The 225,995-nt window shown below is 45.2% G+C and overlaps 9 protein-coding genes and 2 long non-coding RNA genes across 39 annotated transcripts; 5 read left to right on the plus strand and 6 right to left on the minus strand.

Annotated features, from left to right (window-relative positions):
- Positions 1–8,885: 8,885 nt before the first annotated feature.
- Positions 8,886–46,637, minus strand: LOC133489943 (cGMP-dependent protein kinase 1-like). Of its 15 annotated transcripts, none has more exons than XM_061799282.1 (26): positions 43,091–46,637; positions 42,452–42,694; positions 39,986–40,127; positions 37,216–37,282; positions 37,046–37,145; positions 31,747–31,860; positions 31,359–31,464; positions 30,354–30,417; positions 30,181–30,258; positions 29,383–29,468; positions 29,238–29,303; positions 23,830–23,904; positions 23,665–23,761; positions 23,452–23,591; positions 22,436–22,525; positions 20,211–20,352; positions 19,975–20,138; positions 19,778–19,900; positions 14,905–14,967; positions 14,773–14,839; positions 14,333–14,498; positions 12,618–12,895; positions 12,262–12,351; positions 12,070–12,183; positions 11,892–11,997; positions 8,886–10,813 (listed from the first exon to the last, which is right to left on the minus strand). In XM_061799282.1, exons 1-21 carry the CDS (start codon positions 43,290–43,292, stop codon positions 14,400–14,402), a joined length of 2,328 nt encoding a protein of 775 aa, XP_061655266.1. In that variant the 5' UTR covers positions 43,293–46,637; the 3' UTR covers positions 8,886–10,813; positions 11,892–11,997; positions 12,070–12,183; positions 12,262–12,351; positions 12,618–12,895; positions 14,333–14,399. The 15 variants fall into 15 exon arrangements, with proteins under 15 accessions (XP_061655266.1, XP_061655263.1, XP_061655268.1 ...); XM_061799279.1 differs by having other exon boundaries at positions 13,484–14,498; XM_061799284.1 differs by having other exon boundaries at positions 12,618–14,498; positions 39,986–40,124.
- On the plus strand, positions 30,162–42,575 carry LOC133489946 (uncharacterized). Of its 3 annotated transcripts, XR_009792060.1 has the most exons (5): positions 30,162–30,252; positions 30,363–30,467; positions 37,823–37,942; positions 38,030–38,113; positions 40,001–42,106. It is a non-coding gene; the product is annotated as an uncharacterized LOC133489946 (long non-coding RNA). The 3 variants fall into 3 exon arrangements; XR_009792058.1 differs by lacking the exons at positions 37,823–37,942; positions 38,030–38,113; positions 40,001–42,106 and adding an exon at positions 42,442–42,575; XR_009792059.1 differs by lacking the exons at positions 37,823–37,942; positions 38,030–38,113.
- A 145-nt stretch (positions 46,638–46,782) lies between the features above and the next one.
- wdr45 (WD repeat domain 45) lies at positions 46,783–53,844 on the minus strand. The gene is made up of 10 exons (XM_061799294.1): positions 53,569–53,844; positions 52,892–52,966; positions 52,713–52,817; positions 52,525–52,630; positions 51,139–51,233; positions 50,984–51,063; positions 48,047–48,255; positions 47,865–47,966; positions 47,650–47,795; positions 46,783–47,572 (listed from the first exon to the last, which is right to left on the minus strand). Exons 1-10 carry the CDS (start codon positions 53,615–53,617, stop codon positions 47,463–47,465), a joined length of 1,077 nt encoding a protein of 358 aa, XP_061655278.1. The 5' UTR covers positions 53,618–53,844; the 3' UTR covers positions 46,783–47,462.
- Positions 48,185–48,655, plus strand: LOC133489945 (uncharacterized). The gene is made up of 2 exons (XR_009792057.1): positions 48,185–48,326; positions 48,370–48,655. It is a non-coding gene; the product is annotated as an uncharacterized LOC133489945 (long non-coding RNA).
- Positions 53,845–56,893: 3,049 nt separating the features above from the next.
- LOC133465231 (zinc metalloproteinase nas-4) lies at positions 56,894–60,661 on the minus strand. The gene is made up of 10 exons (XM_061747786.1): positions 60,512–60,661; positions 60,417–60,449; positions 60,299–60,352; positions 59,093–59,136; positions 58,919–58,988; positions 58,737–58,851; positions 58,003–58,175; positions 57,379–57,460; positions 57,183–57,304; positions 56,894–57,092 (listed from the first exon to the last, which is right to left on the minus strand). Exons 1-10 carry the CDS (start codon positions 60,558–60,560, stop codon positions 56,947–56,949), a joined length of 888 nt encoding a protein of 295 aa, XP_061603770.1. The 5' UTR covers positions 60,561–60,661; the 3' UTR covers positions 56,894–56,946.
- Positions 60,662–67,993: 7,332 nt separating this feature from the next.
- Positions 67,994–98,531, plus strand: scarb1 (scavenger receptor class B, member 1). Of its 2 annotated transcripts, none has more exons than XM_061800361.1 (13): positions 67,994–68,302; positions 72,467–72,627; positions 74,025–74,166; positions 76,240–76,443; positions 76,519–76,614; positions 78,855–78,970; positions 79,220–79,386; positions 81,201–81,319; positions 85,620–85,693; positions 85,811–85,862; positions 88,699–88,848; positions 93,399–93,462; positions 98,072–98,531. In XM_061800361.1, the coding sequence occupies exons 1-13, from the start codon at positions 68,183–68,185 to the stop codon at positions 98,077–98,079; spliced, it is 1,473 nt and encodes a 490-aa protein (XP_061656345.1). In that variant the 5' UTR covers positions 67,994–68,182; the 3' UTR covers positions 98,080–98,531. The 2 variants fall into 2 exon arrangements, with proteins under 2 accessions (XP_061656345.1, XP_061656344.1); XM_061800360.1 differs by lacking the exon at positions 67,994–68,302 and adding an exon at positions 69,986–70,366.
- A 3,897-nt stretch (positions 98,532–102,428) lies between these two features.
- On the plus strand, positions 102,429–164,154 carry slc4a5b (solute carrier family 4 member 5b). Of its 8 annotated transcripts, none has more exons than XM_061799870.1 (27): positions 102,429–102,540; positions 103,515–103,582; positions 105,775–105,996; positions 120,202–120,331; positions 120,407–120,567; positions 121,898–122,062; positions 122,215–122,322; positions 123,008–123,063; positions 132,509–132,666; positions 134,453–134,540; positions 134,611–134,765; positions 134,844–134,969; positions 135,720–135,894; positions 135,972–136,105; positions 136,623–136,803; positions 138,280–138,370; positions 141,284–141,336; positions 141,431–141,622; positions 142,597–142,710; positions 142,897–143,010; positions 145,475–145,636; positions 149,361–149,539; positions 149,636–149,708; positions 150,264–150,332; positions 150,407–150,580; positions 155,338–155,505; positions 163,435–164,154. In XM_061799870.1, the coding sequence occupies exons 2-27, from the start codon at positions 103,516–103,518 to the stop codon at positions 163,558–163,560; spliced, it is 3,441 nt and encodes a 1,146-aa protein (XP_061655854.1). In that variant the 5' UTR covers positions 102,429–102,540; position 103,515; the 3' UTR covers positions 163,561–164,154. The 8 variants fall into 8 exon arrangements, with proteins under 8 accessions (XP_061655854.1, XP_061655855.1, XP_061655856.1 ...); XM_061799871.1 differs by having other exon boundaries at positions 141,305–141,336; XM_061799872.1 differs by lacking the exon at positions 142,897–143,010.
- A 4,841-nt stretch (positions 164,155–168,995) lies between these two features.
- LOC133465006 (seizure 6-like protein) lies at positions 168,996–195,949 on the minus strand. Of its 5 annotated transcripts, none has more exons than XM_061747298.1 (17): positions 195,718–195,949; positions 188,383–188,628; positions 187,541–187,671; positions 181,268–181,466; positions 179,597–179,782; positions 179,292–179,463; positions 179,063–179,244; positions 175,043–175,237; positions 174,476–174,614; positions 174,070–174,266; positions 173,321–173,515; positions 172,471–172,662; positions 171,966–172,160; positions 170,446–170,481; positions 170,256–170,376; positions 170,069–170,177; positions 168,996–170,011 (listed from the first exon to the last, which is right to left on the minus strand). In XM_061747298.1, the coding sequence occupies exons 1-17, from the start codon at positions 195,776–195,778 to the stop codon at positions 169,910–169,912; spliced, it is 2,658 nt and encodes an 885-aa protein (XP_061603282.1). In that variant the 5' UTR covers positions 195,779–195,949; the 3' UTR covers positions 168,996–169,909. The 5 variants fall into 5 exon arrangements, with proteins under 5 accessions (XP_061603282.1, XP_061603283.1, XP_061603281.1 ...); XM_061747299.1 differs by having other exon boundaries at positions 179,063–179,229; positions 187,541–187,674; positions 195,718–195,948; XM_061747297.1 differs by having other exon boundaries at positions 187,541–187,674; positions 195,718–195,948.
- A 4,350-nt stretch (positions 195,950–200,299) lies between these two features.
- Positions 200,300–202,888, minus strand: prpf38a (pre-mRNA processing factor 38A). The gene is made up of 2 exons (XM_061800338.1): positions 202,143–202,888; positions 200,300–200,964 (listed from the first exon to the last, which is right to left on the minus strand). Exons 1-2 carry the CDS (start codon positions 202,523–202,525, stop codon positions 200,421–200,423), a joined length of 927 nt encoding a protein of 308 aa, XP_061656322.1. The 5' UTR covers positions 202,526–202,888; the 3' UTR covers positions 200,300–200,420.
- Positions 202,889–203,409: 521 nt separating this feature from the next.
- On the plus strand, positions 203,410–209,000 carry LOC133490362 (cytochrome c oxidase subunit 5B, mitochondrial). The gene is made up of 5 exons (XM_061800340.1): positions 203,410–203,448; positions 203,690–203,834; positions 204,323–204,393; positions 207,166–207,265; positions 208,660–209,000. Exons 1-5 carry the CDS (start codon positions 203,425–203,427, stop codon positions 208,770–208,772), a joined length of 453 nt encoding a protein of 150 aa, XP_061656324.1. The 5' UTR covers positions 203,410–203,424; the 3' UTR covers positions 208,773–209,000.
- A 4,122-nt stretch (positions 209,001–213,122) lies between these two features.
- On the minus strand, positions 213,123–219,985 carry crybb1 (crystallin, beta B1). Its single transcript, XM_061800254.1, has 6 exons — positions 219,828–219,985; positions 218,231–218,369; positions 217,978–218,096; positions 217,715–217,847; positions 216,158–216,300; positions 213,123–213,447 (listed from the first exon to the last, which is right to left on the minus strand). The coding sequence occupies exons 2-6, from the start codon at positions 218,354–218,356 to the stop codon at positions 213,279–213,281; spliced, it is 690 nt and encodes a 229-aa protein (XP_061656238.1). The 5' UTR covers positions 218,357–218,369; positions 219,828–219,985; the 3' UTR covers positions 213,123–213,278.
- Positions 219,986–225,995: the final 6,010 nt, after the last annotated feature.

A 225,995-nucleotide genomic window follows, 5' to 3' on the forward strand; every position in this document is an offset into this window, starting at 1 on the left:
AAAGTTCTGCCAAAATCACATAGGTCGTCATGTTACAATTAAGTCAATAAACGCCTACTACTGGAGCGAAACAGAATGCTTCGACGCTCGTGGTTCGGCCGCACGACCTCCGAAAGGCTTGGAAGAGACCTCATCTGAAAGGTGGATTCACAACGATCGAGTGTGTCGAATGTCAGCGTACTAGCTCAAACTTAAGGGTTCAAAAGTTCTGCCGAAATCACATAGGTCGTCATGTTACAATTTAGTCAATAAAGGCCTACTACTGGAGCGAAACTGAATGCTTTGACGGTCGCCGCTCGGCCCCACAACCGGCCAAAGACTTGTGGGAGACCTCCCCTGAAAGGTGGATTCACAACGATCGAGTGTGTCAAACGTCAGCCCACTAGCTAAAACTTAAGAGTTCTAAAGTTCTACCGAAATCTCATAGGTCGTCATGTTACAATTTAGTCAATAAAGGCCTACTACTGGAGCGAAACGGAATGCTTTGACGCTCGCCTTTCGGCCGCACGACCTCCGAAAGGCTTGGAAGAGACCTCATCTGAAAGATGGATTCACAACGATCGAGTGTGTCGAACGTCAGCCCACTAGCTCAAACTTAAGGGTTCAAAGGTTCTGCCGAAATCACATAGATCGTCATGTTACAATTAAGTCAATAAACGCCTTCTACTGGGGCGAAACAGAATGCTTCGACGCTCGTGGTTCGCCCGCACGACCTCCGAGAAGCTTGGAAGAGACGTAATCTGAAAGGTGGATTCACAACGATCGAGTGTGTCGAACGTCAGCCCAGTAGGTCAAACTTAAGGGTTCAAAAGTTCTGCCGAAATCACATAGGTCGACATGTTACAATTTAGTCAATAAAAGCCTACTACTGGAGTGAAACGGAATGCTTCGACGCTCGCCTTTCGGCCGCACGACCTCCGAGAGGCTTTGAAGAGAACTCCCCTGAAAGGTGGATTCACAACGATCAAGTGTGTCGAACGTCAGCCCACGAGCTCAAACTTAAGGGTTCCAAAGTTCTGCCGAAATCACATAGGTCGTCATGTTAACATTTAGTCAATAAACGCCTACGACTGGAGCAAAACGGAATGCTTAGACGCTTGTGGTTCGGCCGCACGACCTCCGAGAAGCTTGGAAGAGACCTCATCTGAAAGGTGGATTCACAAAGATCGAGAGTGTCGAATGTCAGCCTACTAGCTCAAACTTAAGGGTTAAAATGTTCTGCCGAAATCACATAGGTCGTCATGTTACAATTTAGTCAATAAAGGCCTACTACTGGAGTGAAACGGAATGCTTCGACGCTCGTGTTTCGGCCGCACGACCTCCGAGAGGCTTGGAAGAGACCTCATCTGAAAGGTGGATTCACAACGATCGAGTGTGTCGAACGTCAGCCCACTAGCTCAAACGTAAGGGTTCAAAAGTTCTGCCGAAATCACATAGGTTGTCATGTTACAATTTATTCAATAAAGGCCTACTACTGGAATGAAACTGAATGCTTTGACGCTCGCCTTTTGACCGCACGACCTCCGAGAGGCTTGGAAGAGATCTCATCTGAAAGGTGGATTCACAACTATCGAGTGTGTCGAACGTCAGCCCACTAGCTCAAACTGAAGGGTTCAAAAGTTCTGCCGAAATCACATAGTTCGTCATGTTACAATTTATTCAATAAAGGCCTACTACTGGAGTGAAACTGAATGCTTTGACGCTCGCCTTTTGACCTCATCTGAAAGGTGGATTCACAACGATCGAGTGTGTCGAACGTCAGCCCACTAGCTCAAACTTAAGGGTTCAAAAGTTCTGCCGAAATCACATAGTTCGTCATGTTACAATTTATTCAATAAAGGCCTACTACTGGAGTGAAACTGAATGCTTTGACGCTCGCCTTTTGACCTCATCTGAAAGGTGGATTCACAACGATCGAGTGTGTCGAACGTCAGCCCACTAGCTCAAACTTAAGGGTTCAAAAGTTCTGCCAAAATCACATAGGTCGTCATGTTACAATTAAGTCAATAAACGCCTACTACTGGAGCGAAACAGAATGCTTCGACGCTCGTGGTTCGGCCGCACGACCTCCGAAAGGCTTGGAAGAGACCTCATCTGAAAGGTCGATTCACAACGATCGAGTGTGTCGAATGTCAGCGTACTAGCTCAAACTTAAGGGTTCAAAAGTTCTGCCGAAATCACATAGGTCGTCATGTTACAATTTAGTCAATAAAGGCCTACTACTGGAGTGAAACGGAATGCTTCGAGGCTCGTGTTTCGGCCGCACGACCTCCGAGAGGCTTGGAAGAGAGCTCATCTGAAAGGTGGATTCACAACGATCGAGTGTGTCGAACATCAGGCCACTAACTCAAACTTAAGGGTTAAAAGGTTCTGCCGAAATCACATAGGTCGTCATGTTACAATTTAGTCAATAAAGGCCTACTACTGGAGCGAAACTGAATGCTTTGAAGGTCACGGCTCGGACGCACGAAGTCAGAGAGGCTTGGAAGAGACCTCATCTGAAAGATGGATTCACAACGATCGAGTGTCTCGAACGTCAGCCCACTAGCTCAAACTTAAGAGTTCAAAAGTTCTGCCAAAATCACATAGGTCGTCATGTTACAATTAAGTCAATAAACGCCTACTACTGGAGCGAAACAGAATGCTTCGACGCTCGTGGTTCGGCCGCACGACCTCCGAAAGGCTTGGAAGAGACCTCATCTGAAAGGTCGATTCACAACGATCGAGTGTGTCGAATGTCAGCGTACTAGCTCAAACTTAAGGGTTCAAAAGTTCTGCCGAAATCACATAGGTCGTCATGTTACAATTTAGTCAATAAAGGCCTACTACTGGAGTGAAACGGAATGCTTCGAGGCTCGTGTTTCGGCCGCACGACCTCCGAGAGGCTTGGAAGAGAGCTCATCTGAAAGGTGGATTCACAACGATCGAGTGTGTCGAACGTCAGCCCACTAGCTCAAACTTAAGGGTTAAAAGGTTCTGCCGAAATCACATAGGTCGTCATGTTACAATTTAGTCAATAAAGGCCTACTACTGGAGCGAAACTGAATGCTTTGAAGGTCACGGCTCGGACGCACGAAGTCAGAGAGGCTTGGAAGAGACCTCATCTGAAAGGTGGACTCACAACGATCGAGTGTCTCGAACGTCAGCCCACTAGCTCAAACTTAAGGGTTCAAAAGTTCTGCCGAAATCACATTGGTCGTCATGTTACAATTTAGTCAATAAAGGCCTACTACTGGAGCGAAACGGAATGCTTTGACGCTCGCCTTTCGACCGCACGACCTCCGAGAGGCTTGGAAGAGACCTCATCTGAAAGATGGATTCACAACGATCGAGTGTCCCGAACGTCAGCCCACTAGCTCAAACTTAAGGGTTCAAAAGTTCTGCCAAAATCACATAGGTCGTCATGTTACAATTAAGTCAATAAACGCCTACTACTGGAGCGAAACAGAATGCTTCGACGCTCGTGATTCGGCCGCACGACCTCCGAAAGGCTTGGAAGAGACCTCATCTGAAAGGTGGATTCACAACGATCGAGTGTGTCGAATGTCAGCGTACTAGCTCAAACTTAAGGGTTCAAAAGTTCTGCCGAAATCACATAGGTCGTCATGTTACAATTTATTCAATAAAGGCCTACTACTGGAGTGAAACTGAATGCTTTGACGCTCGCCTTTCGGCCGCACGACCTCCGAGAGGCTTGGAAGAGACCTCATCTGAAAGGTGATTCACAACGATCGAGTGTGTCGAACGTCAGCCCACTAACTCAAACTTATGGGTTAAAAAGTTCTGCCGAAATCACATAGGTCGTCATGTTACAATTTAGTCAATAAAGGCCTACGACTGGAGCAAAACTGAATGCTTTGACGGTCGCCGCTCGGCCCCACAACCGGCCAGAGACTTGGGGGAGACCTCCTCTGAAAGGTGGATTCACAACGATCGAGTGTTTCGAACGTCAGCCCACTAGCTAAAACTTAAGAGTTCTAAAGTTCTGCCGAAATCTCATAGGTCGTCATGTTACAATTTAGTCAATAAAGGCCTACTACTGGAGCGAAACGGAATGCTTTGACGCTCGCCTTTCGGCCACATGACCTCCGATAGGCTTGGAAGAGACCTCATCTGAAATATGTATTCACAACGATCGAGTGTGTCGAACGCCAGCCCACTAGCTCAAACTTAAGGGTTCAAACGTTCTGCCGAAATCACATAGGTCGTCATGTTACAATTAAGTCAATAAACGCCTACTACTGGAGCGAAACAGAATGCTTCGACGCTCGTGGTTCGCCCGCACGACCTCCGAGAAGCTTGGAAGAGACCTAATCTGAAAGGTGGATTCACAACGATCGAGTGTGTCGAACGTCAGCCCACTAGCTCAAACTTAAGGGTTCAAAAGTTCTGCCGAAATCACATAGGTTGTCATGTTACAATTTATTCAATAAAGGCCTACTACTGGAGTGAAACTGAATGCTTTGACGCTCGCCTTTAGACCGCACGACCTCCGAGAGGCTTGGAAGAGACCTCATCTGAAAGGTGGATTCACAACGATTGAGTGTGTCGAACGTCAGCCCACGAGCTCAAACTTAAGGGTTCAAAAGTTCTGCCGAAATCACATAGTTCGTCATGTTAAAATTTAGTCAATAAACGCCTACGACTGGAGGGAAACGGAATGCTTCGACGCTTGTGGTTCGGCCGCACGACCTACGAGAAGCTTGGAAGAGACCTCATCTGAAAGGTGGATTCACAACGATCGAGTGTGTCGAATGTCAGCCTACTAGCTCAAACTTAAGGGTTAAAATGTTCTGCCGAAATCACATAGGTCGTCATGTTACAATTTAGTCAATAAAGGCCTACTACTGGAGTGAAACGGAATGCTTCGACGCTCGTGTTTCGGCCGCACGACCTCCGAGAGGCTTGGAAGAGACCTCATCTGAAAGGTGGATTCACAACGATCGAGTGTGTCGAACGTCAGCCCACTAGCTCAAACTTATGGGTTAAAAAGTTCTGCCGAAATCACATAGGTCGTCATGTTACAATTTAGTCAATAAAGGCCTACGACTGGAGCGAAACTGAATGCTTTGACGGTCGCCGCTCGGCCCCACAACCGGCCAGAGACTTGGGGGAGACCTCCTCTGAAAGGTGGATTCACAACGATCGAGTGTTTCGAACGTCAGCCCACTAGCTAAAACTTAAGAGTTCTAAAGTTCTGCCGAAATCTCATAGGTCGTCATGTTACAATTTAGTCAATAAAGGCCTACTACTGGAGCGAAACGGAATGCTTTGACGCTCGCCTTTCGGCCGCATGACTTCCGATAGGCTTGGAAGAGACCTCATCTGAAATATGTATTCACAACGATCGAGTGTGTCGAACGCCAGCCCACTAGCTCAAACTTAAGGGTTCAAAAGTTCTGCCGAAATCACATAGGTCGTCATGTTACAATTTAGTCAATAAATGCCAACGACTGGAGCGAAACTGAATGCTTTGACGGTCGCCGCTCGTCCCCACAACTGTCCAGAGACTTGGGGGAGACCTCCCCTGAAAGGTGGATTCACAACGATCGAGTGTGTCGAACGTGAGCCCCCTGGCTCAAACTTTAGGGTTCAAACGTTCTGCCGAAATAACATAGGTCGTCATGTTACAATTTAGTCAATATACGCCTACTACTGGAGTGAAACGGAATGCTTCAACGCTCGTGGTTCGGCCACACGACCTCCGAGAGGCTTGGAAGAGACCTCATCTTAAAGGTGGATTCACAACGATCGAGTGTGTCTAACGTCACCCCACTAGTTTAAACTTAAGGGTTCAAAAGTTCTGCCGAAATCACATAGGTCGTCATGTTACAATTTAGTCAATAAAGGCCTACTACTGGAGCGAAACGGAATGCTTTGACGCTCGCTTTTCGGCCGCACGACCTCCGAGAGGCTTGGAAGAGACCTCATCTTAAAGGTGGATACACAACGATCGAGTGTGTCTAACGTCAGCCCACTAGTTCAAACTTAAGAGTTCAAAAGTTCTGCCGAAATCACATAGGTCGTCATGTTACAATTTAGTCAATAAAGGCCTACTATTGGAGCGAAACGGAATGCTTTGACGCTCGCTTTTCGGCCGCACGACCTCCGAGAGGCTTGGAAGAGACCTCATCTGAAAGGTGGATTCACAACGATCGAGTGTGTCTAACGTCAGCCCACTAGTTCAAACTTAAGGGTTCAAAAGTTCTGCCGAAATCACATAGGTCGTCATGTTACAATTTCGTCAATAAAGGCCTACTACTGGAGCGAAACTGAATGCTTTCACGGTCGCCGCTCGGCCGCACGAAGTCCGAGAGGCTTGGAAGAGACCCCATCTGAAAGGTGGATTCACAACGATCGAGTGTGTCTAACTTGAGCCCACTAGCTCAAACTTAAGGGTTCAAAAGTTCTGCCGAAATCACATAGGTCGTTATGTTACAATTTAGTCAATAAAGGCCTACTACTGGAGCGAAACTGAATGCTTTCACGGTCGCCGCTTGGCCCCAAGAATACCTAGAGGCTTGGAAGAGACCTCATCTGAAAGATGGATTCACAACGATCGAGTGTCTCGAACGTCAGCCCACTAGCTCTAACTTAAGGGTTCAAAAGTTCTGGCAAAATCACATAGGTCGTCATGTTACAATTAAGTCAATAAACGCCTACTACTGGAGCGAAACAGAATGCTTCGACGCTCGTGGTTCGGCCGCACGACCTCCGAGAGGCTTGGAAGAGACCTCATCTGAATTGCGTTCTGTCCACGCAATTCAGAAAGTGTTGTGTAGCTATAAAATGTTTCCACCTACTAATCGATGATTTAAAGGGGGACAGTTTAAGGGTTTATGCCAATTGGCCAACCTCACCAACATCACACAGTGTCACTACAATATGTACAATATTTTCTACATATTTTGTTTGCAAATTTCTGAATTTACTTGAATATTTTTACAGTGTGTTTAAAAAGTGTTTTTAATAAGTTTGTGTTTAAAACATGATGGAGGAGGGCTAATACTTTTTTTATTATTATTAATTACGTGGTCTTTTGCAAATTTTTACCTATTGCAGGTGGGTCTTGAATGTCCATCCATCCATTTTCTGAGCCACTTCTCCTCACTTGGGTCGCGGGCGTGCTGGAGCCTATCCCAGCTGTCATCGGGCAGGAGGCGGGGTACACCCTGAACTGGTTGCCAGCCAATCGCAGGGCACATAGGAACAAACAACCATTCGCTCTCACAGTCATGCCTACGGTCAATTTAGAGTCTCCAATTAATGCATGTTTTTGGGATGTGGGAGGAACCCGGAGTGCCCGGAGAAAACCCACGCAGGCACGGGGAGAACATGCAAACTCCACACAGGTGGGTCCGGGGATTGAACCCGGGTCCTCAGAACTGTGAGGCTGACGCTCTAACCAGTCGGCCACCGTGCCGCCGGGTCTTGAATGTATTCCCGCAATAAATGGGGATTCACAGTACAAGTGAAACCCCATTTACCATTTTTTCAATTTTTCTGTCAAAATACACGAAGAATTACAGCGCAGTTAATATCCACTTGTCACAAGCTGGTCCAAATCATCACGCAAATACAGAGTACTGCATTTGTTACCATGATGACTGGGGCGGAGCTAGTGCATGGAACTAAGAAAATTGTAAACAGCGTTTCCAACTTTGGCTTTCCCACCTCTAGCGACATTTTTTCAATAAATTCACACTTGAAGGCTGAGCAGGCACCCCAGAGACCCAACTATTTGTATCCAAACAATAAAAAGTAAATTTTCCATAGTTTTTCCGCTTTACTAAAATTGATCAAACCTTAAAACTGTTTTTATCAAGTGTCTATCAGTTTTGAATAGTCGGAAGCTGTAATGCAACAGAAATCTAAATGTATGTTCCATAGAACACCCTATTTACTTAGCATCTTCAGAAACCTCTATTTAGTATATCCCTGGCCAATCTGATCATGTTACAATTTCTTGAGATAACAGAGTATTCGGATCTCCTTATGTCCTTGTCTGTTTTGACAGTGTTGACAAATTAGATTTTCCCTCTTCCCTCATTCAAAGAATGAGGACCTGTATGTCTTTCAACTCCAGAAAATGAAGAAACCAAATCAGGTCAACGGCCGCTAACAAGTTCCAGCGAAGGTACTATTTACACCCTAGTAATTCCTTGTCAGTCAATTTTAAGAAGCAGGTTAATGAATACTTTTTTAAATATCCCTCTCAGAGCTTCTCGCCCATACCAGCAGTCAAACGAACGACGGGAAAATTTGAAATCCCAGGTAGGTTTCATTTACAAGGTTCCCATGGAGGTGGATTGCTTCCAATCCAATTCAACTTTATTAACAAAGCAAACAATAGAATGAAAACAAATATTTCAAAATGAAAAAATTTTTTTTAATACTGTGCGTGTGTGGGTGCGCACATAGAAGTGAATCAACTGTAAGTAAAGTGACCAGCAGAGAGACCTGTTTGGACGTACTAATAAGATATTCTGGTGTGCCGACCTTGGTCACCGGGAGGTAGTACTGTACAGTATAATATAGTCATGTGGACAAACGAAGAAGAATAGACTTCTTCTGCTGTAATACTAACTCAATAAGTCGCTATAATACTCGTTGTTTTTTGAAGGGGTTGAAGAATATATGCCTTGTGATTATTGTTATTTTATCTGCATGTGTTTAAATATCCGTTGCTTAAAGGGTTATAAAATTGTGACTGTTGGTGCTAACGTTAGCATGTCAATGGTGTTTTTCTTTTATTTGTAGTTTTTTCTTTACATCAAGCTAGCAGACTTTGAGGTATGTGCTGAAGGAACCTGTGTTTAAAATCTCCTATTACTCTCGTGGTTCCCAGCGTGCTCGTTTTCGTGAAAGAACTACGTTCATAACAATGTATTAAAAACCAACCAATTTATTCCTGACAGAGGAGTCTATACATTTTGCAGAGCTCTGGGTTCGTTACTATCCCTATCTTATCCTTAGCAGATAGAGTAGTGGAACAAAACTATCTGATTCTACCCCAGACTTATACAATGTTTCAAACGGGCCAGTATGGAATCGCTGTCATCTGATTGGTCCGTGGTCTAATCTGACGTCATCGTTGTTCTGCAGAATGATGACCATTTGAGCTGGCTCCAGGTGTCGCCTCCAGACGGCGTCCCACATTCCTGAATTCAATGCCTATAGTGGCTCCCCGCAGTCCTCTTCTTCCTTGACATCTGTTCTTTATTGTCTCCAGATACACCCTGATGGGGGGGGGGGGCTTTCCTGCAATAAACTCCTACCCACTTATCTGATTATACTGCAATACACATCCTTGCTTACCTTCCAAACTAGTTACACCATGAAACTCTATATTATATTATATTACATATAGAATTACATTTCCTTCAATGAGCTTTCTTTTTAAAACCAATATACACGTTGCAATCACATGTTCAGAACAAGTTGATGATACAATTTCAAAAAGTTACACATTGTACACAAACATTTTATCTTCATCAATAAGTGATTCATGAGTCTACTTAAGCTTTGGCTTTAAGCTCCAAATGGATAACGTGGTTACCATGGTAACACGTTGGCCAAGCGCATCAGTGGACACAGGAGCAGGGACGCCACAGCCATGGATCACATCGATGGGCGTGCATTTTTACATTACATATTTAATAGTTCACAAATAAAAATTCATATTCTTCACCTAATTTGACGTAAACGCGTATACACGCACATTTCCCCCATCAAGGAGTCTGTAAAGTGTGAGCCCAGACACAGTAAACTTGAAATGAACGCCACATTGCACACACCACTGGAGTGTGTCGCTCTACTTGGCACAACACCACAAAAGCCTTGAAGGCAAAAAGGCAGAAGCGCACACTGGATGCAGAAACAGCACCCGGCTACAGTGGAGCTTGGCAATGCTCGACCGTGAGCGGAAACAAGCATGTTTCTGCACGCGCTATCATTTTGTATGCCCCTCACAGCAAGCATCAGCTTAGACTAAACATGCTTATGCAAACGACGAATTTGCCCATTTGGCCAACTTGATTTCTTGATTGATCCTATTGTGTTTATGAACGCACGGGGGGGGATGGTTGGGGGGACCTGGGGGGTGTTGGGGGATTGGACAGCAAACCCACGAGAGCAAGACGATAAGAACAATTGGGAACTACTGGCAAAGCAAACATTCACATTGGTGCATTACATCTAGAGTCAGCTGATCATGAACCACCCCCATGACCTCTTTAGTTGAGGTCACGACAAGCCAAACAAACTCAAAACCACTTGAGCACCTTGCATGTGCACATCATTATCAGTATTATTATCAATAGTATTATTAACAGCTCAACACACAAATACATTCAATGTTTTTCTTTTCTGTTCAACGTCCAAGATTTCTGCACATCGGCTTCTGGTGTCATTGAAGGTTGCATGGCGTAGAAACAAGGTGTCCCCGAAAAGTCTCATTTCAGTCTGAAGGCGGTTTCCATCGTGTTGTTTCTAAAAGATGGCTGTGCTCTGCTGCATACAAGCAACGTGTAGACACTGTTTATGACAAAGTGACATAATTATAGGCTTTTTCATTTGCACAGCAGGCCAGTGGAGGAGCAATGCAAGTGACACCGCTTCGAAAAATAAATGTACAGTAAGGAAACCCAAAACAGCTAATCCTTGCCGCCTACGCCACAGTCAGGACAGCGGGTGCCGGCAGATAAGAGGACGGCATCTCCTCACTCGCGGCGGTCAAGCTTAGGGGCCGGAAAAGATCATCAGTTGCCTGGCGATTCTGCTTCAGGAGTCGTACACTTGACATCCCATGTTCCTAAAGCGGCACGACCACAAGCGATTACAAACTCCAAATGCGCGCTCACACAAAAACCACGCTGTATCCTATAGGTTGGATATCATTGGCGTTGGGTGGAATACTTGCATGTCCAAAACCATTACTTTTCAGGAAAACAAAATAACTACGTCTTTATTAACACTGCATCATCAAAGAGCAAGCAATTTACAACGCTCAGTCATTTGGAAGAATAACAGTCCCATGTGGACTGAACAACAGTATCAATTGGTGAAAAAATATTTATTGAACAGATTTAGGTAAGTCACGGATGGTGTAGTGGTGCACTCGCCTGACTTTGGTGCGGGCAGCGTGGGTTCAGTTCCCACTCAGTGACGCTGTGAATGTGAGTGCGAATGGTTGTCCCTGTCTATATGTGCCCTGCGACTGACTGGCGACCAGTTCAGGGTGTAGTCCACCTTTTGCCCAAAGTCAGCTGGGATAGGCTCCGGCGCAGCGTCACGGGACCTTTACCGGAATAAGCGGTGTTGAAAATGGATGGATAGACGGACCAAATTTGGACATGGAAGGATTTTGGCCCGATGCCCGCAATATGTACTCTATATACACGTGCGCACAAAAATGATTTACAAAAGTTCGTCTACAAACAGTACATCTTTGACAACTGGCCACAACTTTAGGACCAATTATCATTTATAAAATATATTTTGGATTGAAAATGTCAGAGAGGTATTCATTTATTAAAAAATCACTACGCATGCTACTTTGTGTTGAAAACAATCGGAGCTGGCACGCTGACATCGAATTGTGTTAATGTTGCAACCTACATCGGCAGTGTGCAAGCACACATGTTCTCAGGACAAAGGCTATTTCGGTGGGTGAGGCTCTCAAAAAGGAAAGGAGAATAAATTTGTGGACAATATGGAAAGGGGGGAAAAGGAATGCTGTGTGAAAGCAGCTTCAAGTAGCTGGCCATGCAGCTGCAAATTTTACCTCACCAGGCCACTAGAGGGAAGCAAAGTAACCTGCTCAAAACAACAGTCCACATTCCGATTTGTCTGCTAGATGACTTTGGGTGTGTTTTATCGGCTGTTCCAACCTGAGAGCGAGCTGTTTGACTTCTGCTTGGGGAGCTTTTCTTTCTCCCTCTTCACCTTGGGCATCTTAAGCTTTATGCTGCTTTTACTACTGGGACGCACCAACCCCTGGATGCACACACAATCACACGTGGCACAACGCACACAAGCACGCACGCCAGAGTGTTTCGCAATCCTTACCTTCTCAGCACAGTGCATTAGTGGACAGATCCAGTGGATGTCATCCAGCTTGTAGAGCTCAGCACTCAGGCTGTTCAGGGTTAAGCGGAGCCCCTCTTCCTCAGGGAACTCGGACTGAGGAGGATAAGAAGAAGGGTGCGTGAGAGATCAGATGGCCAAAAAGTGGCAGCAGCTAGTGGCGAGAGAGGTTACCAGATGTTTTCCATCCAGAAGCATGGTTGTCTCCGCCTGGAGAACTTTGCTGCTGTTGACAATTTCCACGGCTGTGCTGCGACTCAAAAACTGAAAATCAACAACACTGGTTTGAGTGATTTATCCAAAACCTACAAAACATGTATTTTTGGGAAAAAAAGTCAAACATTTGGGGTTAGTGCTACATCAATAGCAGAGTTGTGGCGCACTTTTCTTTTTCAATCCATGACATGTCAGGCCACATGTTCTCTGGACTACAGTAAAGTAGTCCTGTAACATTAGTCGAGCCCTGCACTCACTTTATCCGCGTACATCAGAATATGGTACAAAAATGGTATGAAATTCACACAACACACCGCGCTGTAAAAGCTGTATCACGGGTACTTCGCATTGATGCACTCTGGGATGGTTTGGGGTTGACACGTAACAGCGTCCCCGCACATCTCATGTACAAATGTGCACTGAGTGGGTCCAACTGGCCGTCTGTAGTCCCGTCTGGACCCATCTGCCTACACTTGGTGTCCCTAACTCAGGGCTGGACAGCTTGGCCTCGGTCAGCACCATGGCGCTGGCGTTAACAGCGTGTGCCAGCTCCTGCTCCACCAGCTTGTGGGTCTTGGCGGCCTCGCGGATCCTGGGGATGAGTGAAAACAAGAAGGGATGATATATCAAGTGTTATAATAAAAACAATGGTATGTCAAGTTCGGACATCATTCTGTTGGATATACATTGATTTATATGGACATTACAAATCATTTGGCCATTATGGGGTTAATTTCTACAATGAAACACTAAATGTTAGTGGTGTAAAAAGAAAAGTAAATACAATGACAGCAGAGGTTATATAAGGATGTGCACTCATTTTGGCTCAGTTCGAGTTGGTTCACTGGAGTGCGAACATCGCGAACCTGCTGTGCTGTGACTGTGTGCCATTGGACCTGAGGAAGGCTCAAGGAGCCCAAACGTTGTCTGGGCACACAGAATTGGACCGGAAGTCACAGCCTATTTCAGATTTGGCCATTTTTTTGTTTTTTGGGGGGTTTTGTAAAAAATATGTTTTTGGTTTTTTTGCAATTATATAAAAATACATGATCAATACAGATCTAACCTAATAAATAGCACAATTGAAAACGACCATTATTATTTATATAGCAAAGGCGAAGCCACCACAATAAATAAATAAATAAATACATATTACTGGATAAAAGATAAATATACACACAAATTAAAAACACAAAAATGTGGAATGGACAGTGGACCCAAGTCCACTATGGACGATGACGCCAACAGGCGCGTCACCAGGAACGGGAACGGGAGGACGGAGGGGAGCGTTGGGGGAAGGACCGTGCACCCCCCTCCCGATCCTGGAAGGGGGATTACGTCCCTGTGTCCGGGAGAGGGAGGGCTCGGTTCCCCTCACCAAACCTAACCCAGACACTGCAACACAAAGAAAAACAATTGGAAACACAGGGCCATGACAGTGTTTATTATTTTTGAGTATAGCTAAAACGACATTCTTACTTCATACCTACTCTAATGAATAGTACAATTAAAAAATAATTATTATTTATATATCAAAGGCGACTCCATTATAATAAATAAATAAATAAACAACCTAAAAAACACTAATATGTGTAAGGGAGTGTGGACCCTAGTCTGCTATGGACGACAATGCCGGCTGGTGCGTCACAGAGAGAGAGAAAACAGAGACGGTGGGGAGCATTAGAGAAAGGACCGTGCACCTCTCTCCCGATCCTGGAAGGGGGAGTACATCCCCGACTCCTGGAGACAGAGGGCTTGGTTTCCCTCACCTAAGCCTAACCGAGTATCAAAGTATCTGTATTCTATTACAATACCAGACTTATATGACATCATCATGTGACATAATATGAACTCACTTACACATGGAAAAACACAACAATCACAATACTTTCCCCACATTAATTGATAGCCCCCTTAAAAGAAAAGCAGAAACAGAGCTGGAACCATTTCTGTTTGTGAAGATTATAAACAAGAAATGGCTGTAAGACATCAAAGCAAATGAGGAAATGTGTATTTCCTGTGCACACACTCTGACTTGATTGGCCCCCAAAGTCAAAAGTGTTTCACTTCCTGTTGGCATGGCAGCAGAATCCCAGTCAGAACTCCTGGTCCCAGCCCGACTCCTCATCTGGGGGCGGCTCCTCTGCGTCTACAGGGAAGTCGTCAAAGTTGCTGTTGTCCAGCGGGCCATCCACCTGATGGCAAAAGCACACGGCACTGATGACGGCCTGAAAACCAACACAGGAGGCACTGATGGCAGAATTATTTCAACATGTCTTTGATGGTGTGGTTAATTCAATACTGCTTACAAGTGTGCAATCAAAACACTAGCAAAACCCATTGTAGCTGGCAATAAAATGTGCGAATTCAATACACCTCTGATGGCAGCATGAAACCAACATGACACAAATGTGCCTTTGACAGCTGAGTTCAACAGCCTTTGATGACGCACGCGTTGCCACCACTCACCCTCGGCGTGAATGGAGAATCCATGGTTCCCTGGCGGAGGCCATCCCAGTTGAAGCCCTCAAACCACCTGATTGGAGGAGGACATATTGCCACGATGACAAAGACGACCAAGATGCGTGTCATGTGTCTCACTTGTGCTTCTGGATGTCCTTCACACCGTTCTTCTGGTTCCCAAGACGCTCCGAGGGGTTGTCCCTGACACACACAAACTCATCCATTCATTATTAAGTATTGCCACTGCAGCAGACATTTTTAAGATTTCAGTTGTAAAGTATTCTGTTTATCTTCCAAAATGTAACAGATGCTATCTCATTCCTTACAATTTATTGTGCGACTCATGAAGACCAGGGATCAGCGACCCTAACTAAACAGAGACAGGGACAGAGTGGCAGAGTAGACACACACATACACACAAGGCGAGATGCGAGGAGATGGCAGTTGCGTGTCTTTGACACATTAACTGTTCAATTTGACAATAACGAGGTTATCAATCGACTATGGCTTGCCTCCATGTCATTGTGTAAGCAAACAATACTGTATGTTGTCCTTTTACTTTTACAGAATGATATGGTGGTGAGGCTGCTCATCAGCAAGCATTAGCACACATAGATAGCACTCGTTCATTTCCTATATTTCAGAATAGACTTGCCTATTTAGCAGGTGACCTTCCTTACCAGTCTTATATTTAGCCATACATTGCCACATGGTTTTAGCACCGCTGCTGCTTTGCTACATGAACCCAATCTGTTGATTTTAGCAAGAGTTATGTGTCAAAACCACGTGAGTGGCAATCAGTCATCCTCAAGCAACAACCGTCATTGCCCAGCGGCCAAGTCGATGAATTGATTTGTCGACTAATTGGTTCAACCCCTACTGCTTCTGTGTTGCGTCATCACCTTATTGTGTGTGGGGCATGCAGTCGACTGTCACGATGAATTAAAAAGGGCTGCTTCGTTTAACAATATCAAATATATATTTGTAGAAAATGGCCAATCGCAATATTTAGTAACTGATTTTGGCTCCTGAACCTCAGCGTACAACGTCAGTACATTAAGGCAGGAAGACATCACCTTAATTTTGACACACGATTATAAGATGCCATCTGTGAGGTCGTGAGTAATGGTACTTTTTAACATCATTCGTGTAGCAGATAGCAAACGCTTTATCCATCGTTTACGTTTACAAACGCAATTGTGAGATTTTGAGAATTGTTTGTCTTGATTTGACTCCCAGCAGCATGAAATGTGATTTGAATCATAAGCAGTTGAGTTGAGTATAAACATTCCATGTGTTTGACCTGTGAGTAAAGAGAGTACCAAGTTGAGGTTATTTTATATTAATATATGATTTTAAACCCATTTTATCAAATTTGTAGACAACATTCAAGCTGACGGGTGTGGTCTTCTCCGCCCCTCTTCGACACGCCCCTGGGGTACTTAACCCTGGCACTCGTGTGTTTTGCTCGCGTGTTTTTTCTCTCCTCTCGTTTTGCTGGGAGCCCGCCAGCCAGGCTGGCCATGGGACTACCCCTCACCCTTTTGCCCTTTCTTTATTCGGGCACACGGCACACGGCTCAGTAACCGCGAAAGCCGGGATAAAACAGACTTGGCTTCCTGAGCCACTTCCAGAGAGAAAACTACCACCCACCAGCTTGAGCCTCCGGTCGTGAGTATACACAGCAACCTTTCCAGACGACAATATTAGTGCCTAATAATTTCGGGGAAATTACTAGCCTCAGACAAAGTCTCAACTTTGTCCTCTCTTTTTCTCTCCCGTCCGCACCGGATGCAGTAAACACTCACGTTTCCAACTTTACTCAAACACACGATGTTCTATTCCCCTTTTTGTATGCAGTTTCTCCTTCTTTTCACCATTATTAGTGTTATTTTTTTCTTTAGTTCGACCCGCTGGAATGGTGGGCGACTGGTTAGCACATTAACTTATTTATTATTTATTGATTAACTATATCACTTATTAAGCGCCACGGTGACCGACTGGTTAGAGCGTCTGCCTCACAGTTCTGGGGACCGGGGTTGCTTGTTTCTATGTGCCCTGCGATTGGCTGGCGACCAGTTCAGGGTGTACACCGCCTACTGTCCGAAGATAGCTTGGATAGGCTCCAGCAGCCCACGACCCTAGTGAGGATAAGCGGTAAAGAAAATGGATGGATAGTTAGACCCTTTTTGTGTGTTTCCCTCTAGATCCCTTGTAGATGTCATTAAATATACTATAAAATTACATTCTTGGTTGTATTTTGTGTGTGTTCTGAGTTTAAGTAAACCTCTATCATCTAGAACGCAAAATTTCATAAAGTGTAACAACCTTCAGATTACGGGACGGATAAAAAGGTTTCTCGTAATTTTTCCTAAATTTTATACCGATACAAAGGGACGTGGTGCCCTTTTCGAGACATATTAGTTTGATTTGAACAATTAAACTTAAAATGACGGTAAACCGGAAGTAACGCGTCGCTTATTCTTTTCTCGTAAATTAATTACATTTTTATTTGACCCATATACGCTACAGTGTCACACATCAGCATTTGTGACACATAATTTGAGTGACAGAAATTTAAATTTTATTATACTATTGTTGGAACAAGGCGGCACGGTGGACGACTGGTTAGAGCGTCAGCCTCACAGTTCTGAGGACCCGGGTACAATCCCCGGCCCCGCCTGTGTGGAGTTTGCATGTTCTCCCTGTGCCTGTGTGGGTTTTCTCCGGGCACTCCGGTTTCCTCCCACATCCCAAAAACATGCATTAATTGAAGACTCTAAATTGCCCGTAGGTGTGACTGTGCGTGCGAATGGTTGTTTGTTTGTATGTGCCCTGCGATTGGCTGGCAACCAGTTCAGGGTGTACCCCGCCTCCTGCCCGATGACAGCTGGGATAGGCTCCAGCACGCCCGCGACCCTACTGAGGAGAAGCGGCTCAGAAAATGGATGGATGGATGGATGTAGGAATAACATAATCTTTCAATTTAGAATTAGATCCCCAAAATAAAAAAAGCCACAGCAGAGGGACAGAAGAGCCACATGTGGCTCTGAAGGCACAGGTTGCTGACCCTTGGTGTAGACCTACTCACCATGACATCACATTTACTTCCAGCTGCAGGAAGATGTCCCCCCCCCCCCATGACACCACGAGTGAATAAAAGCTCCCATGTCTTTTGATCAAAGCAGAGGCATTGAAAAAAAAAAACGGGCTTCACTTAAATTATGATTTTGGCCTTCTCTACCACTGAGCTTTGGATGTGCAAATTGTTCACTGTACCCGAGCGTCATGTCACTTTTTCTGTTGTAATTTCACACACTTTTGCAACCTATTGTTCCATGTCTCATGCTCCAGGTATCATCACCAACTGTACTCATTTCCTATGGATCTGGAGTTTCCCTTGCTGATTTGTTTGTTTGTTTGATTTCTCACTCTCACTCTCCTCTTCTGCTTTCTAACCCAACCAGTCAATGCAGACGGCCACCCCACACTGAGTCTTGGGTTTGCTTGAGGTTTCTTCCCAAGAGGGATTTTTCCCTTGCCTCTGTCGCCACTTGCTCATGTGGGGTTCAGTTGGTGTTTTAATGAGTGCGGAGATGTGGTCTTAGACCTGCTTCATGTCCAAACTGCCCTGAGACATCTACTGTTCTGATTTGGTGCTATATGGATAAAGTTGAATTGATTTGAAGTGTCAGTGGAAAAGAATATATTACAGTATGTGAGGTAAACTGCTTGGAAGGGAAATGGAACACTTAGTTAGACAGTTGGCTACTGTCTTGTGAAATTACCTTTGTGTTGCTCGCCTTAATGGCACAGACATGCTCTTTTGAAGCTGAAATGGATAGCGCGCTGTAAAGCTGACGTTAGCTAAGCATCTAGCCATAATGTTTTGGGCAGCTGTGGCCCTATGGTTAAGGTCATCGCCTTCCACCACGGGGGACCCAGATTCAAGACCCCGACCATCCACTAACATCCCCCGGACCCACAGCTGTGGTGTCCTTGAGCAAGACACTGATACCCCGAACTACTCCCTGGGCGCTTCAACTGCCCCCTGCTCCAGTGTGTTCCACTAACAAGTGTGTCTGTTCACTGTGATGAGTAAAATGCAGAGAACAAATTTCCTGTGCATGCATGCATGTTCATGACAATAAAGCTGATTCTTCTTCTCTTCAAAATGACTCCATGACTACCCAGGCAAACATTTTCCACATGCTTGGGAGAAAATGACTCCCACAAACCTAATGATGGAGGTTTGGTATGATATACAGTATTTTAAAAACGTGCTTACCAAGAACGTGAGGATGAACATGATAACTGAGTGCTCAATGAATATAGCAAGATCCATTTGTAAAACTGCAAACGGTACAGCCACAGAATTTCACTTAAAACTTGGCACTGAGGAAAGTCCCTTACCCAAAGTGCTAACTTTTGTAATGTGTACCTGTCATAATAATGGTGTTTTCCAGATAAAAGGCAAGTCCAATCTGAGATACTATAGAAATATTTCACTGCATGGTGTACCCTTGCTTACGGCAGAGTTCCACGGCAGAAACGTAACTCAAATTTGTACACAAGACACAACATGCTGTTCCCGGTCGCTATTCCATTTGTATGTAAAATACTTGTTTAATATAAAAGAAACCAGTGAAACATGGTAAGTATGCTGTTTGCAGCAAGACCATATATTCTTGGGCCACTGCACAAACGACTTCATTACATGCCATTTGTAACCTCCACACATTGTAAGTCGGTAATGTCATAGACCAAGGGACCCCCTGTCATTTTTTACAGCCGGTCCACAACCCACTTCTGGGTCTATAGAAACATCTTCCAACTGTGGAATGTTTCTATTGCCTCTACTGCACCCTTTGTACTTTTTCATGCCCATATTTATTTTATGCTGTTAGCGTTTGAAAATGGCTGTGCAGCTCTCTGTTCCCTTGATTAGCCCGCAGGGAGAAATACTGTGAAATTTTCAGATTCTCAATCTGACTCTTTGCTGGGCCACAACCTGCAGAGTCTCTTGATGAGGTTGGCGGCACTCTTGGTGATCTTTTTGGGAAACTCCACCATGTCGATGCCCCTAAGGATGATGTTGTACGTCTTCATTGGGTCCGAGCCAGAAAACGGCGGACTGCGGGACCAGGAAGTGAATGATGTGTTGATACTAAAATGCTCACACGCCAGCGGCCGTGTTGTCATGCAAACCTTCCGCTGAGAAGCTCAAAGACCAGAATCCCCAGGGACCAGCAGTCAGCCGAGCTGTCGTGACCTTTGTTGAGGATGATCTCCGGGGCCACATACTCGGGAGTCCCGCAGAAGGTCCAGGTCTTCTTCCCCAGGCCCACTTTCTTAGCAAAGCCAAAGTCCACCTAACAGCCAACATTGTGTCACTTCTTGTCACCGTCACCCCACCTTCTATGACAAAAGTCTTGGAGACTCACCAGCTTGGCGTAGCCTCTGTGGTCCAGGATGATGTTCTCCGGCTTGAGGTCTCGGTAGATGATCCCTTTGCAGTGGAGTTCTGCCAGAGCTTCAATGACGCACGCCGTGTAGAACCTCGTTGTCCCGTCGTCAAACGAGCCCCTGGCAGAATACGGAACTGACAAGATGGTCTCTCAAAGCAAAGCAAAGCAAATTTATCAATAGAGTGCATTTCATACACAAGATAACCCAATGTTTTAAAAGATCAAAAGCATTTAAAAATAAATAACACAATAACCCAGATTAAAAACATTTCAAACGAAGAGAAGACTAAAAATACAATAACATCACCGTGCAGTGCAAGGAAGATCATTTCAACAGGAAAATGCTGTAAAGAGCATGAGAAATATAAGAACTTTTAGCCTGGACTTAAAAACATTCACACTTGGGGCTGACGTCACATCTGTTGGCAACTTGTTCCATTTGTGTACACCATAGTAGCTAAATGCTGCTGCTTCACCATGTTTGCTATGGACTCTGTGCTCCCCTATTTGACCTGAGTCTGTAGATCTCAGAGCCCTACTAGGTTTATATTCCATTAACATTTCATTCATGTATTCGGGACCTAAACCATTAAGTGATTCATAGACCAGTAGCAGAACTTTAAAATCTATTCTAAAGTTGACTGGGAGCCAGTTTAGAGACTTGACAATTGCAGTAAGATGTTCGGCCCTCTTTGTTCTGGTCACAATCCAAGCTGTAGCATTCTGAATGAGCTGCAGCTGTTTAATGCTCTTTTTGGAGAGTCCAGTCAGAAGACGGTTTCAGTTGTCAAGTCTACTTGAGATAAAAGCATGGATGAGCTTCTCCTGGACTGCTTGGCACATGCAAGCCTTCACTCCGGATATGTTCTTCAGCTGCTAGAAGGCTGATTTAGTCATTCATTTTATATGACTATTGAAAGTCAGGTCGGAATCTATCAGTACACCAAGGTTTCATGCTTGGGCTTTTTTTTTTTTTTTTTTTTTAAAGAATGACACCAGGTCTTTTCTTTACTGTCAAAAACAATTATCTCAGTTCTGTTGTGGTTTAATTGAAGAAAGCTTTGGCTCATCCAGCAATTTGATGTTTTAGACAGTGACACAACAACTCAATTTAACTCAACCGATCCAATAACCCCCTCTGCCCTCGTGATCAGCATTCCTGCCTCGCCCCAGCAACCCATCCGATTGCTGCTCGCCCTGTGACGCTCCCGAACTGTGTACACGTAATCTCACTTGGTATATTAAACAAAACATCCACTCTAACCATACGTCTCCTGTTCGCTTTTGGGTCCACATCTGCAGCAAAAAAGACACACACTAACCTAATTAACACTGACATTATAACAATCTTGTGTCTTGTAAAACTAGGAATAATTAGGAGTGCTCTGATCAGTGTTTTATGCTGCTGATTCTGGCATTGATAATCCATGAGTGAGAGCTGCCAATCACTGCCAATACTGAACATATAGATTAGCTGTACATTTCTTGATTTATTTATGGTGAGTGTTAACGCCTATATGATCTGACAAGTTTGTCTGGGTTTGATTCGCAGCTCTTGCACGCCTGCTCAGTATGAAGGGGGAGGAGGTGCTACAATAGGATTTGCTGATTATGGAGGGGATATTATTTTGATTGATGGGGAAATCATGATTAATAAACACAATTATTCATTTGTGTCAAAACTTTGTATTTATTCAATTACCAAAACTACTATAAATATAACTTGAAATAAAAAACAGAAAAAAAATTAATAAGTAAAATAATATATTAAAATAATAATTTTTAAAAAACAACAATAAATACATTTGTGGCTAAAACATGCTAACGCTTTTACCCAAGAATGCATTGTCTATTATATTCGTCTGGAAAATACTCTCATTAGTCTGGCATTCTGGCATTTAGCAAATAGAAATAATTTTGGTAATACTAATTGACCTACAACAGGAAACATTTAGTCTGCGCCTTGGCCTCTTAGGGGCCGTGTGGTGCGATGCATACATGGAGCAACTAATTGACTGTAAACTTAAAAAAAGAGTAGAAGAATGTTGTAAGAATGTGATATAAGGATAACTTATTTTTTACAGATTAGAAAGAATAAATGCCTGTGAATTTTGTAATATTACCGTCTGCATCTGTTCCTGCGGCGTTTGTGTGCGAATATTCATTATTTGAAGGTAAATCTGTCACGTGGTTACTCTCACCTGTCTCGTAGGAGCGTCCACAGCTCGCCGCCAAGACAAACCTCCAACAGCATGTACAAATACTTTGCGTCACGGAAGGTCCGATACAACCTGCAGCAAGTGAGTGGGAGAGTCACACCCACATTAACTGTCATTCAAAATCAGTGGCGGGAAGCAACCAAGTACAAAGATTGTGTTCCTGTGCTCAAGTCAATTTTTCATATAAGTGTAATTTACTATTTAATGGCTTTTTACTCTCGTGTAAACGTGTATCTGTACTTTGTAGTCCTTTACTTTGTCACAATATGCTAGTTGCTTTATTCAACCTCCGCAGATAAAAAAGATGTCAACAGAGAGGAAAAGTCAACCGTAATCGAACTACAACATAAGGTGGGGAAAAACAATATTGTAGAACGTAAACAAGGAATCATTAACAATGTTGACGCAACATAGTTGGAGAAGAACGATATTCCCCATCCAAGAGAACTGTGAGGCAGATGTGCTAACCAGTCGTCCACCGTACCACCCCTAGTGATTCAGTACACTCAAAAGAATTTCCGTGCCCATCACTACGAGCAGATATGTTGCGCCGATGTTTCTCAAATGTTTCCGAAGGGAGTGGAGGCATGAGTGTTGTACAATGGCAATGTCCTCAATAAAAAGATGTCTTGCTGTCTGGTAAACCCCCTTATACATAATACGACATCGGGTAGGATGTTTGCCTTTATTTCTGACCGGATCCTGGTTCGTCAGTCTGCTGTGTTGTTGATTGACTGTATTCCGTTTCACATCACAATTCACGGAGTCATGACTGAGAAAAGTGGGCTTTCCCCACACACGTGAATATTCTTTTGAGGGGCGGGGGTTAAGGCTTTTAATGATCTTAGTCCATCTCATTTATAAGATATGCATTTAACTTAGGAGGCATGCAAAACTGTCTTCAGACCTTTTCAGGTCTTTTATCAGTTCCTAAAGTGAGAATAGAAACTTGTGGTGAGGCCTCCTAACCATATTAAGCTCTACACTTATGAAACAACCTGATGATGAAGCGGCTGTGGACATCCATCATGATGCGACGTTCCGACAGGATGTGTTCCTGCTGTCTGGTGTCAACGATGTGGGACTTCTTCAACACTTTGAGGGCGAACGAGCGCCCGGCGTCGCTCTTCAGCTGAACCTTAACGCATCATCACCCCATATCACAACATATCATAGCACGTCACCACGCCTCAAAGAGCACAGGCGCCCACCAGCTCAACGCGGCTGAAGCCGCCCACTCCCAGGGTGCAGACCACATTGAAGTCGTCAAGCATCACGCTGGAGAAAAAGTCGGCCTCCGCCAGACGCCTGTGCGCATGCGTTAGCTCGCTGTTAGCTCAACATACCAGCGCTGGTTAGCGACATCCGGCACTCACTTGGCTTTGACTTCATCGTCATCGCTCTGCTTGTTGTTGGCTTCCTCCAGGCCGCCAATAAGCTGCTTGAAGGACCTGCGGAACATAGTGGTGTGAAACTGACATGAAATCCACACGCAGCTAATGACGGCCCGAAACAAAGACCCTTTTGACTCGCCTTGGATGGAGGTAATAATTCAACACACCTTTAGCACAGGCCTATGCTTAAGATGGCGCCTACCAGTGTGGTCGCCTCGGTAACGCGCTCTCTAGTATTGTCTTTGTTTTTGTGTTTTTCGTCCGTCTTTGGAGACCTTACACGACTCACTTACACAAGGGGAGACCTGCTAACCATCAAGGAGTCTACTCCAGACTTTCTGTCACCAACTTTCGAATATCCGCTCAGTTTTTTCCCAGAGTTACTCACCGGAGCGGCGTCCGCGGTTTTCGGCGCATGGAGACGGAAGCGGCGCCACAGAGGGAAGCGAGCCGGCATTCAGGTGAAACTCCGCAAGAGAGGACACAGATTGGCGTTCCCGTCGATCCACCTCGCGAACGTACGCTCCCTACCCAACAAAATGGACGAGCTTCATCTTCTGTTAAAGACAAGTAAAGACTTCGGACGTTCCGCGGCCATGTGCTTCACGGAGACCTGGCTCTGCGACGCTGTACCTGATGCCGGCATTATGCTTCCCGGTTTCCACATCCATCGAGCGGACCGCGACATGGAATCATCGGGGAAAACAAAGGGCGGCGGGATATGCCTCTATATCAACGAAAAATGGTGTACGGACGTCACGGTGATCAGCACACACTGCAGCCCGCATTTGGAGTCGCTATTCGTAAATTGTAAACCATTCTACTCGCCACGTGAGTTCGCATCATTCATTCTCGCTGCCGTCTATATTCCGCCTCAAGCTAACACGAACGCCGCATTGCTAACGCTCGCCGATCAAGTCAACGAAATTGAAAAAAAACACCCCGACTCACCCCTCATTATTCTCGGGGACTTTAACAAAGCTAAACTCAACCACGAACTCCCTAAATACAAGCAGCACATCGACTGTCCTACCAGGGAAAATAATACTTTAGACCACTGCTACACCACGGTAAAAAACGCATACCGTGCTATACCTCGTGCAGCCTTGGGCTCGTCTGATCACTGCTTAATTCACTTAATACCGACGTACAGGCAAGAACTTAAATGTGCGAAGCCTACAGTGAAAACAGTCAAAAAGTGGACAAATGAAGCCAAGATGGAACTTCAAAGCTGCTTAGACTGCACAGACTGGAGTGTCTTTGAAAATTCAGCTGGCAGCCTGGATGAATATACGGACACTGTCACATCCTATATCAGTTTCTGTGAAGAGGTCTGTGTTCCAACAAAATCATTTCGCACATTCAACAACAATAAGCCGTGGTTCACTGCTAAACTTAAGCAGCTTCGCCAAGCTAAGGAGGACGCATATCAGAGCGGGGACAGGGCCCTGTATAATCGAGCTAGAAACCAGCTGACCAAAGAAATTAACATTGCAAAGAGGATCTATACAGCAAAGTTGGAAAAACAGTTTAGCGCAAACGACTCTAAATCAGTCTGGCATGCATTCCAGTCGCTGACTAATTACAAGCGACGATCCCCCCAAGCTGAGAACAATAGCACACTAGCCAACGACTTGAATACCTTCTACTGCAGATTTGAAAAGGACAGTTTCACACCACACACCAACCCGGCCCCACCCGCGACCACAATCACACCTCTGACCTCTGCGTTAACCATCCATGAACAGGATGTGAGACGCATCTTCAAACAACAAAAGATTAACAAAGCGGCAGGCCCGGACCACGTGTCTCCATCCTGCCTCAAAGTCTGCGCGGACCAGCTCGCGCCAGTCTTCACTCAGATCTTCAACAGATCACTGGAAATGTGCGAAGTTCCATCCTGCTTCAAACGCTCCACCATCATCCCAGTCCCCAAGAAACCTGCAATCTCGGGTCTGAATGACTACAGGCCTGTCGCTTTGACATCTGTGGTCATGAAGTCCTTTGAACGTCTTGTGCTGGACCACCTCAAGAGTGTCACAGGTCCCCTGCTGGACCCCCTGCAGTTTGCCTACCAAGCGAACAGATCTGCGGATGATGCAGTCAACATGGGACTGCACTTCATCCTAGAACACCTCGACAGTGCAGGGACCTACGCGAGGATCCTGTTCGTGGACTTCAGCTCAGCGTTCAACACCATCATCCCTGAACTCCTTTCATCCAAGCTTCTCCAGCTCAGCGTCTCACCTGCCATCTGCCAGTGGATCTACAGCTTTCTGACGGGCAGGACACAGCAGGTCAGGCTGGGGGAGGCCACCTCATCCACACGCAGCATCAGCACTGGGGCGCCCCAAGGTTGTGTCCTCTCTCCGCTGCTCTTCTCTCTCTACACGAACGACTGCACCTCAGCGAACCCGACTGTCAAACTCCTGAAGTTTGCAGATGACACCACTGTCATCGGCCTCATCAAGGACGGTGACGAGTCTGCATATCGACAGGAAGCGGAGCGGCTGGAGCTGTGGTGCGGCCGACACAACCTGGAGCTGAACACGCTCAAGACTGTAGAGATGATCGTGGACTTCAGGAGGCATCCTTCGCCACAGCTGCCCCTCACGCTGTCCAGCTGCCTTGTGTCAACCGTCGAGACCTTCAAGTTCCTGGGAATTACAATCTCCCAGGACCTGAAGTGGGCGACTAACATCAACTCCGTCCTCAAAAAGGCCCAGCAGAGGATGTACTTCCTGCGGCTTCTGAGAAAGCATGGCCTGCCACCGGAGCTGCTGAGACAGTTCTACACAGCGGTCATCGAATCAGTCCTGTGTTCTTCCATCACAGTCTGGTTTGGTGCTGCTACAAAAAAGGACAAACTCCGACTGCAACGGACAATCAAAACTGCTGAAAGGATTGTCGGTACCCCCCCTACCCACCCTTGAGGACTTGCACGCTGCCAGAACTAAGACAAGGGCGTGCAAAATCCTCTCGGACCCTCCCCACCCCGGTCACCAGCTCTTCCAGCTCCTTCCCTCAGGTAGGCGCTACCGATCAATGCAAACTAGAACTAGTAGACATTCCAACAGCTTCTTCCCTCTTGCAATCAACTTCTTGAACAGCTAACTTACAATTCCATTACAACAAGCTGGCAATTTTTTGACTTGAGTTCGTTGTCACATTTCTGTATTCTGTATTATGTATTACTCGTGCACTCACTGTAGTTGTCTCGCCGTGCTGCACTATTTGCATATAGTGGCCACTCATGCCAGAGTAGTATCTGCTTCATTTGCACACTGATTGAGGAGTATCTGTAACATTTGCACAACCATTGTCCCAGATTATCGCAGTACTCGTCACTTTAAACCGCATACACTCCTTGAAGTCTCAGTGCCCTTTGCACAATGGTCATTGCACCGGACTATTGCGTCATTAGCCATTCGAACTGAGGACTCTGCATCTTTTTGCACAATTGTTGTTTTTTGTCAATGTCTTTATGTCTCCAAAGTGTTCTGTAAATTGACTGTCTGTTGTACTAGAGCGGCTCCAACTACCGGAGACAAATTCCTTGTGTGTTTTGGACATACTTGGCAAATAAAGATGATTCTGATTCTGATTCTTTAATGGTGCGAGGTGTGTTTATTACGTGTTTTTTTACGTATTATGTAGACGCATAAACAGTCAGCTTTAGGCTGCGATTATCTTTGTGAGCTCCAAAGAACCACAAACAACTACTGGTACGTGATTGACAGCTGAAGGGGAGCACTCAGCGGACACAACCGCACAGTCCTGCAGCAGGAGGGCATGCTCTATTTTTGGGAGCCTTATTTTATATACCTGCGGAATTTTTATTGATTTAAATTCAGCGGACTTGTTAACAACACTCTTCTCTGCGGTGTGTTACATTTACAAGACATTTATTGGCCGCTTTATTGGGCTTCTAAGGGCCTATCTCACTGGACTGGAGACGAGGTGGCAGATTTTCAGAGATCAAAGGTCTCGGAGTCATCTCGGAGATGTCATGGAGGCCAATTGTGACTGTGACTGAGACAGCGCTGGCCAGGTGTAATCATCAAGACACCTTCACTCAGTTTACTCCTGTGTGCCTAGGCATATGTAAAGCCTGTTGTCCATATGCACGAGGAGAAGTCGTGGGATGTCGTCACAGAGACATCTCTGCGACGTCGCCCTAGTAAGCGCAAGCATTATTTTGGTCTTGTGAGTCTCTGCGATCGATAGGTTGTTGCGGCGACCTCTCTGCCAGTGAGCAGAGGTGGGTAGTAATGCGCTACACTTACTCCGGTACATTTACTCAAGTAATATTTTTGATAAATTGTACTTGTCAGAGTAGTCTGAATGCACCGTACATTTGACTTTTACTTGTGTATTTATTTGAAGAAGAATCGATACTTTTACTCCGTTACAATGATCGACATGCCACTCGCTACTTTTATATATCCATTATTTCGCGCGCCATCTGTTTTTAGACTTTATCTTCGACTTCTGCATAGGGCGCCGTTGTGGCAATCTAACTTTTTTAGGAGTGTAATTTGACTCCAATTCACCAATCAGACAGCACATGACTCCAATTCACATGACCGCACAAAAACCCTTCGTGGGCCAATCAAAGTTACTCATTATGAGGAAAAAAAACAGCCGCGCCAGTGTTTACTTTACAGACCCCGAAAAACAACAGCTTTGTCATGCAGCGTAGTCTTAAATTGTGACCACCAAAATGTGGATATTTCATCCCACTTCTAACTTGAGAAAAAACCTGGTGGTAAGTTGCAGATGTTTTGCCCATTGTTTTGGCTGGACATCTGGCAACATTAGCCCTGTTTTAGCGCTGTAAGTCACTGTAAAACATGCTTCGTTGGGGATACGTGTCATGCTGTAGTCTCTGTCTCTCTTGCACACACGTACACACACACACACACACATACATACAAATATCAATAAATCTGGTCAGCAAACAGCTTCTTCATTCAGTCATTGAAGTGAATAAATATAATAATGTTTTCTGTAAGGACCTATGCATGTGTTGTTAGTTTGGGACACTTCAAAACTGAAATGGTGGCAGGTGTGTGTGGACTCCCATATATTATTATATTTTTTTTTTATTTGACATTCATGCTCTGATTTTACTGATTTTACTCACAAGTTGCTCATTGCTGGAAATGTTTTTCCCTGAGTACTTTCTTACTCTTACTCGAGTAAATATTTAGAGGACTACTTTTTACTTTTACTCTAAAGTTATAGTATACTTGAATATACTTGAATACAATATTTGGCTACTCTACCCACCTCTGCCAGTGAGATGGGCCCTTTACACGCCGTGTGCAACCATCACACCTTTGATGGGAGCGTGAACATGACAAAGAAAAGAAGGCGATGTCACTCACTCTCTGTCCACCACCAGACAGGTGACGGCGCCGACTGCTGTCACGCTGGCCGTGCGCACGTCCTCCCTAAAAACGGTAGCCGGCAGGAAGTTGGAAAGGGTGACGATGCGGATGGTAACGCGGCGCCACATTCGTGTGCGTTCACCCTTTCAGCGCTTGCTCGCCAAACCAGTCGCCTTTGGACAGCATCACCTTCTCACCACTGGAGGTGCTCTGCTGCGACACGGTCACCTGCGCACCAGGTCAGAAGAGTTTGGGATTTTTAGTAGTAGTAGTTTTTTTTTTCCATTTTGCCTTTTTTTTCAAATTGAATTTTAATTAGATTTTACAGCATTTGACTTCATTTAAACTGTTTTCATTTATTGTGAAGGCTTTGTTTTAGTTTAGTTTTTAGTTTTATAATTGTTTGTTCTACTTTTTTTTTGTATGTATGGATTACTTGGGTTGTTCCCAACATCTGGTACAATTTTCATGTCAATAGCACCTTGGGAAATATATTTAATGTGAAAAATGGTGAGGTGTTAAATACTTATTTCAGCCGCTGTATATTAAATAAATTTGCAGACAAATTCATAGAGTGGGCTAAACCAAGTTTTGCGTGGGCTTGAGCTACCCAAAATAGGACTGGACTCGCCACTGCTCCCAACATTAGCCGTCGCCATTGTTCTTGCCGTTTTTTTGTTTACCCATCAGGACAGATCAACGCGTTACGTCACGCTCACAATAGTGATTAGTTGAATTATGTTTTTATTTGGTTTCCAAGACAATCACGGTTCAGTCAGCATTTTCTAAACTCTTGTTTTTATTTTAATTTCATTAATGAGAATGTATTTTCAATTTTTATTTCCATTATTGAGTTGGTTTCCGTTAAATATAACAACCGTAGTGTGGCCCACATGGACATGCCCCCTTCACATGTGGACAGGAAGTAGACAGTGCTCACCTGACCCTCACTGATGATGAAGAAGGTGTCCCCTGTGGCACCCTCCCGGATGATATAATCACCATCGCTGTAGTGAGTCTGACACACACACAAACGCACGCACAGACGCAAGGGTCACATGACCAGACACGGCGTCCCTTTGATTAACACGTGTCCGGCGGGTCTGGACTCGCCTCCTCCAGAACGTCCGCCAGCTTGCTGAGAATGTCCTCAGGAAGGGCCTGGAAGGACGGAACGCTAGAGGCGGGACGACATGGCGTCAATATGACATCATCATCTGACAGTGGGTACGTTCGAAAATTGAATCTGACGCTGTCACTGCGCTCTGAGAGTGCAGTGTTTAAAGAGGCAGAGCGCACTCCATTTTCTATGAATTTACAAACAAGCGTGTTGGCACTTGGCAGGGATATGTCAGTGCATCCGCCATACTGAATGCGTCAGTTCTGCCTGTGAGCATCTCAGTCTGCCTGACGCTCCGGCTGCTCTGAGTGTGGCGCTCTGAATAACTGAGAAAAAAAAAAATGTACCGGCATTACCTGATAACTAGCAACCCTTTATTGCTCAGTGACTGTTTTTCTCAATGTCTTTATGTCTCAAAAGTGTTCTCTGTCAATTGTCTTCTGTCGTACTAGAGCGGCTCCAATTACCGGAAACAAATTCCTTGTTGGCGGCACGGTGATCGACTGGTTAGAGCGTCTGCCTCACAGTTCCGAGGACCGGGGTTCAATCCCCGGCCCCGCCTGTGTGGAGTTTGCATGTTCTCCCCGTGCCTACGTGGGTTTTCTCCGGGCACTCCGGTTTCCTCCTACATCCCAAAAACATGCATGCAGGCTAATTGAAGACTCTACATTGCCCGTAAGTGCGTATGTGAGTGCGGATGGTTGTTTGTTTGTATGTGCCCTGCGATTGGCTGGCGACCAGTTCGGGGTGTACCCCGCCTCCTGCCCGATGATAGCTGGGATAGGCTCCGGCACGCCCGCGACCCTAGTGAGGAGAAGCGGCTCAGAAAATGGATGGATGGATGAAATTCCTTGCGTGTTTTTTGGACATACTTGGCAAATAAAGATGATTCTGATTCTGAACGGCACACTCCAACAATGTTCTGAGTTTCTGAACGTTCCGGAGTGCAGAGAGCGCGCTCGGAGTGAATTTCCGAACGTACCCATCATGAACGTTACCTCCGCAGGAAGTCGGTGTATTGGGAATGTTTGATGAGGCCGGTCCTCATCATGATGGTTTGAAACCCCTGACGGTCGATGGCCCACAATTTGATGTCGGTCAGCGCTGCGTGCAGACACGCGCACGCACGCGCACATACACACACACGCATGCGCGCACACGCACACACACGCATGCGCGCACACGCACACAAACACGCACCCACACGCAGAACCCCAATTACACACGACGGTTCTGGAGGATGATGTCTCGGTTGGACCGAGGTGATGTGGACGTATTTTATGCTAGTTTTTGGGATGCTGCTGTGTGTGTGCGTGTGTGTGTGTTTGTGTGTGCGCATGTGTATTTTGTTTGTGTGTGCGCATGCAGGTGAGTGTGTGTGTGTACCTGTCACCGTGGCCGTGCGAGTGCAGTTGTACAAGATGGCGAGCTCTCCAAAGACTTTTCCAGGTCCGATGGTGCACAACTTTTTTCCTTCTTTGGTTACCTCCACCATACCCTCTGATGGCATAAATTTACTGCATTTAATTGATGAATATTCTATTATATCATAGTCCACGTCCACTGTCAGAGGTGGGTAGTAACGCGCTACATTTACTCCGTTACATTTACTCAAGTAACATGTTGGATAAATTGTACTTGTGAGAGTAGTTTGAAGGAACCATACTTTTTATTTTTACTTTCGTATTTATGTCAAGAATAATCGATACTTTGACTCCATTACAATGATCGACATGCGCACTATGGGGGGCACAAGCCAGTGCAAACTGTAGGCCGGTCCCAAGCCCGGATAAATGCAGAGGGTTGCGTCAGGAAGGGCATCTGGCTTAAAACAAATATGAGCGTTCATCCAAAGAATTCCATACTGGATCAGTCGTGGCCCGGGTTAACAATGTCCGCCACCGGTGCCGTCAACCTGCAGGGCGCCGTTGGAAATTCAGCTACTGTGGGTCGAAGTCGAAGAAGAAGAAGAGGTGGAAAGTGGGTTCTTTGGCAGAAAGAGAAGAGGAAAGCACAGAGCAAATCTCAGCAGTTGGTTAACATGGTGATTAGGAGAAAGGTTGCTATATGGTTGATATATTCTGTGTCCAGGAGACCAGGTGGAAAGGCAGTAAGGCTAGAAGTTTAGAGGCAGGGTTTAAATTATTTTACCATGGTGTAGCTGGGAAGAGAAATGGAGTCGGGGTTATTTTAAAGAGTTGGCTAAGAATGTCTTGGAGGTGAAAAGAGTATCAGATCGAGTGATGAGGCTGAAACTTGAACTTGAGGGTGTTATGTGTAATGTGATTAGTGGCTATGCCCCACAGGTAGGATGTGACCTAGAGGGGAGAGAGAAATTCTGGAAGGAGCTAGACGAAGTAGTTCTGAGCATCCCAGACACAGAGAGAGAATCGTGATTGGTGCAGATTGTAATGGACATGTTGGTGAAGCAAATAGGGGTGATGAAGAAGTGATGGGTAAGTACGGCATCCAGGAAAGGAACTTGGAGGGACAGATGGTGGAAGACTTTGCAAAAAGGATGCAAATGGCTGTAGTGAACACTTTTTTCCAGAAGAGGCAGGAACATAGGGTGACCTACAAGAGCGGAGGTAGAAGCACGCAGGTGGATTACATCTTGTGCAGACGATGTAATTTGAAGGAGGTTAGTGACTGTAAGGTTATGGTAGGGGAGAGTGTGGCTAGACAGCATAGGATGGTGGTGTGTAAGATGACTCTGGTGGTGGGGAGGAAGATTAGGAAGACAAAGGCATAGCACAGAACCATGTGGTGGAAGCTGAGACAGGACGAGTGTTGTTCAGCTTTTCGGGAAGAGGTGAGACAGGCTCTCGGTGGACAGGAGGAGCAACCAGAAGCCTGGGCCGCTGCAGCCAAGGTGATCAGAGAGGCAGGCAGGAGAGTACTTGATATATCTTCTGGCAGGAAAGGAGAGAAGGAGACTTGGTGGTGGAACCTCACAGTACAGGAAATCATACAAGGAAAAAGATTAGCTAAGAAGAAGTGGGACACTGAGAGGACCGAGGAGAGGCGAAAGGAATACATTGAGATGCGACACAGGGCAAAGGTAGAGGTGGCAAAGGCCAAACAAGAGGCATATGATGACATGTATGACAGGTTGGACACTAAAGAAGGAGAAAAGGATCTATACAGGCTGGCCGGACAGAGGGATAGAGATGGGAATATGTTGACTCGTGCCAGCAGTGTGCTAGCTAGATGAAAAGAATACTTTGAGGAGTTGATGAATGAGGAAAATGAGAGAGAAGGGAGAGTAGAAGAGGCAAGTGTGATGGACCAGGAAGTGGCAATGATTAGTAAGGGGGAAGTTAGAAAGTCATTAAAGAGGATGAAGAATGGAAAGGCAGTTGGTCCTGATGACATTCCTGTGGAGGTATGGAAGCATCTAGGAGCATCTAGGAGTTTTTGACCAGCTTGTTCAATAGAATTCTAGCACGTGAGAAGATGCCTGAGGAATGGAGGAAAAGTGTGCTGGTGCCCATTTTTAAGAACAAGGGTAATGTGCAGTGCTGTGGGAACTATAGAGGAATAAAGTTGATGAGCCAAACAATGAAGTTATGGGAAAGAGTAGTGGAGGCTAGACTCAGGACAGAAGTGAATATTTGCGAGCAACAGTATGGTTTCATGCCTAGAAAGAGTTCCACAGATGCATTATTTGCCTTGAGGATGTTGATGGAAAAGTATCGAGAAGGTCAGAAGGAGCTACATTGTGTCTTTGTAGATCTAGAGAAAGCCTATGACAGAGTACCCAGAGAGGAACTGTGGTACTGCATGCGCAAGTCTGGAGTGGCAGAGAAGTATGTTAGAATAATACAGGACATGTACGAGGGCAGCAGAACAGAGGTGAGGTGTGCTGTAGGTGTGACGGACAAATTTAAGGTGGAGGTGGGACTGCATCAGGGATCAGCCCTGAGCCCCTTCCTGTTTGCAGTGGTGATGGATAGGCTGACAGATGAGGTTAGACTGGAAGCCCCGTGGACCGTGATGTTTGCAGATGACATTGTGATCTGCAGTGAAAGCAGAGAGCAGGTGGAGGAACAGTTAGAAAGATGGAGGCATGCACTGGAAAGGAGAGGAATGAAGATTAGCCGAAGTAAAACAGAATATATGTGCATGAATGAGAGGGGTGGTGGGGGAAGAGTGAGGCTACAGGGAGAAGAAATAGCAAGCGTGGAGGACTTTAAATACTTGGGGTCAACCGTCCAGAACAATGGTGAGTGTGGTCAGGAAGTGAAGAAACGGGTCCAAGCAGGTTGGAACGGGTGGAGGAAGGTGTCAGGTGTGTTATGTGACAGAAGAGTCTCTGCTCGGATGAAGGGCAAAGTGTATAAAACAGTGGTGAGGCCAGCCATGATGTACGGATTAGAGACAGTGGCACTGAAGAGACAACAGGAAGCAGAGCTGGAGATGAAGATGTTGAGGTTCGCTCTCGGAGTGACCAGGTTGGATAAAATTAGAAATGAGCTCATCAGAGGGACAGCCAAGGTTCGATGTTTTGGAGACAAAGTTAGAGAGGGCAGACTTCGATGGTTTGGACACGTCCAGAGGAGAAATAGTGAGTATATTGGTAGAAGGGTGATGAGGATGGAGCTGCCAGGCAAGAGAGCTAGAGGAAGACCAAAGAGAAGGTTGATGGATGTCGTGAGGGAAGACATGAGGGCAGTTGGTGTTGGAGAGGAGGATGCAGGTGATAGGCTGACATGGAAAAGGATGACGCGCTGTGGCGACCCCTAAAGGGACAAGCCCAAAGGAAAAGAAGAAGAACAACAAGATCAACATTCCGCTCGCTACTTTTAGTTATCCATTAGTGTATCCGCAATCTATTTTTAGACTTCATCATCGACTTCTGCATAGGGCTCCATTGCGGCCAATCCAATGTGATCACTATGGTCATTTGACTCCAATTCACCAATCAGACGGCACAAGGCAGTCACATGACCGCAGACATACCCTTCGTGGGCCAATCAAAGTGATTCATTTTCGGGGAAAAAAAACAGCCATACGAGTGTTTACTTTACAGACCCTGAAAAACAACAGCTTTGCCATGCAGCTCTTAAATTGTGACTGCCCAAACTTGGATATTTCAGTCCACTTCTAACTTGAGAAAACGCTAAGTTGCAGATGTGTGTCTCTCTCTCTCTCTCTGTCTCTCTCTCTCTCTCTCTCTCTCTCTCTCACACACACACACAGAGACACGCATGAGGTCGCACGCACATACACACACATGCACTCGCACACACACACACTCAAGTCTGGTCAGCAAACAGCTTCTTCAATCAGTCATTTCAATGAATAAAGCAAATCATGTTTCTGTAGGCCCCAGTACAGGTGTTCTTGGTTTTTGGGCATTTTAAAATTGAAATAGTGACCAGTGTGTGTGGATTTCCATATATATATATATTTTTTTTTTAAATCTGCGATTGGCTGGCGATCATTTCAGGGTGTACCCCGCCTCTCGCCCAGAGTCATCTGGGATAGCCTCCAGCACGCCTGCGACCCTAGTGAGGGTAAGCAATGTGGAAAATGAATGAATGAATGAATTATTTTTTTAATTTTATTTGATGTTGATGCCCTGATTTTTTATTTTTATCAGAAGTTACTCATTAGTTACTCCTTACTTGAGTAGGTTTTTGTCTGAGTACTTTCTTACTCAAGTAAATATTTGGAGGAATACTTTTTACTTTGACTTGATTCATATTATTATAAAGTACCGGTACTCTTACTTGAGTACAATATTTGGCTACTCTACCCACCTCTGTCCACTGTTTTCATGAAGTGACAAGTTGCTAAAATGCTCGCATCAAATGAATAGGAAGTACACTTGAATTAGATTAGACCTACAATATAATTTTCCAGCTTTATTGTGAAGGCCACAATGCTTTGAGTCACACCAATATAATATTACAGGTATATCTCATGCCTGTATGCAAAGGATAACCCTAAACTCCATCAGGACCCTGGAGTAGGAGGAAAGGGCTGTGAAAATGTGATCAGAAGCCAGTACCTCCTTTCTCCAAGCAAGCTTTGAGGGTACAGATTGGCCCTGTTTCGATGATGTCTGTGATGATATTAATGAACGTGGGGACATTGTATCATCATACATTTCATTCTGTGTGAACTTCTTAATCCCAACTAAAAAAGTGCTCACTTACCCCAAAAATAAACCCTGGGTTACGGAAATTTGCTATCAATAAAAAGAAAAGGAGACACCCAGGAGAAATAAATAGTCTCCAAAGAGGTTATGGATGTAGTAAAGAAGGCCAAAATTAAGTATAACAATAAAAGTGAAAGTCAGTCTTGAAGTCGTGACCCCCGTGCTATCTGGAGCAATATACAATCCATGGAAATTAATCAGTCTACTACTGTGACGAAGTAGGATGTTCAGGTAAATGGCGTGGATAATGTGGACTTGGCAAATGGTGTCACTGCATTTTTCTCTTGTTTTTAAAGATTTGATTTCATGAGTAATCTCTTTGAGTTGAGTTAATCTCGCACACCACAGAATGATCTGACAATATCTTAGAAAGAAAACATGCGCAAAGCTGCTGGCCCTGACTCAATCTGTGGATGCACACTGTGCTGCTGGCCGAGGTCCTCCATGTTGGACTTGAGCTGTCCACGTGCAGTGGACCAGAAGAAGAAAGAAGAAGTGGAAGCAAAAGCTGTCACTAACCCTCAAGAACGTAGACGCTGGATCCGTCGTCGCCCTCCTGGATGACGCAGCATCCTCTGTCCAGGCTGGTGGGCCGCATGCAGTCCAGGATGGTGAGGATCTGGACAAACAGAACCGTGACAACATGGCTGTCAAAGTCGGGACAAAATAGACGGCGGAGTGGTTCTCACCTGTCCATGTTCCAGGTGCTTCATGAAGTCATTGTCCATCAGCGCCCTCTGGATCAGCTCACTGGACCTGCACACAAACATGCAAACATTATTTTGTTCTGATGGGGCCTGGACAGATTCTCCGGGGCTGTGTTGGGAAAACAAGGACGGAATAGTTTGACTGCGATTGCTCAATCAGCCACCGTAGGCCCAAATAATGTGTGGTAATCCTATTATAATAGCGGCATGTTTTTATGAAGGCGTATTGTTACGCTAAAGTTGCCCCAACTTGGCCGAGTGTTGCCGAGCAGACTGGGAGGCATGTTATTGCTGCGAGTTGTAAATAAAAGCTTGCATTGTTGAAGGAGCCTTGCATCAGTTGATGTCTTTTGACACAACTTAGGACAGAAAGTTCTGAGTGGCAGACATTTGATTTAGAAGGCGAGAAGCATGATAAAATTCAAGAAAGCCCGTAGCAAAGTACAAAAATGGCTCCATCTCTCCCTCCTCACCGTCTACCAAACACCATCAAGAGTCCTTGTCAGGGCTGCAATTTCAGCACCCTGAGTCCAGCCCTTGAGTGTGTGTGTGTGTGTGGGTGTGTGTGTGTGTCATGAGTGATTTGCAGGATTGACGTGTTGGAGTCTAGCAGCTGCATCTCATCATCCTAATTACGCCTGACTACTCTTAAGACACTGGACACTGTGCGACTCCCACTCGTTGCCAGACTATCACCGCTCTACGTCGAGTTCGTAGCCTAGCCACCTTGTCCATCTTTTGCTTCCCGAAGACCTCATAATTTTATCTCTAACCTATTCTTGCTCTTTTTCCCCAGTCTGCCATCTGCCCTTGCTCCCTGCAAACCAGCACTCACCTCCTGCTGCCCACCGACAATCCTGACTCCTACCCAGCCAGACAGGTCCTCCTTGAAACCCTGTCTATCCCAGATCTAGTTCTCGGAACCCCTTTCTGTTTGCTTCCAATCTCCAATGAACAATCATTCACAAACTGCCCTCCCTCTCCTCTCTGCATCTGGGTATAACTCGCAACCCTAATGCTGACGGTCATCAATAAAGGCAAAAGTGATTTTAAATGTTCATCTGTCCACTTCCATCCATCCATCGATCCATTTTCTTCCACTTATCTGAGGTCGGGTCACGGGGGCATTAGCTTTAGCAGGGAACCCCAGACTTCCCTCTCCACAGCCACTTCCTCCAGCTCTCCCGAGGGGATCCTGAGGGGTTCCCAGGCAAGCAGAGAGAGGTCCAGCGTCCCCGTGGTCTCCTCCCGGTGGGACGTGCCTGGAACACCTCACCAGGAAGGCGTCCTGGAGGCATCCTAAACAGATGCCCGAGCCACCTCATCTGGCTCCTCTCAATGCGGAAGAGCAGCGGCTCTACTCTGAGCCCCTCCCGGATGACCGAGCTTCTCACCCTATCTCTAAGGGAGAGCACGGACACCCTGAGGAGGAAACTCATTTCGGCCGCTTGGATCCGGCATCTTGTTCTTTTGGTCACGACCCACAGCTCGTGACCATAGGTGAGGGTAGGAATGTAGATTGATTGGTAAATAGAGAGCTCCTTCTTCACCACAATGGATCAATACAAAGTCCGCATCACTGCAGATGCTGCACCGATCCGCCTGTTGATCTCCAGTTCCATTCTTCCCTCACTCGTAAATAAGACCCCAAGATATTTGAACTCCTCCACTTGGAGAAGGATCCCTCACTGGAAACGAGTCCAACTTACTGCCGTAAATGTGGACCAAACTCTGAAACCGGTCGTACAGGGACCGAACAGCCTGTATCAGGGGGTTCGGTCCCCCATACTCCCGAAGCACTACTCCACAGGACTCCACGAGGAACACGGTCGAACGCCTTCTCCAAGTCCACAAAACACATGTAGACTGGTTGGACAAACTCCCATGCACCCTCGGGGACCCTGCCACTGTTCCACGGCCAGGACAAAAACCACACTGCTCCTCCTGAATCTGAGATTCGACTTCCTGACGGACCCTCCTCTCCAGCACCCCTGAATAGACCTTACCAGGGAGGCTGAGGAGTGTGATCCCCCTGTAGTTGAAACACACCCTCCGGTCCTTTTTAAAAAGGGGGAGCACCACCTCAGTCTGCCAATCCAGAGGCACAGTCCCCGATGTCCACGCGTTGTTGCAGAGGCATGTCAACAATTGCGCCCAGAACTGTTTCAAGCCTCCATTGTGGTGGTAATGACATTTCTCTAGGGTATCTGACAAAAAGACCAAATAAAAAAAAAAATCTTAAATCAATATCTATGGACATGAACAGATTCTGACTCACAGAAAGGTGACAATTAAGGTAAGGTAGGTATATATAGTTTTTGTGACATTTTATTTTTGAGAAAAACGAAAATCCGAAGTGCCCGAAACCAAATAAACACCCATATATTCTTTTCAGTTTTCTGTTTAATAAAAACAAAACAAAAAAAACCCCAGTATTTTTTGTTAATCGTTTTGGGTGTCTGGGGCAGATTAATTTGAGTTAGATGATTTCCGATGGGAAACATAACTTTAGTGTTCATACAATTCAGTTTTAGTCAGACTTTCTGGAATAGATTAATCAGGAAAACCAAGGTTCCACTGTAAAGGAATTAGGGTGGAAGAAATTATTCAGAATCATTCATGCACTCCCTTCTCCCTAGCCACTATATAGGGATTTATAGGGAACTATCTCAATCCACTGTACAAACGTCTTTACATAGTGATTAGAGAGTTAGGCAATGGTTCCCAACACAGCCTGGATCGGGCGTCTCACTCTTTGGTCTTGCAGTAGCTGGTGAGCGTGACATCAGTGAGCTGGGCCGGGTCTAAAGCGGTGGGTTCTGCAGAGATTGCCTGTCTCTTGATACGCTGAGGCTCGTCCAATGACACTGGCGTCATCGGTGGAGCATCACCTGCTGGACATAAAGAACCACAACCTCAAGCTAAGTGGACCGCTGCAGCTCAACACCTAACCAGAACATTTTATACCCGACTAACACATTGGTGGAAATCTACAGCCTGACTACTAATAAAGTCGTATGTTAGTTCGTTGGCTCATTTGGTGGTCCATTCAACCTTTTGTTTTTTTGGTTGGTTGGTTAGTTCCTTGGTTTGTTGGTTTATTAATTGGCTCGTTGGTTGGTTGGCTCGTTGGTTGGTTGGTTAGCTCTACAATTCATCTATTGTTTGAGTCAGTGGTTCTTTCTTTGGCTTGTTCGTTGATTCATTTGTTGGTTGGGTTCCCACAGTTACATTGTAAAAGTAACTTACTTTACTGATTACTTGAGCTTAAAAGAAACTTAGTTACTTTTCTGATTACTTGATTTCAAAAGTAACTAAGTTAGAAAAAAGTTACTTAGTTACTTTCAGCAGCTGCCAAGTGGCAGGAATATCACTTATCCACAGTACAAAAAAAAGCATTATCTTAACTGTACCCATCCATCCATTCATCCATTTTCTTCCGCTTATCCGAGGTCGGGTTGCGGGGGCAGTAGCTTTAGCAGGGACGCCCAGACTTCCCTCTCCCCAGCCACTTCATCCAGCTCTTCCGGGGGGATCCCGAGGCGTTCACAGACCAGCCGAAGGATGTAGTCTCTCCAGCGTGTCCTGGGTCGTCCCCGTGGTCTCCTCCCGGTGGGACGTGCCCGGAACACCTCACCAGGGAGGCATCCGAATCAGATGCCCCAGCCACCTCATCTGGCTCCTCTCGATGTGAAGGAGCAGCAGCTCTACTCTGAGATCCTCCCGGATGACCGAGCTTCTCACCCTATCTCTAAGGGAGAGCCCGGACACCCTGCGTAGGAAACTCATTTCGGCCGCTTGTATCCTGGATCTTGTTCTTTCGGTCACGACCCACAGCTCGTGACCATAGGTGAGGGTAGGAATGTAGATCGACCGGTAAATCGAGAGCTCCTTCTTCACCACAATGGACCAATACAAAGTTTGCATCACTGCAGATGCTCCACCGATCTGCCTGTCGATCTCCCGTTCCATTCTTCCCTCACTCTTGAACAAGACCCCAAGATACTTGTACTCCTCCACTTGGGGCAGGATCTCATCCCCGACCTGGAGAGGGCACGCCACCCTTTTCTGACAGAGGACCACGGTCTCAGATTTGGAGGTGCTGATTCTCATCCCAGCCGCTTCACACTCGGCTGCGAACCGCTCCAGTGAGAGTTGGAGGTCACGGCTTGATGAAGCCAACAGAACCACATCATCTGCAAAAAGCAGAGATGCAATACTGAGGCCACCAAACCGGACCCCCTCTATGCCTCGGCTGCGCCTAGAAATTCTGTCCATAAAAATTATGAACAGAATCGGTGACAAAGGGCAGCCTTGGCGGAGTCCAACTCTCACCGGAAACGAGTCCGACTTACTGCCGGATATGCGGACCAAACTCTGACTCCGATCGCACAGGGACCGAACAGCCCGTATCAGGGGGTTCGGTACCCCATACTCCCGAAGCACCCCCCACAGGACCCCCGAGGGACACGGTCGAACGCCTTCTCCAAGTCCACAAAACACATGTAGACTGGTTGGGCGAACTCCCATGCACCCTCGAGGATCCTGCCAAGGGTGTAGAGCTGGTCCACTGTTCCACGGCCAGGACGAAAACCACACTGCTCCTCCTGAATCTGAGATTCGACTTCCCGACGGTAGACCTTACCGGGGAGGCTGAGGAGTGTGATCACCCTGTAGTTGGAACACACCCTCCGGTCCCCTCTCTTTAAAAGGGACTCTCTTAACTGTACCCATTACTTGGTAATGTATGCCACACAAGTTACAGAAAGATGTCATCAACATGAACCAATAACTTAATGAGTGTCGTTGAAGCCACATTGAAGCAACTTAGTGCAGACTTGACATGCCAACACAGTACAGTAAGTACCTAAATGTTACTGGCATCACAGTTCGTTGGTTGGATCATTCGTTGGTTCGTTCATTGTTTTTTTTGTTCATTGGTTGGTTAGTTAGTTATTCAGTTATTTAGTCTTACTTCACTTTGGGCTGTTTGGAATCATGGATGCTATGAATCTTACTATAAACGATCCACCCTCCAGAAACACAATGGTACACCATGGAAAATGTGATCCTCAAAATTGCCTTTTCCAATAATGACTTTCTTGAGGCCTCCGATTGTCTGACACGCTCTTATACTCATTTCTTTTGACATACACGTGAGCATGTTTTCATGTCGACCTTTCTGTGGTTTGGTATGTTTTTTTTAAGTGATTCACACCTGCGTTTGGCACCTCGGCGGCAGTGTTGTCAGCACCAGGCGCAGAACTGCGCTGACCATCCAGCTCAGCCTGCAGATGTCTAATCAGGAGCTCTTTGGTGTCCAGCTCCAACTCCAACTCGTCAATCAATGCGTCTCGCTCTATCAGCTCCTTGATCTTCAGCTGCAGCGCCACTTGCAGGTCACGCAGCATGCCGCCACCGTCGCCCCTCTTTGGCACCGCCATCAGCGCGTGGATGTGCACTGCACACACACACACATGCACACGCTCACACGCATACGCAGCCACATATGCGCACACACATGTAGTTGAATCCACTCACTGCAGCATCCAAGCTGACTTTTGGGACACACGAGTGGTGAGAAGTAACAGCGAAATGTAAATACTTTATTGCTGTACTCAAATAGAGTTTTAAAGTGTCTGTAATTGACTACATATGCTCCCACACATAGTTGTGATTTGCAAATTAATCTATTATTATTATTATTATGTTTTACCCTATCCTACGGTAAGTTTTATCTTAACTATCTCTACTTCTACGGAAGTACAAAGTGTGAGTACTGTAGCCTCCTCCGGGACATCCTTTGATGTTTTAGTTGTATTGTGTTTTCTTTTGAAAGAGTAATAAACACACTTGCCTTGTGAGGTCGCAATGTTATTAAATGAAGCCTCTAAAGGAAGTTCTGTTGCGTCCTGATTCTTCCTCAGATGATGAGCCTTCAAACGTTGACAAAGACCAACAAAATCAAGCACCGGACGGCCACACTGCACCCACACAGCTGATTTTGACAGCACCTCTTCACAATAAAAGTCACGAGTTCCCAAGCGACAAATGTTCATATTGATAAACAGGAAGAGCAACGATTTAAACTATGAATTCATACACGTCCCAAAATATGTGACTCTTGAAAACGTGTACAGAGAAATCCCTGCAAATAACTTGCGCAAAATTTTAATTTGCAATTCCCTTCCAAATGTTCAAATACTATTACTTTGTACACAAATAACTTAAAACTAACAAAAGTATTTATACACTGCAATACATTGGTGACTTATCAGTCATGAATTAAAAGGAGTTTACTGTCTTATAACCTTTGGACTTTTTTCCCCTTGTTTGTTAGATTTGTTTTTGTTCTTTACTAACAAAATGTCAAATTTATGTTTATATACCAATTTTCTGCATAAATATATATTTCCATCCATTTTCTTTTACCGCTTATCCTCACTCGGGTCGCGGGCTGCTGTAGCTTATCCCAGATATCTTCGGGCGGGAGGCTTGAGGCACCCTGAACCAGTCACCAGCTAATCACAGGGCACATAGTAACAAACAACCATTCACACTCACATTCACACCTACGGGCAATTTAGAGTCTTCAATTAATGCATGTTTTTGGGATGTGAGAGGAAACCTGAGAAAACCCACCCAGGCAAGGGGAGACCATGCAAACTCCACACAGGCGGGGCCAGGATTTCAACCCCGGTCCCCAGAACTGTGAGGTAGATGTGCTAACCAGTCGGCCACCGTGCCGGCTAAATATATATTTATATATCAAAATTTAAATACAAATTTTGGGGAAAAAATCCTGCAAACTCCTTTATCGATATTACTAATTTTATAAGTTCGCCTTCTTTTTTTCTCTGCTGCTTGGAGGCAGCAGCACACAATGACGGTGCTCAAATTCTCCAGACGAAGAAGACCCGCAAAGCAAACAACAGGGCTGCGCCCGAACGGGACAAGCAGGCGAGCCAATTCGAGTTGTATTCTTTTCATTTGATCAGAGGTGGGTAGTACGCTCTACATTTACTCCGTTACATTTATTCAAGTAACATTTTCCATAAACTTAAAATGCACTATACCTTTTACTTGAGTATTTATGTGAAGAAGGATCGACACTTTTACTCGTTACAATGATCGACATCCCGCTCGCTACTTTTATTTATGCATTCCTGCGTGTGCGTATCTATTTTTAGACTCCATCTTCTACTTCCGCATAGGGTGCCCATTGCGCCAATCAGACGACACAAGGCAGTCACAGGACTTCTCACGTAGCCTTCGCGAGCCAATCAATATGACTCAGGAAAAGAAAAACAGCCGCACAAGTGTGTTTACTTTCCAGACTGTGAAAAACAACGGCTTTGTCATGCAGCGCTTAAATTGTGACTGCTCAAATTATTTCAGGCCACTTCTAACTTGAGAACACACCTTGCAGTAAGTTGCAGATGTTTCTATTGTTGTTTTGGCAGTGATATGGCAAAATTAGCTCTATCATATGGTGCCGCGCGCACACACACACACACACACGCAGTCTGGTCAGCAAAAAGCTTCTTCATGAAGTCATTTCAGTGAATAAAGCAAATAATGTTTCTGTAGGGCCCAATGCACGTGTTGGTTTTTGGGCAGTTTAAAATTGAAATGGTGGCAGATGTGTGCCGACTGCCATGTTATTTTTTTATTTTATTTGATGCTCATGCTCGGATTTAAAAATAAATAATCAGAAGTTACTCCCAAGTTACTCTTTACTTGAGTAGTTTTTTCATTGAGTACTTTCCTACTCTTACTTAAGTAAATTTTTGGATGACTACTTTTTACTTTTACTTGAGTCATATTATTCTAAAGTAACAGTACTCCTACTTCAGTACAATATTTGGCTACTCTACCCACTTCTGGTCTTAATGCCCAGCGCTAGTCTCCTCACATTCGACCTCGTCGTCTTGATCATAGTCCACCTTCAAACTTGCTTTTGTTGAAAATTTGACCAAATGCTTTGTTTGAAGTAAACAATGCCGACACCCCAAAAATTTGTTCACTATTAATATACAGAGGTACCGTCCGTGACTTGCAAGTTTTTCCAGTTACGAACTATCACTGGTTTTGTTGTTGTTCGGCCACAATGTACTTAGATGCCCTGGCGTGTGGGCATGGAGAGCCACAGGAGCAGTTTCTTCAACGGTGTAAGCAGTTAAATACAAAATTAGAACACGCAAGGAGCTGCTGTAGGCCACAACTCGACGAACCGGCCAACCAGATTCCGGCTTCTGACTGAACTCGCTGGGCCACGACCGTGAAAGGCACACATCCAGCACTAGGACACTGCAGTACTTATAGGTTATTACTTTTCCATGATGTTTTTATAAGTTACATTTGTCTTTATTAAAATGTCACAAAAATATCTCGAAACCAGTTAAGTCTGATGAATGTCGTTTCTGTTTTTCAGTCAAAGTCTTTGACAAACTTTTTTTTCTGATTTTACCGATTGTTGTCCCTCAAGGAAAAAGTAACCTCCCACTCCGATGTAAACTTTGTGTTGCACCACACACATTTGCAGGCATGTAAGAAGAGCTAAAGTGTGCTGCAACTGCATCTCTTGAGCTGAGCTCAAGGGCCCACACACTAGAAGTCTCTCCAACAACAAGTTTCCCTTTTTTTACATTTTTGTCCACAGTTGGACTCAAACCTGTGTGCTCCGGGTCTTTTAGAGAGGTTGAGGAAATGCTGAAGGAAAACGATTGATGTTAGAAATTCGAAATGGGGAGTATAAACTGCAGCAGAGCTGTAAATTTAATTCTATTGTTAGCAAAAAATAAATAAAAAATGTTCAAGCTTCAAATAGATTTTCACTTGAACTTTCAAACTTGTACGAGGCAATACAGGACATTAGAGGGGGTTAAAAATTATAAAAGATGTGAAGTTCTCAATGTTTCGGTTCAGACAGAGAAATTTGAACATTGTGTTTTCGATTAAGATATTTTGCATACATCCATCCATCCCTCTTCTGAGCCGCTTCTCCTCACGCGGGTCGCGGGCGTGCTGGAGCCTATCCCAGCTATCATCGGGCAGGAGGCGGGGTACACCCTGAACTGGTTTCCAGCCAATCGCAGGGCACATACAAACAAGCAACCATTCGCACTCACAGCCACACCTACGGGCAATTTAGTCTTCAATTAACCTAGCATGCATGTTTTTGGGATGTGGGAGGAAACCGGAGTGCCCGGAGAAAACCCACGCAGGCACGGGGAGACCATGCAAACTCCACGCGGGCGGGGCCTGTCCTAAGAACTGTGAGGCTCGCTAGGCTACAATTCGTTTTGTTGACTGCTTGTGAGCCGTATCGTATTAAAAGTATGTGAACGGACCTCAAGCAAGCCTTGAATTAAAGTCCTCTCCCGAGCACCGGTGACCACCAGCACACGTTTTCCCCCCATGTTGTTCTTATAATACACACAACGCGATCGATTGTTGTTGTCGTCCTGGCCGTGGTAACGAGTGTATGCGGTCTCATTTGAGTTGAGAAGACAAAGCCCAATGATCGTAAAAGACGGGATGCGGTGGTATCGGAATACAAGATTTTATTGCAGTAGTCTGACATAGTCCAATCGTGAAAGAGCAAATTTGTCGTCGTCCGACATTACGCGTTGTCTGTCCCACACTGCCGACATGTTTTTTTTTTTTAATAACTATTGGCTGTCAGATATTTACAATACTAAGTCAAAAGATGCGCAACAAGCCTAAAAATAAACCAGCTTTTGGATTTAAATATACTGTACACGATGGCGACGCAGAGTAAATTTCTCTTGCGGAGCCGATCAATGACATCATTGTTCGGATCTGCAAATTATGACATTAAAGCCGATCAGCATATAATGCTAATTATCGTACGATACCGATCAGGCTGATGAGATCGGTGTAAATTGTAGTTACAATGTGTGTAATAACTTTATTTAAAAGGTACATTTTGGGTGTTGGACTTTTCTTTCGATTAAATAAAACAAATCTTTATTTTGTCACATAACTATGTTCATCTTTTTTTGTCAACAACAACCCCAATCAACAGGGGGCGCTGTGACAAAAATGTCAAATAGTTGACATGCCCACATGACAAGCTATGCTATGCTACTAGAAAAGGATGTCTTGTATGTATAACTCTCAGTCTGCTTGTGACCATGACCACCACCGACTCCTCCCTTGTCCGACACACCTCCTCCCGTCTTCGCTCGCCTTCCCGGCAGCCTTCAGAAGTCGTCATCGTCGCAAATGTCTAAGTAGACGTCAAAGGCTTCTCGGTTGCAGTTTCCCTCGGGCGTGAAGACGTACTTGTGGAAGGTTCCGTCCACGCAGATGGCTGCGGGTGACACGACAAAAAACATCAACGACGTTTACGCGTTTCCAGAAGACGGCGAGGAGCAAGTGGCGGCTGACCGATGACGGAGTTGACGTTCTTGGATGTGTTCTTCCCGAAGGCGCAGATGCACGCGCACTCGGCCGGCACGGTGAAGCTGGCCAGCGACCACTGACTGTCCACGTACTGACCGATCACAGGGCCCACCTTGCCAACGCGCGCCAACCTGACACACACACGCGCATACACGGTCAAGGCGGCACGGGGTTGAGGGCGCGGGCCGGTGCGGTCTTACGCGGAGCGGCGGTTGAGTTTGGTGTCTTTCAGCGCAAAGATGTGGACTGTCCCTTTGTCGCTGGATGCGCACAAGAACGACGAATCGTGACTGAAGTTGATGCTGCATACAGGAAGGAAGTGGACACGGTCGGCAGCAAGTTAGAAGCGGTCAATGGGAGCGGGCGGGTGTGCGGCACTTACCAGTAGAGCGTGGCGGGGTCTGTGCCTCGCCGCAGCTCCACCAGTTTGTCGCGGCTGCTGGTGTCGAAGAGCCGGATGAGCGTCCCCTTGCGAGATGCGGAGGCGGCCACACTGCCCGGCTGGTTGAGCGCCACGCAGGCGATCTCGCTCTGGTGAGCGTTGATGGTGAACGGAGCCGCTGACGTTCCAGGTTTGGTGTTGGACAGATCCTGGAGGAGGGGAGGGGACGGGTGGGACATCGTTCCCGACAGGAAGTGCGGCTCAGCCAGCCGCACTTCCTGTCGGGAACGACAGGAAGTGCGGCTGGCTGATATGGACTTCAGTGACATCAGTCAAGCCAAGTTTGAATAATTTCTGCTGATATCAAACAAGCTTTTTCCAAGGCATTAACATGCATCGATTTACACAGAAATAATGGGAATGATTACAGTGCTGTGAAAAACTATTGGTCCGTTCTCAAATTCTTATATTTTTGCATAGATTCCCCACTTTAATGTTTAAGCTCATCAAGCAAATGTAAATATCAGACAAATATAACCAAAGTGAACTTAAAATGCTGTTTTTAAGTGGTGATTTCATTCATTAAGGAAAAAAACTTCGAATTATTGGCCCTGTGTGGAAAAAGGAATGGCCCCCTAAACCTAAGAACTGGCTGGGCCATCGTCAGCAGCAACAACTGAAATCAAGCGTTTTCTGGAACTGGCAATGAGTCTTCGCATCTCTGGATATATTTTGGCCCACTCTTCCTTGCAGAATTGTTTGAATTCAGACAAAATGAAGGGTTTTGGAGCATGAACGGCCTTTTGAAGGTCATGCCACTGCATTTCAATCGGATTCAAGTCTGGACTTTGATTAGGCCGTTCCAAAACCTTCATTTAGTTTGTTTTTTTTAAGCCATTCAGACGTTGACTTGCTGGTGTATTTTGGATCATTATCCTGCTGCAGAACCAAAGTGCGCTTTAGCTTGAGGTCACGAACATTTCCTTCAGGATTTTCTGTTAAAGAGCAGAATTAATGGTTCCATCAATCAAAGCAAGTTTTCCAGGTCCTGAAGGAAAAAGCAGCCCAAGACCATCTCACTACCACCAGTTGACTGTTGGTGTAATTATCTTTATTTTTGGAATGCTGTGCTACATTTACGCCAGATGTAACGAGACGCACTTTCCAAAAAGCTCAACTTTCATCTCGTTTGTCCATATAATGTTCTCCCAAAAGCTCTGAGGAATCATTCAGATTTTTTTTTTCTTTTTGCAAAAGTAAAACAAGCCTTTGTTCCTTTTGCTTAGCAGTGATTTTGGCCTTGGAAATCTGTCATGGATGCCATTTTTGCCCAATCTCTCCCTTATTGTTCTGTCATGAGTAGCATTACCTCCAGTTGCACACTGACTGTGGAGTATCTGCAACATTTGCACAATCAACATTGTCCCAGATTATCGCGCTACTCGTCACTTTAAACCGAATCCACTCCTTGAAGTCTCAGCGCCCTTTGCACAATGCTCATTGCACCGGACTACTGCAATATTAGTCATTCGAACTGCTCTAAGTGCTAGAGGACTCTACATCTTTTGCACAATTGTCAAAAAAAATGTATTACCAGATAACTATAAACCCTTTATTGCTCAGTGACTGTTTTTGTCAATGTCTTTATGTCTCCAAAGTGTTCTCTGTCAGTTGATTGTCTGTTGTCGTACTAGAGCGGCTCCAACTCCGGAGACAAATTCCTTGTGTGTTTTTTTGGACATACTTGGCAAATAAAGATGATTCTGACGAACTCTGACCTTAACTGAGGCAACGGAGGCCTGCAGTTCGTTACCAGTTGTCCTGAGTTCCATTGTGGCCTCCTGGATGAATCATTCCTGGTCTCTTGGGGTAATCTTTGTAGGCTGGCCACTCCTGGGAAGGTTCACCAGTGTTCCATGTTTTCTCCATGTGAGGATAATGGCTCTCTCTATGGTTCACTGGAATCCTAAAGCTTTCGAAGTGGCTTTTATAACTCTTTCCAGACTGATCAATGTCAATTACTTCATTTCTTGACTGATCGTTTCATTTTGTTGCAACTTTATTACGTCTTTTGTCTGACTTGATTTCGTCGGGACAGTATGTGTTTAAGTGATTTCTTGATTGAACAGGTCCGGATGTAATCAGGCTTGGTTGTGATCATTGAAAATTCATAAAATATTGTGATTAGCCACAATTAATTAATGATTTAAAAAGGGGGGTGATTTATTTTTCACACAGGGCCACGTAAACGTTGAGTAGGTTTTTCCCCTTAATAAATAAAATCATTTAAAAACAGCATTTGAAGTTCACTTGGGTTATATTTGTTTAGTTAGTTACATTTGTCTGATAATCTTAAAGTGGGGAAACTGCAAAAATATAATTTGAGAAGGGGGCCAATACTTTTTCACTGTATTTTGTCTCTACAGATGATTTATTAGTTTTTCCTCTTGGAAATGGTCAGTGCAATGGAAATGTCCATCCATCCATTTTCTGAGCCGCTTCTCCTCACTAGGGTCGCGGGCGTGCTGGAGCCTATCCCAGCTGTCATCGGGCAGGAGGCGGGGTACACCCTGAACTGGTTGCCAGCCAATCGCAGGGCACATACAAACAAACAACCATTCGCGCTCACAGTCATGCCTACGGGCAATTTAGAGTCTCCAATTCATGCATGTTTCTGGGATGTGGGAGGAAACCGGAGTGCCCGGAGAAAACCCACGCAGGCACGGGCAGAACATGCAAACTCCACACAGGCGGGGCCGGGGATTGAACCCAGGTCCTCAGAACTGTGAGGCTGACACTCTAACCAGTCGGCCACCGTGCCGCCTGCAATGGAAATGTATTTATTGAAATTTTTATGAAATTATTATTGTCCGAGCTGAGTGGAATGATGTTGGCGACAAGAAGTAGAAAGATGAAAGTCAAGTGTGTGGACGTTACAACCAACTGCAGACTTCCACATTTGTGTCCCGGGAAGACGAGCAGCTGCTTCTCCAGACTGGTACACAAGTCACACAGACCTGCTGGGAACAGCGGCGGTTGTTACAAAATGGCCGACGGGGGGAATATGGTGTCAAGGACTGAGTGGGCGAGACCTTTGGGGTTGTCGCGCGTGTCAAACTCAAACAGCTTGACCGGCTTGTCGGGAAAGCTGTACACGTAGATCCGGTTCTTCAACACCATGACGATCCTGGAGAGACAAACTCCAATTAAGGGGGCCAAAAACACCAGTAATTGACACCCCCACCCTGACCCTGAAGTTTAGAAATGAAGAGTTCCAACACAAAAGCCGCCAAGCGCTATTATTTTATTGTTGGATACGGCCTTTCCTAACCCGCAAAACCAAACAGGTACTACATAAAACTGGTCGGGACAAAAAAGGTTGATTGCAGAACCCACCAAGTGCCAGAAACATTTTACTGCGTCATCCCCACTGAAGCCAATCACGAACCTGCATGTATTATCGCCATGACCATTTCTTCACTCGTCAAACATGTTTGAGGCAGTTATTTCTCGCTAACTCGCTGCTTCGATTGTGCTTGAAAGTGTGCAATGTCAGTACTGTTGACCTGACACTTCAGTTGGGTGAGAAAAAACAAGGAGAAGCTACTCTTCAACGTGCGAGTGAGCAAATTTGTCTTCTGCAACTCTTGAATACACAAAAACACAACTTTTTTGATGCTCCTTTGTATTTTTGACATTTTATTCTTTGTAGCACTGTAGAGTATGTGAATTACTAAAACTATATAAATAATGTATATTCAATTAAGTGGAACAGTGGACGACTGGTTAGAGCGTCAGCCTCACAGTTCTGAGGACTCGGGTTCAAATCCAAACTCGCCTGTGTGGAGTTTGCATGTTCTTCCCGTGCCTGTGTGGCTTTTCTCAGAGTACTCCGCTTTCCTCCGACATCCCCCAAAAAAATCCATGCTAGGTTCATTGAAGACTCTAAAGTACCCGTACGTGGAAATGTGATTGCAAACGGTTGTTTGTTTATGTGCCCTGCGATTGGCTGGCGACAAGTTCAGGGTGTACGCCCCCTCTCGCCCAGAGTCAGTAGGGATAGGCACCGGCACGCCCGCAACCCTCGTGAAGATGAGCGGTACGGAAGATGAATATTCAATAAAGTATATTTGAAATGAGTAATTCATTTTACATACAATCTGGTCAAAAACTATTTGAATCGACAAAAACAACTGAGGGGCCACAGGGGAGCTGAGACCCGGCCGACTTCTTGGGACCAGAGTCTAAAGAAACTGCCCTAAAAAAAGAGACGAAAGTCCCATTTTTATTTAATTTCCAAAATTAAAAATTGGTTTTAATGAGCACGTCCGCAGATTCCACGAGGAAGTCTTGGCTGATGTTGGTCACAATCAAGAGCGTCAACACGATCTTCAGGAAGAACAGAACGGACTGTTTGCAAGCAATGTGACTTTTCGTTCCGTTTGAATGGTTAGCAATAAGGGTTATTTGTGGCTTACTTGTCGTGTCGCATGCGGACGCCCAGCACCGGTTTGGTGAACGTGAACTCCAACACCAGTTTATCTTTGGCGTCCCGACACTCCCGCGCATCGTCCCAGATCAACACTGAAACCAAATACACCCGGCCACAAGTGCAGGCTCGTGGTCGTCATCGTCATCATTATCAACAAGGGTTCAAGTCACCCACCTGATATGTCAGAGAATTTGGGATTGACTCCACCCCCGACCACGGCCAGTAGGTTGGAGCGATGCAGCATGGAGCACGACGCCACGCTGCCCACCTGCTCGTGATCTGGAAAGGAGGAAATGACGTGCCCACGTCAGGGAGCGCAGGTTAAGAGGGTGGCAAGACGGCGACATGCTCACCCAGGTGGCCTTTCTCCATCAGAGGCTCGACGTTGTAGATCCTCACACCAGACTCCATGGAGCAACAGAAGCAACCTGGGGGGGGGAAAAAGCACTTTTTAACACTACAGCAGCATGAGGCAAATGTTTGTGCTCAAGGGCCACGTTTGACTTTTGAAAACAGACAGACAGGTCACCTGATTTGGAGATTAGCGTTAGGGACCATCTCTTGTATTATTCTGTATAATTAATGGACCTTCTATTCCATCAAATGTAAATAATGAATTTATGTAACTTATCACTATACTCATTGTTTGAAAATAGTTATTTACATTCAATAAATTTAGATAAATGACTGAAAATCAATACATTTTTATTAACACATTTTCGGAACGGCTAAATAAACGACCAAATCTCTTTGTCATGTAAATTACGATTAAAAGGATGGACCGAGTTGTGTGTTGGCCATTCAACTTCATCAGGTCTGAATGTTTTTATTCTTAAAACGAGCTCAATCTCATTTCTTTAATGTGAATAAGCACACTGTAGTTAAATTAAACCTTACATTTTTAGGTTCAGGATTACACGTTGAAGTATGGACGTGCATTATCGGCCAGAATGAGTAGGAAGGTGGAAGTTACTGTGGTGCTGAAAGTGAAATGTGAAGGGGCAATTTAAAAATGTAAAATGAATCTTACTGTGGTCCTGGTTAAACTGCAGACTGTTGACTCCTCTCTGTTGGGCCATGCTTGGACGTATAAACTCTCGACCTTCTCCGGACCAAAAAACAAACGAAACTACACTAAACTACGTTAAGATAACCTAGACTAAGCTGCTGTTAGCTGCCTAACTTTGTCCACCGTGCCAATAGAAAGCAGCAAAAGACTCCAAAGACGTCGCAACCCGACTTTTTGTTTGTGTGTGCTTGTGGTAAACTGTCCACACGACGTTTGGTTTGTTTACGGCGGGTGACGTCACTGTGCCGACGTCCGGTTCGCAGGCACTTCCGGTTCTTTTTTTACGAAACTTTTCCCCAACCAAAAAAAAACATTTATAGATGAATAAATATACGCCACGCATGCAGTAAACGTTTCTTAAAAATTACATTTACTTTTTAACCGGACGACGTGGAATTCCAATCCCGTGGTCTGTTCATCATGCGCACACGCAGGCAGGCCGCGCGGCGGCGCGCTTTCATCAAGTACCGTGTTGGGTCAAAGCGTCGCGGTAATATTCCGAGTAAATGTGATGGGTATTACCGTACATCCGTGTACTTTGTACCACCAAATGAGCACACTTACAAACTTCAAGACAAGATAAAAAAAATAAAAAATAAAAAGTATAGTGGTACCTTGAATTAAGAGTTGAATTCCTCGTGACTATGCTCGTAACTCTTTCTACACTTGGCTCCTTTTTATTGCTATTTTATTTATTAATAAAATTTCGTTTAATCTCTAAATGTTAAATTGTCTTATGTTGGAGTTGTATGTGCAGCACTTTGTTGCAGCTGCGGTTGTTCTTAAAGTGATATTTAAATAAAATGTCCTTGTTTATAAATTATAAATAAAATCGACTTACGATGGATTTATAATTTATAAATTTACTTGATTTATAGGTAAAATTGACGAGATGAGGCGGCACGGTGGACGACCGGTTAGAGCGTCAGCCTTACAGTTCTGAGGACCCGGGTTCAATCCCCAGCCCCGGCTGTGTGGAGTTTGCATGTTCTCCCCGTGCCTGCGTGGGTTTCCTCCCACATCCCAAAAACACGCATGGTAGGTTAATTGAAGACTTTGAATTGCCCGTAGGTGTGACTGTGAGCGCGAATGGTTGTTTGTTTGTAAGTGCCCTGCGATAGGCTGGCAACCAGTTCAGGGTGTACCCCGCCTCCTGCCCCATGATAGCTGGGATAGGCTCTAGCACGCCCGCGACCCGCGTGAGAAGCGGCTCAGAAAATTCATTCCCATTCAAAATGAAAATTCAGCTCATTCAATTCACCTTGGGGTTGATTTTCAACATTTAAAAAATTCCTTATTTCTCACCAAAATTTTCTACCTTTTTGACCCACAAAACTCCTGTACTAGGACATATTCAACATTATTCCCTCCAACATTTCTCATCTTATTCAAAGCTTTCAACTACAAAACCTTTTCGACAGTCCAAATATTCCATCACACCAAGAATTAAACTATTTCCACCGGATTTTTCTACCTTTTGACCCACAAATTTCCCATATTAGTCTACATTATACCCTCCTGCTTCAACATTTCTCAACTGATTCAAACTGTTTCAACTTCGTGTTCAGCTCATTCAAGCCATCCTGTGAGCTATTCCAAATTGCTAAAAATTCCCTAGATTTTCAAAATTAAAGCCTGAAACTCAAAATGTTTACAAATATACCTACAATTTCCTTATTTCTCAACCGATTCGAACATTTCAACTTAGTGTTCAGCTCATTCAAGCCATCCTGTGAACCGGCGAGGTGGCCAGAGTTGGAAGAGCAACTCGAGCAATGGATGAATGATCAAAGAACAGCCGGGAGAAGCGTCTCTACAGTCACCGTTCGACTGAGGGCAATAACGCTTGCAGAAGAAATGAAAATCGAACATTTTCAAGGAGGTCAGTCTTGGTGCTTTTGTTTTATGAAGCGTCGCCATCTATCCATCTGGGCAAGGACTACCGTGGCGGAGCAACTTCCGGCGGATTACAAGGAAAAGCTGGCCATCTTCCGCTCCTTCTGCAGTAAAACGACAAACGCATCCAGCCCGACCACGTCACCAACACGGACGACGTGCCGCTCACTTTCGACATCCCGGTGAACCGCACTGTAGAGAAGGGGACCACCACGGTAGCGATACGCACAACGGGGCACGAGAAGTCGGCTTTTACTGTTGTGCTTGGTTGCCATGGTAATGGACAGAAACTGCCACCAATGGTAATTTTTAAGAGGAAGACTCTGCCTAATGAAAAGTTTCCAGCCGAAGTCATCGTTAAGGCCAATCAAAAGGGCTGGCTGGACGAGGAGAAAATAAGAGTGGCTGAGTGAGGGGTACGTAAAGAGACCAGATGGGTTTTTTCCACGTCACTGTCCCTGTTGATCTGTGACTCCATGTGCACCCATCTCACAGCCGCTGTGAAAAACCAAGTGCAACTAAGACTGGGAGGTACCGCTGGGCGAGTTACACCACCATATGTGAATGCTTGGGCTAAGGTATCTGCTTTGACTGTTCGAGCTTTTGCGAAACCCAGCATAATTTCGGATTATAAAATTGCAGTCTAGTTTAGAAATTACTTGAATTTATAAAATTCACTGTATTGTATCAAATCAATTTATCCTATTAAATGCCCCCCCCATTTGTCACTCTAAGAAAAATAGCACCACATTGTATATACACAAAATGTAAAGATATTTAGTTGTATAAAGTGAAAGTACTGTATGCATTTGTGTTGGTGAGCTTGGCATGGTGAGCTGGATTCTTAGTTTGCACGTGAGCATCTGGAAACGAGTTGCAGCCTACAGCAGCAGCTTGCAAGTGTTTTCATTTTGTATTTGTCCCAATCAGTAAACTGCTGAAAGTACATGGGCCACTGTGGCGCTAAGGCATTTGACCATAATTGGCATGCCCAAACCCGGAAAACAGGTTAGCTGACTTCCTGTGTATGCTACTCTAACAAGGACGACTACAGTTTGAAGCCAAACTTGCCATTTTTTTTATTGCTGTGTCTTCACACAAATGTACGTCATTTATGCAAATATTGTAAACACAAAGCCTCAACATCAAATTTTGTTAAAAACAAAAAACAAAGACATTGAAGTTTCTTTGTCATGATCCCCTTCGCCATTCACCCCAATCGGATGGAATTATTTAGACCGGTTTTGACAGATTAAGATCGCTCCTTTAACGCGAACCCTCCATCCCACCCGGTAGGTAATTTATCTGAAACTCGCTCATTACTCAAAATTTGGCTCAGAAATAAATAAAAAAAAAATCAGGTGGGGAAAAAACCCAGATCAAGGTACCATTGTAGTGATGCCACAAAAAGGTGACCGATTTTATTTCAATACTGTCATCTGTTCAGCTGGTGTTTCTGGCGCCCTCCAGCAGGGACCGGGTGGTATTGCGGGGGAGGGCGATGGCATCTTCCAGCTGCGCAATAAAGGGTGGCGCAGATTTGTCTGCAGGTTCCAACCACTTGGGTGCCACCACTCTGCCCATTTGGTCTGGTAAAGATGGAAGACTAGTCAAGCGCACGTTTGTGGGTAGAATCTGAGTGTTAGCAATGTTAGCGGCTAACTCAAAAAAGAACATACCACATTTGTAGAGCAGACGAACTCTTCGGACGTCTGTGTGAGTCATGCCGACGCGCTGACCCATGTTACTGGCCTCCACTTTGGGCACGATGGTGGGCTTCCCATTTGCCGAGAAGAAAGTCCTGCGACCGCCGCCGACACACAATCAGCCAAACCGCCACCGTGATAACTTTAGCTTGCGTGGTGCGTGCGATACCTGCCGTAGTGCATGATGGAGGTCAGGTCGTACGCGAGCTGGAACGTTTCCCCAATTTGCTTCCGGAAGTTTTTATGATGCCCTTGAAAACAAAGCAGAGGCTGTGCTGGGAAGCACTCCCTATAAATTACATTGTGCTTTCACGAGTATCGGCTAGCCCATATATCGAGGGCTCTAAATGCATCCCAAAATGCATTGACAAAAGCAGTCTGCATTTGAATCATTCCCTTATTCCTGACTCCCTAATCACTATAGAGGGATTTTTATTATTACGTGGACTCGTGGATAGTTTGTTAAAAGTCCACTCAAAATCCCTCTTTAGTGATTAAGCAATGACTGATCAGAATCATTCCCTACTCCACAATCACAAAAGGAATTTTAAATGCTGGACTATATCGTGGACCTAGATAGGGCTTTTTCGGGAACCATCTTGTGATTCTGGAGTAGGGAAGGAGTGAATATTCAGAACACTCAGAATCATAGGGTCCTTCCCTACAGTGATGTTTTTAGTGGAACTATATAGTCCACTAAAAGTCCTAGATGCTGATTAGGAAATGATTGTCAACACAGCCAGAAAGTTACAACTGTCGACTGAGTGAGACGTTGGCGAGAAACTTTCCCGACCTTGCATGATGTTACCGGACACAATGCTGATGTATTTCCCGCGGTCCATCCTTGTGTGCTCGTGGTAGAATCCCAGCGCATGGAGGACCTCGTGGACGATGTTGCCGAACCTGCAGTTGCTGCCCATGTGCACATCCTGCTTGCCGCCTATGAAGCCCACGTAGGACGCACACCTGCGTCATCACATGGAACGACTCCAAATAAACCACAGGTGTCAAAACCAAGGTCCACGGGCCAGATGTTGGCCATGAAAGCTTGCATCAAAGTTTCCCTTGACTTCGGTTCAAAATGAGCTATAAAATGATTAGTCATTCACTATATGGTTTCACAAAACCCACCATAAGTGAAGAGTTCATTGAAAAGGGCTACATATGAAAATCCAAAATGTTGATTTGCCAGAGTCCCATTCATTCCAACAGGCTACCTTCCCTAGCATTAGCTGAAGATAGTAGACGAATGTCATCAGGTCAGTCACTGCCACTTCCTCTCAAAGAAGTAGTAAAAGACAATAGCCAGGTGAGATCCTCTGAATAAATAAAAACCACAGAAGTCTCAGACCAATTAACATTTTCCCAATGTGGGTCACCGGATTTGGATGAAGTATTGGCGTAGGTTCTATGGACATTCGCCCATACCTACTCCACACCTCCCTCACATCGGTCTGGGTTTGCAACTGCGACCTGCCCCAAATAGTATAGCAGCTCACATGTATAAAATAGAGAAACTTTTCTTACCCAAAGCCGTCTTTGAAGAAGAGGTAGTCCACCTCGGTGGTACGCTTGTGGAAGGACAAGCAGGTGTGGGAATAGATCATGTTCAGCGCCATCTCAATGTCATTGGTGCGGAAGCCTTTCGCACAGAAGGGTTTCGCATTTAGCTCACCGTTAAACATTTGCGCACACACGCGATCTCTCACCCAAATTGGAATCAATCTTGTACGGGATCTTTGTGGAAGGCCACAGTCTGTCCACTGCGTTACGGTTACTCTGCACGGGAAAAAACGAGATCTTATTTCACCTCCTAAACAAATGGCATCCACACATCAGTGCATAAGCATCAGAAATCACTTCTATGAGACGCAAAGACTCACTTGCAGAAGCATGTCACCCTCCGCCACTGCATCATCCATCAAGCCTGTCGACACAGCACAACAAACAGCATTTTTTCATCGCGGCACACCCTCGAAATGAAACCATCCCAAAATTCTAACAGTATGCACAGGCTGCGCATATTGATAAAAAGCATCACCTCTCTGCCCATCGGTGTTTTTCAACCGTTGCGCCGAAGTACATTAGAAAATCCAGAGCACACCAAATACGTCTGAAATAATGCTCATCTCAATTTACTCCCAAATGTACTTCACCAGTGTGAAATGTAGGCCACAAAGCTGTTGTATGAATGGCCAACAGGTGGATCCAATGGCTCATTGTGCCTTCTGCCATCTAGTGGTCACGCATTCAATTGTTCTGCTTCTCGCTATGTCACTGGCATGGATGAAGCTAGATCACCTGATGATTCATCTATGGAAAAAGATTTACACTTCACAAACCTAATGCCAAAATGTCTTTACCGTTAGGTGTCCGAGCTGAAGTTTCATGATTTGCAACGTTTTCTGAAGATGCTAATGACATTTTTGGATACATCGGATTTCTCTCCTATTGCTTAATTTGCCTTTTCCATGGAAACTAACAAATTAATCTTGGTGTCGAAAGAAGGCCTCTCTTTTCCTTCTTTTTGAGATGTCACTCAAGCTGTCTTGACCGTTAATGGCATTGGAGAGATTCTCATGTTGCAATAAACCAGAGGGATCTGTGCACTGAAGTGCCAGTATGAGACTGCTATTTTGCATTCACACAATAGCAGAAAGCAAAATGCTGTTATTTCTGAGATATGAATGTATGAATTTGTGAAAGTGTGGGAATTGCTGCATGTCTTTCCCATTATTGGGATTGTATAAAGACATGCACGTGAGGAGTTTCAAGTCTATTTAGTATCATTTAAGCACTTTGAACTACAGAGTTTGAAGGGCATTTCCATCAAATTTCATGTTGCCAATTGAAACTAGCGTCAAGAGGAATTTGTTGAAACTTTCCAGGGGTTGCTACGGAGCTTTAAGGGACTGTGGTTGCAACCTTTAAAAAAGGATACCTAGACTTGCAAAAACCAATGAGTTTGTGCATGTTGATCCCCAAAAAGGCTACATAGTCATCAACAGAATTACAAAAAAGAAAGGGCCTACCAATAATCATCCTTGTCATCATTATTATTATTAGAAAAAGAAGAAGTGCGCACTGGCCTGCTAGCGTCTCCGGGTTGTTCTCGGTGTACTCGAGTGCTTTGATGAGGATGTCTGCATTGGATTGATGACAATTGATCGTGGATAATGCTGACGAAAAGTGACATGCTAACTCTACCTTTGTCTTTGGCTGGTGACGGAGCACAGCGGCCTGAAACAAAACACACATCAAAAGAAAACGCTCAAGAACAAGTTCATGTTGTGGATGTTTACCATGCTGACGGGTTGCACAGCAGAAAAGTGCAGCAAAGAGCAGCAACATGGTGGCACTGGCTCATTAGCGCTGAAGCACATCACCTGGGCGACATCTTCTTAAATAAGATCATTTGCTAATTAACTGGATTGGGAGCCTTCTGCCGCCCGATGACTGGAGGACTGCACTGCAATTGTCAATCGAAAAACACTGTTCACTCCGCCCTAATTATGCGATAGGGACTTTTATACAGTGGACCTAGATAGTTCTCTTAAAAATCCCTTTGTTGTGATTCAGGAAGGAATGAGTAAATGATCCAAAAGTCAGCGACTTGTGTTGGAAATCAGTGATCGTTTCCTACTTCCCTCATTTTAGTTTGCGTGTGTGTGTGTGTGTTTGAGTGACAGGAGGGGATGGATTTGATGGAAATCACTGAGTTGCATTTCACTGTATGAAAAGTGCTTTATAAATAACATTTTGCTTTGAATCACTGCGCAACCGTCCCTTGCCATATTGGAGTTCACATTTTGCATTCTCACCATATCACAGATTTTTCAATCGGAGATATCTAATTTTGTATCGCAGATTTGTGTCGTTGTGTCTACATTGTGTCTTTGTCGATCTAGAGAAAGCCTATGACAGAGTACCCACAGAGGAACTGTGGTACTGCATGCGCAAGTCTGGAGTGGCAGAGAAGTATGTTAGAATACAGCAGGACATGTACAAGGGCAGCAGAACAGTGGTGAGGTGTGACAGACAAATTTAAGGTGGAGGTGGGACTGCATCAGGGATCAGCCCTGAGCCCCTTCCTGTTTGCAGTGGTGATGGATAGGCTGACAGATGAGGTTAGACTGGAATCCCCGTGGACCATGATGTTTGCAGATGACATTGTGATCTGCAGTGAAAGCAGGGAGAAGGTGGAGGAACAGTAGAAAGATGGAGGCATGCACTGGAAAGCAGAGGAATGAAGATTAGCCGAAGTAAGACAGAATATACGTGCATGAATGAGAGGGGTGGTGGGGGAAGAGTGAGGCTACAGGGGGAAGAGATAGCAAGAGTGGAGGACTTGAAATACTTGGGGTCAACAGTCCAGAGCAATGGTGAGTGTGGTACGGAAGTGAAGAAACAAGTCCAAGCAGGTTAGAACGGGTGGAGGAAGGTGTCAGGTGTGTTATGTGACAGAAGAGTCTCTGCTCGGATGAAGGGCAAAGTTTATAAAACAGTGGTGAGGCCAGCCAGGATGTTCGGATGAGAGACAGTGGCACTGAAGAGACAACAGGAAGCAGAGCAAATGAAGATGTTGAGGTTCGCTCTCGGAGTGACCAGGTTGGATCAAATTAGAAATGAGCTCATCAGAGGGATGGCCAAGATTCGATGTTTTGGAGACAAAGTTAGAGAGAGCAGACTTGGATGGTTTGGACACGTCCAGAGGAGAAATAGTGAGTATATTGGTAGAAGGGTGATGAGGATGGAGCTGCCAGGCAAGAGAGCGAGAGGAAGACCAAAGAGAAGGTTGATGGATGTCGTGAGGGAAGACATGAGGGCAGTTGGTGTTGGAGAGGAGGATGCAGGAGATAGGCTGACATGGAAAAGGAGGACGCGCTGTGGCGATACCTGAAGGGACAAGCCCAAAGGAAAAGAAGATTACAATCCAAGTGACTCCCAGAGGAGTATAGGCCATCGAGGACTCTTCTTCATCCAGCACAGCCAGCTTTGGGTTATCCTCTCCGCTTCTCTCCAGTTGCTATCGCGTCTCTTCAGCTCTGCCTAGGCGTCCTGCCTTCTGCTGTTTTGGGGCCATACTCTCTTCCATTTTTCCTTCCGAGTGTGCAATGTGTCTGCTACCCAACTGCACATCTATGGTAAACATCATTAACTAACTTAATATAACGTAACACCACCAGTTAGAACAAATTGTAATCCGTCCACTGATGGTCAAGGGCAGACAGCTGCTGGTGCACTTTCAGTCGCTTAATTGAGAAAACGGTAAGAAATGAAAACACGTAACATCGCGTGTCGCTCACCAGGCCAGGCCCTGCCTTTCAAATCCACATGCACTCAAAGTCAGTGTACATTGTGAGGATGCCAACCCCAAGTGGACAAAAATAATGCCTGCAGCTCACATGCATATTTTGTATTGGTATTATGCGTAAAGGTTTAAAATATATACAAATAATAAAATGAATACATGGTCACCATCAATCGAGAAAAAACAAAGGACTACAGTATGGGGATTTAGAGTACCTTCTGTTTAGTACCACATTGTGCCACAACATGCAGCAATGAGCTCTACTGGAAGACATGCAGCAAGATTAAGAGAAGAGAAGCAGAGGCGGAGAAGGTCCCAAACTAAGCTCCAGTAATGTTCATTGTTCCCACGTTTGTTAGATGCAATGTTTGTATGTGTTGATTCTTTGTTTGTGATAATCTAGGACTTGTTTGAAGGTTATAATTAGACAGGGACCTGTTTCAAACGCTCCACCATCACTCCAGTCCCCAAGAAAGACACACTTAATGTTGAAGTAAAAAAGTAACAACAATCAAATACACTTTTTTACTCAGGAAAATAACAAAAATTGTGTGCCGACAGTGAAGCCGTGCATTTCTTTCCATTTACTGTGGATTGTTTGACAATGACCTCCCAGTCATTTTCCTCAATATGTTAGAAAGGGGGCGGCGCGGTGTCCGACTGGTTAGCACATCTGCCTCACAGTTCTGAGGACCCGGGTTTAAATCTATCAATCAAATACACTTTTTACTAAGGAAAATTTTAAAAAATAGCATGGCGACAGTCAAGCTGTGCGTTTCTTTGGACTTTTATATTTAGTGTGTAAGTTAATTGAAGACTTTAAATTGTCCGTAGTTGTGAATGGTTGAGTGTCAATGGTTGTTTGTTTATATGTATATATGGCAACCAATTCAGGGTGTACCCCGCCTCTTGCCCAAAGATAGCTGGGATAGGCTCCAGCTCGCCCACGACCCTATAAGTGGTATGGAAAATGAATAAATGTTAGAATTGGACCTATCTGCATAACTGGTAAAATGCTATTGGACAGCTGCGCTGATGCTTCGTCACGCAATCACCTATAAATGATCGCATGCTAAAATTGGTGACTCAATAGTAACTATGACCATAATTTCTCGTGTATAATGCGCATTCCCCCCCCCCCCCCCCAAAAAAAATTGTCAAAAGTCAATAGTGCGCATTATACATAGGTACAGGGGCAAACGGAAAAAAACTTTCACATTTTATAAATGTATGCAGCCATCTAGTGGTTATGAAAAAGCTGTACACTTTCATTCCAAAATGCCACCACCACCTAGTGGTTATAAAAAAGGTGAAGCCTACACTTTCATTCCAATATGATAGGGGTACGTATGACTGTATATATGTACAGTTGTGCTCATAAATTTACATAACCTGGCAGAATTTGTGAAATATTGTATTTTTGTTTTGAAATATGACTGATGACTGAACAGCAACCATCATTAATTTCTTTATGGTTATGTTTTGTTTAATGATAATGCTTTGCTGAAATGCTTGACCCTTTAATTTGAATCCCATTAAAATAAAATTGAATATGGCCCTCATGTTTTGTATAAAGAATTGTACCCATCTTAAAAATTCTGCCTGGGTAATCAAACATATGAGCACAACTGTGTGTTTTCTAATTTACTAAATAAAAGTAGGGCTGGGAATGTCAAAACAAGAGCCAAGTCAATAAAAAAGAATGAAAAAGAAAGTTTTACGTGTTCAAATAAAGTGCTTAACTTCATAATAATAATAAAATACAGATAATACTTCGTTTTGATCATAAGGGTAGAAGCAAAATCATGCATTGTAAAAATGCATTACACATAGGTAGAAGGGTTTTCCAGAATTTTGAGGTCAACTTTGGGGATGCGTATTATACATGGGTGCGCATTATACACGAGAAAATACAGTATTGGTTTGAAGAGGTAATTGTAATCTGATTACCCTCCTGGACGTGTTACATTGCTCGTTACTCAAAATGGCGGCCAATTTGGAGTTACGCGTTACCGGCATCACTGGTCGTGACATCATGTAGTTGGTGGACCAATCCCAGCTTCGCCTCGGTGTGTGTTGCTACATTGTGAGAGTGTCGTTTCTGCGCGACTCAGTGTAAGATACAGTATGTACATGTGTACATATAATGCCACTATATGTTTGTGAGAAGAACTAGGTGCGTATCTGTAATGGAACATGGCAAACAAAAACGCTTATGCAGTGTTGTGTAAATATGCAGCTAAGATGGAAGCCCTCAAAGGTGGTAAAAGTACTCATCAGTAGCTAGATAGATAGATAGATAGATAGATAGATAGATAGATAGATAGATAGATAGATAGATAGATAGATAGATAGATAGATAGATAGATAGATAGATAGATAGATAGATAGATAGACAGATAGATCGGTAGATGCCAAATTATTAATAATATGAAGAATATGAACCTAGTCTTTTGTTTTCGATTGAGAACTAAAGTGGATGTGTGGTGAGCAGAATGTTGCCAGCCGAGTGAGGGAAGGAAGGCGATAATACGCAAAATGTTGCCAGTTGTCTCGTGGGGAAGGTTCCTTTTTCTTTCTTTAGCAAGCGCCTCTATCAGCAGAGAGGAAGGAAGGAAGGAAGGAAGGAATGAAGGAAGGAAGACTGGGACTGGTTGGAGGCGGTCTTCCTTAATTCCTGCTGGCGACGTCAGATGAGCGACCACGGTGGTGAAAGTCATGTGCGCGGCGATGAAGAGAGGAGCTCTTCATCATCAAATGCGGCGCATCCATGGAGAAAGAGGCCTAGGTTAGGCGGCACTCGCACACACTCCAACCTTTTGTGCGTGTGCGTTGCCGGCAGGAAGCATGTGACCGCCGCCTTTATGTCGCACGCCATCTACGGCCAACGCAGTCTTCAAATTGGGTGTTTCTCGTCCCTTAAATGTCACTAAAGTCAGATGCAACATAAAACACAACCATTACAACCCGGGACTTTCAAATTGTAATCTCGCGATCACAGCGCGCATGACGTCAAGTTTTCAGATTTCAGTTTTTGTGAGTTGCACACAACCACACGGCATGGTTCAAATCTTCTCCCCATTTAGTCCAGTTACTGCGTTTCAGCATCTGCTCCCGCCCGTCTTCACATCTTCAACGGGATTCGCCGAATGGAAGTTGGCCGACTCCATGTCGAGATAAAGCTCCTCGCGGTGCATCATCAACAAGTAACAAGTCAAAAAGCGCAGATATTCTCCTCTAAAAAAAGAATAGAGGTGGGAAAGTACAAATAAAGGAGAAAGTTAACGGAGATGTTGTAAATGAACTGCCGATTCACAAGCACACACAACAACAACAAATGCCAATATTCTCTGCCCGAAAATGACACGGCTAAAATGCTGTAAATCGTGCAAAATGGCAAACGCAAAACATAAAAAGCGAGGAAAAAGGGCAAATAAAGTAGAACGTTCGCTGAATTTTTGTAACAGGCTGCCGACTCCCAGAAGTTTTGATGATGACGACGAAGAAGTTGCAAACCATCCCATACGCCATGTTGTCAATCGGGTTTTATGCGCTTCGACATCATTCACATTCATGCGTCATGTCGTCATATCATCACGGCACGTCGTCGTCGTCACACTATCGTCACATCTTGTCATTCCGTTGGACCGTTGCATCATCACACATCATGCCATCGTCGCTTACAGTAGTGCAGTTGTATTATTCATTCATATCATTGTTTTCCCATCATTGCGTCGTCTCGCTGTGATGTCATCGTATCACGTATCGTCACGTTATAGCTTTGTCTCATCATTCCGTCGTCACGCCATGCCAGCATATTATCGGATCGTGTCATGTTATTGTCAGATCTTGTTACGCCGTTAAATCATCGTGCCATCATGTTAGCGTGACATGTCACCAAATCCTCATGTTGCCATGTTAGGTCATTGCATACTGAAGTAACTTGACAAGTAAAGGTATAATCATGTTATCATATCATGCCATCCAATAATCATGTCACATTGCCACGGTCCCAAATGAGAACGTGTTGCATTCGTCATTTGTCATCTGACTTCAACGTGACTTCCTTAATTTAAAATCAGGCAAGTTGCACAAAATATCCAAAAAGTTAAGATGATCTCTTTTTTTGTGTGTGCCTGTGGGCAAATTTATGACCGCACCACATTTCACCACATCCTGCATGCACGCACGCACTCACACACACACGCCCACACGCACGCACGTACACACACACACACACACACAATGTACACTGTGTGCTTGTTGACAAAGTGTGTATTTTATTGTGAGTCAAGCGTAGTTGCTCTGTCTTCAATATGTCAGTAAGCAAATGTCGTTCCTGGAGCCTTTGTCACGAAGAAGACACAAAGTAGGATGCAGTCATACAGTCTCACAACAGATGATGCAAGAAAAAGCACAAATCAATTAAATCGAAATAAAAATGGAGTCTTACTGGAAGGTTTCAAATGCTTTTAAAGACATCTCTTAACTTCAAATGTTTGTGTAAAGATGCACGTCATGTTCATTATAATATGTACACCCCACAGTCGATAATATGACGACCTTTTGTACAATGTGCAACACAAAGGGCATAAAAAAAAAATATTTTGAGTTTTGATCGATTAAATATGTGGTGAGGCTTTATTTTCACCTTTATAAGGAGTCAAGTTGTTTTCCTGCTGCATGCCATTCATTATATTATTTGCAGAACAAATATGTTTGACGCAAATATGTTTTGCTTTAGTGACAGCTCAAATTATAAAACAACCAAAACAAGACAAGTAAAAATTTTTTTAAATCACTCCATCCACTGCATCTTTTCACACGTTCTACTTCCTACCGCCACACATACTCTGTTTCTAGCAGACATATACACACGCTGTAGGAGTGTGAGGTGCCTAAACTTGTCCGACTTCCAACGGGTTGCCATTTCCCTCTCTCATCATCAACACGGCAAGCCGAGATTCGGCGCCTAATCTTTATCTTCTACTCAAAGATTGTGCTGATCCCAAAACCAAAGCCATGCAACGCCACCATCTGCAGGGATCTGGTACTCATGGCGGCTGTTTACAAAACTGGACTTCGAGCTGGGCGAGAACGTCTTCCACGCCTACCCGTTGAAAAACGAACTTGACTAATAAATTACGCACACTAAATGTTTGGATTAAAAATGCCCACGGCAGTGAAGGACTTAAATCCCCAGTATGATGAACACATTTTTGTATTTGTTGCTTAAAGCAGAAAACAGTGTACATGTGTACACTTCATGTGTAAACAAAACCTCCATATTTAGAAGAGTCGCAGAAGCAGACACAAATGTACATGTGAAAAAAACTTTCAAATATATATATCTTTTTTTGAGGAGAGAATTTTCCTGTGAAGATTTGAGGTGGCCCCTCCTTGCAGGATGTCGGGGGCGAGGCCTGCTATCGTGGAGCCGCAGAGACATATAAAGTCAGAACCGAGACCACGACAGCCTCCATCCCTCCCTGTGCCACGGCCGCCACCTCCATCCTCTGATCACACCTCACAGGCAAAAGGAAAAAGAACTGCATCCATCCATCCGTCCGTCCGTCTGTCATCATCCATCCGTCTGTCCGTCATCCGTCCGTCTGTCCGTCATCACCCATCTGTCCGTCCATCTCCCTAGTTGCTATCCAGCATGGCGGTGGACAAGTCCAAAGTGGCTTTGGGCTTCATGATGGCTGGAGTTCTCATGGCTCTGTCAGGAGTCATCCTCATCTTTGTGGGCCGGGCCGTCATGAACGACCAGATTGTCAAGGTACGTGTGCCTGTGTGTGTGTGTGAGTGTGCGCCTGTATGCGTGTGTGTATGCGTGTTCGTATGTGTGTGTGTGTGTGTGTGAGGGAGAAAGAAAGAGAAGCACTTCAGATGATTGAAAGTGTAAAGTATGGGAGTGAATAATGCAAAACAAAGTTATCAGGCTTGTAACTCATTGATTGATTTCAAACTGCACTTAGCTTTTATTATTTTTTTTATTTTTATTGTTTTAGTGTAGTTGTTTTTTTAGAGTTAGGGGCTATGAACCATTATAATAAAATAGTATCATTGTTATTGTCAAAGTTATTGGTAAAAAAATTATTTGGTTAGTTATTACAAATCTAATTTGTTGATTGATTGAAAACTGTAATTAGCTATTCTTATTTTATTTAGTTGTGTTTTTGTATCATTTGTATAACAATAATAAAATATATTAAATGATGTTATTAAACACAATAGACTTTTACAATCACTCTTGTTTATTTGTTTTATAATTCACATAGCTTTTATTGTTTGTTTTGTGTTTTTATTATTTACGTTATACTTTGAATGCTAAAATTTTATTATTATTATTGTTAGAATACTAAATGGTATGACTAAAGGGACTGTAAAGAAGGATATTCACACCGTAGGGAAGTGTTGTTGAAAAGCCTGCCAAATTTGAATGTATAAAAAAAATTGCCAAGTATATAAAATGAGGCTCCAAAATAATGAACAATAGAGACCACCCGCCCTCCAACTGTAGGAATTTGTGGGCATGTCCGGTGAAACGAGCCCTGCTCGACCTCCACCTCTCAGTCAAATCTGTTTGTCCATACGGTATGCTCAAGGGTCTGTAGTGAGCTACAGGCTGAAAACGAGGTTCCGCTGTGTTTAATCAACAGTTCACTTTTCCTCGTTGGCTTGTTAGCTCGTGGGCTAGCGAACATAATAAAACGTTAACTTTCCCGTAAGTTTCTCTGCTGTGTGGACCCACACACAACAACACTTAGCGAGGGCTTTTTGACGACCTCGCCGAGGGTCTAGTGAGCTCGTTAAGTCGCTAGCTCATTAGCTCGCGGGCTAGCAAGCATAATAAATAGTTAACTTTTCCTTAAGTCTCCCTGTTGTGTAGATCTCCGCGCGGCACATGAGCGACACTGGAGTACTGGACGGACCCAATGCCGGTCTGTCGGTCCGCGAGCCCGCCAGCAGGGAGTGGAGCCATCCAAATTGCCATCGGCTCGCTCTGTGCGCCGTGTGAAGCATAACACTTCATGGTAGATGTATTTTGTGGGTTGTAGGGTTAGCTTGTTGGCTAACTGCACACTGTAGTGGTAGAAATGGGCCAATGTTTTTTTTTAGCTCACATTTGCGGCGAATAGCCACATGTAAAATGATGGCACACGTTGCTTATATTGAGGGTGGAAATTCTATACAACTAATAGTATTGTCAATGCTACTAATAAACACATTACTGTATTTGTATGCAATAGGTCATGAGTAAGTGCTCAAAATGTTGGTTTGGTGGGTAGACAAAAGTTTTGATGACTCAACATTCAAGATCAACACAAGTAAACATGAAAACCTTATGAACCTTGTCCACGCCAACTGACTCGTGTTTGCTTTTTGTTCAACGAGCGCAATGAACCGAACTCCAAGCACCCTAAAAACTAAAAGACGACGCGGACTACATTTCCCAAAATGCCACGCGAGAAGGAGGATGAGGAGGAGCAGGTTTGTCTATAAATTAGATGGTGAACGCACAGACGCCTCATACGTCTCCGTTGGAAAAGTGTCTTTTGCAATGTCTCAACAACGGCGGCGAGTCCCTCTCGGGACACTTTAAGGGACGCGGACGCGAGGAAGCCCTGCGGACGCGGAAGTGCATTCAGCTGGCCCGTGTGGCAGCCAGCAGCTAGCAGGTTAACAGTTAGCTCCCACCAAAACAACGACAAAAGTGTCGATGGGGGTGAATAAAAGAAAAGTGGTGGTAGGTTTCATGGTCATGGGGGTCCTAACGCTGGTGTTCGGGACCGTCGTGACCATCGTGGGTCCACTGATTATCGACGACCAGATCGTCAAGGTGAGTTCCGACGGACCTTGAACGCCGCACAGGTGTTCGAAGGCCAGCCGGCCGGCCGACGACACGTGAACGCACCAAATCAACCCACGAAACCATGACACGAAAACCAAATTCCAACACCAATCTCTCGTCTTTCACCACCTGATTACTTTATCATTCATTTGTACGTGTTTTTACATCATTTGTCATTGAATAAATCAGTAATTTGGGCGTGAACGTCATATTTTCAATAATTGTTTCTTGTGGGACATTAAAAACAACAAATGGAAATGGAACGACATTTATTTTCACTGATAAATGTAATCAAGTAATTTCTTTGCTGGTGATTATTGGACAACTGTCTTCTTCTTTTCCTTTCAGCTTGTCCCTTTCGGGATCGCCACAGCGCGTCATCCTTTTCCATGTCAGCCTATCTCCTGCATCCTCCTCTCCAACACCAACTGCCCTCATGTCTTCCCTAACGACATTCTTCAACCTTCTCTTTGGTCTTCCTCTAGCTCTCATGCCTCGCAGCTCCATCCTCATCATTCTTCTACCAATATACTCACTCTCTCTCTTCTGGACGTGTCCAAACCATCGAAGTCTGCTCTCTCTAACTTTTTCTCCAAAACATCAAACCTTGGCTGTCCCTCTTATGAGCTCCTTTATAATTTTCTCCAACCTGGTCACTCCGAGAGCGAACCTCAACATCTTCATTTGCTCTGCTTCCTGTTGTCTCTTCAGTGCCACTGTCTCTAATCCGTCCATCATGGCTGGCCTCACCACTGTCTTCTAAACTAGCAGAGACTCTTGTGTCACATAACACACCTGACACCTTCCTCCACCCGTTCCAAGCTCTTTGGACCTGTTTCTTCACTTCCGTACCACACTCACCATTGCTCTGGACTGTTGACCCCAAGTATTTCAAGTCCTCCACTCTTGCTATCTCTTCCCCCTGTAGCCTCACTCTTCCCCCACCACCCCTCTCATTCATGCACGTATATTCTGTTTTACTTCGGCTAATCTTCATTCCTCTGCTTTCCAGTGCATGACTCCATCTTTCTAACTGTTCCTCCACCTTCTCCCTGCTTTCACTGCAGATCACAATGTCATCTGCAAACATCACGATCTGCGGGGATTCCAGTCTAACCTCATCTGTCAGCCTATCCATCACCACTGCAAACAGGAAGGGGCTCAGGGCTGATCCCTGATGCAGTCCCACCTCCACCTTAAATTCATCTGTCACACCTACAGCACACCTCACCGCTGTTCTGCTGCCCTCATACATGTCTTGTATTATTCTAACATACTTCTCTGCCACTCCAGACTTGGGCATGCAGTACCACAGTTCCTCTGTGGGTACTCTGTCATAGGCTTTCTCTAGATCTACAAAGACACAATGTAGCACCTTCTGATCTTCTCTGTACTTTTCCATCAACATCCTCAAGGCAAATAATGCATCTGTGGTACTCTTTCTAGGCATGAAACCATACTGTTGCTCGCAAATACTCACTTCTGTCCTGAGTCTAGCTTCCACTACTCTTTCCCATAACTTCATTGTTTGGCTCATCAACTGTATTCCTCTATAGTTCCCACAGCTCTGCACGTCACCCTTGTTCTTAAAAATGGGCACCAGCACACTTTTCCTCCATCCCTCAGGCATTTTCTCACCCGCTGGAATTCTGTTGAATTGGACAACTGTAATTAGGCTTAATGAAATATGCATTGCCAATCATATTAATTTTTTTTCAAAATCAGTCAGTCATCATCAACCCCCCCCCCCCCCCCCAAAAAAAAAAACAAGCACATGCTACTTTATCCAATGTTAAATAAAACATCAACCAAAAAGTCATTGTGTATATACCAGTTTCTTACTCCATAGTATTTGTATTTTTAGACAGTCTGTGCTCTGTGTGCTGCTGTAACTTGAATTTGCCCTCTTGGATGAGTTGATCTCTATTTATTCACCACATATAAAAAACACATTTAGATTCGTTACTGTAGTTTGGGTGTGTCACTCCATTGCGAATGCGTGTGTACAAAATGTGCGTTTTCAGCATAAAATGTACTCTACACATGGAAACAAAATGGAACATGTAAACTATGTCGTTGGCCCCCCAGAACACAGTGATCGACCCCAAGAACGAGGTGTCGTACACCATGTGGAAGGACATCCCGGTGCCGTTCTACATGTCGGTCTACTTCTTCAACATCCTCAACCCAAAGGAGGTCCTGAACGGCGAGAAGCCAATGCTGGAGCAGCGAGGACCTTATGTGTACAGGTCAGAGTTCGGCGCTGCCGCAACGCTCACCTTTGAACTTTGCACACTTAAAGACATGGAGATAAATACAACTTTCTGGATGGAATTGAGTCCAGACACCTGCCGAGAAAACACTGAACAGGAATTATTGTCCAAATATTCCACTGCATATGCATTAAAACCCCAGTAAAAGCAATCAAATCTGAAAGTTCAACGTGACTCTTTATATTTCAAGTGACAGTACACAAGCTGGAGGCTTATTTTAGCAGGTCATTTACATATTGTGTCAAACAAATCTAACGTTACATGAGAGCGGTCGAAGATGCAATAAAGTCAAATGATACAATCAGTGCAGATTCATTTGCCGTACCTTGAATGAATTCATGAGAATTTGTTGTTCAAAATACATTTAAAGAACATCCATCCATCCATTCTCTGAAGCGCTGCTCCTCCTTGAGGGTCACTTTAGGGTATGCTGGCGCCGATTCCAGCTGACTTTGGGCGAGAGGCGGGGTACACCCTGAACTGGCTCCTGGCCAGTCCCAAAAGGTTAATACGTCCCAGGTTTTCCCACATATACATTTGTGGCGGGCCGCCACAAATAGAATTTGGCTTTTGCTGTGCTGAGATTGTGCCGCGATGTGTTCCTTTTGTGTGTGCTAATTATCCATACCACCGATTTTCTTTCTGATACGATACTGAAAATACAGTCCCTCCAATGACTGGAGTATCAATATTTACTTTTGAGAATCGATCTTCTGGTATCAGCGAGATCGACATTTCAGAGAGTATCGATCCTTCACCAGTGACGTTGCTCCAGCCGGCGTAAAGACGTCTCGCCACAGCACACTGTTTTTGTTTGTATTTGTGTGTATTTTCGAGTTTGCATGTTCTCCCTGTGCCTGTGTGGGTTTTCTCCGGGCACTTCGGTTTCCTCCCACATCCCAAAGACATGCGTGGTAGGTTGATTGAGGACTCTAAATTGCCCGTAGGTGTGAATGTGAGTGCGAATGGTTTGTTTGTTTATATGTGCCCTGCGATTGGCTAGCGACCAATTCAGGGTGTACCCCGCCTCTCGCCTGAAGATAGCTGGGATAGGCTGCAGCACGCCCCCGACCCACGTGAGGATAAGTGATACAGAAAATGGATGGATGGTATTTTCGCTTGGAAACGCCACTCCGTGTTGGGTGCTGCGAAAAGACGAGAAGTGAACAAAGCTGCAGCACCCAGCACGGCGAGTCCCCCCCTCCCCCGACCCTCCGCTCATGCGTGTAAACTAACTCTGTTGACTCATTTGTACACAATTATACAGTTTTAAAGTTCTGTAAAAAACCTTTGTGAAACAAATAAGGATATTCAGTATATGCGACTGTTAAGTCTCATGACTTGACCTTGACGTGTGGTGTGTGCGTGCACAGGAAGCAGTGTCAGAAGGACAACATCACGTTTCATCCCAACAACACGGTGACCTACCGAGAATACCGACGCTACTTCTTCGAGCCGAGCATGTCGGCCGGAAACGAGTCTGACGTGGTCACCATCCCCAACATGCTGGTACTGGTAAGATGGACTTTTTGACTACATCAGACTATAACTCTCTGCATTTGAAAACAATGTGTACTTATTACTCAAAATAGGCTCGTTACTTTTTTCAACCTCCGTGGATGACGACATGACATAAAAAAGACGGAACGAGAGAAGGAGGTGGTCAACCTTTTGACTGATGGGTGCTCTATATAAAAATCCCAACGTTGCTTTGTTCAGAATCATTCACTCATTCCTGACTCACGAATCACTACAAAGGGACCAATCTAGGTCCACTATTCAAAAATGCCGATGTACTGTAATGATTAGGCAGTGCTTAATTTTCCAGTGGTACTATGTAAAAAAAGTGCAAATACCTGGTTACTGTACTGAAGTAGATTTTTCAGGTCTCTGAACTACACGAAACTTTTTCAAACAACTTTTTACTGTCCAGAATCAGAATCAGCTTTATTGGCCAAGTATGTTACCAGACACACAAGGAATTTGTCTCCAGTAGTTGGAACCACGCTAGTATGACAACAAACAGCCAGTATGACAAAATATACATTTAGGACATAAAAACATGAGTGTGGAGAGTTATTGAACAATGAAAGTGTACCACTAGTCTGGTGATTAGGGTTGTGCATCGTTTGAATTTGAGCGATTCCGGTTCCTTATTTCGATTCCGGTTCCAAATGATTCTCCATTCTTTTAGGGGACTGGGTCAAAAACGTTTACATGGTGTAAATAAAGGGTGTCCAAATTATGAACATCCATTTTCTTAGCAGCCCGCAGCATAGACTAAAATGAACATTTGACTCGTGGTTCTTTATAACCAGTATCAATATCAAACCTATGAACGAAAAGGCGTGTGTGGAAATAACCCAATTGACTTAATATTCCTTAATTGTTTCAACAAAAAGTTAAATATAGCATTGTACAAATAGTTATTTGGGACTGTTTCATCACGTCAAATGGTTTAAATGTGCAAGTTTTAACTGGACTTCCTGTTTTAAGCTTGTATCCTTTTATTTTGGAGGGAACACACCGGAACTCACCATTTTGACACGAAAAGCAACTTCACACGGCACCAGTGATTTAAAATTTAATTTTTTTTCATTTATTTTTTATTTATTTTATTTTTTTAATGGATGGAACCACATGCTATAAAACGCTGATTCCTTTCCCGATTTTGACCGAGTAGACTCGCCTGGCCGTGAAAGGGCGCCTATCGCTCGGTAGGAACTGGAGAGCTTTTAAATAATTTTTTTTGTTTTGGTTTGTCAGAGAGACTTCTGCCTCGGACGCTGTGACCCCCAGATCTTTTCTTCAGGCTGAATCTGATAAAGATTTTTTAGTTAATGTGATACTTGACGTTCATGATCTGATTGCGACTAATAAATTCAGAAGTTAGTCACCAGTTCGTACTTGACTTAATGTTGGATTTATCTTACCCAACATTATAAAAAATAGACACAAAAGGAATGAAGACGCTGGTTTCTTTTTCTCATGAGGAGGGCGTATGGGAGATTGTTCAGATCACAGCCTCTCAACACGCTCTCAACAATCCCCCCCCTCGCTCCTGCTTTTATTTGAAATAGGAGGGATTTACAAATCATAATGTTCTAAGCAATAAGACACAACACAAAATATTTGATAATAAGAGGGTTTTTCCCAGACATAGTATTCTAAACAATAAGACACAACACAAAATATTGGACCAACACCTGTCACGTCCCCGACCACATCCGATCACGTCCTTGGTCCAGGCGCCCTTCCATCGGATGATGTTGAGTCATCTTTTCGAAGGCGAGACATCTAAAATCGTCCATAATACTAATGCAAGCTAAGCAAATAAATGATAACTTCTAGAATATATTTAACGCTTAATTTTCCACTGAATACTTAGTTTTACTCTTACTCAAGTCATTATTCAGAGGACTACTTTTTACTTTGAGTTGAGTCAGATTATTCTAAAGGAACAGTATTCTTCCTTGAGTATATTTTTGGGCTACTCTTGCCACCTCTGCTTGTACCGAATTACAGAGCGGGAGTACTTTTGCCACCTCAGTTGGGGCCCTTTTGATTGATTCATGTGGCGTCCCTCAGGGTGCAGCGGTGATGATGGAGAACCTCCCATTCGCAGTGCGGCTGATGATCAGCGCCACGTTCAAGGCGTTCAAGGAGGGGCCGTTCCTCACCAAGACAGTGGGCGAGCTCATGTGGGGCTACGAGAGCGGCCTGGTGGACTTCCTCAACAAGTACCTGCCCGGAATGCTGCCCTCCTCCGGGAAGTTCGGACTCTTCAGCGAGGTGAGCGTCTGCCCCCACACCAGCCCCCCTCACCCGGGGGCGAGTCAGCGTGGCTGACTCACTCTGGTTGTGCAGTTCAACAACTCTGACACGGGTCTGTTCACCATCTTCACGGGCCGGGATGACATCCGCAACGTGCACAAGGTCAACTCCTGGAACGGCCTCACCAAGGTACCCGAACGCTACATGCTAATGTTAGCTCGGCTGAGCTCTCTGTGACATATTTGCATGTAAGTGAAAAAAGACAAATTTAAAGTGTGAAAAAAAACTTGATTCTGAGTATTTGGACAATTTTAAGTCAAACAAGTTCTCAGTATGATTAATCGATTATCAAAATAGTTGTTGATTAATTTTGATGATGGATTGGCTGTCGATTAATCGACGAATTGTTGCACCTCTAGTCCAATTCCTGATACTAGTGATCCTTGCTGGCACTTAATCAGCTGGCGCGCGTGCTTACTGTGTCGCATGTTTTGCGTGAAGGTAGCATTCGTGTTCATGTTTTAAGCTGCTTGCTGATAAAACATTTGGGGTCGCTGCATGCAGAGATACAAAAATGAGATTAAATGCCTTCTTTTCTTGAGCACTTTATTTTTGGGTGTATTTAATGAAGGGGCATACATAGTTAAGAGCTTGTCTGTTTATTGGTTATCCTGCTTGCATTTTCCTTTGTTTATTTAACCTTGCCCACAGAGTGCCTGTGAGCAAAAAGTCGTTCGTAGAAGCCCCTCGTAAATACTAAACACTTGTGTGTTTATTCTTCTGCGCACACAATGAACCCATCAATGTTTGTTTCCTCTTCCTGCAAACGCACTGAGCAGCTGTGCATTGACGAGCAAACAATACAAGTGAAGAAGCCTAACAGAGCAGTTAGCATAAGCTGCCTGGAAAACGACATCGTGTTTTATTTATTTATTTAATTTGTCACATATATTTTATGTAACCGCGGCACGGTAGATGACTGGCGGACGACTGGCGTCTGCCTCACAGTTCTGAGGTTGCGGGTTCAATCCCCGGCCCCGCCTGTGTGGAGTTTGCATGTTCTCCCCGCGCCTGCGTGGGTTTTCTCCGGGCACTCCGGCTTCCTCCCACAAAACATGCATGCTAGGTTCATTGAAGACTCTGAATTGCCCATAGGTGTGAATGTGAGTGAGAATGGTTGTTTGTTTCTATGTGCCCAGCGAATGGCTGGCAACCAGTTCAGGTTGTACCCCGCCTCCTGCCCGATGATAGCTGGGATTAGGGTCCAGCACTCCCGCGTCCCTTGTGAGGATAAGTGGCTCAGAAAATGGATGGATGGATATTTTATGTGTGTATAACTTGCTTAGACCTGGTTCACACACAAGGATTTTTCATATCTTAAAAGATGATTTATCTGTGACCCACAAAGATAAAAAATAAGACATTTAGAGTTTCGGTCGTATTTTGTGTGGTGTGCGTCAATAATCTCGACAACACCCCCATCAAGATTCTCTTCTGCCGCAGAACTCGCAATCTCGCGAGATCACACGTGATCCCACAAAAAGGAAGACTGGCAGACACCTCTGGGTGTGCGGCTATCTTTGCCGAGTGATGCTGAAGGGAATGGAGGTGGAAGGGGTATAGATACATAAAAAAGGCTTGCTCTGGAAACTATTTTCGCCGTGTGGGGAAGCCACTTTTAGACAAAAATCACATCGGGGAGGACACGTTTGTTTAGATTTGCGAGACATCGGCTTTCCTCACACACACACAGACTTTTGGTTGTCAATATTGAATGCGTTCCATATATAAGATTGTCTGGCGTGTGACATTCTTAATCGGGAACGGGCAAAATTGGGACAAAAACAGCCCGATTGTCTTCAGTCGCGGGTGCGCTTTACTCAAACTGCCCAAGAAAAACTTGATAAATATGACAAATATACACGTCCCACCTATCTATTCATGCTAAGACGTGTTGGTTTGGTTGTAACAGGTTTTGCTCTGACCGACCAATCCGAGCAAGCAATTTCATTTTAAGTAAAAAAATCACTTGTACTGCAGGAGAACAAGATTTGAAAATTGGAGTGGTTTTGAAACGGTGTATTTTATAAAGCGCGGTAGACGTCGAAAGCGGCAACCGGCCCACGCCTTGCAGCAACACATGTAAACCGACAATTATATCTTTATCCTCTGCGAAAAACACTAATATTACTGCAGCTAATTGGGACAGTTGTGAAAACCTTCTTCGTGTGTCTTTCTGTATTGTCCTTCCCCCTGGTGGCCAAGGCACACTCAGCAGAATGAGCGCAATTTGTGTCTGGAACGGCTTCGTGGCGTCCCCTTTTTTTCCCTGGGGGGGTTCATGTTCAATGTCGTCCCTGGGTTTCACGTGATCACAAAGCGTCGTGACGTCGTCTCTTTGCAAACGGCATCATTTGTTTGTGTTTCAGTTGGACTACTGGCGGACGCCTCAGTGCAACATGATCAATGGCACGGCGGGCCAGATGTGGCCCCCCTTCCTGACCCCGCGCTCAACGCTGCCCTTCTACAGTCCCGACGCTTGCAGGTTCGTAAGCACACGCCGCCGCGCCCGACGCACCTCACCCTCTTCTTCGTCGTCTTCTTGTGCTTTTTCTTTGTCGTCTTTTCTTCTTCGTATTCTTCATTCGTCTTCTGCTTCATCTTGATTGTCTCCGTCTTCTTTGTCTGCTTCATTCGTCTTTTTCTATGTCATCTTCATTCTTTGCCTTCTTCTGTTTCTTCTCTTTCTCCTTCTTCGTCTCCTTCATTTTCTTCTTGGTTTTGTGGGCGGCAGGTCCATGGAGCTGGTGTACCAGCGCCCGGGCAGCATGAAGGGCATCCCCTTGTACCGCTACGTGGCACCCAAGACGCTGTTCGCCAACGGCAGCGACTACGCCCCCAACGAGGGATTCTGTCCGTGCCGCCAGTCCGGTCTGCTCAACGTCAGTAGCTGCCGTCAGAGTCAGTAACGGGCGCCGCACGCGTGGATTTGCTTTTTGTTTCTTTTGCCACATCCAAGATGCTAAGTGGAAAAAAATGGCACAGTTAAGGTAGCGAGAAGTGTTACGGGAATCAGGAATTACCATGTCCGCAATCATTCATCATTCCCGCCTCCCAAATCACTACAAAGGGATTTTTAGTGGAGGTTTTAGGGTGCGATCTCGGTCCAATCTTGTCACGTTGCTATTCTAATGCTCTCAAATGTGGGCAAGTGGAGCCACAGCTGCCGTTTATTGAACAGGACAAATAGTCAAACAGTCAAATACAAAGTGAGAACACTAAGAAAGAGCTGCGCTGCTGTAGGCCACAACTCACACCCAGATACTCACCCGCATACGAACCGGCCAAGCAGACTCTGGCTCTTGATGTCACTCTCTCGGCCACGCCCCTTATAGGCACGCACACGAATACTACAGTGCGTACAGTAAGGACACTTTCTAAAGCCAGTTTATTTGTTTGCATTCTCTGATATTTTACTGGGGTTTAAAGAGTAAAATTAAAAACTCATTAAAATTGTGTTTGTGGGGCTGGAATGACTGCGATTGGCTGGCAACCAGTTCAGGGTGTAGCCCGCCTCCTGCCCGATGATAGCCGGGATAGGCTCCGGCACTCCCGCGACCCACGTGAGGAGAAGCGGCTCAGAAAATGGATGGATGGATGGAAGGGGCTGGAATGAATTACCAGCATTTCAATTTGTTTTTTCCTTTTTTCCTTTCAATTTTTTTCATTTTTCATCAGCTTTTCATTTCATTTAAATGGGCAAACTTAATTTGACGTCCGAGTAAATTGAGTTACAAGCCTTGTCCCCCAATTAGTTAAACTCCTAATTTAATAAGCGATGATCAACTTGAGTTCCCTCTAAAATTGAACGAGACGAGTGGAATTTGTTTTGCATGTGACAAGGACGGCTCCCGTGGACAGTAATCACGCCGAACATCCCCGAAGACACGGCGGCCGTTTTTTAGCTGACGTAAAAACGCTGGTCATTGATGCACCCTAGGACAAGGTGGCCTCGTCTCAGTTCCACATAAGAAAAGGCTGTGCTCGAGCTGCATAACACGGACCAGGATGGTCTTGCCGTTTGGAATTGGTGATCATTTCAGATGCTCGTTTCTTAACGATTGCGTTTACATCACGACGATTAAAAATGATTAACAATCAATCTTTTGATAATCCATTCATCGTTTCGAGACCTTGTTTAATGTAAAATTGTCCAAATCCTCGGAATTTCAGCGTCTCAATAGTGAATATTCTCCGATTTCTGCCGTCCTCCATGTTTGCAGACTGATTATCTTTGTATTGAATCAAAATAAGAACTTTGCAAACAACTGCTTTTAATTTGGAAAACAACGATCAACATTTCTGCCCATTTTCTGACGGATTACGGCCCAAACAGGAACTGAATCGTCAATTTGGAATAGTGTCCTGTTTTTGAATAGAGGGGACAGAAATTCAAAACTCAATTAATTGAAAAAAATGGACAGATTAATCAATTATTAAAATATCTGAAATTGCAGTCTTACTTTGCTTAGCAAAGTACATGTTTTGACAAAAGAGATATTTTTCCAAGCGAAAACACTTGATTTCACATTATCTGTCAAGAAAAAAACGTTTATTTCTGAAGTGTGGAAGTTTGCTTAATTACAAGAGAAAAAGAAGCAGAAGAAAATTGATTGAAATCAGAAATGGTACTTTTGTACCATTAATGTTTTTGAAGGCTACATCTGTACGTAGAGTGCCCGCCGCCCTCTTGACGTTTTTTTCTTTTTCTTCAGATTCTCCCGTCTTCATTTCGCACCCTCACTTCTTCAACGCTGACCCCGTCCTGCTGGACTTTGTGCACGGACTCCATCCAAATGAGGACCAGCACGGACTCTTCATAGACATCCACCCTGTGAGCGCACACACACACACGTGCGTGCACACACACAGGGTGACAGTTGAATTTTGATAAGATTTTATAAGATAAAGCGTTTGTTTTATGGCACTGGGTGAAAATGTGTCAGGAGATAAATTGTCGATGTTGTGCGTCAACATGCAGACTTTGCGTTTTGTGTCAGGGTCACTTTTTTTTTTTTAAATCATCATTAGGTAAACAGACTGCTGGTCAAAGTTCATGTCAGGAATCAGGAATTGTTTCTTTTCCATGTAATGATGTACATAATAGGAATTTTTGAGACAATGTAAGGGTTGTGTAAGTACATGCGCATGTGTTTGGTTACATGAATATGGTGCATATGTTCCCCTGCCTGGGTCCCCCGCAGGATGGGCTCGCTGGCTTGGCCCCCGCACCCTGTGGGCGGAGTGGGCCGGGCCCACCCTTCCTCGATGTGCCGGCTCAGCGACTCCGTACTCCGGTTGACTAACTTATTAGTGAGTGAACACCATACCACGGTGTACGTGGTATGGTGTTCACTCACTAATAAGTTCCTTAGACACGCTGTAGGCTTGAATTGCTTGTGCTGGAACAACTAACAATAACACAGGTTGGATTAAGATATCAACTCACAGTTTCTTACAGGTGTTTAGACGCTATAAAAGCATCCCACCGCACCACTCGTCAGTAGCGCTGCCTTGCTCATTTCCCACATCCTGTCCCGTCCTCTCTCATCTTGTTCTCTTGGTTAGTTGTTGCACGTCCTCACCGGGTCCCCCCGTCCACAAATAAGAACACGATTTGACTGTTGCAACGTTACTTGTGCTCAAATATCTAGACCAGGGGTGCTCAATGCGTCGATCGCGATCGACCAGTCGACCGCAAAGGTAGTATTGGTAGATTGCGTGACATTAAAAGAAAAAAAGACATCAGCCTATCATCCATCCCGTCGCTTGATTGATATACAAATATAATGGATGACATCAGAATTTTTCTGACACTTGGGTCACGCACATGCGCAAACAATGGCGCAAAAAGGTAACTGCAGATGCGCAACCAACAGCACTTCAGTGCAAGTCATCGCAGTAAACTCAGGTCATGACAAAAAACTTTGTTAATTATGTTGTGTTGTGCAAGATTGGCTCTTGCGGTGATGCAAGTTACATCAACATACATTGGTGCTGAGCTGTGTCGGCGGCCCAGAATTTTAGCTCACTGGTAGCGCTCTCAAACCGGAGACACCCCCCAAAAAAAGGTAGATCGTGGGAGGTTGGCTTCATGAAAAGTACATCTTGGGGCAAAAAAGTTTGGGCACTACTGATCTAGACTGTCATAACTATTGTTCAGCAGTGGTTCGCACCCGTATTCCCCTTGTCCGTCCCTCTCTCAGTCCCCTAAAGCCTTTTTCTGTCCAGCTGTATTTTCGATAAACATCAGAATAATTAAAACATTCAAAAACAGGCAGAGGGAGTATTTCAAACTCGCCTGTTGCACAGCAAAACTGTTCCACCACAAAAGGCATACAGATCCACCATTCGGCATGTCCATGCAGCTGAACAGGACAGATTATTGGAAAAAAAAAAAAAAATATGGTGCAGACAAAACGGGACGGTGAAAACAACAACCAGTGAGCACCTTTCTACAGACACGTCAACTTCAACACAGTAAGCTGAGCTGCTGAGCTGCTGTCAGCATGTCACACTTTGTGGTGCCTTGTTGGAGACACACACACACACACAATGATTATTGACCTGTGTGTTGCAGATAACATAATTGGATAATAGGTTTACAGCCCCATTAAACCTTGACGACTTCAATGAAACGTTGATCATTAAAAGAAGTTATTTCCCTCATGATGATGATGAAGTGTCAGAACTATTCTATTGTTTTTAAGTCACATTTGAACATTTCTGAGAGACCTTGTAAAATGAATTCTGAGATTTGTTTTCAAATCCATTCTACTGGAAATGTGCAAGGACTGACAACTATGTTGTGCTGAATTGTGGAGATTTCGCATTGAACTGTTTTTGACCATTTGAGTTTTCCAGTTTTTCCTCTTAAGTGTGTGTGTGTGTGTGTGTGTGTGTGTGTGTGTGTGTGTGTGTGTGTGTGTGTGTGGGAGGGGGGTGACTTTGGTAAAACAGTGCCCAGTGCTGCACTTGGGATTCCAGGCATGAGTAGGCCTTCCCCCACTACGTAAAACCTGAGCAGCTCTGTTCGGATCAGTGGCTATCTGGCGCAATTGCTATACACTTAGCTTTTATTACGTGGCCCATTTCTACCAGTACAGCGTTAGCCAGCTAGGTATGTCTACACGCCGAAACTTCATCTTCCCTGATGCCCCAATTTACAGAACACCTCTGTGTCCACCGTGTCCAAGAGCGGGGAGGACGTATCAAATTTTCACCCGCTTCAAACCTGATTTCATATGCAGGGTTTACAACCGACCTGGCTTACAGACAATTCAATATTTTTTACCGGGAAAAGGGCTTCGGTTTACACACTATTTTCGGTTTACAAATGTCTTGGCCTGGCCGCGGAAGCCCCAGAACGTTGTGCGTTTTCTCGCGCTGCATAAACATCCTTGGCTCTGGGTATAATCACGATTACATTGATCCATATCGTAATCGCGATTATTAATCACGATTATTCCTCGTTAGGGAAAAATCTTTAAGAATAAATGATATATAATAACAACAAAATAAATGTATCCCAAAAAAATTCTACTTTACCAATTGAATAAATATTACAAAGTGCAATCATGAATTGCATGGAAGCAAATACAGTTCATGCATAAAAAGCAATAACATTAAAAGTTTTCATTTGAAAATCCCCCTCGTTAATATATTGAATTGTCAAGGATGATACGTCTCCGTTGTTCTTCTTGAGCATTGGTCAGTCGTGTATGGACTCAAACTGCAAAGAACTCGACAGTTGTGATTTCCCTCTCCGTTTACTTTTTTTATTGTGGTCAGGCTAACCGAAAAGTTGAAGTCAAGGCAGCTGCTGCAACGATTGTGAATAGTGTCTTACCGTGACACACTGCGAGAGAGCCAACTTCCAAATAATAGCTTCATATATTAATACATTGGACGTCATTGCCATTTTAGGCTTTTATTTGGAAGTTGGCACCGGAACGGCGTGCCGCTTGCCCCCTGGTGGCTGGCTGATTGGTTGCGAGCACTGCTGCAAATGAAGCACTTTTCATATGCAACAGTGCCCGCATTTGAAATGTCAAAAATTGCGGACGATCAGGCTCATTGAATCGTGCCTGCCAAAATCGCGATCATGTTTAAAAATTCAATTGATTGTGCAGCCCTAGCTCAGTGCTTCAGGTATCTTTGTTTTACACCGTTTTTATTTTTAACCACACACCGATCAAAATAAGGTTAATACTCTACAATGTTCTGCTGCTGGAATGGATTAATTGCTTTTTCATTCATTTCAAAGGGAAACATGACCTCAGTTTGCGAACGTTTCCGTTTGAGAACAAGGGCGCTACGGAACAAATTAAATTTGTAACCCAAATTTCAACTGAACTTGGACATGTTTTTTATTCATTCAAATAAGGTATATCTTATTAAAAAAAAAAAAAAGTATATCTGTATTGTCATTGTACAGGTACAAAGAAATTTTGACATAACAAGCCTGCAGATGCCTAAAAAAAGCACAAAATACACAATATGTAAGATATTAATTTGGTAGGTTTGTTAACAACACTCTTCAGCCTACCCGAAATATTTTAAGCACTAAAAACGGTGAACTTTGATTTTTAAACAAAACCTTTTCCCCATAGAGAGTAATGGATTATTCCAGTCCTGCTGTTTCTTATGGGGAACTAAAGTCACACGTCATGTTTTTCAAGATGGCCATTCGAGCGGTTGGCCTAGTTGCTAAAAATATGGCGGCTAAATTGTTGTCCAAACCACGTGTGCTTTTGTAAACAAGCGCCTCTCATTTTGCAGCTTTATTGTTAGCATCACCGGTGCGCATCAGCAAGGACGCACTTTGGACTGTATTTTGTTTGTTTGTTTGTTTAGTTTGGTTTCCTTTTTTAATCGTCCTGAGCGTTAAACTCTAGCGCGAATGCTATTGCCAGTGTTAGCCGACGTGTTTAGCAGCTCGCGCTGAATGTAATGGCGAGTGAAACGTGTGCGGTTGGCCGTCAAAACAGGAAATGGTAATCATGCGCCAGTCCCGGGCTTCCTGTCTCAAGATTGTGCGGGGACCGGTCGGCTGATGAAAGCCAGCTTTTGTGTACGTCTCATGTGCGTCATTAACCCTTCGCCTTGACGCTCATGTGCTTTTGTGTTTTCAGCAAACTGGCGTCCCGCTCAACGTGTCCATCCGCCTGCAGCTCAATCTCTACATCAAGCGAGTGTCAGGAATTACGTATGTGCGACCATTCCGCTGTTCCCTAAGCACTTCTGTCCGCCGCCGACTTCTAAGACTTCCTGTTTGCGACCTTAGCTCCTAATGCCCGCATTCTTCTTCTTCTACTTGTGGCAGCGAGACGGGAAAGATCCCCGAGACCATCATGCCCATGATCTGGTTTGAGGAGGTGAGTGGTCCACCACAGGAAGTACTTCCCGACTTCCTGTCACCACAGGAAGTGCTTCCTTACTTCGTGTCCGCACGTTTCATACAAGTCGGCTGTGTTGGGAATCGTTCACTTGTCGCCTGCTCCCTGATCGCCATACAGTCGACAGTCATTTATCGGGGATACATTCCAGACGGAAAATCCACAATATAGACAGAGTAGTTTTAGCTTTCCCCCTCCCCGTTTAAACACATTACAACTTCTTAAAAGACACTTTTTCAAGCATTCCTTAGTTGTCACTCCCGGGCTGGCACAGTTCTCCGAATAACAGGCAAATGGTGCTTGCTTCAAGGGTGCTTTGTAAGTTTACTGGAAAACTGACACAAAGCAAAATAGATTTGCATCATTTCGTCTAACCAAAATCCACTAGCTTGATGCTGACATATAGTGCAAAACTCTATAGATGGGCTGGCAGAAATGAACATAGATGTTCCAGTAATTCTAACCCTTTAAACAACTGCTACTTGAGCACACATGGAGCAGCAACACATACAAACAGCAACACATACAAACAGCAGACAAGATTTACAGGTAGGAACGCGGCGGCATCAGATTCAGACAGACTATGACAACCGTGAACAAAAATATTTAGTTTCACAGTATCACTCGGTGTTGAAATTACAGCTATAAAATGTATTCTTTTGAAATGTTTGGGTAAATGATAACCTTTTTCCATTGAATGCGCTCCATAGGTATGTTGGTAAAGGTAAAAAGAAAATAGTTTTTCAAAATAAAATAAAAATGTACTCCAACTGTTAGAAAATTAGTGGCTACCGTAATTTCTCATGTATAATGTGTACCCATGTATAATAAGCACCCCCAAAGTTGACCTCAAAATTCTGGAAAACCCATCTACCTAACCCTAACTATGTACAATGCATTTTTACATTGCGTGATTTTGCTTCCACCCATATGATCAAAATGAAGTATTATCTGTATTTTGTTAGTTTTTTTCAAATAATTATTCTGAAGTAAAGCACTTTATTGGAACATGTAATACTTTGTTTTTATTTACTTGCTCTTATTTTGAAATTCACAGCCCTACTTTTATTTAGAAAATGAGAAAACACACAGCTTTTGATCATATGTTTGATTACCCAGGCAGAATTTGCAAGATGGGTACAATTCTTTAAACTGTCGAGCATTTCAGAACAGCATATCATTAAACAAAACATAACCATAAATAAATTAATAATGGTTGTTGCTCAGTCATCAGTTGTATTATTATTATTATTATTATTATTATTATTTTTTTTTTTTAAATATAAAAAGTAATTCTGCCAGGGTATGTAAATTTATGAGCACAACTGTACATATAGGCAGTCATACGTACCCCTGTCATATTGGAATGAAAGTGTAGGCTACACCTTTTTTATAAACTCTAGGTGGCGGTGGCATATTGGAATGAAAGTGTACAGCTTTTTCATAACCTCTAGATCAGTGATTCCCAACCTTTATTGAGCCAAGGGACATATTTTACATTTGAAAAATCTCACGGCACACCAAACAAGAATGTCACAAAATTTGGATTCACAAGTCAATTATACACTTTCTGCCATCTAATAGAAGAGCATTTATTTGTTCTGTCTGTCTTTATATGCCGCTGGCATAGATAGATGAACAAAGATACATTATTTGTTGTCAATGAATAATATTTTGACCAATTAAGTGAAATTTGATAATTTCCCACGGCACACCAGAAGAGCTCTCACGGCACACTGGTTGGGAATCACTGCTCTAGATGGTGGCATACATCTATAAAATGTGAAAGTTTTTTTCCATTTTCCCCTATACCCATGTATATGCCCACTATTCATTTTTGACAATTTTTTTGGGGGAAAAAAATGTGCATTATACACGAGAAATTACGGTACTTTGTGACATAACATCAGTGCATAATCGAACGGATGTTAGCCAAGCTAGTTAGCTGGTTATGAGCCTTGGTAGCCAGTCTGTCGTACAGCATTTATCTATCCCAGCTTTGATGACTCAGAAAAACAAAAAAATCTCATACCGTTGGTGAGAAGTTTTAGCTGTTTTGAAACCATGACTTTTTAAAAGCACTGTACACCTTGAAAGTGGTAACAGGCCTAAGCCGACGCACAGACATGTACGGTGGTCTCTCGCTATTCAGAGGGGTTGAGGACTGGGCTCGACTGGAAATAGCAAAAATCCAGAAATAATTGACGCAGTCATTATCATTATTATCGTTATAACTGCCATGAAAACATGTTTTCCTTATGGAAAAAATAAATAACCTTCTGGTTAAAAAAAAGAACACAAATAAGCAGGGGATCGGAAAAAAAGTACTCTGACTAAGTGGGCGTTTCTGCGAATAACAGGTATGTTCTCAAATAAAATCTGCAAATAGGTGAATTCTGAACCACAAATATGTAAGTGTCCACTGTATAATGACTATTACTGTAGTTTACTTTATTTGGAGACCTAGGCCTCTTCTCTGCTGTCCAGTACAGCTCAGTGCTGCCTGGCAGGTGGTGGCATGAAGTGGTATTAAACTAAAAATGCGCAACTCTCTTTGGGACTGGCCCGTATACTGTAAAACTCCCCCAAAAACGATCACTTAAAAATCTGCAATATAGCGGGGGTTTACTGTATCGCTTTTCTAGTGACCATCCGTTGTTGACTATTTTTCAAGACATTCCAAAAGCAGTAGAAAATGGCCCCAACACTATATAGTGGATACGAGGGAAGGCTTCCCAACACAGCCCAAGCTGACTTGCATTTGAATGTTTTCGGTGGTGACCGAGAAGACATTTGCGTGACTTCCCGTACTCAGAGCGGCTACATCGACGGTCCCATCTTGCGCACGTTCTACACCAACCTGGTGGTCCTGCCCGGCGTCATGGAGGTCATGCAGTACGGGTTCATCGCGCTCGGAATCGTCACCATTGTCGTCGCCGCGCTTGTCAGGCGCAGACACAGAAAGGTAGCCGTCCGCACCTTGCGCTTGCCTCTGTGTGTGTGTATCAGTCAATGTCTGTGTTTGGGTACCACGCCACCCAAAAAAAGGCTACCAGCATCAACCGGTTGTCTTGGCCTATCTCACCAGCATCCTTAAAATGCTAACATTCGCTGTACAACGTCAACGACAGAATGACGTTCACGTTAGTGAAATAGTGTACACAGACTTCCTGGAACGCGAGCCTCGCTCAGTTGTAACGGGAGAGTTGTAGTTGTTCGCGGTGTGGCTAAGGCTACAGGCAAAGCTAAGCTAGCACTTTGATGTAGCTTGAGTGTTGTCGGAAAACCCACAGCTGGCGTATAAATCCATCAATCAATCAGCTGAGGTCATTGAAGGCAGAGCGACATCGGTGGCATGTCTTTTCGGACCACCAGCCGTTTGCCTCAGATCCGGAGTGTGTGTGTGTGTGTGTGTGTGTGTGTGTGTGTGTGCGTGCCTGTGCCAGTGTGTATTTGCAGAGCAGTGCTTTTAAGATGAGTGTGTAGTTTGTTTGAGAAGCTTCTCCCTCATCAGAATCCTCTTTATTTTGCCAAGTAGGTTAAAAACACACAAGGAATTTTTCTCCGGTAGTTGGAGCCGCTCGAGTACGACAAGAGACAGTCAATTGACAGAGAATGCTTTCGAGACATAAAGACATGGAGAAAAACAGTCACTGAGCAATAAAAGGTTGCTAGTAATCTGGTAATGCTGGTAGAATTGACAATTGTGCAAAAAGATGCAGAGTTCTCTATCAATGAGAGCAGTTTGAATGACTAATAGAGCAATAGTCCATTGTGCAAAGGGTGCCGAGACTGCGAGTTAATGGCAAGAGGGAAATCAACTCCTCATGATAATAGTAATCAATATAGTGAATTCACGTTTATCGTGTGGGAGGGGTACTTTTTTTTTTTAAAGATAGTTTGACCCTTTCCATATTTAAACTTATCAAAACACACATTTAAACTTATCAAAACACACATTCTCACTCTGGTTAGCACAGTTCTCCAAATAAGAGGTGACGTGTGCTAGCTTCAAGTAGTTGCCACTCCCAGTTGAAGTTTACTGGAAAATTGAACCATAAAACAAATGAGACTTCAACATTGTATATTTATACACCAGACTTTACACTGATTTTTATCAGCCTGATCGGTATTAGCCGATAATTAGCATTTTATGCTGATTGGCTTTAATGTCCTAATTCGCCGAGCTCCGCAAAAGACATTTACTCCGCGTTGCCATTGTGCTGAGTATATTTGAATCCAAAAACTAATTTATTTTTAGCCTTATCGCGTATCTTTTGACATAGTACTGTAAATATCTGGCGGCCAATAATGGTTTAAAAAAAAACCAAAACATTGGCGGTGTGGGACAGACAACACGTCTGAGACAGATAACACGTAATGCCCGGATCAGACTACAAGAAAAATTTGCTCTTTCACGATTGCACTTTGTCAGGCTACTGCAATAAAATCTTGTATTCCGATACCACCGTTTTTCCCGTTTTTTTACTATCATTGGGCTTTATCTTGTCAACTCAAATGCGACCGGATACACTCATTACCGTGACGACGACAACAAAAATGTTATGTAGCTAGCCAGCTAGCTCTAACGGTTGTACCTAAACATGCCGCCGTTCTGTCGAATCATGCTCTCAAGTTTCGGTGTGGGTGAAGTAATTTAATTACAGTAAGTTAGCATCCATTATTTCTGTCATGTTGTAATGTTGGTTTGAATCCACGATCTGACTCGAGCAGTGATTTCCAACCTTTATGGAGCCAAGGAACATATTTTACAATTGAAAAATCTCACGGCACACCAACAAACAAAAATGTCACAAAAAGTGGATACATTCATTAATGTATGTACTTCCTGCCATCAAATAGAAGACCATTCATTTGTTCTGTCTGTCACTATGCCTCACTGGTATGAATAGAGGAACAAAGATACATTAACAGATGAACAAAGCGGCAGGCCCAGACCATGTGTCCCCATCCTGCCTCAAAGTCTGCGCGGACCAGCTCGCTCCAGTCTTCACTCAGATCTTCAATAGATCTCTGGAACTGTGCAAAGTTCCATCCTGTTTCAAACGCTCCACCATCATTCCAGTCACCAAGAAACCTGCAATCTCGGGTCTAAATGACTATAGGCCTGTCGCTTTGACATCTGTGGTCATGAAGTCCTTTGAATGTCTCGTGCTGGACCACCTCAAGAGTGTCACAGGTCCCCTGCTGGACCCCCTGCAGTTTGCCTACCAAGCGAACAGGTCTGCGGATGATGCAGTCAACATGGGACTGCACTTCATCCTAGAACACCTCGACAGTGCAGGGACCTACGCAAGGATCCTGTTTGTGGACTTCAGCTCAGCGTTCAACACCATCATCCCTGAACTCCTTTCATCCAAGCTTCTCCAGCTCAGCATCTCACCTGCCATCTGCCAGTGGATTTACAGCTTCCTGACGGGCAGGACACAGCAGTTGAGGCTGGGGGTGGCCACCTCATCCACACGCAGCATCAGCACTGGGGCGCCCCAAGGTTGTGTCCTCTCTCCGCTGCTCTTCTCTCTCTACACGAACGACTGCACCTCAGCGCACCCGACTGTCAAACTCCGGAGGTTTGCAGATGACACCACTGTCATCGGCCTCATCAAGAACGGTGACGAGTCTGCATATCGACAGGAAGCGGAGCGGCTGGAGCTGTGGTGCGGCCGACACAACCTGGAGCTGAACACGCTCAAGACTGTAGAGATGATCGTGGACTTCAGGAGGCATCCTTCGCCACAGCTGCCCCTCACGTTGTCCAGCTGCCTTGTGTCAACCGTCGAGACCTTCAAGTTCCTGGGAATTACAGTCTCTCAGGACCTGAAGTGGGCGGCCAACATCAACTCCGTCCTCAAAAAGGCCCAGCAGAGGATTTACTTCCTACGGCTTCTGAGAAAGCACGGCCAGCCACCGGAGCTGCTGAGACAGTTCTACACAGCGGTCATCGAATCAGTCCTGTGTTCTTCCATCACAGTCTGGTTTGGTACTGCTACAAAAAAGGACAAACTCCGACTGCAACGGACAATCAAAACTACTGAAAGGATTGTCGGTACCCCCCTACCCACCCTTGAGGACTTGCACGCTGCCAGAACTAAGACAAGGGCGTGCAAAATCCTCTCGGACCCTCCGCACCCCGGTCACCGGCTCTTCCAGCTCCTTCCCTCAGGTAGGCGCTACCGATCAATGCAAACTAGAACTAGTAGACATTCCAACAGCTTCTTCCCTCTTGCGATCAACTTCTTAAACACCGAACCTACAATTCCATTACAACATGCTGGCAATGTTTTGACTTGAGTTCGTTGTCACATTTCTGTGGGGCCAATTATATATTACTCGTGCACTCACCGTAGTAGTCTCGTTACGCTGCACTATTTGCATATCTGTGGTTGCATATCCAATACTGGCCACTCATGCCAGAGTAGCATCTGCTCCATTTGCACACTGATTGAGGAGTATCTGCAACATTTGCACAATCGACATTGTCCCAGATTATCGCACTACTCGTCACTTTAAACCGCATACACTCCTTGAAGTCTCAGCGCCCTTTGCACAATGGTCATTGCACCGGACTATTGCAATATTAGTCATTCGAACTGCTCTAAGTGCTAGAGGACTCTGCATCTTTTTGCACAATTGTCAAAAAAATAAATAATTTACCGGCATTACCAGATAACTAGCAATCCTTTACTGCTCAGTGACTGTTTTTTTTGTGTCAATGTCTTTCTGTCTCCAAAGTGTTCTGTTGTCGTACTAGAGCGGCTCCAACTACCGGAGACAAATTCCTTGTGTGTTTTTGGACATACTTGGCAAATAAAGATGATTCTGACATTATTTATTGTAAATATAATTTTTTGAGCAATTAACTGCACAAGTATATACAGTAAATGAACAGGTTTAAATAGACACATTGCTCCATCTTGTGATCGGCTCGGTGATCGGTTATCCATCCATCCATCCATTTTCTGAGCCGCTTCTCCTCACGAGGGTCACGGGCGTGCTGGAGCCTATCCCAGCTGTCATCGGGCAGGAGGCGGGGTACACCCTGAACTGGTTGCCAGCCAATCGCAGGGCACAGAGAAACAAACAACCATTCGCACTCACAGTCATGCCTACGGGCAATTTAGAGTCTCCAATTAATGCATGTTTTTGGGATGTGGGAGGAAACCGGAGTGCCCGGAGAAAACCCACGCAGGCACGGGGAGAACATGCAAACTCCACACAGGCGGGGCCGGGGATTGAACCCGGGTCCTCAGAACTGTGAGGCTGACTCTCTAACCAGTCGTCCACCGTGCCGCGTGATCGGTTATCGTTTTTTTAAACTCGCTGATCGGTGATCGGCCCCAATAATCCTGATCGTGTAAAGCCTATTAAAAACCAAAATGGTCAACCAAACCGTATCATTTAATAATCAATTGAGTAACGAGTGTGCATGACGGCCTGCCGCACCTCCTGTTGTGATCTTTTCTTCATGTCTGAGAGGCTGTGCTCATCTTCTAGGTGTCCATTAATGAGCCCGCTCGTGGCCACGCCGCCCCGGAGAAATGCGTGCCGGCTAAAGCAGGTGGGTGCGCGCACACACACACGCACACGTATTAGAATGTTACACATTGGTGAGCGGTCAGGGACAGCAAGCAAGATATATTTACAACCTCAATTCAAATATTTGTTCCATGCCATTGTTTTTATTTATTCCCAATTGTGTGGATGTTAGATTTTCTGTCCAATCAGATTTCAGTTTGTGTGTGTTGCCAAGTCAACGTAACCTGCCCGTCGTGGCCTTCAAATCTGTTCTACTGGCCCACAGGCCATCTAGCAAATGAGCTTTGGACACTTTCGAGAACCAATCGCATTTCAAATTGGTGAACCAGCTAGCTGCAACGGCTGCAAAGTACACGGACCATTTGTTTTTCCTTCTTCCTTCTGATGTAGGAGAACAAAAAATGGGAAATGACCCAACAGTATATTAGGTTATTTTTTTGATGTATGTAAACAAAAAACTGGAAGCGAGTACTCTCCCATTTTTTTATCTCCATTGTCAAGTTGGCATAGCCGTCTAAAGAAATTTTTAGAATTCCCGGAGAACGGCGGCTTCGAAATAGATGCACAAGCTAATGATATCAACAGTGGGGAGCCATAGATATGAACACGAAATACGCCAGAGCCTGGCTAACCGACATGCCTACGTGGCGGCCGTGTTTGACATGTCGTCGTTCCAGGCTGCGACCAAATTGGTCGCGTACGTGACCTTTTTTTCCAGCTTGTGCGATTTAAAAACTTCATCTTGTTGCACTTGGCAAATGCATGTTTTAATGGCTGAAAGTCGCCTTGTTTTCCACTGCAATCTCCTCCACTTGCACGCTCCCTGAGAGAGCGAGAGAGCGAGAAAGATATGTTTCAATCGTTCTTATGAATTCCATTTGGATTAAAAGTGACTGCTGCAACATAATGAACTTCTTCTTCCGGAGAGGACACACGCTATTATCACAGCACCGTCGCGTACACGCGCACCACATATGAGCAGTGGCCACCACATACCTATCGTGTTGCTGGCCCGCTACTTATTCCTTTTAAATGACAAGTGTGAACCGTCAACTTAGAATTTGTAAGATGTGTACAATTCTTTAGTATGCTCTAATATCTTTATATCAGTGGCATTAAAAAAAACATCAACACTACTACCATTTATCGAAGTTTTGGGAAAATATATCTTTCTAAAAGATTTGCTATTGTGGCAGCCCTAAACACATAATATATTAAGGGGGTGCAACCGATTGCAAAAATCGATCGCGTCGCTCGCCCCCGAGTTACATCGACGAGCTTTAACGAGCCCGACTTGTTCACAATGAAGATTTTGTTTAGGAAACATCCAGAAACTTGAGCACTTTGCAAGCGATGATAAATCCAGAGAAGGCGAACAGACGTGTTTTCATCGGCGGGGACGAGCCGCTTCCTGTGTGCAAATGTGACGGAAATGAAGACAAAACAAGAGCAGATGTGCTCATGCGTAGCACGTCTGGAATTGTTCCCAGGAATGTTTTGCGAAATTCAACACCCGACGCCACGGACATTTGGTTGGCGTGTCCGTCGTGCCGAGACCCACAAAAAAAGTCTCAAGAAGCCATGCCTGAAAACACACAGGAAGTCGGCCATTTTGTTTTGAAGTGACCCTTTTTCCACATTTCCACGCATTCCATAAAGACGGACGAACTCCTACAGATTTGATCCAAATGCAAGCACGTATGCTGGACAGACGCCAATTACCGAGAATTTGAGTTTTGGTGTGGGCGACTCATGCTAGCAAATAAGCAATAAGCAATAAGTCAACGCTACAAGGTCAGTAGAAGACCAAATTTGGACTTAACAAATATGAAATGTGGTAGACATGACCGAAAAGACACGGAAGTATGCCATTGTGGTGGATAAAAAGACTTGTTCTGATATAGCTTACTTGAAACAAATGCTTGAAGACAGTTACTAAGCAGTTTATTATCGTTGCAAAGAGGTCGTACAGTTCCACATTTGGAAGGTATGCAAATGATCCGATCCATACACAAACTACGGACAGACACAATCAGGTGGTCAAAGAAAAATTAAAGTGGCCTCAGATTCCTCTGGTGGAAATGCACGGTCGGCTTCACACCTTCACCTTTCGCGATTGTTCTTGAACAGGCAGACTGCACTCACTGCATGTGTGTTCTCATTAAACCAACTGTTCCCATTCACTATTAAAGAATATGAATCATCTTTATTTGCCAAGTATGTCAAAAACACACAAGGGATTTGTCTCCGGTAGTTGGAGGCGCTCGAGTACGACAACAGACAGCCATTTGACAGAAAATACTTTTGAGACCTGAAAACATAAAAGCACAGCATGGAGAGTCACTGAGCAATGAGAGGTTACCGGTAATGTTGATACAATTTTTTTCCATTTTTTTTTTACTATTGTGCGAATTAGGCCGAGTCCTCTAGCAATTTAGAGCAGTTTGAAATGACTGCAGCGATAATCTGGTACAGTGACCATTGTGCAAATGGTGCAGAAACTTCAAGAAATTTAAGCGGTTTAAAGTGACTAGTAGTGCGCTAATCTGGAACAGTGTCAGTTGTGCAAATGGTGCAGATACTTAACAAGCACAAGAGAGGTCAACAACAGAAATGCAAATTCAGTGAGTGCACCAATAATGAATAATTGGCCCGACAGAGATGTGACAACAATCTCAAGACAAAATTGGGAGCATGTCACAATGGAATTGTTAGTTAACTGTTGAAGAAGTTAACAAGAGGAAAGGAGCTGTTGGAATGTCTGCTAGTCTGCTAGTTAGCTACAAAACACTAAAACCGGTTGTACAATACCATATAGAATTTTCAATTACTGTCGTCTCTCATCGTTCCAAAGCACCCCTGCAATAGACGAAATCGGTGAAGTATAGACCAAGTATTTATACATATTTCAAAGCTTCATACATACACTGTATTACCAACAATCAATATATGCATGTGAGTTACAGGTATTGTTTTTGTTCACTTGAAGTCGTCATCCTCACGTTCTACGCTATAGTTACTGTGACGTTCAATGTGTAGCTAACTCTCAAAGCCAGGCCTGGCCTGTTGAGTGATTTACGAATAAGAACGTATGGTTGGCTGGCTATTTTTTGGCTTTAGCGTTAGCCACTGTGTATGCAGAATGATGGCATCAGTTGAGGCCGTCAGGAAGAATAGAGGAAGTTTGCCGTATTTTTTATTTATTTTTTCCCAGTAAAGTGATTGAAAGAGCACCAGTGGCTGTTTCTATCCTCCCTCTAGCCCAACCACCTGTTATGGATTATAATTTGTTGTAACGAGCAGTGGTAGGCTACATTCAATTAGCTTTACTTTATCGTAGATTTGCAGTTGAATAACAAGCCACTTTGACTTTGCACTAGGCAGATTTCTCTTTCAATCTTTTTTTATGAAGTGTGAAATGATCCCAACTGTGGCCAATATCTGTCTCTGACAGACTTTTTCCTCCTGGCTTGCGCTTATTGCTTATTGCTGTGTGGAAAATAATATAGCATATAATCCGCGATATAAATAGAAAAAAACAATCTTGAATGCACTGAACCCGCAAAAAGTGAACCTCGATATACATAGCGAGCGATAACTATCCACCATTTTAGTGTGAGGCGGCCATTTCCAGAGATCCTTCTTCTGCTATCCACTTCGAAGGCTGCTCGAGGTTCAACTACGTGTCAGTTACACGTTAAGGCTTCTTTATACTCGCGCGGACAGCGACCGCGGTGACATCACTGCGGCTGTCCCACGCGTAGTTTGCCTTAATACTTGAGCGCAACCCACCCGCGCAGTTTTGAAAATGTGCTGCAGTTCACCTCCAAGTCGGGGGTGTCGCTCCGGCTGCTATTGGCTAGGACACCACAGAGTAGTTTCCTCTGCATGTTTTAGGCCATTTCCGCTAGCCGTTTTTCCTTTCCTATCAGTAACAAGGAACAAAGCGTGGAACAGTGTCTGCTCGAACAAATGGACCTAGATGACCAGAGGATACGTTTAGTTATGCTGCAAAATCGTTCGAGAAGGCGGTGGCGTAGATGGTATGTAGAACCAAGGGGCACGCTAAGTACATCATCACAGCATGTGACAAAAACAGACCAATCACGAGACACGATCTCTGCGACGTTCGACGCGCAGCAACAATTTTTGGCGTGTGCGCGTCACGCTACGCAGAGGGGCCGCACGGGCCAATTCGTCGGTCACGTGATGCAATGCGGGCGTTGTCGGCCGCACGACCGCGGGAGTATAAACAGGCCTTTCGTCATACTGCGCTGCAAATATACCATTATTTTCGGAATCGATTGAACAGACTTATTTTTCTGGTTGGGTCCGTAACATCCGTCAGAAAATCGGCAGAAATGTTGATTGCTTTTTAGTAAAAGCTGATGTTTTCAAATTTGATTTCGATGAAATAAAAAGATGATCCGTCTCCTTTCATGGAGGACAGCAGAAATTGGAGACTATTTACAGTTGACAGGCTGAAATCAGAGGATTTGGACCATTTTAAGTTCAACAATGTCTCTAAACGATTAATCACTTGTTGATTAATCAGTTAATTGTGGCTCCTCTGGTGCGGGCACGTGACCTTGTGAAAACCTCCTTATTGGCCGCTTTGTCATCTTTGACAGAAAAGTGAAGCTGACGGCGGCGGCTCTTCATCGGACCCTTTCACCTACGAAAGACAACCGCTACCACCAGCCCACACTCACTGACACACGCACATGCAATCCCGCCTCCCAGCATCCTGACGCCCGACCGTGCTTTGTCGCCGTAGAAACGTTCATGAAGCCGGCCGCCGACACCCCCCCCCCCGTATCACGATTGGGTGAGGGCGGAAGTTGAGACCGTCGTCGGCAAGGGGGCGGGGTCACGCCATTTACAGGAAATCTCCCGGACATGCTCGCATGTGAATTTGACTGTTGTTTCTTTTGTAAGAAATGTTCATGTGGATTACTTAGTTTGTGGACGAATCACAATAAACGTGTTGCCATCCCAACACCACGCCCGCGCTTGTGGGTGTGTGCGTGTGTGTGTGTGTTCATAGAATTCTGTTTCTGATGAAGATCAATAAACGTTAAATGTACAGAAGATGTTGGAGTTCGCCCTCGTTATCAACATTGACACACACACACAAACAAACACACAACTTGTAAATCAAAGTCTGTGTGTTATATCACAAGTAGCAAAATATTTTCCAGAATTTTTCAGTGTTTCATTCTTGTAAACTGAAGTAATGACGTCAGATGTGTTGTCATGTGACCACAGCAGTGCCCTCAAATTTACAAGGTACCGCTGTGGTTCATTCGGCATGATGAAGAAAACACTTTTATTAAAACAAAACGAAAAAATAATAATCAATCCAAGTATATGTGTTGTTTAAAGAAACATACAAATATGGATACAAGGATAATAATGTAACAATATAGTAATGTGAAAGTAAATAATGTATCTTGTTTTTTTAAAAAAAACTTCACCAGGATACTTGTTTTCAATGGGCTTTTATTTTTCAACCAGTAACATCGGTTCCGTGTGTTGCAATTTGACAGGGAGAGGTCATTGTAGTGAAACAAACGGCCTCTAGATGTCGCTAATGTCTCGACAATGGGAAATCGTAGGGACGACTAGGAATACAAAAACCAAAAAGTGCAAATGATTCATCGTTTAATTGATGTCTAAATGAATTTTATATCATGTTGTAGTCGTTTTTAGTACAGTTTGAATATACACATTTATTTTTAAATGTATTATCCTCGTACTCACTCAATGGAAAATGCTGTTATATATTTTGTCCTAATCCTTTCAGATTAGCTAATGAATGTAAAATGCATCATAATTCTCATTCAAGGGTTTTGTTTTCATTGCAATTATGCTTTGCGTCCGCGACATACAGAAGAATCCAAATGCAGTTTCTCAATTTGTATATACAGTGACGCACATTACACACAAGGTAAAGCAAAGCAAAGCAAATATATTTATATAATTTCATACACAAGGTAATTCAATGTGCCTTAAATGATGTCAAAGCATTTAAAAACAAAGAGGAAAAAAATTAAATAAAAATACAATTAAAACAGCCTACAGTGCAAGAAATATAATTTAAAAGTAGAAATGCTATAAAAAGCATGGGAAAGAAGAAGAGTTTTTAACCTGGTCTTAAAAATATGCACACCTGGGGCTGACGTCACTTCTGTTGGCAATTTATTTGTGTGCAGCATAATAGCTAAATGCTGCTTCACCGTGTTTGCTTTGGATTCTGTGCTCCACTATTTGACCTGAGTGTGTCAATCTCCGAGCCCGACTGGGCTTATATCCCATTAGCATTTCATTCATCTATTCAGAACCTAAACCGTTTTGTGATTTATAGACCAGTAGTAGAACTTTAAAATCTATTCTAAAGGTGACTGGAAGCCAGTGTAAAGACTTTAGAATTGAAGTAATATGCTCTGACCTCTTTGTTGTGGTCAGAACCCAAGCTGCAGCATTCTGAATGAGCTGCAGCTGTTTAATGCTCTTTTTAGGGAGTCCAGTCAGAAGACCATTACAATAGTCAAGTCTACTTGAGATAAAAGCATGGATGAGCTTTTCCTGGTCTGCTTGACACATGCAAGCCTTCACTCTGGATATGTTCTTGAGATGGTAGAAGGCAGTTTTAGGAATTGATTTCATAAGATTGTTGCAAGTCAGGTCGGAATCTATCAGAACACCAAGGTTTCGGACTTGGTCTTTGGTTTTTAAAGAGAGTGACTCCAGGTATTTACTCACAGCAATCCTCTTTTCTTTATTGCCAAAAACAATTATCTCAGTTTTGTTGTGGTTTCATTGAAGAAAATTTGGCTCATGCAGATATTTATCTGTTTAAGACAGTGACACAACACCTCAATTGAACTGTAGTCATCTGGAGACACTGCTAGATATAACTGTGTGTCATCTGCATAGCTATGATAGTCAAAATTAAAGTTCTGAATAATTTGACCCAAGGTTAGCATATACAGGCTGAACAGGAGGGGTCCAAGAACTGACCCTTGAGAGACTCCATAGGTTATTGCCATTCGATGAGATTGAACACTTCCAATGGTTACAAAATAACTCCTTTCCTCCAGGTAGGACCTGAACCATTTCAGGACTGTTCCATTTAGTCCTACCCACGTTTCCAACCTGTTCAGCAGTATATTATCATCTACTGTATCAAAAGCCGCACTGAGGTCCAACAACACCAGAATTATTCAACCTTATATCATTTAGCACTTTGATAAGAGCAGATTCTGTACTGTGATGAGTTCCGAACCCTGATTGAAATTTCTCAAAAAGTCCATTTAAGTTCAAGATATTACTGAGTTGATTAAAAATCACTTTGTCAACAATCTTGGCTATGAAAGGGACATTTGAGATGGGTCTATAGCTTGCTAACATGGAAGCGTCCAGCCTTCTATTTTTTTAGCTGAGGCTTAATGGCAGTTACGTTAAGAGCTTTAGGAAACTCGCCTGACTGAAGTGAGCAATTGATTATTTGCTGCAAATCATCTAGCACAGACTTCGCAATAGCTTTGAAAAAGTCAGATGGTATTGAGTCAATACCGCTCGTTTATGGTTTCTGCTGCTGAACTGTTATCTCTACAGTTTTCTGGTCAACTGTATCAAATTCTGACATGGTAATAGAGTTTTTCCTGGGTGGCTTCAGATGTAGTATCATTTTATCATTTTGCTGATTTGTGATAATATTTAACCTGATGGATTGTTTTTTTTCACTAAAATAACAAGCAAATTCATTGCATTTATCTGCTGTTAGGTAACTCAATGTGCTTTGCGTGATTAAAAGCGTTGAAAAACAAAGTACAGAAAAATAAAAGACTGCATAATAAAATTACAAAAAACGTACAGTGGAAAAAATATCATTTGAAAATTGAAAATGCTCTAAAATGCTCAATCATAAGCATGAGAAAAACCTTAACCCTTCTTAACCTGTACTTGAAAACATTGACACTTGGAGCTGACTTGACTTCTGTTGGCAACTTAATCCATTTGTGTCCAGCATAACAGATGTGTGCTGCATCACCATTTTTGCTTTGGACTCTGTGCTCCACTATTTGACCTGAGTCTGGAGATCTCCGAGGCCTACTGGCTTTATATGCCATTAGCATTTCTTTCGTGTAGCCAGGACCTAAACCATTTTGTGATTTATAGACCAGTAGCAAAATTTTAAAATCTATTCTAAAGCTGACTGGGAGCCAGTGTAGAGACTTTAGAATTTGGAATAATATGCTCAGATCTCTTTGTTCTGGTCAGAACCCGAGCTGCAGCGCACTGAATGAGCTGCAGCTGTTTAATGCTGTTTTGGGGGAGTCCAGTCGGAAGACCGTTACAATAGTCAAGTCTACTTGAGATAAAAGCAATGGACGAGCTTCTCCAGTTTTGCTTGGCACATTACATTTGATTACATTTTGATTAATTAATTTGAAATGAATACATTAAAAGGGACCCTTTAATAATTCCTCGGAATAAGGGGATTCAAACCATACTGTAGATACTTTTTAAAAATCTGATACAAACTAATAGATTGCACCACAAGGTGGTGCTTGGAGGTCATATTTGTTAAAAGAGGTCATGTTTGAGACTACGGCAGAATGGCACATGACCAGAGAGAGCCAATCACAAGCGTTGGCTTTGCAAGTAGGAAGTGATATGAAAACAAATCTGAGCTTTTGCGGCTATTTTGCGAATAAAACTGTGATCATGGAAATTTCCAAAAGCAACTCCTATCATGACACATTTTCTCCCAGTAATGTAATAGATTCCAATTACATACATTTTGTGATTAAATTGCATAATCTGGTTACATGTAATGAGTTACTTGCCAACAATGGATGTAATCGTGTTTGTCTTTGTGTTTGTTTCATTGGAAAATGGAAACATCAGCAAAATGGAAGGTGGACGTCGATGGATGCCCTGCAGTTACACACACACACACTCGCGCGCGCGTGTTGTTCAGGCAGTCTGTGTGAGCGCTCAGTTGTGGTTTGTTGTCGGGTGAGCACACTTCGTGAGTCTACTCCTCTTGATTTCTTTGACGTTGACGCATCTTTGTCTTTTTCTTCTTAAGGTGAGCATGAACAACTTTTCTATTTCATACCTAAAACTTGTACGTGGGTCATTTCGAGTCAACTGCTTTCCTTGCAAATATTTTAATGTGTGCGTGTGGCTCATCTCTCATTGCCGCGGTCGTCCAAGGAGCTGATGCGTTGCGTTGCCGTGGTTACTGTGACACCCGTCACATCCATGCAATGCAAACACCTTGCGTTCCTTCAATGCCTCACAAGTGCTTCTGACGCTCACCGTTTTTTTGTTTTGCGCTTCCCCTTCTGCTTCCGTGTGTGCGTGTGCGCGTGCGTTGCAGGCCGAAGAGCGTCGTCGCCCTCGGCGGAAGGTCGGCCGACAGCGAGCGAACATAAGTGAAGCCTGAAGTGATGGAAACGTGCGTGTGACCTTCACAGTCAGTGATCAGGCTTCCTGATCTGCTTAGCCAACCAAATGACATCTATTGATTAGCACCGCTCTCGCAGAAAGTCACGGCGGAAAGCGGGCGGGAGGCCGCATTGCGCTTTCCACCAATCGGCACGGCGACCGATGATGACAGTGACCAATCGTCACCTCACAAAGCTACTTTGGGACAAGATACTTCCTCCATGTTGCCTTATGCCCTATTTCTCCTATAATTCAAGGAAGACAATCCAAATGGTCTCTTCATTAGATTTTGTCTTCATAAACCTATCTACAATCAAGTGAGTCAAAATTCCTGGCCCACACTATAGTTGTTCGGGATTTAATACTGGCAAGCAACAAATGTTATGGTGCCCAAAACCTTTGCGCAGTGCACTACTGTCAAGTGTACACATACAGTCAAAAGTCCTGCTAATACAATAGAACAAAGTAAAAGAATGAAAAGGACAAAAGTGTACTCGAGTTGAATCGATCAAACGTGGGGGCAGGGCTTGGTGGGAGGGTTGCCATCAAGTTGTCCTGCGGCGACTCATCGACTCGTTGCGGCTACACGTGTCACGTGTCCATCTTCTTCAGGATGGATCCGTACGAGTGGCAGCACGCCAGGGACAGAGGTCACCACCGCTATGACAACGACGACGAGGGTGAGCGCGCACACACACACACAAAGGCTAATGGGTATACAGTAATTCATATGTTACATAAATCATGTTACATTTATCACATTGTGAATTGCTGTTTTCCATTATGTTACAGATATATTTTGCATGTTCCAAACATGACAAAGGGATGATACATGTTTTACATACAGTAGATATGTTACATAGTATGTTGCATAGATCTGAAGGGAGTCACAACAAGCATGTGTTACGCGTCTTACATATGGTAGGTTTGTTCCCTGCTTGATTATGTTACATGTGGAAGGAAAAAGTATGTGAGCCCTTTGGAATTTCTTCAATTTCTGCATGAATTGGTCATCAAATGTTTTCTGATCTTTATCTAAATCAGGAGAACAAACTGTCTGCTTAAACCAATAGATGTGTTATTCTCAATAAAGATATGAAAAGATACAATTGTTTGTCACGTAGCAGTTTAAGCAGACCCTGCTTGTTTATTCATGTGATTTAGATGAAGATCAGACTACAACCCCAATTCCAATGAATTTGGGACGTTGTGTTCAACAAATAAAAACGGAATACAATGATTTGAAAATCATTTTTAACCTATATTTAATTGAATACACTATAAAGACAAGATATTTAATGTTCAAACTGATAAACTTGATTGTTTTTAGTAAATAATCATTAAATTAGAATTTTATGGCTGCAACACGTTCCAAAAAAGACTGACAAAGTTGAGGAATGCTCATCAAACACCAGTTTGGAACATCCCACAGGTGAACAGGCTCATTGGGAACAAGTGGGTGCCATGATTGCTTCCCTGATTGCTCAGTCATTCACAAGCAAAGATGGGGCAAGGTTCACCTCTTTGTGAACAAGTGTGTGAGAAAATAGTCCAACAGTTTAAGGACAATGTTCCTCAACGTACAATTGCAAGGAATTTAGGGATTTCATTATCTACGGTCCATAAAAGGTTGAGAGAATCTGGAGAAATCACTGCATGTAAGCGGCAAGGCCGAAAACCAACATTGAATGCCCGTGACCTTCGATCCCTCAGGCGGCACTGCATCAAAAACCGAAATCAATGTGTAAAGGATATCACCACATGGGCTCAGGAACACTTCAGAAAACCAATGTCAGTAAATACAGTTTCCCGCTACATCCGGAAGTGCAACTTGAAACTCTACTATGCAAAGCAAAAGCCATTTATCAACAACACCCAGAAACGCCGCCGGCTTCTCTGGGTCCGAGCTCAAGATGGACTGATGCAAAGTCAAAAAGTGTTCTGTGGTCTGACGAGTCCACATTTCAAATTGTTTTTGAAAATTGTGGACGTTGTGTCCTCTGGGCCAAAGAGGAAAAGAACCATCCGGACTGTTATGGACGCAAAGTTCAAAAGCCAGCATCTGTGATGGTGTGATGGTGATGTGTTAGTGCCAATGGCATGGGTAACCATTAATGCTGAAAGGTACATACAGGTTTTGGAGAAACATATGCTGCCATCCAAGCAACGTCTTTTTCATGGACACCCCTGCTTATTTCAGCAAGACAATGCCAAACCACATTCTGCACGTGTTACAACAGCGTGGCTTCGTAGTAAAAAAGTGCGGGTACTAGACTGGCCTGACATTGAAAATGTGTGGCGCATTATGAAATGTAAAATACGATAACAGAGACCCCGGACTGTTGAACAGCTGAAACTGTACATCAAGCAAGAATGGGAAATAATTCCACCTACAAAGCTTCAACAATTAGTGTCTTCAGTTCCCAAACGTTTATTGAATGTTGTTAAAAGAAAAGGTGATGTAACACAGTGGTAAACATGAGCCTGTCCCAGCTTTTTTGGAACGTGTTGCAGCCGTAAAAAAGTTAATGATTATTTGCTAAAAACAATCAAGTTTATCAGTTTGAACATGAAATATCTTGTCTTTGTAGTGTATTCAATTAAATATAGGTCGAACATGATTTTCAAATCATTGTATTCTGTTTTTATTTAGGTTTAACACAACATCCCAACTTCATTGGAATTGGGGTGGCACATTTGATGAGCAATTTCTGCAGAAATTCCGAAGGGTTCACATGCTTTTTCCTCCCACTGTAAATGTGTATGTTGCATGTGTTACATCTGTATGTTTTATGTACAAACTTTGTATGTTGGTGATTGTGAAAAAGAGGGAAAACCCAGCGTCACTTCCTGTCGTGTGTGTCATGCGCAGACATAGAGGCGCTGTACATCGGCGTTCCGGCGTCTCACCGGCGGAAGGGACGGCGCCGCCGCTCGTCCAACCGCCAGAATGACGAGGCCGATCGCGCCGCTCGACACTCGCACTATGAGCATCACGCCTGCCAACACGCCCGCCGAGGATTCTACCAGGACAGCGACGAACGCGATGACGCAGACGACTGCGCTCGGATTCTTGACCGCATTGACTCCTCGGGTGAGCCGCCATCTTTGGCCTTTGTACTTCACGCGTATGAAGTTGGGTTAGATTTACCAAATACCATCGAGTAAATCGAATCCCCCACCTATTCGACAGTTTTTCTGTAGAGCTAAACTAAAACAAGTAGTGGACCCTGCATTTGGTACTGTAGTCTGTACTTTTGCCTATATGACAAGCCAACAGACACACGGCAAAGACTTTGTGTCCATCCATCCATTTTCTACCGCTTATCCGGGTCAGGTCGCAGGGGCAGTAGCTTTAGCAGGGACACCCACACTTCCCTCTCCCCAGCCACTTCATCCAGCTCTTCCGGGGGGATCCCGAGGCGTTCCCGGGCCAGCCGAAGGACGTAGTCTCTCCAGCGTCTCCTGGGTCGTCCCTTGGGTCTCCCGGTGGGACGTGCCCGGAACACCTCACCAGGGCGGCGTCCGGAAGGCATCTGAATCAGATCCCCCAGCCACCTCATCTGGCTCCTCTCGATGTGGAGGAGCAGCTGCTCTACTCTGAGATCCTCCCGGATGAGCGAGCTTCTCACCTTATCTCTAAGGGAGAGCCCAGACACCCTGCGAAGGAAACTCATTTCGGCCGCTTGTATCCGGGATCTTGTTCTTTCGGTCACGACCCACAGCTCGTGACCATAGGTGAGGGTAGGAACGTAGATCGACCGGTAAATTGAGAGCTTCGCTTTTCGCTCCTTCTTTACCACAACGGACCGATACAAAGTCCGCATCACTGCAGACGCTGCACCGATCTGCCTGTCGATCTCCCGTTCCATTCTTCCTTCACTCGTGAACAAGACCCCAAGATACTTGAACTCCTCCACTTGGGGCAGGATCTCATCTCCGACCCGGAGAGGGCATGCCACCCTTTTCCGAATGAGGACCATGGTTTCAGATTTTGGAGGTGCTGATTCTCATCCCAGCCGGAGGTCACGCCTTGATGAAGCCAACAGAACCACATCATCCGCAAAAAGCAGAGATGCAATACTGAGGCCACCAAACCGGACCCCCTCTATGCCCATCCTCTGGCTGGGCGTTTTTGATGACGGAGTTGATGTTGATCGCCCACTTCAGGTCCTGAGAGACTGTAATTCCCAGGAACTTGAAGGTCTCGAAGGTTGACACAAGGCAGCTGGACAGCGTGAGGCGCAGCTGTGGCGAAGGATGCCTCCTGAAGTCCATGATCATCTATACAGTCTTGAGCGTGTTCAACTCCAGCACCACAGCTCCAGCCGCTCCACTTCCTGCTGATATGCAGACTCGTCACCTTCTTTGATAAGGCCGATGACAGTGGTGTCATCTGCAAACTTCAGGAGTTTGACAGCCGGGTGCGTTGAGGTGCAGTCGTTCGTGTAGAGAGAGAAAAGCAGCACAGAGCGGACACAACTTTGGGGTGCCCCATTGCTGATTCTGCGTGTGGATGAGGTGGTTTTCCATAGCCTCACCTGCTGTATCCTGCCCGTCAGAAAATCTGACAGATTTTAAATCCACTGGCAGATGGCAGACGCTGAGTTGGAGAAGCTTGGAGGAAAGGCGTTCAGGGATGATGGTGTTGAACGCTGAGCTGAAGACCACGAACAGGATCCTCGCGTAGGTCCCCGTGCTGTCGAGGTGGTTAGGATTAGGGTTAGGGTCTATTGAAGATCTCAGAATCAGAATCATCTTTATTTGCCAAGTATGTCCAAAAAACAGACAAGGAATTTGTCTCCTGTACTTGGAGCCGCTCTAGTACGTCAACAGACAGTCAATTGACAGAGAACACTTTTGAGACATAAAGACATTGACAAAAAACAGTCACTGAGCAATAAAGGGTTTGTAGTTATCTGGTAATACATTTATTTTTTTTGACCATTGTGCAAAAGATGCAGAGTCCTCTAGCACTTAGAGCAGTTCGTATGACTAATATTGCAATAGTCCGGTGCAATGAGCTTTGTGCAAAGGGCGCCGAGACTTCAAGGATTGTATGCGGTTTAAAGTGACGAATAGTGCGATAATCTGGGACAATGTTGATTGTGCAAATGTTGCAGATACTCCTCAATCAGTGTGCAAATGGAGCAGATGCTACTCTGGCATGAGTGGCCAGTATATGCAAATAGTGCAGCATGGCGAGTGCACGAGTAATACATAATTGGCCCCACAGAAATGTGACAACGAACTCAAGTCAAAAAATTGCCACCGTGTTGTAATGGAATTGTAGGTTAGGTGTTTAAGAAGTTGATGGAGGGAAGAAACTGTTGGAATGTCTGCTAGTTCAAGTTTGCATTGATCTGTAGCGCCTACCTGAGCGAAGGAGCTGGAAGAGCTGGTGACCGGGATGTGGAGGGTCCGAGAGGATTTTGCACGCTCTTGTCTTAGTTCTGGCAGCGTGCAAGTCCTCAATGGTGGGTAGGGGGGTACCGACAATCCTTTCAGCAGTTTTGATTGTCCGTTGCAGTTGGAGTTTGTCCTTTTTTGTATCATCACCAAACCAGACTGTGATGGAAGAACACAGGACTGATTCGATGACCGCTGTGTAGAACTGTCTCAGCAGCTCCGGTGGCAGGCCGTGCTTTCTCAGAAGCTGCAGGAAGTACATCCTCTGCTGGGCCTTTTTGAGGACGGAGTTAATGTTGGTCGCCCACTTCAGGTCCTGAGAGACTGTAATTCCCAGGAACTTGAAGGTCTCGACGGTTGACACAAGGCAGCAGGACAACGTGAGCTGTGGCGAAGGATGTCTCCTGAAGTCTTAGTCTTGAGTGTGTTCAGCTCCAGGTTGTGTCGGCCGCACCACAGCTCCAGGCGCTCCACTTCCTGTCGATATGGAGACTCGTCACCGTCCTTGATGAGGCCGATGACAGTGGTGTCATCTGCAAACATGAGGAGCTTGACAGCCGGGTACGCTGAGGTGCAGTCGTTCGTGTAGAGAGAGAAGAGCAGCGGCGAGAGGACACAACCTTGGGGCGTCCCAGTGCTGATGCTGCGTGTGGATGAGGTGGTCTCTCCCAGCCTCACCTGCTGTATCCTGCCCGTCAGAAAATCTGACAGATTTTAAATCCACTGGCAGATGGCAGGCGAGAGGCTGAGTTGGAGAAGCTTGGATGAAAGGAGTTCACGGATGATGGTGTTGAACGCTGAGCTGAAGTCCACGAACAGGATCCTTGCGTAGGTCCCTGCACTGTCGAGGTGTTCTAGGATGAAGTGCAGTCCCATGTTGACTGCATCATCCGGAGACCTGTTCGCTCGGTAGGCAAACTGCAGGGGGTACAGCAGGGGACCTGTGACGCTCTTGAGGTGGTCCAGCATGAGACGTTCAAAGAACTTCATGACCACAGATGTCAAGGCGACAGGCCTGTAGTCATTTAGACCCGGGATTGCAGGTTTCTTGGGGACTGGAATGATGGTGGAGCGTTTGAAACAGGATGGTACTTTGCACAGTTCCAGAGATCTATTGAAGATCTGAGTGAAGACTGGAGCGAGCTGGTCCGCGCAGAGTTTGAGGCAGGATGGGGAAACATGGTCTGGGTCTGCCGCTTTGTTAATCTTTTGTTGTTTGAAGATGCGTCTCACATCCTGTTTGTGGATGGTAAATGCAGAAGTCAGAGGTGTGATTGTGGTCGGGGGTGCGGCCGGATGGGTGTGGGGTGTGAAACTGTCCTTTTCAAATCTGCAGTAGAAGGTATTCAAGTCGTTGGCTAGTGTGCTATTGTTCTCAGCTAGGGGTGATCGTCACTTGTAATTGGTCAGCGATTGTAATGCATGGCAGACTGATTTAGAGTCGTTGGCGTTAAACTGTTTTTCCAACTTTGCTGCATAGTTTCTCTTTGCAATGTTAATTTCTTTAGTCAGCTGGTTTCTTGCGCGATTATACAGGGCCCTGTCCCCGCTTTGATTTGCGTCCTCCTTAGCTTGGCAAAGTTGCTTAAGTTTGGCAGTGAACCATGGCTTGTTGTTATTGAATGTACGAAATGACTTTGTTGGTACACACACATCTTCACCGAAACTGATATAGGATGTGACAGTGTCCGTATATTCATCCAGGCTGCCAGCTGAATTTTCAAAGACACTCCAGTCTGTGCAGTCTAAACAGCTTTAAAGTTCCATCTTTGCTTCATTGGTCCACTTTTTCACTGTTTTCACTGTAGGCTTCGCGCATTTGAGTTTTTGTCTGTATGTTGGTGTTAAGTGAATTAAGCAGTGATCAGACGAGCCCATTGCTGCACAAGGTATGGCACGATATGTGTTGTTTAGCGTAGTATAGCCGTGGTCTAAAATTTAATTTTTCCTGATAGGACAGTCGATGTGCTGCTTGTATTTAGGGAGTTTGTGGTTGAGTTTAGCTTTGTTAGTCCCCGAGAATAATGAGGGGTGAGTCCGGGTGTTTTTTTTTTTTTCAATTTCGTTTACTTGTGCCGCGAGCATTAGCAGTGCAGCGTTCGTGTTAGCTTGAGGCGGAATGTAAACACCGGCAAGTATGAATGATGACAACTCACGAGGCAAGTAGAAAAACATTCAAAAACACCGACTCTAAATCCCGGCTGCTGTGTGTGTTGAGCTCCGTGACGTCCGTACAACATTTTCCGTTGATATAGAAGCATATCCCGCCGCCTTTTGTTTTCCCCGATGATTCAATGTCGCGGTCTGCCCGGTGAAAATGAAAGCCGGGAAGCATGACGCCACCATCGGGTTAAAGGAACCTGTGTTTTTAAAATCACCTATTAACTCTCAGGGTTCCAAGCGTGTTTGTTTTTGTGAAAGAACGTGTAACGTATAACGACGTCTTAAAAGCCAACCAATTTATTCCTGGCAGAGGAGTCTATACATACTTCAGAGCTCTGGGTAAGCAGTTACGCCTATATTAGCCTTAGCAGAGATGGTTTAGACAGAACAAAACTATCTGTTCCTAGGCCCAGACTTATACAATTTTTCAAAAAGAAAGTGTGTAGTTGTCTTCGTCTGGTTGGTCCAGGGTCCATTGACGTCATCATTGCTATGCAGAATGATGGCCGTTGCCGCTTCCTCCTTTGTTTGCAGCAACGCTTTGTAGCAACGGTTATTTCTGACAAATGTTTCCTGTGACCTCCACATGCACCCCACCGGGAACGTCCAAGCAGCACACCCCCACACTTCACTTTCACTCCATCCCCATTGCAATAAAACACCATTGTTCAAGCATAAACCAAGCCACTAGCGTAATTATATCATTTTTTAGCTATTTACAATTAAACGGCAAAACCATATCCCATTAGGGTACAGCCTCACAAAGCCAAGTCTCAGTATAGCACATGGCAGCGGAACGTCCAAAGTCTTTATTAGTCTTTATCAGAAGATGAAGCTCGTCCATTTTGTTGGGTAGGGAGCGTAGATTCGCGAGGTGGATCAACGGAAACGGCAATCTGTATCCTCTCTTGCGGAGCTTCCCTCTGTGGCGCCACCTTCGCCTCCATGCGCCAAAGACCGCGGTCGCTGCTCCGGTGAGTAACTCGGGGAAAAAACTGAGCGGCTTTGTTGGTGATAGAAAGTCCGGAGTAGACTCCTTGATGTTTAGCAAGTCTCCCCTTGTGTCAGTGAGTCGCGTAATGTCTCCAAAGACGAACGAAAAACACAAAAACAAAAACAATACTAGAGAGCGCGTAACCAAGGCGTCCACGCGGGTAGGCGCCAACATGTACGCTTTGACGATGCCAGGTTCAGTTGGGTGCTCCTGTACGTCGAAATCCTCCTCCTCCTCCACATATTCCAACACATTGCTTGCCATTGCGTATAGTGTGTAGCGCACTGTGTTTCTCAATTGCAACATCACTTCTGGTCGGCCTTGCACTGGATAGAGTAACCACACCCCAATGTCTTGAGCTTCGAGTGTGTTCGGGAAGGACTCAATATGCGTCATAAAAACCTAATTTGTAGCTAAACTATGGTTGAAAACTTGCTGGAAGTTCCGTACATGTATTACATAACATAGAAACAATGCAAATATTAATTTTAACTGACCCCATAACATCTTTGTCATCTGACCTTTAAGGGAACAACACCAAGTCATTGGTACAGATATGAGGATGACACATGGGTTCAAATGGAAAACCAAGAAGTGCAAGATTTCACCGAGCACATGAACTCAGTGGACAATAACATCAAGTTCACACATGAGGATGCCTTTTTTGGACTGTTATGGAGACGACAGGGGCCTCCATGATGGGATTTACAGAAAACCTACACCCACTGACCAATACTTACTTTTGGACTCACACCACCCTCTGGAACACAGATTGGGCATTATCCGTAGCCTACAACACAGAGCTGATAACGTTTCAACTAGTCCACAGGCCAAAGAGAACGAGCACAGACATGTGAGGGAGGCTCTCCAAACCTGTGGTTACGCCAGCTGGTCATTTGTGAAAAGTGCATCCAATTCCAGAAGGGACAGGAGCAAGGTGGATGAGAAAGAAAAGTGACACACGCAGCAATATTTTGATTCCGTATGTATCAGGCCTGTCGAAGAAACTAAGAAGGATTTTCAACCAACGCAACATTCCGGTAAACTTCAGACCTGGTAACACGCTGAGACAAAGCCTGGTACGGCCCAAAGACCGCACAGCACACACACAGAAAAGCAGTCTGGTGTATGCGGTCAAGTGCAGTGAGGAATGCACACATACATACATTGGGAAAACCAAGCAACCACTGAGCTGACGCATGGCACAACATAGACGGGCAAACTCCTCAGGTCAAGACTCAGCTGTTTACCCGTACCTCCAACAGAAACCCAAACGAAAATGTGCATATTGTGGACAGGAAAGACAGATGGTTTGAAAGAGGAGTGGCAGAGGTCATCTCCGTGAAGGTGGAAAGACCATCGCTTAACAAAGGTGGAGCTCCACTTGCAACGCTGTCCTTTCGTCCATTCCTAAAGGCCTCTTGATACTCCCGTGCTTGCGCGGCCGACAACGTTCGCATTGCATCACGTGACCGACGAATTGCCCCGTGCGGCCCCTCTGCATGCTGTGATGACGTACTCAGCGTGCCCCTTGGTTCTAAATACCAGCTACGCCGCCGCCTTCTATCATCTGGTCATCTAGGTCCATTTGTTCTAGCAGACACTGTTCCACGGTCGCCATTGTTGTTGCTTTGTTCCTTGTTACTGAAAAGAAAGTAAAACGGCTACCGGAAAAGGCCAAAATAATGCAGAGGAAACTCCACCCTGCGGTGTCCTAGCCAATACCAGCCGTAGTGACACCCCCAACTTGGAAGTGAACTGCAGTTCATTTTCAAAACTGCGGCGTGGGTTGCGCTCGAGTATAAAGGCAAACTACGCGAGTGACAGCTGCAGTGACGTTAGGGCGGTCGCCATCCGCACGAGTATAAAGAAGCCTTAAGAAACTCGATAATTCTGCCTCCAACAGTTAGCACAAAATGACCATTAATGACGACTCTTGTGGACAGACAATGGCCTCTCGAGCAGCCAGCCTAACGACTCCCCTTTTTTGCATTCCAAAAGAATTATACCATATGTGTTTTTGGGGTGTACCTCCAACTTGGAGCGTAAATAATTGAGTTTTTCCACACCAACTCAGGTTAGTGAGTCCTAACTAAGCCTTGTTGCACCAACTGATGAAGCCTGCTCACTTGGATGACAGGCCAAACGTCTTCTAAGACAACCAGAACAGTCCAGTTGCCACCCATTGAATGAAACGACCTGAATGAATGAGAATATTCACAGGCGTTAATATTATTTTACAAAATGCAGTACAACAGTACGCAACTGTGCCATATCCATCATCACAATCAATATTTATCCAATCTTCTTTTTCTTTCGGCTTGTCCCGTTAGGGGTCGTCACAACGCGTCATCCTTTTCCATGTAAGCGACAGGCGATGCCTCAAACCTCCTCTTCTGTTCAGAGACGGCTTTTATAGTTGACCAAAAATGGCTTCTTTTACACCTCGGGTGTAGTAGCTCTAGTCTTGGTGGATTTGACAAAGGCCCACTTTGATACCCAGTTAGTAAGAGCCTCTCTGATGTGATTCTGCTCCTTCTGTGTTCCATCGTCGGTGGTGGGGATTTTCTGTACTCTGTCCTCAAGCGTTGTCGGTCATCCCCAGGGAACGCAACCACCGAGGCATAAATAGGGAGACTCCCCACTGAAATTTGGGATTTTAGGTGAAACTTCTTCAACAAATAAGAACAGTCCAGTTGCCTTCCCTCAACCTTTGCGGATTTCCATGACAACCTGAATAACTGACAATCTGCATAGACATATTTCAAGCACTAAAGACCGTGAAGATCCCATCAACCTCTCAACACAGAGAGGCTGAAATCTGATTGGACAAAAAAATCTAACATCCACATCCTGGAGGTAGTGCAGCCAAGAGAAACAAATAGACTGTTGCAATAATGAATAATACGATTTTATTGAACAAATATTAGAATTAAGCTTGTAAATGGAGGTCATTACTGAATAGGTGAATGTGTGACCAGTGAGCCACAAAACGTTAGAAATATTTTTTGGGGGGTCCATTTTGGCTAACTTTTCTTCATGCTGTCAGTCGGGGCTTGATCCGTAAACCCTGCGAATCACTCAGGTGGACTGTAACAGAAACCGATTGGAAAGTTCTGGAATTCCGTTCTGAAGTTAACGCTTAGGAAGTTGGCATGTGCTGAAACTTCTTTCCGCCGGCTGCTTACATTGTGTGGTCAGAGGTCGCTAATGGAGAATTTCTGGACTTTTTAAGCAGGCAAGTTAATAAACATCATGTGTGGAAGGCTAATCTCCAGCTGCGCCTAGCTCAGGACATTCCCGGACTGAGTGGGGGGGGCAATGCCACAGGGGCTGGGGTGGGCGGCGCCGGATGTGGAGGCCTTCAATTCTCTGGCTCTAAGCTGATTAAAGCTGTGTGTGTGCGTGTGCGTGGGTGTGGGTGGGTGTGTGTGTGTGCTTGAGCGTGTGCGTGGACACATTCAGGAGGAGGAGGAGAGTGCTCCAGAGTTCTGCGGTGTGTGTCGGGCGCCTGAATAAAGCTTGAAGCTCTTTGTGGGACACTTGAACAATATTGTTGAGCGGCTAACTTTTTAGTTGGTTAGCAGGTTAGCGGCACTGACACATCAAAGGTGTCCACGTCTTTGTCGTCGTCGTCCTCGTTCCCGCTCATGTTGCTTAGCTGACGATTCGCCACAAAGCGGACCAAAGACCATCGTGGGGTTTTGGACGAACTCGCCGTCATGGCTTCTTCCTGCAAGACGCTCGCTGCCTCTCACATAGGTAACAGCGACGAGAACGAGGAAGAAGAGGAACGACGAAGACACAGCTTACCAACAGCAGTATTTTTTTGTCGATGTTTTTTTCAGAGAAGTCAGAATTATTCGTTTATTAATTTTATCTATAGAGTGGACCTCGCTGTTGGTGTGGGATAGGGACCGGGCCCGACGGCAAATGGTGAAAAGCCGCAAATAATTGACGCTCAATCGAATTGCCATAAAGGAAAACAATTCTGCTTTTATTTATTTTTTTATTTTTTCCACCCTAAAGTAAAACCCATATAAGCAGGGGATCAGGACAATAATACAGCAAATAAGTGGGGGTTTCGTGAACAGCGGGGGATAAGTTTCTCCGTGAATAGGCTAATCCAATGCCAAAGCGCCAATATGTGGGGGTCCACTGTATTTTTATTTTCTATTTATTTTATTATTAGTTTTTCCCCCCAGTATATTTATTTATTAAATTATAATTTGAGATTTTTAGGGTAGTCACATCTTACTTTTTTATGTCTTGTTTTTTTAATTTTCCAGAGCGTCAGTGAGCATGCTTACAAAGTTAATATTAGCTTCCACAGCTACTGTCTATTAACATTGACATGCTACAGCTAATTAGCTTAGCAGAACGTGCTAGTGCAAAATTGTTAGCGGCTACTTCTAAATGTTTGGACAACACAGTTGCGGTGATTAGCTTCCTTGTTGCTGAATTTCATGTTTTGCTTCATTGGTGCCGCGTGTCGCCATTAGCATTTAGCTTAGCTTAGATATTTATAATCATCAGGCAGCAAAAGGAGTTTTTATGTAACAGTTTGTTGTAACTGTCAACATTGTGCAATGTTGATAATATCCTCTTGTTTTATTCACTTGATTTTTGCCGCTGGAATCAAAGACAGGGTCATGTTTTTTTTTAATTGCTGTTTTATGCGACAACGTGATGGACACGTGTGCAGGAGGTGGGCTCTAAGTGCCTCCGGGCTGGCCAATCAAGGAAGATCGATCCACTGAGACTAATTAGAGCAGCTCGTTAAAGGCAGGCTGCTCGTAACCACAAGAAGAGCACTCTCTTGTGGATAAAACCTGTACTGCAGCCAGTGCAACCTCTCTGGGGTTGAGATCACCGAGGTCGTTAAAAAGCTCCTCGGTGGCAAGGCCCCGGGGGTGGATGAGATTCGCCTGGAGTTCCTAAAGGCTCTGGCTGTTGTGGGGCTGTCCTGGTTGACACATCTCTGCAACAGTGATGCGGACTTTGTATCGGTCCGTTGCGGTAAAGAAGGAGCTAAGCCAAAAGGCGAAGCTCTCGATTTACCGGTCGATCTACGTTCCTACCCTCACCTATGCTCACGAGCTGTGGGTCGTGACCGAAAGAACAAGATCAGCCAGTTAGCGTCTTTGATGGGTTGTTGTTGTCTTATTACCGACTGTTAAAGCCCTTTCACACTGCAGCTGTTCATTGTGAAAGCCCCCCCGCGTCAAAGCGCAACGAAGACGGCAACGGGGGTGCGGCCATCCCATATTTGGAAGTGGTGACGCAACAGCCTAAATAAAATACATTTGTTCATGAGCTTTCCAGTTCCAAGAAGAGCGTTTTGAGGTGAATTCCAGGCTGAGCAGGGAGCTTCGAAAGGGAGCTGTCTGAAACTGTCTGACGGGGGAGGGGTATCCTTTCCCTTTCTGTCACTCTATCGCAACACAAGCAGTTGAGACAGCCGTCCTTTGCCTAGTGTTTGGGGTTCTGTCGGTTAGTTCAAGTGTGATTAACTTATAGAGCTGCTCCTAATGCAAAGTGACAAAAATAACCTCTGTTCGTCGGCGCTCTCAAAGCGCAATTGAGTGGAAATGGAGATTTCCATTCAATTGCGCATTACAATCGAATGGAATGCAATTGCATTCATTTTCAGAGGTGGGTAGCCAAATATTGTACTCAAGTAAGTTTATTTTTTAAATAATAATCATCATCATCATAATAATATAATTGCGTGAACATAAAATAAAATAAAAATAACTAAATAAAATTTGGATATTGCTGAACAATATCACTAAATCTAAAACATAATAAATAACATTTTATAAAATAAAATCTTTGTAAAGTAACAAATGAAGGCAAATTCAGCTCAGAGAAATGAAAATAGAGTTATGTGTTCTACTTGTTAAACAGCACTATACTGTAGGCTCACCATGCAGATTACAAAACCAGGAACAAGGCTGCAGTGGATATTAAAAGTCGACACAACCCTTTTCAAATGCCAGCTTTTTGTGTTGTAAAATAATTTTGACCAAGATAAAACTTTTTCCAACATTAATGTGACCTAGAATTTGTACAACTCAACTGATTTATTTTTGTATCTTTTTGAGAGGGGAGGTGAAAGGAAACTTGAATGTGATTGATTTGGACCAGGTTGCCATTGCAAAAGAGATGTTATGTTTTAACTGCTCGTTTACCCGGTAAATAAGTTCAATTAAAATAATTTTTCAAAAAAATCTGATTGCACAAGTAATGCTCCCGCTGGGGACTCCATCGTTCTGCTGGGGGACTTCAATGCTCACGTGGGCAATGACAGTGAGACCTGGAAGGGCGTGATTGGGAGGAACGGCCCCCCCGATCAGAACCCGAGCGCTGTTCTGTTATTGGACTTCTGTGCTCATCACGGATTGTCCATAACGACAAACGACAAATTCCTTGTGTGTTTTGGACATACTTGGCAAATAAAGATGATTCTGATTCTGATTCTGATTCTGAACACCATGTTCAAGCATAAGGGTGTCCACACGTGCACTTGGCACCAGGACACCTGAGGTCGCAGTTTGATGATCGACTTTGTGGTCGTGTCATCGGACTTGCGGCCGCATGTCTTGGACACTCTGGTGAAGAGAGTGGCGGAACTGTCAACTGATCACCCCCTGGTGGTGAGTTGGCTCCGATGGTGAGGGAAGATGCCGGTCCAACGTGGCAGGCCCAAACGTATTGTGAGGGTCTGCTGGGAACGTGTGGCAGAATCCCCTGTCAGGAGGAGTTTCAACTCCCACCTCCGACAGAACTTTGCTCATGTTCCGGGGGAGGCGAGGGACATCGAGTCCGAGCGGACCGTGTTCCGCGCCTCCATTGCTGAGGCGGCCGACCGGAGCTGTGGCCGTAAGGTGGTCGGTGCCCGTCGTGGTGGGAATCCCCGAACCCGTTGGTGGATACCAATGGTGAGGGATGCCGTCAAGCTGAAGAAGTAGTCCTATCGGGCCTTTTTGGCCTGAGGCAGCTGATGGGTACCAGCTGGCCAAGCGGAATGCAGCTTTGGTGGTCGCTGAAGCAAAAACTCGGGTATGGGAGGAGTTCGGTGAGGGCATGGAGAAAGACTTCCGAACGGCTTCGAGGAAATTCTGGTCCATCATCAGGAGGGGGAAGCAGTGCACCATTAACACTGTGTATAGTGTGGATGGGGCGCTGCTGACCTTGTCTCGGGACATTGTGAGTCGGTAGGGAAAATGCTTCGAAGACCTCCTCAATTCCACTCACACGCCTTCCCATGAGGAAGCAGAGTCTGGGTTCTCTGAGGCGGGCTCTCCTATCTCTGGGGTTGAGATCACCGAGGTCGTTAAAAAGCTCCTCGGTGGCAAGGCCCCGGGGGTGGATGAGATTCGCCTGGAGTTCCTAAAGGCTCTGGCTGTTGTGGCGCTGTCCTGGTTGACACGTCTCTGCAACAGTGATGCGGACTTTGTATCGGTCCGTTGCGGTAAAGAAGGAGCTAAGCCGAAAGGCGAAGCTCTCGATTTACCGGTCGATCTACGTTCCTACCCTCACCTATGCTCACGAGCTGTGGGTCGTGACCGAAAGAACAAGATCCCGGATACGAGCGGCCGAAATGAGTTTCCTCCGCAGGGTGTCCGGGTTCTCCCTTAGGATAGAGTGAGAACCTCGGTCATCCGGAAGGATTTCAGAGTCGAGCCGCTGCTCCTCCACATCGAGAGGAGCCAGATGAGGTGGCCAGGGCATCTGATTCGGATGCCTCCCAGACGCCTCCCCGGTGAGGTGTTCCGGGCACGTCCCACCGGGAGGAGACCCCGGGGACGACCCAGGACACGCCGGAGAGACTTCTCTCGGATGGCCTGCGAACGCCTCGGGATACCCCCGGAAGAGCTGGATGAGGTGGGTGGGGAGAGGGAAGTCTGGGCTACCCTGCTAAAGCTGCTTCCCCCGCGACCCGACCTCGGATAAGCGGTAAAAAATGGAAAAAATCGGTGAACTTGAGTCAAACGTCACTCTGGTAATCACGGCGGATTGGACAAACGGTGCCCGACGCGGAAGTCGAAAACGAAAGTCTAAAATTAGATCGCGCACGCAGTTAACGATAAATAAAAGTAGCGAGCGGCATGTAGATTTTGTAAAAGTAAAAGCGAGCGGCATGTAAAAGTACCGATTCTTCTTAAAATAAACTCGAGTAAAAGTAAAAAGTATGCTTCATTAAAACGACTCTGACAAGTACATCCGTCCATCCATTTTCTGAACCACTTCTCCTTACAAGGGTCGCGGGCGTGCTAGAGCCCATCCCAGCTATCATCGGGCAGGAGGCGGGGTACACCCTGAACTGGTTGCCAGCCAATCGCAGGGCACATAGAAACAAACAACAATTCGCACTCACATTCACACCTGCGGGCAATCTAAAGTTGTCAATGAACCTAGCATGCATGTTTTTGGGATGGGGGAGGAAACCGGATTGCCCGGAGAAAACCCACGCAGGCACGGGGAGAACGTGCAAACTCCACACAGAACTGTGAGGCAGACGCTCTAACCAGTCGTCCACCGTGCCTCTGACAAGTACAATTTATCCAAAATGTTACTTGAGTAAATGTAACAGAGTAAATTTAGCGCGTTACTACCCTCCTCTGTTAGCTGTTAGCTTCTGCCCATCTTTAACTTCTGTTAGCTGTTAACTTCTGACAATAGTTTTGTTAAAGCGTTGACGCGAGTCTGATGTCGGCCACGTTGCAGTGTCGCCGGTGGCAGAGCGTCTACGTCACATCCTGGGGGAGGACGACGGGGGGCCCACGCCGACCATCTTCACTGAGATGGACACCCTGCAGCAGGAGGGCGGAGAGCTCGAGTGGAAGGAGTCGGCCAGGTGAGTCGCGGCGATGGCGATGGCGCGGGGACTGATGGGCACCGCTTGACGTTTGCTGTCGATTGTGATCGGCAGGTGGGTGAAGTTCGAGGAGAAGGTGGAGGAGGGCGGCGAGCGCTGGAGCAAACCTCACGTGTCCACGCTGACGCTGCACAGCCTTTTTGAGCTGCGCACGTGTCTACAGACCGGAAACATCCTTCTGGACCTGGAGGCTTACTCGCTCGCGCAGATTGTCGGTGAGATGCATCCCTCAATGACGCAGTTGATGCAACCACGCTCGTTAACAACTTATGACGTGTGACGTGTAACATAACCTGTAACATGGAAAGTGACTTTTTGCAATGTAATTTGCGTATGAGGTGAATCATGCAAAATACAGATATGACTTAAGATGTAACATGATTTTGGTGACTTGTTACATGCGACCTGTGACATGTCACATTGAAACAGTATATCTGTCATGACGTGTAATATGTAGCATACAGTATGACGTGACTTTCAACATTTAACATGTGACACGATTGTGGTGACGTGTAACATAGTGAATGACGTAACTTTTAACATGCGACACGTGTGATGTGTCACATGACATGACACGTGGCCTGCAGATGAAAATGGGACTTGTGACGTGACTTGTGCCCCAACATGTAAGGTGGCTTTTGTCAGGTGTGTCATGAACGGAACAGAGGATAGGACCCAAAAATGCACGACTCCAAAACAAATGGACAGTTAAAAAAAAGAGAGGTTTAATATACGGGCAGAGGTCGGTACACAGGCAGGCAATCCAAAAAAAGGCAACAGTATCCAAAAACATGAGGCAAAAAGGCAAGGTCGATCATCGGAACAGGGTCTAGTCTTACTGGGAGTCTTTGACGTGGAAACAAGGAATGCTGGAAGGCGGCGACAAGGTACAACGAACTGGCGATGAGAAAGAATGAGACATGAGGTTAAATGCAAGGGGGAATTAGGCTAAACGAGGCACAGGTGGTGAAGATGCTCTCAGGAGCAGGTGTGTGTGAAACAGGGGGAAGACAAAAACCGGAACACACACCCATGACAAGGTGATATAAAGTATATGTGACGTGCGACATCTGACATCCAGTAAGACAGAGCATCGAGCGTTACGTGAGTTTTAACATGCGACTTGTGACGTGATATTTGATGTGTGTAACATGACATGTAACACACAGTATAATGTGACTTTTAACATAACGGGTCACCTGTGACATGGTGTGACGTGACGCAACATGTAACTTGACGTGACGTGTTGAGATGTCATACGCGGCAGGTGATCTAACGTGTCATGTGACATGTAAATGACATGTAGCTGGTAACTTGCAACCTTTGATAAATCATGATGTGCCATGTGGCACGCTGACAGCTGAGAATACCTGTAACGCATCACGCAACATGTTGTGTAACGTAACGTGTCTCGACAGAGATGAGATGGTGGAGAGGCAGATCATGTCACATGTATTGTCATGTGTCACGTGATGCGACGACCTACGTCACGTGTGACGTGTAACATGTCGCGCGAACATGTCAAGCAATGTCATCTGTCGACAGAAGAGATGGTGGCGCGTCAGATGGCGGACGGTTTGTTCTCGGAGGACGTGAAGGAGAAGATCGTCTTCGTGTTGCTGCGTAGACATCGCCATCAGACCAAGAAGGCCATCCATCGCTCGCTGGCCGACATCGGAAAGTCGTCGTCGTCGTCCGCCGCAACCGCCAGTAAGAACACGACACGCACATGCGTACACGCACGCGACACTACGTACGCATGTGGTGCGCCAACGTCGCTTTGCGCTTGTGTCTAACGTTTTATGGCTTCTAAAATGCTGTCGCTTGCCCCCCCCCCTCCCCGGACCTTCCTGTGCGCTCAGACCGTAGTCCTCAGGCCAACCTGAGTTGTAGCACTACCTCCGCCTCCGCCCTACATCGCTCCACCGATGACCTGCGAACGCGACACTCCGGCAGCCTGGGACGCCTGCGTGAGTCACGGACATACGTACACATACACACACGTACACATGCACACACACGTGCACTCCTGTCAGTGACCTTAGCTTTAGCATCCAATGCTAACACACTAGCGCTTTGCTTCTTTCACTCGTCTGCTTAGATTTAGCAATAATAACAGAAAATGCAACATTTGTTTTTTGTTTGTATATTTCAAATAATTATTTTTTATGTTTGAAGTATTTAAATAATACATTTGTTTCTTGTAAACTATGTCTTTACAGAAAATAATATTCAGTTATTTTGTAAATATATTTGATCTATTAAAATAAATTTTCTTATTGTTTTTGTATATAGAGTTGATATGTTAAAATTATATTATTTGCCGTTGTTATTGTTTTGATATCATGAAATAATATTTCATTTTTTATATTTTAGGCATTTAATTCAGATATTTTTATAATTTATATATTGAAATCATCAAAAATCTATTTGATACATTACACATCCATGCAACTAAATCAATAATAATTTGTTATTTTTAAAATTTTTAATGTAGCTTTTGTTGAACGTGTGAAAAGGATTATGGCGGAATTTGGTTGACGTTCTTTGTGTTTGAGAATGTAATCCTTGTCCGTGTGTGTGTGTGTGTCTCAGTGCTTTCTTTGTTGTCCTTCAAATTAAAAGTGGGTGTGCGTGTTTGTGTCGCATTTGCAGATCATGCGCAGAGTCGCAGCATGAACGACATTTCTGAGACGCCAAGCTCTGACCAGGTAACTCTGTGTATGTGAGTTGGTGTGACTTTTTACTTTTTATTATAGTTGTCATGGCAACAGCTAGCCGAGTATCTGATGAGTTGACATGCGAGCTGCCACATATCTGCCACTAACTGACCCCTCCACCAGCATTGGATCTATACCGTCCCACCCCAGCCCCCCCCCACGCACACGTTAATCTGTCACCTACTGTACATCCCATCCATCCACTGGGCACCCTTCTCTCACCTGGCTGCAACCTTTTGCAAATCTTTTTCCTACAACTGAAAATCACACAACGGGCCAGCATCTGGCCACCTTTCTGCTACCTGCCAGCCACTAAACCCACAGAAACCTGTCAGTGACAGCCATCGAGCTGCCACTAATCTGCCACTGACGTAAAATAACCTGACACATACCTGGCCACCTGCTACCGAATCAATGCATAAGACTTCCACCCTGGTCACCAAATTGCCATTTATCTGACACCTTAGCTGTCAGTGAACCCATAGTAATCTGGCACTGGATCCATATAACCACCTATGTACCTGCCACGTCCATGTCACCTAGCTGCCAGTTACCTGCAACTTAACCCACAGTAACCTTCACAGTCAGCCGCCTAGCTGCCTCTAATCTGCCGCTGGTTTATCCTAACCCTGACACTTATCTGACACTATCTGGCCACCTATCAGCCACTTTCCTGTCACAAAACTGAACTCGTGCAAACCAGTGACCTTCCACGTTCCTGCCCTCCGAGCTGCCGCTAACCTGCCAGTGAACCCGCAGTAAGATGTCCCTTTGGTGCCACCTAGCTGCCACTAAGCCCCCACAAGGCTGAGCCGGGGGACCCCTGTCCTCCGTGTTGGCGGATTAGAGTTGAAGTTTTGGTGGCTGGTGACCGGCAGGGCCGGCGGCGTTAATCTCCTGAGGCCTGTGGGAACCAAAACAAAGCTTCAGTGTGTCCCTCTGACGCTTTTGCTTTCACTTTGACACCAACTATACACTTTGAAAAGTTTATTTTTATTAAACTGGTCAACAACAAATGTATTGTCAAAGATTTTCTTTCATTGAATTAGGACAATTTGGGTGTGCTGAATCAAAATATCACATTGGTTCTGCTCAATCAGGTCAACTTGTTGAGCTACTATTTACAGGTATTTTAAATAAACGGAGGTCCATGCCCTGAATTATGGACAATGATGATGTGACATTCAATTTACAGTTACGGTAATTACTTTGATCAATGTCTACTATTCAATTTATAGTAAGCAGTTTGTAACAATTGATTATTAAAGATGGCACTAGCATTGTTTTGTGCACAGACTGGTGTCTTTGAAAATTCAGCTGGCAGCCTGGATGAATATACGGACACTGTCACATCCTATATCAGTTTCTGTGAAGATGCGTGTGTACCAACAAAGTCATTTCGCACATTCAACAACAACAAGCCGTGGTTCACTGCCAAACTTAAGCAGCTTCGCCAAGCTAAGGAGGACTCATATCAAAGCGGGGACAGGGCCCTGAAAAATCGAGCTAGAAACCAGCTGACTAAAGAAATTAACATTGCAAAGAGGAACTATGCAGCAAAGTTGGAAAAACAGTTTAGGGCTAACCACTCTAAATCAGTCTAGCATGCATTCCAATCGCTGACAAATTACAAGCGATGATCCCCCCAAGCTAAGAACAATAGCACACTAGCCAACGACTTGAATACCTTCTACTGCAGATTTGAAAAGGACGCTTTCATGGACTTAAGCTCAGCGTTCAACACCATCATCCCTGAACTCCTTTCCGCCAAGATTCTCCAGCTCAGCGTCTCACCTGCCATCTGCCAGTGGATTTACAGCTTCCTGACGGGCAGGATACAGCAGGTGAGGCTGGGGGTGGCCACCGCATCCACACGCAGCATCAGCACTGGGGCGCCCCAAGGTTGTGTCCTCTCTCCGCTGCTCTTCTCTCTCCGAACGACTGCACCTCAACGCACCCGGCTGTCAAACTCCTGAAGTTTGCAGATGACACCACTGTCATCGGCCTCATCAAGGACGGTGACGAGTCTGCATATCGACAGGAAGCGGAGCGGCCGGAGCTGTGGTGCGGCCGACACAACCTGGAGCTGAACACGCTCAAGACTTCAGGAGGCATCCTTCGCCACAGCTGCCCCTCACGCTGTCCAGCTGCCTTGTGTCAACCGTCAAGACCTTCAAGTTCCTGGGAATTACACTCTCTCAGCACCTGAAGTGGGCGATCAACATCAACTCCCTCCTCAAAAAAGCCCAGCAGAAGATGTACTTCCTGCGGCTTCTGAGAAAGCACGGCCTGTCACAGGAGCTGCTGAGGCAGTTCTACACAGCGGTCATCAAGTCAGTCATGTGTTCTTCCATCGCGGTCTGGTTTGGTGCCGCTACAAAAAAGGACAAACTCCGACTGCAACGGACAATCAAAACTGCTGAAAGAATTGTCGGTACCCCCCTACCCACCCTTGAGGACTTGTACGCTGCCAGAACTAAGACAAGAGCGTGCAAAATCCTCTCGGACCCTCTTCCGGCTCCTTCCCTCAGGTAGGCGCTACCGATCAATGCAAACTAGAACTAGCAGACATTCCAACAGCGTCTTCCCTCTTGCAATCAACTTCTTAAACACCGAACCTACAATTACATTGCAACATGCTGGCAATTTTTTTGAGTTTGTTGTCACATTTCTGTCGGGCCAGTTATATATTATTCATGCACTCACTGTAGTAGTCTCGCCACGCTGCACTGTTTGCATATCTGTTGTTGACCAACATGAAAAATGGATGGCATTTTTGGATTTAGCCATGCAGAATTGTCCTGAATCAGTTGAAACAACATAGACAACTTACAAAAAATCCTTTTGTAACCCAGTGTTATTTGTGCCGACTGGATGTGGACTGGAGGCCAGTTCGCATGACCATAGCATGTAAAGATGCATTCCGATAAATGTGTAAATTCTTTATTACTGTACTAGGAGTAACGTATGAACTGGAAGATACGCAAGCCAGACTGTATGCAATTGGTTGAACTGGACCACCCCTCCTTGAGACATCAGCTTATCATGTTGGAGGGGTTTGTGTGTCCCAATAATCCTAGGACCTAAATTGTCTGGGGCTTCATGCCCCTGGTAGGGTCACCCATGGCAAACAGGTCCAAGGTGAGGGACCAGACAAAGTACGGCTCCAAAAACCCCTATGATGATTAAAACATATGGATATAGGTTTCCCTTGCTTGGATGCGGGTCACTGGGGCCCTACTCTGGAGCCAGGCCTGGAGGTGGGGCTCGAAGGCGAGCGCTCGGGGGCACGGCATCCACCCATGGGGCCCGGCCGGACACAGCCCGAAAGGGTAACATGGGTCCCCCTTCCCATGGTCTCACCACCTGTGTGAGGGGCCATCGGGGTCGGGTGCAGTGCGAGCTGGGCGGTGGCCGAAGGCGGGGACCTTGGCGATCCTGATCCCCGGCTACAGAAACGGGCTCTAGGGACGTAGAACGTCACCTCTCTGGCAGGAAAGGTGCCCGAGCTGGTGTGTGAGGTTGAGAAGTTCTGACTAGATATAGTCAGGCTCTCCTCCACGCACGGCTTGGGCTCTGGTACCAATCCTCTTGAGAGGGGTTGGACTCTCTTCCACTCTGGAGTTGCCCACGCTGAGAGGCGCCGAGCAGGTGTGGGTATACTTATTGGCCCCCGACTCGGCGCCTGTACATTGCGAAACGGCCTCCACCGATCAGAACCCGAGTGGTGTTCTGTTATTGGACTTCTGTGTTCACCACGGATTGTCCATAAGGAACACCATGTTCAAGCATAAGTGTGTCCACACATGCACTTGCCACCAGGACACCATAGGTCTCAGTTCGATGATCGACTTTGTGGTCGCGTCATCGGAATCGTGGCTGCATGTCTTTGACACTCGGGTGAAGAGAGGGTCGGAGCTATCAACCGATCACCACCTGGTGGTGAGTTGGCTCTGATGGTGTGGGAAGATGCCAGTCTGACCTGGCAGGCCCAAAAGTATTACGTGGGTCTGCTGGGAACGTCAGTCAGAATCCACTGTCAGAAGGAGTTTCAACTCCTTCACCCACGTCTCGGGGGAGGCGGGGAACGTTGACTCCGAGTGGACCATGTTCCGTGCTTCCATTGCCGAGGCGGCTGACCGCAGTTAGTGCCTGTCGTGGCGGCAATCCCCGAACCCGTTAGTGGACACCAGCTGCGAGGGATGCCGTCAAGCTGACGAAGGAGTCCTATCGACCCTTTTTGGCCTGTGGGACTCCTGAGGCAGCTGATGGGTACCGGCTGACCAAGCGGAATGCAGCTTTGGTGGTTGCTGAGGCAAAAACTCGGACATGAGAGGAGTTCGGTGAGGTCATGGAGAACGACCTGCGACGACGGCTTCGAAGAAATTCTGGTCCACCATCCGGTGTCTCAGGAGGGGATAGCATTGCACCATCAACACTGTGTATAGTAGGGATGGGGCGCTGCTGACGTGAGTAGGTGGGGAGAATACTTCGAAGACCTCCTCAATTCCACCGACAGTGGTGAGTCTGGGTTCTCTGAGGTGGGCTCTCCTATCTCTGGGGCAGAGGTCAGAATCATCTTTATTTGCCAAGTATGTCCAAAAAACACACAAGGAATTTGTCTCCGGTAGTTGGAGCCGCTCGAGTACGACAACAGACAGTCAATTGGCAGAGAACAATTTTGAGACATAAAGACATTGGCAAAAAAAAAAAAAAAGGTCACTGAGCAGTAAAGTGTTCCTAGTTATCTGGTAATGCCGGTACATTTTTTATTTTAATTTTTTTGACAATTGTGCATAAAGATGCAGAGTCCTCTAGCACTTAGAGCAGTTCGAATGACTAATATTGCAATAGTCCGGTGCAATGGCCATTGTGCAAAGGGCGCCGAGACTTCAAGGAGTGGATGCGGTTTAAAGTGACGAGTAGCGCGATAATCTGGGACAATGTTGATTGTGCAAATGTTGCAGATACTCCTCAATCAGTGTGCAAATGGAGCAGATGCTACTCTGGTATTGGTCAACAACAGATATGCAAATAGTGCAGCGTGGCGAGACTACTACAGTGAGTGCACGAGTAATACATAATTGGCCCCACAGAAATGTGACGACGAACGCAAGTCAAAAAATTGCCAGCATGTTGTAATGGAATTGTAGGTCAGGTGTTTAAGAAGTTGATGGCAAGAGGGAAGAAGCTGTTGGAATGTCTGCTAGTTCTAGTTTGCATTGATCGGTAGCGCCTATCTGAGGGAAGGAGCTGGAAGAGCTGGTGACCGAGACGCGGAGGGTCCGAGAGGATTTTGCACACTTTTGTCTTAGTTCTTGCAGCGTGCAAGTCCTCAAGGGTGGGTAGTGGGGTTCCGACAATCCTTTCAGGAGTTTTGATTGTCCGTTGCAGTCAGAGTTTGTCCTTTTTTGTAGCAGCACCAAACCAAACTGTGATGGAAGAACACAGGACTGATTCGATGACCGCTGTGTAGAACTGCCTCCAGGAGCTCTTGTGGCAGGCCGTGCTTTCTCAGAAGCCACAGGAAGTACATCCTCTGCTGGGCCTTTTTGAGGATTTCACAGGAACGTGAAGGTCTCGACAGTTGACACAAGGCAGCTGGACAGCGTGAGGGGCAGCTGTGGCGAAGGATGCCTCCTGAAGTCCACGATCATCTCTACAGCATGTTCAGCTCCAGGTTGTATCGGCCGCACCACAGCTCCAGCCGCTCCACTTCCTGTCGATATGCAGACTCGTCACTGTGCTTGATGAGGCCGATGACAGTGGTGTCATCTGCAAATTTCAGGAGTTTGACAGTCGTTCATGTAGAGAGAGAAGAGCAGCGGAGAGAGGACATAAGCTTGGGGTGCCCCAGTGCTGATGCTGCGTGTGGATGGGGTGGCCACCCCCAGCCTCACCTGCTGTGTCCTTCCCGTCAGGAAGCTGTAAATCCACTGGCAGATGGCAGGTGAGACGCTTAGCTGAAGACGCTTGGAGGAAATGGAATTCAGGGATGATTGTGTTGAACACTGAGCTGAAGTCCACGAACAGGATCCTCGCGTAGGTCCCTGCGCTGTTGAGGTGTTCTAGGATGAAGTGCAGTCCCATGTTGACTGCATCATCTGCAGACCTGTTTGCTCAGCAGGAAAACTGCAGGGGATCCAGCAGGAGACCTGTGACGCTCTTGAGGTGGTCCAGCACGAGACGTTCAAAGGACTTCATGACCACAGATGTCAAGGCGACAGGCCTGTAGTCATTTAGACCCGAGATTGCAGGTTCCTTGGGGACTGGAATGATGGTGGAGCGTTTGAAACAGGATGGTACTTTGCACGTTTCCAGAGATCTATTGAATATCTGTGTGAAGACTGGAGCGAGCTGGTCCGCGCAGACTTTCAGGCAGGATGGGGACACAAGGTCTGGGCCTGCCGCTTTGTTAATCCTTTGTTGTTTGAAGATGCGTCTCACATCCTGTTCACGGATGGTTAAGGCAGAAGTCGGTGGAGTGATATTGGTCGGTGGTGCGGCCGGGTGGGTGTGGGTTGTCCTTTTCAAATCTGCAGTAGAAGGTGTTCAAGTCGTTGACTAGTGTGCTATTGTTCTCAGCTTGGGGGGATCGTCGCTTGTAATTTGTCAGCGATTGGAATGCATGCCAGACTGATTTAGAGTCGTTAGCACTAAACTGTTTTTCCAACTTTGCTGCATAGTTCCTCTTTGCAATGTTAATTTCTTTAGTCAGTTGGTTTCTTGCGCGATTATACAGGGCCCTGTCCCCGCTTTGATTTGCGTCCTCCTTGGCTTGGCGAAGCTGCTTAAGTTTGGCAGTGAACCACGGCTTCTTGTTGTTGAATGTGCGAAATTACTTTGTTGGTAAACATACCTCTTCATAGAAACTGATATAGGATGTGACAGTGTCCGTATATTCATCCAGGCTGCCAGCTGAATTTTCAAAGACACTCCAGTCTGTGCAGTCTAGACAGCTTTGAAGTTCCATCTTTGCTTCATTGGTCCACTTTTTCACTGTTTGCACTGTAGGCTTCGCGCATTTAAGTTCTTTCCTATATGTTGGTATTAAGTGAATTAAGCAGTGCTCAGACGAGCCCAGGGCTGCGCGAGGTATAGCACGGTATGCGTTTTTTAGCGTAGTATAGCAGTGGTCTAAAATGTTATTTTCCCTGGTAGTACAGTCAATGTGCTGCTTGTATTTAGGGAGTTCGTGGTTGAGTTTAGCTTTAAGTCCCCAAGAATAATGAGGGGTGAGTCCGGGTGGTTTTGTTTTCAATTTCGTTGACTTGTTCGGCGAGCATTAGCAGTGCGGCGTTCATGTTAGCTTGAGACGGGATGTAGACGCCAGCCAGGATGAATGATGCAAATTCACGCGGCGAGTAGAATGGCTTACAGTTAAACACAGCGACTCCAAATGCTGGCTGCAGTGTGAGCTGAGCTCCGTGACGTCCGTACGCCATTTTTCGTTGATATCGAAGCATATCCCGCCGCCTTTTGTAGTCCCCGATAACTCCATGATGCGGTCTGCTCGGTGAAGATGAAAACCCGGAAGCGTGACGGCGCCATCGGGTACAGCCTCACAAAGCCAAGTCTCCGTAAAGCACATTGCGGCGGAACGTCCGAAGTCTTTACTGGTCTTTATCAGAAGATGAAGCTCATCCATTTTATTGGGTAGGGAGTGTACATTCGCGAGGTGGATCGACGGGAATGCCAATCTGTATCCTCTCTTGCAGAGTTTCACCTGGATCCCGGCTCGCTTCCCTCTGTGGCGTCGCCTCCGTTTGGATGGATGGACTTATCAAACAACAAAAGCTTTGTTGAATGTCGCTCATGATCAAGGGATCAAGAACAGTCGAAGATATCTACATATAGTGTCATTCAAGCGAATGTGAATAAACTTTAACCAGTGCACTTGTCTACTTACAAAAGCAGGGACTAGGTGTAGTTTATCAAACATGGTTAAAGGCCAAAAAAGAAAAAAGCTGCAGCGTCGGTTGGAAATGACAAGGATGTAAATACTGGCTGCCACGAGATAGTCAAGCATCGTCAAGCGTTCGAAAAATGAGTTTTGTACTAACCTCTTCCTCACACCGAGAATCAAACTGTTTTGGGAGACGATACAGAAGACGAAAAGGAATTTCCTTTCAAATGCAGTGGTGCCTTGAGATACGAGTGACCTAACTTCCAAGTTTTTCGAGATATGAGTCATCGTTGCAAACATTTGAGTTAGTAGCGCTGTATGGTGGCAGGGAACTCAAGTCACTTCACATCAACTGTTCCAAAAAAGCTTCAAGCTGTTTATTGCCATTCGCATGACTTCCGGAACGAAGAGGTTAATAAAACTGCTGGAACACAGAGCGCAGGTGGTGGTATGCATGGTGAGCAGAGAACGTAAATAGGCTGGTCTTTTGCCGATCAGCGTTTTATAGATAAAAATCTTGTCTTCTATCAGATCTTTGTAATTGTTTGTGGAACAGGAAGTTGTCAGCATTTGTATGACAGGTACTGTGTGTTGTCTAGAAAAATGATTCATTCCGAAATACCTGAAATAAATCCCTGACGACAAAGTTACTTGTAGTTTATTATCTTGGCGAAGAGGTCAACATGATGAGACGTAGAATATCGACTGTCTGGCCCAAAGGAGGTTTCCAATGCACATTTACTCTAGATACCGTCCCATATGTAAAGGGTTCAGAGCAGTGCACATCATGGAGACAGACACAGTCAAATGGTCAAACTGAGAAACTGCATGGTTTCCAGACTCTGGCCATACTGGAAATGGCTCTCCTGTTATCTAATTGAACCAAGTCGTATGATTCGCCAGGCCACGTAACCCAGTTGACATGTTAACACGTGACTGTCCTCCCAATGTTTGATTATTGAGATGTACCGGTACTTCAAAAGCTTTAAAAACTCCCCTTCACGAGCTAATCACTAAATATCACAATGCCATCTGCTTTGCCACCGGTGCGCCACTGTCAGCTGTACTCCACTTGCTTCATTGGAACCTCTCTTCACTCACAGAGACAAATTGATAAACATGATCAATAAAATACTGATTGGCAAGAGCCCACCCTGTCTTGGCTTTCTGCTCACAAAGTATATCACCACACGCTCTGTTTGTTCCAGATGTTTTATTAACCACTTGGTTCCCAAGGTCTGCACTACTTTTGGTCTATCTTCTTTTCAGTTTTCTGCTCCAAACGATTGGAACACTGCAAAAAATGATAAACCTCACCCCAGTATCATTGTTTAAAAACATCAGGAAGGGATACTGTACATGATTGCTGCATCTGTTTTTAGCGATTCTGTAACTATATCACACTGTGCAGTTTGTTGTCTTTGTATTTGCTTTCATTTTTCTATTCTACCTATCGAAGTTCCCAATACACATGAAAGCATCTTACTGGGCTAGCAAGTCACTAAGTTGTCAGTGTTGTTCCTCTTCCAGCTGAAGAACAAATTCATGAAGAAGATTCCACGCGATGCCGAGGCGTCCAACGTGCTGATCGGCGAGGTGGACTTTCTGGACAAACCCTTCGTCTCCTTCGTGCGATTGGCTCAGGCTACGACGCTTGGGGGCCTCACTGAAGTCCCAGTTCCCACCAGGTGGGTCATGCTTCAAAGGTACTCACACTCTGTACTTAAACAGAAGTAAGACTGGTAAAAGTAGATGTACTAACTATAGTCAAAACAAAAAAGTCCCTGTCCCTGTTGTTTTCCGCCCTATAAGTCCCTAAGAGCTCAAATCAGCTGCACAGTTGACTTTCCCTCTCTCTATTTACTGTATGTCTTTTTGTACGTTGTGTCGTCATCCGCTGAGATTGAAAAAAGTCTATTTTGACAATGGAAGGAGTATCAAATACAGTTGTTGTACAGTAACGAAGTATGTGGTACCTTGACGTACGAGTTTAATTTGTTGTGTAAGCAAGCTCATAACCCAATTTACTTGTATAAGAAATAAGATGAAGCATGAAACCCACTGGCACAGTGGCCGACTGGTTAGCACATCTGCCTCACAGTTGTGAGGTTGCGGGTTCAAATCCAGCCTCGCCTGTGTGGAGTTTGCATGTTCTACCCGTGCCTGTGTGGGTTTTCTCTGGTTTCCTCCCACATCCCAAAAACATACATGACAGGGTATTTGAAGACTCTAAATTGCCCATGGGTGCGAATGTGAGTGCAAATGGTTGTTTGTTTATATGTGCCCTGCGATTGGCTGGCGATGGTGACCTGTGCAGGCTGTACCCCGACTCTCACCCAGAGTCAGCTGTGATAGGCTCAGGAGCCATTCCTCATAATCACTCGCCGAGCACACACTCACTGTATATATTTTTCTCACTGGGCACACATACACATCCGGGGTTCCTGGGGGACTGGTATGGGGTCGGGAGGGTGCTGGTGTCGGACCGGGTTTCAGCACATCAGTGCTGTTTCCCTGTCCGGGCGCCCTGCCTGCCCCCCTGGATTTTAATGCATCACTCACACTCATCCCCATGTGTCTTTTCATGCACCACATAAACCCATCTGTGGGGGATGGTGGGTCTTGGGTGGGGGGGATTTGGCTGTTAAGCAGCAGGGCCTGGCAGTGGGGGTGGTGGGAGTTGGCTTGGGGGGTGGTATTGGGTCCCTGCGGCCTCCTCCGGGTGGCCGGTTGTCGGGGCGCCCTGTCCCAGCCCACCGCGCTGCTCTCGGGTGGACCCCTGGGCCTGATCCCACCTCTCAATTGATTGGGTGGGGTCCTCAGCCTCCGCGATGCGGGCATAACATTTACGGGACACTTCTGTCAGTTGTTGTGCATGCGAAACGGTGTCAATTCACTTGCATGTGTCCACAGGCACGCATCCTGGATGGATGAACAAAATTGACCAAGCAATGACTCGTATTTGTAGAAACTCCCAAGTTGAGAGCTCGAGAGTTGAGTAGCACCTAATTGTATTTGTACTTGGTTACTTGCCAGCGGGCGGCACGGTGGACGACTGGTTGGAGCGTCTGCCTCACAGTTCTGAGGACCCGGGTTCAATCCACGGCCCCGCCTGTGTGGAGTTTGCATGTTCTCCTTGTGCCTGCGTGGGTTTTCTCCGGGCACTCCAGTTTCTTCCCCCATCCCCAAAACATGCATGGTAGGTTAATTGATAACTCTAAATTGCCCGTAGGTGTGCATGTAAGTGGGAATGGTTGCGAATGGTTGTTTGTTTGTATGCGCCCTGCGATTGGCTGGCAACCAGTTCAGGTTGTACCCCGCCTCCTGCCCGATGATAGCTGGGATGGGCTCCAGCACGCCGCGCCCCTGGTGAGGAGAAGTGGCTCAGAAAATGGATGGATGGATGGATGGATGGATACTTGCCAGCGCTGCATTTAAGGGTTAGGATGTTTGTGACCAGGAAGTGTCTGGCAGGTTCCTCTTCATCCTGTTGGGTCCTCATGGCAAGACCAGGTCATACAACGAGATCGGCCGCGCCATCGCCACACTGATGGTGGACGACGTAAGCAAGCCGCGCCCCGATTAGCTCTCGGCGTCTCGTTTGACTTTGCGTGGTCTTTGTGTGTCGCCAGCTGTTCAGCGACGTGGCCTACAAAGCAAGGGACCGCGAGGACCTGATTGCCGGCGTGGATGAGTTCCTGGACGAGGTCATCGTCCTCCCTCCAGGAGAATGGGACCCCAAGATCCGCATCGAACCCCCCAAGAAGGTTCCGTCGGCAGATATGAGGCAGGAGCTTTGTGCCGTCAGACAATGTCATTGGTGCCAGACACGGCACTCAACTCGGTCTTGTTCTGCTACTTTCAGGAAGTCTGTGCTGAACCTGAACGAGCTGGCCCAGATGAATGGCTCGGCTGGGGGGGTGGCCGGCGGGGAAGATGAGCAAATTCCTGTGCAACATGAGGTTGGCGAGGAGCTCAAGTTCACCGGCAGGTAAGACGTCTGGAGGACAGCAAGTTAGGGCTGCCCGTCATGGGAAAGGCAAGGCAGGTTTATTTAGATAGAAATATAAACTATTTGATCACAAGTGGGCCGCACCAGGATCAGAATCAGAATTAGAATCATCTTTATTTTGCCAAGTATGTCCAAAAAAAACACAAGGAATTTTTCTCCGTTAGTTGGAGCTGCTCTAGTACGACAAGAGACAGTCAATTGACAAAGAATACTTTTGAGACATACAGACATTGAGAAAAACAGTCGCTGAGCAATAAAAGGTTGCTAGTAATCTGGTAATGCCGGTACAAATGGTTTTTTTTGTTTTTTTTGTGCAAAAAGATGCAATTAAATTAATTCCTCTAGCAATTAAAGCAGTTTGAATGACTAATATAGTATATGGTTAGTAATATATAATATACGAATATAATACTAATAATAATACTAATATTATTATCTATCTATTTTTCTTATGGAGTTCAATGATATTCACAAGTCTCATAAAAGATCAATGACAAGTCTCAGCTGTCAGTGAATCATGCCTATTTGATGTTTTCACATTCATTCCCATCTTACACAGAGTGGATGTGTAGTCGGTACAGATGTGAAGTCAGGTCGGGAGAATTTGTGTAGATGAAAAGTGCACAGGCCCAGGCTCGTAAAAAAAGACACATGCGGACGAGAGCCCTTAAAGCTCTGGAATAGATTTAGTTCTGAGACCATTGCAAGCTTTGCTCTTCCTTCCTGAAGGCTTGGCGGCGGCCTGTGGTTGGACATCAAGAGGAAAATGCCGTGGTACTGCAGCGACATCTATGACGGCTTCCACATCCAGACTGTCTCGGCTGTGCTCTTCATCTACTTGGGCTGCATCACCAATGCCATCACCTTCGGCGGCCTGCTGGGCGACGCCACCGACAACTACCAGGTAAACTAAACATCTCGTCCTCGGCTCTTCACGCTTGGAGGCGTTCTCTGAGCCCCACGTGACTTCTTCCTCCTTAGGGTGTGATAGAGAGCTTCCTGGGCACGGCGCTGGCAGGAACCGTCTTCTGCTTGTTTGGCGGGCAGCCACTCATCATCCTGAGCTCCACGGGACCCATCCTCATCTTTGAAAAACTCCTCTACGAGTTCTGCAAGTAAGACCAAGGCTGGTGGGAACCCTTAACCTACTCACTCACTCCCTTATTACAACCCCAATTCCAATGAAGTTGGGATGTTGTGTTAAACATAAATAAAAACAGAATACAGTGATTTGAAAATCATGTTCAGCCTATATTTAATTGAATACACTACAAAGACAAGATATTTGATGTTCAAACTGATAAAATGTATTGTTTTTACAAAATAATCATGAACTTAGAATTTTATTGCTGCAACAAGTTCCAAAAAAGCTGGCACGGGTGGCAAAAAAGACTGAGAAAGTTGAGGAATGCTCATCAAACACCTGTTTGGAACATCCCACAGGTGAACAGGCTCATTGGGAACAGGTGGGCGCCATGATTGGGTATATAAGGAGCTTCCCTGAATTGCTCAGTCATTCAGTCAAAAAAATGACTTGTTATGATGAAGAATACCTAAAACTAATACTTAGAGAATTTTTCCAGTCTAAAGACAAGACACGTGTGACCAGCACAATGCCATGTTTGTGTCCAGAAACAACGGCGTGGACTACATGGAGTTGCGGCTGTGGATCGGGATCCACTCGTGTCTACAGTGCTTCATCTTGGTTCTGACGGACGCCAGCTACATCATCCAGTACATGACCCGATTCACAGAGGAAGGCTTCTCCAGCCTCATCTCCTTCATCTTCATCTCGGACGCCATCAAAAAGATGGTCCGCCTTCTACGCATATACAAACCGCTTACCTGCTAATGACTTGCTGACTAGCCTGTCAATAATACCACACATTTGAGTCCATCACTTGCCACTGACTGGTGACTTTTATGTCACTTACCTCCCACCGAATCCCCACAAACCACTTACCTGCCACGTTCCTGTCACCTAGGTCCCAGTTAACTGTCACTGAATCCACACAAAACCACTTACCTACAATGTTCCGGTCACCTAGGTCCCACTTAAACGCCGCTGAATCCACACAAACCACTTACCTGCCATGTTCTGGTCCCCTAGCTGCCACTCAACTGCCACTGAATCCACACCAACCACTTACCTGTCATGTTCCTGTCACTTACATGCCCCTGAACCCCCACAAACCACTTACCTGCCACGTTCATGTCACCTAGCTGCCACTTAACCCAGACAAACCACTTACTGTACCTGCTACCGAGCTGCCACTTACCTTCAGAGGTGGGTAGAGTAGACAAATATTGTACTCAAGTAAGACTAGTCTTACTTTAGAATAGTAGGACTCAAGTAAAAGTCAAAAGTAGTTGTCCAAATATTTACTTGAGAAAGAGTAAGAAAGTACTCAGTGAAAAAACTACTCGAGTAACTCGTGAGTAACTTCTGATTAAAAAAATAAAATAAAAATTAAGAGCATCAATGTAAAATAAAATAAAAAATAATAATAATATATGGGAGTCCACACATACCTGCCACCATTTAAATTTTTAAGTGCCCCAAACGAACAACACTTGCATAGGTCCATACAGAAAAATTTTATTTACTTAAATGACTGAATGAAGAAGCTGTTTGCTGACCAGATTTATTGATAGTTTTGTGTGTGTGTGTTTGTGTGTGTGTGTGTGTGTGTGTGTGTGTGTGCATGTGCGTGCGTGCAAGAGACAGAGATTACAGCATGGCACGTATCCCCATGGCACGTGTTTTACAGTGGTTTATGACCATAAAACAGGGCTAATGTTGCCACATGTACAGCAAAAACAGCTGCAACTTAGCGCAAGGTGTTTTCTCAAGTTAGAAGTGGGCTGAAATATCCACATTTGGGCAGTGACAATTTAAGACTACGCTGCATGACAAAGTTGTTGAGTCTGTAAAGTCAACACTGGCGCGGCCGTTTTTTCCCCCCCATAATGAGTAACTTTGATTGGCCCACGAAGGTTTTGTACGCGGTCATGTGTCTGCCTTGTGCCGTCTGATTGGTGAATTGGAATCAAAATGACACTAGGGATCGCGTTAGAATTTATCCAAAATGTTACTTGAGTAAATGTAACCGAGTAAATGTAGCGCGTTACTACCCACCTCTGGTTACCTGCCACTCAACCCAGAGAAAGTACTTACTTTACATGTTCCTGCCCCCTTACCTCCTTGTCACTGAGCTGCTACCTAGCTGCCACTTACTTGTTAGCACGTAAGCATGTGAGCTAGCTCTGACGCTTGCGTTGCGTGCAGGTGGGCGCCTTCAAGTATTACCCCATCAACCGCACCTTCAAGCCCGACTACATGACGTCCTACAAGTGCGACTGCGTCCCTCCAGACCAGCGTGAGTCTGCCTTGCAGGTCCTGAAGACCAGCTCTTCGTGGTCTTTATTGTCTTCATTGTTTTTACTCTCTTTATGGTCTCTGCGGTTTTCATGGTCTTCCATCCATCCATTTTGTACCACTTATCCAAGGTCGGGTCACGGGGGCAGTAGCTTTAGCAGGAACGCCCAGACTTCACCCTCTCCCCAGCCACTTCATCCAGCTCCTCCGGGGCGTTCCCAGGCCAGCCGAAAGACGTAGTCTCTCCAGCGTGTCCTGGGTCGTCCCTGGGGTCTCCTCCCGGTGGGACATGCCCTGAACACCTCACCGGGGAGGCGTCCAGGAGGCATCCAAATGAGATGCCCCAGCCACCTCATCTGGCTCCTCTCGATGTGGAGGAGCAGCGGCCCTACTCTGAGATCCTCCCGGATGACCGAGCTTCTCACCCTATTTCTAAGGGAGAACCCGGACACCCTGTGGAGGAAACTAATTTCGGCCGTTTGTATCCGGGATCTTGTTCTTTCGTTCACGATCCACAGCTCGTGACCATAGGTGAGGGTAGGAACGTAGATCGACCAATAAATTGAGAGCTTCGCCTTTCGGCTTAGCTCCTTCTTTACCACAACGGACCAATACAAAGTCCGCATCACTGCATACACCGCACCGATCCGCCTGTCGATGTCCCTCGCTCGTGAACAAGACCCCAAGATACTTGAACTCCTCCACTTGGGGCAGGATTTCATCCCCGACCTGGAGAGTGCACGCCACCCTTTTCCGACTGAGGACCGTGGTCTCAGATTTGGAGGTGCTGATTCTCATCCCAGCCGCTTCAACCTCGGCTGCGAACTGCTCCAGTGAAAGTTGGAGATCACGGCTTGATGAAGCCAACAGAACCACTTCACCTGCAAAAAGCCCATACTCCAGAAGTACCCCCCACAGGACTCCCCGAGGAACACGGTCGAACGCCTTCTCCAAGTCCACAAAACACATGTAGACTGGTTGGGCAAACTCCCATGCACCCTCGATGACCCTGCCAAGGGTGTAGAGCTGGTCCGCTGTTCCACGGCCAGGACGAAAACCACACTGCTCCTCCCGGATCTGAGATTTGACTTCCCGACGGACCCTCCTCTCCAGCACCCCTGAATAGACCTTACCAGGGAGGCTGAGGAGTGTGATCCCCCTGTAGTTGGAACACACCCTCTGATCCCCCTTCTTTAAAAGGGGGACCACCACCCCAGTCTGCCAATCGAGAGGCACTGTCCCCGATGTCCACGCGATGTTGCAGAGGTGTGTCAACCAGGACAGCCCTACAACATCCAGAACTCCGGGCGAATCTCATCCACCCCCGGGGTCTTGCCACCGAGGAGCTTTTTAATCACCTTGGTGACCTCAACCCCAGAGATTGGAGAGCCCGCCTCAGAGAACCCAGACTCTACTTCATCATGGGAAGGCGTTTCGGTGGAATTGAGGAGGTCTTCAAAGTATTCTCCCCACCGAATCACAACGTCCCGAGTCGAGGTAAGCAGCGCCCCATCCCCACAATACCAATACACAGTGTTGATGGTGAACTGCTTACCCTTCCTGAGACGCCGGATGGTGGACCAGAATTTCCTCGAAGCCGTCCAGAAGTCTTTCTCCATCGCCTCGCCGAACTCCTCCCATACTCAAGTTTTTGCTTCAGCGACCACCAAAGCTGCATTCCGCTTGGCCAGCTGGTAACCATCAGCTGCCTCAGGAGTCCCACAGGACTCCTCCTTCAGCTTGACTGTATCCCTCACCGTTGGTGAACACCAATGGGTTCGGGGATTACCACCACGGCAGGCATCGACCACCTTATGGCCACAGCTACTGTCGGCCGCCTCAGCAATGGAGGCGTGGAACATGGTCCACTCGGACTCGATGTCCGCCAGACGTTCCCAGCAGACCCTCACAATACGTTTGGGCCTGCCACGTCGGACCGGCATCTTCCCCCACCATCGGAGCGAACTCACCACAAGGTGGTGATCAGTTCACAGCTTCGCCCCTCTCTTCACCCGAGTGTCCAAGACATGCGGCCGCAAGTCCGATGACACGACCACAAAGTCGATCATCGAACTGCGACATAGGGTGTCCTGGTGCCAAGTGCACGTGTGGACACCCTTATGCTTGAACATGTTGTTCATTATGGACAATCCGTGATGAGCACAGAAGCCCAATTACAGAACCGGAGTCCCCAGGGAGAGCCCTCTCCAGCACCCCCTCTCAGGACTCCAAAAAGGGTGGGTACTCTGAACTGCTGTTTGGTGCATAGGCACAAGCAACAGTCAGGACACCTCCAGACCTAAAACAGGACAAAATCCAGATGTCAGAGGGTGAAGCAGGGGGAGAGAGTAGTTGCATACTAGCTGTGATTTAACCAAATGCGAGAGTATAGAAATAAGTCTTAAGTCAAGATTTAAGCATTTCTACGGAGGTAGCTGATCTAATTTCCACTGGTAGGGCATTACGGAGTACTGGAGCCCCAATAGAGAATGCTCTAGAACCGCACCAGCAGCGACATCTTGCTGTTTTTTTATGACCTTCGCGGTCTTCATGTTTGACTTTTGTCTCCCTGCTTTCTGATGGGGGCGTGGCATGAAAATGTGAGTATAGGTCTCAGCTCGTCGCCTGCTGGGCCGACAACAGTGTCACTTCCTGTTTTCTGCTTCTAAGTTCTCCTGCATAAATATCACTTCCTGTCTCCTTCTCAGTTCTCCTACGTCAATATCACTTCCTGTTTCCTGTGATATCAATGTAACTTCATGTTTCCTCATTCCTGTTTCCTCTTTGCAATTGGATGTTCTTTGACATCAATTTAACTTCCTGTTTCGTATGACATCAATTTGACTTTTTGTTTCCTGTTTGTAATGGAATGTTTTCTGACATCAGTGAGACTTTCTGTTTCCTGTTTCTGCAGCTTTCCCGTGGAACGTTTCAGCTCCTCTTGCTGACGACAACATGTCGCTTCTGGTGAGTAACATTCTCCTTAGCATTTTAGTGAGTAAATGAGGCGCAACAAAGTAAGTTAGTAATGAGTGTGTTTGTCCTGCCGGTGGCGCCGCAGTTCAATGTGAGCGATGTGGACTGGAGTCAGTTGAGCAAGAAGGAGTGCGTCAAGTATGGCGGGGCCCTGATGGGCAAAGCGTGCAAGTACGTCCCCGACCTGGCGCTCATGTCCTTCATCCTGTTCTTTGGCACGTACTCCACGACTGTCACGCTCAAGAAGTTCAAGTTTAGTCGCTACTTCCCCACCAAGGTAAGCACTTGACCCAACGGCTTTCCACCAGACAACCCGCTCGTCACCCCAGCATGGGCATCTTTTACCCATAATGTGCTAAGCTGAGAACCACATTAGCCATATTGGCTAACATGCAACATCCATCCATCCATTTTCTGAGCTGCTTATCCTCACAAGGGTCGCGGGAGTGAATCATGTATAACATGCTAGCCATGTAAGCAAATATGCTAAGAAACATAACACATTAGCCATGTAAGCTAACTTGCTAAAATACATAACACATTAGCTGTATTGGCTAATATGCTAAGGAAATGATGTAATGTAACACGGGAGCCACTTTCGCTAACATGCTAATAAAGTTAAACTGGCTAACATGCCAAGAAGCTTGTATAACACATTGACCATGTTTGCTAACGTGAATAAATTCATAATTGTATCTATTCTGGCTAACATTCTAATGAAGTTATGATGTTAGCTAACATGGCTGAAGTGTTATATACATTTTTAGCATGTTTGCGAAATTAGCTAACATTCTAAATTCATGTTAGCCTCCATGGCTAACGTGTCCTGTGTTTCTTTACATGCTAACCAAATTGATTGATGAATGCACAATGTTAGTAAGTTTTGCTAACATGCTAAGAAACATACAGCATATAACACGTTAGCCATGTTGGCTCACATAATATGCAGTGTTGCCACAGTTACCTTGAAAAAGTAACTTAGTTACTTTACTGATTACTTGAGCTTAAAATTAACTTAGTTACTTTGGTGATTACTTGATTTCAAAAGTAACGGGTCATAACGAATATCGACATAAGGCGAAAAATAATTGTAATATCAAATAAGGCCATATCGCCCAGCACTATAAGAAACATTTACGACACATTAGCCCGGTGCTAAAGTAGCGTAGCAGTCGTATCAGACCGCACTTCGTCCCTGTCCCGTGACCCCTCCCCTCCCCTCCCCTGACTCCGCCCCTTTCCCCACTGCAGCTGCGTCAGCTGATCAGCGACTTTTCCATCATTATCGCCATCCTGCTCTTCTGCGGATTGGACTTGCTGCTGGGACTGGACACTCCCAAACTGCATGTTCCCATGCAAATTAAGGTCCCTGAACCCATCGCCCGCCATTTCCTTCACTTTGTGTATGTGTGTGTGTGAGTGAGTGTGTGTGTTGTTTATTCTTGATAATAACAATAATGGTCAGCATAATCATATGTCATGATGGTGATTGTGCAGATTTAAACAATCCATCTTGCTTTCTCCTCTTCACTGTGTTTGTGCGATGCTAAGCTAAGGAAGCTAATCAGTGATTTTGCCATCTTCATGTCAATCATGTCCTTTGTGGCGCTGGATATGTTGATGGGTTTAGACACGCCCAAACTGATCGTTCCCACTGAGTTGAAGGTACACTTCACTTTAACCAGCATGCAAACTTAACTCTGTATTATGTGGCATCTGGAAAGTGTTCGCGGCGCTTCGCTTTTACCACGTTGTTACGTTACAGCCTTATTCCTGTTTTTCGTTTTCAAATCACAAGGACATGAGAATTTCCTCTTGAGGGATTATAGTGAGTGAACAAACTCATTTGGATTTGTGGGCCATAACCTCTAAATAACTATTCTGAAATGTTCCCATTGTTCTGGAGAAAATAATTACGAGAACCTTCAGAAAATATACACTATGTATTATCTTGTTGCAAATCATAAGCATTCTGAAATTTCTTAACAAAAATGATTGCAATTTTAACAGTGCTGTATTAAGTATCATTTGTTTTGTTCATTTACAAAGTGCAGTTCCTGCGTTCATACGGTGGCCGTGAAGTGCAAAACACAAAAGCAAATTACTTAACACAACGGCCAAATAAAAGACAACAGCAAATAATTAATCACAACAACAAATCAAAGAACACAGCAGAAAAAAATAATCACAACAAGAAGTAACAAAATACAAGAACAAAAAAAAAAACACAACAGCAAATAACGATAAGACTAATCACTGATTGGAAGAACTTACAGGAAGAGGGTAGGTACTGGTGAGGGAGATGACTCATCGCCGATTGGACAAACCTACAGGAAGCGGTAGGTACTGGTGAGGGAGATAAGACTCATCGCTGATTGGACGAGAGCGACAACTTGATTGGGCGATGCTGTCTGTACAGCCCAACCTCTTTTAAATGTGTTGTCAGTGAGCGCATACTTATTTGAATGTCGTGATTGAGTCCTGAACATGTATGTCCACTATATGTCTCAATATGTGCAACGGGAGCAAGCTTGGTGGGTGCGGATGGAATTTAAGAAAGCCAACTCCAAATCCTTAAATGAGGGCGCTGGCAGCTGAGTTGGCGGCCCGGGCACTCATCTCCCATTACGTGACACGGTTGCAGCCTGGATCAAACCCCCGTGTGGTCGACCGAGCAGGAAGTAGTTATGTAACGCAGAGCCACAAAATTAGACCGGATACATAGGTCAAATATTATTTGATAGCAGGAGCTACGTTTGGATCACCGGTAACGCTCATTTAAAAAACCACGCCAGACGCGTCTGTTCCATTAAAACATGCTGGCAATGTTTTGACTTGAGTTCGTTGTCACATTTCTGTGGGGCCAATTATATATTACTCGTGCACTCATTGTAGTTGTCTCGCCACGCTGCACTATTTGCATATCTGTTGTTGACCAATACTGGCCACTCATGCCAGAGTAGCATCTGCTCCATTTGCACACTGATTGAGGAGTATCTGCAACATTTGCACAATCAACATTGTCCCAGATTATCGCATTACTCGTCACTTTAAAACGCATACACTCTTTGAAGTCTCGGCGCCCTTTGCACAATGCTCATTGCACCGGACTATTGCAATATTTGTCATTCGAACTGCTCTAAGTGCTAGAGGACTCTGCATCTTTTACACAATTGTCAAAAAATATCCATCCATCCATCCATTTTCTGAGCCGCTTCTCCTCACTAGGGTCGCGGGCATGCTGGAGCCTATCCCAGCTGTCATCGGGCAGGAGGCGGGGTACACCCTGAACTGGTTGCCAGCCAATCGCAAGGCACATACAAACAAACAACCATTCGCACTCACAGTCACACCTACGGGCAATTTAGAGTCTCCAATTAATGCATGTTTTTGGGATGTGGGAGGAAACCGGAGTGCCCGGAGAAAACCCACACGGGCACATAAATAAAAATTATTTACCGGCATTACCAGACAACTAGCAACCCTTTATTGCTCAGTGACTGTTTTTTTTTTTGTCAATGTCTTTGTCTCCAAAGTGTTCTCTGTCAATTGACCGTCTGTTGTCGTACTCGAGCGGCTCCGACTACCGGAGACACAGTCCTTGTGTGTTTTTTGGACATACTTGGCAAATAAAGATGATTCTGATTCTGAATAACTTCCTGGTCAAAGCGTCCGATCAAGTCGTCCCTCTTGTCCAATCAGCAACGAGTCTTATCCCCGACCAGTACCTACCTCTTCCGGTAGCTTAATGTCATTGTGTTTTTTCATTTACTGTTTTTTTTTTTTTCCATTTTCCATTGTGTTTAGTTATTTGCTGTTGTGTTTTTTTACTCGCCGTTGTGTTTAGTTGTTTGGTGTAGTTTTTTTTTATTTGCCGTTGTCTTTAGTTACTTGCTATTGTGTTTTGCACTTCAGGGCCACCATACGTTCGGAATCATTCACTCATTCCCAACTCCCTAAACACTACCAAATGGATTGTGTTGACTCTTTTTGATAACTTTGAAAAAGAATCTCCAAAAAGTTGAATTCATCCTGTAACATAACGTGTGTAAAAAGTGAAGCTGTGTGAATCTTTTCCAGATGTGCCGTGCATGTAAATCGGAATTTAAGTTGAATTTGTGGTTTGCAGCCCACCCGCGCCGACCGCGGCTGGCTGGTGATGCCGTTCGGTAAGAACCCGTGGTGGTGGTACCTGGCCAGCTTCGTGCCGGCCCTGCTGGTCACCATCCTGATCTTCATGGACCAGCAGATCAGCGCCGTCATCGTCAACCGCAAGGAGAACAAACTTAAGGTTGTCTGATTGTCGCTCACCGGCTAGAACGAAGGCAACTGGACTCTTGTCACTGTTTCGGCTTCTTCACTTCTACAAGGGCCACTAAAAAAGTAATGAGCCCAATTTTCCTCTAGCTTTATATTTATTTAGATAGAACGGCAATAAATCCCTATAAATACAGCCAAAAAGTGGGAATTTCATGGCTACTTTTCAATATAATCTTTCATCTTTTTCGCAACACCATGGATGAACAAGGGCATGAATGCCAGCCTCGTCAAATTCAGTAGACTGAGCATTTAACTTTTTTTTTTTTTTTTTTTTTACAGCTTACATAATGTTTTCATCATCAGAGAAGTGCTGACCCCTAACGCCTTCTTTTCAAGGTCAAAAAAGGTGATGATCTGATGGCGAGTATGGGAAATGGGATAGGGTTGTCCAGCCAAAGGAACCGATGACTTCACAAGCTCCTTTGCTTGTCACGGAGCTTGTCACTTAAAGCGGGCTCTTGGATCCTGGACACCCACTTTTTGACTGGTAGCCTTTTGCAGCTTCCGCGCACAAAATTTGGAACTTTTGGGGAATGTTTAGTGGTGGTTCCCCTTCCAAAGCAAGAAACTCAATCACAGTTGTGGGAAGCTGCGGCTCAGTAGGTAGAGCGGATTGAAGGGTCAGTGGTTCGAATCCCGGCTACAACTGTCTGCATGTCGAAGTGTCCTTGGGCAAGACGGGGATGTAAATCAGCACCTCCAAATCTGAGACCATGGTCCTCAGTCAGAAAAGGGTGGAGTGCCCTCTCCTGGTTGGGGATGAGAGCCTCCCCCAAGTGGAGGAGTTCAATTATCTCGGGGTCTCTGGAATGGGAGATTGACAGGCGGATCGGTGCAGCGTCTGTAGTGATGCGGACTTTGTATCGGTCCGTTGTGGTAAAGAAGGAGCTAGGCCGAAAGGCGAAGCTCTCAATTTACCAGTCAATCTACATTTCTACCCTCACCTATAGTCACGAGCTGTGGGTTACGGTTAGAACAAGATCCCAGATACAAGCTGCCGAAATGAGTTTCCTCCGCAGGGCTCTCCCTTAGAGATAGGGTGAGAAGCTCGGTCATCCGGGAGGAGCTCAGAGTAGAGCCGCTGCTCCTCCACATTGAGAGGAGCCAGATGAGGTGACTGGGGCATCTGATTCGATTCCCTGGTGAGGTGTTCCGGGTACATCCCACCGGGAGGAGACCCCGGGGATGGCCCAGGACACACTGGAGAGACTATGTCTCCCAGCTGGCCTCTGAGTGGCTCAGGAACCCCCCGGAAGAGCTGGATGAAGTGGCTGGGGAGAGGGAAGTCTGGGCGTCCCTGCTGGGGGCAGCCCCACGACCCGAACTCGGATAAGCGGATGGATGGATGGGCATGGCAGCAGCCGCCCATTAGTGTATGAGTGTGTGTGTGTGTGTGTGTGTGTGTGTGTGTGTGTGTGTGTGTGTGTGTGTGTGTGTGTGTGTGTGTGTGAGGCTTTGTAAAGCGCTTTGGGCACTGTGATGGTGTAGATAAAGCGCTATAGAAGTGCAGTCCATTTACAGCTCTCTGCTTCTGAAGGGAATCCAACAATGACATAATTTCCAAAATGGCTGACAGGAAGAGGACAGGCTTAAAGAAAAGTTTTTTTCAGTAAACCTTCAAATAAGTATTTGAACTATAAACTGTGAACATATATATATTTTTTTAAATCAATTATTAGTAGGTTAAATGAAATTCGGCTCGTTACGTTTTAGTTGCCGCTCGTACATTTTGGGTGTGTTTATCTCTGTGGTGGGTTTGCTCACATAAAGGTTGTTCTTTTTGCATACCAACCGGTCGGGATTACACTTAAAATAGACTCCTCACTTAAAAACTAACGTGTTTTTTGACAATTTTCACTTGTTTCAAGCTCATTTTTACAACCCTAATGCCAATGAAGTTGGGACATTATGTTAAACCTAAATAAAAACAGAATACAATGATTTTCAAATCATGTTCAACCTATATTTAATTGGATACACTACAAAGACACGATATTTCATGTTCAAATTGATCAACTTTATTGTTTTGAGCAAATAATCATGAACTTAGAATTTGATGGCTGCAACAACGTCCCAAAAAAGCTGGGACAGGCTCATGTTTACCACGGTGTTACATCACATTTTCTTTGAACAACATTCAACATTCTTTCCCATTCTTGCTTGATGTACAGCTTTCCACCTACAAAGCTTCAACAATTAGTGTCCTCAGTTCCCAAACGTTTATTGAATGTTGTTAAAAGAAACGTTGGTAAACACAGTGGTAAACATGAGCCTGTCCCAGCTATTTTGGAACGTGTTGCAGCCATCAAATTCTAAGTTCATGATTATTTGCTCAAAACAATAGTTTATCAGTTTGAACATTAAATATCTTGTCTTTGTAGTGTATTCAATTAAATATAGGTCGAACATGATTTGCAAATAATTGTATTCTGTTTTTATTTATGTTTAATACAATGTCCCAACTTCATTGGAATTGGGGTTATACTTCAAATATGGAGGGGAAAAAAATGCCAGTGGAATACATTTTTTTATACTTCGTTCAAGTAAAAATTAGCTTGAAACAATAAAAAATGTCCCCCAAAAAAGTACATTTTTACATGATGAGTCTTATCTTAAGTGTAATCAGATTAATTTTGACTAGATAAAAGAGAAATATTCTTGGTAAAATTTTGAGTTTTTGGAGCGTGATGGCGGAAAAGCCGTCCTGTGACTTTCTGGTTTTGCATAGATGGCTTCTTTCGTACCTCTTTTAAACGAGTGTCATGGAAAATGTCATACTTTATATTGTATAACTGTTTTCATTTTGTTTTTATATCTTTAATCGCAACAGTTAGTTGAATTAGCATACACAAGAAGTGACCCCAGTCCGCCTGCTCAAGAACAATCGCAAAAGCTAGAGGTGTGAAACGGTTTCTTTCTTTGTTCTTTGACTACCTGACTCTGTCGGTCTGTAGTTTGTGTATTGATGAGCTCATTGGCATGTAGGAAAATGCAATGCAGAAATCCCTGTTTGAGACCCTGTCTTGACCAGACCTTCCAGATGCTCCACGTCCAACTGTCTAACCTCTTTGTAAAGATAAAAAACTGCAGCCTTTTTTTTTTTAATTATTGTTATGATTATTTTTCACAACGGTCCCCTCTGTCCACAATTCGGACAAGCGGCAACAACAACCACAACCACCTGCAGGGGTTACACCCAGCAGAGACATCCAGCTTCGACGTGGAGAAGCCTTTAGTATTCAAGGTGAAACGTCTTTAACAAACAAGAAGAGTCCAGTTGATCCAGTCACCCTTTGCGGAAGCTCAAGGTTCCATCGACTTGTACAAGAACAAGTTCAGTGCCGGGAAAAAGTATTGGTCCCCTCCTCAAATTCATACACAGTATTTATCCATACTTTCCCCATTTTGTTTGAGATCATCAAACAAACGCAAATATCAGACAAATATAGCTCAAGTGAACTTAAAATGCTGTTAAATGGTGATTTTATTTATTAAGGGGACAAAAACTATTCAAAGTTAACTGCCCTGGTGTGAAAAAGTAATGCCCCCTAAACCTAAAAACAGGTTGAGCCATCCTCAGCAGCAACAACTGAAATCAAGCGCTTTCTAGAACTGGCAATGAGTCTTACATTTCCATAAAACGGTAAGCGATGGGTTAATGTGCATATGTGGTCCCTCCACCCCCGCCCCTATAGAAAGCTTGCGGTTACCACCTGGACCTGTTCTGGGTGGGCATGCTGATGGCGGTGTGCTCCTTCATGGGTCTGCCCTGGTACGTGGCCGCCACAGTCATCTCTATCGCGCACATCGACTCGCTCAAGATGGAGAGCGAGTCCAGCGCCCCCGGGGAGCAGCCCCAGTTCCTGGGGGTCCGGTAAGACCCCACGCACCGCCCCTCACTCTCCTCACCACGCCTGACAACATCCTTGTTCTCCCGGTGTACTCGAGCGCTCTCTCTTTCACACATTAGCGAGCAGAGGCTGACCGGAATACTCGTCTTCGTCCTCACTGGACTTTCCGTCTTCCTTGCTCCCGTCCTGCAGGTCAGTGTGGCGAGTGACCCAATCTACTTTCCCAACCTGAGCTGTCTCCCCGAGCTACTCTACTTCTGAAGCTCAATTTGCTCGATAAACCCAATCTGCTTCCCAAACCGATCTGCCTCCATGAAACCAATCTGTGTCTACAGCCTGATCTGCTTCAACATCCCAGTCTGCTTCCAAGACCTGTTCTGCTTCACAAACCCGATCTGCTTCCCTGAGCTACTCTGCTTCTGAAACCTCATTTGCTTAATGAACCCAAACTGCTTCCTCAAGCCGATGTGTTTCCGCAACACGATCTGCTTTCTCAACCCAATCTATTTTCTCAACCAGATCTACTTGCAAGACCCAACTTGCTTCACAACAATATACAAATTATGACTATAACCGTAGCATGGCTTGCTACCGATGAACATATCTTTAATTGATTACAATTATGATGATAACTTAGCATGGGATGCTAACAACACAGCACCTCTTTATTTGACTCTGCTGTATGCAAACCATGCTGGTGAGGCTAATGTCTGCTGGTTGCGACTAACGCTAACCCTCATGTTGCAGTACATCCCCATGCCGGTGCTCTATGGCATCTTCCTGTACATGGGCGTCGCCTCGCTGAGCGGCATCCAGGTCGGTGTTTGTGTTAGCTTTCAGTTAGCACGTTTGCAGGTGCTTGTGTGTATGTAATTGCGTTGGCTTGTCAGTTCTGGGAGCGCATCAAGTTGTACCTGATGGCGCCCAAGCACCAGCCGGACTTCGCCTTCCTGCGTCACGTTCCTCTGCGCCGAGTCCACCTCTTCACCCTGGTACAGATCACCTGCCTGGCCGTCCTCTGGGTCCTAAAGTCCACCTTCCTGGCAATCATCTTCCCAGTGATGGTGAGCAGATTGACGTTTCCGTTTATCGTGGAAATGCATTCCAGACCACACGCGTTGATAGAGAAATGTTGTGGATAAACAGACGACCCAATGAGACATGGACAAGATGGTTAGAGGTGACAAACTGATACAAAATCCATTTATACACAGTCAACGGCATTTCTTGGAAGCCGCTCCCAATCTGGAAAGCTTGTGGACAAGCAAAACAATGAGGGAGTATTACCTGAAAAGGAAGCTCACCCAGTAAACATATTTTTGTATAGTTACAAAACAGGTTGAAGTGATTGTAACTCGTGTGGGTTCACCTTAGTTCATTCTGCCATATATTCCCCTAATGTTTCATGTTTCCCTTCTGTCCCAATGTGAGAACGTGGTAATGGTTGCATTGGATCACATTCAAATAATCATAAGTATGTTTTTGTAAAAAAAAAAAAAAAAAAGTAACGTAAAATTGTTTTACCCTTCCCACACACCTTAAACACATTTGAACACACTGTTTGAAGCATTCCTCATGCTTAGCTTTAGTCAATAAGCCTGATTTGCTATTGCAGATTTCCCAGATCGGGCCCGACATAATTTGTCGGGAATGACAAAACTTCTTGTAGTGTGACATAATCCACGACCATCGATTTGGCTCTACAATTGCCCTCTTCTTCTTCTTCTTCTTTTCCTTTCGGCTTGTCCCGTTAGGGGTCGCCACAGCGCGTCATTCTTTTCCATGAGAGCCTATCTCCTGCATCCTCCTCTCGAACACCAACTGCCATCATGTCTTCCCTCACGACATCCATCAACCTTCTCTTTGGTCTTACTCTAGCTCTCTTGCCTGGCAGCTCCATCCTCATCATCCTTCTACCAATATACTCACTCTCTCTCCTCTGGACGTGTCCAAACCATTGAAGTCTGCTCTCTCTAACTTTGTCTCCAAAACATCGAACCTTGGCTGTCCCTCTGATGAGCTCATTTCTAATTTTATCCAACCTGGTCACTCCGAGAGCGAACCTCAACATCTTCATTTCCGCCACCTCCAGCTCTGCTTCCCGTTTTCTCTTCAGTGCCACTGTCTCTAATCCATACATCATGGCTGGCCTCACCACTGTTTTATAAACTTTGCCCTTCATCCTAGCAGAGACTCTTCTGTCACATAACACACCTGACACCTTCCTCCACCCGTTCCAACCTGCTTGGACCCGTTTCTTCACTTCCTGACCACACTCACCATTGCTCTGGACGGTTGACCCCAAGTATTTAAAGTCCTCTACCCTTGCCATCTCTTCTCCCTGTAGCCTCATTCTTCCCCCACCACCCCTCTCATTCATGCACATATATTCTGTTTTACTTCGGCTAATCTTCATTCCTCTTCTTTCCAGTGCATGCCTCCATCTTTCTAACTGTTCCTCCAGCTGCTCCCTGCTTTCACTGCAGATCACAATGTCATCTGCAAACATCATGGTCCACGGGGATTCCAGTCTAACCTCATCTGTCAGCCTATCCATCACCACTGCAAAAAGGAAGGGGCTCAGGGCTGATCCCTGATGCAGTCCCACGTCCACCTTAAATTCTTCTGTCACACCGACAGCACACCTCACCGCTGTTCTGCTGCCCTCGTACATGTCCTGTATTATTCTAACATACTTCTCTGCCACTCCAGACTTCCGCATGCAGTACCACAGTTCCTCTCTGGGTACTCTGTCATAGGCTTTCTCTAGATCTACAAAGACACAATGTAGCTCCTTCTGACCTCTGTACTTTTCCATCAACATCCTCAAGGCAAATAATGCATCTGTGGTACTCTTTCTAGGCATGAAACCATACTGTTGCTCGCAAATACTCACTTCTGTCCTGAGTCTAGCCTCCACTACTCTTTCCCATAACTTCATTGTGTGGCTCATCAACTTTATTCCTCTATAGTTGCCACAGCTCTGCACATCACCTTTGTTCTTAAAAATGGGCACCAGTACACTTTTCCTCCATTCCTCAGGCATCTTCTCACGCACTAGAATTCTATTGAACAAGCTGGTCAAAAACTCCACAGCCACCTCTCCTAGATGCTTCCATACCTCCACAGGAATGTCATCAGGACCAACTGCCTTTCCATTTTTCATTCTCTTTAATGCCTTTCTAACTTCCCCCTTACTAATCATTGCCACTTCCTGGTCCACCACACTTGCCTCTTCTACTCTCCCTTCTCTATCATTTTCCTCATTCATCAACTCCTCGAAGTATTCTTTCCATCTACCTAGCACACTGCTGGCACCAGTCAACATATTTCCATCTCTATCCTTAATCACCCTAACCTGCTGCACATCCTTCCCATCTCTATCCCTCTGTCTGGCCAGCCTGTATAGATCCTTTTCTCCTTCTTTAGTGTCCAACCTGCCATACATGTCATCATATGCCTCTTGTTTTGCCTTTGCCACCTCTACCTTTGCCCTGTGTCGCATCTCAATGTATTCCTTTCGCCTCTCCTCGGTCCTCTCAGTGTCCCACTTCTTCTTAGCTAACCGTTTTCCTTGTATGATTTCCTGTACTGTGAGGTTCCACCACCAAGTCTCCTTCTCTCCTTTCCTGCCAGAAGATACACCAAGTACTCTCCTGCCTGCTTCTCTGATCACCTTGGCTGCAGTGGTCCAGTCTTCTGGAAGCTCTTCCCGTCCACCGAGAGCCTGTATCACCTCTTCCCGAAAAGCTGCACAACACTCGTCCTGTCTCAGCTTCTACCACATGGTTCTCTTCTCTGCCTTTGTCTTCCTAATTTTCCTCCCCACCACCAGAGTCATCTTACACACCACCATCCTATGCTGTCTAGCCACACTCTCCCCTACCACTACCTTACAGTTGGTAACCTCCTTCAGATTACATCGTCTGCACAAGATGTAATCCACCTGTGTGCTTCTACCTCCGCTCTTGTAGGTCACCCTATGTTCGTGCCTCTTCTGGAAAAAAGTGTTCACTACAGCCATTTGCATCCTTGTTGCAAAGTCTACCACCATCTGTCCTTCCAAGTTCCTTTCCTGGATACCGTACTTACCCATCACTTCTTCATCACCCTTATTACCTTCACCAACATGTCCATTACAATCTGCACCAATTACGACTCTCTCTCTGTCTGGGATGCTCAGAACTACATCATCTAGCTCCTTCCAGAATTTCTCTTTCACCTCTAGGTCACATCCTACCTGTGGGGCATAGCCACTAATCACATTACACATAACACCCTCAATTTCAAATTTCAGCCTCATCACTCGATCTGATACTCTTTTCACCTCCAAGACATTCTTAGCCAACTCTTCTTTTAAAAGAACACCGACTCCATTTCTCTTCCCATCTACACCATGGTAAAATAATTTAAACCCTCCCCCTAAACTTCTAGCCTTACTGCCTTTCGACCTGGTCTCCTGGACACACAATATATCAACCTTTCTCCTAATCATCATGTCAACCAACTCCCGAGATTTTCCTGTCATAGTCCCAACATTCAAAGTCCCCACATTCAGTTCTAGGCTCTGTGTTTTCCTCTTCTCTTTCTGCCGAAGAACCCGCTTTCCACCTCTTCTTCTTCTTCTTCTTCTTTGACTTCGACTTCGACCCACAGTAGCTGAATTTCCAACAGCGCCCTGCAGGTTGACGGCGCCGGTGGCGGACGTTGTTAACCCGGGCCACGACCGATCCGGTATGGAATTCTTTGGATGAACGCTCATATTTGTTTGGCAAGGTTTTAAGCCGGATGCCCTTCCTGACGCAACCCTCTGCATTTATCCGGGCTTGGGACCGGCCTACAGTTTGCACTGACTTGTGCCCCCCATAGGGCTGCATTGCTCTACAATTGCCCTACAACACCAAAATGAAAAAGCTAGCATTTTTTTGGATATCTTCCGTGTAGTGTGACGTATCAACGACAACTCTCCAACAGCGCACTTTGACGTCGACCCATATCATTGTGTATTGTGAGCGGTGCATTGCCTCCCTTGCTTACTGTTGCCAACATACTTGGTCGCCGTTATCAACATTTATTCACGCGCACAAACCAACGTTTAGCGAAGCTTTAGAGCATGATTCGACAGAATGCCGGCATGTTTACATACAAATGTTAGTGTTAGCACTTGCTGGCTACACAAACTTATGTTGCCTGCTTACGAACCTTATTAAAAGTACGTGGACAGACCTCAAGCTCTCCTTGAATGGACAGCCCAAAACAGCGCGATGCCCCCTGAATTTCAACGGCGGCAAAGGAGGGCAAATTGACCCAGCGACATGGCTGATGGTCATTATGCCGGCTCATAGGCTGCTTCTCTGCAGCCCGTGAGAGCGTGTGCAATGTGCGTCGCTGGGAATTCTCTTTGGAGCCGTGAGAGAAGGCACATATTTGATTGACAGCTAAAAGTTCCGGGGAGGCGGGGTTTCAGAGCATTCAGCGACACGCCCACAGCATCTGAAAGCTGAAAGAATGTTCCAATTCTTGACCATTTGGAAGTCTGATTTCACATACTTTGTGATTTTTTGTATTTTTTATTATTCATTCATTCACAAGATTCTTTTCTCTAAGACATTTTTGGATGACTTTGGGGGGAATTTAAAGGTACAAAAAAAACATTGAAAGCACTTCTATCAAATGTGAAATTTTGTTTTCGTAATCTTTCAAGTATTCCTGATCATCACAGAACCAAAGACAATTTCTATGTATAAATGATGTCGATGGGTGAGCACGCTGTCAATGATGAGGTTCGTCGTAGTGTGTTTGCGTGTGCTCATGTGTGCAGATCCTGGGTCTGATGGTCGTGCGGAAGCTTCTGGATCTGATGTTCTCCCAGCACGACCTGGCCTGGCTGGACGACATCCTGCCCGACAGAGAGAAGAAGAAGAACGAAGATGACAAGAAGAAAAAGAAAAAGAAGAAGACGGTGGCCGATACAGAGAGCGACGAGGAGGTGAGCGAAAACATTCCTACATGTCTAACTAGCGTGTCAAGAAGGTGTCTAGAGGAGCTTCACCCTTAACATATTTCTATCACGTCTGTAATAGCATGTCTGTGACATGTATAATATGTCTAGAATGTGATTTATATAAATAGGTATACTGGATATACAGTTGAAACCGCATGTTTACATACACTATATAAAAAGACGCACTTTCTGACATGAAATCAGATTCACCTTTTCCTGTTTTAGGTCAATTAGGATTACCAAAATTATTTCTATTTCCTGAATGCCAGAATAATGTCACGGTTTGTGGTGATACTGGAAAAAGAGGGGGACCCCAGCAAATGGAAGCAAGAAGGCAAGGCAGGGGGAAAAAAAAACATGACAAAACTAGAAACGAGACTTGCAGAAACAATAATCCGACACAGACTCAACAAACCCAGGGAACTAAATATAAGCAAATTGACAAGACACGAGGCACACCTGGACAAGACACGAGCTGATTGGTTGACACAAGGTAGTGGGGATGATGAGAACAGGTGGAGACAAAAAGTCAGAAACATGGGACACAGGGAAACTTTACAAAACATGAAACAAACTAAATCCAATCAAAACCAAGTCAACAAAATACACAGATCATGAAAATAATGTGAGAAGACAATTATTTAGTTTAGGACAATTTTGCATTACTCTTCAAAGTCAGACGTTTACATACAGTAAGATTATCATGCCTTAAAACAATATCTGAAAATCCAGATAATGTAATTTCTTTGTGAGCTTTTTTTTTTTTTTTTTACATCTGAGTTAGACATACCTGTATATGTATTTGAACTCTGCACACATGAAACCCAATGCTTCTTTATGTAACATCATGGGAAAGTCAAATGAAATCAGCCGGGATATCAGGAAGAGAACTGAGTACAATTTCCAGATGCCTGAAGGTGCCGCATTCATCTGATCAAACAATTCTACGCAAGTATAATAAACACCATGGAAATGTTTCTCAGAAATGGATCTGCTTTGGTCCCACATGGGAATATCAAGCCAAGAACAAAAGCAAAAAGACCTTGCGAAGATGCTGGCTGAAGCTGATGTGAAAAGTTTGTCATTACAGTGAAACCGACGGGCTGAAACTCCAAAAAAGAAAAGATTTTGAAAAAGCCAGATTACAGGGAGAAAAACCTTGTCCTGTGGTGTGACAAAACTCAGAACTATTTGGCCACAATGAGCATCGTTATGTTTGGAGAAAAAGAGAGAGAAGCCTGCAGGCCAGAGAACACCATCCCAACTGGGAAATACGGGGGTGGCAGCAGACTGGTGCACTTCACAAAATAGGCGGTGTCATGCGGAACGAACATGATGTGGAAATACTGAAGCAACATCTCAAGACGAGCTTGGGTGTCAACGGGTCTTCCAAGTGGACAATGACCCAAAGCATCTTGCCAAACCGCTTACAAAGTGGCTTCAGGATAAAAAAAAAAAAAAGTCAATGTTTTAGGGTGGCCCTGATCGCAAAGCTTTGATCTCAATCCTATTGAACATTGATGGGCAGACCTGAAAAGGCATTTGCGAGCAAGACACCCTACAAACTTGGCTTACACCAAGTTACAGCAGTTCTGTCAGGAGGAACGGCCCAAAATTCCTGCCAACTAGTGTGAGACGCTCGTGGAAGGAGATGCACAAAATGTTTGACCCAAGTCATACTGTGAAGAAAAGGCATGAAAATGTCTCTAAAAATAGAGTTGTGGCATTTAGAAAATTTTAATCATTTCGATTACCCTAATTGACCAAAAAGGTTTAGTCTCATTTGATGTCAGACTGTGAGGGGGAAAAAAAGCATGTGTTTTTTCATATAGTCTATGTAAACAGCTGGTTTCAACTGTACAGTGGGACCTTGATGTACAAGCTTCATTGGTTCTTGAACGGGGTTTGTAAATTGAATATCATTTTTCCATAAGAAATAATGGAAACATGAATAATGTTTTGTAGCCTCGACAAAAGTCCCTATTTTAGTGAATGTATAATATAAATAATATAAAGCTCTCCATTACTGTTCAACATGAAACATGGGGTGGTCGATGAAAAACCTTTTTATTAACCAATTTAACAAGAACAACAACAAGCAGAAGTGTCCTCCTCATTCAAACGCAGCCGCACCCAAACAGTTTCACGGAACCAGTCGCTCTGGTGCGTTCACAGCCAGTCGAAAATCGCAAAACCCTTCACTTTAACAACCAATGCTACAATTATAAAGGAATAAAAACGGAAATCCACTCGAGCTTGCGGCTTCTTCGCTTGGCAACTAGTCGGCATGTGGAAATACTGAAGCAACATCTCAAGACGAGCTTGGGTGTCAACGGGTCTTCCAAGTGGACAATGACCCAAAGCATCTTGCCAAACCGCTTACAAAGTGGCTTCAGGATAAAAAAAAAAAAAGTCAATGTTTTAGGGTGGCCCTGATCGCAAAGCTTTGATCTCAATCCTATTGAAAATTGATGGGCAGACCTGAAAAGGCATTTGCGAGCAAGACACCCTACAAACTTGGCTTACACCAAGTTACAGCAGTTCTGTCAGGAGGAACGGCCCAAAATTCCTGCCAACTAGTGTGAGACGCTCGTGGAAGGAGATGCACAAAATGTTTGACCCAAGTCATACTGTGAAGAAAAGGCATGAAAATGTCTCTAAAAATAGAGTTGTGGCATTTAGAAAATTTTAATCATTTCGATTACCCTAATTGACCAAAAAGGTTTAGTCTCATTTGATGTCAGACTGTGAGGGGGGAAAAAAGCATGTGTTTTTTCATATAGTCTATGTAAACAGCTGGTTTCAACTGTACAGTGGGACCTTGATGTACAAGCTTCATTGGTTCTTGAACGGGGTTTGTAAATTGAATATCATTTTTCCATAAGAAATAATGGAAACATGAATCATGTTTTGTAGCCTCGACAAAAGTCCCTATTTTAGTGAATGTATAATATAAATAATATAAAGCTCTCCATTACTGTTCAACATGAAACATGGGGTGGTCGATGAAAAACCTTTTTATTAACCAAGTTAACAAAAACAACAACAAGTAGAAGTGTCCTCCTCATTCAAACGCAGCCGCACCCAAACAGTTTCACGCAACCAGTCGCTCTGGTGCGTTCACAGCCAGTCGAAAATCGCAAAACCCTTCACTTTAACAACCAATGCTACAATTATAAAGGAATAAAAACGGAAATCCACTCGAGCTTGCGGCTTCTTCGCTTGGCAACAAGTCGGCATGTAAGCGCCTCGCCCTCTTACAAACGATAGGCTCGGAAATGCTCCTGCACGCTAGCTGTTTTTCGTTGATCCTGACGAGCAACAGCTTTTCCACTTGGTCCAGAGGTTTCTCTCGCTCCTTTCGAAGATACTTCATTGGCCCTCCCTTGGTCATGTAAGCAGCAACAAAAACGTCATTTTTTTTCCCTAATCGGGGCAATTGTGAACTTGTTTTTTCCATAATGTGTACGGTATTGCGAGCGAGCTGTGCAATACGGCGCAATCGATATACGTACTCGTCACAAATTGTCTTTTTGAAGCTCAGTGAGTGTCTCCCTCACGCCACACTTGGCTGTTACTTTTCTTGGGCACTATCGAGCTAACAAAATGAAAAGTTATTCGTATAAAGGCGAAAAACAGGAAAGGGGCACACTAAGCAAAGTCGTGTCCGACCGCAAATCCGCAATGCTTAGCAGAATACTATAATAATGAGAAGGAGCCGCAAAATGGCTGCACCACCTACTGCAAAAGGGAGGTAATGAAACGTTTGCACACTGCGATGAGGTTCAAACATCGGGCAATATTTTTGTTTGGTCTGTGTTTCTTAAATCGAATAATTCGAATATTGAGGAGTTTGTGCATCGGGGTTCCGCAGTATATGCATAAATACAGTATACACTATATTGCCAAAAGTATTGGCTCACCTGCCTTGTCTAACATTTGAATATAAGTGACATTCCCTTCTTAATCCAGAGGGTTCAATACGACATTGATCCACCCTCAGCAATTTTAACATTTTTAAATCTTTCGGGAAGGCTGTCCACAAGGTTGAGGAGTGTTTGTATGGGAATGGATGAGCATTCTTCCAGAAGCGCATTTGTGAGGTCACACACTGATGTTGGACGAGAAGGCCTGGTTCGAAGTCTCCGCTCTAAAAGTGTTCTATAGGGTTGAGGTCAGGATTGTGCAGGCCAATCAAGGTCATCCACATTAAGCTCTCTCATCCGTGTCTTTCGGAACCATCATGTTGGAACAGGAAGGGGCCATCTCCAAACTGTCCCCACAAAGTTGGATTTGTCCAAAATATTTGGACAAATCATTACATCGTCTACAACAATGAAACATTAAATATGAGTGTTGCATGGGGCTGTAGTGCTACACCCTGTGAGGGAAGGACAGGACAAGATAGAACAGGAGAAGAAGCATGCAGGACAAGGGTCGTGAACCCGGGTGTACAACTGAAGTGTGGTGGCATTAATTGTCAATTATAAGTCTACAGGACGAGAGTATAAGTGAGGGGATACACAAGCGATTTGCATATTCATGAGTTCTTTGTGACCCCACACCCAGTGAAAGAGTCCTAAGGGTGTGTGTCTGCGGATACATGCAAGTGAATTGATACCGTTTTACATGCGCAAAGACTGACAGAAGTGCTGTAATTGCTGTGGGCGCACCGCGGCGGCTGGGACCCCACCCAATCAATCGAGGGGCGGGATCAGGCCCAGGGTTCACCCGAGAGAAGCCCGGCGGACGCACCGAGGGACCCAGGGCGGTCCGCCGGCCCCACCGAGGGGCCCCGACAACTGGCCACGTAGTGGGGGCCGCAGGATCCCAATGCCACCCCCCACCACACCCGCCGCCCCACACGTGTGCTAAGTGAGTGATTAAGAGGCCGGACAACCACCAACGAAGAGGGCCATCCCACTCAGACCCGCAGCACCCACTACCCGCCCCTGAGCGTGGGAGGTGGACCCCCCCCCCCCCCAAACCAGGCAGGGAAAAGAACCCCATAGCAGGCCCCACAGCCCCCAGGGGACTGCCCAGCTCCCCCACGGGAAGAGGAAGAGGCGACCGCAACGGGACGCAAGGAACGGAGAGAAGAGGAGGAAGCAGGCCCGAGGAGCGACAGGGGGGCCCCACCGCCCCCACCAGCAGCCAGAGCGGGGGACCCAGGCGGGTGGCAGCCGGCACAACCCCAGCACCCACGGCTTTGCAGTACTCAAATATAGCATCTCTTTCACCCTCTCTAAATAACATTCATCAACACAATACCAAAAAAAAAAAAATCTCCCAAAAACTGTCAGAAAAACAACAACAAAGAATGCATAGTACCAAATCTATTTAGAATTATGATACACACACCCATTATATGTCACACTTAACATTCGTCTCTTGGAATGTCAATGGCATTCGATCACAGGAAAAGAAAATTAAGATTCTGGATTATACCGCTAAATTTAAAACAGACCTCCTCTTATTACAAGAAACGCACCTTACTAAATCAGAAGAAAAATGCCTCATTGACTCGTATTTCACTCAGGTTATCTCGCCCTTTTATAACTGGAGACAAAGAGGAGTCTCAATACTCGTCCATAAAAGACTACATTTTACAATAAATAGTACTGTAGCAGATCCAGAAGGCCGATATATAATTATACAGGCTATAATATTGAACAAGCTTTATACAATTGTCAATGTATACGCTCCAAATGAAGATGATCCAGCCTTTTTTCACATGCTCTTTTCACACTTCTCAAACTTGTCAGCCACTTCTACAGAAATTGCTGCGCCACAGTAGTCTTTGCCCGGATGGATAGATGGCGCCGTTTCATAAAACGAAAGCACCAAGACGGACCTCCTTGAAAATGTTCGATTCTCATTTCTTCTGCAAGCGTTATTGCCCTCAGTCGAATGGTGATTGTAGAGACGCTTCTCCCGGCTGTTCTTTGCTCATTAATCCATTGCTCGTGTTGGTCTTCCAACTCGGGCCACCTCGCCTTGTTTCAGCGGAAACTCGGCTTCGTCTTCTTGACTTGGCGAAGCTCGTTTTCCTGCTTCGTCCACTCGCGAACCATGGATTCGTTGACCTTGAATTCTTTCGGCTGCTCGATTCCCATGTTCCTCCACGTAACTGATAGTTTGCTTCGTAAGCGTGTCTCTTCGTTGGTTCCATTTACGGGAGTCCTTAGCCAAACCAATGTTGTTTTGCACAATGCACATACCGGCGCTATATACCGACTGGGGGCGTGCCTTCGGCGTCCTCCTTCACGCGCACCCTTCCCCCTTTACGTCCGCATGCTGTCCTCAGTCACGTCCGCCTTTCCTCTATAGAAGCAGCGTGTCGGCAGGAAATGCTGCCAGTCGGTCAAGCGGAGCGCTCATCAAAGTCACACAACAACATTTACAGATTATGGAACTCGGTGCACACATAAGGCGTGCCGCATTCTAAGGCGCCCCGTCAATTTTGGAGAAAATTTAAGATTTTTAAGTGCGCCTTATGGTCGTGAAAATACGGTATTTTCATAAGTGTGAAAGTAAACAATGGAATTCTATATTCTTTGTTGTCGAGGTTGTTGTTATTGTTTTATTATTATTCTATTTCTTTTTATTTTTATTTTCACACATTTTAGATCGGTTTACATGGTGAAAAGACACATGCATGCTGTGGGGATGTTCTCCTCTTGGCCCTGTGTTTGCTGTTCCAGAATCTGTGGGGGCGGGACTTTTTTCACTCCTTCCTGATCTCGGGGGTGGGGGGAACCACCGGGGCGCCCTCCTGGGGAGTAATGGTGGTGTGATGGTGACTCGCCCATGTTCCGACCAGTTAAGGGACTTCCCCGCCTTTCGCCCAGAGTCAGCTGAGATCGCCTCCAGCACGCCCACGACCATAGAGAGGATAAGCGATACAGGATATGGATGGATGGATGTTCCAACATGTCTGTGCACCAGTGCACAGAGCATGGTCCATAAAGACATGGATGACAGTCTGTTATGGACGAACTTGACTGGCCTGCACAATCCTGACCTCAACCCGAGAGAACACCTTTGGATGAATTATAGCGGAGACTCTCGTCCAACATCAGTGTGTGACCTCACAAATATGGGCAAAGATTTCCCATCGACTCCCTCCTAAACCTTGTTGAAAGCCTTCCCACAACAGATGAAGCTGTTACAGCTGCAGAGGGTAGACCGACATCGTATGGATTTAGAATGGGATAGCACTTAAAATCATACCTGCAGGTGAATGCTTTTGGCAATATAGTGTGTGTGTGTATATATATATATATATATATACATAAAACCTCTAGTTTACGTGCCACTTCCCTAGAACAGGTGTATAACGTGCATTAGATGTATAACATATTTGTAGTGTGTTTAAGTAGGACTAACATGCTCTGTGTTTTTGTCCTGCAGTGTTGCTGACGTTAACGCTTCCTGCATTTTCTTCTTCAATTACTTCGACTTCTTGTTCCTGCTCGGCGACTTCCTGTCACTAACAACAACAACAACACTACAATGACAACACAACAACAATACAACAATCACACCACAACTACACTAACCCATAAATAACACATTAACAACAACGCAGCAACACAACAACAGAACAATCACAACACAATGACAACAATGACAAACAACGCAACAAATTGTAAATGGACTGCACTTATATCGTGCTTTATCGACACCATCACAGTGCCCAAAGTGCTTTGAAAAGCCTCACATTCACCCATTGACGCATACATTCATACACCACCAACAACAACAACACAAAAATGACAATAAGAACCGAGTCCTTGCCAAAGTCCCGCGTTCAGATGATGGACGGCACTATTATTCGAACAAACGTCTAGGTTGGCTTACCTGAATCCAGCATGTTGACTCCTCCCTCTTTGTGTGGCCACACCCCCTCAGATCCCCATGGAGCTCGACTCCGCCCATGCCAATTGTCCCACCCCCGCCTCTGCCTGTGAGTACCGTCCCCCCTCAATAAACTCTCAAGTTGAAAATGTTTTCTTTTGTCCTTTTTACGCGACGTAGCATCACTAGCTGCTAGAGTCCTATGTTAACCACTTATTTGGATGACTTTTGATGATGTCACAATCAGCCTCTGTGTGATATTATCGCTAAAGTGTAGCTAGCTGCTAACCCTATTCAAACATGGCCGATGACAAACGCGTGTGCTGCGTTTGTGTTGCGTTCTCTTGTGTGTCACGTGTGTGTGTGTGTGTGTGTGGGGGGGGGGGTTGTGTATGCATTGTGTGTGTGTAATATGCATGTGCTTGTGTTATAAATGTGTCATCCATGTGCAATGTGTGTGTGTGTGTGTGTATTATGCATATGTGTTTTATACACGTGTAATGGGTGTGTGTGTGTGTGTGTGTATTTTGCATATGTGTTTGTGTTGAATGTATGTGTGATTTGTGTGAGTGCATCTGTGTGCAAGTGTGTGTTGCATGTGTATTATTTATGCGCGTGTTGTGTTTGCATTATATATGTATGCTATGCGTTTGTGTCGTGCATGTGCATTATGTGTGTGTGTGTGTCTGTCTGTGTATATTATGGATACGTGCGTTATATACAGAATGTGTGTGTCTTGTGTTTGTGTGTGTTTGTATTATGCATGTGTGTGCGTGGCAGGAGATGTACTCCTCTTGGAGTTTGGCGTGCAACGATCAGGATTCTTGTAAGGTACGGCACGTTGAACCTCCAGCCTCTTAATGTTTCCTCCCGACTTGGTGGCGGCGGCGTGCCGGAACAACAACAGCAACTGCACAACCGCCAGCGCCACGCCAACACACTTTTAGTTTCAAATGTATCGCGTGGGTAAGCTAGCTTTTTCCTTTTGTAGACGTTTCAATCATTGGCGGTTCCTCGTTAACCGTGGGGACCACGTCTCGGCTTCATGTTTTGTATGAAATATAAAAAGATGAAATATAGCAGGGATGCAAAAACAATGACTTATTAACATGACATTCAGACATAAGTTATTTAGTGACAAGTTGTTCATTTTGTATGAAATGTAAAGATAGCAAATAAAGCAGGGTAGATGTTATCTCATCATTTTTTCATGTCCATGTAATTTTTTTTCTTGACAGATGCATGTAGTCATGTAATTTATTCATAAGCCATTTACTCATAAATGTCATAACTCATAATGACTTATCATTTATTCATGTCATTTATTCCTAAATTGTTTATTAATTCATAAGCCATTGATTCATTATGTTGTATTTTAATATTGTATATAGTTGTATGAAAATGTAAAAAAATTGACATTTTTCTATTTTCATAAAATATAAAAATCGACCAGTTCAGGGTGTACCCCGCCTCTCGCCCGAAGATAGCTGGGGTAGGCTCCAGCACGCCCGCGACCCTAGTGAGGAGAAGCGGTACAGAAAATGTCAAATAAAGCAACATCCCAAAACATTTGTAACATGTTTCAAAGTGTGACGACACTTCAACCAATCAGAGAGGATCTTAACTTCCAGTCAGGAAGTATCTGGAATGTTAGATTGAGGCTTTTATTTTAAGATTCCTGACTCTCTCCACGCTCCGCATCATTTTGCACCTAAGGATGACACGCTCGTAGAACTCTATTCGTAATGTGTAAATCAAAAAGTAACAACGATCAAATCCACTTTTTACTAAGGAAAATAACAAAAATGGTATGTCGACAGTGAAGCCGTGCATTTATTTGCATTTTTTAAAATATTTTCTGCACCTTCACTGTGGATTGTGTGATAAACAATAACCTCCCAGTCATTTTCCCCATATCGATCAGAAAATAAACAGTAAAATGCTTTTGGAGAGATGGGCTTCTTCAAGTCACCAACAACATATATACTGATAAGACTACTTGATAAGAAACATCGTTGTCTCATCAGTAACTAATATTGGTTTGGTGAAGTATCTGATCTAATTACTTTCCCTGGTACAATAATGCGTTACATTGCCCGTTACTCAAAATGGCAGCAAATTTGGAGTTTGTAACGCGTTACTGGGATCACTGGTCATTCATACATCATGTCATGTATTGATCATTGATTCACGTCAGTCATTGACGTAATTTGATTCACAAGTCATGTATTCATTGACAAGGTATTCCTTCATTAGACATTTGCTTCATGTATTCATTCACACATCCATTATTCATTCATCCCTTCCCCTCTTGGCTGCCCCTCTTGTTCAAGGATGATGGTCTTCACATTGAGTTAGCGCGGCGTCCTAAAATGACTGATGAGTCAGATTTTGGCTTGAATGTTTCTGTTGCATTTCAGGCAGCAAAGCAAGCTGTGGCTGTTGTTGATGCTGTTTTCTCTTCTAACTCATAGGATCTGTTCTTTTCAAAGGTAAGAACTCCAGAGAGGTCTGAAGGATAACTATTGCCTTGTACACAGCAAGCTCGGTTTCCTTGCGGATGTCGTGATCCTCAAATACTCGCAGACGGAGCTTTCCCAAAAGCACTGAGTTAAATAAAAATGTCATTAATTTAGAAGAAAAGAATAAGATGGAAGCGACGCCTGCGTTACTTCCGGTTTAGCGTAATTTTAAATTACAGCGTTATAAATTAAGCTTTTTTTATCGAGTAAAAGGGGCACCATGTCACTTTTTATGTGGATAAAATTTAGGGAAAGTGACGAGAAACCTTTTTATCAATCTCCTAATCTGAAGGTTGCTATAATTTCAGAAATTGTTAAGCGTTCGAGACGGCCAGAGGTTTCTTTCCTCGAACCCAAACACACACAACAATGCAGGTCGTGAATTTTATGGAAACTTTAATGATCTAACATGGGGAGTCTACAGGGAAGCAATACAGGAAAAACACAAAACAAACAAAGTACAGACGAACATTGGCAAATGAAACTGACTTGTGATGTGAGATTGGTAGAATGAGCCTGTGGTGACAATGCATATCGCTGTGGATTCCTGTTCTCGTTAATTTCAACCCAAATATGCACTCATCTGTACTTTTAGTAGACTGCAATGTTGGATGTTTGGCCGGCCCGGTCAGCATGGGGAGCAGGTGGATTTGGCGGAAAGGAGGAGGAAAAAGGAAAAAGGGAGCGCAAAAACCTCCCAGGCAGGACGGCCGGAGTCCGGGCGTCTCTGCTCGCAAGACGTTCAGAGCGGACGCGTAGTGCCCTGGCCCTCGAAAAGGGTAGCTCGGAGTGCTTGCAGGATGCTCTGCAGTCGGGGATGGTCCGATGTGTCCTCGTCACCTCGTGGTGAGGTGGGCTTCCCGGCTGGGCCAGTCTTTGGCAAATTGGTCGGACGAGACGAGCTGACCCCGAGATAGCTCCTTTTTATGGAGCGAAACAAAGGGGGTGTTTTACCCCCCGCCCCCCTTCCTTTCCCACCACCTTCTGGACCAAAGGGGTAGCTAGCTGGACTGCCTCTGAGTGTCACTTTTCCATTTTAGGATTATGTCGTGGTTTAAACCTAGTGGAATAAAATATTAATTATTGGAGTTAAGATAACAAGACATTTTTCCGGCTTTGCATTGTCCCACGCCCATCCTCTTTAATCCCTGTAACGAATGTTTGAAGTGTTATGTGATTGTTGAGAACACTGTAATATTTCTAATGTGGCATTTGTGTGGTGTGGAGTGAAATATTTCGTCTGGTTCAGTTGACAACCGATTCGACATCAGACATTCAAGTTTGCAGCAATACAGTCACTAGTGGCGTTCTTAAAATATTATATCCCAGTCAAATCCGGTAAAGACTGTGGTTAGTGAACCCTCATTTGCAGCGACGTTCCGCCGCCTGTGGGTGTCGCGAGTACCCCGTCCATTGTGGCGCGGTACACAGCAGGGCGGAGACTGCTCTCTGGGCTCGATGGTGGTGGAAGTTAATTAATTTTGCGTTCTAGTGCAAAACTAGGTGTCTTTTGTCTCCGCTTTGATGCTCCTGGTGCGGGTAATTCACTAAGCGTCGGCATGCAAACCAGATATCTGTGCCTCACTTTGATGCTCCTGGCTTGTAATTCACTTAGCGTCTGTATGCAAAGTTGAATCTTGCCACTCCGTGGTCATCTACCTCGGCAGGGAGAGACTGGGCTGCTGGATGTCATCTTTTAATGGAATTTACACGATGTTGTATGTCATCCTGAAGATCGATGGCTGAGAGTTGGCTTCCAAGGTAGTAGAAAGGTTTCACAGTCTCCAATGGTGCTCCATCGAGAGAGATCACTGGCAGATTGCTGTTTCGATTATTGGGATGAGTGTCGGAGGATGATGTGAGTCTTCTTGATGTTGATGCTTAGTCCAAAGCTCTTGTATGCCTGATGGAAAGCATTCGGAAATCTGCAGGAGCTCATTTGCACGAAGTGCTGCTATACTTATCACTAGCATGTTGAAACTCCAGGATGCTGTGCCTTGTTGTCTTTGTGTTGCTTCTGAGGCAGGCAAGGTTAATAAGCCTCCCATTCATGCAGTAAGAGATTTCAAAGCCAGGAGGGAAAGTATCGCAAATTATCTCCAGGATCGTTGCAATAAATATGACAAAAAGAGTCTGTCGAGCATACCGGTGTGGAGTAATCGCAAGATTCAAATGAACCTCTGGCAGAACTTCACTCACGTCCCGGGAGAGGCAGGAGACTTTTTTTATTCTTATTATTTTATTTTATTTTATTTATTTATTTATTTTTTGTTAGGTCAAGCAGAATGGAAAATCTGTATCCCTTTAATGCCAGAACAGTTTTACTGTGTCACAGTGGAGTTTTTAAGCTTCCGCTGTGGTATTATAATTGAGGTTTATTGAGAATCAGACGATCAGTCGAACAGAACAAAGTTTCTAGAAGGGAGAGAGAAACAAAGATAAAAGACAAAGCACTAATTGTAAACAGGATGAGAGAAGTAAATCATTACATTATCTGCACCAATGAAATATTAAATATGAGTGTTGCATGGAGCTGTAGTGCTACACCCTGTGAGGGAAGGACAGGACAAGATAGAACAGGAGAAGAAGCATGCAGGACAAGGGTCATGAACAGTACCGCTGTACAACTGAAGTTGGGTGGCATTAATTATGTGAATTATAAAAGTCTACAGGACAAGAGTATAAGTGTGGGGATACACAAGCGATTGCATATTCATGAGTTCTTTGTCGCAGTCAGTGCGTGACCCCACACCCAGTGAAAGAGTCCTAGGGGTGTGTGTCTGCGGATACATGCAAGTGAATTGATACCGTTTTACATGCGCAAAGACTGACAGAAGTGTGCTGTAATTGCTGTGGGCGCACCGCGGCGGCTGAGGACCCCACCCAATCAATCGAGGGGCGGGATCAGGCCCAGGGTCCACCCGAGAGGAGCCCGGCGGACGCAGCGAGGGACCCAGGGCGATCCGCCGGCACCACCGAGGGGCCCCGACAACTGCCCACCTAGTGGGGGCCGCAGGAACCCAATGCCACCCCCCCCCCCACTACACCCGTTAGCGTTAGAAGATGGATGGATATTTTTACAGCACACAAGCATAGACACACATTACCAAAGTTTATTCACATTTAGTTTTTCACTCCTGCTAAAGAAGAAAATGTAGTACACGAATCATCACATCACATAAATATGACATTATTGTCATTATTGTGGACGGCACAATGGCCGACTGGTTAGCACATCTGCCTCACAGTTCTGAGGACCGGGGTTCAAATCCCGGCCCCACCTGTGTGGAGTTTTGCGTGGTTTTTCCCCGGGTACTCCGGTTTCCTCCCACATCCCAAAAACATGCATGGTAGGTTAATTAAATGAAGACCCTAAATTGTCCGTAGGTGTGAATGTGAGTGCGAATGGTTGTTTGTTTATATGTGCCCTGCGATTGGCTGGCGACCAATTCAGGGTGTACCCCGCCTCTTGCCCGAAGATAGCTGGGATAGGCTCCAGCACGCCCGCGACAATACCCTAGTGAGGATAAGTGGTAAAGAAAATGGATGGATGTCATTATTATGACATGAACAGATGAAAGGAATATTCAACTACTGCATTTACATATTTACACTCCATACAACGTGAGAAGGGCAGCAACACGTGATCAAGAAAAATTGAAAACAATGTCACTGCTCGTCAGCAGGGGGCAACAAAACAAACAAAACCTCCATGCAGGCTTTTCATGAGGTTGTCTTGAACATTAGCTTAGCATTCCTGTTAGCTTAGCATCGATTCAGCTCAGACTGACAGGCTTGTGGGAAGTGGGAGTTGTTTCTACAAAAATGATGTCATCGTCACAAGTGATCATAATTCTGTGTATGTGACAAAAAAACTCATAGCCATCATTGGCCTTGGCCTCTTTGTTCTACTTCCTGTCTTTCCTGTGGCAGCTTGGCCATGGCCCCGCCTACTTGGCCTCCACGCCAATGGGCATCAGAAGGGGGAGGGACATCAACTAGGCTATTTACATCACCTCCTCCCAAGGGGTGGGGCGTGGGCAGAGTTCTTCAAATGGAGACTTCATATTCACAAGAGTCCTGCACACAAAGCAGACGGGGGGGCTAGGCTAATGTTAATGATAAGCAAAAGCCACCGCCGCTCGCTCGCTCGCTCACTCACTCACCCCGCTGCCCGCCTCGTACAGCGGGTTGTCAATTTCGGCCTCCACGGTGATCTGCCGATAGGGGTGCTGGTACACCAGTGGCAGACCGAGGTTGGAGCCAGGGCGGCCCCTGAGAGAAAGTGATTTCACACAGAGGTTACTGTTATGTATGTCATTCAATCAGTGAAAAGTCGCGTGAATGCCCTACCGCATGGCCAGCAAGTAAATGCCTCCCAGCAGCACGGATATCAGCAGAACCAAGATGAACGCGACCAGTGCCAAACTGCCGCCGTCCACCACCGCGCCTACGCCACCGCCGGCACGTGACACTGATACACACACAGGCACAGTCGTCAACACACACACGGACAAACACACACACGCACACACTCACTCACCTTCCAAAGCATGGTTGGCAAAGCAGGCATGGTCAGCTGCAAAACATCAAGTCAAACATCAAGTTAATCGAGATAATATTGTTTTTTAATGCCTCTGAAATCATGAAAAATGAGGCCCGCCCTTATTATTTTTTATTTTATTTTATTTGTTTTATTCAGGCGGCACGGTGACCGACTGGTTAGAGCGTTAGCCTCACAGTTCTGAGGTGCGGGGTTCAATCCCCGTCCCCGCCTGTGTGGAGTTTGCATGTTCTCCCCGTGCCTGCGTGGGTTTTCTCCGGGCACTCCGGTTTCCTCCCACATCCCAAAAACATGCATTAATTGGAGACTCTAAATTGCCCGTAGGTGTGACTGTGAGTGCGAATGGTTGTTAGTTTCTATGTGCTCTGCGATTGGCTGGCAACCAGTTCAGGGTGTACCCCGCCTCCTGCCCGATGACAGCTGGGATAGGCTCCAGGACGCCCGCGACCCTAGTGAGGAGAAGCGGCTCAGAAAATGGATGGATGGATGGATGTTTTATTCAGTCTTGTTGTTATTTTTATTATTGTTGCTATTATACAGTAAGTTCCTTTCTTGTGTCTCTATTACATAGTTTTTCTTTACTCTGTGATATGGATTAGTGGATTAGTTTGGGAACCCCTCGAAGGTGCTGGATGGCTGCTTAGGGTGGAAGTCAGTGATGCCAGTGGAAGTCAGTGATGAGTTCTAGATCAAGGATGTGGCGGATTAGTACCCATGATATTTCTTCTGGACCATAGCCTTCCCAGTCCAACAGGTACTGAAGCAGATGAGAGGCCTCAATGAGAAAGTCGGACTCCCATCAATGAGTAGGAGGTGAGGTTGGACTGACCATCTGGATGGGATATGGTTGACAAATCTGGGAGCCAGCCTCCTGGAGTCCCCTGGAGAGGCAAATCTCAGGTGTCCAAACTGATGTGAGCTAAATTGGTGTAGCAGTGTACAGAGCACTGGAGAGAGGAGCGAGCTGAAATGGCAGAAGGTGTCGCTGTCCAAAGCATGAAAGAGTTCAGGCTGATGCCCAAAAATATGCTGGAAAGCGGATAATCCTGTGGCAGAGATGGTGAGCAAGTTAAGAGCGTGCTCTACCCACAGGAGCTGTGGAGACCTGGAGGAGGGGTTTCGGCACACCATACAGTGTAGGGCTGGCACAGTTGCATTGCTTCAAGCTCTGCCCCTTGTTGATCCTATAGGGAAGGGAGCCTCGTGGAACGCTCTCAGACTCAGACTACACCATGACAACGATTGGGAATCTCCTGCAGTCTCTGGCGTCAGCGGAGGTCAATCCAGGTGACTGACTCAATGACTCCATCCAACGGGTAGGGAATCTCATGGGAGAAAAGCTCGTCCTTGGTGACACCAGGCACATCATGTAAAGAAATGGGTCAATCAAGGCGACTGAGTTCCAACGGCCCAGACTGGCTCTGGTACATTCATTCAAGTATTCTTTCATTCATTCATTCAGAAGCTATTCATGTGTGTTTGGCTCATATTCGGCTCACCCCTGCAGATGGGCAGTGGGCCACTCCAGTAGGAGGGGCTTCCCTGGACGCACTTAATGGCAACGTCACCGACCAGCTGGTAACCATGGTAACAGACAAAGGCCAGCGTTTCCCCAGGCTCGAAGACGCGCTTGGACGTCACCTGGTAACCGTTGTCGGGGACGCCGGGGTTGGCACACAATAGGGAGTCCTTGGCTGCAACATTGCCAAACACGCAACAAACATCAGCCCTCCCTCATTCGCATTTAATTTGCATATCAAAGACTTCTTAGCAACAACCACACATGCATACAGAGACGCACACACACACATACACAATACATGTGGCTAAGTGACATTGGTTGTTATGTTGTAGTGGTTGCCTGGTTGTGTCGCTAGGTTCAGTTGTTTGCATGCAAGACTCCATGTTATGTTCTATATTGTCTTGCGGGACCACTTGCTGTTCCGATCAGTCATTTATTCTGTCAAACAAACAGGAAGTGATCTGAATCAGGAAGTGACTCACGGATGCATCGCGGGAGGTGCGAGGTCCACACGGGCGTCCCCGGCTCACGGCCGTAGCAGGTGAGGGTGGCGCCACCCTGTAGGATGTACCTGGGGCTGCATCGGTACCGGATGGTGGTCCCCACAAGCAGCTTGGAGTCTGACAGGGAGCGGGTGGCGTGCTCCACATGACCCGGATCCGTACAATACATGACTGGCACCACAGAAGAAGAACAAATTCGGAAACATGGGATGTGTTGGAATTCCCTCCCGATTGCCATCACTTATTCGGTCAGATTGGTTTTAATAATCGCGTCTGCAGATTCTACGAGGAAGACTTCACTGATTAAAAACAATATATTTTTTGCTACATTTGAAGGGTTAGGATTAAGGGTTCATTTAAATTCATTTAAATTAAGCTTAAGGGTTAGTTGAAGAGATTGTAGTTCTAGTATACTCACCTCTTATTAGTTTTTATTCACAAAGCATACTTGCCATTTCAGTGTAATTTTATAGTTATGTGAGAATTTCACTGAGTGCACTGTGTAGGAATCTTCAGTGGAGTTTTTAGTGTACAGTAGTCCCTCTTTTATTGCAGGGGTTACGTTCCAGACCACCGCTGCAATAGACCAAATCGGTGAAGTAGAGACCAATTTTTTGTATTATTTATTTATCAATTTATTTATTTTAAAGCTTCATGTGTACACTGAATAACCAACAATTGATATATGCCATTCATTTGTTCCAGCCCCATACTGTGCTCTCTCTGGCGTGCACGCCTTGGCCACCAGGGGGGCAATATAACACCGACTTGAAGACACACACAAAGAAGAGTTTCACAACCGACTCAGTAATGACAAGAAGTGACTGACTCTTCTGACAAAATGGTGGCTGTGCGCTCCACGAAAGGTCCAGCTGGCACGTGACGGTGGCGCCGCCCTGCAGGTCATATCCCGGGTCACACTGGTAGGTCACGCGGGCGCCGCGTACTGCCACGCCGTCGCTACGCGTTTTCCAGCCATTTTGGATCTCTGGAAGGTCAGTGCACGAGTCGTTGCGGGAAACCTCTGAGGATGGGAAATGCATGGTTAGCATGTTAGCATCTGGGCTAGCATTTGAAGATTAGTGAAGACGCGATGAGTTACACTAGTATTTGTGTATTAATGTGTGTGTGTCAATTTGTGTGTATATGCGTGTTTGTGATTGTGTTCATGTGAGTCGTGTGTCTATTAGTGTACGTGCGTCCATGTATGTGCATGTTTGTGTAGGTGTGTGTGACTCACACAGGATGAGTCGGTGTTTGTGTGGCCGTTGTGCGGAGTTCATTTAAGGACAAGCGGAACGTTTGTCAGTTTGTGCGACTATGCAATGGGACAGTGAGGCTAAATGGAGGTGGCGGTAGGAGCGAGCGCCCCTGCTCCTACTGAGGGGGTTGTTATGGGAAAGTGTGAGCAGATCAGCATGAATTAAACACAAAGTGACTGAAGAGGGAAACGAAAGATGAAGACTAACGACAACTTCTTGCCAAATGTCACGCTGACACTTTGCTTTGCCAGGCTGTGTTGTTAGGTTTTGGTATTGTGTGTGTGTGTGTGTGTGTGTGTATGTGTGTGTGCCTCACCCATGTAGTTGATGATGAAGCCCTCCCCTTTGCCCTGCACGAGTCCAGCCGGGTCCGAGTGGAAGGTGACACTGAGATCGGGGGTGCTGGAGAAGAGCTTGAAGGGGGTGCGTCCCCCCGCGTAGCGGCCCAGCAGGCGGGCGGCGCCGTCGTCGCCGTCCGTCACAGTCAGCAAGTCGCCGTCGCTGATGTTCAGACTGACACCGGAGAGAGAGGGGTCGTTGCTATAGATGCCAATGCTAACTGTCATCTGCAGGATGACATCACTTAGTCTTTGCTGAGGGTTGAAAGTGTCAGGGGGTCTAATACAATACGGCAATATATCAGTCAGTCAGTCCATCGGTCTGTTCAACTGTCCGTCTGTCTGTCTGTCAGTCTAACAATTAGTGGCTGTTGCTGTCCTCACAGCTGCACGTCGATGAGCACCCTCTTGTCTTCTTCGACGTGGACACTCCACGCACACTCCTCACCCTCGCCATACCACTCGGGCCAGTTGGGCGACAGGATGATGCCGCCGGGACCGCTCAGGTCGCCCCCGCACTGAGCTAAAACAGCAACAACAACAATTAAATAAAAACCTCACATCTGCAATGCTAAATGTTTGTATGTTATTTGTTCATAGGTTGCGTTGGTCGCCAAATTGTGTTAGCTGATAGGTTGTCGTAGTTGCTAGGTTAACTTGGTTGCTAAATTGCTCTGGTCACTAGGCTGTGTGGGTCGCTCAGTTGCACTGGTTCCTAGTTTAGATTAATTGCTAAATTTTGTTTGCTATTATGTTGCGTTGGTTGTCAGGTTGTGTCTTTCCTAGGTTGTTCTGGTTGTGTAAATCACTCAGTCGGTTCCTAGCTTACATTGGTTGCTAGATTAATTTGGTTGTTAGGTTCCGATTTTGTGTTGCTAGGTTCCTTTGGTTGCATTGCTCCGACACGACACGTCTGTTCTTGCGGGACCACTTCCTGGTTTTGTCGGTCACCTTTACAAAGCGGTTCGGTGTCGTTCCAGTACGGGTCTCTGGCACTGATGCACTCGATGACAGGCGGGCCCTGTTCAAGGGCATGACCGGGATCACAAGTGAACTGGACCACTGCGCCGACGCCGTACAGGGGGTCCGATGTGCTGAAATTGCCGTTCTGGAGGTACGGCTCGTAACAGCGACCTCGCTCGAAGGCTGGATGGGGATAAAAGAGGATAAAGTAGGCTGTGTTTGGAATCCTTCACTCATTCCCTACTCCACTATACTACATCACATCACTATATACGTTTGTGTGGTGTGGTCTCATTCTGTGTCCTGACCCGGTTGTCACAGGTCTAGGTCCCGCTCGTCTTCCGAATGAGATCACATCGCATTGTCAGGATAAAGGTTTGGGGCATTATTGATTGGGGAGGGATTCAAGTCAAGTTTATTTCGCGACAAAGGCAAACGAGCGTGGTTGGTTGTCGACAAGCTATATGTCGACGGCCAACTGTTTCGTGATGCCAACGTCACGCCCTGGCTCTTCTAGATAAGTACTTCTTTTGATCTGTTGCCATTATGAATTGTCAAAAGTGTATTGTATTTTGTTTCATTCTTTCCACTTTTGCTTAGATAAACAAAAACGGAATCACCCATGCCACCAGCATGAATTCTCACTCCTATCTCTCTGCTTTCCTGCTCTGCTTGTTTCCACACACACTAAATGCACAAGTCGCTCAAAACTCTTTTTGCAAACCACCTACCACACACCATATTATCCCCTGGTCAAGGTTTGTTTTCCTATGTTCAGTGTTTGCTCATTACCCTTCTACGTACCCTGGCTTTGCAGTACTTAAATATAGCATCTCTATCACCCTCTCTAAATAACATTTGTCAACACAATACCAAAAAATCTCCCGAAAACTGTCAGAAAAACAACAACAAAGATTGCATAGTACCAAATCTATTTAAAATTATGATACCCATTATATTTCACACTTAACATTCGTCTCTTGGAATGTCAATGGCATTCGATCACAGGAAAAGAAAATTAAGATGATGGATTATACCGCTAAATTTAAAACAGACCTCCTCTTATTACAAGAAACGCACCTTACTAAATCAGAAGAAAAATGCCTCATTGACTCGTATTTCACTCAGGTTATCTCGCCCTTTTATAACTGTAGACAAAGAGGAGTCTCAATACTCGTCCATAAAAGACTATTTTTTACAATAAATAGTACTGTAGCAGATCCAGAAGGCCGATATATAATTATACAGGCTACAATATTGAACAAGCTTTATACAATTGTCAATGTATACGCTCCAAATGAAGATGATCCAGCCTTTTTTCACATGCTCTTTTCACACTTCTCAAACTTGTCAGCCACTTCTACAATTATTATGGGAGGTGATTTTAACCTTACGCTAAATCCCCTAATAGATTGCTCAAATCTCAAAAATAGTAATCAGCCACAATGCTCCACTATACTAGAGCAGCAATATCTAGAAGACTTTGGTCTTGTTGACATATGGAGGCTGAAAAACCATACAAAAAGAGAATACACATTCTTATCAGTTCACCGCTCTTTCTCAAGAATAGATTTCTTTCTTTCAAACAATCCGGCAGCTCAAAGAATTACTCCCAAAATACATTCACTCATTATCAGCGATCACGCACCAATTTATCACACAGGGACCCACCCACCCCACACATGTCAGAGCCAGACGCCCCCCACAACCCGCAGGGCCCGCGATGCAGCCAGTCCCCGCCCAACCCGAGGGCGGGAGAGTGTCCCTTGTTTGTTGGAAAGGAGGCTGGATAGTGGCACCAGACAAGGGAACGATAAGGGCGGGGGGGTTGGCTGCCAAGGAGCAGACGCAGGCCGTGAGAGGTCAGCCCTAACACCAAGCAGTCATCCAGCCCGGGGGCCCCGGGCTCAGGAGCACCACCATGCAAGTAAGTGAGACCCCCCCTGTTACTGTGACCGCCAGGTCCCCGACTGACAGTCATTGGGCCTACCCAATGTGCCACCACCCCCTCGGCTCACTGACCTCTCCAGATTTTAATGCACCACACCACTCGGGGGCGTGGGGGGCACTGATACACGGGGTAGGGCCAATGACTGCCAGTCGGGGACCTGGCAGTCATAGTAACAGGGGCGGAGCTGGGTCTCACTTAATTGCACGGCGGTGCTCCTGAGGCCGGGACCCCCTGGGCTGGATGCCTGCCTGGTGTTGGGGCTGACCTCTCGTGGCCCACGGCTGCTCCTTGGGTTTCCCCCCTTATCGTTCCCTTGTCGGGTGCCCCTATCCACACTCCTTTCCAACAAACAAGGGACACTCTCCCGCCCTCGGGTTGGGCGGGGACTGGCTGCATCGCGGGCCCTGCGGGTTGTGGGGGGCGTCTGGCTCTGACATGTGTGGGGTGGGTGGGTCCCTGTGGCCCCCGCTGGGTGGCCAGTTGTCGGGGCGCCTTGGTGGAGCCGGTGGACCGCCCGGTTCCCTCGGTGTGGGACGTGTCCCGTCCGCCGGGTTGCTCTCGAGTGGACCGCTGGGCCTGATCCCGCCCCTCGATTGATTGGGTGGGGTCCTCAGCCTCCGTGGTGCGGCCACAGCAATTACAGGACACTTCTGTCAGTCTTTGTGCATGTAAAACGGTATCAATTAACTTGTATGTATCCGCAGGCACACACCCCTCGTATTCTTTCACTGGGTGTGGGGTCACGCACTTACTGCGACAAATAACTGTATGCAAATCGCTTGTGTATCCCCTCACTTATACTCTCGTCCTTTAGACTTTTATAATTTGCATAATTAGTCCCACCACATTTCAGTTGTACAGCCGGGTTCATGACACTCTCAGAGGGCTTGAATTTGATGAATTTAATGTTAGAAGGAAATTGACCTCCTTGCAATCAGAGCTGCCTGTGTGACATCACCTGCCATAGATTTTCTGATGCTTCATTTTTCTGGTTCTGTGTTTACAACCCGTATTGTCCCTTTGCCATAGCCCCTCATTTATTCTTTATGTTATCAGTAGTGTAGTTAATAAAACCTTTTTATATAAAGAGCTTTCTGCATGTACGATACCGTACGGCAGTGGTCTCCAACCAACGGACATCGGGTACCGGGCCGAACCCCCCTCCATCGACGATTAGCTTCATGAATGCAGCCATTTCTATTTGTTATCAAACACGTGCTTTTATTTTGAAAATGTTGACACTGGAAGTTTGCCTGCTACTGTGTCTGGGTAAGCTTGACGCCAAGTGTTGTCATGTCACTTCTGTGTACATTTGCCTGTGAATTACTTTTCTTGGGGTTACAGCAGTATGAATTTACATGATCAAGAAGTTTGTTGAACATCACGTTTTGGACTGTGAAGATTACTGCCGTTGCATGAGAAGCGGGCTAAAGTGGTCAGTATTACGTTGCATCGTCATTGATGTCATTTCCTCCCTTTTGCCAGAAGAAGGGGAAGATTCAGGTCACATTCTTGCAATTTTTTTCACACGGAATGGCCTAAAAATGGCGCCCCCCCAATGCGGCAGTTTCAAAGTATTTTTTAGAAATAAAAACTGTCAATTTAAGTACAGCATCAGATAAAGAAGATATGGACATTTACAACATAACAGGAAATTTTGACATTTAGGGTTTACTTCCGCTTTAACGATCAATTTACGCTATGCTAGTGAATATTCTCATTCATTCAGGTTGTTGTATTTGTGAGGACTAGCATGGACTGATGAAGCCTACTCGGATGAGAGGCAAGATGTCTTCTAAGACAACCTGAACAGTCCAGTTGCGATGGATTCAACGTCCTGAGAATCACTTTATAGGGAATTTTAAATAGTGGACGATACAGTTCAATCACCATTCAATTTAAAAATAAGTTTTGGAACACTACTTGTGTGCTGCTAAGGACGTTATTGCTCTAGCATAATTACAATGTACCGGATCAACGTCAGCTGGTGGACCTTTCGTAATAAATATCGGTCTGAGGGTCGGAAACATTTGGACCATGTTGATATCGATGCTAACCTTCATAGCGGATGTTGAATCCCGTGTTTTGGTCTGGCTGATCCATGAAGAACTGGATCTTCACGACAGGACCCTCGCTGATTACCCCCTCAAAAGGGACATGTCCACTCCGACCCGAGTCGAACAGCACCACAGAACCGACATCCAGGCCGCTCCACAGAACCAGCCTGGCCGGAAAACATCTTCAACAACTTCTTGCTGTGGTTCCGAGGATGCGGTTTTGACCCACCTGTCCGAGGGTCCGAGCAGGAGGCGCTCCAGGTGCAAGTGCAACCTCTGCTCCTTGGCGGCCTCCAGGGACCAGGAGCACGAGTGAACTCTGGTGACGTTGGACCAGTGGTAGGGTGAGGGGGACAGGACCCTGCCCAGAGTGGCGTTCTTCACGGTGCCACCGCAGAGAGCTAGAGAGCGGACGTTGCTATAGTGACTCGTACTCAATGAAAATAGGGCCCCCAAGCCTTTAGTCTGAAAATCCCTAGCCCTTAGTCTGTAGCTCCTAGACCCAAATCCCTAGCCCTCCCGGGCAACACTGACCTCTACAGGTGGGCTCCTTCTTGTTCCATACCGGCCGAGAGGCGTTAACACAGGTGAGCAGCGGTTCCCCTTGCAGGTGGTAGCCCATGTGGCAGTGGAAGCGGGCGGTGCCCCCGGGTAGTAGGTCCAACACAGACACTTCCCCAAAGTGGGGTCTCTTGGGGAGCAAACAACTCAGACGAAAGACTAGCAGACAGCAAGGAAACAACAACAAAAAACAAATATTAGCATTCACTTTCACTTTCACTAGGTTGTGTTTCTACGTTGTGTTGGTTGCTTGGATATGTTTTTACTAGATTGATTCTTTATGGATCAGAATCAGAATCATCCTCATTTGCCAAGTATGTCAAAAACACAAGGAATTTGTCTCCAGTAGTTGGAGCCGCTCTAGTACGACAACAGACAGTCAATTGACATACAATTTGTTTGAGACATAAACACAAAACAAAACAAAAAAACACAATCACTGAGCAATAAAAGGTTGCTAGTAATCTGGTAATGCCGGTACAATTATTATTGTTTTTTAATATTTTTGACAATTGTGTAAAAAGATGCAGAGTCCTCGAGCAATTACAGCAGTTTGAAATGACTAATAGAACAATAGTCCGGTGCAATTACCATTGTAAAAAGGGCGCCGATACTTCAAGAAATGCATGGAGTTTAAAGTGACTAGTAGTGCGATAATCTGGGACAATGTCCTTCCATCCATCCATTTTCCGTACTGCTTCACTTCACTAGGGTCAGGGCGTGCTGGAGCCTGTCCCAGCTATCTTCGGGTGAGAGGCGGCGTACACCCTGAATTGCTCACCAGCAAATCACAGGGCACATGTCGATTGTGCAAATGTTGGAGATGTCCCCCATGTGAGGGTCAATGACCCCAAATCCCTAGGATGTGTGAGTTTCAGGTGTATTGTTTTTCTAGGTTGTGCTGCTTAGTTATGTTGCTTGTTTGGTTGCTGTGGTTGCTATGTTACGTTGGTCACTACGTTACCTTGGTTGCCAGGTTATGTTGCTGTTGTTGTATTGGCTAAAGGATTGTGTTGGTTGCTAGATAACATTGGTTGCTAATTTGTGTTGTCGCATGGTCGTGCGGTTGCTAGCTGTTGCTAGCATGTGCTGGTTGCTCGGTGTGTTGGGCTCTAGATGGTGTTGCTTGGTTGTGTTTGTAGCAGAAGTGCCTCAAAATGAACATGAATTTTTTTCGGTTGTTCTGGTGGTTGCTGCGGTATGTTGGTTACTCGGTTACATTGGTTTCCAGGTTGGGTTGCTCGGTGACAACGGTTGTTATGTTGTGTTGCAAGGGAACGAGTATTCTTATTTAAGGATGTCATTGTCAGAAATGCTTTTGATCCCTTTGTCTTGTGTGTGTATGTGATGTGTTGTTGTTTATACCCTACACACACAAGTGTGTATGACTACATAGCTGCTACACACAAGCACGCAGGAGACTTGACGAGCGCTAACTAATGAAGGCTGTATTAAGAAGCGTGTTAAGTGATGTGTTGACGGCATGCAATTACCACATTAACATCAACATAAACATCCCTTGAGCACTGCATGAGTGTGTGTATGTTTGTGTGTGCATGTGTGTTCGTGTGTGTGAGTGTGCGTGAATTTGTGCGTATATGTACTTGTGTGTGTGTGTGTGTGCGCGCGCGCGCACGAGCTCACTCTGGTAGTGCAAAAGGAAGGCTCCAATGTTGCTGATGTTGCGCGTGGATCCGTAGAAGACACTCAGCGTGTTGCTGGGGCTGCGGATGACCTGACCCTCCACCAGCAGCGTCTGATTGGCCAGCACCAGCCAGGCCCCGCTCTCGGCCACGCCCCTGATGGACAGCTGCTCGCCGTCCGACAGGTTTGCACTCTTCACCTGAACGCACGAACAACAGCGGCGGACACATCAGAACGGGTACAATGCAGACAAAAGTATTGGGACAGCGGCATGGAGGAACTCTGCGCACGTGTGTCGGTCCACCCGTAGTTTACTGACGCTGGCCCGGCACAGATTTCATAAATAAATAGGATGAAATCCAGCGATGAAATCACCACAATATTGCTTTAAAATATGTAATATTAATAATTTATTATTATCAATATTATATAATATTTCATATTTTTAGTTTTGTCGCATTTTTGCGTATGTCACATGAAGTCACGTTAAATCCTTCTCATAAGGAATGGCTTGAAAAAGATATTAAGCCCAGAAAAAAATGTATCTGTACTTTGCCACGTTCAGAGCCAGCTATATGAACTAGTACTATTTGGTTTTGATCAAGGAGTGTGGATAAATTGAGCGGCTGCATCGATCTCACCTGATTCAGTGACGTGCGCCGCACTACGCATAGCGTTCGCAGGCATTTTGGCCACAGAGACTGCATACTTCACTATTTCATCCACAGGGACATATCAAACTATAAATATCGTTCAGTATTGTTGTAAATGTGTACTGTATAAACTTTATTGGAAGTTAATTGGCTAATCGTTTTTCGCCAAGACAATCTGGCAACGCAGCGCAGTCTTTTTGACTTTGGAGTAATGAATAAGAATAAAGGCAGCAAGAATACTGCACCGGGTGGTCCAAGAGCACCATCTTCCCAAATTGAGAAACATAACTGCAGAAAAGCATCTAAAGATGAGTATGACACAAAAAGACCGAAACGTTTAGAAAGTCATGGCTGCAGAGGTGTCCGGGAATTATTTTTTTTTTTAAATGTCTCCTCTACTTTAAGCCCTGTGTGGAGAACAGACAAATTAGTGACCCCAGTAGCGCACTGGCTGTGGAAAGGTCCTCCTACAGGACCCAGCGACTTGATGCCCATTGGAGGTGCTTGCAGCACAATCAATCAATGCCTCCACCACCAACAATGCACCACCACAGGAAGGACCTATGGATGACATGTTAAAGGCCATGACCGCTGAGCACAAGAATATCATGAAAAATTTTGTGTTGAAAATTTCAAGAGCCGTTCAGTGCCCTTACGCACCTGTTGTCATTACAGATAAAGAATGGCTCTGACCTGTCAGAGTTGATCAGCTACAAGTCAGACAATGTCACCGAGAACTTGAAGAATTGAAGGATGTGATTAAAAAAAAAAATACAAACAATCTCATTTTTCCCCCAAAGCTCAGCGGGCAGTGTCACGAGATGCCAAATTTCTCAAACCTAAGCATGTAGATAGCATCTGCTGGACGCCCCACTTGCCCTGTGCTCTCAAAAGCCTCGTCCCTTCTTATAAAGTGTTGCTGATACATTTTGAGCATGTTGCACAAGCAGCCCCGTATATGGCAACAACCAAAACAGCTGAAAGGATTGTCTGTACCCCCCCTACCCACCCTTGAGGACTTGCACGCTGCCAAAACTAAGACGAGAGGGTGCAAAATCCTCTCGGACCCTCCGCATCCCGGTCACCGGCTCTTCCGGCTCCTTCCCTCAGGTAGGCGCGACCGATCAATGCAAACTAGAACTAGCAGACATTCCAACAGCTTCTTCCCTCTTGTGATCAACTTCTTAAACACCTAACCTACAATTCCATCACAACATGCTGGCAATTTTTTGACTTGAGTTCATTGTCACATTTCTGTGGGGGCAATTATATATTACTCGTGCACTCGCTGTAGTAGTCTCGCCATGCTGCACTATTTGCATATCTGTTGTTGACCAATACTGGCCACTCATGCCAGAGTAGCATCTGCTCCATTTGTACACTGACTGTGGAGTATCTGCAACATTTGCACAATCAACATTGTCCCAGATTATCGCGCTACTCGTCACTTTAAACCGCATACACTCCTTGAAGTCTCGCCGCCCTTTGCACAATGCTCATTGCACCGGACTACTGCAATATTAGTCATTCGAACTGCTCTAACTGCTAGAAGACTCTACATCTTTGTACAGTTGTCAAAAAAACAAAAACAAAAAATGTACCGGCATTACCAGATAACTATTAACCCTTTATTGCTCAGTGACTGTTTTTTGTCAATGTCTTTATGTCTCAAAAGTGTTCTCTGTCAACTGACTGTCTGCTGTCGTACTAGAGCGGCTCCAACTACCGGAGGAAAATTCCTTGTGTGTTTTTCTGACATACTTGGCAAATAAAGATGATTCTGATTCTGATTTTGATTCTGATACAGATGATTCTGATTCTGACCTTCCTGCTCAACAGGTTTGAGCCCCTCATGGAAGGCATTAAACACAACACCATCAAAGATGAATGGACCCGTGGGGAAAGCATGGAGTGGGAACAGAAACATGGTATACAGGTGGCGCGGTAGAAAGGTTTGAGAACATTCTCCGCCTCTATGAAATAACCACTGTTCTGCCTGTCTTTTCAGCCATATGTGAGTGTGGCTTCAACTGTTTTAAGCCAATTAAATCTAACTGGCGGAGTAATCTGACCACAGAACAATTGGACCAGCGCATGGTTGTGACGCTAGAAGGACCATCTTATGAGGATTATGACGCTGAACGGGCTGTGAACCAATGGTGGGCAGCTGGGTAATGTAAGAAGAGGCCACTCTTTGAGAAAGCATCAGCTGCTGCAGATCACAATGAGGAGGATGACCTTCTGAATTTTCTTGTTCATCATGAAGAACATTGAAAGCTTAAACGGAATGAAAATATTGCTGCATGTGTCACTCTTTTCTTTCTCATCTACCTTGCTCCTGTCCCTTCTGGAATTGGATGCCCTTTTCACAAATGACCAGCTGGGGTAACCACAGGTTTGGAGGGCCTCCCTCACGTCTGTGCTCTTTCTCTTTGGCCTGTGGACTGGTTGGAATGTTACCACCTCTGTGTTGTAGGCTATGGATAACGCCCAGTCTGTGTTCCAGAGGGTGGTGTGAGTCCAAAAGTAAGTATTGGTCAGTGTGTGTAGGTTTTCTGGAAACCCCAACACGGCGGCCCCTGTCGTCTCCAATGTGGACATCACAGTACAAAAAAGCTAACCTATTGTCTGTGCAGCAGGACAGTTTGAAATAATCCCTATGCTTATTTTTTATTTTTATTTTTTAGCTATTCTGATGTTTATTGAAAATGCAGTCGGACAGAAAAGGATTTTAGGGGACTGACAGAGGGACAGAACGGACAGGGGGAAGAGCGGTGCGAACCACAGCAGAACAATAGTTAGACAATCTAGATATTTGACCACAAGTAACGTTACAACAGTCAAATCGTGTTCTTATTTATGGATTGGGGGGGGGGGGGGACATGCAACAACTAACCAAGAGAACAAGATGAGAGAGGACAGAAAAGGGCAGGACAGGATGTGGGAAATGAGCAAGGCAGTGCTACAGATGAGTGGGGCGGTGGGATGCTTTAATAGTGTCTCAGCACCTGTAAGAACCTGTGAGTTGATGTCTTATATCCTCACGTGTGAACTTGAGGTTATTGTCCACTGAGTTCATGTACTCAGTGAAGGCTTGCACTTCTTGTCTTTTGAACCCATGTGTCATCCACATATCTGTACCAATGACTTAGCTGCACTTCCAAGAGAGACAGCACTCTTTTGAGAACAAAAATGTGTATATTGTGGACAGGGAAGACAGATGGTTTGAAAGAGGGGTGAGAGAGGCCATATACAGTCCCCTCCAAACGTATTGAAACAGCAAGGTCAATTCCTTTGTTTTTGTTGTATACTGAAGACATTTGGGTTTCAGATCAGCTTTCTAGAATTCCAGCTTTCATTTCAAGGTATTTACATCTACAACCCCAATTCCAATAAAGTTGGGACGTTGTGTTAAACATAAATAAAAACAGCGTACAATGATTTGCAAATCATGTTCGACCTATATTTAATTGAATACAAGATATTTAATGTTCAAACTGATAAACGTTATTGTTTTTAGCAAATAATCATTAACTTACAATTTGATGGCTGCAACACGTTCCAAAAAAGCTAGGACAGGGTCATGTTTACCACTGTGTTACGTCACCTTTTCTTTTAACAACATTCAATAATTATTTGGGAACTGAGGACACTAATTGTTGAAGCTTTGTAGGTGGAATTCTTTCCCATTCTTGCTCGATGTACAGCTTCAGCTGTTCAACAGTCCGGGGTCCCCGTTGTCGTATTTTACGGTTCATAATGCGGCACACATTTTCAAATGGGAGACAGGTCTGCACTGCAGGCAGGCCACTCTAGTACCCGCACTTTTTTACTATGAAGCCACGCTGTTGTAACACGTGCAGAATGTGGTTTGGCATTGTCTTGCTGAAATAAGCAGGGGCGTCCATGAAAAAGACGTCGCTTGGATGGCAGCATATGTTTCTCCAAAACCTGTATGTACCTTTCAGCATTAATGGTGCCTTCACAGATGTGTAAGTTACCCGTGCCAATCGGCACTAACACAGCCCCATACCATCACAGATGGCCCATGACAGTCCAGATGGTTCTTTTCCTCTTTGGCCCGGAGGACACAACGTCCACAATTTCCAAAAACAATTTGAATTAACTGTATTTACTGACATTGGTTTTCTTTACTGTTCCTGAGCCCATGTGGTAATATCCTTTACACATTGATGTTGGTTTTTGATGGGGCCTTGCCGCTTACAGGCAGTGATTTCTCCAGATTCTCTGAATCTTTTGATGATATGGACCGTAGATGATGAAATCCCCAAATTCCTTGCAATTGTACGTTGAGGAACATTGTCCTTAAACTGTTCGACTATTTTCTCCCGCACTTGTTGACAAAGAGGTGAACCTCGCCCCATCTTTGCTTGTGAATGACTGAGCAATTCAGGGAAGCTCCTTTTCTACCCAATCATGGCATTCCTCAACTTTCTCAGTCGTTTTTACCACCTGTCCCAGCTTTTTTGGAACGTGTTGCAGCCATAAAATTCTAAGTTAATGATTATTTGCTAAAAACAATAAAGTTGATCAGTTTGAACATTAAATATCTTGTCTTTGTAGTATATTCAATTAAATTTAGGTTGAACATGATTTGCAAATCATTGTATTCTGTTTTTATTCATGTTTAACACAACATCCCAACTTCATTGGAATTGGGATTGTAGATGTGTTCAACAACTCAGGACAGAACACCTTTTGTTTGAAGCCACCCACTTGTCAAGTGAGCAAAAGTATTGGAACAGACATGATTAAATGAACTTAAAGTGAATAACATTTAATATTTGGTGGGATAACCCTTCACCCGACTGTTGCTTTTCCAGGCCTTTACTGCAGCCTCTTTCAGTTCTTGTTTGTTTCTGGGGGTTTCTCTCTTCAGGAGAAAAATGCATGCTCTATTGGGTTAAGAGTGACTTGGCCACTCTAAGAACTTCCACTTTTCCCCCCTGAGGAAGTCTTTTGTTGTGTTGGCAGAGTGTTTTGGGTCATTGTCCTGTTGCATGATGAAGCTTCTCCCGATTAGTTTGGATTCATTTTTCTGTAAACTGCCAGACGAAAATGGTTTTGTAGACTTTCTAATTCATTCTGCTGCTACCATCATGAGTTACATACTAGTGAGTTAGTACTAGTGAGCCCGTTCCAGAAGCAGCCATAACATGACCTCCAGCATGCTTCACAGATGCGCTTGTGTGTTTTGGATCATAAGCAGATCCTTTCTCTCTCCATACTTTGGCCTTTCCGTCACTTTGGTAGAGGTTCATCTTGGTCTCATCAGTCCAGAACACCTTGCTCCAAAACCTTTGTAGCTCATCTCTGTACTGCTTTGTAAAATCCAATCTGGACTTCTGATTCTTTTTGCTGATGAGTGGTTTGCATCATGTGATATTTCTTCTCTCAAAGTCTTCTTCGAACAGTGGATTGTGATACCTTCACCCCTGCCCTGTGGAGGTTGGCAAACCATATTGCCTGGCAATTCAAGAAAAATACATCCAAACTAATTGGGAGAAGCTTCATCATGCTTGTGTATATTTGTGAGTGTGTGTATGTGTGTGTGTGCATGTGTGCACGTGCATTTGCGCGTGCATGCATGTGTGTGTACCTGCAGCTCGACGCCGTAGCCCGCGTAGACCGTGATGGTGTACGTGCAGCATATGTCGCCGGCCGAGAGAATTGCGTCTGACGAGTCGATGTAACCTTCAGGCTGCGTGAAGGTCACAGAGCAGCTGGAAGCTTCTGGGGGGACGAAAATAGGATTTTATCAATCCATATAGTCGACCTAAATAGTAACTCTAAAAATCCCTTTGTAGTGATTGGGGAGACGGGAATGAGTGAATGATTCCAAACGCAGCGACTGCTTCATGTCACTGAGGCCCATCCACACGGTACGCGCATGCACATGATTTTCATAGAGCGGACCTGATTAGCGCCAAAAAAAAGTCCAGTGAAATCCATTTATAGCGATTCGGGAGTTGGGAATGAGTGAATGATTGATTTAATCATCAATCATTCATCATTCCTGACTCCCAAATATAAAAGCCGGCGGCACGGTGGCCGACTGGTTAGAGCGTCAGCCTCACAGTTCTGAGGGCCCGGGTTCAATCCCCGGCCCCGCCTGTGTGGAGTTTGCATGTTCTCCCCGTGCCTGCGTGGGTTTTCTCCGGGCACTCCGCTTTCCTCCCACATCCCAAAAACATGCATTAATTGGAGACTCTAAATTGCCCGTAGGTGTGACTGTGAGTGCGAATGGTTGTTTGTTTGTATGTGCCCTGCGATTGGCTGGCAACCAGTTCAGGGTGTACCCCGCCTCCTGCCCGATGATGGCTGGGATCGGCTCCAGCACGCCCGCGACCCGCGTGAGGAGAAGCGGCTCAGAAAATGGATGGATGGATATATAAAAGCCAGAAAGGGGCGTGGTCAATGTGTCAAGCAATGAGATCACACCTGATGATGATGCTGATGCGTCCAAATCTGGGGGCGTGGCCTCATCCTTTACCTCAGGCGCACGTGTTGGTGTGTGCGTGAGCGCGAGTGTGGGTCCTGGAGGTGGGGGGCTCCGCTCCTCCTGCCGGGGTGCTCCATAGAGTGGTGGCGGTGTGGGGGAGGGGGCGCCCCTTGCCTTCTGCTGAGCGCTTTCTGCTGGCCAACCTGCAAACTGCACCAAGGACAACACCCTGGCCTCACTTTTTTCTGCACACACACACACCCACACCAAATATTTTTATGTACATGTACTGTATTTGTGTACATAATTTATACATTATACAATTAGACATTAATATATATATCTATATATATAGATATATAGATATATATATATATAGTGCTGTGAAAAAGTATTGCCCCCTTTCCCACTTTAATGTGCAAGATCATCAAACAAATGTAAATAGACAATTGTAACCCAAGTGAACTTCAAATTCTGTTTTTAAATGCTGATTTCATTTATGAAGGAAAATAACTATTCAAAGTTCCCTGACCCTGTGTGAAAAAGTAATTACCCCTTTTTTAAATCATGAATTAATTGTGGCCAATCACAATTTCTGGTTAATTTTCTCTGATTACCTCCAGACCTGTTCAATCAACAAATGACTTCAACAGAATCTGTCCTGACAAAATCAAGTCGGACAAAAGATCTAAAAAAGCTGCGACAAAATGACGCGGTCCAAAGAAATTCCCGAACAGTCGAGAAATAAAGTAATTGACATCTATCAGTTTGGACAGGGTTACAAAAGACATTTCTAAAGCTTTAGGATTCCATTATCCTCACATGGCGAAAACATGGAACAGTGGTTAACCTTCCCAGGAGTGGTCGGCCTCCAAAGATTACCCCGAGAGAACGGGAACGACTCATCCAGGAGGCCACAAAGGAACTCAGGACAACTTGGAAAGAACTGCAGACCTCCCTTGCCTCAGTTAAGGTCAGTGTTCATAACACAACAATAAGAAAGAGACTGGGCAAAAATGTTCCAAGGCCAAAACTGCTGACCAAAAACAACATAAAGGCTTGTCTTACTTATGGGGGGGAAAAAAAAAAAAACTAAAGACATTTGGGAGAATATTATATGGACTGACGAGATGAAAGTTGATCTTTTTGGAAGGTGTAGTCTCGTTTCATCTGGCATAAATGTAGCACAGCATTTCAGAAAAAGAACATCATACCAACTGTCAAACATGGCGGTGGTCATGTGATGATCTTGGGCTGCTTAATTCCTTCAGGACCTGGACAACTGTGATTGATGGAACCATGAATTCTTCTCTTTAACAGAACTTCTTTTGTTGACTTCCGCCATCATTTTGACTTACTGCGCATGTGCAGTTGTACAGCAGCCACAAGCTGATCATATGGCTCACGGAGCCCTTCGCATGATAATCTCCGCGGATAAAGCATCTGGTGAGGAGGAGCTACACAAATGCTCATGGCAGACTGCGACCCTAGCAGATGAGTTGGATCAAGTTATATAAGATTCATTCAACATCAACAATCGTGGCAGATGATTGACGAGAGCGAGCCAGCTACCATTAACTAGCTGACTTGTTAGAAGCAGATGTTACCAGCCAGCGTAGATTTACGCATTTTACGGCATCGAGACCATTTTAAAACAGAGCACGGCCACGATGCAGCAAGGGATCCTGGTTCAAGTAATAGCTTTTGGCAATAGCTTTTTCCGGAGGGAAAAACGGTTGCTAAAACGCACCTAACCGGGAGGCTATAGATATGTGTCAAAGAATGAAATAATGAAATTGGATCCTTCCTTTGTTTGGCAATGATGTCTTTATTTCGGAATACTATACATACAACCCTAATTCCAATGAAGTTGGGACGTTGTGTTAAACATAAAGAAAAACAGAATACAATGATTTGCAAATCATGTTCAACCTATATTTCATTGAATACGCTACAAAGACAAGATATTTAATGTTCAAACTGATAAACTTTATTGTTTTTAGTAAATAATCATTAAATTAGAATTTTATGGCTGCAACACGTTCCAAAAAAGACTGAGAAAGTTGAGGAATGCTTATCAAACACCTGTTTGGAACATCCCACAGGTGAACAGGCTCATTGGGAACAGGTGGGTACCATGATTGGGTAGAAAAGGAGCTTCCCTGAATTGCTCAGTCATTCACAAGCAAAGATGGGGCGAGGTTCACCTCTTTGTGAACAAGTGCGTGAGAAAATCGTCCAACAGTTTAAGGACAATGTTCCTCAACGTACAATTGCAAGGAATTTAGGGATTTCATCATCTACGGTCCATAATAGCATCAAAAAGTTCAGAGAATCTGGAGAAATCACTGCCTGTAAGCGGCAAGGCCCCATCAAAAACCGACATCAATGTGTAAAGGATATTACCACATGGGCTCAGGAACAGTTCAGAAAACCAATGTCAGTAAATACAGTTCGGCGCTACATCCCTAAGTGCAAATTGAAACTCTACTATGCAAAGCAAAAGCCATTTATTAACAACACCCAGAAACACCGGCGGCTTCTCTGGGCCCGAGCTCATCTAAGATGGACTGATGAAAAGTGGAAAAGTGTTCTGTGGTCCGACGAGTCCACAATTCAAATTGTTTTTGGAAATTGTGGACGCTGTGTCCTCCGGGCCAAAGAGGAAAAGAAGCATCTGGACTGTTATGGATGCAAAGTTCAAAAGCCAGCACCTGTGATGGTATGGGGCTGTGTTAGTGCCAATGGCATGGGTAACTTACACATCTGTGACGGCACCATTAATGCTGAAAGGTACATACAGCTTTTGGAGAACATATGCTGCCATCCAAGCAACGTCTTTTTCATGGACGCCCCTGCTTATTTCACCAAGACAATGCCAAACCACATTCTGCACGTGTTACAACAGCGTGGCTTCATAGTAAAAGAGTGCGGGTACTAGATTGGCCTGACTGCAGTCCAGTCTCCCATTGAAAATGAAGCATCATGAAGCGTAAAATACGACAACGGAGACCCCGGACTGTTGAACAGCTGAAGCTGAGAATGGGAAAGAATTCCACCTACAAAGCTTCAACAATTAGTGTCCTCATTTCCCAAATGTTTATTGAATGTTGTTCAAAGAAAAGGTGATGTAACGCAGTGGTAAACATGACCCTGTCCTAGCTTTTTTGGAACGTGTTGCAGCCATCAAATTGTAAGTTAATGATTATTTGCTAAAAACAATAACGTTTATCAGTTTGAACATGAAATATCTTGTCTTTGTAGTGTATTCAATTAAATATATGTTGAACATGATTTGAAAATCATTGTATTCTGTTTTTATTTAGGTTTAACACAATGTCCCAACTTCATTGGCATTAGGGTTTTATATATATATATATATATATATATATATATATATATATATATATTATATATATATAGGCAGGAGAGCATTACAGAGACAGTGAATGCACACACACACGGACCACAAACCACTTTCTTGTGTCCTAGTTTGGACCAAAAAAAACACGCTCACACACAAATGTACACACTTTTCCAAACAGGCCTGATGATGATGAAGATGATGATGATGATGATGATGAAGATGACTATGATGATGACGCGCAGTTTTTCACATTTTCATCAAGCCATCCAGACATGAAAGTCAAGATTTGTGAAATGAAAATGATCCTTTATAATTAAAATTTTATTTCTCACTTCTGTAGATTTGAACAACAACAATTATACATTACATTAGCTTTTAGAGGCTTGCAGGCATCCCGACCTGCAAATTTACACATGCACACGACAGTAAGACGATTCCACAAAAGTTGTTTGAACATGGAAGTGTGTGTGCTGGTGTCTGTGTGGTCGTCATGGCAACCGACTGCCGAGGGTTTGACAGCCAGAAGAAAAAGCGAAAGTCGTCTGTCAAACATTCTAATCCTCTCGGGGATTATGCTCCCAAAAGAGAGGGAAACGTTCCCGATTTGCCACTGTGCATGTGTGTGCGCGCGCGTGCGTGCGTGCGTGTGTGTGTGCGTTAGCCGAGATTAGCGAGGATTAAAAAAGCGCTAATGTCACTTTTAGTGCTGCGATTAGCAGTAAGTGAAGATGCTGCAAAAGTGTGCGTGTTTGTTAGCCATGACACTCTCCTCAGTCCTCCCCCACACTCTCCTTAAGCACACCCAAATCCATCGTAGCAAAGGGGGCTTAATGGGAAATAAATATTTCTGTTTAATCTCACAAAACATTTTTTTACACGACCTGAAAAAATACATCTATTTCAGCTATGCTAGCGCATATGCTTATGAGTTTATACAGCTAATGCTAACAATGCTAACAGCCATGCTAATAAACATTATTATGGAATCGTGCACCACAATAGCAAAGTTGTTAATAAGCACTTAATGGTAGCCATGCTAATAATAATAATAATAATAACACTGATACGGCTAATGAACTTAAAGCGTCACCGAGGGATCCCTCAAGGCGTTCTTTTCGTATTCTTTGATCTTTTTATTTAAAGATAAGAAAAAAGTGTTTTGGGTATAACTTGACAAAGAGTCAATTTGGACGTGTAATCTAGCGCACACGCCATCCCGCTAAGCAGCTAGCGCGCGCTCAATAGAACAGACGCCAGGAAGCAAACATAGAAATAAATTCACGAGAATTTCATCCAGCAGCTCAGAAAACCTTTCAAGGAGACTTAGCATAGCTTAGCAGTTGAGCATAAATACAAATGTTGTGTGTCGTTGTGATGGTGACACAAACAGTTAGAGATACTACGTGCTCCGCGCGAGTAGGACCAAGCGTCTGAACGGCGATCACATGACCTTCACGTAGTTTCGCAGTTTAGCATCGCTTAGCACAGTAGCCCTCGGTGACTTTGCAAAATAAATCATATTAATTGAATTTCAATTTGTTTTTATTTTAGTTTGTTTGTTTTTTATGGGAGTGTATTGCTGCCACAGGGAGAAAAAAATAGTTCAGTATGAACTTCATTATCATTATCATTATAACGTGATAAAGTTCACGTTTTCACTTTATAGCATTTTAAATTTCACATTATGACTTGATAAACTTCATGTTTTAATGTGATCAATTTCATGTTTTAACGTGATAAGGTTAATCCTTTAACGTGATAATTTTAACGTGATAAGTTTCACCTTTTAACGTGGTAAGTTTCACGTTATAACGTGATAAATGTCACGTTTTAATGTGAGAAGTTTTACGTTTTAATGAGAGAAATTTCACATTTCGACGTGATATGTTTTTTTGTTTTTTTTTGTCCTGTTCGGCCGTTAGGTCAAGCAGAATGGAAAATCTGTTTCCCTTTCATGCCGGAACAGTTTTACTGTGTCACAGTGGAGTTTTTAAGCTTCCGCTGTGGTATTATAATTGAGGTTTATTGAGAATCAGACAAAAGAAAAAAGCACTAATTGTAAACAGGATGAGAGAAGTCAATCATTACATTATCTACAACATTGAAACATTAAATATGAGTGCTGCACCCTGTGAGGGAATGACAGGACAAGGACAGGACAAGATAGAACAGGACAAGGACAGGAGAAGAAGCATGCGGGACAAGGGTCGTGAACCCGGCTGTACAACTGAAGTGTGGTGGCATTCATTATGTAAATTATCTAAGTCTACAGGACGAGAGTATAAGTGAGGAGATACACACGCAATTTGCATATTCATGAGTTCTTTGTCGCAGTCAGTGCGTGACCCCACACCCAGTGAAAGAGTCCTAGAGGTGTGTGTCTGCGGATACATGCAAGTGAATTGATACCGTTTTACACGCGCAAAGACTGACAGAAGTGTCCTGTAATGACTGCGGCCGCATCGCGGCGGCTGAGGACAGTTCCTTCGACCTCATGATTCTCATTTGCGCTGACATGCACTGTGAGCTGTAAGGTCTTCTATAGACAGGTGTGTGGCTTTCCTAATCAAGTCCAATCAGTATAATCAAACACAGCCGGACTCCAATGAAGGTGTAGAACCATCACAAGGATCATCAGAAGAAATGGACAGCACCCGAGTTCAATATATGAGTGTCACAGCAAAGGGTCTGAAGACTTATGGCTGTGTGATATTTCAGTTTTTCTTTTTTTATAAATCTGCAAAAATTCCATCCATTTTCTGAGTCACGTCTCCTCACGCGGGTCGAGGGCGTGCTGGAGCCCATCGCAGCTATCATCGGGCAGGAGGCGGGGTACGCCCTGAACTGGTTGCCAGCCAATCGCAGGGCACATACAAACAAACAACCATTCACACTTCACAGTCACACCTACGGGCAATTTAGAGTCTCCAATTAATGCATGTGAGGAAAGCGGAGTGACCGGAGAAAACCCACGCAGGCACGGGGAGAACATGCAAACTCCACTCAGGCGGGGCCGGGGATTGAACCCGGGTCCTCAGAACTGTGAGGCAGACGCTCTAACCAGTCGTCCACCGTGCCGCCCGCAAAAAAATTCAACAAATGTTTTTTTTTTCCTGTCAAGATGGGGTGCTGTGTGTACATTAATGAGGGAAAAAATGAACTTAAATGATTTTAGCAAATGGCTGCAATATAGCAAAGAGTGAAACATTTAAGGGGGGCTGAATACTTTCCGTACCCAATATGAATAGTTAATTTTTTCGGCCATCCTTACAATAAATCACAACAAAACAGGTTCTGTGAATGTACATAAAAGGAGAGGGAAAAAAACATCATACAACCGGATCACACAACTCTACAAACATCAGTGACCGAAAATGCGCAGTGCTTATTATTGCCTGTCCTTTACACTTCTAAAAGTCAAGAGTAGAAGTAAAAATAACCGAGATACACAAAGTGGTTGCAAAGGTGTACACACCCTCTTATAACCGGAGATGTGGCTGTGTTCACAATGAACCAATCACAGTGAGACTCGCTCAACAACATGCACCTGCCGACATTGCTCTGGTTCATCCCAAATCAAGTCCAGATGATCTAGTCGGCTTTTCCTGACATTTTTAGCGCAAGTCTGAAGGTTTTGTGCTAACCCTGACTGCTATTGGGAACTGTTCATATTTCCCCCCACTGACATTGGCTGGCGACCAGTCGACGGATGTCTGTCAGTTTTCCACGGAGGTGTTCCAAATGTTGGGACCAGTTGAGGATTTGCATGTCTGTGTGCAATCGGTCGTACCGAATGAATTGACCGCAGGGACCCTCTCCACACGCCCCCCGCGCCCGCGTTCACCGCAGCGCATGTTTACATCCACGCGCGCTGCGGTGAACGCGCTGCAGAGCGAAGCGAGCACGCAGGTGGGGTCGTCCACGCGGCAGCTGGAGCTCAAACACACGCACACAACCGATGTCTGACCTGCACGCGCCGTGACGCAGCTGCACGCCAGCCACAGGAACACGCACGTGCGCCGAGACATCAAGACGTCCAAGGCGGGGGTCCTCAGTACGGGGGTCCGCGGGAGGATCTGTTGGCACGTGCGACCGGAACTCGAATGTCCTCGTGCGGGTGCAGCTTCCTGCGGCGTCCTCCCTCGCTCAACCTCACACGCGCACACACGTACACACACGCCCCCCTTCTCTGTAGCTCTCGTTTTCTTTCTTTCTCTCTCTCTCTCTCTCTCTCTCTCTTTCTGTCACTTTCTTTCACTCTATCTCTGATCGGTGCATAATGCTAACACACTGTATACCGCCGCATATCCGGGCTTTTGTTATTCGTGGATTCCCTTATTTTGGGGAACCTATCCCCCGTTATTGGCGGAACTTCCCACTTAAACAAAAACAAGAAGAAAATAAGGCGCCACGGTGTCCGACTGGTTAGAGCGTCTGGCTCACAGTTCTGAGGAGCGGGATTCAATCCCCGGCCCCGCCTGTGTGGAGTTTGCATGGTCTCCCCGTGCCTGCGTGGCTTTTCTCCGGGCGCTCCGCTTTCCTCCCACATCCCAGAAACATGCGTGCTCGGTTGATTGACAACTCTAAATCGCCCGTAGGTGTGAATGTGAGTGCGAATGGTTGTTTGTTTGTGCCCGATGATAGCTGGGATAGGCGAGCACGTCCGCAACCCTAGTGAAGAGAAGCGGCTCAGAAAATGGATTGACATATATATATATACATTATATATATATATATATATATATATATATATATATATATATATATATATATACACACACACAGAGGTTGGTAGAGTAGCCAAATATGTACTCAAGTAAAGGGTACTTTGGAATAATATGACTCAAGTAAAAAGTAGTCATCACAATATTTACTTGAGTAAGAGTTAGAAAGTACTCAATGAAAAGACTACTCAAGTAAAGAGTATATTTTTTTTAATCAGAGCATGAACATCAAATAAAATCAAATCAAAGATTAATAATATATGGGAATCGACACACGCGTTTAAATGTTGAACTCCCCAAAAACCAACAACACATACATTGGGTCCTACAGAAACATCATTTGCTTTATTCACTTAAATGACTTCATGAAGAAGGTGTTTGCTGAACAGACTTATTGTGTGCCATATCCACTGCCAAAACAACAATAGAAACACAGAGATAAACATTGAGGGTTTTCGAGCATGAATGACCTTTTCAAGGTCGTGCCACTGCATTTCAATCGGATTCAATTCTGGACTTTGACGAGGCCGCTCCAAAGCATTAATTTTGTTTTTTTGAAGCCATTCAGAAGTTGACTGGCTGGTGTGTTTTGGATTGTTGTACTGCTGCAGAAGCCAAGTGCGCTTGAGCTTAAGATCACAAACTGATGGCCGAAATTTCTCCTTCAGAGCAGAATTCATGGTTCCATCGATCGCAGCAAGTTGTCCAGGTCCTGAGTATTATTCTAACATACTTCTCTGCCACTCCAGACTTGCGCATGCAGTACCACAGTTCCTCTCTGGGTACCCTGTCATAGGCTTTCTCTAGATCTACAAAGACACAATGTAGCTCCTTCTGACCTTCTCTGTACTTTTCCATCAACATCCTCAAGGCAAATAATGCATCTGTGGTACTCTTTCTAGGCATGAAACCATACTGTTGCTCGCAAATATTCACTTCTGTCCTGAGTCTAGCCTCCACTACTCTTTCCCATAACTTCATTGTTTGGCTCATCAACTTTATTCCTCTATAGTTCCCACAGCACTGCACATTACCCTTGTTCTTAAAAATGGGCACCAGCACACTTTTCCTCCATTCCTCAGGCATCTTCTCACATGCTAGAATTCTATTGAACAAGCTGGTCAAAAACTCCACAGCCACCTCTCCTAGATGCTTCCATACCTCCACAGGAATGTCATCAGGACCAACTGCCTTTCCATTCTTCATCCTCTTTAATGACTTTCTAAATTACTAATCATTGCCACTTCCTGGTCCATCACACTTGCCTCGTCTACTCTCCCTTCTCTCTCATTTTCCTCATTCATCAACTCCTCAAAATATTATTTCCATCTAGCTAGCACACTGCTGGCACCAGTCAACATATTTCCATCTCTATCCTTAATCACCCTAACCTGCTGCACATCCTTCCCATCTCTATCCCTCTGTCTGGCCAACCTGTATGGATCCTTTTCTCCTTCTTGACTGTCCAACCTGGCATACATGTCATCAAATGCCTCTTGTTTGGCCTTTGCCACCTCTACCTTTTCCCTACGTCTCATCTCAATGTATTCCTTTCGCCTCTCCTCGGTCCTCTCAGTGTCCCACTTCCTCTTAGCTAACCTTTTTCCTTGTATGATTTCCTGTACTGTGAGGTTCCACCACCAAGTCTCCTTCTATCCTTTCCTGCCAGAAGATACACCAAGTACTCTCCTGCCTGCCTCTCTGATCACCTTTGCTCTTCCTGTCCACTGAGAGCCTGTCTCACCTCTTCCTGAAAAGCTGCACAACGCTCGTCCTGTCTCAGCTTCCACCACATGGTTTTCTACTCTGCCTTTGTCTTCCTAATCTTCCTCCCCACCACCAGTCATCTTACACACCACGATCCTATGCTGTCTAGCCACACTCTCCCCTACCACTACCTTACAGTCGGTAACCTCCTTCAGATTACATCGTCTGCACAAGATGTAATCCACCTGCGTGCTTCTACCTCCGCTCTTGTAGGTCACCCTATGTTCCTGCCTCTTCTGGAAAAAAAGTGTTCACTACAGCCATTTGCATCCTTGTTGCGAAGTCTACCACTATCTTTCACTCCAAGTTCCTTTCCTGGATGCCTTACTTACCCATCACTTCTTCATCACCCCTATTTCCTTCACCAACATGTCCATTATAATCTGCACCAATCACGACTCTCTCTCTGTCTGGGACGCTCAGTACTACTTCGTCTAGCTCCTTCCAGAATTTCTCTTCCACCTCTAGGTCACATCCTACCTGTGGGGCATAGCCACTAATCACATTACACATAAAACCCTCAATTTCAAGTTTCAGCCTCATCACTCCATCTGATACTCTTTTCACCTCCAAGACATTCTTTTAAAATAACCCAGACTCCATTTCTCTTCCCATCTACACCATGGTAAAATAATTTAAACCATGCCCTGAAACTTCTCGCCTTACTGCCTTTCCACCTGGTCTCCTGGACACACAATATATCAACCTTTCTCCTAATCATCATGTCAAGCAACTCCTGAGATTTTCCTGTCATAGTCCCAACATTCAAAGTCCCCACATTCAGTTCTCTTCTCTTTCTGCCAAAGAACCCGCTTTCCACCTCTTCTTCTTCGACTTCGACCCACAGTAGCTGAATTTCCAATGGCGCCGGTGGCAGACGTTGTTAACCCGGGTCACGACCGATCCGGTATGGAATTCTTTGGATGAACGCTCATATTTGTTTGGCAAAGTTTTAAGCCGGATGCCCTTCCTGACGCAACCCTCTGCATTTTTCCGGGCTAGGGACCAGCCTACAGTTTGCCCTGGCTTGTGACCCCCATGGGGCTGCATTTCATATAATATATATCCATCCATCCATTTTCTGAGCCGCTTCTCCTCACTAGGGTCACGGGCGTGCTGGAGCCTATCCCAGCTATCATCGAGCAGGAGGCGGGGTACACCCTGAACTGGTATATATCATATATATATATATATATATATGATATATATATATATATATATGATATATATATAGATATATATATCATATATATGATATCTATATATCTATATACAAATATATATATATATATATATCATATATCTATAGATATATATATGATATCTAGATATCATATATATGATATCTAGATATCATATATATGATATCTAGATATCATATATATGATATCTAGATATCATATATATGATATCTAGATATCATATATATGTATCATATCTAGATATCATATATATATGATATCTAGATATCATATATATATATATGATATCTAGATATCATATATATATATCATATCTAGATATCATATCTAGATATATATATAGATATCGATATATATATATATATATCTATATATATATATAGATATACACACATACATACACACAACTGCTGATTACTAAAAAACAGAAAAATGTAGAAACAAACTTTTTCTGCTGAAAGAAGGGTGTCTATTCTTTCATTTGGTAGATTGGGTGTATATACAATCGTGGAACACAATATAATGTGGGGGTTGAAAAATGCTCAAGAATGGCTGGCACTCTCGGGGTTGCATTTAATGAAATGATTGGCATAAGTGGCGCCGCTATGCCCATTTTATTTATTTTTCTTATTTTTACCGGTGAAAGGCAAGCACATGCAGCACGGCCTAGCAGCATCCTTTTGATCTTTTGTTTTCTTGCCATTCACACTCAAGGACTGCGCTGACAACGTTGACCCTCCTAGCTTACCGTCAGTGGAGGCACGCAGCTCAAAAGGGCCGTGTCGTAGCTACCTCTTCATCACTTTTGTTGACTGTGCTCTGATGACGACGTCACAGTGTGAGCGCCCACACCGACTTGTTTTCCCCCAAACTTTATTGACAAAATGTAAGCTATGCACAACTTATGTGTCCAAAAGTATGTAATCATATAAAAATGGAGAACATAGAGTGGAAGTACAAATGAGAAGGTAGATTTGTCACTGGTTCCCCCTGCGACTCTTCTTGTGGCTCTTCTTGGAGCTCTTGTCGGGACTCTTGGAGTGGCTGCGGTGCCGGTGGCTTCTGTGGTGGGCCACCGGCGACTTGGAGCGACGTCTCCGCTCTCGGTGTGGGCGGCGCGGGCTTTTGCTACGGCGCTTCTCCCTGCGGCTGTCGGCGGGGCTGCGTCTGGCCTTGGGGGAGCGGCTCCTCCGCCTGGGCGAGCGGCTCCGTCGGCGGCGGGGCGACGGCGAGCGGCGGGGTCTGTCGTCGCGGTAGGCCCGGCGGTGAGGCTCGGGGCTCGGAATCCTCTCGGCCCGCTCGTCCTCGTCCTCGTCGTCCTCGCTGCTCTCCGCCTCGTCCAAGTCCTCCTCCAGAGCGCTGACGCGGGGCTCCAGCATCTCGGCCTCCTCCAGGACTTGCCTCTTCTGCAGGCGCGGCAGGATGATGTCGCACATCCTCTCAGAGTGGAGCAGCTCGTGGATGAACTCGTCCACGTGCATGAGTTCAAACTCGCCGTTGCGATTCTGGCTCTTGATCTTCCTGTCGTGTTTTGATTTTGAGACAGATGGGGGGGGGAACAGACAAGTGAAAACAGGAAAGGGTATGGGTATGAAATCCTACATTTTCTGCATTCCTAGAAAAGGCAATCCGTATTGACAGAGAAAACTATGGTGGCCCATTCAAATACACTAGCTGCATAACAGTAAAGTTTCAAAAGGACATTCAGTGGGCCATGTCTTTCCCATTATTGATCAAATGATATGAAAATGAGCCATGTACGGACAAAAAACTGGAGGCGCAAGTCTATTTAAGCATTTCAACCCAAAGTTTGGATCATGTAAATGAGTAAAACGCCTCAAACATCAGATCTCATATTTCTTTCTGACATAGCCGTGACAGTTTCTGATCCAGAGCCTGCTTCCACAGACCCTAATTCAAGGATTTCAGGATTTGTTTGACAGCAGGCTGTATTTGTAACCAGAAGAAAAGTGTTAAAGTAGTACTAAGGATACACCGTATTTTGACACATATTGGGCTTTTGGGTTGTTGTTTTTTTAATACGACGGCCGATAAAAGATCAACTTAAAACTGTGTAAACTTTAGGCAACAATTTATTTATGTATTTATTCCAATGATCAATTAACTTGATAAGCAATGCTGCTGACACTGGAAACTCCCTGTACTTTTTCTTTTTGCTTGATCTTAAAACAAAGACAAGTGAAAGATCAACATGTCTAGCGATACTGACATTTTAGGAAAGCTTTATTTACTGTCGAAAACTTTCGGGGGCTGTTTATTTGTTGATGTTTTCACTGAACTTTATGAGACATGCTGCTGAGCCTGGGAACTGGGAAATGTTGCAAATCTGAAAAACTGTTTCGTAAACATATAAGGCATTTAAAGTTGAGTGTTGGTGTTTATATTACTCCCAATATTTTCCTTTTACCGCCTACGAATATCAGCTCCAAATATGGGTTATCGAACTCCTTGACTTCTAATAATCGGTATTGGCTGTTAAAAAAAAAAAAAAAAAAAAAAAAGAGGAAAACACACACACACACACACTCACACACACACACACACACACACACACCACTCGATCTCTAGAAGTACCTTCGAATTGAAAAACCTCCGCACAGTGACTTGTCAAGCAGTTTCTTGTCATGGCAAGTCGACCTACGAGTTTGATCGTCTGAGTGTCAGGTGTGTTCCGTCACCTGTAGTCGTTGTAGAGCGGCTCAAGGTATTTGTAGCAGTCCACGGCCGTGCCCGTCAGGCGCATGTACATGGCGCCGAGCAGGCGCACGTACTTGAAGTCCTCGTTCTTGATGAACTCCACGATGATGTCCTTCTCAGGTTGGATCTGCAACAGCTTGAGGGCGAGGCACAAGAACGGCGTGGGCTTGATGTTGCCCCCGAACACGCCACCCACGTACTTGAGCTCCATGGCTTTGTCCACCACCAGCTCGGCCGTCAGCCCGAAACATTCCTCCTTCCAGTACTTGCACTCGTAAATGCGAGTGCGGATGATCTTCTCCACCAGGTACTGCGGGTTCGTCCCGTGGATGCTGTTGGCGTCTTTCACCGTCCTGTTGGCCATTTCATCTAAAGAAAAGCTTCCCGAGTTGCGTTCAACATCCACCGACCTTTCACCCTTTGTTCACTTCCGGTTTGCTTTCTACTTCCGCCTTGAATCCAACCGTTGGCCATCCAAAACCAGGATTCAAAACGCGCATGTACTCACCAGTCAAAAATCTAGATGAATTAATTGCGTTTCATTCTGTCAGATACCTAATAAGAAAGCACTTTAAATTAGTGAGAAATATTTGGACATTCGTTTCGTGTCATCCGCCTTCGTGTTGTTTTTCCGGGTTGAGCCGAATGGCGGTTGGTCGCAAAGATTGGAAGACTAGCTACGCCAGCGCCTTAAGTAGCCCGACAAACCGACGAGTCTACGTGACGGCCATGTTGGGGAGGTCGTCCTTTCCGTAGAAGGCAATGCATGGACACTGAAATAAATCTTCTCAACCGATTTTCATGAGTGTTACTGTTTTGTCAATTAGTAGAAAAAAATACATGTGAAAGGGACGATAAATTCCCTTGTCATAATTATACGGCGTTTTATGCAACCGTATGCAGCACAAGTGCCGGCATCCTTGGTCCTTTGGTTTTCTTACCACCTACACACGTGGTATGCGCTGCCGATGTTGACCTCCCTTGATTAGCGTCCCTGCGGGCACGGAGCTGAAAATGGGCCTGTCGTATCTACCTATTCATATCGGTCGTTGGCCAGCCGCGTTTAGTTTTACTCCCACCTACCAAACGAGTGGGAATCGGAAGAAATGTAACTTCATTTTCACCCATTTATTGAACAAATTGCATTAACAATTCAAGCTAAAAGCTAAATAACCATTTGACAATACAGCATGATGATTGAAAAACCAACACGGACGAACGTTGAACGACTGGCGCTTCCATTCATTTGGAAAATAGAAAATAATGATACAAAACGAACAATTACTGGTCAGTCGAAAATTTAAATGTTTTAATTATTTTTCGCTCTGTCACATTTTTAACGGGGAAGCATTTGAAATCAGTGGGAAATATTTGAACTTAAAAATAAATATTTGATTCTTTTTCTTCTTCTTCTTTTTTTTCTTTCTTCTTCTTGTTCTTCTTCTTCTTCTTCTCCTTCTTCTTCTTCTTTTTTTCTTCTTCTTCTTCTTCTTCTTCTTCTTCTTCTTCTTCTACGGTCCGGACAAAGGCGAGCGCTCCAAAGAGAATCAAAATGTCGGCCGCAAGGTTACTGGTACGTTCTGCTGTGAGAGCTTCTTCCTTCTCCCAGCGAGTGGTGGCCCGCCGTCAGACCGGTCTGGTCCCCCCGCTGAGCCGCAGCCTGGCGGCCGGAGGTGAGCGCCGAGCTGCTGAGGCTGAAACAAGCGAACCGGGTGCCAGAAAACGAAAGAAAAGAGACGTTTGTCCGCCACAAGGACGTAGCTCAAGTCGTTTTAGCCTCTCTGGAAAATATATTATCCCTTTAAATAGAACAAATTAACCAACATGTGTTGATAAAATGTTAAAAAGTGCTCTCATACCTTCACTTAAATAACACAATTATTTGCATGTCTTCATTTCGCACAACAATGACATTGATGTGTTAGGACCAAGCTAACTAATTTGATTATTGTAAATTGACGGATGCTTTCTTTATTTTATGAAACCGTGATGAAATGTGATATCATACATTATAATGCCATGTTTACATTTCTGTTAAATCTTACTTTTAAAATGTCTTTTTTCGTGTAATACTAGGGGCAAGGGAGGTTATTACATTGGGCTGGACTTAAGTTTTTTTTTAATGCAAATTAATAAATGTGTGTGTGTGCGTGTATGCCAGGAATTCCCACGGACGAGGAGCAAGCCACCGGCCTGGAGAAGATCATCATGAAGGCCATGAAGGAGGGCGCTGTAAGACCACAGTTAACAGTTAACCCTCTTTTTATTGCGGCGTTTACTGTAGGTTGTGGACCACCAATGCAATAAGTGAATTGCGCGATGTAGCATCCATGTTTTTCTTTTACATATTTTTAAGCTGTATGACTCTCCCCAATCTTTCCCACACTCTTATTAACCTCTACCATACTCATAAACATTTCCTATACCCTTCTTATACTCTTAAATATACATAATATGAACAACATTCAGGGTTACCCCGTCTCTCGCCCAGAGTCAGCTGGGCTAGGCTCCAGCACGCCCACGACACGCGTGAGGATAAGCGGTGCGACAGATGAATGACTGAATGAAGATACTCGCCATTAAAGTTAATTCCGATTGTAATGCGAAGTCGGCAAGAGCATTCTAGCTATCACCCTGATATCATTTTCGTAATTCTTTATGAACCGGACCGAAGATAGCTGCTAATACCAACTGCCATTTGTGTTTTTTTTCCCATGTTTTCCATGAAAATGCTTATTTTCCAACGACAAAAAAAAAAACATGGAATGAAATCCCATGATATGGCAAAGCAGCTCCAACTACCGGAGACAAATTCCTTGTGAGTTTTTTGGACATACTTGGCAAATAAAAATGATTCTGATTCTGATTATCCGTAACATAAAATATGATTACATAAATCCGGGATGCACTGACTGGGCAATAGGTGTACCAGGATATAGAGCGGGTTTAATGTACTGTATTATTTCAATATACAGCGGAACCTCGACTTAACGGCTATTGGATGTCACAGAATATCGGGACCAAAAATTGTTTCCATTTGTCACTGAAAGCGCCGTTGACAAAGTCTGTTAGTTTCAGGATTGCCCTCGGTTGTTCCCTGGCGCTGTGGCACAATATAGGCAGAGCCGGCCGGGGGCACGTTGTTTGGAATCCCACCTGCGTTCTTGGCACGACACGTCTATGATGAATGATTTAGTACTGTATGAAAAAAGCAAAACAATTTTGTACTGTACAGTTGCATATGGCTACGAAAAAAAGTGCTTCAGTACAACGGACAATTGGCTGTAACGGACGGCCCGCCCCGCCCGTATTAGTCCGTTAAATCTCGGTTCGACTGTACCGCGATATCACTTTTTCAGACTTGAGTTCAAGTAGGCCTATTTACATTTGAGTACTCGCCAGTACCAATACATGATCCTGCAATTATGTCTTGCAATGGAGATGAAGATGTATTGGCTTTAAATCAAATATTGTCCAAAAAAGTAAACTTGGCATAGTTTCACTCAAATTGAACACTTCTTAAAGGTCCTGTGTCAAGAGGCCTGAAATCAGCTCATGGGAATTGCTTGAGTTTATCGACGTCACGAGCGAGATCTCCACCTACCTCTCGCTCCCGAGCCAGCGCTGTCGACATAACAAACACAGAGGCAACCGATCAGAGGAAAGGGGGCGGTCGTACCCAAATATAGACAAAGCGGATACGAAACTGGCTCAAACGGAAGTAGCCGTCAGAGGGGCCTTTTCTGGATGACACAACGAACAAAAATGTTTTCAAATGAAAATGACACTTTGATACTAAGTACATGTTAGAGAGTCACTCTATGGAGGTCGAACTAGACAAAATACGGGGCCCTTAAATTAACAACTACCAGAGTTAATTAATCACATCCCAAAATAAAGAAAACAGTATTAAAACTATGATAATACGGTGTTAACAAAATGAATCCAATGCAAATGTTAATTCCCCTACGAATCTGTTTTATAATACAGCACAGAACGTGTCCAATTGCAATATTTACCATGTCCATTTTCAAATAATTTCAATTTTCAAATATTTTGACTAACTGTAAAGATACTTGCGAAAAATAACTACAATTCAAATTTAGCTATTTTTATTTTATTTTATTTTTTTTTTTTTGCTGCCTTGGTTTTATGTGTCAATGTCTCCATTGCTAAAACAGCCACATGTGAAGTCCGATTTCCCAAAAGTTATTGATTTTAAATTGATGAATTAAGACAATTTTGTATGAACATGCACCTTTAAATCCACTCGGTGTGTGTCTCTCTCTCGCTCTCTCTCTCCCTCCCTGTTGTACAGGAAGCCGTGTGTTTCGTCAGCAGTCCAAAAGCTTTTGGTTTACGTGTCTTTGAAGACAAAAAAGTACTCAACAGTACGACATTGTGTACAAACACACAGTCCCATCATTTGCACCCCACACGACATTCAGTTTGTCTTTAATAATGTTTTGCGTGCCGATCGAGTGATTCCTCCACATCAAACGCTCGCGTCTTCTGCAAACAAATCTCCCTAACTTCTCCGATGATCTTTTATTTACAGCTTTCAGTTGTTTTAAACACCCGGCTGGCATTATTGTATTTTCTTTTTGTATTGTGTTAATTGTTAGCTCGTGTAGCTGTGGTGTTTTTTCCATCCTGTGCCTGAAGGAACCTGTGGTTGTTTCAAATACACGACGTGTCAATCTCTCGGTTTTATAGTTTCGTTTTCAAGTCAACTCCAAGCGGTAGCGGCAATGTACAGCTTGGAGCCTCTTTTGGGAGGAGTATTTACTCCTATCAGCCAAAGTGCTGCTTGTTGTCAAGTAAGCGGAGCCCCCTGCTGTCATACGGCACTCGATTTTCAAGTCGGGGCTCACGAGTCCGAGCAAAAACTTGGCCAGTCGGCGGCTCGTATCTCGAAAAACTCAAGTCGGGTCACTCGTATCTATCGTCACCGTTATCGGTATGAGTGCATCCCTAAAATGGAAGTGTCGTGTTGTGTTTTAGGACCCGTACAGCATGATGAAGCCCAAGGAGTACGCCGGTTCAAAAGCGGACCCTCACCTGGTGCCCTCCATCACCAACAAGAGGATTGTGGGATGTGTGTGTGAGTCAAACACACGCACACAAACGCGTGCTCGCGTGTGTTGGGAATTTGAAAAAAAGCTGGGAATCGTTCATTATTTATGACAGTAACTCTCGAGCAGGGATGGGCAACTTAAATGATGGCGGCGGCCACGATTTTTTGTCAGCGCTACCAAGGGCCACATGGGACCGCGATTTTCTTGGTCCAGTTTCCTCTTCCTGCAGCTTTTTGCCATCGTGTCACTATTCTCGCTTCTTGATTATTTTCATCATGGTGCCGTCACTCTTCTTCGCCGATGGAGAAAATCTGCCGCCAAGTAAGCGGTGTCTGCTATGTCGTGGGGAATGGAGTTATTACAATTTAAAACCGCTCTATTACGGTTGAGACAACTTATAATTAAAAAAAATAATAATAATCTAGGGGCCACTGTGAGTGGGCGCAGGCCACGTTTCCCCTACCAAATGTTAAAAAATAAATAAATAAATAAATTCCTCAAGTACATGTGACGTGGCGCGCGGGCCGCCAGTTGCCCACCGCTGATGTAGAGCCACCATATAGGACACACATTGGAGCAACACATGCAGACAGGCAGTACAACAATAATCACAAGCATATATTCTTTATCCTCTGCGATTAACATTGTTGCAGTTTACTGAGTAGTGGTGAAAATCTTGCCATTTGTCTTGCTTGTATTATACTTCCCCCTGGTGGCCAAATAGAGCACACCAGAAGGCGTCGCCATGAATTCATCAGGATGCCAAGCTACCTAATCATTAAGTTATGGAAAACAGCATCGGTAATCTCAGTTTTTTAACGTTTCAAGCAATGTATATTTGAAGGTCAACTGTGAAGTAACAAAAATATAGACAATGTAACAATACTTAATACACACAAGTAGGGCCTGGCCGATGATGGCCCCTTTCAAATTGGCCCCTTCCTTTGCAAAAAAAAAAAATGTAAGTTACACGTTACAACATATGACAAAGATAATGACTTTCAAACTTAGAAATCGGCCTTTTTTGCGATATATATTCATACAAACGATGGGCAAAAAATTGGCTGATTTAAAGCAAATATTACACATTACAACAGAAGACAAAGATAATTACATTCAACCAAACAAAAAAAACGTTCGATTTTTACAGACTTCACAATTTCTTGTAAAGTGAGACAAATACTAATACACTAAAGTCTTGTAACCCAGCCAGTAATTTATCTTTATTGTTGTGTTAGGGACCAAAAAAGAAGTTGTTGTATTCAAAACTTATTCAGCCGATGAATTGGTTATGGGAATGTTATTCTGCCCAAAATCGTCATCCGCATCGGCCCGAAAAAATCAATTTGGCTCGGGCCGTGCTGTCTGGGTCCGCTGTGTGTGTGTGTTAGATGTCGCTAACGAAGCGTCTTTTGGGCAGGCGAGGAAGACAACACGGCCGTGGTGTGGTTCTGGCTCCACGGGGGCGAGGCCCAGCGTTGTCCATCGTGCGGGTCCCACTACAAACTGGTGGCGCACGAGCTTCCCCACTAGGACGGCCCGATGTCCGACTCCTGGTCTTCAGCCGCACGTTCCCGTCTCACTTCACATTCGGCTCTTCGGTTCCCAATACTTGATCCGCCTCGCTGACCTCATCAGTCCTCGTTACACTTCCGACTCGGTTTACATCCTCTCTAACGTTCCAAAAGTAACATTTTCATTCTTCGATGTGATGACGTCACACTTAAACGTAACTTCAATAAAATACCACTGTGAAACGTTTGCCCGCAGGTGTGCTTCATTCTCAGGAGTAACTGTGATATCTGGTAGCACTTCGATGCCGACGCAGCCATTCAAGTTTTCAAAAGTCCAAAGTCAATCCATCCATCCGTTTTCCGTACCGCTTCTCGTCAGGTGGGTCGTGGGCATGCTGGCGCCTATCCCAGCTGGCTTCAGGAAGATTCACAAAAAATATGTACAGCTTAGAAAGGTAGAAGTGAAACGTATGAAATGAAGCCTTCCCACGATACATTTTGATTTTCAAATTGCCTGAGAACGAAGTGAAAAAAGGATCAAGCTTTATTGTCACAGAAAATCTAAACGAGTTCGGCATCTCCCAATTTGCAGCATTGTGATAAAGAAGTCGAGAGAAACCATTATCAAAATACATTTCCATAATGTACAATTGTTCACATTTGAGAGGATGAGCATGTTTTCATATGCCGCTTGCTTATTGGACAGATTCTGATCAATGTTATATGTTAGAATGCACTTAGTTGTAACTTCATACTGGGGGGGGGGGGCAGATGCATTTCATAGGAGGTTTTTTTTCCAGCCTCGTCGTGGTTCTCCACTTGAATGTCCTGTGGCGGTTTCCAGAGGTAGGACGGAGAGAAGCGAGCGTCGGGGTTGTCCGCGGTCCTTTCGGATGCGCCCGGCTTTCCGCTTGGACGTGGGAGGAAAGTCTTTCTTCAACCGATTGGACATGCCGACTGCGAGGAACTTGAAGCTCCATCTCCAAGTCATAATATAATAATAAGGTTCTCGTGAGGATGGGATGAATTTGGAAAAGGCAATTACATGGGTAGCACATACAAATTCCAATTGAAACAAAAATCCAATACATGGAATTTCAATGTTGACATGAAATTCATAAGGTATGATGAACGGGGATCGAGATCTTTTTCCAGTAGGGTGAAGAGCGTAATTGAATAGTCTTAGGTTTTGTTGTTCTGTCGTGCCTTCGTTGGAGTTTGTTGCGTTACCTGCTCGAAGAATTGAATTGAGAGTGTTGCTGAGTATTCTCTGGCATTTCCTTCTGAAAAATGAGCCATTGATACCTGTTTTCAGAGCTACAATATCTAGAAATTCTAAAAGTCGCAAGTTAGGAAATAAAGGCTTTGTGTGTCCCGTGTACATAAGAAGATTTATTTTGGTGATGCAATGTTGCTGCCGAGCCACCGGCTGAGAAAGTGCGTGTGCCAATGATGTTTATTCGCCCCACCGACTGATCGCGCGTCTCGGTATCGACGTTGCAGCCATGCCCACGATCCCGGCGGCCTTTCGAGCTCCTCCCCCCGATTGGCTCTGCTGCTGTGTCACAAGAGCGGACTTTCTATCGGGGGGGGGGGGGCGGTTGCTACGGCGCGCACTGGACTAAAGCTCGCCCATTTCAACTGCTTTGCTTGTCCCCTTTTCAAACAGTTCCCGGGATCGTAACTTCTGAGCTTGCGGACCACCTGCTGGCACGGTCCGGCCTCTAACGTCACGTGATCGCACGATTGACACGTTAGTGGACCACGTGACTGATTTACATTCCTAAACGTCAACTCTCTGCCGAAACAGGCTTTCGAGCCTTTCGTGACCCAAAACTGAATTTCTCGTCTTTCTTGACCCGAAACCGACTTTCAGGTCTTTCGTGAACCAGACCGGACTTTCGGGTCTTTACCTTGTCAGTCCACATGGCAGCGGCAATTGTGTGGGACATCGCCGCCAGAGGGAGACAAGCACTGGAGTTACTCACGGTCATGACTCAAACGCGCCACCAGGAGGCGGCAGGCTTCCATCCATCTACAAAATAATGGACCCCCACCCGGCGATAAGGACGGGCCACAGTGAATAGTGAAAATGTATTCACTCCATTGCCAAAACTATTGGCGCACCTGCCTTGACTCACATATGAATTTAAGCGACATCCCATTCCTAATCCATCAGAATCAGAATCATCTTTATTTGCCAAGTATGTCCAAAAAACACCCAACGAATTTGCCTCCGGTACTTGGAGCCGCTCGAGTACGGCAACAGACGGTCAATTGACAGAAAACACTTTGGAGACAGAAAGATATTGACGAAAAAAACAGTCACTGAGCAATAAAGGGTTAATCGTTATCTGGTAGGCGGCACGGTGGATGACCGGTTAGAGCGTCAGCCTCACAGTTCTGAGGACCCGGGTTCAATCCCCGGCCCCGCCTGGGTGGAGTTTGCATGTTCTCCCCGTGCCTGTGTGGGTTTTCTCCGGGCACTCCGGTTTCCTCCCACATCCCAAAAACATGCATTAATTGGAGACTCTAAATTGCCCGTAGGTGTGACTGTGAGTGCGGATGGTTGTTTGTTTGTATGTGCGATTGGCTGGCAACCAGTTGAGGGTGTACCCCGCCTCCTGCCCGATGATAGCTGGGATAGGCTCCAGCACGCCCGCGACCCGCGTGAGAAGAAGCGGCTCAGAAAATGGATGGATGGATGGATAGTTATCTGGTACTGCCAGTACATTTATTTTATTTTTTTGACAATTGTGCAAAAGCTGCAGAGTCCTCTAGCACTTAGAGCAGTTCGAATGACTACGGTTCGATATGACGTCAGTCTACCTTTTGCAGCTGTAACAGCTTCAACTCTTGTGGGAAGAGTGTCCACAAGGTTTAGGAGTGTGTTTATGGGTCATTTATGAGCATTCTTCCAGAAGCGCATTTGTGAGGTCACACACTGATGTTCGACAAGAAGGCCTGGCTCTCAGTCTCTGCCCTAATTCTTCCCAAAAGTGTTGTATCGGGTTAAGGACAGGACTCTGTGTAGGCCAGTCAAGTTGACCCACACCAGACTCTTGTCATCCATGTCTTTCTGGACCTTGCTTTGTGCACTGGTGTACAGTCATGTTGGAAGAGGAAGTGGCAGCTCCAAACTGTTCCCACCAAGTTGGAAGATGCTGAAGCATTCAGCGTTCCTTTCACTGTAACTAAGGGGCTATGCCCAGCTCCTGAGAAACAGGCCCACGCCATAATCCCCCCTCCAGAAAACTTTACACTTGGCACAATGCAGTCAGACCAGTAGCGTTCTCCTGGCAACCGCCAAACCCAGACTCTCGTCCATCAGATTGCCAGATGGAGAAGCGTGATTCGTCACTCCAGAGAACGCGTCTCCGCTGCTCTTGAGTGCTTTACACCGCTGCGCCCGACGCTTTGCATTGCACTTGGTGGCATATTGCTCGAATGTCGCCGCTAGGCCATGAAAACCGTTCTTGAGCTAATTTGAAGGCCACATGAAGTTTGGAGGTCTGTAGCGATCGACTCGACAGAAAGTCAGCGACCTCTTCGTACTGTGCGCCTCAGCGCCCGCTGATCCCGCTCTATCAGTTTACCTGGCCTCGAGTCTTTCAATGACCCAAAACGGGCTTTGGAGTCTTTTGTGACCCGAAACGGGCTTTCGAGCCTTTCGTGACCCAAAACTGAATTTCTAGTCTTTCTTGACCCGAACCCGACTTTCAGGTCTTTCGTGACCCAGAACGGACTTTCGGGTCTTTAATGACCCAGAACTGACTTTCTAGTCTTTCTTGACCCGAACCCGACTTTCAGGTCTTTCGTGAGCCAGAATGGACTTTCGGGTCTTTAATGACCCAGAACTGACTTTATAGTCTTTCTTGACCTGAAACCGACTTTCGAGTCTTTTGTGACCCAAAACCGATTTTTAAGGCTTAAATGACCCAGAACGGACTTTCTTGTCTTTCTTGACCCGAAACCGACTTTCGAGTCTTTCGTGACCCGGAACGGACGTATGAGTCTGTCGTGACCTGGAACGGAGTTTCCTGTCTTTCTTTCGTGGTCCGAAATTGACTTTCGAGTCTTTCGTGACCCGGACCGGAGTTTTGAGTCTTTCATGACCTGAACAGACTTTCACCAAGAGAAGCTGGCTACGCCCTGGATTGGTCAAAGGTCAATCACAAAGCACAGTAAGAGACAAACAGGGATTTCCACTCATATTTGCACTTGCAGACAATTGCTTACATGCTCATGGAATGTGTGAGGGGAGAACACGTCAACTTCACATACAAGTTTCGAACCCAGAACATTTGGACTGCGAGGCAGACGTGTTTCTCATGATCCAACCGTGTGAAGCAAATAATGTCTGCTGACATTTGTATGTTTTCACAACGTGTTTTATTGATTAGCACCATAAAAAGTCAGCGAGCCGAGATGACAGCTGGACGAGCTGGAAGATGGCCGATCCGCTCGGACAGGAAGGAGTCAGTAAAAACGCCGGTGGGCGGGCGGGCAGTTGGGCCCGGCCGCTTCACTTGGTGAAGGTGAAGCAGCCCCTCTGGTGGAACTGCATGTCCCGGATGCGGCGCACCGACTGGATCTGGGGCTGGATGGCCGAGAAGTCGTTGTAGTGGCGGTACTCGCCGCTCTCCAACAGGTACTGGTAGCCCCGGTAGCCCGGGTACTGGTAACCCACCCACCTGCCAGCCACAATCACAATCGATTTTATTGCCATTGTTGGCGAAAGGTACATTCACAACTGGGAATTTTTCTCATTCCAATGGTGCAACATCACACATAGATGGTAATAATACAAATATAAAGATACTTGATTTTCCTGTATTTTCTTTTTTATTCTTTAATTTTTCTTCTTTTTTCCCCCATTTATTAGACCAGCCAAGACATTCGGCGGCCGTGCAGCACCACACGGGGGCGCCCCGATTCAGAATCTTGTGCAATCCTCTTTTGTAGAGATGTTTGATACCACAGTGGAACCTCGATGTAAACGAACTAATAGGGGTGGGGGTTGTCCGATACAGCCAATTGCCCATTACATTGAAGATCTTTTTTTTTTTTTTTTTGAGGCCATATGCATTTACTGTACAGTACAAAATTATTGTTTTGTAGGTTGTTTTTCGTGGCCTAAAATGCCCTGTACAGTACAAAGTTACTGTAAATAAATATTTTTAAAAACGTGTTTGAAAGTTTCGCATTTTATCCACACTTACCGCTGTGCTTGGTCATGGCGACATTGATGATGTACAGTTTTCATCGTAGGCGAGTCTCGTTCATGAGCTGTGTGGAATTAGTGAGCTTCCTAGTTCCAAATCCGTTGCCAAATGCGAACGGCTTGACAAAAAAATCTGTCACTCTACCATAAACAGCATGTGCCAGACTCCAGTTTTGTTTTCCTCAAGACTTAACACCGCGGCCATGCCTCTCTCTCTCTGCCAGCGTTCTGTGTACACTAGACAAAAGATATAACCATCACGACATGGCCGCCACGTCAATGCGCCACACTCAACATGGCCACTACGGAGGCACGTCTTTTGGAATTCGATTTCTTCATATTGTATATCTGTGACCCGGAAATACGTCAGTCCCACTTTCTGCCTGCATTGCGCCACAGCGCTAGTAAGTGGCCAATTCTGGAACTAACGGACTTTGTTTACGGCAGTTTAAGTGACAAATGAGAACTATTTTTGGACACATTGTTCAATCCCAAAGTTCAGTTTTATCCGATATCCCTTATATCGGGCTCCGTTTTATCGAGGTCCCACTGTGCTTGTTTTCACACGATACCAGTGTGAGTTTTCACTCTTTCGTACTCACTGATTACCAAGTCCACTAGTACTTTTGATACATGAAATTTCAATGACCGCAACGACAGATCATTGTGTGTGACGCACATGATGATTCACCAATGTGTTAAACAGCTGAAGTGTAGCGCCAACTACCGGTGAGAAGGACGTACCTGACGTCAGATTATATTGCCTTGAGTATCACTAGTACCCGATACATTGAAATAAGGACAGCATCGCCTGATGCTGATACCTGGTATTGGTATCGGTATGAGAACTCGCCCATCCCTACTTTTTTGTCTGTTGTTAAAATTAGCATCATGCTAACTCAATGTTGTTATACCACTATTAGCATTAGCATAATGAGCCTGGAGCATGTTTTTCTCTTCCATTGGTGGGACAGCAAACATTATCTCAGAAAAGATTCAAATTGTCAAAAGTCAAACTACATATTTGTGCGCAAACAAGAGCAAAGGCAGTGTGACTAGACACCCTGACTGGCCGCCTCATCACGCTGCGACAATATTTGCCGTGCTCAACGGAAGCGCTGGCGGGCTCGTTGTCACTTTGGCAGAAGCTTAGGCACATACACGTCAAGACAATCGGTCTGTTTTTGTCTCGATTTTGCCCGTTCCCGACAAAGGATATCAGACGCAAGACTATCTTATGGGGCAGTATAACCATCCATCCATCCATTTTCTGAACCGCTTATCCTCACACAGGTCGCCGGCGTGCTGGAGCCTATCCCGGCTAGATTCGGGCGAGAGGCGAGGTATACCCTGAACTGGTCGCCAGCCAATCGCAGGGCTCACATATAAACAAACAACCATTTGCGCTCACATTCACGCCTACGGGCAATTTAGAGTCTTCAATCAACCTACCACGCATGTTTTTGGGATGTGGGAGGAAACCGGAGTGCCAGGAGAAAACCCACCCAGGCGCGGGGAGAACATGCAAACTCCACACACGCGAGGCTGGGATTTGAACCCCGGTCCTCATAACTGTGAAGCAGATGTGCGAACCAGTCGTCCACCGTGCCGCCGGCAGAATAACCAAGGATAATGAAATGATATCATAAATAATTGGGCTGCTTGTGCCGCAGGAGTCCCATAAGTAACGAACGGATATGTTGCACCGTTGTTTCCTGAGGCTTTCCAAAGGGACCGGAGGCGGAACGGTTGTAGAATGGCGACGCCGTCTGGTGAAGCCACAAAATACGAGATCGGGTCGGATGTTTGTTTTGATTGACGGCCGCTTCCTGGTTAGTCAATCATGTGGCTACATTCCGTTCCACGTCACAACTCACGCAGTCGTGACTGAGACTCGTAATGTTTGAACACGTTTAGCATTTAAGATTGTCGGCCCGACCCGTTTCGGACCCGATTATCGGGACAAAGCCACTCTTAACACAGCTCGTAGCACAGGATCTTATAGAATCATTTTAGAAGACAAACGATAGTCTGGCATTTGCTGTCCTTAGTCGGAAAGGGGACAAATCCGGACAAAAGCAGCCCGATCGTCTTTCTGTGTGTAGCAGGCCGAGGATAGGGCACATACTGTACATTCCGCTCAGTCGCAGAAGCAAGCTAGGCTAAGCTAAGGTACTTACGCTCCGCCCGGGACTTTTACGCTGCCCACTCGGTCGCAGAAGCCGTGCGCCCACAGCGTGGGAACGTCATCCTCCTGGATTTCCATCTTGTTGCCCTTGAAGTCGGAGAGCTCATGCAGGCAGATTTTGTGCTCCAAGCTGTCCTATCCCACCGCAAAAAAAGCACACAGTCTCAACATTAGCATTAGCGACATCCTAACTCAATAGAAGTGAACGAATCAATCACTGAAGGCTTTACTTCTAATGTACATTGATAGGCTACTTTCATTCCTATTAGAATTAGCATCATGCTAACTCAATGAACTTTGTTAGCAGGAGCATCATGCTAATTTGATGTTCAGTGGACCCATGCATTTGGCATTCGTGATTTTGTTTTTAAATTATGTCACATTATTCGCAGAACCCCCCAATTGTTATTATCATTATTTTAAACCTATCCCCCAGTTATTCTCGTTGTTTTTCTTTTCAAAAAACAATTTCATAGGAATTATTATGAGTGTCAATTATTCGCTGATTTTTACTATTCACGGTTAGGCCCACCGATAGCGGGGGTCCACTGTTTTTTCATCACTAATAGCATTAACATCATGAAAACAGCCATGTGACGAAAGTAGTACAACAATAAAATCAAATCTACAACAGTCTGTCAATAGTAACAATAGCACCGTGCTAACTCAATATACTTGAATGAATGACAGAAGGCTTTTTTAGCTCGATATATTCATTAGCATTAGAATTGTCGCCGTAGTTTTATGCCCTTTAGTATCGTGCTAATAAAATGTATTTACATCACTGTCAGCAATAGGAAAAGTAATGTGACAAAATTAAATTGACTCAGCACAATCCTAATGCCAATAGTGATGAAAGTACACTCAGTTAGCACACTGCTAATAGTGATGGAAATATCACGTTCGAAATAAACTCTTCGTTCATTCATTCAAGTATATGAAGTTAGCATGATGCTAATGCTAATATTGACAGACTTTGTTGTATGTTTTATTTTATTGTTGTACTACCTTCGTCACATGACTGTTTCCGTGAGGTTAGCGTTAGCATCATGTTCAAGTGAGAAAATATTACGTGGTACAGCAGCTATAAAAAAAATCCCTGGGTAGGGATTCGAGAGTTGTGAATGAATGAATGATTGATTGATTGATTAACTGACATTGACATTATCAGCCGCGGGGGCACGGACCTTGGACGGAGGGTGAGGGCGCTGTCGCAACCTTGCGCTCTCGATTCAAAGCAAAACAATTGGCCGAACGGCAGCTTGTTTCTCAGAAAACCCGTAAATCGGTATGTATAGTGATTCGGGACTGTGGCGTGCAAAGGTGTGTGGCGGGGGCCACCTGAGGGGCATCTAAACAGGTTTGGGTGGGTATCAAAACCCCCACGATCTAACTTCAAAGTGGAAAAAGTGCGATACGAGCCACGTAGTTGCTGCGTTCGGATTCATTCACTCATTCCCAACTCCCGAATCACTACAAAGTGATTTCTAGTGTGTGTTTTTTGGAACTAACGAGATCCGCTAAATGAAAATCCGGTGCATGTGTTTACCATGTGGATGGGCCTGAGTGACATGAGGCAGTCGCTGCGGTATGAGTTGCTCCAGGTGTCCCACCGAGGATACTCTCCCTTCTCCAGGATGAACATCTCCCCACGGAGGTTGGTCTGCTCGAAGGCAACAAAGCTGGAGGAGGGGGGGTTGGGGCACGACGAGCCGGGGGGGGGGGGGAGAGGCGAGGCAGGAGGGCGGGTTCGGGGAAGAGGAATGAGTGACGAGAACAAAAGCACAACATTCGCAGATGTGCAGATCTTACGGGCCGCTGTCCACAATGAGGCTGCGCACTCGGTCTAGGCCGCGCTCACAAATGTTCAGGCACTCGCTCTGAAGCTCCACCGAGCGGCCCTGGAAGTTCTCCTGGTCGAACAGTGTCAGCTGGAAGACACAAGCGTGCGCGCACGCCAGCAGAGGAGCGGCGGCGGGAGCGTCACCTGTTGGCCTGTGTCGTCACGACAACATTTGCCCACGGCGCTGTGATGATGTCATGACCTTGATGTCATCTGACTCACCTTGAAGGTGCCCAGGCCGGGCTCACCTGTCTTGGTGGCCTTGCTGGAGGCGGCGGCTGGCGCGCCTCCCTTGTTGTCCTTTGCGTCGGCGCCCTGGTTGGAAGTGGACTTGGCGGTCTGAGACATGGCGAGGGGGGGACTGCAGGGGGGTGGGGTGGTGGTGGGGGGCAGTGGTAAAGGAACAGGCACTTCCTTTACACCAAGAATGCAATTTCACTTAATTCGTCGGATGACAAACAATTAGGACGTAGTCCAATGGATACTAATTAATGTGATTAATCATGAGTTAACTAATAAATTGTGTGATTATTCGGAGTTAATACATGATTAATGTGATAATTTTTTTGTTAACTCTTTTTAACTTATATATATCTATATATATATATATATAGATATATATATCTATATCTACATAGATATAGATATATATAGATATATATATATATCCATCCATCTTCTGAGCCGCTTCTCCTCACGCGGATCGCGGGCGTGCTGGAGCCCATCCCAGCTGTCATCGGGCAGGAGGCGGGGTACACCGCGAACTAGTTGCCAGCCAATCGCAGGGAACACACAAACAAACAACCAGTCCCACTCACATTCACACCTAGGGGCAATTTAGAGACTTCAATTAATGCATGTTTTTGGGATGTGGGAGGAAAGCGGAGTCCCAGGAGAAAACCCACGCAGGCACGGGCCAGGGATTGAACCCCGGTCCTCAGAACTGTGAGGCAGACGCTAACCAGTTTTCCCCTATATATAGTGGGGGGGGGAAATATATATATAAAGTGGAAAAAAAATATATATATATATATATATGTGTATATATATATATATATATATATATATATATATATATATATATATATATATGTATATATATATATATGTATATATATATATATATGTATATATATATATATATATATATATATATATATATATATATATATATATATATATATATATATAAAACAGGTTCCCCCCAAAAAATTCTGCAAATAGGTGAATCTGCAAATGCGAAAGCACAAATACGTGGGGGTTCACTGTAGAACGCAAAAAAATCATCTTCCAAGCTTCAGCTTGTAACTGGGAAAACTTGTAAATTGGGGCACTCTGAAGTCAAGTTACAATTACGTTGGACCCCTGCTACTGGCGGAGATTAGTGAAAATCTATGCAAAATTGATGACCGTTATAATTTAATTGAAAAAAAAAAGTTTTCTTATTATTATACTTTTTTACCTTAAAGTAATAAGCAGGCATACACCACCAATAAGCGTTTTCAGAGTTTGGTCCCACCCCAAAAAAATCCACGAATGATGGTGATGAAACATGAGTATGCAGGGCTCCACTGTCTATATTTATATTGTATAAACATTTGAATGGCATCGTTTTTCTCCAATTAAATTTTCAAGAAATTCATATGGTCTCCAGATCGTAAATTTCCCCCTATTGCATGTGTCCCCCGCAAGAAACGGGGGTTCACAGTGTATATCGTTTTGGTTGACATTTTGTTTTTCCGGTGAGATTTTCCTGCCGTCAAATGCTAGTTGCGGCTCATTTTGGGGCATTGCCGGCGATGTGTGTGTGCGTTCTTACCTGCGTGTGGAGGCGCGTGTGGCGTTGAAGCAGGCTCGCCGGTGTCGGTCACTTTCCACGCCGCCGCTCTGCTTTTATAGCCTGGCAAAGGCCGAGCACCCCAAAAGAAAACGCTGCGTCATCACAGAGTCGGACCGGGTCGCGGCAAAGCCTGGAAACCCCCCCGCCCCCCCTTCCCTACCCCAAAGCGTCCTGGAAGCCCCCCGTAAGCACTTTAGCGGCAAAGGAAAGCGCTGACGCTGCCTTTGGGGACTGGCTGGGAGGAATGTGAAGGCCCGTTGGGGGACTGCACAGGGGTAGAGGGCACAATGAGGTAATCTCTCTGTCACCCACAAAAAAAAATAAAAAATACAAATGGAGTCAAAACATGGCTGTGTTGGGACTCATTCTCTGCTCACTTAAATTGGGATCTTTATGTAGTGGACCGAGTAGGTTCCTAAAATGTCCACTACATATCCCTTTGTAGTGAGTGATTAGGGAGTCGGGAATGAGTGCATTGATTCTGAACGCTGCATTTGGTATCATTCATTCATTCCTGACTCCCTAGTCACGACATAACCAATTGTTGTATACCTGTAGCGGACCGAGATACTTGAAGTCCAAAAATGTTCACGAGATACGCCTTTCGTCCGAATCCTACATTATTCCCAAATCACTATACTCTACATTGTTGCCTTGAGGTACGAGTGACCCCGGCGTTTGGCTAACTGGCTTCAGGAACATGCTAACTAGCTAACAGGGAAGATGCTCTGTGGCAAGACGGAGCGAACTGACCTTTAACCTTTGCTTAACGGCCTAATGGACGGTGTTGTTGCGACGCTAAATGCTAATGGTCGGATTGCGGACAGATTACGTAGCTCACTAGAGATGTGATCGTTGCTGATATACAAATGGGATTAATGTGTTGTGTGCGTGAAGATTAGGCGGCAACTAACCCCGCCGGGCCGTATAATCTCCGACTAAAAGATGGATGGACAAAAAGAAGAGAACGCTTTTGATGAAACAAGCGTGTGTGAGTATCTTTTACATGTACTGTACAAGTGGGACACAGGATGCGTAAATCGTTTACATTTACAGAAATACTTTAAGAGGAGAACACCTATTGATTTTGAAGCGCGTGGGCCTCGCCATCTGACGAGTATGAAGTATTGATTTTTCACCCTCCATTTTAAGACGAAGACCGCATCTCGTCATCTCTGGATGAAGATGAACTTCAAAATCCGGCATTCTTGTCACCTCAATCTTCAAACCAACCAATCAATCATCTCTGATCTTCTCACTCAATGAGAGTATGCAGCAAACCCCCATTTACCGTGGGGGATATGTTGACAAGGAGGCGGAGGTCCCGACCAGACTGAGACCTAGCTGCGACTGCCGTGGGCTGATCAGTTGTGATCAGGAAACCAAAGTATTGGTTGCGCTCTCGCTAGGGTGACGTCTCATAAAGACCAATTCACCCGGAAGTCGCCGCAAGACGTCGCCGGGAAGTAGCGGCGATGTCTCTGCAATGTCTCCTCAATTTCCTTGGTCTTCAGCAGGTCTGCGAGACCTTGCGGAGACCTTGCCGAGGCATCTCCCCAGATGTCTTCGAGGCCTGCCGGAGACTTGAAAAAGTCTCCAAAAGGTCTCAGATGACATTGAAAATGTTTGAATTCAGCGTGTCTCCCTGGCGACCTGGCTCGTCTCTAAGGGCTTCACAAGCCCACATTTGACAAAGATAGGCCACATCCACTGACCTAAACCGAGCAAGGGAAAACTCAATGGGAGAAGCCAGAAGGAGGGACCACAGATGGAGGGATCCTCCTTCCAGGATGAACAAGCTGCATTGGATGCCGAGTAGGCAACATTTCTCACATAGTAAGGCGCCACAGGTAGACGCCTTCAGAATAGTTTTTCTTCCTCAGGACCTGGCCCAGTCGATCAACGTAGAATCCTTCACAGCAACGTCTCCGGGGAAGCGGTCCACCCCGGATTGGTCCCGGTCGGTCGGTGCAGAATCCATACGGCAACAGCTTCAGATTCAGTCATCATCACCTAGCCGTCTCTCTGAGCAGAAGAGTGGGAAGGAGAGAGGAGAAGCGGCAGTGAAACAGGCCTACATGTAGTTTAACTGAATGCACGATTGTAAAAAGTCTTGAGTTGAGATGTAACAATTTGCACTGAGGAAGCCGCTCTAATTTTCGCGGGAAGCATAAAAAAAAAGAAGCCCTCGAAACGAAAAGGAACCCTTTTCAGAGGGAGAGGGGCAGCAAAAAGGCACCAGCGTACTTCTCCTTTGGTCCGGGGCCAATATCCGCTTCCATAGTTTTACTACCGTCACGTGCTTCAAACACACTTAAACTTACGATTTTTCAAAGTATTTGTTAGGGTTTGTTCTTACGCTCTTGTTGTCAAGAAATGGGAGACCACTGCCTAATGTTCTTCAACACCAAAATGTTTGCCCAAAGCATCATATTTTGTCTAACGGAGGCCTGCTAGCCTAATGCTAACACACTGTATACCGCCGCATATTCGGGCTTTTGGTATTCGTGGATTCCCTTATTTGCGGAATTATTTTGGGGAACCTATCCCCCGTTATTGGCAGAACTTCCCACTTATTTGCCGTATTTTTTTCCAGTTTCTTTTTTAATTGAAAAAGAAAAGGAAAAGGGGGCAGAATGGAAAAAGATAAAGAAAGATGAAAGAGAAATAAACAAAATCAAGAAGAAACGGTAGCCGAATGGTTAGAGCGTCTGCCTCACAGTTCTGAGGACCGTGGTTCAATCCCCGGCCCCGCCTGTGTGGAGTTTGCATGTTCTCCCCACGCCTGGGTGGCTTTTCTCCTCGCACTCCGGTTTCCTCCCACATCCCCAAAACATGCGTGCTAGGTTGATTGAAGACTCTAAATTGCCCGTAGGCGTGAATGTGAGCGCAAATGGTGTTTGTTTATATGTGTGCCCTGCGATTGGCTGGAGACCAGTTCAGGGTATACCTCGCCTCTCGCCCGAATATAGCCGGGATGGGCTCCAGCACGCCCGCGACCTGTGTGAGGATAAGCGGCTCAGGAAATGGATGGATGAAGAAGAAAATAAAAGAAAAAAACAAAGGTTTTTTTCAGGGGTCAACTGTAGTTCCGGTAACAAATTGGAAGAGGGTCTCTCTTGGACTCTTCTTCTTTTCCTTTAGGCTTGTCCCATTAGAGGTGGCCACAGCGCCTCATCCTTTTCCATGTAGGCCTCGTAATCTTCTGCATCCGGCTGCCCTCACATCTTCCTTCACGACATTCGTCAACCTTCTCTTTGGTCTTCCTCTCGCTCTCTTGCCTGGCATCTCCATCCTCATCCTCCTTCTGCCAATATACTCACTCTCTCACCTCAGGACGTGTCCTAACCATTCACGTCTGCCCTTTCCAAAACATCTAACCTTGGCTTTCCGTCTGATGAACTCATTTCTACTCCTCTCCAACCGGGTCAGTCCTCGAAAGAACTTCAGCATCTTCATTTGCTCTGCTTCCTGTTGTCTCTTCAGTGCCACTGTCTCTAATCCGTAGATCATGGATGCCCTCACCACTGTCTTCTAAACTTTGGCCTTCATCCGAGCAGACATATGACATTTTTTCACATAACACACCTGACACCTTCCTCCACCTGTTCCAACCTGCTTGGACGCGTTTCTTCACCTTTTTACCACACTCACCATTGCTCTGGACTGTTGACCCCAAGTATTTCAAGTCCTCCACCATCGCTATCTCATCTCCCAGTAGCCTCACTCTTCTTTCGCAGTCTCTCTCATTCATGCACATATATTCCATTTTCCATCCATCCATTTTCTGAGCCGCTTCTCCCGCGGGTCGCGGGCGTGCTGCAGCCTATCCCAGCTGTCATCGGGCAGGAGGCGGGGTACACCCTGAACTGGTCGCCAGCCAATCGCAGGGCACATACAAACAAACTACCATTCACACTCACATTCACACCTACAGGCAATTTAGAGTCGTCAATCAACCTGGCACGCATGTTTTTGGGATGTTGGAGGAAACCGGAGAAATGCCACGCAGGCACGGGGAGAACATGCAAACTCCACACAGGCGGGTCCGGGGATTGAACCCCGGTCCTTGGAACTGTGAGGCAGACGCGCTAACCAGTCGTCCACCGTGCCGCCTCTATTCCATTTTACTTGGGCTAATCTTCATTCCTCTCCTTTCCAGTGCTGGCCTCCACCTTTGTAAATGTTCCTCCACCTGCAGATCACCATGTCAACTGCGAACATCACGGTCCATGGGGATTCTAGTCTAACCTCACTGCAAACCGGAAGGGGCTCAGAGCAGATCTCTGATGCACTCCCACCTCCACCTTCAACTCCTCTGTCAGTTGGTACTGCGGGACTGGGTGTGGCGGTCCTTTCTCCCTGTGGTTGTCCCGCCGGATCGGCCCAGCCTGCAGGAGCCATGCCTCTTAAATCACTCACTTAGCACACACTCACACCATTCACTGTAAATATTGTTTCACTGGTCATATTTGGGCACACACACATACTCAGGGTTTCTCGGGGGTTGGTGTGGGGTCGGGAGGATACGGGTGTTGGACCGGGATTCAGTACTTCAGTACTCTTTCCCGGTCGAGACGCTTTTCTCCTCCGTCCTGCCTGCCCCCCCCAGGTCTTTTAATGCATTACACACAGTCATCCCCTTTTTTAAATACATACAACAATCTATAGGGGGCGGTGGGATTTGGTTCGGGGGGTTTGGCCGCGGGGCAGCAGTGCCCAGTAGCCCTACCCTCCACCCCATCCTCACGGGTCACTCCAGATTTTATTGCACGACACCACTCGGGGCCCATTTGTGCACGGGATAGGGCCAATGACAGTCGGGGACCTGGCAGTCATAGTAACGGGGGCAGAGATGGGTTTCCACTAGGCTCGTGGTGGCGCTCCTGGGACCGGGCCCCTCTGGCTGGATGGCTGCTTGCCCTTATCCTTCCCCTGTCGGGCGCCCTTATCCGGGGCTGTCTCGCCCTCTGGCTGGGCGAGGACTGGCTACATTGGCGGGTCGTGCGGGTTGGTGGGGGGCGGCCTGGATGGGTATCCTCTGCCCCCCTGATGTAGGCGCGACAATTACAAGACACTTTTGACAGTTATTGTGCATGCGAGACGATGTAAATTCACCTGCATGTGTCCGCAGACACACATCCCTGGGACTTATTCACTTGGTGTGGGGTCACTCACTCATTGCTATAAAGAACTCTGATAACTATGCAAACTTCCGGGTTATCCCCTCATCTGCACTCTGTTTCTATAGATGTTTAGAAACCAAACTTCAGTTGTGCAGCCAGGTCCACTGCCTCTGTCCTGCATGTTTCCCCTCCTATCTTTGTCCTGCCCAGTCCTGTCCTGTCCTGTCCTTGCTTCACAGAGTGGAGCAATACTGCCCCATACAACACTCAACCCTAATATGTCATTGTACTAGGTATATAATGATTTACTCTCCTCACCTGTTTTTGTTGTCTTCTCTTCCGATATTATTTAGTTATCTTTTCCCAGTCTCTTCCTTTTTTTCAGTCACTCCCCTTTGAAACTTTCTTTTGACTGACTGAAATTTTCATTAAATATCCATCAGACTACAAAGAACCACAGTGGCAGTACAAAAAGTACACTGTGACACAATAAAACTGTTCTGCCATGAAAGGGATACAAATTGTCAATTCTGCTTGACCTAACATCTGAACAGGACAAAAAAAAATAATAATAAAGAAGGGGGGAAAAAAACACCCTCAAGGCCCTAACCCTAACAAGAAATAGGAATTTTTCTAAAGTGGACTTACATAGTTCCTAAAATGTCCACTGAAAATCCCTTAATAGTGATTTGGGAGTTGGAAATGAGTGAATGTTGTTAGATGCTGTTACACGCTATTGCACGTAATTACTTTTTTATTAGCAAGGCAAATGTATTTCTATAGCGCATTTGATACACAAGGTAACTCAACGTGCTTCACATTATTAAAAGCATTTCAAAACAAAGAAAAAGGACTTTAATTACATGTGAATGTATGAAATTAGATGTTTTTAAATGGTTGTTGCATGCGCTATTATACGGTTGTTAATCCATGTAATGTCGTAGTGGCCCTCGATAGTTCCTAAAATGTCCACAAAAAATTCCTTTGTAGTTATCCGGAAGTCGTGAATGACTGAATGATT

Source organism: Phyllopteryx taeniolatus, chromosome 15, assembly GCF_024500385.1.
Source record: "Phyllopteryx taeniolatus isolate TA_2022b chromosome 15, UOR_Ptae_1.2, whole genome shotgun sequence".
Lineage (NCBI taxonomy): Eukaryota > Metazoa > Chordata > Actinopteri > Syngnathiformes > Syngnathidae > Phyllopteryx > Phyllopteryx taeniolatus.

Bases quoted from the DNA above. Each gene is read 5' to 3' on its own strand.
- LOC133489943 (XM_061799282.1), bottom strand. From the start codon at position 43,292: ATGAACATTTGTCGCTTGGGAACTCGTGACTTTTATTGTGAAGAGGTG. The intron at 31,861-37,045 runs GTTAGTGACAGC...TTATGCCATCAG, and splicing joins CAGCGTCTACGTTCTTGAGG to AGGGTATGGTGGAGGTAACC. The intron at 29,469-30,180 runs GTGAGCACTGTC...CCTGGTGCGCAG, and splicing joins TCATCATCAGTGAGGGTCAG to GTGACCGTGTCGCAGCAGAG.
- wdr45 (XM_061799294.1), bottom strand. From the start codon at position 53,617: ATGGCCCAACAGAGAGGAGTCAACAGTCTGCAGTTTAACCAGGACCAC. The intron at 51,234-52,524 runs GTAAGCCACAAA...TTGTCTCTCCAG, and splicing joins GTCCGCATGCGACACGACAA to GATCGTCATGGTGTTGAAGA. The intron at 47,967-48,046 runs GTAAGTGCCGCA...TCCTGTATGCAG, and splicing joins GACCCCGCCACGCTCTACTG to CATCAACTTCAGTCACGATT.
- scarb1 (XM_061800361.1), top strand. From the start codon at position 68,183: ATGGCGGTGGACAAGTCCAAAGTGGCTTTGGGCTTCATGATGGCTGGA. The intron at 74,167-76,239 runs GTAAGATGGACT...GGCGTCCCTCAG, and splicing joins TCCCCAACATGCTGGTACTG to GGTGCAGCGGTGATGATGGA. The intron at 85,863-88,698 runs GTGAGTGGTCCA...TCCCGTACTCAG, and splicing joins CCATGATCTGGTTTGAGGAG to AGCGGCTACATCGACGGTCC.
- LOC133465231 (XM_061747786.1), bottom strand. From the start codon at position 60,560: ATGTTGCTGCTCTTTGCTGCACTTTTCTGCTGTGCAACCCGTCAGCAT. The intron at 57,305-57,378 runs GTATCGCACGCA...CGGCGGTCGCAG, and splicing joins TCCATCATGCACTACGGCAG to GACTTTCTTCTCGGCAAATG. The intron at 57,093-57,182 runs GTATGTTCTTTT...CATCTTTACCAG, and splicing joins TCGTCTGCTCTACAAATGTG to ACCAAATGGGCAGAGTGGTG.
- crybb1 (XM_061800254.1), bottom strand. From the start codon at position 218,356: ATGTCTCAGACCGCCAAGTCCACTTCCAACCAGGGCGCCGACGCAAAG. The intron at 218,097-218,230 runs GTGAGTCAGATG...TGTGTCTTCCAG, and splicing joins CCGGCCTGGGCACCTTCAAG to CTGACACTGTTCGACCAGGA. The intron at 213,448-216,157 runs GTAAGTACCTTA...TGTGGCTGGCAG, and splicing joins GTAAAAGTCCCGGGCGGAGC to GTGGGTGGGTTACCAGTACC.
- LOC133465006 (XM_061747297.1), bottom strand. From the start codon at position 195,778: ATGTCTCGGCGCACGTGCGTGTTCCTGTGGCTGGCGTGCAGCTGCGTC. The intron at 187,675-188,382 runs GTGTGATCTCAT...TCGTCCCCCCAG, and splicing joins CGCATCAGCATCATCATCAG to AAGCTTCCAGCTGCTCTGTG. The intron at 170,377-170,445 runs GTGAGTGAGTGT...TGTGTGTATCAG, and splicing joins TGCCAACCATGCTTTGGAAG to TGTCACGTGCCGGCGGTGGC.
- prpf38a (XM_061800338.1), bottom strand. From the start codon at position 202,525: ATGGCCAACAGGACGGTGAAAGACGCCAACAGCATCCACGGGACGAAC. The intron at 200,965-202,142 runs GTGACGGAACAC...AAAACACGACAG, and splicing joins CCGCTCTACAACGACTACAG to GAAGATCAAGAGCCAGAATC.
- slc4a5b (XM_061799870.1), top strand. From the start codon at position 103,516: ATGGATCCGTACGAGTGGCAGCACGCCAGGGACAGAGGTCACCACCGC. The intron at 123,064-132,508 runs GTAACTCTGTGT...TTCCTCTTCCAG, and splicing joins AGACGCCAAGCTCTGACCAG to CTGAAGAACAAATTCATGAA. The intron at 150,333-150,406 runs GTCGGTGTTTGT...TTGGCTTGTCAG, and splicing joins CCTCGCTGAGCGGCATCCAG to TTCTGGGAGCGCATCAAGTT.
- LOC133490362 (XM_061800340.1), top strand. From the start codon at position 203,425: ATGATACAAAACGAACAATTACTG. The intron at 203,449-203,689 runs GTCAGTCGAAAA...GTCCGGACAAAG, and splicing joins TACAAAACGAACAATTACTG to GCGAGCGCTCCAAAGAGAAT. The intron at 204,394-207,165 runs GTAAGACCACAG...GTTGTGTTTTAG, and splicing joins AGGCCATGAAGGAGGGCGCT to GACCCGTACAGCATGATGAA.